Source organism: Neodiprion fabricii, chromosome 7 (genome assembly GCF_021155785.1).
Source record: "Neodiprion fabricii isolate iyNeoFabr1 chromosome 7, iyNeoFabr1.1, whole genome shotgun sequence".
NCBI classification, from domain to species: domain Eukaryota; kingdom Metazoa; phylum Arthropoda; class Insecta; order Hymenoptera; family Diprionidae; genus Neodiprion; species Neodiprion fabricii.
In genome coordinates, this window is record NC_060245.1 from 24,733,978 (window position 1) to 24,979,695 (window position 245,718).

Sequence of the window (245,718 nt, forward strand, 5' to 3'; positions counted from 1 at the left end):
CAAGATCGTTGATGCGCTTTACAATTGGTGTTTGGACCGTGTTGAACCGTTCCTGCAGAGACGAAACAATTATTCAAAACAATAAATTACCAGAATAATCATTCATTCTGCGAATACTGTTTGCAACGTTAAGAACTTGCTTGTAATTCTTCTCAGTCGGTTTATATTTATTTGAGATCTGAGAAGCAGGAGGAGGACACTTAGGTACTAATAAAAGTGTTAGCTATACTTCCGACAAGTTTTTTTTCCGTACTTCAACGTTAAGTACGCACTGATGTTTGTCGCGTCAATAGTGATGTTGTGGTGATGCAGACATATTAGTTTCGTTTCCACAGTAAATAGTCCACCTGCCAAATATTTCGTAAAAACTTCCACCTGTCGTTGAGATGTGAAAAATAATTATGCACGACAGTCCGAATTTATTCGAGTTGATATACGGAGTAATCCAACCGCGCCGTACTCAAACTCAAATTACCTAAATCCAAAAGCCTGCCAGTGCCAACTTATTAATAATATCAGATATAGCGTTATTCGAATTATTAGACATCGATGTTTGATCGCTGATTTTCTTTACAGTACGGCATTCACAGCTTTTCTTTTTTTTTTTAAACATCAATGAAATTCCGAATGACTTTGTACTTCGTCACGGTTAATCCGCGTTGCGTTATTCACGGACGACAGACGAACTACATTCCTTGCGTACTTATGAATGCACATGTTGCTCGGGAAAGTGATAATTTTTCGAAAGACGCGTTCTAATAATAGGCACACCGCCGGTCGCGTGTGCAGTTGGGATTTAAACATAGTTTTGGCAGCACAAAACGTCAAACCGCCTCTGACCGAGGAGGCGCGAGGTCGCCGTGTGATTCCCTTGCTCGCTTACCTCCCGGATAAAAACATCCGCGTTGCCGTTTTATTGGCTTATCGGACTCGACGTAATCGAAGCACGGAATAGATAGAAAGTCAAAATAATGACGATAATAATGGCACTGCGATACGTATGCACTTCCGTATCATCGGTACTCTTTTAACGTCGCATTTACCCACAACAAGCAAACTCTTTTTAATTCAATCGACTACTTCCAGATTTTTTACTGTGATCGGTTAGCAGTACCATTAGAATCACCAACCGTACGTCTCTTGTCTTCTTTTATGCCACCGGACTGTTTGCCTTTCGCAAGGTGGTTCTCCCGAATGTATTCTTAGCCGATGTATAAACTAGATCGTTGAGAAATGCGAACTTTCCGTGAAAGAAGTCAGTCCGACTAGCCACTTTATTGTCTGTTCGACGTATTCCTGTCTGTTGAACAATTGGCCGATACACGTCAAGATAAGTTCATTGTACTCGGTCAACGATATTTTACAAGTACGTGAAATTGCTCGAAAATATTGCGGTTTAGTTGAGTGACTCGGATGTGAAATGAAGGAAACTTGCGGCAAAGGGCCTGCGGAGATTAAAGAAAATCAACAGCCCATGGAGTTCGTGGAGTTTCTCGAAGACGCCGAAGAACCCGAAGATGAGTAAATATCCGATTGAAGGATCAAATTAATTTAATATAATGAAATAAACCTTAAGGTCGGGAGTGCATTTGTCATTAGGAGCCTCGCTGGTTTTTATCTCGATTTATTTTACAAAGCCAATGATTGTTTCGAGTCAAATTTTTATACATCGTCTTGGTGGTCAAAGTTTGAGTAGAATCGACCCAGATGAACAATTTTACTCTAATAGTCACGATGATCACAGAATACCTCATAATCATTACGCTTATGGGGAATAGTTTGTCGCGATTCGTAGGTGATGCACGTCACGTCAATTCACGTACCTTTATATTAAAACGATGAGGTCAATTTTGGCAAATAGCCAAGGACCTTTCATTGATGTTTATTCTGCGTATAGCCATTAATGCTTCTCTAGTGGTACGATCCGCTTTGCCTAGTAAACTTGGATGAAAAATTATTATTACTTGTTCGCCTGGCTCAGAGTTTGTCAAGATTTTTTGTTGGGTGGAAATCTCGTCTCAATTTATAGCGTCAATTCACAAGTATACCGAGAATGACCACGTTTCTCTTTTTCTAGCACGATGACAGCCAGCAACAAGACGATGGACGAAGCTGTAAGCGATGCGCTTATAGAAAAATTAAGAATTTGTGCGTTCAAGCCGCAGGAAAGTACGGAAACTGTTCGATCGGTGGCTGCCAAGTTACACGCACAACTCACATCTTCGGGTATAAATTAACATTTTTAAAAAGAAATTAGCGCCCGTCTGCACCGTTGTTTACGATGGTTACGATTCACATTATTTCACTGGGGTGAGATTTCTCTTTTCAAAGGAGATACAAAATTTGTCTCGAGTGATTTTGAATCTAGCATATAAAGACGTTTGCACGATCTGTTAGACGCGGGGCTGAATTAATTACCAATTCTCATGAACCTTGACTCGCTGCGGTGGTAATAAGCTACAAAGATTTGTTCAATTCGTTATTACTGCCGCATAGCGTGCCCGAGAAACGTTTTAAGCATGCCTTCCTTATCTCGTTGCCTACCGACCCAACTTCTTAAAGCGCGCCAAACTGATGCCAGAAATTAGATGTAGTGCAGCACTAGAAAGTTTTTCATTTCCTCTTCCGCAGCCAATTCCAGTTCATCTCGTTTTCTTCCTTTTCATCATTTTGTTTATTATTTATTTTTTTTTTTTTTTTTCATTCACGCCAATTGGATATATGTGTAATGGATTCGTTGTCTGTCACTGATCTTCTCCTTGGCTCAACGACAAGTCGGTGAAATGGGCCACTTTTTTCCTCCAAATGATCACTCCTATCGGGAAATCTGAAATTATTTTTAAAAATCAGTCCTCGTCAGTGAAACTCTCATGTTTTTGTTGTTACGCAACTATTTTGTAATCACGACGGATTATATCCTGGCAAAAATCCAGAAATCCATGAGTCTGGCAGTGTGTCAGGTTGTTGCTAAAATTGGTTGTTGCCAAGTAGCAATTTCATATTAAATTTATACCTCTTGTACACGGTATTTTGCACAATTTGCGAACACGCGTTCGTACTCGCTGTCGTAATTAGAAATTAATCTTACTATTTCCGCACGTGTACGAAAACCTTGCTGAGAGAAAAAAAAAAAAAATCCCTGCCTTATTTGCATTATCTGGGAAGATATTAGACGATGATGGGGTTTTGGCCGCAGTTTCGTTGTTAGATATTCGTGCAATATTGGTTTCAATTGAATTAACCAGTGTTGAAAATAGATCATTTTGATTTCCAAAGTGTCGGAGAAGTTCGATTACCTGTCACCACGTGACCTGTACTACCCGCGCATGATATACTATATTCCGTGCGTCGATGCTTTGACCTAGATTTGCTTCACTCTAACCTGAAATCGTTGATTACCAATTTGTCTTTTACTGACCGACTTTTTTGAGGGAGCTAGGTATTTTTATCACCGACAAAAAAACTTCTCGATACTCGCCAAATTTTGGCAACAATGTTAAGTCTGTCTTAGTTTGCGATGATCCATTGTTTGTAAAAAACATCCACAGAGCGCCGTACCAGAGAACGAACCTTGGAAAAACTGTGGCGAAAAAATTCCAACACAATCGAGATACTTGTGAAGATTTTGGAGGTAACATACATTTTCTATAAATTGACGTTTTCCTTTTTTTTTTAATAAAATTTCAAACGGTGCAATACCCTTGGAAATACCAAACAGGTTGCACAGTTTGTAGGCGACACTCCCAGCAACAATCTATCGCCATAAAAATACAATTTAGATACCGTCGCGTCGTCTAAGGGCCATAAAACGATTATTTCAAATACGTTCGGATACGTATACCTACCAACGTTCGGCGCTGTGATATTGAGGCCAGACGCAAAAACCGTTCGTCGATTCAAGCCTCTCGCGTTATAATATCATCGGTCAGCGAACTAGAGTTAGATCGGTGCACTAGAAACAGTTCACTCTGAAAATATATCGACTCTCGTCTCTGGACCGAGAACATCACTTTCGATATCAATTTTCCCAAATCCCTACTTGAAAAGAGTCAAACTACACCATAGAATAATTTGTCTTGGGTATCGGAGTCTCGTGCGTGGGTAGAGATATATACAAGAGCGCACTGAACTCTCTCTGTCTAAAAATAAATGTCTCTCGCATATGCTTTTGGCAAAGATTGATTTCATTTGAGCTTTCAACTACGAGAAAGGTACTTATACTTCTAGACAATTTTCCCCATGCAGTTTGAGGTGAAAGTTATGAAATTTGCAATTCGTGGCAGATGCCAATTATTATTTCTCGTAGTTTTGAATCGAAGCGATCATAAGAGAGAGAATAAAAGAAAAATATCCAGAAAAAATTGAGAAATCAACCAAATAGAATGATATTTACAAAATACTCCGACGGTATAAAATTTCACCTATTATTAAATATTTTTAATTCTATAATTTGATTAATCATAAAAAAAAAAAAAAAAAAAAAAAAAACAATTGCCGCCACTTGCAGCTATCCAAACGTTGAAAAAGTACTGTTTCACTTTATGTGGGGAAGGGGACAAACAGTGAGGAGCTTCATTTTTCTTTTTTTATATGAGAAAAACCCTTGCTAGAATTTTGAAAATATTCAATTTTACACTTTGGAATTGTTTATAATAATTCTGATTCAATTTCGATCTCTTACATTCCAAAAAAAAAGGAAATCACACAGTTTGCGTCGTCAGTAACAGACGTCGGAATGTTTCTTGTGACGGATAATACGAGGTAACATATGTACCTAGTAAAAATTAGATTATATCGGCGCGGTGCGTCTCTGGGAAAGTTGTTTCCGCGGAAATGGATATTACTTGACCCTAGAGGAACTTTCGCAAAAAAAATTTTTGGCCCCTGTGATTCTTTATTAAAAAACAAAGAAAATGAGATCCTACAGGACCTCAACGATATAATGCACCCGAGAGATGAAATTTAAAAGATTGGGGCGTTTTTTCACCCCCCTTTACCGGAATGGATGAGAGAAAAAAAAAAAATAACGTAACCGTTTTAGGGTCAATTCTGTACATCCTAGGCTGGTGAAAACCTTGGAGACCATTGCCGCCCGCCAAACAAACGTGCGTTCGATAAAAACCGGTACAGTGGTATGGGTACAGTTTCATGCAGCAGTTTGTCAGCAGCGGTATGCACGACATGCGACACGTGTCCGCGGCCAATAATAGAAGTTTTACGTTATCCGATAGTCGGAGGAGATCCCCGGGGATACAAAATTGATGCCGAACTTACCAATCTTCCAAGTACCTATCTCAAATACCCGTCCATTTAATTTCGACAAAATTCTAAAAATCGCTTCAACGTTACACGATGACGGTGCAACGTGCGCGTCGTTTAGCTTGCCTATGGCGAAGGCGCGAAGGAAGAGAGCGAGTCATTTATGATTTTAGTCTTGTTTCAAGAGCCTTCCCCCGTTCCTCTCGTTATTTTTCCAGAGCTGCAAGGACAACGTGGCAAACTGCAGCGTCGCTGGTATTCTCCACGAATGTATATCCCCGAGAATCGGAAAGGCCAAGTCGAGCGGGTCGAAGAATCGTAGTGCAATAAGTAAGGGAAACGCAACTGCTGCTGATAAATCAACGTAGCGGATTTTGACAGGTGTTGAGTCTAACGCGTTTCTGCCTACCTGTGTTTCAGGGAATAACAGCAGGTTGGCTATTTCCCAGCTGATAAACTTGGGTGGTACCCAAGTTCTGATACGCTTACTGAACGCCCTGCAACACAGAGAGACGATAATGACCGAGGTTCTCGTACAGGAGCTTCTGCGGATACTGGGACAGGTATTGAAGCTTTCAAGCAGCGTATCACGAGTTTGTGTCGTCACGAAAAGACTTGTGATTGCGTCTGTCGTTATTTAGGTTGCTCAAAAAGATCAAAAATTCTCGACAAAAGTGAAGATGCTCAATTCGACGAAAATGTTTCACTCGTTGTTGAAAGTAAACTACAACAACAGCCGAACTCTGTTCCCTTTATTACTGATGATCAAAAGTCTGGCTAAGAACTGTAAGTTTGAAATGATTTGCTCCCGATTAAAATTATACATTTTTCTCGGGTGACGTAGCAAGACGATCAAATCTACCAAACGTCTTTCTGTTACTTTCAGCATTTTCCCTTCAGATATTGGTGAAAGATGGGATCGTCCCTACTTTGGAGAAAACGTTTGTCTGCGTCGGCTACTCTCCTCATTTAAAACTGAGAACATTGCTAGAGTGTTTCAAATATTTTACGGTCAGCAGTACGTGAATGATGTAGCAAAATATCGTGATCTCGACTATCAAATTGTGTCGATGCTTGTTCGATTTTCACCCACAGGCTTCAATAAATTTTTCAGAACTCTGCTGTACAAAGTTCGTCAAGATAGGTTTGGTCCACCTTTTAATGCGGCTCTTCGACAGGTGGGAGAGGTTCGATGGGCCAATTCGGCTGAAAATTTCCAACTACTGTCTGAACACACTGCAGCATCTCTGCGTAATAAGTAAGAACAATTTTCCACTGTTACTTGTCTCTCGTATCCACTTGTCGATTGATCTACACCTTTCGCTCGTGTTGATTTAGAGTCGGGGAGGAAGGCAATAAAGTCAAACGGTGGGCTACAACTTCTTTATAGCTTCTGCACAAATTGTCCCGAAGAGAAATCTTACGATTGCCTATTGTCACGCGTTTGTGGCATAATAAATCAGTGCCTCGAGAAGAAGGAACTACCGGTGCCTGAAATGTCACCTGTCAGGTAATCCTGAGCCAAACGATGCGTATCTTACGCCTCGGCTACTTCTTCCTTTTTTCGTCGTCGTAGATGAGAATTCAAAAAATTCTTCACCTCACATTTTCTTATCGAAATTTGCATTTCTTTCTTCCGTGGACAATAGATTCATTTTACCAGAAATAACTGCGAGGCTGACAAACGGTACGGAAAGCGGAAGCGATGCTGACAGTCAGGTTAACAGCGTGGCGTCTCTTGGGAGGGTATACAGCGACGTGGACTCGTGTGACGATGAGGAAAGTGATAACTCTCCACAAACCAAACAGAGTACCCTTCGTACCGGCAATGATATCGATGAAAATAAATTCTTCTCCGGGGTCGTAAATTTCCAAAGATCGGAGGAAGATCTTCTTGCGTAAGCGATAAAATTACGAACTATAAAATAGGGCAAATACGATGGGAACAACAATGGAATAAATAAGTAAATAAATAATAGAACAAAAATGCGACTTGCCCGGTGCCGAAATTCGTATTCCGTTGTAGGTACAACTGTTTCTTTCGAGAACTTGGCACTCTTCAAAATCAATTATCCACAAGAAACAAACTGGATAAATCTAAAGCGACGTGCGTCGACGGTTTTGCCAAAGTTAGCAAGACCGGTGCCAATGTCCAGGGTCACGCCAGTGGCAAAGGTTTGCGAACATTTGCAGACTTGTCGTCGCATATGACAGACCAACACGCCTACTGCGTGGTAGCCAGCACGGTAAAGAGCGTGATAAGCTTTGTCAAAGTTGCCTATCCAGATTTAGTCGGAGGCGAGGGTCTTGGCAAAGCGGCCCCGCTTAACAACAAGGATCGCAAGGTGTGTAGATCGAAACTGCTGACGTGCGTCGATCGGGGACTTCATCCGGCGGCATTGATGCAAGAAACAGCCTACGATCTCGATCAATTGGCTGCGAACTTCTCGTCGCAAGAGGACCGGGGATCGTCTCAGCGTCTCCTCTGTAACTGGGATGAGAAAATAATCGGGAAGCGGAGCAGCGACTCGAAGCGGTTGCAGTTCGAGTCGCGGTTCGAAAGCGGAAATCTGAGAAAAGCTGTGCAGGTGAATATTAGTTACGCCATCTTTGGAAACAGAGTGGAGCGAGGTGGTGGTTCATACAGCTTGTGAGATATGTCGGCGTTGGACGGTATCGACAATCAACCGTCAGAGTTGGCTTGCTTCAACCTATCCCCGCTCTCCTCATGTTTCTCGTAACAGAAACACCTGACGAGTTATAATTATTTTCATGACTGCAGATAAGCCCTCGCGAGTACGACCTCATATTGACACCGGATGTGAACAGCGGGTCAAGGCATCAGTGGTTTTATTTCGAGGTTTCGAACATGGAGGGAAACTCTCCGTACACCTTCAATATAATAAATTGCGAGAAAGCAAATTCGCAGTTCAATTTTGGAATGAAGCCAATACTGTTCAGTGTGAGAGAAGCGCAACTTGGGAGGCCCGGGTGGGTAAGAACCGGTTCCGATATTTGCTACTACAGGAATTGCTATCAGAGGCCTACCAAGGAGAAGAACTACTTGACGACGTCCTTCACCGTCACCTTCCCCCACGCCTACGACGTTTGCTACCTGGCTTACCATTTTCCTTACACCTACAGCCAGATGATGGCCAACATTTGGAAGTGGTCGAAGAACCTCTCGCCGTCGGGTATTTATTTTCGCGCGGAGCCACTCTGTAATACCCTGAACGATAACGAGAATCCTGTGTTAACCATCACCGCGCCGGAGTCGAAGAGTAATCCCATACAGGCGAGTCTGACCATCCGACGCACCGAATACGGGATAATTTCTATTAGGGTTAATTTAGAATCGATTTTCAGAACCGGAAAATCATATTCCTCACGTCGAGAGTGCATCCGGGTGAGAGCAACGCCTCGTGGGTGATGCACGGTACCCTCGTAGCGCTTTTGGCCAGCTCAACTTACGCTAGCAGCTTGAGGGATGATTACGTGTTTAAAGTTGTTCCGATGTTGAATAGCGACGGTGTTATCAACGGTTGGTAAGTCTGCAACCAACTTCAGCCAATCGACGCAGATGTTTCGAACACTTGCTTCGGTTCTTTTTTGCGGTAAATATCATCGTGTTGTGAATGATGACATTCGTAAGACGAACGAAAATTACTTTCTGTTCGTAATGCCATTCTGATGCGGATCTGATGAATTTTACGGCAATAAGTTTTACTGCCGTAAGTCGATATATTTGAACGTCGCTGCGAAATGGAATTTATTGAGAAAAACATGACAACAAACGGTTAGGCAATCATCTGTTGAGGTTTCATAGAAATGTAGTAATACCTTTATTGATTTACAGTCATACAAAATTCTCATTCGCAACATTATAGGTACAGTATAATTATGAATAAACGTATACAATTTAAGAAGAGTTTTCTTAGAGGCTAAGGTAATTTTGACTAATCGAACTGTCTGTGTCAATGAATTGATACGTTCGGATGACAGAAACGTTTTTGTCGCATCGATCAAGTTTGAAAACTTGTACAGGGAATCTCCGGCGAAACGGCAAACGTAAAAGTTGTGCGCGTGTGGCTCGGAGGCTGCCCTCTCGCCAGAGATTCCTTGTATAATATAAAACTATATTTGAAAATATTCTCTCAAGCGATTGGAAACGTTCCGCCTTGCAAACGTATCTCAATCGATGAATAAACGACACGTGAGAGCGATTACAATCGCAAGTGTTTCAGGCACCCGTTGACCAACACCAAAACTAATTACCGTAAGTGTAATTATAATTACTCGTCACTACGCCATAGCTGAGAATGATTTGATTCCAATGCCGTAGATCCCAGGTGAATTTAATGTATTTCATACGGTTTGTCTGCTCTTTCGTTTTCATTTTTCATTCATTCGTTCACCTCCCGTGACTATCGGTCGTGTGACACATACGAGGATGTGCGATGGTAGTAGAATAGGTTAAAAAACAAACTTGAATTAGAAAAAGTACGAAAATAAGGAAACAATGAGAATAAAATGTGTCATCGCATCTGCGAGTATCGCGAACCTTACGTTCCAAACCGGATCCGCCTACGAATCAACAGCATTTCGATAGTAATAAGTGAAAACCCAAAGACAAATGACAAACGGATTATAAGCACTTTCCCGGATACAATGTATACACTGCCAGTAAAATCCTTGAACATTTTTCGTTCGTTTCACTTTGACTTCCTTCGCACTTAAAATCTATGTAATAAAACGGTCGACGATTCAAATTTTTTCAAGTCTTAATCTAGGCATACAATTAATTGGACGGAGGGTCTAGTACCTTGCCATTCGAGCGTACCTTGATATTGTACCTGTACCCTGGTTCCGCTTCCGGCAAAATGGTGCTCGAGTCGTCGTCCAGCTGTTTGAGGGGCGCACCGGGCTCGTCTTGGATCGGCTGATCGTTGACGTAGTCCTGCTGGGAGTTGTCGTAGGGGCCGATGGTGCGCGCGTCCTCCAGCGCGTTGTTCGGCAGCTCGGTTTCCGCGACCTCGTAGTCCTCGGAGTTTTCTGCCTGCGCCGAAGCCGGACGGACCTCACGGGTTTCGAGGCCGTCGAATGCAGGGTCTTTTCTAGTAGCGAACAAGCTGGCGATATCTGGGATGTGGTCAGGCCCGGTGTGTTTCTCGGCGCTGGCCATATCCTCATCATCCTCCTCCCCCTGATCCTCGACGATGTCGCTTTTCGAAATTCTCTCCGAGGTCTCGGTGTTGGGGTCGAAGTCGGACGTGGAAGCGGAAGCGGGAACAGCCGTTACCAGTCTATTAACGATAGGATCTTCGGACACCTTCTCTTCTGATTCAGTGTCCGATGTTGAAGCGTTTTCCTCCGTGATTGCTTTGTCTTCGATTTTATCTTCCACGGCTGCCGGCGCGGCAGTTGTGGTCGTCGTGTACGGCCGGCGATTTCTGCAATACGAAACAGGTGCAAATCGTTGATTCGATTCTCGTCCCGTCGCTAATTACTCAAAGCTTTCATTTATTAGTACAATCAGAGCTTCAACCCGCGTGTTAAACTACCCTTGCGTGCACATATCACCACAGTATCACCGTAGAAAGAAATCGTATTACGAATATGTTCAACTGATTCTGAGGGGTTGACTTAATGAAAGTTGGCAAGTAGATAGTTGCAGATTACATGGCATTCTTGCTGGTTGACTTCCTTTCAGGTTGCGCTAAAGAGATCGGCCGCGTTTCTCTACGTGAGAGGTTGTTTTTGCGTATCTAAATACATGTCTCACCTCTTACCCCTGTGTCGCCGAGACTGGAATGCTGCCGTAGTTGTAGTAGTAGCATCTCGTTTGTTCGCATATGAAATCCTTGAAGAGGGTGCAGTCCTCGGTTACCCATTCCAACGTCGGCGCCTTCATAACGACGCACAAATCGGCACTTCCGTTCTCACCGCTAAACATTTGAGACAAGTTTTTTTCCTCAAATTATTTTACAACTATCTCTTGGACTTTGTTCGTTCACAAAACAAGTGCTCTTCTCTTTCAGAGGAAAAAAGCGTTTGCTCGCGTGCGTTTTTATCTTACCTTTCCCTCGCTATTCTTTGAGGCTCTGTTCCTCGAGGCACGTAGGTCTCGCTGCGTCCCGGAAGTTTTCGCATGTAATCAAAGGTCGAATTGAAGGGCAGGCCGGTGCTCATCCACAGCATCATGTCGGTTCCGAGCTTGTTGCCCGATGTCCAGAAATCAAATTTGGTGTAACCGGCGTTTTGCAAGTACTGCGTCATTGTGTCCGCCTTTTCTTTTGTTTCAAAAGAAATCAACTGAAGCCCCAACGACCGGCAGTACTGATAAGCCAAGAAGTAGTTCAGTTCAAGACTGTACGGGTTCATTCTCGACACGTAATACTGCACTCCATCGAGTTGAATGGTCGTGATCCTTTGCGCTGAAACGATAAAAAACACAAAAAAAAAAAAAAAAAAAAAAACAAATGAAATAATAATTTTTAAAAATTGAACAATAGCGAGGAATCAATTGTCCGAATGGATCGGTACCTACTCGTTTGACTTGACGTTGGTTAATAAAGAAAGGTGAAAAGAGATCTTTCCGGGAATAGTAATTCCGTGAAACTGAAATTGTCGCCAGTTCCCATTGTACGCGTATACCGCTCGTCCCTTTTAGTTTCCCGTAGCATATTTTCTTAATATATTCACGCCGCATTCATTGCTACGGGTGTGAATGACGGTTGCGCCGTGCACACACAACGCGCACGTGTTTGCTTGAAACGATCCCAGGCTATAGCTGCTGGCTGGCTACCAAAGCTGTCGTTTCGAACCGTCATCTTCGACGTGCGTGGTATGCGTACACGGGGTATCATCAGAAGAAAAATTCATCCTTACCTAACCCGTGATTAGAAATTTGAAGGGGTATTCAACAACGCAGGGTTGCAATCAATACATGAAAATCGTAGGCATTCGTTCGATGCTATTGGTATCCGGAATTACGACTGCGGTCAGTCGGCAGAAAACTTCACTCAATTTCAACCAGATTTTCATTCAACGAGTTGAATTGAACTGCTGCAGACAGAGCGAGCGGACACTTGTACAATGTGTCCGCGTTGAATTCTTACAGTCCGTTATAAAAATTGATATAAGTCTCTTTATAACTGTATCCGAGTAACCTGCGTTCATCGATCAACCGTCGACATGTACGCGTCAACGCCACGCGCGTTACGGGTGCCATCATTTCCATCACACTTCCTAATTCAGATCGAGCTTTATAACCGTTACGTACAACTTCGTAATCGTTAATCGTGCCTAGCCTACCTTGCGTAACTCATTATTTTCAGATAGATTTATAAATGCATCGCGTACACTTCTCCTCGCTTCTACACCAGCAAAACTTTTCCTTTCCTACTCGTCGGTATACGGTATACACGTAGACACGACACTTAATTGTTCCATTGAACTTGTCGTCGGAGTTGCAGGTTATACGCCTGGCAATAACGCGCTCGTTGATGTTTCATTGACTCCAATTCGTTCTATCTCCAGTCGAGCAGCGCAGCTGGGGAACATTTTTCACAGCGGTACTTACAAATGATACGTTCATTAGGGGACTACTGTATTCACATCGACGATATTTCGAAATAAGAAATTCTCCTTATCGCGTCGATGTAAGAGAGAGAGAGAGAAAAAAAAAATAACAACAACTGTGTAATTGAAATTAAATGTCGTCGAATGATACGTTATAGTTCACAACCGATCGTTTATTCACAGTTTCTTGACCCAAGTTTGATGTGTAAACAAGTGCAGGCAGGGAAATTTCTCGGGTAAAGGTGTTGCCTTCGAGTAGCTACCTCACCATTCCCGGCGATTCCGCTGTACACTGAAATTATACATGTACAATACGTCCGTCTGCATTCAACAAAATTCTTATCCACGGATCAAGGGACAAATTTAGTTTATGCAACCGGGCAGGGATTATTGTGCCCGTATTCCGTATATACCCGGTAAGTTGCTAGAAGAAAAAAAGTACCCCGAGGCAAAGCGGCAGGACAAAAAGTAAATGTACAAACACAAAAAGAGGGTAAGTCGAAGCGTTTGCCGAGCGCGAGTCGAAACTTCGTGCCCTCGGGGGAAGTGTTACTCTGGTCTAGAAATGCGAACAAGTTCCCAAGCGTGTAGATCGTGGAACAGGTAGAGCAGGTGGTAAATGACCTGATGACCTTGAGCCAACGTATACGTCGTGGTAGGCGCGCAAGAAATTGAACGAGGGTACGTGGGAACCGCCGTTGTACTTTTTTCTTACTTTGTCTCTTCAACTTTGAACTCTGCGGTTCGTATTTTGATTTTAAATTTTGTCGAGCTGGAATCCAGTTGGACTTGGAAAATTTGGTAAGCTTTCGTCATCGCTCGGCGGATGCTTAGAATCGCGTTCGGCTCTTTGCAATCAACGGACCGCGTGGTCGTCAACACCCAGTTGTGCACAAGTAGGCAAGCCGCGGAACATTGAGAAATCGTATAACCAATTCAACCCGATTGCTTGTAAGCACGTATTTCCTGACCGTTTCGATACGATCGCTGCTTAATTGTACGTTCAACTAGCGTATTCTACTCATCCGCCGTAGCTTCCGAACCAGATATTAATTTCGAATTGACGTAAATCTTTCTGCATAAATAGGACTTGAATATATGCACCTATCTAGGTACAGGCGCCGTCTTTTTCTACGTTCATTTCTGTTTCTTTAGTTTCTTCTGGCAATAAAAATAAGAAGCAACGGTATCAAATCTACAGATGAAGCAATTTTTTGGTTATTTTAATTGATTCAAGAAATTCATTAATTTTACGAGCTGAGAGTATAAAAATGTTCGAAACAGTAGCAAAATTAAGCAATCGGCACGAACCAGAAGTGAGCGATAATTTTTTGTCGCGTTATGCATTCAATGAGTACCAGCAAAGTTTCAACGGGCTTGATCGTAGAAATGTTATGAAAAAATTGATATAAAACGGCGATTAAAGTTAAGAAGAGTAAATTATCGTATATTACAAGACTTCCCGTCGTATCTCTCAGACCGATATAATAAGTGATTACTGGAAATAAGTGGGAAAAATTGAAGAGTAATTGATTATCGGTACTCACCCGAAGTGCAAGCAGCCGCGGCGATGATTAGGAAGAGGGCGATCTTCATCGTGGTTATATGTTTAATACGACTTCCGGTATAGTTCCCGAGGTAAAATTCGAGGGACGTTGGTGTCAGGGTCGCGTTGTCGAACTGGCGTAGCGCTGCGTCGACGGTCCTCTTAAGAGTCCTCCGTCGGCTCGGCCGCCACGCTCGACGTCCGTCGAGGAAGGGTGGTGGGGGTCACCCGCCGCCGATGATGATTCACGAAGCAACGCCGAGTCGGCTAGAAGATGGTCAATTCCTCCGGCCGAGGAAGAGAGCTGGGTGGATTCGCCCCGGTGTTTTTCAGGGCCGTTATTTTGCCATCGAAACGACGGTGGAACCGTGTCACGACGTGAACGCCACCGTTAGCAGCGGGGCGGTAAATTATCACGAGGGATCGGATCGCGGTGGCGTTTCACCCTCTCGGGGCGTCAGAGTCGCCTGAATAAATTGATGCCGGTGAAGCGGTCGCGATTTCTTTCCTAGAGCTGTAAGCGCTGCGGGCCTCCCGGGGTAGCTTTTACCGTGAAATTACCTCGTCGCGGATGACGGGCGCGTTTTCCAACATCTCCTCCGCTCTTCGGGCTCCGATCATCGTTCCGAAAAAGACTCGGACGACGGGACCGCAGCGATTCTTTTGTCTCGTTGTTGGTACCGAGCCGCGGAGCTCGTTACATCTACTCTGGGTGAAAATTTCATCCTCGTCGTCGTGACTCGTCGACTGGTTTCGTCGAGCGCCGCCGGGCTGACGGTGAAGAAGGTACACCACGCCACGCATTCCTTAACACGCTGCGGCGGAGACCCTGCACGATATCGGGAGAAGCCTCGTGCAGACGCTCGCTTGATCTCGGATATAGCGGGGACTCCGCGGTTGACGTGTAGGCCGAAGGGGTCCAGAGGGCAGCGGGTGTGTACGCGAATAGCGAGGGGAAGAGGCAGGCGAGCCGCGGAGATGAGGAGAGCAGAGGAGAGTAGCGGAGAGGAGAGTAGCGGAGAGGAGAGGAGAGGAGAGGAGAGGAGAGGAGAGGAGAGGAGAGGAGAGGAGAGGAGAAGAGAAGAGAAAAGCGGGCGCCCGCTAGAGAAGCAGCTTCTCAGCACACGGCGAGCTCCCGAGCATCGGGCCGTGCCGCCGTGAGTACTTTGTTTTTGCAAAATAGAGGAGCAAAAAGAAAGAAAAAATCCGCGAGGGGGTTCGATTCTTGACCAGGTCTATTTCAGGCTGCCCGCTCCTGCTGCTTCTGATACTCCTGCGCTGCTCACGGGAGCCTCGGTAAGGCGTATTCCCGAGCTCTTGGCCTTAGCCGAAGGTTGAAAAGACGGCGACTCCTCGACTCGACCTTTCCTTGGTATACGCTGGGCCCCGAGATCAACCTAGGGCACGCAGTGATCCTCATTTCAAGGTTTCTCATCGAGCCTGCAGCCTACTCGCGGAGTGCGAACACGACCCTTGGACGTACGACGTTGAAAGTCACCCAGCTCTGCTCTTTTCTACGACGTTTCATTCATTTTCTCCGCTCTTCCCAGAGCCTTTACTCTGCGAATTTATAGCGTAGGCCCATTACATTTGTCGCAGGGCGTTTACCGTTAATTATCAGAACCGATGAGAAAACGTAAAGTAAAAGATAACGATAACGGTTACCTTCTGCCACCCAATACCGGAGCCGGTTTTCCTAGATCTTACTCGATCCAGTTTTTTCATATCGTCTGTTACTTCAGCCTCTAGTTTCCTCTTTGGATCATTTCCAATCTTCTACCTTGATTCGGCGAACGCTCGCTACAATCATCGTCAGGTTAATGAGATAACGTCGACAAGCTGCGTATAAACATTAGTTGCAAAATTTTACATGCTTCGCCCGCGATGAGTATCCATCGACATGACGTGCGAACAATATTTTCAAACATGCGAACCCCTCTCGAAGTAGTTGGGAACGTATCCTTCACCTTTCCGAGCCTCTTAGCTCCGTGAGAGTCTCTCCTGCGCAGGCACGCGAAGAAGAATCCCCCCTCACACCACCTCAATTAAGGACTCGAGTGGCGCGTTATGCACATGCCGCTTCACAGATATATTTAGATACTTGCCTCCTTACACTCGGCTAATACGACTATCAAAACCAGATCGTTCGCGATATCCCGCTGAGCAAATGGGGCCCGACGTACCCCTTTCGCTTTAAATCACTGTCACGTGTTAATAACACGCGAAGGGGAAACTTTCGGTGTCTATACTCACGTACACGCGGCAAAGCCGCCGTGTCAACTCGACTGACCGCAGCGTTTCATTTTATCAACAAGCCGTCATACGTACCTACACAGCCTGTAAACGTGGCATAAGATAATGATCCGCGTGTGCGTGAAACCGCGAGATATTCGTACATTGAAAAGATTGTTCAACCCCTTCGACTACCTGTATGCTCCGGTTGGTAGATTTCTTAACGCAAGGGTCGATAGTCCGCTGACGCAGATGAGAATTAGACGCAAAAACCAAGAGTCGTTCGATTATTCTCCAAGGATGAGTTACGTGAGCCTTTGTCCAGCGTCATGCTGAGACGGTTCTGAGGATTTTTACAATTAGAGTTTCTTCCCTCGGCATTCTACATTGCATGAACTTGTTTCGCATGGTTAATTAAGGAGTCGTTAAAAGTTTCTACGAGTTTGCATCGGTTCTATATATAGGATAGTTTTATGTTTTGCTGCTCGATCTTTGTGTTCCACTCTTCCCCCTTCTTCGTAATCTTTTTCACAGAATACTTACGCCGGCCTCAGATCAGCTCAGCTCCGCTCGACTCCCCGAGTCTTCGTACTGGATTATAGCTTCTCGGTAGTGTAGCGCATTGTTCTTGGTAGTGTGCGTGTGTCGAGTCACATGTTTGTGTGCATGCAGAGTCCTAAACTGCGACCCTGGAATAGCCAGACCCCTACATAACCAACCTGAAATGGACAAACTTTGCCACGAAACCTTTGGTCCCTTTGGCAGCCCTTCTGTCTCAATAGTTTTTACTTTCATCCTTCATTTTTTGTTGCTCTTGCTTTTCTTTTTTTCTCCTTTGACGACGCCTTTTCCCACTTACTTCACTCTCGGTCCCTTTCTTGGTGGCAGCATCAGGCCAAAGAACAAAAAAATAACGTCCAACAGAAATGCCTACCTATATGGATGCATGTACTGTAATAATGCATACGTGTACGTAAAAGTTGCGGGTGGAATCCCAACTAACCGTGACAATGACGAAATTAGTCAGTGGTTAACGGAAAATGCTGCTGGAATAACAAACTGGAAGAGTTGCGCTGTTTGTAATAACGCCGGCATTTCATTTCTTCGATCTTTTTTCACCCATGGTGAAAATTAGCTATCCGTTGTACCCGAGTGCCTGAAATTTTCTCGAAACAAGCAATAAAATCTTGACTACGCTTCATTCCGTCCAATATTCGTTTCCGCCCTGAGGCAAGTGAGCTTTGTAAAAAAAAAAAAAAAGAAAAAAAAACGTGTTGGTCGACGGTGCAAAAGTTCTGAAGGAGTGAGTCTCGTCTCAATAGTTGAGCTTGAACGGACCTCGTAAAAAATAGGCGGGCGGGGAGAATGTTATCCCAAAATCGTTGCGAGGGGAAACGAACATTGAGATCTGAGAGTAGTGTAAATTTACACTACGAAGCCTAAACTGAACGATGTCTTCGCATTCGAGCATTGGTCGATTTCCTCATTCTTTTCGTTTTCCTTGTTCCCTCTCCTGTGCAAAGTACACATCATTCGTTCCCCATTATCGTTCGTTTACTAGACTCGAAATGCGTGGATAATGGGATATGTAGTAGCGCTTACTCAAAAATTGAATATCAAGTCAATATGAGCCTTTTGGTGTAAAAACCACCTACCTCGAGTTAAGTTCTGATTTAAAAAACACGAATGAAGTATCAATTATAAGGGACTTATAGGCGTTCCAATGAAATATTTGATAACTTCTGGCTTTGATCAACGAGTTCTATCTCGTTCCGTTACAATGAGGGCCTTAAAGTCATTGTTCTCACCATACGAATTAGTTAAATCGTTAGAAGTAGCAATAAAGAGTCAAGTCCATTATTCAAAGAATACTTACGCAGGGCCACTCGACAAACACGTTCACTTTTTTTGAAATTCCTAGACCTGCCCTGTAACAACTAGTTGGTTCGTTTACTCAAACTCTCTTAAAATAATACGTAACAAATCCAACCCCTTTCCAAAACCAAATTCGTATCTCTTCCATGTCCTTTACGTCTATTTTTCGACTAGTATTAATTCTTCGCGAGTGTAAGTTCACGAGAGAACAATGCCTGACGGTTCGACAACGTGCAGCGTCGCACGTACATCGTGCAGGAGTCTCAGCGCGCATGCGCACGGAAAATATTTTACAAAAATAAGTTGTGAATCATTATAAGACTCGATTTACGTCTTTTTAAATGCATGTAGAATCTGATTACGTATAGTTGAAAGTAGAAATAAATTAACTCGAGTTAGGTTGCTGTTATTGCATCCAACAGCTCATCACTGTGGGCATCCTGACGCTCGAAGCGGCTAATTCGTCATTCGAACTCTCATCCGCCGGTGTCTAGAATCTGGAAGAAAACAAAAAGTCAAATCAGTTCTAATGGTTGAATAATTATATGCCCGTTGGGGGAAGTAGAGTGAATTCTTTCGTCCCGCTTGGGTGCGATTCGTTGATTTTTGTCTACTCAATACCGTTCGTCGGTATTCGGCAGTGTTTGGCCAGGCGTGTGCTCCGCCAGTCTTTACGCTCGTCAAAAGCTCCACGAGCGTAACTCTTCGAATCTCACACACCCGCGGGTCTCTTTTCCCGCTGCCTTCGACGAGAATTAGGGGTTTGGGTTCCCGCGCAGGTTCCCCGTTCGACTCGAGGGTATTTGTCCAGAAGGATGGCGGTGCCGGATGGTGGACGGTTTCGACAACCAAAGGTGGGCCCGCCAAGCCATGGATGACGGATGACGCGGGACTTTCACAAAATATATCGACCAGCACCGGGCGCAACGCCGACGATGCACGGAGAGATTTAAGCGAGCAACGAACGAAGCGAGTCCTCGCGCACTCTACGAGCCTCTCTGGACGATTTCTCGGTCGGAACGGGCAGGAGACGTCTTGCCGGTCAAGGCTCCTGCCAACCGAGTCATTGACATTGGGGCGCGCGGCACGGACGAGCCGACGTCGACGCGAAAGGGCCGCTGCCTCGCCATGACGAATTCACCTACCAATTCGCTAATCGCCGAATTACAAATGCCAATCGTTATTATCGACAAAAATATTTCACCGCAATACGCAAATCAAAGTGAACCAGTGGAAATCGGGAGCGATTGTATGTCTTTGAATGTCCCCGCGCTCACGGCGTAATGGTCGAGACAACGTTTCGCCTTATAGGTATGGCTGTCACTTATTCGTACGCGTGATCGGTCGCCGATTCTTTACAATTACCGCTAAACAGATGCGCCCGACGGTAGGCGTATTTAGACTGAATTTAACATATTGAAATGAAAGAAAACAGCCCCAGATCATCCCGGCAAATTTAATGCTCGGCTATTCCTGATTGCGCGTTTCGTGCCTCGACCGAGTTAATTGATGGCTGCTTACAAGTTTGACAGGAGAGGAAATAACCTTCGAGCATTCCGAAGATAACGGGACTTTGTCGCTCGCGGCGCATTATTCGATCAAAGACAATGAACTCTGAAGGATGGACGGACGTCTATACTTCGTGTGGCAATCGCTAACGGTCGATTTTTAGATCAATTATACCAACTGACCGCTGAACAAAAAGAGAACGCTCCGATCTTAGAGTGAAAAACACATTCCCGAAAAATTCGGCAGCTGTATAGTTTCTCAAAGGCGCCTCGACACCGCGTGAACTTATCGTCGAATTTAGTTATTATGACATTTCTTCACACTCTGGTAGATAAAATTTTCGATTACTTTCTTCGTCTTCTCTCACATATACGTATTTGTTCAATTCGTAAGACCAGGCTGTTTGAGAACCGTATCCTATTTTCTTTCCGCACGGGTCGCGTATCGTTTCCGAACGGTCGTAGAATCGATTAAAAAGAGATTCAAACTTGCGTAAGGCTACCACGTAACCTAAGCCATGCCTAGCAAACGTCAGCACAATATTCTATCCTAGTATTGGTATGCGCGACGCGGACTTGTCACTTCCTGCGGGTCGATTTCCGGCCGCCGGAAATATCCTTGCAACTACACATGAATCCTTAAACGACGCAACTGATCAGACGTCGACAAACGGCGTCTCTGATGATTTGTAACAACCGATGAACCCCCGCAATTCCATACTGACTATTAAAATCCCATGCCGTTAGTCGCCTCGCTGATTCCTACAACGTAGGCTCCTTGTCGCCATGGTTCGCATTCTAACCCTGTAGCGTGGGTGAAAGATCAGACATAGCATGCGCGGCAGACGTATTTTTCTTCTCGACACGACCGTGGTACGAGAAATACGTCGCAGCGTCGATCCTTGTTTTCATTTTTTCAGCAATCGTTACGGCTTGACAACCGAAGACTTGAACAGACGATGGAGCAATCCAAACAAAATTCTACACCCCGTCATATTCCACACCAAAGGTCTGATGGAATACTGCACCAGAGTCCTTCAGAAACCACCCCACGTATTCGTTGATTATCACGGACATTCCCGTCGGAAAAACGTATTCTTATTCGGCTGTAGTCGGTCCGGCTCGTGGAGCGCGGCTGACAGAGCCAAGCCCGACCAGCCTGTGCAGTATTTGGTAAGGTCGATGCAGCATTGAAAATTAAGCCTTATCTTACCGATGTCGTTTATCGTTCCGCAGATGCTGCCGCATTTGATGCAGAAGATATCACCGGCCTTTGCTCTGCCTCTGTGCTCCTTCAAAGTTGAGAGAAGCAAGGAATCCACTGCCAGAGTTACGGTGTGGCGTCAATTAGGCGTTGCTAGGTCGGATATATATGTACATGTACTCGTATCATAGCGATGCGAAGACACGCTTACGCCGAATAATTTTTCGAGCTCTCTTCTTACGATTTTTGTTATACTTATACACGATTTGTAGAAGCTACACCATGGAGAGCAGCTTCTGCGGTTGCGACCAGGGTTCCCTGGCTGGTTTTCATCTCGATACCGAACATCTCCGAGATATCGGCCAAGATTTTTGTCAGGCCTTGTCGATGATGAAAGACGGCGGTGACGAATGGACCGTTGACAAGTGAGTGTCCCAAGAATGAAAAAATTCTCTGCTCTCATTGACGAATGAGTGTTTGTGTTTAAACTAGAAGTGAAACAAGAATATTAAAATCAGCTAACGTGCATTTTGAGAGACGAATGGTGTGGGGATCAATTCAAACCGGAACGAGTGCTGATCGTAACCGGTGACAAACATTATTTTGCTTGACAGTATGTTTTGCTGGAAATTTCCCATTTATTTTTTCTTATTTATAATCACACCGACTCTAATATTTACTTGAACGCAGATTGGGAATGGAGTCCTGTTGTCCTCTTAAGTGCATTCTGAAAGAGTCAAAGAGGCTGCAGAAATGCATTCAGGATAAACAAGCTAAGCACCATATTTTCGGAATTTCTTAGGCCGAAAAAAATGTCGTTTCAATTGAACGAAACTCAAGGCAAGAACTTTGTTTCATTTTCATATCGCCACTGCGCTGCCTCGTTACCTAACGCTTGAATCTTTGGCATCAAAACGATGCGCGTCTCGCTTTCTAACGACGTATTAACCAACGCAAAGATAAAATGTAGCAGCAACATTATCATTTCACTTGCGTATTTTGTAATTTGTGGAATTGTCTTACTCTGTTCGAATTTTCGTTCTTAATCCCGTTATGCGAAGGTCAAATTGAAGGCTGAATACGTAACAGATCGATGAATGATCAGCATCTACTACAGCAATGACTCCTACACGGGCAATCGCTGCTATGTCTTGTTCAATTCCGCGATCGTAACTTCCGGAACGCTGTTTCCGTTAGAGTTTCCGTTACCTTCTTCACTGTCACCTTACAATTTTTAATCGTAGGATTTGCAGGAGTAGGAAGTTAAATTTTCGCGATTTCTTGAAGTGACAATTCGATATCTACTACTGGCTGAAGGATGAGGTTATTTGGGAGAATGTAAAATAAAGGGACTACTCCGCGAAATACTGAAAAATTATTTACTTTGCGAAGTGTGTAAAAAGCTTCCCATCTCGTGAGATCCGGAAAGAACGGGCTATTTTGTCTGTAGTCGAAGAAGGCATTACGGAGACATTTTATTTGTTTTAATAATGCTGTAGTAGTGATATTGACGTTAGGAATCGCACCTGTTTGAAAGTTCCGTTTAAGCCATCAAATTAGTTTCCTATATCATTAACATAATAACGGAATTTACAAATTAAATACGTGAGCAAGTATGTGTCAATTATATGTGCATTAGGATGGTCTTTAATAGGGTTGTTTTAGAATTTGCATCCTCCCAGGGGCTCAAACGCTTTCAAATACATGCAAAGAAATTCCCTTTCAATTTGAGCTTTTTACATCAATTCTAACAATAAGATAGTCCGCTCTGCGATCGATGTATCTCATGGAAATAACATGGCAAACACTTTTTTCTCAGTATTTATTTTACTGTAAGAGTAATAATGCTTACAAAAATCTGTAACTGCGAGGTTTTAGTGGGTATTACAGTGCTGCTGTCCGAAAAAAAAAAAATACAGATCATCATACCAGGCAATCAAAACGAATTGCACTTCTTCGAAATAACAAAGAGTCAGATTTCGGGGGTGTGCAATTCGTCGAGATTGCCCGGTAGAATGATGTATATTTTTTCAGATAGTAGCAGTATAATACCCACTAAAAACTCGCTGTTATAGATTTTTTTGCACATTATTAATCTTACAATACAAAATTAATAATACTAATAATATTTAATAAACAACTTTTTCGATAGTTAGCAGCACCACAAATTTCGACTGAAGTAGTTGAGCAAACAAATCGTGAATAGAGCAAAAGAAAAAGGCATATGACAAGCAACTAAATTTCGAACGAAAAAAAATCAATATTTTGAAAGTGGCTGTGCTAACTTAACGGACTTCTCTAAATTCGTCTCGTTATCAAAATACAAACTATGATATTGTATTTTCCAGGCTTACCGTAGAAGTAGGTGGTGCAGACGAAGAAAGTGGCATGGTAGACGAAATCTCATCAAGTTGTCCTTCGGACGAGTCCGAGTTGGACGATTAGGTTCGCAACCCGCACCCGCATCTAATCATTCGCTGGAATTTACCGGCTGTCATTCTGTTGTTCCTATAATTTCTCACATCAAAATTTTATTGGATGGTGTAAAAAAAAAAAAAAAAAAAAAAAAAAATTAGCAGCAACGAATCTAGTGAAAAGCAGTCATCCGAATGACGAATCATTGATGCAGAAAGTGCTATCGACGTTGCACGTGTGCGGAGTGAATGGTGTCGACGAGCGAGGGTTGCTCCACCGTCTTCCGGAAAACAATCTTCCAAATCCTCGTATGTTCCAGTAGATATCGCATATCTATGGGAACGGTATAGTACAAGACGAAGGGGAAAAACTGTGTGTACTTATGTACGAGTCCAATTTTGTTTCTTGTGCGTGTTTTATCCATAACACGATTGTATTTTTAACTGGCTGTACACATAGGGTATATATATCATAAATGTTGGACATGATACTGTAATCGAGTTTCAATTTGGTTTCTAGGTATTCTAAAATCTAATGTGTATAAATAATTATAGACAACCTTAATTCTTATCGAATTAAAAATATTTCAAAAAGAGGAAAATTTCATGCCGGTATTTTTTTTACATATGCAAGAAAGAATTATTTATAAACCATACTAGGGGTGAACTGACTCTGAATACCTTCAAGGCAATACGAGTTACCGGTACCTAATAATTACAATTGATAGTCTCGCAACTTTTACTTTGACTCAATTTATAATGAACTTATGCCAGTCTTTAATCGCACGTGTCGGTCTCAAGTACTTGTCATCAACTGATGTAGTGTATATATTATCGAAAAATCAGACTTCAATACATGCGATTTCGTTTATCAGGATAAATCCAAATAATACATCGATAATTATAACTGATAGTAACCACGGGCTGCTGTGTTTCAACGTTGTTGAAGTCTGAGGAAAAATAAGTCTTGAGGATCTTTCCTCAACATCGGTGGATTAAACTAAACTATAATTGAGTATTTGTCGAGCGATTACTTTTACACCACCGCTCCCTACCTACCGTTTACCATATGTATGTATGTATAATATAGGTACATTTTTCCAGTTATTATCAAACTGGTCATATAGTATACGTGATATTCGAAAGAAGACAAGTCGCCTTGATAATTTCCTACAGCCTTGAACACAAAATAGACGAAGAAAGAAAAATTAAAAAAAAAACTGCTAATGTTTCGTGCGTATTCGTTTCAAACGCTGTCCCGTATGTTATTGACTTTGATTTTGATCTGCTCGTATGTGACCCAAAGAACAATGTTCCACGACACAAGACGGGCGAAACTCGGTACGAAGCCCTTGTAGAAGGCCATGGGGCCCTCCTGCGTGAACATTCGAACCGCTGCGTCGAGGGCTCCCTTGTATTCACCAGGAGCGCTGTTCATGTACCGCGTTTTGACGACGTCCACGGGGCTCGCTGCCAAGGTGGTGCAGAGACCAGCTGCCATAGCCGCTGTCAAATGACAGGGTATCCCGTCTCTGAGGATCCCAGAGTGTATGATCACGTCCTTGATAACGTCGTAGCATACGATCTCGGCAACGTTGACGATGGCGTTCCGCGACATGTTCGGAAGTGTTCCTGTGAATAATGAGAGAGCCAAAGATAAGTGAAATGATTATCGTTGTTGGCTTCTCGCTGTAAGAAATCGAATGCCGGCGAGAAACGAAATTCCGATAGCTTCGCACCTTTCCACAGGCCTCGTGTTCCTTCTTTCAGCGCGATGCTCCTGTAGGCTTGCAGCGTCGACGTGTATCGAACTTGCCCAGTATTTGATCCCAGATTTCCGGCTTGAAGTCGGACCTTGACAACGTCGGTTGGCTGCGCAAAAAGTACCGCCAGTGCTCCAGTGGTGATGCCAGCCGCGACGCGAGTCCCTATGTTTAGGGAATCGCTCCGTCCGGCCTTCTTACCTGTTGAAAGTGAAAGAAATCTTACGTTACACTTGTTGAACTATTTCAATGAAACGAAGCTGACGATTTGAAAAATGAGTCTTGTCAAGTTCCAACGAGAGCTTGTTGATTTTTTTATCTTTTTTTTTTTTCTTTCAACTGTCAGCAGTTCGGTTTGGCTTAGAGTTCTGCACATCACTCGGGATTTTGAAATGAAAAAACCAGCACGTAGCTGGTGAACTTCTACGTTTCACTGATCTGCCTCTCTCTACCCTTCTTGCAATCCCGTACGTTGCATCGTGAATCTAGTTTTACACATTGCCGTACTTGAAATATTAATACGGTGGCGGTAAGAAGGCAACAGCGATCGCCGCACATTCCAGAGAGGTGCTCCCCTCGGATGCTGGTGTTATTTTTGGCTTTTCGCAATCGTGCCCAAGAGCGGCCGATATCCTAGACAAACGGATCGTATTGCGCAGGGCAAAAAGTTTCAGAACACCTTTGTGGATCGTGAGGTGACGCTTGTAAGAATGCACAAAGGGAGCAGATACGCCGCGGTTACTACAAGACCAATTCAAACTCGGAACGACGGAAGAGCGTGGTGAAATGATTTTGTGCGATCGATCGGTCGCTGAACGACGATTTCATTGTCAGCAAGTGGGTTCTGTAGCAGAACAACTTTACAGATCAACAACTCTTCCGTCATTCCCCTGCAATTTCGTACCGGACGTTTGACAACAACTTATTCTCGAAATTTTATTCGCTCGTCACTTTGCCGTAGGTATGATACAGCTGTATCGTTTATCAACATAAACTCATAAGGTTAGTATGCGCGCTGATATGATGCGTTAGTTACGTAATCAATTATGTGAGTGTGTTTTTTTTTGAAGTACCGTCGATGATTCCAGCGTAGAAAGACTTGACGGTGTCGTAGAGGCCCAATCGAACACTTGCAAAACACATCTGTCGCTGTAGACCGGCGGAAAGACCTCCGTACAGGCTCCTGCAACCACCCTCGCTCAAACTGACGCTCTAAACTCTAACAATTCGCACCTCGTGCGGTTGCCCTTCACATGCCGCCAATACTTCACAATGTTTATCAACTCTACTATCGATTCCATCCGGCGTGCAATTCATAAATCATTAATTCAGATTATCATCATAACCGTTACACCGAGATCTAGCTTTCATTTTTTATTCATTTATTCATTATGCAGAACATGGGTGCATACCTACGGTTGATTGTTCGAGGCAACTTAACAACATTAAAGTACCTACTAATGAATGTCTAACTAGGGGCAACTGATTGTGAGTGTCCCCTTAAAGGAGACGATACGTTGCCTCTACTATCTTCTGCGTTTAACGAGTTGCAGACACTCCGGCGCAGCTTTTGCCAATCAAATTTTCTGTTGCGTCAAACCGTTTTTACTTAATTGTAAGAAATTGAAGTTGAATAATCGTTTGCAGAATGTGGCAAGAAATGGCACTGCAAAAAAACTTTAATTTTTTTTTTTTTTTTTTCCATTTCTACTTTACCACTAAGAGCCGTCTGTCGTTTAATTTCCGTTCCGTAACTCGACACGCAGTTATACTTGTTAAAAAAAACGTCAAACAAGTAAACAAATTAATTAATCATTCAAGTTGAATTTGTTGAATTAATGCCGACGGAAAGGTTACCAAACTGATGAACTGTCATTTGATTGTCCGTGTGACCCGTCTGTGTAAAAAAAAAAAACTGTAGGTTCTCTCATAATTGGCGCGTCGGACAGGTAAATGAGAATGTCCAGTATCGTCCTGACGTCATAGCGTGAAGTACAGAGGTAGTAAATAAACTAGGTGACGCTATGTCGCAACAGGACTATCGGAGAAACATAAAATTAGGTTTGAAAGTTTGTAGCTGTCGTAAAGCCGTACCTTGCTCCTTCGGTTCTTACGATGTTACCCATCGTCTGCAACAATCCTGGCTGTGCGGCTCTTACGGCAAGGACGGATCCTTCGGTCGATGCCAGTAACAAGGCTCGTCCTTCTCCTGCGATCTAGAAGTAACAATCGGTATTGGTCACAGCATGGAAATATATGAAACAGCTAGCGCGAAGTTGTGAAAAATCTGTCGATAGTAACCTGCATCCTGACTTTCGTCGTGTCCAGTGGAAAAGTAGCCAAGTCCGCCACGCAGGCTGCGGTTCCTGCCGTAAGTAGTTTCATGCCCAGAGACATGTCATTTTGCGCGTCTGGTTTCATATTCTTCGTATTTATTATAGACGTTTGTTACTGTTGAGATTGGATCGTTTGTGATCGGTATTGCCCTTGATACTTTTGCCTTTCGAATTGTACCACGTACAGAGAAGTCGGAGTGATAAGGTCGACTACTTCAACGTTGATCCACCTCGACGATTAGTTAAAAGTTAAGTTAAATTTTATTTACACTATTTACAAGTCCGCCCGCGGGACCAACTCTTCAGATTCCCATTAATGTGTATTCCTTCGCACTCTCCTTCTTCGTTTCCTCGAGTTAGAAATTCTTCGGCTCAAATTCCCTGAAGTGGTCCGGATATGCGTGCAGCCCCTCTGTCCTCGGGCAATCGTGCTTCACTTCCCTGTCGTCGAGTTCTTTGTACATACTATTCTCCTGCAATTTGGAAGATTGAAGTAAATTATCGCACAGTTTCGAGGCTTGAACGATAACAGTTGCCTTTATTAATTATAGTTAGTAGAGGATATTGCTTGTCGATCTAATATAATCAAGCGAACCCGCAACAAATTACTGGAAATAGATAATGACGAGAAAGCTCAGACGACATTTTCAAGCAACGGCATGAGGTTAGATTTTAAATAACTTCGTGTGCAGTTGGATATGGGCCAACAAACTGTGCATGCTCCGTCACAATCGGGCCGGAGATATACCTATTATATACGCACTTATATAGAAACAACGTGACGACAATGATAGAGGGCTTCAAAATAGCAGCGTAATATGCGGTAGATCGTATAAGCCGAGGGTAATAGGACACGTGAGACACGTACTCGTTTCCATTTATAAAAACATGTAGTAAGTTCACTTGTGTGTAATGATCCAGATCGGCGCAAGTTATGCAGTGACATTCAGGATATTTACAGCCGCCCGTTGGTATTTGTTACTCCGATTGTGAGTATAGATACTTCACAGAGAAATAATGAAAAGCATAAATTACTGTCGAGCCGTTGCACATATTGTGATTTGCTCAAGTCCATTTCCTGCCTTTGTTTACTAGTCCGCGCACTTTGAATCTCGCCGGATTTGTTACCGCGTCATCTTACACAACGCCTCGGGAGTCACCGATCGTTTTCGTTCCTACATACGGGGTGTTTCGAATTAACCGATAACGTCGAGACCTGTAGATGTAGGAGCAGGGTCAGGCGGGCCGTTGTGAGTCTTTGCAGTTCATTGACGTTGTTCGACAAGTTGTAATCGATATTATAGACATGTTGTAGCGTTCAATGCGCACAAGGAAGGTTTTATTTGACAATATGTAACAAATAACGGGGTATCCTAATAAAAACAGGGTACCTCAGAAAACTCTGCGAGGTGTGTACAGAACTACGGATGCACTTACCGTAGAGTCTTACGAGTCACCCTTGTTCTGCACGGTGAGAAGCCCGTATTTCATTAGGACACGCCGATATCTATAACTGCCGTCTGCATAAATTTGCTAGAAAATGAGGGTAATGCGATATTGACATTTCGAACGGGAAATACGACTCGCATCAGATAAAAACTGCAGATAATCAGATAAAAGCACTACGCTGAAAGTTAAGTTTTCTCTTGGACTTACTTTCGTACCTATATTCACTTAATTTTATAAAGCTATCATTTGCGCAGGTCTGTATTAATCTTTCCCCCAGATTGATCCACAAATCTTGTACACTCACGATTGGCCCCAAATTTTGTTGCCGTGGCATATATCATTTCTCTATCTTCGATTGATTTGAGAGTCGAGGCTGTATACTTGCAATTATAGTGTAGCACGTGTATCAATTAGGTGCAGCGTGAGAAAATTCGTGAAATAGAGAAGAATTTGCGCGACAAACCGGTAAAATCTTTTCATAACCAGGCAAAAACACGAGATGGAAATCGAAATAATACATTAATTATTTATGATACACTCGTCATTTATGACGCACATTCGACCCGAAATTTATTTCCGTCTACGTAACGGCATCGCGTGATCCTTGAACAGTACAGAGAAAAAAACCAATGACAGATCATTATTATTATCGTTGTTATTATAATTTGAGAATATTTCTTTAAATTTATACAATTTAAAAGAAAATAAGCGCAGTGCACAGAGTTTGTTCGATTGTAATAACTAGTGTCGCAGGTAAAAATTTGTACCATGTAAAATACGCATTAGCAAATAACTTTGCATTTCAACAAAAAGCATCGTGTAGCGCTATCCCGCATCGGTTGGGACGTATTTCATACCCCTTCTTTCCAAGCGATTGGATATTTCTTTGTCACACGTTTCATTCGCGCGACGAAGGTTAAATAGCTATCATTTATCGCCTTTGGCATCGTACATGCACGCGTGCATATGTTTCGTTAGATATCTAAGGCAGGTATACAAGGTGTCGCGGAAAGCATTTTCCATGTTAGTTTGCATTGTTTGACTAGCGAGTTAGATGTATATAGGTAACCAGACGTAACGGAACTTCGCAGCGGTGCGGTTTTACATAATCTTCGACCTCGGTATTCGAAAGTTCACCCAACCTTACAGAAAGCTATTCTACGAAAGTCTATATATCAGTAGTTTGAATAATTTCTGCTTGCCTTTGTGTAAAATTGTGTTTGCACCGCGGTCCTGAATCATTGAAATTTAACCGAAACAAATCGATACCGCTCATACCTATGTACAGCTGCATACCCTAGCCTTATGTCCTAGCCACCTACGCGCAATACGGAAATGAGAATAAGAAGACTCGAGATGCTCGCGCACCACGCAGAGATACATTTTTCAATATTTGCCCGACCAACGGAGAAGATGTTGGTCACATGAAAATTCGCTGAATTCGTTCGAAAATTATTTGCCGCATTACATAAATCAGATTACCACAGCAGAGCCGACTGCAACGATCGTCCCACACTTCGTATATATTAGTAAATCCATAGTACTATTCTAGAGTGTCACGTTGCAGTGACAGTTCTCCGATTTTTAAATAGATTCGCGGATTGATAATACCAACAAACGATTATATGCACGAAATTCACTTTAAATGAAGTACGATTAACCTGGTTTATGCAGATGCTGAAAAATTAATGAAAAACGTTGAAACTATTCCGATCGGTGGAAAAATATTTGCGATGCCATGTATAAGTATAGAGTAAGCTGTGTATATTGCCACATCTCGTACCCGAGATAAATCTAATCTAGATAAAACGCGTTTAGCACTCGGAGGAAAATATTCCCCGGCGATTTTTACTCACCAAGTTGACAGTGGGTGAACAACAACACTACTGAGCCGATCTTACGGCATACCCTTGCTTATATCGATGGCGCGGCCAATCGGCCGTTTCCGCCACTTGTCTCCAGCCAATGGGGAGCGGTGCACTCGCAGTGCTCACTTTTGATAGTGAGAAACTGCGCGTTTTCACGCGCAGATCGATACCTGCTCACCAGGCGGCAGGGGGACGATTCTGTACACATACAATGGTATATCTGCACGCTGTCATATTTCGGGAGAAACCTGTCCATACCCATGTACATACATGCTCACGTGCGACTGCACATAGGTATGTGATGCCTGCTCACCTAGATGCAGGTGTTTCAAAACGCCCACTTTTCCGGCCAATAACGAGAAGCTTAGACCACAGCTTAAGACGGCCGGTTGAATGTGTTGATCCGGGTGTGATAATAATCGAAACACGGGGATCAAGCGACAGTCATTAAGCACGTTGTACACTTTGAATTATAATTAACCACCTGGCAAATGCATAAAAGATGGCCCTCTGCCAAGGTGAAGATGTGGCGCGACGCGTTTGTTCTCCTGATCCCTCGCATCGTTCGTAATTCAAAATTCATCGTCGAAAAGCTCTGAATGATGATGTGAAATTTGAATAATCCGACCCCCCTTAATATCCTATCGTAGGTGCACGGCGTTAAATAGCTCCGGACTGTTAAAACCGGAGGGCCAACCGCGTGCGTCTAGCGGACAGTCGACAGAGTTGCTCCTGGGACCAATATCTTATCTCTCGTTTAAATAGACATAGGTATAGCTGTAGGAATGCTTGAAATTGCATACACATATTCACATAGCTGCATTATAGACGAAATACGTCTCGAGTGTAACGGCGACGCCTTGATCACCTATACAATTAGTAAATCTATACCGTTCGTTCGTCTTTTGAATTGAACCAAGTTCAAGTGTCTCGATCAATTGACCGTTGCGTATCGAGTCGGTAGAGCGGTGGAAATTTTACGAATGGCCTCACGTGCCGTCGCAGCGGGTAGGGTTCCGCTGATTTGGACGTTCGGAAAGTTTGGCGTAGCGCTCAAATCTCAGAGACGAATCTGAGACCAAAATCCCGCAAACTATATGCAGCCGTGTTACTCTCAACGACAATAATATACGGGCATAGGACGAACTGAAGTTGACGAAACGGAAAGTTTTCAATTTTATAATCGTTTTCTGACCTAGGGCCAGACGTACAGTTTCCATTCTGTGGCTCGGGTAACCTCTCTTCGTCCGTTGTGGGGCCATCGAGCCGGCCCGATTTCGATGGAAAGTTTCGGAATACCTCGACGTTGCCTCTAGACCCGGAGTTCAGTCGTTACTGCTGTAAGTTGTCTGATTTCTGAACCAATACCGTCGGACCGCTGAAAGATGTTATCACAAGACGCGATACTGTAAAATTTTTTTGGCGCAAACTCAGCTCATTAGTTAACCATACCATTTGTATGAGTATTTTCAATGTTGCCCTTCGACGGAAGTTGGTTATACCTCCACACGTGCTCGTGTAGGTGATGGAGGTGAGACGGTACGACCATTGCTTCTTGTTCGCGATGGGAGTAAAATTTACAGTGGTAAGACGGTAAAACCGGTCCTGCACCGCGTTAACTTGGAGCATATCGCTACGCAAAGATCTAAGTCGTACAATAATTGATAAGAATGTAAACACAACGAACGAGTCCCGTCTCCATTTCAATAGTTTTCTAGTCGTACTTTGGCACAATCTAACCGCACACTTATTCACGAGATATGCATACGTACAATGTATAATATACCTATACTAGGATAGGTACAGAGATATCGTGGTTTACCGATGTTTGTCGTGCCTAACGGACAGCTGACTACACAGTAAACAATTCTGGCCCACAATAGTTATTTGAAATTGCGTGAGAACTGTACTTCGTTAGAGCGACTTATCCACCTTTGTCTGGTCGTCGCGCAGAGAGATATTCACTTGAAATTGACTCTAATCAAATGCCTAGACCTACTCGGTTAAGCAGCAGGTTCACTTTGCAAGGAGCATTTGTGCGTGGATCGTTTTGCAGTCGCCGAATCGCATTTGCATTCTGATTTTTATCTTTTCAAACATTTGATCTCCAAATGTCTTGGCTGCGCCCATGATCGCGCGAAGGATTTCCGAAAGAAAAAATAATTGGCCCATGAGGGGATCGAACCCGCGACCTTCGCGTTATTAGCACGACGCTCTAACCAACTGAGCTAATGGGCCAGTTGAGAGTAGGAAAATAATAATATAAAATCCAAGCAACTAAAAAAAACGTCGCTAAATTTGTGAATTGCTTACTCATACGTAACCGCGTATATTAATTATCATTCTGGCCGTCGTTTCATCAAGTATTAAATAATTTTTTCTATTTCGGGAACATGTATGCACCCATATTGTCTATTGGAGAAAATGATTTTTCGAGAGTAATTACCGCGAAGTAGAAGCCTGCGCGTATACTCGTATGTAATTATTTGTTTACGGTTGTTCAATAGCGAAGCCACGTGGCATTGATTTCCGTGTTCAGTTTTACGTCGCTGTCATCAAAATACGCTCAAATTACGACTAATGTAACATAGCAGATGTGCAGCTAAATTTTTGCAAAATCCTTAATTTTACTTTATGATTGTGCTTGTAAACAAACATCAAGTTATCCCAGTCCTATTTATAGGAAAATGCATTTTAATAATGTTCAATTTTTGTGACTGCCTGTGTAGAATCAAATGATGAGCTGAATATGTCAACGTGTTATGGGTAGAACGAAAGTAGAACCGAAAGAGTGCTTTGTATAGTCTGGTATATATTTTTTAAAGCTACTACGCTTACATAATGACTATGATCTTGAAATAGCTGAAACAGTTATGTCGCAATTCATTCGACGCGTTCAAAGTACTACGAGACGTCATTACCCTATTAGAATAAATCGGTGAATAATCATCAATCCACGAAACAAGTGTCAAGTCCATGACCGTGTATGATTTTACATGATAAGCTTAAGACAACATCTTTGTCAAAAGAGAAGAAATCAGAAGCCAAGAGGCTGCTGAAGAAGAATATGTGAAATAAGCAAAGTAATTGATTTCCATGCGAGTATCACTTTCACTTCAAACAGATACGTGTTCGCTGGCAGCTATATGGGAATAAAGAATTATATTGCGAATGTCACGATACTAATGCATAATGCACCGATACTCGTTAAGTTTTTCTCTTCTCTTGTCAAACAAGATCCGTTACTTTGTCCCAGGCTCTGTATAGGTACCTGAAATCCGTCTCAACTCGTCACGTGACGAATGCGCCAGTTGGTGGATTGGGCGAGAGATGTCGCTCGTGCTGAATATTTGTAGGTACGCTTGGATCGAGAAACTTCAGGTACTGTCCTTCGGCTATGCTTTCAAAAAGAGTAGACCAATTCAGCGTTACAACTTGAAGAGCAGTATCTGAATAGCCTGAGAAATGGTTCGTCGTTACATCGCACAGCTTCTATAGATTGGTATATACCTTTGGGTATCTGTATATTCACCGCTGTGGGACTCGATGGGAGATTCGCACGATACGCTGTACCTCAACGATCATTGGGATTTCAAAGGCAAGGAGTAACATCTTAGGCGTAAAGTAACACTGCGTAAAGTTCCTCGCATGTAAACAAAATTTGAATTGATCCGTTTCGAACAATTTATGACCTATCATCTCAACGCGACGTAGAAAGTATCATAAATGTTTATAAATTGTAGATTTTGAAAGAAGTTTACCACAAATGTTCAAGTCTTTGTTCTCTCTCCTTTTATGAGCTTCTCCGTGAGAGTTATGTTGAAAAAAAAATCGGTTTCAGTTTTGGGTAGATAGGGAAAGATTGTATCAAGGGAGTCGTCAATTTTGAATCTGTCATAGTGTCACCTTTATTTTGAAAGGTTTTCTCTCTAAACCGCGTATCGACAATCCATAACCTAGAAATTCCGTGTCGCCAGAAGCTGCACGCAGCGATTGCCGTGGTGTACGGAGCACAGAAGTCGCCACTGTCGCTGTACGGCTTGACAGACGTGATCATCGGCTTGGAAAAATCTCGAAAATTGTGTCCCCTGTCGTTTTTATCAGCTAGATAGTTCGTTTCACTTGAGCTTATTTACATCACCACGGCAAACGGTGTCTTGAACAAAGATGACTGATGAGCGGCCCATGTCAGCATATATGGAGAGAGTAAGTTCTTTCGCCTTAGTTTCAATCGATGTTTATTGTATTCCAGTTTTGATGTTCCTTTTTTTTCCTTTTTTTTCTTCACAGATCTAATGTCAAGCTAATTTGGCAGTAGGATGTGATTAATTTTATTTGCTGTGCATGCAATCGGAAAAAGTTCTTCTCTACTTGTTTCAAACAAAAAGATTTTATTTCAATATGAAACTTTCGATTAGGCTTATTTAATTCAATCGAAATTTACTTCAAACCGATAAGTTCATGGCTTTGAGCAAAAAAACTTTCTCATAGGTTTATATTCAAATAGAACTATTTTCTGGATGTAATGGGCCGTGATTTGTTTTCAGCCTTATTGAAAATATAAATAAATTTTCTTTGGACTCACCCCGTGTTTTCATATATTGATCTTGATATCAAAGTTGCGTTGCCGTCTACGTATAATTATAGGTAATTTGATATCCAAGATCACATTTTCGATCACAAGCATCTTATTTTATTCTGGAATTTCGCATGCTAGTATAATTGGATATTTTGATAGTAACACCGTTGGAGTTAGAAGTATGAAAATTCTCGTCAATTTGGTTTAGCACTTATCCGTCAACTGTTTTACCAACAGTTTTCAAACCGAATAAATATAGTGAATTTTTGCAATGTGCAACGTTGTAGGGAAATTTATCACACGAGGATTTAAGATTCCTATTTTTCCGAAAAAGAATACCTATCTGTCGAACGAAATGAAATGTCATCTCACATTCATCTCGGAACTATATCTACGTATTAGTTAGACCAAAGCCACGAAGTAATTGCTGCTTCGAATACATAGAGATGTAATAAGTTGCCATTTGTTCGGCTCGTAATTGTCATTTCAGAAGTGAGAATAAATACGGCCAACGGATAGACATATAACTGTACCGACAAAAGATTATTGGATATACCATAAAATCTTGATCGAACATCCGCTATCCTAAGCGCGCGTAATCTTGGCTTGGAAAAAATATGGCGGTCCGCTTGTGCCAATCGAATGCGAGGCGTACTCGTCCACGAGACACCGTGAGCATGCCTGAGCTTGCCTCTTATCTGTTGGTTACGTCGAGCGTAACACGTGATTCACGTATATTGTCGATGCTGACAAAATGCGGTTACGCCGAGCGACAGTTGATCATTCGCACGGTGTGGTATATCGCCTACTCTAACAAATTATAGGATTGATTATTGGTACTTGTGAAACAGAGTCGAATGTCGGACCGAAAGGCGGACAGGCCCGTTGTGTTGCACTAGCCTGTTGGCGGTATTCTATCGCGGTAGAGGTATAAAAAAAAAAAAAAAAAAAAAAAAAAAAAAAAAAAACACGAAGATGACCGAGACATCCTCCAAATGCAACCATGCATACAAGCGATGCATCGATTATCCGGAAAGTTCTACGGAGAATCTTAGTTTGTTCGATGATTGGGACGAGGTTATTCCAATATTATTATTTATAATATAATTATAAATCGTTTCGAATGTCCAGACGATTTATTCCTCGCAAATGTTTTTCACCGTCCACTTCTACTGCGCACATCGAGTACCTAATCAATATTACGTGAGCTTCACGATACACCGCGCAATACATACCTGCATGAAATCCTTGCGTAACACCGTTCGTCGATGGTGCCAGTCAGTGTTCCGAAAAACTTTTCAATTGAAAAAATAGATCAGATCTTGAACGACTAGTGGTATCGCGGTAAAAAAAGGCCGAGCCGAGTTGTTGTTTACACTATTGTTGTTATCATTTTTCAGAGAACTCGATCGGCTAAAAAGGCTGCGCTGTCCCTGGAGAACGGTGTCCAATCTTTTTTAAAGTACTTCGACCCCGAGAGAAGCGAACGGGAAAAACGCAAGCTTAACCGTCGACTCTATCCCGGAGCTAAGAAACACGTTTTGTACGATGAAAAAGGGATTTTCTTCCAAACTGGGGAAGATCTGTGCGATTGTTTGGAACGCAGTTGCCTTGGATGTCACTTCCCGTGTCCTAAATGCAAATCTACCAAGTGTGGACACGAGTGCAGGCAAGGCTCTATACACTTGAATGCAAATTACATTGGCTGACACAGCGATATTTTAATTCTTTGTTATGACATAAAAACGCTCGTCACCTCATTTCCAGGTCAAACAGAAAATGGGCTTACGAATCGATTGAAAATGAAGGAAGCGATGTCGTCATCAGGAATCCAGTTTTGAAAGATTGAGTTATTCAACGCTGCAATCTGACATAAGGCCGGCTTACATACGATATTCTCGTATACGTTTTCGTTCGCAACAATTTATCATTTGTGATACGACACTTTTGTCAACTTTACCTAATTCTTCCTTCTGCCTGTTCGCCCTCGCGAGTTTCCAATTTTTTTTTTTTATCACGAATAATTTGTGAACAATTTGTTTTAAGTCCAGAATCACTATACCGTAGCAAATATGCATACCGATCGATGTTTCCATCTAACTCATATCGACAGGTATGTGACGCAAATGACGATTAATTTTGATGGCAAGACAATTGAATAAAATTTGTTCGCCTTATCCGCGATCAAAACAATTGTATTAAGAATATAATTTTTATAGTGATAAACTATATGTGTATATTATACATTTATATATAAATAAATATATATATATATATATATATATTTATATATATATATATATATTTTCACAGTAGAGCTGATATACCAAATGCGTTTACTGGCATAACACGGTGAATACAAATAATTTCAAACATATTGCACGTAACAAATAACTTTCAAGTTCTGCTCTCGCGACATGTATCTTGCGTGATAAATAATGTTTAAGCTTCTATCGAGAACAAAACGTTTCCCTCTGACTTTCCCAATTATCGACGCCACGCCACCTTTACGTACATACGCCTGCATACGGCGGTATAATATTCGTAATCTTGCGTGTGACGATTTACCATGGCAGCCGTAGTCTTACAATTAATGGCCAACTCATATCTCGCCATCGTTATGCAACGTATTATCAAAAACAGCAATAATCTGATGTGTCAACTTTATCAAGACATATTATCACGTTATGTTTCTTCCAAGTGTCGTCGTACGGAAAAACGGTAGGTACTTGGCTGCGCATCATTCTTCTCCACTGTCGTCTCGACATCTTCCCGTGATATTTTGATCGTTTTCCCAATTTCCGAATATCTAGACCTTCCCGTATCTCTCCGCAGCATCGTATCCGGTATTGTTGAACTGTCTTAAATGGATCTGTGGACAAATATCGTACCATCGTCAAACAGACGTAAAGAATCAAATCTCAAATTAGCGCTGATGCTATTTTTCTTTACTTGGAGGTGTAGATTGACTTCTGGCGATCGGCTAAGGTATGGAAAGTTCCCTCCGCTCTTAAGGTGGGCAAGTTTAGCGTTTGGATAACATTTGTAAGTCTCTTCCCTGACTACGTTCGACAACGCGTACTCGTCGAATACGTCGATTATTGTTATCGGGAGATGTGATATTTTTTGTGGCTGGACGTAGCAGCTGACGCAGTTCATTGTTAGGCGAGAGGCCAACTCCGGCTGGGTCAAGCTTTCCAACTGCAAGAATCAATTCAAGGATAAGTAATCGGTGCACCCTAAATTTGAATCAGTGAAAATCCACCAATTCCCAGTTACAAGTATATCGCGGGAAAAATTCAATGCACATACCTACACTGATGATTCAGTGACTTTTCACTGATATTTCACTGATTTTCAGTGTACAGACACTGTTTTTGTTTTCCAGTGGTTTGCTTATAACTGGGGATTTGTGGATTTATAACACTGATTCAAACACAGAGAGTACTATTACCGAACCACTTGTACCGCTCATCCGCCACTCAATTAAAACACTTGTCATGAAATTATTCTCAAGTACTCGACTTGATTGAAAAGCACATATTTTTCTATTAACTATGCAACTCTTTAAAAATGATGCCTATAAAAGCATACGGACCCGTTCGACCATGAAATCAATGGCGTCAACGATCTCCGGGTCGGCCTTTTGAGCAGCGAAGTTTCCCATCACCATTTTCTTCAGTACTAGAGAAGGCAGTATCCAAAATCTGTAATGCAAGGAAAACCAAACGCGTTAGATACAATTGGCGGATTCAAGGATTGCGCTATTTTGATATAGATTTTCATCAATGCCTGAAGGCGCGGGCGGGCAGGGGGACGTGTCATTGCTTAACGTATCAGAAAAGGCACAATCGTACATGACCTTGGTAATTATCTGCTTTCACGTTGTAGGTAGAACCTGCACTTCGATTCAATATCTAACTTACACGGCAGCAGAATCGTTATAGCTGAATACAGATGTGTCCGTGAAGGTGTTGCACAGGACCATGGACTGGACCCGTGGGCAATGAGAATTGACTTCTGCAAATTTTTGCGCGAGGAAACCACCTAGATATGAAAACAAAAATCTGTATTGTGGCAGCATGATTATTTCGTAGTCATATGTTTATGATCCGGTTCGTATTTATTCGTCGAGTTGTCTGGCAATAATAATATGCTCGTATACAGATGGGCGGAAGTAACATGAAAGGAATGCAGTCTCTGGTTGGATAAAAAATACAGCGAGTAGATAACAAGAAATTGGGGCTGGGCGCCAAGACGTTATCGTGAATAAAAATACAAAGAGGTCAGACTCTATTCCATCGAACTTAAAATTGCGATTCTGCTTACCGAGAGACGCTCCGTACAAATGTACCCTGTCGAGTTCCATGTAATCGAGGAGTTTTCTGAAACCTTCGCACCATTCTTTCACGTTCCAATACACCGGTGGTTCCGCCTATGAGAGAAATAAATAATGTTATACCGATTCTTTCCCATAGGCTGATGAAGTCGTCGGAAATATTGTGGTAACATGCAATGATTGACATTGCGAGTTGGATTATAAATAACATATGTGTACGTATCGCCGTTGGATTGGTTTTCGCGATAATTTTACACGCATGGATGTGTGCGTCCTTACATTCAGGCGATTGAGGTGACGTTTCGAATATCAGTGAAGACCTTTCTGCGCTGGTGAGAGAAACGTTCCTAAACTATCAATTTCTGTATGGAATACCTATATCATATGCCTGGCAGTCATATTTTTGTAACAATAAAATACGATGAGCTTTTTCATTAGATTTATTGTAATAGATATTCAGCCTTGAATTATATCAATGTTGCTGCATCCGTGATAAATGAATATTCACAGCGAAAAAAAAAAAAACTTCCAAAATTGCCAACAAAACGCAAAACAGGGTGACGACCTGTTATCTTCGAGTTGCCTTTAAATATCTATCTGCGATATTTGTCATCAGAAATGAATTGAATGAATATGTTCGTTACACTGTAAACATTATATTATGTCCGTCGTGTCATCGGTTTTGTGTTCATTGTTTGTAAACTTACAGCGATAACGCGATATCCTTTGGCGGCCAATCCCATGATTTGCTTGAAGAAAATATCCGCAGTTCCGCTGACCGGGGGAAGACAGATTAATGGACATCTCACAGTTTTTGGCCCCGAATCGTAGACCTTCCATCCCTGAAATATGAAAAAAGCAAAATATCTTAACTGTCCGAACACTTGTTTGTCAAGCTGAAGCAAAAGATTTGATACACGCCCGCCATTAATGATTAAATAGTTTCAAAAGAGTCATGATTTCAATGCACGTTCGAAAATACATCCTGCAAGTATGGCCGTTCCATTCATGGATAAACACCCATTTACGTGTGTACGTGTATAACGTACGTGCAAGCAGGTACTTACCTTCGTACCGTCCGAATCGACAACAATTTTTCTCAGAGGGATCGAACTGCGAAAGCTCAGGTATTCCTGGGATTGCGACAGCTCGCTGATGCAAGCCATATCATCAACCGTCGTCTCAATACTACTGCGAGAACGACGAGCGGGAAATGAATAGGCGCTTGCGATGCAGGTGAACAATTATGTGGCAAAGGAATGTAGTTCACCGACTCACAGAATAGGCCAAGTTCTTTTGGGAGTCGGCCGCTTCCATAATCACTGTCAGTACTGTACACTTGACCCACTCGTGAGATTGCGAACTCGTGTGGTCACAGCGAATCATTTACGACGACAACAACTACACAACGACGCTGACGACGCGCGTGTGAGGAATATCCCTGTTTTCGACGTTACTTCGAGGGAAATCGCTTCAGCTAACCTTTGCTCGTCTATTCGAGTGTGGCTAACTTCCGTAGGGAAAGTCCTGGAATGAGCTTGTAATTGAAAATGTTGATATTTTTCGGAAACCCTTGTGACGAAACTGCACTTGGATAGCTTCAGAAAATGAACGATCGTGGTTGCCTCGAATAACGGCAGACTCGACTGTACGATACGTTTTCCATCTTTATCTCACGCTTTCAACTGGTCGATACTCTCTCCTACGTGCAAAATTATACCAGGGCGCATGCGCGGAAGCGATAGCACCGTCGACAGATGTGCAGAGTTCAAAACCCCGGCGATTGGGCATGGCGTGCGACAATAATCAACTGAATCCCGATTCTAACCAAGTCGGTCCACCACGTGTATCTGTGGCCAGGCATAAACATGGCGCATTCAAGTTTATCGTTAACATCGTGCAACAAGTGCTCGGACATGGCGGAGGAATTTCTGAAACAAGACTGTATTACGCTGCCTGGTTTTTCCTGCAGCTACGGTCGATAGCGCAGGGATTGCGACCAACCGTTGGACGGTAATGGCCAAGAAAAATCCCGACCGATGTCAATAGGTTTGTACAACCGACGTACACGGCGGCGCCCGTAGACGCATCTGGCTCGATCAAACAGAAATTGGATCAAAGATTTCGTTGAGGGAGCCGTCCTGTTTTCATAAAATGGACATGTCACCAGTCTTTCACTAATATAGATACCCGCAACGAAAAATACTGACAAATATCGACGAGAGCATCAACGTAATCCTACCTTCGGTGTGCCGTAGAAATTAATAGCATATACCCATCCGGGAGCGAGAACCAATTCTCAAGCGTACTACAAGTGAATTGAAAGATGGAAAACTATCATCCCTTCTCGGGCAAAGTTGGAATTATTTCCGAGAAATCCCTTGGCCCTCGTTTCTGACCATTCCAGGCGTCGTATATATACATGTAGTCGACTTGTTTTCTCCTTGTGCAGTGTGAAAGCTTCGCGAGCATGCGCGCAGGTGTCCAGCAGCTTCCATATCGCGGAGGCTGTAGGAGCGTAGAGGGTTCGGTGGTAGGGATGTATTAGCGAACCTGCCACTCACGCCCGCCTGCGGAAAGCGGGCGTGCAGGTTGATTTTTTCATCCCTGACACACCGAGCTGGAATTCGTTTAATTTCGCTACGGAGCGAATAGAATTTCACCCTGTTTCGATAATTGATGGATGGGATCGTGCGGGGAACTCGCGTATTGCTTTGCCCCTTTGCCGAACCCACCACTGCCCCTGTTTATCTAGTACCGATGTATACATTTGTCTACCTATGCCCGCTCGTCGCAATAAAAGTCTTCCAGACATCTTCATTATTATACCTTGTACGCGACATTTACGTTATTCGCATCAGCGGCGTGATACGTACACTTATTATCTCGAGCGATCTGTATCGAATACCTTAGACACTGCCTATTCTCGAATCTCTCTCTCTGCAAACTCCTTGATTGGCTCTCGAGACTGTAGTCAGAGATTATTTTTTCATTCACCAAATCTGAAAACTCGCGCGTAACCGCCTTAATAATAAATCGGCGGATTATTCTCTCCAAGCAATTATTGCACATCACTATAACGAGGCCTGATCGGCCTAAATCTTTCACAAGATAAATATAATTGACGCAAGTGTTGCAGTTTGTACAGTATGTAAGCAATGTAAAAATCCACGCTACTGGTTAATCGAGTTCTGAAATGCGTTGATTGTCGCATATCGAAAGTAATCGTGTACTCGTCAAACGATTGTAGAGTTGAGCTGCTCCGCTATACCGGTAGAATTTCAACACCATTTCTGGCGCTACTTATCAAATGGGTAGAATAAGTGAGATAATGTTTGTTCGTTCATCTGATACGACCAAAAATATGTGATTGTACGCTTGGTACTGCACATATATACATCTGCGTGGCAGCTATACACAGCCTTGTACAGGATACGTCTGGTGTCCGGAGTCTGGATAACCATTAATCTTGCACTGTACAATTACGATTCTTGATGCCGATCGACGACACCTCCCTATTCATCGGGGTAATTAATGAATCAGCGTCGATATACTTCACCGTGTCCAATTTAATAACGGTTCTCCACTTTGCACGATGTGCCCTACAGCTTTAGAGAAAATTATTTGACAATGGTAACGAAAGAGCTGTTACGATATTTAAAACAAGGCGAGGTACCCGCCCAAAGTCAGATTCGATCGTCCAGCGTTAACACGTCAGGCTGCCACATCGGTTGTAGTATGTTCGAGTAAAATGATTCGTAGAGTAGACTTGTAGGCCCGGTCAACTGATGGTTGGAAAAGATTGTGCCGAAGCTCGCAAGTTCTTCGAAAACATTGTCTGCAATTACGTTGCGGTCTATCGCGTATCGCGTACCTACGCGGATGGAAACTAAACGGATGCTGATAGAAAACGTCGCGGCTTACCGTTCTGTTCGCAATCCCAAGGCTGGTGATCGTAAAGAAAATTACTTGCGGTAGCCGCTATTCATCCGGGTCGTCGGAAAGTACTTCGATTCACTTTGCAACAATCGTCGCCGCACTGAGCCATTGTCGGTGCGTTTGAAAACATAAGCAATTGGTTCGAAAGACTACGGCGTATGCACCCCTTGCTCTCTATACCGGTGAATAAACGACGTCATTTCACACACATGGGGGGTGTTGTTGATTGCAGCTGTACCGAATGTGATGAGAAAACGCGCCGAGTAGGTAGACGATTAGCTCCTTGACCCTCGCCGAACCCGTTACGGCACTATGTTAAAATGAAAATCACTACCGAGGAAGCGACGCTCTGGAGAATATCTCTCATTGTCGGATCTGGAGGGATGAGACGGAAGGAGCACCTCCGATTGTTTCTTACCGAGCCGCGCAAGCCACAGCATCTTCCGCACCTCGAATACGGAAGTGTCAAGCTGGTATTTCCGGTTGATTCGGCCCGCTAACGAGCGACACACCGCAAAAAGGGAAGACTGCAGGCGCGAGTGTTGTTTCGCCGCGAGGGTTGCGGGATCGGGAGGGTAGTTTGAACCGAGAGTTCATTGTTGAGCCGTTCGACCGTACCAGCCAATCTGCTCATCTCAATTTACACAATAATGGATCGCCTCGACAATGTGATTTTGTCACTTCGTCTCCGCGCGGCCGCTTAAATAGCAAAGTTGTTGCCAAATTAGTCGAAAACCGTTGCCTGCGGAGTCCCGGAGAGCCCCCTTAGTGCTCCAGTGCATACACCTATAATATGCTTCACAGCCTCCGTACTTGTGTCTGCAAAAGCGTGATGCTCCAAATGTTCCTAGATTATCATGGATCAATCAACTTTCCGATACTTTCTTTCCTAAACCGCACTCAGTCTTTTTCTCTCTTTTCAATATGAGCCTTTCAAGCCGTTTTCCACTTACTTGACGCTCGTTTGACCCAGCTCACCCGTCTGCCGATATAAAATATGTTACACCGCGGTAACTCCTTCGACAACAAGTAGGTAACATCTATTCGCGGTAATAGAAAATAAATGACCATTTTATGTCATGCGTCGGAAAAAAAGTACTATTTGGTCATGGCAAAAGTCCGTACCTACGTGGATATATCGTTGCTTGCCCGCTGCATTATAGAACGACGTGGATATAAATATGTGTGGCAAAGCGTTGTGGACCGCAATTAAAAACCTTACAACACACCGAGTGTACCTACCAATCGATTCGCGAATAGAAAATACTTACCTGTCTTTTACGACCAGTTTATCAATTAGCTGTTTTCTATACGACACTTATATACATAAAATTTATACGAACGTTCACCGCAGGGCGTCAAGGTATGCGCATTACTCTGGGTATGCACTTTTATGCATTAAAATTTACCTACCATGTTGAGTATAGTCACGGTATATATGCACTTCAAATAATTTACGAGGTCCAATGACTATCTTTGAAAACCGTGTATAATTGCGACGAGGGTCTTGATTGGCCTTCGTCAGATTTTAGCTCTATGTTGCGAGTATAGGTGAAACTGAGAGTGACATTTCCCAGAAGGTTAACTAAAACCGTCCCTCACGCCGCTGCCCCTTCGAAGGCTCTGCCTGACTCGAAGTTTCATGCGCAGACAAGCCGAGTAGGTACACATTCTCTCTTATTGTGGAAATTTTTTTCGCGTGCCCGTACTGGTGAATTTCTACGCGGCTTGCGATACACAGGTATCCGACTATAATACGAGAATGAGGAACTTATTGAACAAATAGCAGATTTGTGTTCCTTGGAAACTAGAGCTTTGATTTACAGCATTACGATTCCATGATAGTTACCATAGGTTTGGGATTCTCAAATCTCAGATTACGGGACTGCCGGTAGTTTCTTAAGCCTGAAATGAACATTTTGAGATCCCCGGTTGGAACCTATACATTAACTTAACACACATGTATGCGCGTGTATCCGTCTGTCCTGCATTCGTTTCCTTTATGCGATACACACACCGAACATTGGAGGTATGTAACAACAACCCGATACACGTGCACCCACACCGTATAGCCTCGGTTCTTAATTTCTCTATGCTTTTTTTCTCACTAATTTTTTATGTGCTTCCAATATTTTACGACCCGTTCTCTGGTTCGAAAACCTTCGCGGCACGACCCTCTCCGAACCCCACGTGGGCTGGCCGTTGATGTTATAGAAAAGCCTGCTACAGCATTTAGGCACGACGTAGTAACCGCAGCATGGAATTATGATGCTTCTTTGGAATTTATCTGGAAATATACTCCAACCCCGTTCACAGGCGATCCAACGACAGCCACAAAGGGGTCAGCTGTGTAGAATTGGGTATGGCTGGATAACGCTCTCGGTGCATTGCGTATTGAACACGCTTAAATAATCGCATTACTCGTCATACCCGAACCCCGTACTGTTAATGCGTGTAACCCGTTGCCACGATAATTGAGACACGCATTACTCAAGTTACACTTGCTTGTACCCAACGCTGAACTCAGCCCCGATATTGCCCGTATCTATGTAAAACGTTGTCAACCGAATTTCTCTGTTTGAATTTCTCTTCCATCGTCTTAAACATTTTATCACTGCCGCATTTCAACGGGTACGCTATATACATCTTCGAACCATGCGCCTATGTTCGCGCATGAACCTACATTAGTTACAGACACTGTAAGATGCGAACCCATGCATGGTTTCTTTCATACCCACTGTCATCCACCGAATTGCCACCTATAAACAGCTGTCTCATTTTTCATTCAAATTACAACTTCTATACCTATGAAACTTTTCGTGCACACTGAACCGTAACGATACTACTCACCTTTCGGTCTACTCACAATGTTCAGTTGCTTGCAATCACTGTTACAGCAGTATTTCAATTAGTTTCCACTCCCCATTGTTTGCCTAGCTATTTTGTAAACGTTAATCTTCAATCATACTTTACATTAAATCCTCATGCTTTCTATGGTTTTTGAATCTTGCAATTGCCAATTTCTTTTCACACGGCTTCTGAATTCCAATCGGTACTTAACATTACATGAATTCAGTTGTAAGATCCGAATGTGAACGTAATATTAGTTGTAGCTCTTATTAGGGAGCGTTTCGCTCCATGCAGGGTATTATTAATGAACGCCATTGCTCCCCTCCCCCATTCTCTCACTCCGCTAATCGCAAGCGGCCGAAAACATTGACAATTTCATACAGACGGTATACTCGGGTCAGCGTGATTATCGAATATCGATAGAAGAACGAATAAGGCTAGGTGTATCCTCGCCGGTCGGGTTTGAAGACGTTCACGGAGAGCGAGCATGAGAATTGTCAATCGAGGTGCTAAGAAACAAGAAGACGAGCGTCGCTTTTCTCCCCGTTCCGTCGATACCACACAAACGATCGCCGCCTGTATACAAGGAGGAAAAAACGGTGTACGTGCACACCTGTAGCTGATGCTGCCCGCTGTAGGCGCGGCTATGCAAACATCCTCGTGTCTTTGGTGAAGACCGACCGTTCCACCACCGGTGCGACTAGTTAAATCCGCTTAAATGTAGGTAGGTGTACCTACGTGTGGGTATTATACACACGGACGTAACGTGTACGCTACACATACGTGCATTCACCTCTGTGCCGCACGTCTAGTACGTCAGGAATACATATGCCGGTGGTTAACATACCTGGTACCTAAATACCTCATGGATCGCGCGACCAGAGGTGTCGCTGGAAAGGTATGAAATGCCAATATTTTACATAGGTACGTGTAGTACGAGCGTGAGTCGATAGGCACAGACGCGGCATATGTGCGAAATCAAATAACCAATGCCAGGAATTTCGAACCAAACCCGCATCAACTGCGTCGTTATGCCTGCACGTCGTTGTTACAAAGAAAATTACGCTAGTGAATATCCGCGTGATCTTGGAATTCGATTATTTCGCTGGATTTGATTTTTCATCAATTCTCTCGTAACCCCTTGCAGTGTATAGAATAACCACAATATACCTGGCCGGAGAGCAGCATATAGCTTTCACTAGAAAGAATGAATTAACGGTCCATGGTCTAATCAGCAATTCGGAGTACCCGGCTTCCCGTTGCTGTTGGAATTTTTGAAACGAACTTTCATAAGTTGAAAAAAAAGTTGACAGTGAGCCGAAGCGTAAAGTCAAAAAAATTGTTCGTCTCACCGGCCTCCATATCCACGAATCCCCCAGCCCGTCGTAACTGAGGTTAAGAAACAATTCTTCAGTGTAAGACAATGTTGTCGATTCGTTAAGTTCGTTGCAAATATTGACGTCAATGTTTAAACGATGTATTTCGTACCGTATCCAAGGCATAAGGTACCCGGCTGAATTCACAGAATTTGCACTTGAATTTGCAGCTCCGTGCGCTGGTCGACCTGCCCACTCCTTCGAGTCTCGCACGTGCTGCAATTAGGAGTAATTTTCGCGGCAAGTTGGCTGGTCGCCATCTTCGTACACGTGGGGTGACTCCGCTGAATGCCAGTGTACCAACCCATACGTAAGCGTGATTGCTCAGCATGGGGAGTGTTCTGGGAAACGGCTTGTCCAATGTGAATCGGATGAATCGGATGGCGCAACGTGGAAATCATTGTTAACCAGTTCTCGTCTTCGAAATTTGATTCAAGAAAACTTCTGGTGTACAATGTCACCGGTACACGCATACGTGTCGGCAAGCCTCGTGCTGTAACATACGTGCAGCACTAAACGGCCGGGTGAAGAAGGGAGAGCGGATAGGAGAGCGTTGCACGGTCCTTTCTCAACCCGAAGTTGACCACTGCACCTTGAAGGAAGGAGCAGACCCTGCACTCGTGCAGTGGAGCGGTAGAGATGGTGGCGCGATGCAGCGAGCGAGATATGCCAGCGAGTTCGAGGTGCTGGCTTCGAGATCAAACAGCCGTTCGGGTGTTAACGACTTCTTCGCGAAGAACCGAAGCACTAAAGTTTAATGCAGTTTACCGGTATGGCGGTATATATACACCTCGTATACTCGCGGCACCGTCCATCCCTCGCCTTCTCCACCGTTCTGTCTCGTTTCTCGAGTATATCCTGCAATCATTTTTCTTTGAACACGTCCGCCATTTTCCGTACCCCGCATTTATCGCAACTGCATGTTCCTACATCTCCGCAAATACTCGTAATACTTCCACTTACTTACTTACAATAATCGGGCAAGAACGAAAAAAAAAAGAAAATAAAACGGACGATTACACCGTATTTGCGACGACGATGACTCGGACGCGATACGCTGCTTGCCTGTGCGACAACGTTACGTTATTATCTGTTTGTTGGATACCGTGTGAAATCATTCAAGTTTTACGGTGATAAACTGGTTCATATGTCGGTTGGAGATCACGAAAAAGACTCTCTCAGCAGCTCTCTCTCTCTCTCTCGCTTCAGAATCGAACCATCGGCGAATGACTCGAAAATTTAAATATCAGCAAGGCTACTTACAATTATTTTCCCACACGTGATTAGATCGTAGTCTTCGCATTATCCGCTATTATATGTTTGTTCGTCATTCATGCACCGTCAAGTCGGTAGGTCATTTATTACGATGTGTCCTAACTCTGCAGACAATGAGGAATTCATTTTCTTCAAGTAATCGGTTGGTGGAAGCTGCATGTGTTTGCGGTCCTCTACATCCGTTGAGAGTTTAACCCTTTACGGCTGTAGCATATTTCTAAATTCTACACCGATTTCAAAAGTCAATCGGGCTTCCCGAAGTTCCAAGTATTCTGTTTTGATAAACGATACTAGGATCCCCATAAGCGGCATGGATCTTCCATGACGTCCTTCAACGATTGACATAACGGTATAATTTCACGTCGTTCGCCATTTTCTCAGCGATCAGAGACATCGAATCAACCGCATAACCCGCACCAATGATCACTGAATACAAATGATATAATCCCGTGATCATGGACGACACGGCAATTAACAAATTCTCGAGATAATCAACAATAACGTATATAAATTTTAATTATTTATTTAAAAACGAACTAGCAACGAGCACCTGCCTACTTCCGTCCGTCGGTGCTCTCGACGATACATCGTAATACAGTTACCGAGAGGATCGACTGAGGTTTGAATAAAAGATCTAGCTATACGTATATCCCGGGTGTAATTAGTGGCTATTTCAATATTCGACAAGACGACGACGTGTGAATTGAATAGAACGGCTTTACGTTGCATAATCACGCCCCCCACGGCACGGGTGTATGTCGTATGTACATTATATACATTATAATATACATGTTATTAATGCCGAATGATGAAAGAATGAATAGTATCGGCAATTATGAGCTCCGCGTGGTATGTGAATCGGTGAATGTCTTTGATACTTAACAGTCACGTCGAATCGTGCGAAAACGACGCGTGAATCGCGCTAATCGCGCGTGACTAGCGGGGTTTCGTGGCTTTTACGGTATCTGCAGAGGCACCTCTTGCACCTACGGGCGACCGTTCCGATTCGTCCCCTGGTATCACGTGGCGCCGGGTGCCGGCCAATTGCCGGTCTCTTATTCCGGCTCTGTGACCCCGAAGAACCCGGCACGATATCGCAATCTTTCGAGTAGAATTCATCCGTGCACGTTGAAGCTGGCGTCTGGAAAAAAATTTCTCTCGTTTCATGGAATTTCACGAGGGTCGAGGTACGGTCGTCGTTAGGGTTATTTAATCATCAACATTGGGAATATCGGAAAATCGTGCGTCGCGCCGGCGGGAATTCCCCATACCTGCAACACCGAAGCCCGAAGGTACATACGTATCAGCTAGGGTGATCCATAAAGGTGTGGAATTACAGTATGGTGATTTGAAAAATGCAAAGGCAGCTCCAAGTTGTAGATCACGTGCACCCGAGGTAGGCGTGCCTCGTGGGAGTATTCGAGAAGGAAACGCCCCCGGTGAACGCGCCCCACCACGAGCAAGATACGAACTAATCGTAAGGAACGGAAGTGGGGCCTTCCCGAACGAGCCTTTACAAAGCTCAGATCGCCAGAGGACGCGAACGTGCGCGCGCCTACTGTAGTGTTGGTTTCGATAAACGCTTGTCGCACCGCTGCCACCGCATACCCCTGTGCCTGGATTGACGTTGCGAAGAGTCTGTCGCTGTCGTATAAACGCTGTTGCAGTGTGTCGTGGTGAACGTTGATTAATTATTACAATACCGAGAATTCCCGATACGAACCGTGCGGCTAAAAGCAGTGCTCGACGTCACCGCAGCCCGTTGCTCGGCACAGAGTAAATTTGACAGCTCCGTTCGAACCACGGCGTCATTGCGATCTTTTTCGATTACACCGATAGTCAAACGAACCGTGTGTGCCTACGTTTTGTTTTCGAATCATCCGGTTCGAGCGACGAAACGTTCGAAAAACGGCAAATCGGCCGCAGTGGCGTTCTGTCTTCTATGCAATTACGGCGGTTACACCCCGGAGATAGATACAACTATATCTGTAAACGCGGAGACGGTATAGAGACGCAGGCGTGTAATAATATGACAAATGTATCAACGTAGAGAAGACAGTGTGCAGTGTGTGTTTCCCGCGGACGACTCGGCATAGCTGTGCAGAAAGTAAAGGATTATCACCTGTGAGTAACGGGGCAGCGCTGACGCCAATCCGAATGTACACCTTGACGAGTATTCGCCGGTCTCTCGCTCGACGGCCGACTAGCTCTCGATTTTTTATCCATGCACGTCGTCGGTCTTCTCACCAGCATTTATCAGCGTCTGTCGCGTTCGTTGAAAACCCACGACGTCGCGTTCACTCTCTCGTCTCTGCGAACGTAGCGTGATCGACCTGTCATCGATTTACCTATTTATATCATTCACATGCGACTAAGTGCGTATTCAAAGATAATGCGCGCGATGAAATGAACGGGAGATTTGACGAGTTTGTGACAAACGATTTGTACAAATCGCGAAACGGACGAATGATGAACGAATGAATTGAAAGAATTATAAAAGATCGCGGTTTGCAAATACGCGTGTCTAGAGGAAAGCGCAACGCACCCACGTGGACCGTCGACCGCATCCCTATCACGGCGTTTAGACTCATCGTCCATCCGCGTTGACGTCGACCGATCGCACACTTTGCTGGCACTCGATACCCGGGAAACGGGAAAGCAAAAATAGAAACGATCGTATCAATAATAGCAACAATACCAATTATTATAACGACAAGAATAACGAGAACAGCAAGATTAATAATAATCAAGGAAAGGAAGAAGCGGAAGAAGAAGAAAAAACGAACCTGGGCCAGTGCAGTACGCGAGTTGTTTATATTTCTAACCCTACAGTAGCGTGGCGAAGGGTTTTCGTGGCCCTTTTGACCGCGCGCCGGTTAAGCCGTCAAAATTCGGGTTAAGAACAGAGAACCGTTGCCATCGTACGCGATGGAGATATCGGACGAGTTTCAGGAAATGGGGAATCCCGGTGGAGGAGTAGCCATGGCCAACATCGCGATCAACCATCACCACCACCCGCCCGACAGTCCCATGGTGAGTCCCATCTCTTTTTCTCTCTCTTTCTCTCTTTGTCTCTTTTTCTCAACCATGCCCTTCCGCGTTGTTGTACACTTTTACAACAATCGATCGCTACGGCACGTCTGTCGCTGACCAACCTAACGCCAGTCTAATGATTATTCACTTCCCTTCGCTCACATTCGTGCCATCTTTGAAACTCTGACAGCCTATTAGTCATCGATTGATTTTCGCGGAAGGCTCGGACCGGGCAATTAACCGTTCTCCGTCCCTTGGCTCTCTGCCTGTACACACAACCATATATTTGGCCTTTCGATAAGTATCAGAAATGCGCCCATAAAATATTACAGGCATAGAGGGAAAGTAATACCGATTTGTAGGAATTACTTGGCAAATTAATGAGGCCCGGTAAGGAGCGATGAGGAACCATCGAGCCAAGGAATAATTACGGGGTGGTTCGCCGTTCTCATTCCGAGCAACGTCGGAATCTCACTTTATACTTGCGGATTTGGCTTAGGCTTAAGGCTTCGGTGCTCTGTGAGCATATCGAGGACACTTTTTGCCAAACGCGGTATCACAATACACGGGCATGCACATACGCGTACCGCGGACCTGGGCATGTCTGAGCAGGTAATATTACGTGTAACCTCTAACGCCTGGGTATGAGGTACGACGCACCGACAGACGGCTTCAAAAGATTAAAATCAAAGTATGTAAGATTGATTGACAACCGACGAGAGACGGAGCGTTAATTTTTACAGGTTTTTATATGTATACGTAGACGCACGTACGTTGATTCGAGCTTTTATTTATACTCGAAGGAGATTGTATTGTACCCGTTGACATTCGCACCGTCCTCGTGTAATACGTACGCGCATAATGTTCTTATTCTCAGCAGTGCCGAAGTTGTTTTGACGCGAGAAACTCTGGTCAAAGTGTCGCGGAGTGTATATATATATATATATATACATATATATATGTATATATATATATATGTATATCGGCTCAAGGAATTGTACATGCTCTGTACTCGTATTATGCCTCCAGATTATTATACACACACCTATATGTAGGCGACGGTACGGATTCCTGCTCACACCTCGTACCGTATTACAGGTACACACATGTACGTACATACAGGATGCGATGTTCAATCTTTATTTATATTCCTCGCGTTGTGCGCGCGTGTGCGTAGGTACGTGCTGCACGTACGGCTGTTTCTCCTCGCGTCAGAAATCGCATTAACAATTCCGTATGAATTCTAAACAATTTTCGTCGACCGCACGATTCTCGCCGGGCGTACCTAACGCAGCTTAAGTCTAGTTATACTTATGTGTATATTATACATTATATAAAGTACGGTAGAGTGCGAAGTTCGAGTCAGCCAGCCGGGACGAGTGCGTCTTGAATTTCGTACCTATTTAGCGACTCCGGTCTAAGTGGAAAATAGGTTGTTATCCTTAGATCGAGCGGCGGGTGATATTAGCTGTGTACGAAGGATCCATTCAACACCCACACATCGGTAGGCAATCAATCTTTGTATTATCCGACAATGACTCGGCGTGTCAACCGCATCTCACTAGCCCCGGTATAAACACCTTGTACCTGACTGTGTGTACAATTACACCGGTTATTCCTTCATCCTAATAGTTTTTTTTAAAGCAAAACCGAACCCGGCCAGCATTGATCACGCACGTGTGTCTCGACCCGGCCTGCAGGTCCGTTTCTCCACGTCTGTTATTTTTTTATGTGCAACAGTGCACGGATGACTTGTCAGAAATTATATCTTTACGCCGTAACGTATCACCTGTTATATCTGACCGAATCATCATTTCCATAATAAGGAACCTTGTTTTTTTCTGAACAGATAACAACAAACAGTCTGTCGATATGTCAGGCAGTCGGCCCGATGTGCGTTTGGCACAGATCGAGACGTAACTGTTAACAGCTTCTAGGAAAATATTTCGTCGAACTCAATCAAGCCCTACCCGAACGGCGTACGTGCATGTGTCCGCATTTTCGCGAGCCTTGCACATTTTCTCCGGTGCCGCGCAAGGGTCAGAATTTTATCTTGAAACGCGGTGACCCAGGTATTTGTTATACGTAGGTACGTACGTACCTACCTACCTACCTACCTACCCGTCTTATCTCGTATCGGAAGCTGCTCGGATCGCGTATCTGCAGGCTGTCCGGGCTCCCCAGCTTCGGAGAGTGCGATAAGACGACGCGACGCTGCAACGCGGAGAGAGGAAAACAGGGTCGAAACTTATACAGTGCTATCTGGAATATTGTCGTATCTTGGAATACCATTTTTGCCGGTGGTAGAAATTTCTTTATCGGAAGAGACGCGAACCGTGCCGAACCACCCGCGGGGTTTGTCTAGCTGGCGGTCGGCTCGAGGAGGCAGAGTAGAGATAGCCGCTAAAAAATATCTGGGATGATCTTCTTGAGCCGATTCGCCACACCCTTCGGGATATTTACATGTATTATTTCTACCGCTCCAGCCTGCCGGGTGACCCTCCAGCGATTGCAAAGACTAATGTCTCGCTGTTATAAGTTTCACGCTTGTTGCTAAAAATTCAGTCATGTCTCGTTGCGAGAAGCAGGAACGATTTGTACCAGTCCTTTGACCAGTAGCGTTGTAAGATTCTCTCGTTACTCCGGTGAATTTCGGCGTTAATACTACTCGGACGAAGGTGTAGGAAGGGTAAGGGATCATTTTCCATATGTATAATAATTAATGTACGTATATAAAAATACACAACATATACATCTATATGTTTGTATATATAGCGGGCTGTTTCCACGCGCAGACTCTCGAGTAGGGGGAGGCTAAACGGGGTGCGGGATAGCGAATGCATAATAACGTAGTGACGCGCACATTATAGGCGGGGATATCCCCTCGACCAATGATAGAACAAGAACTCGGCTACCTTCTCTGTATTCGTAGATGGCAAATAAATAAGTTCCACAGGCACACGATCGTGCGTTGCCTGTGATGAGTGTGCGCACGCACCCACACGCACGCACGCACGCACACACGCACACACACACACACACACACACACACACGGGCGCGCGCGCGCGCGATCACGTGAGAATACCTAGCTGTGCTCACTCTTTGGCGCCCTTTTACATCCAGCTATACCGTATACATACCTACCTCGCGGTTATATTATACCTGCCATCAGCGGGAAGCGAGTGCCGCGGACATCGCACCCGTTCATTTAACTTCGCGGTGTATATTTCAGAAGCGAACGTCAGGAAGTCGGTTACCTGTAATTTCTGCTTGTAAAGAGTAATCGGTATTGATGCCATTTCATTTTTTACCTTCATGTTATACGTATACGTTTATGTAAAGTTTTTTTGCGACCACGGTAATAAACGGTTTCGAATAAAAATATCCAGCCTCGTAATTTCCCCGATATTCTAATAAAATATTTATGCATTGATTTATTTCCCTTCTCGGAATCGTGTTTCGTAAAATTGTAGAGTCAAAAACTGATTCAGAAAATTACGTTTTGGGATTGGGTAAATTTACCAAATGTGGCGATCAAATATGGTAGAATGTGGTAGAAGAATATTCATTGATTTCAAGGAAAATATAGGTGCATCGTTCGATTTAAAATAAATATTGATTAGAATAATAATTTCTATTGCCAAGTGAAACTACACTGAGAAAAGAGTCTTGTTATAGCGAACAGGACTCATTTACTGTTAGCAAATCGTATATTTCAGTATGGCGAAATAAATATTTAGTTATGGATAAGAAATCGCGCATTTGTGTATACTTCTTTGTGCGAAATGAAGATTTGTTAACAGTTGATAAGTCATCTGTTACATCAGAAACAGTATCCTGTTGTATAAAACAATCGACCGCGATGTTCAACTAATTAAATATTGGTACCGAATGATTATTTATTAACAGTTAATCAGTCGTCTATCGTATGGAAAATCCTATTTAGCGATTTCAAATTACATACTTGTTGCTTCGTTGCCGTACTACGGATATGGCCGCTGTCACTTTTTCCAAACCGACTCATTTTGAATCTGTCGCAAAGCGCACGTCGTTCTTGGGAGATGAACGTTACGTACCGTGCGTTTGAATCGAATCGGCGAGACGAACGTCCGAATGTTCACGTGTGAGTTGGAAATAAATCTTATATTGCACGCTCCTAACCTCAAACATAATTTCGCATGTCACGATCAGGAATTTATGAATAAAAACACACTGCACTGTATGACATTTAAATGTTGGAAGAGGCTCGAGTAAGCCCCAAGATCGTAATATCAGCTCCATAACATTACTGTTGCATTGCCGCACTGGCTTTTATTATAAATCAACCTCGGCTCGGCCTACGAACTGCGTGCAAAATGTAAAAAATGTACTTGAAACGTGCGATTGGTGGGCTCTGTATAAACTTCGAATCCTCAAATAAGATTTGTTAACTGTCAATAAATCTTCATTTGGGATAACACGGTGTGAAATTCTTTACAATTAGTGCTAATTTTATGGTAAGGGAAAGTACGTTTTCAATAATTTCACGTATTTTAGCGGTGGGTTAATGTTCTATTTGCTTCGAGTACTAGAAAATTTCGACTGTCGTTGTAACAACGCACATATTTATTACGCGTTAGTAAGTTTTTCAACAGTTGAAAAATGGTCCCTGAAAATAGTCAACGAAATTTATTTTATTTATTATGACGAGACTCTTTTCTCAGTGTAGATTTATTTGAATTACGAAAATATCTGTACCACAACACTCGATTGTCACGTATTAAGTAAAATGAACAAATGTTTGTGTGCTCCGTAGCAAACGACAGAGTTTCAGTCCGAAACGGATAGTGCAAAAAGTGAATTACATAAGAAAATAAAATGAAACGATGGCTAACCGTAAAGAAAAGAATTTAAGCTGTAGGTGTATGCCGTATGACGAAATGGAAATGTCCTCTTATGTTTTCTCCCAAATACCTCACGTAAAAACAAAATAGCATCGTTGAATAACTACCCGATAGGTAGTTTGCCATTTTGATTAGTACTTGAAATTACGAAATCGAGAATAGCCGTGAAACTAAATAAATTTGCATATCAAATGAGGTTACTAATGGGGATGAATGTTCAACCCTTATATTGCGATATCTAGTGATTAGATTTTAACGAGTTTTGCATAAACATTCGTCAAATGCAATAATTCTGTGCCTATTCTGAATAAGGAGCGACCAAGGGCAGTATCACCTAGGTACAAGGTATACCTATGTGTATAATGTGGATACACGTAAATACATCTATGTTCTATGTTGTATCTATACATGTGTATATATATATATATATATATATATTGTGTATATATGTATATATATATATGTGTGCGATAGATGTAATTACACTCATGCACACACACGCACACGCACACGTATAATGGCGAGAAGAGACTGCAGGCTGCAGCAGTTCGCATTCATTCGACCATTTTACGATCGCCATATAAAAGTCTGGTAATTAGATTTTGGAGGCAATTTCCTGCCAGGTCTCTCGGTCCTTCAGCCCCTTGCCCCCCCCCCCCACACAGGTGGCCGACGAATCGCGATGCACATCCAAGACGGACAATCCATTCCGTCGCATCCTTTAGGTACCTTGGTTTACCTTTAGCACGCTAATCGAGAGGAGAAAGATAATATCTTGCGTCAGCTACGTAATATTATTAGATACATCTTTGAACCGTACCCCAAATTTACTTATCCAAAAATCAGCCGCACAGTTGGTACGCGGTCACCCCTGTCAGTTACTCGACAGCTCGGCCAAAGTCGTCCGAGTTTTTAAATACATACCTGCCCGCGTAATATGCACGGGTGTACGAATACCGTGAGATTACGGAAAAATCTGAAAAATTAATGCAAGTGGCGCGAACTCGGGGTGAGTTGGGTAAGATCGTAACCCGCAGCACCGAGTTCTTTCAAGCTTCGCCCTGAAATATGACATTCACCCGCAACATGCCTGACAGCGCTATAAGGTGATTTGCATTCATCCAAGTACAGATTACAGAAAAGTAGCCGAGTAGCGCAGGCGCGTTTGGTCAATCTTACGTGGCGCGTCTCATTCAACGGCTGGCTCGAAAGTGGGAATTGATACGGTTGGACGGCGGGTCTAGGTCTTTGCGCGGTCGCGTACTTGAACGGGTCGTCGCCGCCGCTCTGGCGGGGCGAGGGGCGGGGGTCGGGGAAAGTCGTATGTGCGCAAACGAAGCGACGTTTTGCCATTGGTCGTCCGGTCGGTCGTAGGCCACGCCTCTCGTGATTCAGCTACGAGTCGCGCCAAAGAGTCGCTGCCCCCGCGAGCCAACGATATACGAGTCTTAACACGCGTACGTCGAGTATGAGTACGTACACATGTATACCTAGGTTGGGTTCTACCTACCACGCGTACCACCCTCGGCGAGAGTGAGAGATGGAGAAAAATGAGAGGGAGAGAGAAGTGGGAAATCCGATGTCGACCTTGTCGTATCATCTACATTTCGTCCACCTGATCGTACCGATTGAGATATGTTGCATAGTTACTCGAGTTGCGGGTCCAGGGGCTCAGTTAATTTCGCTTTTCACATTTGGGAAGTTTAGTTACCCAATCGGAATGCTTGGATGGTGGGAAATGGGAAAAGTGATAGGTATTACATAATCGACCCCCTGGTTACACGGTGTACACTTTGTCCGTTCGGTTTAGTCGCACCCTTCGCTTAAAGTTTCCTGGCTAATTTGAAATTCTCAATATCATGCTGAAAACATTTGGTTCGACTCTTTATACCTACACTTTGATAATTGTTAGCAAATTCAATGTTTTTGTACGTGAATACACTTTCTACATGACGTCACTGTTTGCGATGTAGGGTGCGACTGTACCGATGAGATCAAATTTACTTATCTATTCTAAACTGTAGGTTCGCATATATATATATATATATATATATATATGCACTGGGTAAAGAGTGCAGTGTTGGAACCAAAATAGATTGCATTGACAAACCGAAGTCTCTTCGCACAAGCATTGATACTTTTCTTTAGCGAAATGCAATAGTGTTGTTGACGCTGGTGTTGTCGTCGTTTGGGGTGATGTTCGAAAAGTCGAATCGCCATACGGCAGAGGGGTTAAAATATTGAATTTTTATAGAGCCACAATTTTATTCGTAGAATTTCGAGGTACAGTACAATACACAAAAGTGAAACATCGGCACGTCAAAATTTTGACAATACCGTATTTTAGCTTTTTAATATGTTTCTTTTATATATTTCGACGTTCTGCACTTTAGAATTCTCTGAAATAGATTTTCGTGCTTTCGAAACTTCGATAATGCGACCTTCGCAAGATGTGAACATTTTAATTTTTGACCCAAGTGCGAGCTTTTAGGATCAGCAGGACGAAATATTGCGCAAACCGATCAAGTAAGGAGAATAAGTATAACTAGGAGTATAACCGAGTATATATGTATATATATATATAATAATGATTGCCTGATTGCACCGGAAAATAGGACCTGACATTTTCTCAATATGTCTTACACGTCGACTCCGTTCTACACACAACCAATTATGCCTGCATCGGTCCGCTCGGTGTAATCCGAGAGCGCGATGACGGAAGAAAGCTTGCCGCAGTTCGATCTGTAATTTGTTAATCCGCTCTTAGTTCTTAACTTGTTAGGTATAACGCAGAGGACAAGCGCGGGGCGGTCGTGCTCTTTCGTGTAAATTCGTTATCACGTGGTTCGGACTGACGTGACACGTTAAATGATAACCGGCAATAATGTTTAACACCAACTACACGGCTACCGTCGTAGACAAGTCGAGGATTACCCAACGAACGATCAAAGCTCATTAAATTTGGATTGTCGTTTTTAGGGCAACTATGCCGACCCCCGGACTACTGCACTTTACTCTGCAGAGTCTATGCATATTCTCCCACAAGCTGCAGGCAGAGACACGGACCAGCTGACGTACCTGTACCAACACAATTGACGCGAGTAGATATTATGAAGAGCTTGCGAGCTTGTCGCAAAAGTACCAGGCGGAGGTGAGTTGTTAAATCGACGATTAGACCTCGCGGGGGTTGAACGCTGGCGTTGAAGTACGGTCGGATTCAGGTCCGTGTCTACGGTGAGGGTTCGGTACCTGTCTACGTATAATATACCTAGGCAAAGCCGCCGAGCCTTAACCAAGCCTAACCTAAGCCAACCCAACCCACCCCGACCCGACTCGATCCGACCCAACCCAACCCAACCCAACCCAACCTAACCAAACCCAACTCAACTCAACTACCCCGAGGTGGGCATTAAGTGACGCTTACAAGGTGGCTTCTGAACACCCAACAAGCATCGATTTGTGTCGGGTATAGTTCGGTGACGGAATTGTGACGGTTGTTCAGGTTGAATGGTTTCGAAAGATGAGCTCCAGGTATAGCGCCGTTATAGCGCCAGGATTATTCTCTCGCAGGGTGTTCCTCTTTGCTGGGATGCGGCTAAGGTCTTGAGGTTCTCGTTGAGCAAAGACCGTCCCTCGTAGGAATGAGCGGATGTACACGGGAAAAGCGAGGAATTTACAGATTCGGCCGTCGGTTGATTTATCGAGGCTCCAACCTTTGCGAGGAATCGAGTCCCGCGACGGCGAGTAATATGATTGCGTATTATATAACAGAGACGTTAAATCGTAGTTACCCGCGCAGTGTGCCGCATGCAGGAGCGTGGGTAGGTATAAAATGTGGACGGAACTCTTCGGTTCCACCTACCTCGTACGGGTGGGTATAGATAGCCGCAGCGCGATGAGGAGATTTTTATTTTCGGTTGAATATTCAATTTGATACGCGAGCGAGTCTTTCACCATGTCCTAAGTAAACTGCGTGTGAAAGCCGAAGCATCGGTCAAAGAGAGATGTCGGAATGAAACGGGTTCTGAAACTCGTGCAAACAGTACGGGGATAGGTACGTGCGGAGGCTCGGGGCTTGAGACTTCATCGAAGCGACGGCCTTGTTGACTCTTCAACTTTACTCGCTTTATTTCGTGTTATTCCTTTACTCTTCGACTCGACGTCGTTGTCCCCGTACGTCGTTGGCTCATCTCGGTTCTCGGTCGCTGCTATGGTTCTCGGTTCGTCGCGGCTCGTCGCCGAGTGAGGAGGACCAGGCCAGTCTTCTTCTCCAGACTCCGCAGGTCATCGACTCCTTTTACACCTTTACCTTAGGGACGCCGGGTGAGAGGGGGCTTCGAGGAACCCCGCGCTCATTACGGCCTCGCGGGAGAGACGCGCGTCTTACTCTCCTCCTACCGCATCCGCGAAGATCAACCCGGAAACGAACATCGGCGCGCAACCCGCACCGGCTATGCGGACGGATTATTTGTCATCGATTCGAACCTCTCGGGCCTCGGAGAGAAATCGCTCGCTGTTTCCTGTCAAACAATCGTCCAACGCGCTGCAGCGCGGCTTTCAGGTATTATTATATTCTCACGTGTTGGCGATTCGCCGGACCGGCACTGCGGTTTATGCATACAACGAATCGGAGACTGGAAATTCCATTCCCATTCCAATTCCCATTCCCATTCCCATTCCCATTCTCGTTAATGTCCCGCGTTTGTCAGTTATTATCAATTCTTCGAACAAGTTGGGGATCCTGGAATACTACAAGCCCTGCAATTAGCGATTACGTCTGCGGTATGGACGTGTGACGTCAAGTTCCGTGCAGGTTAGCGATGCCGATGTATCGCACCTTCGGCGTGTCCCGCAAACTGGATATCAAACTGCAGTACCTCGGCAATTTTCCTGCGCGTAGATAATGCGAGAAGCAACGGAATCGAAAGAATAAAATATTCGTAGAGCATATTCGATGATAATTGAATACGAAGGAAGAAACGGAATGTCCGGAGCCACGGAACGCGAAATGGCGAGCGGGCGAGCGGCGTATGTAATGATGCAAAATTACTCTTATTAATAATTTTATGGAACTAAATAATCGCCGGACCGACTATACGCTTCGCAAGAAACTCCGGGTAACAATAAAACAGCGAACGTATGCTTTGTAATAGTGACTTGTGCAAGCCGTGCATTTTACATTTTATAGGTAAATGCTAGGGCATGCAGGCCTCGACTACCGACAACTATAATTCACAACTATCTCCGCTGCCTCGTGGCGCCGTTGGTGCGTTTCACCTACACGACGGTGCCGATGCGGAGTGTCCGTGGCTCAGCGCCTGCATGTCGTACCTACAACCTGGCTGGGTCGTACCTTCCGTACCTGCACCACACGGTATGTTAGGTGAGGCGACGTTATGGTCGTGCGTTTACGTACGACGTACCCACACACTCAAAGTCAGGCCAGTGTAACACTGTCTGCGTATCATTATTGTTGTTTATGCATATAGCGAGCTAACCTAGATGCAATCTCGCGCAATTATTTTTACGACTCTGCCAAGGTTTTATATCTCTACACCGATTTACTAGTTTCTAGATTCAACTCCGTGATCTACCGCTTGCGGCCGTGCAATTAAGAATCTATCCCTAATCCTTTGAGGAAATTTTGCCAACGCACGATCGTTATCGTAAGATCGTAACGCGACGGCCTAAGTATATGACTAGACGAACGATTTACGCGTGCACGGCAGTCTGCGCAAGCAGATACGCGGGACTCGGGCGATATCGACGGACTGCAGCTTAGGCATCGCTCAGGTTTTAACTGACGACTCTGTTATACACATGTAACTTGCCAGTTACTAGCTGCAAACCTTTGGATTTTCACAGTATGTTCGTTTGCTGGCTTTTTCCCCTCTGGGCCACTTCCTCGGTCTCTCTCTCTCTCTCTCTCTCTCTCTCTCTCTCTCTCTCTCTCTCTCTCTCTCTCTCTCTCTCTCTCTCTCTCTCTCTCTCTCTCTCTCTCTCTCTCTCTCTCTCTCTCTCTCTCTCTCTCTCTCTCTCTCTCGGGGGGAAAAACTCGAGATTTGAGTGATGCGATATTTTTCTTTCTCTGAATTAATTTAAATTAATTCGTACAATTTAACTTTTTTTTCTTGTTTCGATTTTTTTTTCTGTATTTTGACAAATTTATCTATCTCAACGCAATTCATTTCAATTAATGAAATTACATTTTTTTTTTACAATTTTCGACAAGTCTCGATAATTCACTCTGAAACGAATGATTTCCAAAAAATTTAAATTCATTACTTTGTATTGTGTGTTAATTAAAATAAATTTTTTTTTAATCGAACCTAATATTCTTAATTCAATTCAGTTTTTTCTCCGTCTGAACTGATAATTGTGGCACAAATCCAAAGTAATTCAAATTAACTTGACTTAATTTCCCACAAGTTAATTATTTCTCACAATCAGTTAATTTTTGATAATTCAGGCGAATTAGAATTAATTCACAAACCTATTGTCACATCAATTCAGCCAGTTATTTTCCCTTCGCTCACTTTCTCTTTTTCTCACTGTCCATCTTTCTTCACCCCCTCCCCCCCTCTCTCTCTCTCTCTGTGTATTTTTGGCATTCTTTACCCTTAGCTGTTAAGTCTTCTCCCATTCTGTCAACTCTTAAAACTAGATTGTTCGCTCGTTTGCTTGAAATCGAAATTTTAGTCACAACATATTAATCAGAAATATTGACATCTAGGAGGCGTTGCGTTGTGAACTGCGATATCACCAGTGTCTGTTGGAAACTAGGTTCTAACTACATGAAAATCTGTTATGTGAGAGAGCTAGCATATAATTAATAACGCTTTAGTGTAATACATGCAATTCTTTGTTCCAGCTAGGTTTAAGTCTGAAAATTCTTGGATACTCAGCGCTTTCGAGTAGTTGTCCATATAATACTTAAGAACTTATATCGAAAAAATCTATTTCATGTTTACTTATTTTGTTATTAAACGGACATATGTCGCACTTTATAATTTGCCCCAAGGTTGAACCAGGGCAATAGTAAACTTTCCATCCATCTATCTCACTCTTTCTCTCTCTCTTTCGCTCTTTCTCTCTCTCCTTCGCTCTTTTCTTCTTTACAGTGTCACAACATTTTTATTTCGAAACTGTGCACAGCTTTCTGCGGTTCGAACCTTTGCGAGCCTCTTTCGCAGGTAGTCTCGTCAACCCGGAGTGGCTTTCTATTCTGGGAAATGCGGAAAGCAGAATGAATAAATTCCGATGCGACCAAACTAGCCGAATACGAGAGTACGAAAAATCATTTTCCAACGACGTTTGGAAATACTGGCGTGAACAAGCCGCGTTTAAAAGTAATCTCGTCAAACTCTCTCTTCTTCGAAAATCACTATCAGCTGATACATATCAAGTTCTCGCGCGTATCCGCAGCTTGGATAATTTCTCCTACGAGTTTCGGTACACTCGTATAGTTTGAATTTAGAAAAGGATACGCTGAAATATTCCTCGCCAGCGCGAAAATGGCGACCTTTGATTCGTTCGTTGTCAGCACCTGCGACAAGAACAATGCTACAGGTTGCGAGGATTACGCGTGTAAGCAAGAGACGGTAAATTATGACGTTGACGAGTCGAAGGGAGAAATGAACTCGATAGAATTGCGAAGGAGAAGACGTCTAGAATGTGAGATGATTGTCGGGAACGGAAGTGAGGAAACTAGGTTGCCGGAAAATCATTCCACTCCTAGTAAAATCGGGTAGGTTATAAGGCAGGCATAGTCGAGGCTGGAGGAGAGCATGCGGTCGGCACGTGCTACGGGAGTCGGTTTTATACCGGGGGCTATTCTCCGGAGTCCCCGGGACCGGGACCGGGTCGTGGGCATCCTCCGACAAAATTCTCGGGGTTCTCAACCGTGGTGGTTGCTAAGGGCTACCGGGCGTATAACGGACCAGGCAGCGCTCGACCCCCCGCCGAGAGAGGGTCTCCGGGACGAACTCGGCTCCGACCCCGCGTCCCGTCCTCCGGGGACCCGAGAATATAACAATGAGTCCGGCCGGGCCGATCCACGTCGGGGTTGTAGATCCGATATGGTCGATAAGCGGACAATCGTTCGGTAATATACCCGGTATGCGTATACGCAAATATGCGCCTATATATGTATATATGTTTGTGTGCACACGTATCAGAGATATCCGTGCAGACCCTGTTATCTCGGGACGGAATCGTCATCGGAGGTCGTATTATGAAAAGGCGGCGCCAAAGTTCTGGGTTCTAGACGGTACGAGGTAACGGTACCCTGCGCAGACCTTCGCTATTTCTCAGTTATAGATATTCCATGCCAATTGTTTCACCATCCCGCCTTACCCGCAAACCGCGTCTCCAAACTTGGAACACCCTGCGCACCCTGCAACAATTACATATCTTATCGTATACAATATTTTATTTCCAGCGAGAGAGCCTGGCGCGAATCTTCTCATTCAACATTTTTCTTAGGGGGTTATTGTTATACCGGTGTACTACTACCGCAGTACGGGACCGGTGATAAGGTTGCGGGAAAGTTTACAGCAGCCGAGGTACGAGTATTCGAACAATCGTGATGCTCGATTTCGACAAATGCATTTCGAGTTGCGTCACCGCAGCAGCGGCGCAGTAATGCGGCGGTGATTGTATTATTAGCAGAGACATCACGCCGGGAATACAATTAGCAATAAATTAGCATAGGCATCAGCGTCGTTCAATAGCGAAGTCTTCCATGCTGTAGGCAATGAATGCCTGAGCCTGACAATAGTTTTATCGACCACAAATTAATATAACGTAACGACTGGTGCGCCCCGGAAAAATATCACGCTACATATACTTTATACCGTGGAAAGAGACAACAAAGTCCGACTGCCAACTCGCGGGTCGCGTATACAGCGTGCATTCGCGAGTCCACGAACGCCGGGCGATATTTCGAGTCAAGAGAGAGGATTTGTTGGAACAAGTGACAGAAATATTTTGCTGCCTCTCGGCATAAGCTAGCACATTGTCAGGCCGGTGAAGATCAGGTAGGCGCAGCAGTAAGTATAGGTGGAGCAGGGAGGAACCAATGGATTGGTGTTGGCTCGAGGCAAAAAGTTAATCGTCGAATGTGAATTATTTTAGTATCAATAACGAACCGGTGGATGGAAATTCTCGTGCTATTTCGATTGCCCTTTCATAAAACGTCATTATGATGAACTGTAGAGGTTTCTGCAAAGTTCCATCGACTCGTAAAAGCGTCCCATAACTCGCTCGGCGTTATGGCTTACGCCCTATACTCTCGTATACGTACGCACTCTTGTACTCGTCTCGTACTCTTATAGACGTCGCTTCGGCTCGTCGCGCCTCGCGTCTCTTCTCTTCTTCCCTCTCTTTCGCTCTCTCGCTCTCTCTCTCTCTCTCTTTTCTTTCTTTTCTCGCTTCTCTCTCTCTCTCTCTCTCTCTCTCTCTCTCTCTCTCTCTCTCTCTCTCTCTCTCTCTCTCTCTCTCTCTCTCTCTCTCTCTCTCTCTCTCTCTCTCTCTCTCTCTCTCTCGCTCTGGCACTCGCAGCGCTGTTTGCACGTACGTCTGAGCTACACATTCGAATACTTACAGCCTTCTTGTTCTTCACCTTCTCTTCCTTCTTCTTCTTCTTCTTCTTCTTCTTCTTCTTCTTCTTCTTCTTTTTCCACACATCCACGTACATTGCGCGAACTACAAAGTAGAAATGCCTACCTACGTCGCTCCGTTTCTATCGCTGTATGAGTAAATATGCATGGACCCCCAACACGATTGCAGCCCGGTACATGTATACACTTTTATTGGCTCCGGGGCTATGTTATTAGACGTTATTATATTCGCGTATGGATAGAGGAATGTACATTGTACGGGGTGTCTTATTTAAATTGAAACGAGCCATTATCTTCTCAACTGCTCGATACTAAACGATCGAAAGATTTGCTCAAGATTAAATATACTTTTCACCCACGATTCTTTGTATCGAGTAAGGTTCGAATATGCGTCCATTTTAGACTCAAATTACCTTTGAAACGGAATAATTTTTACGTCTAGCCGACAACAGTTTTATTTGGCGAGTCTTGGTCGCCGCCCAGTGACATCGAATCGGTTTCGGCTGTAGCAAAATATCTGCTATTGAGGCACCCAGCCAGCTTTGCGAACATTGGTAAAAACTTGAATGACCCTTCGGAACCCAACAATCAAAGTAACGACGCCATGCGATCGAACAACTTCGTTTTCGCCAAGCGCCACATTTTGCATGTACGGTATAAACTCGTTTACGAAAAAATGCCTACCAGAATATAACAGAGGCTTGGAAAAGGTGTTTAAGGGGTATGATACGCGATTCGATTGTCACGTTACGAATAAAAAACTTTACGAGCTCAAGGAGCCGATGACTAACTCAATTTGTCGCATTATTGGTATCGGCTAATATGCGACGAAGGGGTTCTGCCCACCGGAGGTGGTATGCATTACCGACAGAATCCGTATAACTGTTTCTCGTTTGATATTACCGGATGACCGAGTCGTCCGAGTCTCGCTGTATACGTGGTGCGAAAAATAAGTATCAAAACTCCCTGCCAGTTTTACGCGGATACCTACTCTCTCCGAGGTTGCCAGACGCACGGGGATGCAGTTCGCATGTGAGTTAAGCATCTCGACTACGTACGCGGCCGACCGACGATCTCCTTTTTTTTTTTTTATTTTTTTTTGCATTGAAACTTTGACTATTTTCATTCCAACGGTTTTGGTGTAGTCAACGGTTCGATACGGTCGTGAGGTCGTTCTTTTTTAAAATCGATAGGCTCCGGCAACGTTGTTAATTAATAATATATCATATCCAGGCAACGGTCACGCGCCGCGTACACTTGGACGGTTTCGTACAAATGACACGCCACGCGGTTCCTCAAGACGACGGGGTGTTTATTTCCACCGGAAGTAAGAGCGATACGTTTTATCCCCCTTGGAGACGAGTAAAGCTTCGCCCACACGTGCTAAGGAGACCGCGCACGCGGTGCCAAAGCTTCTTCGTTCGTTCCGGGTGTTCGTGGCGGGCACCCTGCAACTCCGGACTATTGATGTGAGAAATGCCTTACGAGTAAGTCCCTTGTGCGGTACCACACAGCCCAAGGTTCGTATAGAGCGTAGCTTTGTATACCGACAAGACCCTAAGACGGCCGTAAGTCTGTGGCGAGAAGCCCCAACTGTGCGATATCTTATTTCTATCTCGTTTACGCTTATATATCGATACCCACCATCCTCCCATCCTCCCTTCCTCCCGCGCCGCCACGCGGACCACCGTCTTACGCTACACGGGCTATTAGAAGCTGAACCAACTCTCAGGAATCGACAAACGGATAAGCTCCTTTCAATTCGTCACGAATTCTATGGCACGGTCACGGGGTCATGGCGCAGAAGCTCTCGAATCGTCCAAGATTTCGTCACGGGATCGTTTGATTACCTATTTGAAATTCGAACCCCTATCGCGCAGAATAAATATTATCGCTCAATTACCGGAGTACCGAGTTTGAATGCAGCGAAATCCAGTTGGCCCTCGATGTTACGTCGAACAGAGTTGTTCTTCGTTGAGCGGGGATGATTTTCGTTCCCCCCTCCTCCGAGAGAGTTCCTCAAGCGTTTAGTCGCATAAATTGAGCCGTCACAGCTACAACAGGTGAAACAGAATCGTGTCCGTATATAGTAGCTGCGCCATAGGTGTGGGTGAAAGTTAAATGGCAGAAGGGCGTCTCACGGCAGGTGCAGATCGGTACGGTTAACGTTCGGCACAAAATCTGGCTCGGTTGCGGTTCGGCTCTACAGGCTCAGGCTCAAAGGGTCCCGCGAACGCGCCGCTGTCACAGACAGGCAGACCGGCCCTCGGCGCGGGGGAGGTTGCGTTGCGTCGTGCCTCCGCTTTCGCGGTAAAGGGTTCAAGAGTCAGCATGTGCGTGAGGCGTGAGGCGAAAGGAAGCGACAAAGGTGCAACGGCAAAGCGTACCGCCGTGTTTCACACAGGATTTACGCCCCGCCGTTTATTACTGTTATACGGGACTGTAAATAAGACCATTAACCGTAATATGGTTGACAATCAAACCACTTTGGAGAGAGTTGAAAGAACTTGAGAGAGACTCGTACCGCCGCTTCGCGCCGCGCTCGATTCGAACCAAGAATATTCTCTCACAATCGGGGTAACGCATCAGAAAGTCACCGGGACCCGAAAGCTCGATTATTATACATCGGGCGCATCGTCGTGCGATCTGCACTTGTTTTAAACTTGACGATGTATTGAAAAGATTTTGGCATCGCCTTGTACGCCACAGCCTAGCAATGGCACGGCGCCCTCGCCCGCAGCAGGCACTCATATATATATATATATATATATATATACCCGCGAGTTCCTAAAAATGTACCAGATTTCACGCTCGGACGCTTGGTGTGGAGTAATAAAAATTAAACCGGCATAATGAAGGGCCGTTGTGTCACGCCAAGCGTCAAACCGTAATTGAAAATTCGAGTCACTCGATGACCGGATGGAGTATAATCAAAAATGCCAACGTAACGAAACGAGCCTCGCGCTCCTGGAGTTTTAGCGACCGGGAAAGTAACGGCGTGGAGCTGCTCACTTGCGTATGCCTAACCGAGTGTTTTTCTCATTTTTGTGCAAATAAAACCTGGGCGCTACGTCGACTTTTTCGTTCGCTCGCGATTCGGTCGAACGAAATCAAATACGTGTCCAGTTGCCGATTTGAGAACGGTGAATGGAACACTGTAACTGGCAGTTATGCGTCAACAATATTCATTTTCACCGCTTTTCGTTACAACCTCTGAGTCACTCGAGGATCTTGGCCAGATGACGTCAGAGTGCCCGGTGCTGCTAGACGCCACGCGTCTTTGGCACTGTGACGTCACTCCCCCGGTGGCCCTACCTGTTCTCACCCCCCCCCCCCCCCCCCCCTCCTCCCTCGGCTTCCCGACGTGTACCTTTCGAGAGTAGCGTTCGAACATCGGCGAGAGTACATTCCAGGATTCGGTCAACGCCGTCGACCACCTCGTTCGGCCATTCTTACACAATTAGTCCTTTCCGACTAAGGAAGCACGATTCCCCAAACCTCGTCGGACCCCGGCGACGACCTCCCGTTGCGAGGAAACGCTCTTCCACAGAGCCTTTAGAAAATGAGGCACATCTTTTCCCGGTAATCGTCTCAAGGTCCAGTATTTCTCATTCTCTCTTTCTTTGTACGAACACCGTAATGTACGTTGAATCCGATCGCCTCCCTCTCTCTCTCTCTCTCTCTTTTATTTTTATCTCATCAATCTCATTTATCTTTATTTATCTTTATTTCTATTTTCCTCGAGAGTAAGTGCGTCTTGTGCGCTCTCTCGTAAAACTTTTTATATATGTGAAAACCTATTTTCCTTCTTATTCTTTAATACTTATATTTACTGTTTTACTCTTTACTTTTAAATTTGAAGCTTCCACGATCGCCTGTAACCTTTTTACTAAATTTTTCTGTATCGTTTTTTTTTTGCACGGTGCTCTTAGGGGACCTCAGTCCCAGAGCACGAAATAAAAAGCTCTCTCTCTCTCTCTCTCTCTCTTTAGAGCATTATTATTATTATTATCACGAGTCTTGCGTTATTTACTACCTGCTCTATTGTAAATTACGATTAAGTTAATATTAAGATGAATACTGTGATTCTTCTCCTTTTGATAATGTATTTTTGTACTCATGGGCACACGGCCCTGGTATAATAAAACTTGATTCTATTCTATTCTATTCTCGCTCTTTCTCTCTTTCGTTTCGGATCAGAGGCTACGATACCCTCCGCGGGAAACATAAATGTTCCTCGCAAGTCTCGTAAACGAAGATCCTCATTACGGATTTCGAGTCTATAAAATTAGACGCGATCGGCGGCGGACAGTGCGCCTTACTCGATTGCTGTAGCTACCTGAAGCTCATAGCAGAGGCTGGACGTTACAATCGCGTCGACGACTTAAAGTGCCTCGGCCTTGGGGAGGTGGTAGATAAAAAGAGCCGTAGCTGCGGCGAGTCTGACCTAGCTTAACAAGGGACAGTCGAACGTTACGCTCTGTCGTCGGGTGAGGAACTGGCATTGTAAAGTTCGAGACGTAGCGAAGCGTCGAGTGGGTGGCAATAAAGAAAGTTGAACGAATGCGCATCCCTCACGCAGAGCTCTCCTCTAATCTCTGGCAAGGAGTCAGGGGTGTTGCGTCGAGGGCCACGCAGGCATGCGGCGGAAGGATTGCTCGCTGTAGGTATCGTCGGGTATTGTGACCGGCAATAAAATCTTTTTTTCAATGAATATATAAAAATAATTGTAAAAAAAAAAAACCGAAAAAACAAACGAAAAAGGTAAGAAAACAGCAATATTATCCGCCAAGGATAATAAATAGTTTTGGATGGACGGATGGACGGATGGATGGATATGTGCGTGACCGTTGGTTGAGGTTACGTCGTCCATAAATCAGTTGACAGGCATGCGAGACGACGGCGACGAATACGACGAGGCGTCGTCCACTCCGGCAACGAATCCTAAATCGTAAATTATAAAACTCGCGGAATACTCAACCATCGAATCACATACATATTCGTATGTCACATGCATGTGTGTCGCGCGCGTGTAATAAGACGATGCGCGAGTATGTGCGGACGACACGTATACATTCCGCATATCGATATCAGCGTATATGTGTTACATTATATACGCGTTAAACCCTGCAGGTATGCCTGTTTGAATAGAAACACGTATACCTACGCTGGCGATCGTGCCGCGGCTGCAGATAGAGTTTCCCTAACAAACAGTTCCAAAGTCCATACCGATTATTTGTTTAGCTTGCCGATAAATTTATGCACATTTTATGCCTCGGGCCTGTTTTTCATATCAGCTGTGCTACTCTGTCCTTTCCCGCTCGATTATATCGGATCTCATTCACGTCCCGATTGATAATAATCGATGTCGCGGTATGCCTACAGTTTCCGACGTACAACTTGAGAAACGTCCGCTTTGCGTTACTTTTCCATTACAAACGTATTGCGACAACGTACCTACGCGATCTTGGGCTGCGAACGAAGACGAGCAAACGGTTTCAAATAAGAAATTCGACCGACAGCTGCACGCGCGTGACGGCTAAACTTTATTTTCAGCTGAAATTGTTGACGGTTAGAAATTTGATGGTGAATCGCAGGAAAGTATAGGGAATGGATCGTTCGACTGGGAAGGAGCCTTGGAACGCGACAAATTCGAAATTTTTTTCTTCAAATTTTTGTAATTTAAATTTGTTCCTCCGTTTCGCCGTTCCGCATGGAGAAGGGAGGGGAAGGGACGGGCGAAAGGTCCATCTTATACAGCAATAAGGCATGCGGCAGGCATTAAGAGATGGCGCGATTTTGAATCCCGAAAAGGCGAACCGCCCCGTCTTGTCACGCTCCGTGCGCGATACAGCCGCGAATTTCCCCGAAACCGGCAAATATTATACGGAATTATACGGAGAGTCGGGAGTATAGATTTGGCCAAGGTATTCGTGTGGGTATAATTAAATTAATCTGCCGGTAGGTCAGCGAGCGAGCGATGCAGAGCGCGGACTCGGAGACTCGGAGACTCGGTCGCGGCTGCTGAGGTTATACCCACATACCCGCATTTATACGTGGGTGTAGGGAAGAGTGATGATCCGTGTATCCAGTGTATCCCTGTTTTATTTTTAAAAATTTATTATAAAATTGCTCTCTCATTCGTTCAGGTAGCGAAGAAGGCACCGCCGGCTACCGTTTCTGCTGCCTGATCCAAGTAGTTGTCTGCATTCTCGCAACACGCGATAGTCTCTCGAACACGCTAACTATAAATCTCACCAGGCGACCAAATTATTCCCAACTAATCACACGTCTACATTCACCGATATAAATTATTATAATTTTACCCCCAAACAATAAGAACGCGATGAGAATTTTGTTGTCGATTCCACTACTAGGTCAATTATCTGTAACCCCAGACATCCCTTTTCTCGGAAATTAACTTAATTAAACATATCTGCAGATTCGCGGATGATGTATACACAATACACACGTACAACCCGTACAGCTCAAATTTTTTATTCACTCTACACCCCTCCCTCTTTATTCTCAGAGAGTCTCATCATCGTTCTCGCCGGTATACAACAGACGTCTTTTCGCAATATACATATATTAAAACGACCGTTTCATTTCGTTTGTTGCAAATTTTTGCAAATCGCGACGTATGCCTGCAATGTCGACGCAAATATTATACACGGTATAATAAGTGTCTAACGAAGACGGGATTCGGTTTGAAAATTTTGTAATACCTTTTCCCTCCGGGGCCGGGGGTTGATCCTACGGAGGGCTCGGCTTTCGTGTCTAATTTTAACGTCGCTGTCTCGACTCTCTTCGCCCCTGTGTTACACCGTAGAGGCCGAATTCCCCATCAACTCTGGCTTCTCAAGTTCGTTGTTCCGAAGTCCAGAAGCTGAAAAATGCTTTGCGCCGAATATAATAACCCGGTGAGCTATGACGTATATTTTTTTCCTTCTCCGTGGCAATCGCTGGAAATTTATAGAAACGATGTGGAATTCGAGCCTTGTGACGTCTGTAATAATCTTATCGAAATCGGGAACTAGGAGCCTAACGAACTTCGAACACTGTGCTGTTTAATTCTTCTTCCATTTCAGGCATACGACGATTCGAAGTGTTATCTCTTCGTATCAGATACCGCGGTCTGGAAAAGAAAAAAGTGCCACTCGAACTGTTTCGGAGTCGCCGGTCTGGATTGTCGCAGGAAAAAATACGCATATTATGCACGATGTTTTTAGGAAGCAATATAACGTGTACCCGGTGGGTTTTCTCTTCGTTATTGGGTGGCGAACGGGCCGTGAAACGCTCGCGATCGAGTTGCCGTGTTGTTGTCGGTGGGGAATAAGCTGTAAGTAGCGGTTACCCTCTCGATACGAACGCGGATCGGGAGGCGCCCTCGGAGGTGCCTGATGCGAGACCGAGGAGGAAAGTGCAAGATGGATATAGACGCTGCTTGGCGGAGCGAAGGAGCGAGTGTAGCCGGCTTAGATCTGTGACGTGTTTAGGCTTCGTCGTGGGGAGGCTGCGGGAGATCTTCGAACACGTGTGCAACTCGAAAAGTTTTTAAGTGTCGCGTACGCACCAGGCACGCGTCCTCGAGAACCAACACGCTCGCAGCAAACTCTTCTTGTACCTATAACTCAGCTTCTCAAGGTCAAGGTCTGCAGCCTTTCGAGCGCAGCTGTACTTTTTACGTATATTTTACACCCGCGTAGGTGGATCTCTACACGCCGAACCTACGAATGCCCCCGCGGTCTACTCCGTCCTCAACGTTCTTCAACCTCTGACGAATACAACGGCGAAAATCGGGGCTTCGGGTTGAATACTGGCCACTTTCCTGGACGATCTAGACGTTTTTTTAACAAAAACTCGGATCTGGTCCGATGTGTATATCCGATGCGTTCTTCTCGTTGAAATACGAGTCAGGTGATCGCAGATTCGAATGTTCGAGGCGTGCCTCAGTCGTCTGTCAACGCATCGCACCGTATCGTCGCTCTACTAAATTTTTTTCCTAACGGTTTTACTTGGTCTTAAAAATTTTTAACACTTCAGCTCCCGGACTCCCTTCGTAACGTCGACAATGACTCGAACTTAGACGCATAGAGCAACATACTCGCATAGAATGTTAATTGACGACAAATGATACGCTCCTGCACCTCAAACAAGCACCAGGAACATTTGTTTATTCTCCACTGACCGCGGTCCCTGTATCACCGGTATAATCGTGACGAGTTGACTAAATTCATGTCGTTGAGTTAAAAGAGTCATGATTCATATACTTGTGTCTAAAAGTTGGAATATCTTCTTCAGATCAAACGGCTGCATTTTTAATGCGCGTATATACAGGTACTGGTAAAACACGTGCAACAAACTTTTGTAAGTGCAGGACCTGATCAGTCCTTGGCTGCGCGGTACGTACAATCTACCTCGATCCTTTTCCTCTCAGGCTTTTCAGCGGAATCTATAGATGGTTTTGTTTATTCTTCTTCGGAAGAGAAATAGAGACAAAAGAAAGGAAATCTTACTCCGGTAGTGAGTGTTTGTTTCGGATATCAGCCTGACGACTGCTTCATTTTAAGTGTTTCGGGGTAATTTTTGTGCTTATCGTGAAGCGAGACGCATTCTGGGAAAAAGCGATACGCTAAATGCCATCCCCGTTGCGTTTCGCCTCGACATTCATCCCCTTAGAATTCTTCCGGTCAGAGAAAAATTACCTGGGTGGCATTTCTAATCTGGCTACTAAACGTGCCTAGGAACTTTAGATCAACGTACAAACAGTTCTCGATGCTTACATCGGCAGGTAGAACGATCCACGGTACCTATACATATTATGATATCATCACCGTCGTTCTGCTTATTCGATTATTATGCTTCTCTCGAAAGAGCAGTATTAAAAATAAATATGGGGAAATAATCTTTATTGAGCCGAGTAAGCTGGAATAATTTTTTAAACCTCCCGCGCGTCCGGACATTTCAACATTTACAAAGGTTAGGTACCGGTGGGCAAAGCTTCGATTATTGTTCCAAGGAATTTCGCGGAAGAAAGGTCTTGGGTATCTTTTGGCCAGGTCTGGTCACGGTCATATGGTCACCAGATGGGCGCTGAGCGGCAACTCCCAAGGTCTCGGCGGTCACTACCGCCACCCCCTGTTTCTCAATTTTCCAGCATTTTTTCGAATAAAGGTTTGACACCGACGCAGGCGCGGCAGCAATCCGTCTATAAATCCTTCGATCGTAAGTGAAATCGGGCCTGTTGCCGAGTGAATTCGTATTTGAAATCAATGTACGAAGGGGGGAACCGTCGGGGATTGTCAAGTCAATTTGTAATGTTCCTTCTCACGTTAATAATCGTCCGCGTACATCCTCAACAATTTATCCTACACGAATCAGGCTTGACTAATTCCACGAGTCGAGTCGTCTGTCTCCGTCCCGCCAAACATCCATTACCACGACGATCAGCACCGCGAGCGTGCGCGACCCTGTGCGCAGTGTAGGTATCACGTGCTCTGCCTTCTCATTGGCCGGAAGGTTTTTGGCAGGGAAACAAGGTTCTTATTTTAAATGTTTCATTGTCGTTGACTGCCGAGGTGTGCGTCGGATGTTACTAAATCTTGTGTATTCCGGGTATAATAAATAGATTTTACTATAAAATGTCGCGAAATATATGCGTACGCGTTTTACACGGCGTCTTTTTATCGCGAAATCCGCGATAGCTCTTGGTCACTTCATTTATCGAAGTACAAGATTTTTCAACAAATTGCAAACGAATTTACCACTTCATTAGCGTCACCGGTATCTATGGCCTAAGCGTTGATAATCCGAGAAAGTTGATTCCTTGAATCCGTATAATACGTTATACATATATCAGTTCCATGCTCACAGACAATTCATGATTTATGCGGTAGCGATATACAGAGATAAGAAAATACGCCGAGGAGGAAAATAGACATTGAACACGGGGACGGCAAGTCGGTGTTTTGCCCTAATGGACATTCTCTGCATACCCAAAACCCCGAGACACACTCATCGCTAAAATAAACAAGTCCCCAATCTCGATTTAACCGATAAGACCTAAAGGCGCCACGGTGGAAGGCGGAAACCGCCCCATCGGTTACAGATGAATCATTCCATGGTAAATTTCCGAGACAAAAAAAAATTGAATTTGTGAAAATTTTTCTTTGCCAAAATTAACTCAAACATCGATACATTTACATTTGGACATTGGTTGAAATAAAAAATGAAAATGCGAAGAATTACTGCCGCAATACGACGGATTCTACGTAACCCCGATAGAAAACCCCTAAATAGAGAGCCGCTTGAATTCCAGGGCATTGTTTGCGTGAGCTTTGGTTGCGGACGTTCATCGCTAATTTGTATAAAGTATGACCGCATGGATTAGATAAATTCAATTGATCTGTAAATATTCTTATCGACTCCCTGCGCACACTGCTACACATTTAGTTACGCATATACCTGCGAAAGAATACGTGTGAAAATACTTTGACAATAATACTATGCAGGCTACAACCTTCGACATCTGAGGAAACGGCAAACGGAGCTGCCTAATAACGGACCGAACCTCCGGTGGTTGTACGCGCGCGCATTTATAATACCTATCTCGATAAACACATCGACTCACCAAGAATTTCGAATTAACCGTTTCGTATTTGAAAGGAACCCCGACTAATTATCGGCTGATATTGCAATGGTGTCATCTGGATATATCGAGCGAGTCCCACGCAGGGTTAACCTGAGGCGTAATAAAGAGAGATTACAGGGACGAGCTAATCGCAATTGCGATAGAATTAACATCGACTCGAGGAGGTCTCGCGATGATCGATCATTCGCCTTCACTGCAATACTCAACGCAGTCATTTTTTCTCCCGCACGAGCGCGGTGCCAGCCCTTCGTTCCGTAGATTCGTAACGTTCGAGTATATCGTGGAAGAACTCGCGTTCAGAGTGCCACACTGGGACCGTGATCTATCCCAATTCAGTCCCAATCTCTGGCACTGGGGCTCTGGGCTCTGTGTATGGTAGCAAAGTTTTCGAAAGATCGAATCGAGACGAGAAGGAAGATGTAGCCCAGAAGCGTTGGAAACACTTTTTTAAAAGTGTTTGACCACTGCAGCAGGACAGCTGGCTGTCATTAAAACCCCATTAGCAGGAAGCTACTTCTTACCGAGTCAAGCGAGAAAACGATACAGTTACATACACGGTGGGCTCGTTATACACGTTTCCGCATCATCCGACATTTGAGTTCCTGTACCTGATTTTATGAAACTTTGGCCAACGGTTCGGTCCTGCTGGTCAGGACTGATTCTCTATCCCCGTATTGCACCGTAATTGAACACTGAAGCTAAGCCAGTTTTGGCTCTGTACCTTCGTATTACATGGTAAGCAATTGCTCAAGTCTTGACCACGTTACTTCGCATGAAATAATCAAGGACAACTATCTTACACACGGTGTATACTATATACATAACACATACATTATTACATAATTGAAATATGTATTACATTAACGATCAGCAAAGTTGAACACCAAATGGAAGTGTGTAACGTATAGTAAAGTCAAATAAATTTCTGCGCAAATATTGGACACAATAAGAAAGATTGTCCCCGGCTCTCTTGAGGACGAAAATAACTACCGCTGGCTGTGTTGAGTGAGAATTTTTTGAGTGGGGGTGGCTTTGTAGGCACAGATCAAAACGGGCGGGTCATTAATAAAGTCTGGCAGAGCCAGCAGCCATCGCTTGTCGCTCAATCCTGTGGCTTGGTTTAGTTTGTATAGTAGATACCCGGAGCAGTTGTAGAGACGCCGAGGAGCCACAATTTATAAATATAATAGGCATTTGCAATTTTCCCTCCGGTTGCCGAGCCACGTGTTTTTTTTTTTTTTTTTTTTTTTTTTGTTATTAATATTTTTTTTCTTCTTGTCCCTGTTGAAAAACTGCGTGTCGCACAAAAGTTGAAGAAGAATAACTTGACAGAGAGTAATTTGACCAAAGATTTGACTAATTAGTGAATTAATTACCTATAGATAACGGGTCCCTCAGTTTTACGGCTGAAGGACCAATTTGCCATTTAGTCATTTAATAGCAAACTTGAAAGGAATAAGAGAAAGATGACGAGGACTGCATACCGTTGCATATAGTCTCCCGGATTGCCACTGTGATTAATATTAGTGTGACCCTGCCGCGTGATACTTGCGCTTAAAATCCCCCCTACTAAGCTAAAGCCGAGAGACCAAACCAGGCGTGCGAGCAAGAGAAGGAGCTGAGGCACTTCGTCGTAAGTTGCATAACCGTTGTAGATTTCATAAAAATAATTTCCGTCCGTTGTGAGCCAGCGCCATATAACACTGACTCGATCCGAAATCTGGCAAACACGTGACGTTGCTTTCTGCTTTTGTCTCATGCCTTTTTCCTGTTTCTTGCCCCCTTCTCACTCTCTCTCTCTCTCTCTCTCTCTCTCTCTCTCTCTCTCTCTCTCTCTCTCTCTCTCTTTCTCGCTCCCTCAGCCACACGGTCCCCTTTTATCTGGCCTGCTCTTATGTCCTGCACAATGTGATTCTGCAACGCCGGACACAATACCTAAATTTCCTTACTTTTTCACGCTATCCCTAAACAGATTAGCTCTTGTTCGAACCGTTTTCTGCTACTTGAAAATCGCACGTGCGAGTAAAAATTCGTTCGTCTTATCTCGAACATCTACACCGCCGTCCATACACGTTACCTCGTTCAAGTCAACTTAAAATACTCGAATAATTTTTATATCATAACTACGCTTTCCGCGGTATGTATTATGATAAAAGTTACAACTCGTTCATTCGTTCATTCGTTACTGCGTTATAGTTTTATTATTCTGTCGTCGCTAGAGGTTTCAACTAAATAATCGATGCACTTGTATTCCGTAGTATAAGCGAATGATCTTTACGATAATGAAGTAGTTAATTAATGCAAGAAAATAACGCGCCGACGTGGGTATCGGAGTATCAACGATGCGTTAACGCTCGCTAGTCGCTTCATAATATGTAAGTAACAGGCGCCTGCGCATGCGTGAGATGCGTACGAGCGATACTTCTCGTGCCTCCGAGTTTGAAACCGTCGGTATGTTCGTATAAATCAAATGTCTCTTGTTAGATGCGATCAATAATGGATCAATAGTAACTACCTGCCTGTATATGAAGTTTATCCGAGAATCTTAATCGTTTGACCCGCCTAAACGATTTCAATTTGAACCAGTTATTGTCTCAGAGTCTCGTTCGGTATATACCGGAATGAAGCCATGCGGGGCATCGGGTCCACGTGGGAACTCTGCGGGGGTTCCACGTCGTTTTATGTAGATTCTGCTTACCTCTTAAACATGCCCACAGCATCGCATAGGTAGGTATACCTTATGCCCATGCATCCGTGCATGCATGTACTATATATACGATTTAGTCAGCGTCCGTGTGAGAATCCGTGATACTAGCTCGTCGTCGATGTTATTATTTCCTACTTGTCAAGTTCGTCGAGCAATTTGACGATATACTCTGTACGTACCGTGCGCCACAAAAATCATTAAATGCTCGAATGATTAGATGATTCCTCCAATCCCAGTCCGTATCGGTATTTCACTGATCCGGTTGTTCCGTGCTGCGGGATGCTGTAACTCTACAGCCCCGGGACGCTTATCCCCTGGCCCAGTTAGCGAGTAATCTATATACGCTGCATAATCCGGCGATCCGAAGACAAGTGTAGGTACGCACCGTCTCCGTTGACCGGAAAATAAATTTATTACACGATACCTGCTTCGAATCGACAGAGTGGCATGCCTTGTGTTCACACGCAGTGACCCGGTCGGCTTTGGTACGAAGCCAAGCACTTTATCCACTTCCAAGGGGCTCGTGTCCACCACTGTCCAGGACCGAGAGAACGTTGTTCGTACGATTGTGTCGTGGGCGTCGTTCGCATAACTCACATATATCGTCAAATTAATAATATTAATAAGAGCGATGACAATCGCGGCGACGATGATTCGAATAACAATGTAATCGTGCTGATAAATTTTCAACGAATCCGGGAATTACTTGGTACACACAATCAATACTGCAATAAGTCGAACATCCCGTGTTTATGTGTAATTTACGCATAGATGCATCGATACATCGTGGTGATCGCCTTGGGGCGGTTTTCAGGATTCTGCAAACGGTGCGAATCGAAGAAAAATTTTCCTATCGAGATAAGGATGAGAGGAAGGAAAGGAGGGAGGGGGGAGAGATCAGGGAGGGCTTCGCTTTCGTCCGAAACTCAAAGGTCGTAGGTGCACGGATGCGTTCCTCGTCACGATGGGGTGCGATGACAAATTACGGGCGTCAGTCTCTCGTACATGTTCGCAGCTGTGAATTTCGGGCAATTCCACTACAGCGTTGCGGGTTGCAATAAACCTAGTAGATGGTTAGCTTAGGGGGAATTTGAGACGCGGAGTTTAATTTTAGGATTTAATTTCAGCCAGTTACGTTGACGGAAATCGCTGTCGGAGACTTAGTTTAATGGGCATAGATTCTTCTAGAAGTTTGTCTTTCAGCCTTATCGAATTTCCGGTTGGACAATAAGTGACGTTGAACTTTGATTTGAATACGGGGATGAAAACAGGCAGCTGCCGAATATTAGTATTCAGCGTAGCTGATAGTTAGAAGAACTTTCGACATTTTTACGCGACATTATCATCAATAGCCATACGGTAATTAATAACTAAATGGGTGAAAGTTTCTTTCAGTTTTATTCCAAAACCTACGTCACTTTCCTTGTTTGCGAAGCCTGCGCAACACCGCCAGCCTCCTGAACCAGCATGACGATTCCTCGTAGTTCGATGAAAACGTTGAATCGGAGGTACAAGAAGAGACTTGAATCTCTCTATCGTCTTTTGCGTCGAAATAATATAAAGCAATGTAGAGACCGTGGTTGAATTATTTGTCACTGCTCGTCGCACCCGAAATCGGGATCGTTTCGGTTCGGGCAGGCGTAAAAAATGTTTTCCGCCACCGCCTGACAGACGGTTCTATTTTGAATTCTTGTCAACGCAACGATCGTCGCCTCCGAGTGCATCGAAGCACGCCCGAGTACGAGCTAGGTACATGTTCAGAACCTGCTGCAACGGCAGGCCGCGTGGTGATTATATTTCGAGGACGCGCGGCGCTCGATGCCGGATTGAATTAATTGTTCGTATAATACGACTGGCATTGTGGTACTTCTTATTTTGGTCGCCCCCCTCTGAGAGGTCCGAACGCAGCGTGTTCCTCTGCTTCTCTCTCAGCCCTCAGAGACCCGCGCTCGCTGCATCAGACACCCACAAACCGTGGAGGTGCGCGGCTAAGAACGACACCGGCGAGCCTTACATGCATAGGCGCAGACCTACGATCTTCGCCTGGCATCGAAAACTTTGACATCGATATGTATTGCGTAATTGTACGAACGAGACAATGATAATGATTGATCCGCGGTGATTCGGGCAAGAACTGTTTTGGTAACCATACCTAAACTCGATACATCAATTAAAATTAATTTACGATCCGACTGTCTGCCGTGGTTACATCAAATCTCCTATAAAAATCTGGTTGCATTGACCAGACTTCTCGTGAATTGACTCAACAAACACGTGCACTGCTTTCGTCCGAACCACGTGCCTTCTAGTTATTCGACGATAATTTTTATAGTTATGACTCTTGTGAGTACGTAACGTTTGGCACGAAAATCCTGACCTATCTCTGACAAACACTACAGACAACTGTCCGCGATGACTTGAGCGCAAAAAGCGTCCAAATAGCAGTCAACTTTGACGTTGAAGAGGAAACTCTGTTGAAAACGATCATCACCGTTGATAAATCAATATTATACAAATGCACATCGTGTATGCCGAGGTATCGAGTTTTTACACGTATACGTTTATATCGACTTACGTGCCGTAGAAAAAAAAAGGCAATAGAGATCGTTCCGTCAGATTATATAAGATGGTTCAGGAAAGCGACCGTATCTCGCTGCACGCGGATGCCTAATACGCTCCGGTCGTTTTGGGAATGACAAATAGATATAGATAGACTCTTTCTCGCTCCGCGACTGCTTTTGGTGAAAGCGGTAGAGAGAGAGAGAGAGAGGGGGGGGGGGATCTCCCTCACTCGGGGGTGCGATGAATAAATCAATAGAGAGAAAAATAGGCATAAGGGCAACACGGTCTTAACATAAACCACCCACCAACCAGGTAGAAATGTCACCGTGTGCAAACAAGTGGGTGCGGTCGGGTCCTACCTATCCTCAAAGCAAAGAAAAGATCAGAGAAAAACGAGGAAAGAATAACAAAAATAATAATTGCTGTATCTGATGATAATGATAATGATGATGATGGTAGTGATAGTGACGATGACGGTGACGATAATAAAGATGACGATTTTTATAACGATAGTGAAGATTAAAGTGATCGATCTTTTTTTCAACCTGTGTAGGCGTATAGAGATGACGATTAGGGACTCGGTCTTTTGTGGGGGTTAATTTTTGCTCACTGTATGACTGAGGTAAACGCAAAATATTGCAGAGCTGCGAAACGACTCTGCATCAACGTGTTTCATCAAACTGTCGGGATTTGCTCTTCGAGTGAAAACGTCGTGCACAATACCAGCGTGGATAGGGTTTGATGTCGTTCTTGCCAAGCCGTTTCCCGAACGAATTATACCCGCAACCCTGTGTTATGTTGTAGACTAAATTCTTGACCTCCGCATTTAGGTGCCGAGTCGCGTCGTAAGGCGAAGGTTATGGAATTCGGGATGAAATGGACCTGTTGCATGTTTGAATAGGATTCCATCTTTTCGTATTTCTCCGAGGCACACCGCGAAGATGTCGGATAGGTCAATATTGTCACACGTGCTTCGGTCAAGACGCCGACACAGAGTGCGGGAGACCTTATATCCAATGCGACTTCCATTTTGGATTCAGTTATTGATATACATATATGCATATATACATATAACGCATAGGCAGTAGGCACATATGTGCGCGCGTATGTATGCGGAGATGTATCGCGCGAGTAGATGAATGCGTCGCAGGTAAATGCTCGGGTAGCCCGCCGGGTCACACAGACGGACAACGTGCAATATGAATATCAGGTTCGTTTTCAACCTGGTGTATTTTTCAAACTGAAAAGTCAACGACGGCGCTAGTAACGTAATATTCTACTTAATCGTTTCGTGATATTTTCCATTATACTTGTCACTCAGCCAAAATAAAAACCTCGATACCGCATTGCACGGCCGCCTATAAGAGTAATTAACACTTGCCAGTTAATTGACAGCGTTGGCGTAAACATGCCTACTTCTTCTTCAACGATTCCAAGCAAATATCTTCGGCATTGCAGCAGCTCGCAGGTTTAATTCGAGGCTCGACGCTCGGGTTATGTAGCCGATAGTAGGGCGTTACGTCACGGCGACATTCACAGATATTTGCAACAACTACGCGCCTCGTGTAATATCGACGATGCGTTTTCTATTTTTACGTATAAAACACGCGTCCTGCGGTAGCTACCGTGACGATTTTCTTTCACTATACATAATGCAGTTGCTCGAATAACAATAAATAGTCGTGAACAACTAAACGTACGCGGATGGGGACAACGACGCGACAGGATGTTCGTATCGGCTAATTGTAATATTCGTTATGCCGGCAAGCCCGACGTGTACGGTAAATATTTATGCATGGAATCGTAACAAGTTGGGGGTAATCAACACCCGACATCCGTGGGAATGTGACAGATAGGTGTGCCAGAGTGTGTGTGTGTGTGTGAATTTCGTTATCAGGAAGTTACCTCTTTTTCTTACCTTTACCAGTGCCCGCACTGTAATAGAAACCGCCTCTGGCCGAGCCGATGTAGTTTTCCCGGGAAAATACAACTTTCGGTTAATTATAATGCAGATATTGTTTTAATTATTTAGTTCAGCTCTTTGTGTCGACGGACGTTGAATGGATCACTTACATACGCGTGCGTAAGTGATGTTGAATGATGACTAATCGAACCTTAGGGTGGGAAAGTTGTCCCGTTAAATCGAAATTATACTTTCCCAATCGACGATACGATAAGCTATCAGTTTTAGCTGTTGTTTTCCTTCTGCTGGTTTTTTTTTTTTTTTTTTTTTTTTTTTTTTTTTTTTTTTTTTTTTTTTTTTTATGTGTATGGGGCGTACTCCAGAGTGATAATATCGTTGAAGACACCACCTTCGCCTGTTTCAGTCGCATCAAGAAGAGGATCTCTCGGATCCCGACCTCCAGGATGAAGAAAGTGGCGAAGAACTGCCACAGCAGCCCCTTCAAGGAAACGATCATACGTCGTCAGCGACAACGAGGATTTCAAATAACACGCCAACTCCGCTAACGCACCTCAATAGTCTAATGAATTCGCATCACCCACATTTCCTCGCCAAGCTAAAAATGGACGTGAGTATTTCGCCCAAAAGTGTATCCTCCTCAAACCCGAGTTACTCAGATGAAAGGTTATCTCTTTTGACGAGCAAGAGATCACTAAATTCCCGCGGTACGATCAATCAAATTAACACATCATTGTCACGGCAACAGCAACAGCAACAGCAGCAGCAGCAGCAGCAGCAGCAGCAGCAGCAGCTTCAGCACCAGCAGCAACAGGGAGACATGGACGCCCTGTCGAATAAGAGCGGACTGGAGGCTCTGCAGGCCGCGATGAGCAGCAGCGGTTTCAATTTACCATATTCATTTCCACCCCCGACTGCGTTCCTCGCACCTCCGCACCACTCCCAGAGCCAGAACTTCGCCGCGGGTGGCACAAACAACGCGATCACCTCGTCCGCGAGCTCGCACTCGAGCGAATCGTCCCAAGGAAGCGGACGAAACGGCGGGGAGTCGCGGTGCCGCGCGGAAGACGGTCATCCCCAAAACAATATTGGTACGAATCATCAGCAGCAGACCAGTTGGAGCTTCGAGGAGCAGTTCAAACAGGTGCGTCAGGCAAGTACCTGTTTCGTTTGTTTTCCATTTGCTTGCTTTCGTTACTCCGTTTCGTCAACTCCCGGTAGAATGGAAACGAACCAGAGCTGGATAACCGACTTAGTCCGAGGCTTTTTCGAGCGGCGTCTGGATTACGATGGAGATGAGACACGACCGAGGAACGCCGTTACAGCGGGGGGTAGAGGGATATTTTCGGCAGCTGGAATTAGTGCGAGGGTGGGTCGTTAAATCGGTACCTTCTCATTGCTAGTTTTAATTAATGCCATATACCGGCGCGGCGGGATAATTATTATATTTTTATGCGAGGGCGACATAATTACCGCCGCCCGACTCTTTTCCGTTCCGTTTCTCCGCAGGTATAATACATAAACATAGGCATAAGAGACACCCCGATGCCGGAGACGGCGCGGGTCGAACCACCTCTTGTTAAACGTTTTTGCCCGGCTATTCGCGCGGCGACCGACGAACACAACACGCATGCGCCTCCCGGGTACACGAAGCTCGAGCGTGGGGGATGGCAAAAGTTTTTGGTTTTTGCACAGGGGGTGTGGTGTTGGATTACCATTTAGATTGTTCGCGAACGGAGGTACAGTCGTTTCATAGGCCCGGCTCCAATCGGAACGAATATCCGATCCGCGCGTGTGTGTATTGGTGAGCACGGTTATTTGCCTCTTGCGTACAGCTGCACACGCAGGCCCCGACCTACGCACGTGCGGTGTGTATGCGTGTCTGCGTACGTGAACGACGAGTCCAACCATGCGGGCTTGATATCTTGCCGTACGTGGTTGGGAGGCTGCCTATTCTCTCCTTTCTTGCCGCGATACGTCGCCCTAGCCTTTCTCCCTCCCTCTCTCTCAATCACTCTCTCTCTCTCTCTCTTTCTGTCTCTCTCTCTCATCACGGGCCAAAACTAAAATTATCCACGTAAAGACCCGTCGGTGGTGCAGAGCACTTCTCTGCCGCCCTTGTACAGTACCCTGCGCCTATGGTTTACCGTAACACTCAAGATGAGACTAAAGATCACCTGTAAATAAAGCAAAAGAGTCGGGTGAAAATGAAAAACTCCGCCCATTCGCGGGTACTTGTCTCTCGGGGATCGCATCGATCATCGTCGCGGAGGGAGGCGTTCTTCGTCTTTATAATCTTTCTTCTTCAGGGTGGCAGCGAGCGGCAATATCGCTCCGGGCAACCCTTTGATCCACGCGATACGTTCAATGGACCGTCGACGAAAGACTTTTCTATACATGTACTTTATTACACTACCGTGTTGGTATATTATTTCTGCGCGCTGTTGCGCACGTTACGCGGGCGCAGCGTGCTCTCGACTCGGCGTCTAACGCACACCGACGCAGGGTACACAATACGACGGAGAACGAGCCTCTGTGACAGAAACGAAATTGAATTGTCTGCCTACACGTCCGTGGACGCGGCGAACCCCTTTGCGACGATGCTCGGGAAGGAACGCAACCACTCGCGCCCGTCCCTCGGAGTGATAAAAATTGCTTCGTGTGCCTATAATTTCATAATTTGTCGGACGAGAAGGGCGGCCGGGGAGTAGCGGGCACGGTGGTTGGCTGACGTAGGATACACACACTTTGGCATACTTTGGCGGTTCGGTAGGTGCAACCGGCTACTCTACGCCGATAATGCCGCAGTGGGTACTATACTTTGCAGCCATTGTGAAATAACTCGTAAACCTGCAAATTGCTGGCTCTTTCCCTCCCTCCGTCGCCTCCTTTTCCCTCCCGTTTACCACCGCGTACTATGCCGTCCACCGACGAAGGCAGGCCTTAGGTGGGTTACACGTACATACGTACCCGGATAATTCTGCAGCAGAGCGTCGCGCGAGCCTCGGATCCCTTCGCTGTCTCGAGATTCGACAGAATTTTGCTCTCGTCGATTTGATCTTCGAGCTTCGAGCGACGAGGTATGGAATCCCGGCCACGCGGCGTCGATCGGTGCTTTTGCTTTTCATTTGTCCCGCTACTTCTCGGTTAATCTTTAGACGCTTCTTCCTGCCCGGTTTTCTGCCGCATCACGCGAGACTTGTGTGCGTGCCCTGAGGTACTGTTTGCCTAATAATTGGACGGGGCTGTTAAGTATGACCGTAAGAGTCGGTGGTGGTATCTCAGTGGAACTGCTGCGGTAGCTGCAGCGGCCAGCAATGCTTCTCTTGGTGCACTGGGTTATTTAATTAGTGTTAATCGTTACCAGGTCGCTAATTGAAGCCGTTGTCGACCCGACTTGGAGAAAAAGAGATAAAAGGAATACACAAATTTCCACGCGGTCTTAACGATTGTTTGATCTCGGAGGCGCGTGTACACACTGATTTCTCGCACTGCGTTTCAAGATTTCATGCAGCTTCTCTCGTGAAGATACTCGAAAAACTCTTGACCCCGTATAATTTTTTTCTTCACGTTTTTTTCACGGTCATTCTGGGAATTTGTCGGTTTATATCGCGTCAAAACTTTGCCGACTGAGCTTGCAAACGTGTAATATCATGCTGTTGTTATTTTCATTACTTTACGTTATTTAGAAACACCCGAACTCGCTAAATAGAAAAGTAACGATTTACCGAGTCCTCGCTTCTCTCTCTCTCTCTCTCTCTCTCTCTCTCTCTCTCTCTCTCTCTAAAAAGTGACGGATGATATCAGATTCAAATGCGCTGCGAGAAAATCAAAGATTATTACGAATAGCTTTCGAGGTGTTGGGACACTTTTTACAACTTCACAGGCAGAACCGCTTAACCCTGTACATTTTAATGCAAAGTTAAAATACTAACGTTAATGAATCATAGTTTCTGCAGTTTCGGACTGCGTTCCTCCCGGCTCAGACGGTTGGGACCAAGAATTCCCTAGTCAATTCGAAATTTCTCAATTCTGCAGTTAATTATTTCTACACGCGAATCCTGTCAACGATGAGACTACTATAAATTCGAACGCACCGCAGCTCTGAGCGGCACGTCCAGCTTCTCCGGCTCTTTGCAACTCCGCTACCTGTCGCCCGAATCGCACGTGCGCCTGCGGACCGTTCAAAGAACACCGAGCGGAGCTCTGGCGCGTGCTCTACTCACCTGCCGACACCTGGTGCAGCACCCTTGGCTCTTCTTCAAAAGGTGAATAATTTCGTATCGTTCGCTCACGGGTTCTATCGTCAGTCAATAGTCGAGACGACCGTCGTAAATAACTGCCGAAAGTACCAGCGAATCGAGAGCTTTGACTTCGCAACGCTCCAACAGTTTCCTCATGTTGGTTATAGCGGGGTCGAAGAATATCAACACGGAAAAACTCATCGGCAACCAACGAATCAGTCCTGTACAGTTTTAACCTCCAGTTAGCAGAGGTTCTTCGGGCGCCACTGCTGACGCTCTTGTCACCTGGTACACTGTATCGCGTCGCGTCAAACTTAACTATAGTAGGTAGGTATGTGCTGCGGCTAATTACTTTTGTGCTCAGGTACGCGTATTCACGTAGACGCATGCATGCGGGTCGAAAAAAAAATCCCACACGAACACATATATTCACGTAGGTGTGTATGCCCGATGAATTTAAACACATTAAGAGACTAGCTGCGGTAATTACGGCGTCGCGGCGTCGCGGTTAGGCAGACGGGCAGGCAGGCAGACGGGTAAGTACTCGTAGGTAGTCGGTTAGATTACCTCATGAGTGCATGCCTTCGACAGTTATCACCGACTTGGCATCCGTGGGCCGGAGTTCTTCCGAGGGTTATTCCCTTATTTAGCAACAATGTTCTTCGCGCGCACGATCTATTCCTCATTTCATTTTTATCAGAATGAGCACCACTTTGAAAAATAATTGATCGACGAACGCACGTACGTATCACCAGCCTCGGTAAAAATGCGTAACTTCACGGATAACTGGCGGTAAATAACATAATTAAAGAGAGAGCATAGAAGATTCTCGTTTGTTGCAGTCGAATGCTTTTATGGGAAGCAATCGAATCAAGTCTCCCATCTTTTACCGTACTTGTGGCTGCCGGAAGAAAATGTCATTTTGTCGAGGAAAAGGTCCCAGCTGACGTGCATGCGTGCATACGTACGTAGCGCGGGGGTGTTCCGGTGATATGAGCAATAGATAGGTATATAGAGCTGGTTATGGTAAGAGCAGAGAAGGGAGGAGAGAAGTAGTGAAGAGCGCGGAGAAGGCAAGAAAAGAGAAGAGAAGAGATTCTGAATTTGACACACATCGAATTCGTTATTCCATAAGGAGAGTTATATTTTGACCCCGGTTAGCATACGAAAGAGCAAAGGCGTATTATATTATACGGCCACAGTCGACCCGTGCCTGCTATTATTATGAATACCACCGACATAAGCATATATGTAAAGCGTGTATCTCTCTTGTCTCGTATCGCCATCCCGTCCGTACAGGTCCACTTACCGCATGCCTATAACACACCTAGAACGGATCTATATCGCGTTTCCAACGAACCAGAGTATTCACGCGCCTGTTCACAACGAAGAAATGGAGGAAAACAAGTGAAAAGTAGGAAAGTAGGAATACGGGAAAGACAAAGAAAAAATCACTCCTCTTGGCACGTATGTGTAACATGGGGTTAGGCGTGTGTGCGCGCGGTAGAAGTAGGAACCTACCATGACCACCGTTCTCGCCAGATATAAGAATAAAGTGAATCCGAGAGAGAGAGAGAGAGGGGGGGGGGGGGGGGACGCGGCGGCTTGGCGCGACGCAGATATCATTTGAATTTCAATGAATGATGTGGGTGCAAGTGTCGCCTGTATTCATTCACTCGTATTTAAATGCGTTGAATGGCGCGCGTGTGTACAGAAGGTTGGCGTACCGATGGTGACTGCAGTAACCTGGGCATGCACCGACTCTCTCGGCGGCTACGCTCTTTCTACTGCGGACATCTTCTCGATGTGTTGTCGCTCGTTGATAGAGCGTTTCGTCGTTGCTTCGCGGTCTTTCCGTCTTACAGCTCTCTGTCTCTACTGTATCTTCCACCCACCTTATTCCTTCAGCCTCCAGGGCTGCGGCTGCGGCTGCGGCTACGGCTCACGCGGCTCTACGCCATTCAAATCGTACGCCGTCTCTTATAATATCCCGTAAGAGGTACAAAAGTTCTCGACAAAAGAGATAATCTTTCGATCCCCTTTGTCGCTGCGTATGTATCGCCAACCCGCCTGCGTATACAAGGTTCTCGGACGACACCGATCCTTGTGAAATGAAGGTTAGTCGCCTTCGATCTGTCTCTATAACCTACGTATGTACCTACAATCGCTCGTCCCCGTAATGTGGAGGAAATTCGCCTCGCTCCGGAGTAGGTGATTTTGCCTTCACTTTTCACGCCGTCATATCTATTTCATGAAAGAAAAGCTTAAGCTGACACACCGGTTATACGTTGCTACCAATACCTATCCACACGGCGGGGACGGCTAAGAGATTGTCGTATTTTTCTCGAGCCGGTATCGCACAGGGGTGCGTTCCGACCCTGAGGCACAACTTTGCCAAAGCATGTCTTATTTTATTATCTTCCCGCGCATACGGTCGCGAGGCAGAGTTCCGTGCTAGCTATGCGGGGAATTATTTTAATGGCGTTCTTAGCTTCGAAAATCTTAAGCCTCAACCCCGGACAGTTTATGATTTTGAATAACAAACAAGGTGGACCTGGGCTTGGTTCCATTTTGCATACATCTTTCCGAGACGCCTCTGTCTCATTCTTGTATTACTTGGACGTACGAACGTGTAAGTACAAGAATATTTTCTGTCGGCTAACTCTCGGCCTGGCAATCCTGCAAGCAGGAGCGGGGATGAGGATGAGGATGAGAACGAGGAGGTCCAGGTCTTCGCGTTCTCTCGCGTTTATCTCGGCGTCTGGAGCTGCCTAGCTGCGATAGATGTCACTTGATATTCCGGCCGCGTTGCGAACCACGGTCCCGGCGCTCATTACGATCGAGCAAGTCTCGGAAGGGTATCTCTTCTCTTGGCAAGAGCCGCGTGGCAATGCGGGTGTAATGTATGCAGCGACGTCCATAGAAAGCGTTGTCCGCTTGCCACGGTTCATCCATCAAGTGTCAAGTGTCACTAAGTCCAGGCTAATCTTTTCTCTGGCTCTCGTTTAGCTTTTCTATGAGATGAGAGCGCACCTTTTCACGAGCCCATACATTTACAGGTCCGTTTTATACACACTTACATTATCATTACACACTGCTCGGGTGTACACGCACAAGTTCTGCAATATCCGGAAACTTGTACGGAACGCTTCTGTACAACGTGCTGCGATTTCTTACCCCTGCCCAAAAACGGTTTGCCGTATGAAACTTCCGGTTCACGTTGACGCAATATTTTATTCCCGGTATAGCCGTTTACACAATAGCACCCGTAAATTGAAACAGCCGATCCGCTTATTTGCAAACCAATCTATGTTACACCCTGTCTCGATGGTTGTGTAAGTGCGTGCAGTGAAAGCGAATATTTTGATAATCAATTTTCCGGCGAATCGTGCAAAATCCATCCGTCCGTGAACGTGGAATCCCACCAGCACCTACACCCGTAACGAATGACCTGTATCGCGCAAGAATCAAGCAGCGTTGAGAAGAGCAGCTGTATTTGCCGCCGGCGAGAGTACCTACGTTCCCTCGAGTATTGAGAAATCGAACATGCTCCAACGCCCTCCCGGTCCATCTGTAAACTGTATTTTTAAAACTGGGAACCGTCTTCTTCCCCTTCCTCGTCTGGCTTTCTCCGAGCAGGGGGTCGAAAAATTGACTAATTCCCAACTCCATCGATCGCCATAAGGGTTGACTCTCTTTTCTCTCCTCTGCGTCCTTGGATGCTTCACGTCTGTCGATACCGAAAATAAAGGAAAACCGTTCTATCTATATCCGTATTTACCCTAAGGAAGCTGAAGAGGGTCCGACTCTTGACGATTTCACCAACCGGGAAATAAGAATAAGGGCGAGGGTAGGAACGACGTAGTCCCTAGACGGTAAACCCGGTAAAGTTAGATTTCTGTCGTGTTTCCAACAATGCTACCATCTGGACGACACTCGCGTCGTCTGCGGCGACAGTCTTTCTAAAATTATCTGCCAACCAATCCGAACATCTTAGGACCCCGTTTGAAATACTTTGACATTTATAGGACAGGTCGCGTGCCATTAGAGCTCAAAAGTACTCTCCGCGTATCCCACATATGCGCGGTCTAACCCGTCCTGCTTCGCCTCCAAGACTTATTGTTCGAGGGTTACTACATTGCACCGGCGCTCAGCCTCCTACTATAATATAATCTATTCCCTGGCTTCTGCTTCCGTACCGAGGCACGCGGGTTTCCCTCGTCCTAATTCGGGTTGCCCGTCGTCGCGTTGAATCTCAATCATCCGCCTCAACAAATGAAAATTTCCAAATGAAATCGCGATGAGGCACGAACGACTTGGTTTTGATACAAAAAAAAAAAAGGCACGTGCTTCTACGAGCCAGTCGCTTCTTCTGGAAGCATCTCTCAAAGCTCCGGAAGGCTGTTTGAATGATTTTCAGGCGGGGATAGATGTTTTCCAAGTATACGCTCGTGGCTTGCTGCAGTGATTTGTGGGACGTTGTGGGTGCTTCTTAATGACGATACAATAGCTAATACTATCGGTCTATTAATAAATTGTTTAGTCATCACCGTAAGTCTCTAGCGACGTTTCAGGGACACGCATAGGATATAGGTATATGTATACGTAAATCGGCGACTTGTTTCTGTTCGATGGCATACGAGAATATGAAAATCTAAAAGTTACGCGATCTCTTTGTTATTGTTTAAATGATGGTGAAACGAACCAACGAACGTTCGACCGAAACTACCTACCTACGCGATACCGATGAATCGATTCCCGTTGCCACGCTTCGCGCTATCTCTAAAAATACTCTTGATACTTGATGTGGCTCTCATGGAGAAGGTGTAGGTGGAATAAGGGTGCAGGTACCGATACATCACAAAACGTATTCGGTACGATTCTGTCGCCGTATCGGTATAACAGGCGCCTGCAATGTACCGGCACTTCGGGCCGTAGGTATATAACGTATAACCGATACCGTATCGCACACAAAGGTGCATTATACAGACGCGGATGGAATCGTCTTGATTATTATCCGATGAAGAATTTTCACCGACGATGAGATTAAATAATTGCTTCGGATATTTTGGTGGGCGTGAACGAAAAAGGAACGACAAAAAGCAGCGAAACACCGGATAGTATTCTTCGAGAGAGAGTGTGGGAAAACAAAATTAGACTTGACGTGTAGTTAAATAGTTGCTCTTGTTATTCTATCGGAATTCAAATTTCCTGAAAGCAAATAATAGAAAAACATATTAAGCCCCGCTACCGAAGATCGAGAATAATAAAACGTAAATCCTCATCGCGATTGAGCTACTATAAGTCAACAGCATTTCTTTTCTCGCTTTTTCTATTCACTTATTTTTTTCCTCGCATTAACCTTTATACCACGAATGACATGTTTTACAATTTAACAGTATCAAACCTGACACTTTGTTTTGAGGGTAAAAATTAAATTAAAAACACACGAACGTACATGTAGCAATGTTTCGAAAGGTCAGAGATCGTAGTCAGGCGCGCACGCAGACGCACGCCTCTCGTTGGCATAAAATGACTGGGTCCCGCGGCTGTTTCGCCAGTCGAATCGTCGCCGGCAGTTTCATCTCGGCCGAGTCTAGACACCCCAGGCCCGCTTCTTGGTATCCCTGATATTTATAATCGCGAAAGTCGTCGCGCATTAAAAGACCGATTCTTGGATTAGCGGAAGTTGGCGTTCCCGGCCTTAGATCTTGGGCGGGCCGGTGACGTCCGACAGATGTCGTGTCAAAACTCTCCCTGCTGCCCCCCTCGATCCCCCATCGGTCTACCTAGGGCCTCATATGCGTACGTGCCGGCCGACGCCGACGCAACAAAGATCAGAAACGAATTTTATTCCTGTAAACCTTCCCGCGTTGCCGCAGGGCCGTGTCGAACGGAAATTTGGATATTCAAAATCATTTTCGCGCGTTCACTCTCGCACGTACACACATACCAATAATACACGCGCGGTATGTGTGCGGGCGCATTTTTACGCCTACAGCCTCACGCGTCACGCGAAACGTTTTGTCCAATCTTCGTTTCACTTTATACGTAGGTCCGATATTGACGTTAGCATCCTCTCGGAATATCGCGCTCTGAAACATGCGATTACAGTCTGACCCCGAGCACTGTCAAGCCTAAGCTACGGCCGTGCCCGAGGTTGAATTCTTTACGCCGTAAATAAGTATGATAATTTGCACACATGTGAAATGTATATTCCATAAATAGATACAATATAATATGATGTAGGCAGAGTTCTCGGAATTTATTGAATAAATGGTCGAGTACAATTAAGCGACGTTGCACGGTTGTTGAAACAAACGTCATCATCCACCGACGATGTAGAAGTGCAAAATACGTTGATACAAATGGATACGTAATTTGCGGGTCTTGATCTGCCAGACGTCCAAACGTTTTGCTCCAGCAGGAAAACCTATTCCAAGACCGTACGTGCGTATAACTCAATTGATCAAATATATGCGTACACAGCTCTTTTCCCATGCCATTAGGATTTACTTGGTAGTTTCCTAGTATGTAGTTTTGTTCACTTTCTCAACTTGGTCATCCGGATGCACAATGGGTGGCTAAACAATTGCTCGCGGCTGTCTTGTTTTTTTTTCTAATAACATTATAAACATTGCCGTTCCGTTGTACTCGATGCGGTGTTTTCAAATCATACGCCACCATAGTCATCGTTATTATTCAATCGTAAGTGGTTGTAATCTGAACATTAATCGTCGTTATAACGATCTTTGATTCCGTGATAAGGAGGAAGCAGCAAATATTTTTCTGTTTTGTGCGCTGCGGCGAGTTACACCGTAGGTAGATAAACATTCTTTTAGTTTTTCGGTACTTGAAGCTCGGGTCCTGTCTTATAGGCTTCGCGTAACCGATCCACGGAGGTTAAAACATTCGATACGTTATAGTGTTTCCGTTTACTGCTGCGCACATCGAGTAACGGACATTTTTCAATCGTTTTGAGGCCCTGCAGGTCCTGCGTTGGTTATAAAATGCCGGAGAGAAGTGATATTTCATGAAATTACGAGACAGTGACGAGTATCTGAGATATTTCTTTTGTTCGTATACCTGGTTGACTGATTTTTCTCAAGCGTTAAGGCCCTATTTCCAATTATGTTAGAACCAAAGTTACACCCTCGACAGCCTTCGGCCAGTTTGAGGGAACGGATGAACTGACGGAAGAAGGATAGATTTGGTACGTGGAAGCGTAAATGCGGAGAGGTGTATAGCATATCTCCGGGGGAGAAACAGTTGATCACCTACAGACAGCGTCGATCATTTTTCACAGTCAACTGCATTAATTAACATCAAGATCGCTGCACGATGTATATTATGCGGCTGTATACGTTGCTGTTAAGCGATCAATTAAACGTTCGAAAGGTGAAGTCTGACCAGTCTTGCCCGCCCCTGTAGCCAACCTAGCCCAACCAAACGATGCCCAATGCAACCTAAACTGATTGTGAGATACATCCACCTACCTCGTAATGACGGTTAACTCATTAATTAGTACCTACTATACGGTGAGAGATGTATATCGAGATACGCGTACGCGCACATTATGCTCGTATCATGTCTGTCCAAGTGACCGCCGTACATGTACGCTACGTACGCATACGTACGTTGCAGGTAACGGGTGCGGCTCAGGTTCGAGAAACGGGTATTTCCCCAGAAAATTGACACCGAAATCAGTCGAGTTGCGCCTCGTTGGCTCGACGGACACAGGCGCGTATCGACGGATACTTTAAATCTCTATCACATACCCATCAGTCCAGGTTCGAAGTCTGCGCGGTACTTGGTCGAAGTTCAAGTCAAGTCGATTATAACGAAAACCTGCTTCGGAAAGAAATTCATGTAGATAATTGTAGAGATTTGAAGGTAGGTATAGAGGTTTCGCGGAGGTCAGGAATTACCCCCGCGAATCCCCTCAAAGTTATAGCTCTTGCATCGGTTCTCGTCTCACGATGATTTTCTCCTTGTATAGAACGTCGACACATGCAACAACACGCACGATAATTTCCCCCTTAGCTATCCGCGTACTCTCGTAGTCTCGACACGAGGAAGGATCTTTATATACTCTTAACCCGGGGCTACCGAAGTGTGGTGTACCGGTGTACGAGCTTTTTACGAGGCTCGATCCATCAGCCCTTCGCGAGCTAACGACTCTGCTGCTTCGCTCGACCTGTCTACCTATAGTCCTATACCGTACCAACCTACTTGTCGGAGAGGAGCTTGCGCTGGTCCGATCGATCGCGCTTCTTTCTCCCTCGATCACCCAACCCGGTACGAACTCTGCGACCGATCAAAGATGACGGGGTTACATTTATCAATCGAGCTCTACACGAACGGCTAAATGGATGTGCGTGCCTTGTTTCATATCCTCCGGAATGTTGAGGGTTGCTTTTGCTTTGACACGGCTACGGCACGGGCAGGTATTACCTTCTAGGCGGATAGGTACATTATATGTGGAAGAAGTAAGCCGGAGCCTGGAGTAGAGAGGGATACCCAGCCGTCCTCCTTGCTCCGCTTAATATTCACAACACTAATCAAGACAAATTGAAATCTCTCGCGACAGTTGTCTCTTTGACGCCATTCAGGTGCGTCCTTTGTCCAGGCCGTGATTTAACTCCTCGCATCTTATTAGCCGCATAATGGCCGCGCCAGATCTTCGTCTGAATCCGTAATACGGTCTTCTTTTATCAACGGGTCCGTTCCCTATACTTTTTCTCTTTGGTTCGCGTTCCATGCGGGGCGCTTTTGCGCCGATTTGTTCCATCCAACCGACGTTGCCAGCATCTCAATGGATAACACCGACCATTGCGGCCACCGCGTCGCTCACAAAGGGCGTTTACATCTGTTGCAGTCGCGACGAGGACGCGGCTCCCCCCTTAAAAATTTCAAACAGGGACTCGGAACTCGATATTTCAGAGCCGCTGGACGACTTTGTCGTCGGTCTCCGCTTCATCCTCGATCCATTTACCTAATTGTAAGTTTTATCCACTAAAAACGTACCCCCACCGCGATTCCAATCACGTTCGCGTTTAGTGCGTTTCATTTGATCAATCGCCCGCGTCAACGACGAAACATTCCCGAACGCTTTACGGTCCGCAGAGAAGGCGAGAGCTTCGACGTGATGAAAAGAGAGCAAACCAAAGGACCTCGATGTATCGAGGAGGTGATATTGTATTTCACAAAGATCAGCTGGGCGAAGCCGCACCTCTGCCGCTGGGGATCCGGTCACTTTGTCACGATATGAGGAGTGCTGCGAAGGATATTGTAGCTAGCTTGATTGCGAGTGAGTTCACAGGGTTCGCGACTCCGGCGAATGAATGTTTTATTCTCCTCTCTCCCTCTCCCTCTCCCTCTCTCGCTCTCTCTTTTTCTCTCAATCGCGCGACTCGCGACTCTGAAAGGGTGTGCAGTGTGCGTCGAGTTTCTCGACCCTGTCGCCGCTTAGAAGGCATGATGTATTTGCAACAGTATGCACGAGGGTCAGGTTCGGAGCGCTAGGTCCTTCTCTCGGCGAAACAACATTGTCGCGAAGTATATTCTTGTTTTATGTCACATACCCATAACCTTGCGCTTACATATATACATATATATATACATATATACATATATATATATATATTATTTTTCATTTCTTTCTTTCATTCCTGTTCATTGCGCCAAATACATTGTTTTCAGCACGGCCTCCTGCCGACGCTTGCACTGCGTACGTGCACCCACGGTGTTCCCGAGGCTAAACAATAACGCTCACCTCCCACGTGTCACATGCCTTTGACCGCCGTGTGAACGCCTCATTCTTAATCGCATCGCGGGAAAGGCGAATATCACACTGGAAATAAATATTTACAAATTACGTACAATTCAAGTGACAAATAATGAGACGAATAAACTGCCGAGTGAATCACAAACGACCGTAAGAGCTCGGGAGTTGAGGAAAATAAATAATTAAAGCTATCGACGGGTGAACATAACGATCGTTAAGTCGTGCGCTCGTATTCGTTGATGTACGATGTTGTTTCGGTCTGCAATTAATTAAATTGGTGGGAAGCGACAGCCTGGCCACCTATACGGTCTGATTAAATCGTCAACGCACTTACACGCATTTCAGCAGTCGCTGTTTTCCCCCCCTTTTCCCATCTCCCGCCACATCCACACTCACTACCGCGAGGCCCGAGAGATTTACGGCGAAGCAAATGCGATCGACCTCCCCTTTTCCTTACAAGGCTCTCCTACTTCTGCTCTTGCCTCGCAGGCGCGGCTCGTTTCCGACTGAAAATTACTTGTAATTACGCTTCGTTCAAGTTTTCCGAATTCACGGCGTCGAATGATTTTTCGGAAGCGGAGCACCCGAATGAAAGACAAAAACCTTTCATGTCCCAGTGGGAAAAATTACTGGATAGCGGTGATCTTGCGGTTATAGAACTTTATAAGTAGAGATAATTTACCGTGATTCTGATGCCGAAGTAGCGAAGTTGATCGATCTCTCGATCAAAGAGATCATCGCTTAGACAAACTGTTTAGACCAAAGAACACGATTCTTGGTATATTGAGAGACTAGGCGTGCGTGCAACCGCAACGCATAAACGCATAAACCTCTGACGTGCGCCAACCGGGCTCAGATCAAAGTCTCGCCTTTCAAACAATGTTACTGTTACCCGCGCCTTTACCGCCATACCGAGTCGCGCGACCTGCCGACCGGCACCCGGGTCTTTTAATATGTAGACGACACGCGAAGTCAACCAGCAGTTATCCGAGTGTTACGTGTGCCAGGTGCGAAAGGGCACTTCATCCTTTACCTTCTTCTTCCTTCTTCCACGATCCCAATCGTCCCCGGCCTTTCATTCTTATCGTTCTACGCTTGCGTTATTGGGACTTTTTTAACTGCACCAAGTCTCACCGTATTACAGTACCGAACGACGCCGCGTTTCGAGGCCTCGAAGGGTTATTGGCGGGTCAATTCGGAGACGTTCGAACTCGGTCGACTCGGAGAGCAAGTTGCTCACAAAATTGTTTACTAGAAATAATTGTGCACGGGGAGGAAAGGGGAGAGTTTTGAAAAAAACCGTCCATATAAGTCTGTATATTCGTCGGCATTCTGGGCATCGCTGGCCGTGCGGGTATCTTCATGAAGTCATTAGGGTCATTTTTCTACCAGATTAATCAAGACCAGGTATCAGTAATACTTTTAATGACGGGTCTTGGGGCGGATAATGTGCGGGGCGGGCGTCTAGCGCCTCCTCAGTCAATTAATCAGCAAATAATTTTTTTTTCCATCTCTTTATAGGCATTGCCTTATAATTATCGTTATTTACCCTGAGCTGACGTAAACAGCGGTATCACGTTGACGTCGCGTTGTGTCACTGTTTTGAATCGGGAAATAAAAGGGAAAGAAAAGATGGCAATAAATGTGACGCGGAAATTACAGCATAGTGGAAATTTGATAAAATTCAGCACACCTCTCGAGTACACAATTTTCTGATGGGGGTCCCCTTTATCGTAAAAGAACAATGATGAGCCCTGCAATATGATCCTTATAGAGGAGAAGAGATCCTTTACACTCCTGACTCGTTCCGGTTCTCATACGTATAATATGTGTTGGAGCCATGATCTATGGACTGCTTGTAGTTTATATGCTAATCCGTAAAGAGTGTTAAATACTTCGTCATTTATCACGACGCCTTCTCTTTTCATTTCTTCTTTGTCTTGGTTACTCCCGGCGTCTACCTCCGACTCCCTCTCCATTCTCTCGAATCTTCAGCCCCCTCGACTCTCGAGACGAGCTCCTACGTCTCCACCGATCCAGGATAAATATTTCTTACGACCTACCGACGAAATATTCTTTTTCCACGGAACACCCCTCTTGACGAAACTGTCGTGTTACGAAAATATCTTGCAGCGGCCTGTCGTTAAGATGTTTGAACGTAGCGTCACATGACCGATTTAAGAATTTTTACGACGACGCATCTCGTTTTTTCGAAAAACGGATTCGGAATATCTCGTAAAATGATCGTCCTGTTGTCGGAAAGTGCGTTCTCCTCAGCTCGGACTAAATAAATATCGTACAGATTTTTCACCTATTTATATCGTCGTAAGGCAGGTCTAGAGATTATACTTTACAAACTATCCGATCGTCGATTTATACGACAATTTGACGATCCTGATTGATCAGAGCGCACTTCCTAACATCAAAACGATTATATCACAGAAAATTTCATCTCGATTCGACGTTTTACAAGGCGGTGAGATGGAATTTCGTAAAAACTCTGTGCTTAAATTGGTGGCAGTGCTCGATAATGATTAACGCATACGATACTGCAATTGCGAAACGGGTGGGTCAGTATGAGATGAGCAATTGGAGGGGGCTTGCAGCGCGAGGGAATTGCTGTTGGAAATATACTGCTGCAAAACTGCGTTGACGCGCTAATAAACGGTTTCCTGTGCCGAAATAAAGGGAGCTATGGCTCTTAAAATTCAAAACTTTCGTTTTACCATCAGGCATTTACCCACAGTCAGCTTTTACAAGGTGCACCATGCAACAGCTTGGGAAGATAACCGAGCACTAATAATTTCAGGTGTCATAAAATCGTGTATAAAGATATTATGTGTGTGAGTGATTTTTATGAAATTAACGTGGGGAAAAAGTCTTGACGATTCGGGTCACTATCGTTGATTTTCGAAAACTGAAAACCGTCCGGTTCTTGCAATAAGTGTGCCTATGTGTGAGAGAGATCTATACCTCGAACTGTTCAGGGAGACCAATAAATCCCACTTTTGACACCAGCGGTGCAAAACTGCGTTGCAGCGCAAATAAACGGGTTCGCGAGATGAAATGAAGCGATCGAACAGGCGCAAAATAGAAATATAGTGAAAAATGCTTTTGATTACGACACGTGTTTCGGGTTTAAAGTCTGGGACAAGACTTTTCTCACAGTAATCTAGGTTGACGCAGCAACCTCGTTCATTCGATAACATCCGATAGTTCTTATGTGTCTTTTCTGTATGCCGACGACTAGATCAGAAAGGGGGGGAAATTATAACAACAGGAATCACACCAATCGTCAAAAAAGGCGGAAATGATGAAAGTCTCTAATCAGGCACATGCCATCCACCGCAAGATCGTGCCGATTGCCTTTTTCGGGCATGCTATGGCAAATGATGTTATACGAATGCGAAACGGGCATAGCCACGCATCAATGAACCCTTATTCGGCTGCTACCATACTGCACCAATGTCAACCGGAAAGAGAGTGTAAATCAGTCACATTGAACGGTCGACTCGGTGCATTGGTGTTGCGAATCGCGGCATGGTCGTGAAGAGATTGGAGGAGCGGGAGGCATTGGTGAGTTTGGGAGTTGGTAAGATTATAGGAAGACTGATGCCCGAACCAACGGTATATAACAGTCTCAAGACAGTGCCAAGTGCCAGGGCCCTACGAGTTCATAAACTAAGGTCTCGTTATAAACGTGTACCGGCGGCCGAGCGCTTGTTCAGAGCGTGCACTCGGCAGTAAATACTAAATCGTTGCAGAGGATTTGCAATTGTGAGGCAATGGAACGTGTGCGAATACTCATAGCGACGGGTAGGGTGAACGGCTTTCGACGGTCGAAGATTCAGCTTAAAATGAGAATTAAAACTCGGGCAGATCACGTTCGATGACGAGTGCCGTCCCGCGCGTTCCTCATCCTTTGTTCAACGTCCTCGCGAATGACGCGCTCTCTCGCGCATCGCGGTGATATAATCATTACTCAACGATCAGGAATTCGAACCGATTCAAATTGGCCCGCCCGCTAGTCACTTCGAAATACACACGTCTGCAATCGTGAGCGTTACGTTATGTATTACAATACCGAAGATGGTAAAATTGTTACACTGAGGTTCGAATGCGAGATCCCAGGCTCTTGCAACCTGGGGAACAACGAGAGCGCGACAGGTGAGGGGACGGAGGCAATATCGGTCGCATCACCCGCTATGAAATCTTGACTCACTTTCAACCCCCTCGCGGCTATTATTCTTCCCGTCTCTGCGTTTTTACTTGGTTAAAACCACGTAGGTGCCTGCTTACCCGCTGGCCCTAAGAGGTGGTCATCTTATCGACAGGCGAGGCGAGAAATGCCGCTGTTGAATCATCCGCATACCCCGGCCTGTATGTTAAAGTCATGTTTTGGTCAACCGAATGCCTGAAAAATAATTTCATCACGCGTCGCGAGCATGGCAATGAATTTCTTACCATACAGGCATCTCCTCCCGACATCCGTGCACCTGCATACCTTTTCGCCGGTATATTGTCGAAGCGAATTCAAATCTCGTCCTGTCACCGGAGGATTTTGGCCTGTCCCAACGTAATCCTTGTCGGACCCATTGCTTCCGAGAAGTGCCAACTTGCCTAATAAGTAATAAATTTTCCGGAAACCTGGTAAACTACGGTTAGTCTTTTCCTTCATTTTCTACTCAGCCTGGATTAGAAATCTTTGCTTAGCGCGGCCAACCGTTACCTCAGGTAGTTGCCCCCAACCTGTGCCGGTATTATATGTACAGCTGATAGAACTAATGCTCAAAAATGCCATCCACCGCGACTACTGAGCCGGACCTTTCCCCTCGGAGATGCGAAATTTGTAATCCCCGTACCTTTCCAATGAGATCATCCGTTAAAAATGTAAAAACTTATCATAGCATTCTTCAGACCATTACAATTTTCACTGGTCATAGGCAAATGTTCTTTCTGATTGTTGAAACATCTCTAATTTCCGGTCGAGTCACGAGCGCGAATCCGTGTCGATTTCGTGTCATCTATTTTGATTAGGTCGCTAGTTGACTTCCAGGTTTCTCGTGCAGTAGAAAAAGTTGCGCGTCTAAAATCTGAAAGGTCTGTTGGTAGGATCCGGGGTTGATTTTTGAATAGATAAAATTCATATACCTGAATCCTGGCTAGTGAACGTGCCAAACTTACGGAAAAAAGGGACTTGTCCCGAGGGTACGGGGTTCGGGAGAGAGAGGGATGCGGGCGAAGAAGGGATATCTTTGGAAGAAGTGCGTACTATGGTCGGTTGGCGAAGGTTGAAACAGAGGGTTGGGGTGGGGGCAGGGTCGGAACTAAAGCGAGCTAAACTACCCTGAAGAGATTCCGATGCCGGTGAAACTTGAAACCCTTAAAATCGGTTGAGGCGTCCAGTCGTTAGGGAGACTCGTCGTCCGAAAGCGTCGCTAACATAAGACAGTGAAACGCGTTACCAAACATTTTGCCATTTCGTTTCATCTTTCACTTTTTCCAAAAGTTAACTTGATCATTTCCAGGCGTTATTCATTTACTTTTCCCCCTTCGACCATTCTGTAATAATCACCTGTTCCCTGTAATCGTGTAAATTTTGACCAAACTTTATTACAGACATTTAAAAAGTTGCGAGTGGCCGATGTGACGCTGAAGTGTATCAAAGTGACATTGTGGTTTCAACTTTCTTTCAACTAATCTTTCTATTCTTCGCAGAATACATCTAATAAACGCGGTTCGATTCTACAGAAATCGATTTCTAAAGGGCAAATGTTCTACAAAATTTGGTGTACATTATTCGTTTACGCAATATCGACTTGTCAAAATCATACATTAAATCGTCAATTTCGTACATTTTAGTTTAATTAAATTTAACGTAATCTAGTTTAATGTAAATTATTGGTATTGAATTTACTTCTGTGTTGTATCGAACGGGCATTGCCTTGGATATGCGAAACTAGAAAACTATTCTATAGAAAAATTCGTGCAGAATTATTTCTAATGTGAAACTCGAATTCCTTTCCGGAGAAAAATATTTCTGTGGAAACGAGCTTGTAGATATATGGCAGAACATCTTCACTCTCGAACTGATTTCTGTAGAATCGATCCTCCTGCCATCTGCATTACACAGGAATAATAGTTATGAGAAGCCTCGGCGACACTTCGATGAATTTGCTGGAGAAGGTGCGTCACTTTGGTTAATTTTTTTCTTCATCATTACGTGGCCATTGATATAATCCCGCAGATACTTCATGCTTCGGTGATTGCCTAAGGAAAGTGTAAAGTAACGGTTTGTGTGCTATTTTCGGGCCTGCATAGCACGTGTTGGATTAGTATTTGAATTGGGTATAATTTTACTCACGCGTTCGAACCACACGTGAAATGATTTGAGATGTCAATGGTATTGTGTGTGGCGAAGATTAATGTGCGAGCCCGGATGCACTTCACGATGATAGAGAGACGGGCTGGACCGAATTTAATTCGAAAAAGACACGGGTACTTGTTTCAATTTCTTTTAAATCTACCCCGATGTGAATCAACCGTCTAAACTATATTGGCCCTCCTCAGCCGGTCAGGGCTGAAGTCGCGCGGAGGGAAGGTTATACCAACTTCTGATCTACATACCTTCGTACCTACCGCGTGCGGTGAGAAGCTAAAAACTGAGAATGAATGAATAAAAATGGCGGACACTTTTTTTTATCGGATGTACAAAGTAGAGTTGGGCTGCACAACGAAACTAAACAAGTTGCGGCTAGTTGTAGGAAAACGATTTTTTACTCGAGTCGCGTTATCGCGGCGAGGAAATGCTTCCATTGACGTTCCCCACATATTCAGATATAGACGCATTCGGATTATGCACTCCAATCACTCATAGCGCTCAGATCTAGTACGAATCTGATATTTATAACTAGATTTGAGCGTTCCGAGTGATTGGAGTGCCTACTTCGAACGCACCTATAGCCGAATACATTAAGCACACACCAACCTAACCGCATACGAATAATTCTGAAAGACCTCGTATAATGTGTGTACGTTCATCAATTTACACATTATACCGACCCAAAAAAATCCATTCTCTTATTTTAAGCTCTCACTACCTAAAACTGTAGTTTGACACGATCGAAATGACTGCGTTGAAAAAATTTTCTACTCGAATAAAACAGGAACAAGTGACGTTTTCCAATCAAATAAGTATGAACAATTCTGTTTTCTAAGCGATGAATTCTACTCCAAATTCATGAGGATGCTGGGTACACTGTGGTATCGCTCTTGGATATCCCTATCCATTGATCGCTTGGGAAAAAAGTTATTCGTGCCTGATCAGCAGAAGCCCATTAGCTTTTATGCTTAACAAATAGATGTCTGTTGACATAAAGTTAATGATTTTCTTTATCAAGCAATGAATTACGGTTCAAAGTCTTTCGTAAGTAAATTAGAGAATGGGGCTGTTGTACAGAAATTTTTTCTATTGTATACGGCAGTTCTACAGAAATTAAATCCTAGACAGTCATTCTACAGAAAATATCGTACTTGGAATATTTGACGTAATCTCTTCCGAAGAAAAATTGTTCTACACTGGACTCCGCTTAACTGCACGCTTTATGGCGGACAGGAGAGGAAATCGTATAGTTAACACGGGCCCCCTCTCCTTTCCTGCTCTCTGCAGGGCACAGGGTTGGCACGGTGGTCGGGACTGGAAAAGTACCCAACGAAGTGCGGGAGGATCGCAGTGAACTAAAATGTGAAATCGCAATCCGGTAACGATAGTACAGGTGTACAGAATATAGATTCAACACCGAACCGATTCTAGCGAGTGCATTTTGAATTATTCTGTACCTAGTAATATATATCGGCTCAGTTAGGGAGATTTTTTCCACCATCGTTTTTTACAGTGCACGAATGAACTAAGTTTTTTGTAACAGCAAAATAATTACCGCAAGATTTGTATTCTGTGTAACTGACCTCTACACGATTGTCCTGGCGTTAAGTTAAATCCATATTCTATAGAATCTTTTATTTAGTATATATTTTCCGTACAAAGCACCTATACCAGGATATTTTCCAACAAATTGATATTCCGAAGAACGGATCTCTTTAGAAATGGTCCATTACGTGTTCAATTTTTTGTAGAACTGCAATCCGTTGAATTGATCGTATGGGGAATGCGGATTCTTTTTTGATGAAAACGCGCTATTTCGATGAAATGGTCATGCTCGATATTTTCTGTAGAATGACTCTGTACAGGATAATCATTCCGTATAACTGCAGTATATAGGATGAAATGTGTACGAGAAAAGAGCCCGTATGATATATGCTCTTTCTCTGTGGAAATTTTATTTCGTAGAACCGTCGAATCGTAGGGGAGACCGGGGCCAAGTAGAGCACTCGTGGAAAGAATGTAATCATGGTCGTTCGAATAACTTTTCTCTGTTTCCCGTTTAAAATGTCTATTGTTCCTGTAAAATATTCAGACTTGAGGCGATAACTTTTAATCTCTATCGCCTACCTGTATTTCATACACCCATTAGGCGGCGATTCTTTGGAGACCTTCCATGGTTCAAAACGAAGAATGTCGATTTTTTGGGCGGTCCGAGTGCGCGTAATACGTTTCATACATACGGTCAGACTATATTAAAGCCGCAAACAAGTCCGATCCCCTGGCGGTATTGCGAGATGCATGCGCAAACGTGTGCGTACAAGCGGCGACCGCGACGAAAGCTGGAGAAGCAAACCGGGTGAACGGGCTAGAAGAATCGTCATATTCTAAAAGTGATCGTTCGATCGCAGCCTACACCGCACTTTAATAACCATAGAAAGCGATTAGTTAAAGAGATCCTCGGTCCTGCGGGTCCTTAGGGGCCTTAAGGGCCCAAGAATATCTGACGATCGTTTTATAATATCGTCCGCGGCGCTCATCTGTTAGGAATAAAATCTAATAAACCCCCTCCTGCCCCGTCTCCTCGGCACATCCACCTCGGCAAGGCCCGCCGACACACGGGGCCAGTTGGAGTTATAGCGTGTTTAACATATAAATGAAAATCAGGTCTATAAAAGTTTAACGCGCGATAATCTGCCCGCCGCCGCTCATTATAGGAGGCTTTCTTTAGGGGCCGCCGTTTTATTTTACTTTGCTTTATTTACTCTTTAGCTACCTATGCACGAATTTGCCGGTTAAAATCATTTTCAACTATTTCCGCGCGAGGTCGTAGACGAAAAGAAAAACTCTGCCACGGAGGGCTCGCCGAAACACTTTTATCCTCGAGGTTTTCAATTTTCACCATTTCGTTTCGATGCTCCTCACATCACGCGTGGCTTCGATCAGATTTCCCAGTTCTTAGCGTGTTCTTTCCGTTCACGCTACGTATTCAACCAACGTGTACGCATGATTCAGTTAAAACAATGTATTAATAATTTTGATTGCTGCTGTGCCTTCTTGCTACAGGTCGAAAGGCCGTAAACTTGTTGTTTACCGAACCAAAGGGTGTAGGAGGTGGGTACCCCGTACCTTGTTAGTTTGTTGAAGAAATCGACAGTAATCGGGCACCCTGGGAATTTTATACGCGTTTTAGGACCAACGTACGTCATACCTAGCCAAATGTACGCCGATAAATGATCTATCAAGTACCCAAGATCGTAAAATCTCCAAAAATATCGTTTGAAACGTATCTCGCAATCAGTTTCAATACTAAAAAATTCTTCGGAAAAAATCCTTACTCCCCACTCTCTGCCGTGCGGTCGCTCGCTACATGCCCGGAACTGTCGGAGGAAAATTCATTGAATCTCAATAGTAAGTGAAGACGGGATCGAGTGATACATTTAGTTGTCTGTAGTGTTCGGAAACGCTCCGAAGACAAGGATCGAGCGATTCGAGGAGTCGGTTATGTCGAGTCGAGAAGTCGCGTCGAACCGTCGACGGTCGGGTTCGGTCTTGTGTACCAGCACGATTAGCAGGCTGGTGCGATTTGTTTCGCTTCCTTGTTAATAAGAGAATGAGAAAACTTTCTGGATTTCTCTCTGTCCGTGATTGACTCCTCGTCACGGCGCTTCCCATGCCCCTCGTCACCCCCCCCCCCCCCCTCCCCGCCATGCAGCCCAGCTAACTATGATTGTCCTCGACAAGCCAACCGTTGTTTTTCCCGTGAGATCTCCCTGTCCTTTGATTTCGTACAATATGCCCCCTACCAATCGATCGGGCTACCTTGGATCAATACGACAAAGGCGACACATTCGGCCGGCGATTTGTATCGCATCCATTCGTGAAACTTTTCGGCATCAATTCAAGCACGACTCTTTCGCTCTTCATTGACACCCGGTCAGTTGGGATCCGGAGAGTCGCTTCCTGATCATGATGTTATTTGAATCTTGATATCATCGTTCATCGAGCATCTCCTCCAAGCGCAAACGAATCCCTCCCGATGCTCAATTGGGGATACGTACCTAACGGGAGAAGATCGTTCGGACCATAGAACAAAGGTCGAACGACAAAGGAATTGAACGGGACGGGACGTAGAGTGAATCGGATATAGGAGAGAAACGAAGAAACGTGGAAACGAAGGTGGAAGATATATTGCAGACCCGTGTATAATCTCAACTCTCTTAGAAGTCTCTTAGTTAGCGCCTGTTTACAAGGCAACGCTATGTGGACGGCGACCTCGCAGCTCTGTCCCTACAGCAGCGGTTCTGTTTGTCGAGTAACCACCACCACCACCACCACCACCACCACCACCGCCAGCACCACCTACTACGGCTATCGAGACGAACAGCTCTTAACACCGACTAATATATAATAACCCTCTTCTAAACAAGTGCTAACTGTGTTCCGTTCAGCGGGTACTCAGGATCATTGTACGATGCGGCTAAGATTGATACGAAAATTCCAAGTCTAATTGCCTACAACTGCAGCCGAGTTATCGCCTTACCATTCATAAATTATGCACATCTTACGGACAATCATTTCGCGCTCGTTTACAAAGTATCTCAATCCCTCTCCAGTGCGGAACACCGATTCTCCCATATAAGATTTTATCGTCGATATGATCCGATCGAAAGAAATACGATATATCGACTCTTTGCTGTGCTCGTCGTCACATTTCGCTGGGCAGACTGTGATAGTCGTACGGGCGTTATGTCGTTTTCAGTCGTTATAGCAGACGCGTTGCGCTTGTGTGTTACGTATATAGGTGGAGTCCCACCGGCCGAGGTGTTGGGATCAATTAATGTGGCAAGGCTCAACATAAAATACGACTTCTAAGTGGCTCTGCCCGAGTCCTTTGCAGGTTTTATTATAATCACGGATCCACGTCCGCGTACACAACAACGGCCCTTGGCGATGCGTGCGTGCGTGCACGTCTACGTATACGTATACACGTTATAAGCATACCGCGTCGCAGAAGACGCTGAAACCTAGCCGAGGGATGGAGAGGGAACGAGTCTGAGGTTAGAATATCGAGGAGGGGTATACGTACAGTGGTAGAGTTACGCCGGTGCGGATCAAATGAGTCCCGAGGTTCGATTATAATAAATCAAATCATAAATAATAAAAGAACGGATGGGCAGAGTGAGCCAAGGCAGTTGCAGTCGTCGGCCGGGCCAAGCGTTGCAATCAAAAGCCTCGCTACAATGTGTCCGTTGCGTGGGGGTGCGACGGTGTGATAGGTATTCGTTCGCCGCTGCGGTGCAGTTTCTCCGCCGTGCCTGGCGAATATACCTACCGACCATCGCGTATGCGCGTGGTGCCTATAATAGCTTGCGGTGAAACACCCATACGTACGCGCTTACAAGCGGGGCATGTCGGTTGTCTCGTAATTTTTCATTTCACCACTCAAAACTTACCGCTGAAAGCTGAACTTACACCTCTTACCTCTTACCGCGCGCTATCTCACTCGACTGTCTCTTCGTCGTCGCGTCGGTCAGGATTTGCTTTTATCTTATCAAAGTTTCAAATGAACGTAGATAGAATTGAGCGACAGCAATAGGTTGACATTGTTCGAACATTTACGTATAGACCGGGAGGTTACGTGCGCGGTACGTGCCGCGCGAGATTGCCCGCCCACCGCGAGCGAAGGGAAAAATATCGAAAAAAGTAATAAAACGTTTTTTAAATGCCTCTGTAGATGACTGAGGGGCAGGTTCGGGCACGAGCAAAGAGGTATGAAAAAGTCCTCAAAGGTTATTATAGGCGGCCAACATGAAACGTGACTTTTAGGTGCAATTTAATATTTCCAGCTACGGGTATAAAATTTCTCTACATCCGTCCTCGACAGAGCGATATAGCCAAACTGGTTAAGAACAAGTGGAAATGAGACGCTGCCTCACGTCCGTGCCACTAATATCGCGAGCACATTTTATTTCTGTGTCCGATCGGTATTTGGTGTTCGCATCTTGTTTCTCCTTATCAACCGCACACGCGCTCCTTTACCAGTATCGCCTTTCGTAACAATTGTTAACGAAAGACGTCGGTGTGCATCGACACCAAGAGCCACAAGATTGTCACTCTCATACAAGTTTCAACGGTGAGATGAGATGTCGTAGAGTCCTCATTAGGACGAAAGACAGAATAGACAAGAAAAAGCAGTTATAAATATCACATGCCGTATCTATGTCTATTTGTATGCGAGACGCGGCGGTAAATCAGACTTGTTATCAAAGATAAACGACAGTCATTCTTCGCAAAGTTCTCTCTTCTCTGCATCCTCAGCGCGAATCATTTTGTTGCAATTCCGGTAGCGCATAAAGGTCTAATCATTGAAACCACGCGAGTTATTCCACAAGTTGTACTACTGTGGATTTGCCGCAGTTATTCCAGATGGCTGGAAAATTAGGCTGGCGTTTAAAATCATACAAGAACGAGGAGCGAATGGATATCTCACTTTAAGGGCCTTTCGGACAAGTAACAAAAACGTAGGATCAATCTGGCGTAGAGCTTGTTAAGTGTTACACGCGGTTTTGGCCAAGAAAAGGGAATTGTGGACAAGTGGGAAGGACCTCATCAGATTAGAAGAGGATTTATCTTTATCCGAAAGCCGATATCGGACGAATAAAGCTGATTGATTCGGTCCAAGGAATAGGCGGACGGAAAGCATTGAGTACTGCACTCGTCCTCGTCCTCGACCGTGGTCGTTCTTCGATCGTCCGCGTACAAATAAACGGCACGAACTGTAGTAGTTGAAACTGCGTCATTGTTCCGCGCTGGGATAACTTGTCCTCAGTTGATATTCATTGTCCTTGATGGGCGTCATATCAAATTTATATAATTTTTCCATGCAAAATATGTCGTCAGCATTTTCATAACTGCGACGAGATTCCATTTTGCATCGATGTACCTACTACCTACCCATTGTATTTGCTACGCATATGCACACGCTCGCACACACAATACGCGCACCGCCAAGGTATAAAGAATACATCGTCCCGGCAAATGGCGAACCCAGGCGAAATCGTTACCGCAACCGTGCGTCGCGTCCGCGCATTGATAGCTGGTATGGAGATTTTATAGGACCGTAACGGCCGTCCTGCACTTACGTCATAATAATTATAATTGCCTTCGCTATCCGTGCTACTTAAATACCTGCACGTCGCGCGGCTAGAAGCACGTTATAACGGCGGAGTTCTGGCGCTATTATTCTACCCCGCGTAGGTACATGATAACGTTGGATCTTCGAAGATGCACCGTAACGGCGCGTCGCTTACCCACTTCTCGGTACCTAGAAAGATGCTTCATGCCAAGCACTGTACCGGTAAATTTTCTGAAAATAAATCTCGTTTGCTCCTCTTGTCTTACCGATACCGTTTTCCATCTAGCGCGGCTGGCATTTCAGAGCTATGACCGATACGACTCCGTCGAGTACGGAGTCCGAACGATGATGTGAAAGGTCGAAGAACGATTTTTTGCGTATATACAAAGGGGTGCAATTTCGCGAGTATGTATCTTATCCCGGGTAAATCTTGCAAGACCCCGTTAGTACGGGTATAGGTGGCGCGGGAGCGGCGTTAATGTAAGTCACGCGTTGCGAAGGCTTGCCCTTAAAAACTTTACTACCGGAAGTTGACTCGAGGCTGCAGCTTGTGCACTCGGCGAAGTAGCGATTCAGCGAATAGTGTAGGTGCGTACAGTCGGCCTGTCTGCCTGCCTACCTCACCCCTCGCGCTCGTATAGAAGTACTCGTGCATACAACCAATTACATAATTAACGCAATAAGAAAACAAGGATCGCTCGGTCAGGGTTTTACAAGGGGGCAGTGGGTTGGAAATTTTACTTCATTATTACCACGGTCCTCGCGTTATCGGCACTCTCGTTGTTGTTGTTGTTGTTGTTATTTTAACTCTTCTATTCGTATCGAATAAGATCTTCGTGCCATCCTCGTTACACCTTTGAGTATATTTTTCGCCAGGCTACACCTTTAACTTTTGCAAGTAGTCTACTCTGCCATTGGATACGACGCGTGTACTTCGGCGCTTCTACAATTTGTCAGATACGGCAAGTTTCCGTAGTTAAACTGTTGGTTATCGCGGTGAATTATCAACGCTAGGCAGGAAGAGTATACCCAGGTCTTCGCTATCGCAATCTCTTTGCCGAGAAAAAGCTGAGCATCGATAATTATTGGTCGTTAAACCTAGCGACGTGTTGCAAAAAGGTACGGGGTTAGAAGCCGTGGAACAGAAAGTGATAAGATGGCTGTTTCACAAGTGTGCGCACGCATGCCTGTATTATAGGATGCACGCGGCAAGGTCGATTCTCACGTACGTCTGCCGCGAGGCGTTGCTTGCATGTACGGGTGGATAGGCAGCGCAAGGTTGATAGGTATGCATGCCTAATTTAATGCGCATCCATGCATCTAACAATGATGGTACTTGCGAGGGGATCCGAAAGCGATGAACGCATGCCGTTAGTAAACATTGAAAAGGACTCGTCGCGTCGCGGCGAGGCGAGGCGAGGCGAGGTTAGGTGAGGTGAGGTGAGGTGAGGTGAGGTGAGGTGAGGTGAGGTGAGGTGAGGTGAGGTGAGGTTAGGTGAGGTGAGGTGAGGTGAGGTGAGGTGAGGTGAGGTGAGGTGAGGTTAGGTGAGGTGAGGTGAGGTGAGGTGAGGTGAGGTGAGGTGAGGTGAGGTGAGGTTAGGTGAGGTGAGGTGAGGTGAGGTGAGGTGAGGTGAGGTGAGGTGAGGTGAGGTGAGGTTAGGTGAGGTGAGGTGAGGTGAGGTGAGGTGAGGTGAGGTGAGGTGAGGTGAGGTGAGGTTAGGTGAGGTGAGGTGAGGTGAGGTGAGGTGAGGTGAGGTGAGGTGAGGTGAGGTGAGGTGAGGTGAGGTGAGGTGAGGTGAGGTAAGGTGATGTGAGGTGAGTTGAGGTGAGGTGAGGTAAGGTGATCTGAGGTGAGGTGAGGTGAGGTGATTACCCGACAGCTCGTCCCTGATCGTCTATCGCGGAAGGGCGCGAACCTTTGAGTCTACGGAATAGGAAAGCTAAGACCGAAAACGCCGGAAGGGTGGAGTCTCGTTGGGAATGGAGCAAACGAATCTTGGAGAGCGAATTCCGTTCTCATTTATCTCGTTTGTCTCATTCTCCCGGACTCCCGACTCCCGACTCCCTTATTCATTCTTGCCTCTCACCTCTTACCCCTTGCCACCTTCATCTTCTCCTTCCCCTTCTCCAACGCATCAGAGGCTCGTCAGTCAGTCTCTACTTAACGGTAGATCAATCAATACTCTGGTTCAACTTCTATCTCTCTCTCTCCCCCTCTCTCTCTCTCTCTCTCTCTCTCTCTCTCTCTCTCTCTCTCTCTCTCTCTCTCTCTCTCTCTCTCTCTCTCTCTCTCTCTCTCTCTCTCTCTCTCTCGCACACACACACACACACACACACACAAACACCTTCAATTTGTTCTCCGTGAGTATGTTGTGTCGGTGCCGTCTCTAACGAGTTTCTCTGTGCTACGGAGGAAAGAAAAACGAAACAGTGGAGAGAAACAACGAAAAACAAAAGCGCAAGAAAATGCTACAAAATGATTTTGAGAAATACTCCGCTCACGAAATGAACTGTATCGGTTGACTGCTCGTGGTTGTTAGGCGGACACCAGGACTGCGAGGTCGGTACGGTTAAGTAGGTATCTGTAACAGGGGTCACATATTGTATCGGGCATATCCAGACACATCGGAATGACCCGTATACATTATACTGAAGCTTTGCCGAAATGGAAGACGCCGGGGGTGGGTATCTAAAACATTCGATGCAGGAACGGCGGGATGTATCGCAAGAAAACTTCATCTCTTCCGTCCTAGTAATTCTGGGTACAGGTACTGATTAGTTTCATGTTTGCGGAAGCTGTTCTTGGTCGCCAAGTTCAAGGTATTTTACCAGCTCCTTTACAATACTATCTATTTTGTTGATAGGATACGTAAATCTGGTGCGACGCGTACCGAGAACGGTATGAAATGTTTGTCAAGCTGCGTTCGATCAGCTGCACACCTGCGGTATCGGGACGATTAATTATGTGTATAAGGTACCATCTTCAGGCGGAGAACGGATACAATAGAACAGGAGAAATAATCATTTAAAAGGCACTGGGTCAAACGATGCAAGTGTTAGGTACATACGTTGTTCGCATATGGCTATAATAAATTAATAACAGTCCCCTCCAGGGGTCCCTTAGCAGAGGTACGGGTGCGACGATGCGGTTGTCTCGGACTGCACTGCGACGTGTTAAGTATAAATTATCGTGGACAGATCTACGAAGGAAGGAGAGCTGCCCTCTCCTGCCTCCCTCCGTATTATAAAAGCAATTAAAAGCTTTCGAATTAGATATAGCACATCGTACATAACAAATATGATAATGCGTTCTGTTTGCCCGAAGGGGCTTAGTTTCGTTTGGTCGAAAGGAAGAGAAGGGGTTAGCGGCGGGTTAAACGGAATCATTAATAACGCGGGCTAAGTAATCTGTCCATGGCTCGGCCACCATGCGTCCGGCTCGTACGCCTCTTCGAGTGGGTCTTCTTACTCCGTGGTTGAGTAAAGCTCCTTCCTTCCTACCTTCTCTCTGTCTCTCTCTCTCTCTCTCTCTCTCTCTCTCTCTCTCTTTCTCTCTCTCTTCCATACAGGGTAGCTCCGATAATAATTGCTTCGAGAGTAAAAAGAAAATAGCAGTAGCGGTAGGTGCTGAATTTTCGAAAGGGGAGCCTAAAGTCAGTGTGTAATCGACACGGTTGTGGGTGAAAAAAATATTTTATTTTAACGTATACCACTCTTCTATGCTATTACCTTTGAAAATCTGTGTAGTCTGATATCTGGCCCTCGCCTCGACGGACTGACTCTGATATATGGTAACAAGTATTAGGTACGTTATGACGTAGATATAACGGCTAGTTATTATTGTTTTACTTTCGCGTTTACCTATATCGCCGGTATTTTTCCAAATCGGGTATCTAAACGCGTCGATGGTCAGGGATCAGTTGTAATGAAAATTTACATACAATGAGCAGATACCGCGGTGGATATTCGAAATATTCGACTTTCATCCCCGGTAGCATATTGTGCCATGTATACTTTGCTGTAATTCAAACTGCCTGCAGTATCTCGAAATAGCGCGGCCTCGCGTGTAATACGCGTTATCCCATCATCGCTAGACGTAATACATGCAACGGAGCACGGTCAATTAAGATTGATTGGCCATATTTGCAATTCACACGAAACATTGATTTTCCTTATTTTTTAGCTGTACGAGATCAACGATGACCCGAAACGCAAGGAATTCTTGGACGATCTTTTCAGCTACATGCAAAAACGCGGTGAGTTTATGATACAAGTTTGCAATTACGTTAGATAACGATTGGCGTACCCAAGCGCGTCTTCGCGGTCCGTTCGGTTCTGACAGTTGGCATTCCCCGTGCCACCTGAGGATGTGGTCCACAGCGTCCACGTGCACGGGAAACGGCGCGATGCGGGCTACGGAAATGAAACACGTGTCCGTGTCTCTTGGTTCGCTCAAAACAGCTTCCACCTTATCACCAGCTCTTCGCTTCGCTGCTTTTTTTACAGGACGCTATAGGGGTGCGTCGTCAGCTGGTCTGCCGTGTCTATTTTTTGAACGTCGCACTCTACGCCGATCCGCTCGGCAGTGCCGTAACTTTCGGTAACAACTTGATTTAATTCTTGTTGAAAATGTGACAAATTGCCACGAATGTTCTCGTGCAATTTCCAAATTTCCAAGGCTACCCTACCATCGCTTGATCGTCGTTGTCACAGCGACTGAAATTACTACGACTTGGAGACAATATGGCCGGGGGATATACGTCGCGTTTGTTTGCTTTGAATGAATAATTTGAGCCTTGAATGTACGTCAATCGTTGATCACCAGAGCTAATATTTATTCTATTAATTCCTGGCGAGGCGAGCCTCGCGCTGCATGATCGCAAAAGGTTCGACTATAAGCCAGATGATATTATGCAACGTTTGTACTCTCAACGCGCCGGGTGCCAAAGTCGCTCGTCTGATTCAACGGCAAACTCCGTGAGGAACACACCTACGCATTTATCGCGAATATTACCGCGAAACCGGTCATACGGTAAAACTTTTCCAAATCCACACCTCTTGCACGGTACAGAATTCTGCTTGCGATCCGTAACGCTTTCTTCATCTTCGTGCGTGTCGTCGTGTAAAAAATCACGAGTCGGAAGGCAACCGGCGCATTGGATAAGCGGAAGAAAGAAGAGCGGAAGGAAAAAGAGCTCGCCGCGTATCTGCGGTGGTACATCGTATTGAGCGTACATATGTTTATAGGTAGTTGGGACACGTTCGATGCGGTATTGAATACACGTACCCTGTGAATGGCTAAGAAACAGTCTTAGCAAATGCGTTAGCGACAGACCGGAAACGCGAGGCCTCTAATTATAAACATGGCGGACTCGTCCATCAATCAACCGCTTGGAGATGTGTCAAGCCTCTTCCCTCCCGTCCTTCCTTTCCCCGCCGTCCAACTTCTCTCTGTCTTCTTCACCCTGCCTCCTCTCCCGCCCTCTTCGGCTCCAACTCCGAGTCGGAGATGATGCTATTATTGTCTCTAACCTCCCCGGCAATAATTATAGAGGTTTAGATCAACACGACGCGTGTCTTTCACGGTTCAAGATCATTCTTCTACCGGCTTGACGATAACTAAATATATGGCGCGAGCACACGTACTACGTATACGTGTATAATAAACCGTAGATGCGTTATGCTGGATTATGTACCGGAATTGTTAAAGTTTCTGCGACCGGTTTGAATAAGAGAAAGAAAGTCCATCTCTTACAGCTTCCGTTTTCTAATACCTTTTTCATCTGTGGCACGAATTCCCTTTACGTGCCGGACGCTGGCGCATTACTTTTCAATTGAACGCCCGACGTGTACAGGTATGAGAGACATTGTTACACGCCAGGTTGAATCGGGAACGGGGTGCAATCACTTGATACCGGGGATTGAAATCACTGTGCAAAAGCATCTCTCTTCTCCATCCCACGCGAGGAATCGAGCCTGTGTTGGGTCCGAGCGACGATGGGGCCCCCCGTGGGGGTCAGTTATTGTGCCGGCGTCGAGCCCACGCACAATAATTCAACACCACTACGTTACACATAACACCTCAATGCTCGCATGCCGTTCAACCAACGATCGAAGTATACCTACTTGCGGCCTATGCGTCAATGTGTGGATGTCCATCATGCGCGCGTGTATCTATACATTCGTGTAGCGTACGCGAGGGCAGTGGTAGGTATACGGATGTGTGAGTAAACGACCATTCATCACCTACCTCTGCAGCCTATTAGTCGAGACACCACCAATTTGTGTTTGTTATCACCACTCATCCCTTTTCTTCCTCGTTCGTTACCCTTGACTATTTTCACCCTCGGGTATCCCTTTTCATACAATCCGACGTGTTATCCAACGCACTCGCGTTCACTCCTCACGGCCCTCGGTATGGTTTGAATTCTACGAGTATAAGGATCGGGCAGGCCCGACTTTTTTCTTTGTAACCTCGTGAAGGGAAACCCCGTTGCTCAATCATCTTTCAATCAATGACACCGTCGGGTGGAAAAACTAGATGTTGAAATTGTTATTCGCCTGGAGTTTGTTTTCTTCCTCTCTATCTGCAAGGCATAAAAGCACGTTCACCTGTGATTCGCCACATCTGGTGGAGTATTATCGATATTATATTGGGCTAAGATCGATTTTACAGGGCGAGTTTCATTTCGCTATCCGTTAACATCTACGGTTCTACACGATCGGAACTTTGAAATGTTTTGACCCTGAGGAAACGATTCGCGGAGTAAGTATATTTGCGGGCAGTTTATTTATTAGGGACAGGCAGATAGTCCTACACCATCTCTTCTGACCAAATGTTATAAATCTCCAGCCATTTAATATGCAAATTTCACCATCTCTCGCAGTACAGTCTCATTGTCTTGCTTCTTTTTCTCCTTCTCTTTTTTCTTATTCTTCTTCTTTTCCCCCCGTTGCCGCTCTGCATCATCTCTTTCCTTTACCCCCTTTTTTTTTTATATCTCCTGAGCCGCGAACGAGTTTCAATTGCCAACGCAAATCATACCAGTGGCATCTGTTATACCTTTCCGTTCCTGTTCAACAATTCCAATATAAGTAACCTGTCGCAATTTATTACACTATGTACGAAGAGGCCATGAGACCATGGAACAGCACGAAGAGATGAAAATGGACATGTAACGCCCAGCGATCATCAGCGTACACTGCGTTCTTGCTCTGCTACCCGGTGACGTTAGATCCGAGAGCACAAAATATAACGATCTTCTCTCTTTCCTCGACGATCGTGATACCGCGATTCCTCCACGAGCAGCGCGCGCGAGCCCGCACGGCGTGTTCCATACGACGGCACACGAGTACTACCTCCTCCCGTACCTACGTACACGCCACGGCATCGCGGTAAAGTTGTGAACACGTGTTTTAGCCATGAACGTTTCCTCAACAGACATGTGAACAAGAAGTCGGTGCGTGCGCCAAACGTATACAAGTATTGACCTCTCGCTCGGCCGCGTATTACATGTAGGATCCCACTCGTCGCGCATACGCACGGGCATACGTATAGCCACGGTGAAATGTATTTCTATTTAATGTCCGACGGTATATTCCGCACGGCAGCCTGCATATGTAAGGAGAATTCTCACAAAGACACCAGCCGGCAGGTACATGCATATGTAGGTTAGGTATAGGCAATATGCCTCTCCGCGCTTTTCCTCGCATCTCTCAAATCCCGTTCCAACCCTACGTGCATCCCGCCTTTGAACGTCGCGCGGCGGGGTATAACTTTTACGCGACCTCGCGCCTAGACGATCGGGAGCTTGCGGTGACTCGTTTTGCAATAAGAAACGTTTCCCAGTCGCTACTGCAACAAAAGGCGTCGCGTGATTTGCTTCGGGCAATAAGCGTTTCATTTTCGTTATTATTCCGTGTTTTGTTCTAAAAGGCACGTACGCTGCCTACTAACTAGCTCCTAGCACGACACCACTTTGCTCATGGATCGTCCGGTCCGAGTTATGCTACGGTCGTACACCTACACACGTAATGCAGGTGCCTCGCACGTCTCGGCGCAGGGTGAATATCTTTAAGAAATCAGGACTTGAACGCTGGATCTCGTAAAAGTAACTCTCGACAGTCATTTCGTGTTTTGACAGGACATCGCGACACGAATGATTGTACATATTACGTATAGATAAACTTGGCTTGGTTATTTATAATACAGAAAAGACATCAAATGCTACACCGTGGCTCAAAATATCCGTCAAATTTTATATTCCGACGGTTTATTTCTCGTCCGTACCCTGAATTGTCGAATCTTACCGAAAACTTGCGCCACCAACTGGCGATCGGTCGTAGTTACGAATTACAGACATTACACACCTATTGTATGGTGAATCGTTTTGACCAACGAATAATGGCGGGTCAATTCCTCTGATACTCAAATCTCATGCAACGCTGTAGATCTAGGTACTGCATGCAAACCAACTTGTCAGCTACTTCGGTTTACGTCAGATTGTCGTCCAGAAATAGTTTCCGGGATCGCTGTGCAGTCGCGTTTGACCTAGCCAAAGTTCATCACCTAATAAGTATTAAAATTATTATATTTTTCTAATACATTTCCCGGAAATGAGAAGTGGGCCAGTTGAAGGGTCTAGAGGGGATTCGGTAAGGGGAGGGGGGTCGCGGCGGCAGCGGCGGCAATGGAGCGACTATAAAGACTCCCGAGTAAATTAAAATCACTTCTGACCTGTAGGGAAACGAGCGTAGGTATACATATATAATATATATATACAGTATCTACGCCATCGGTACCTATGCGAGCGGATGCCCGTCTGCATCTACGTATCCCGTAACGCATCCATTCGCTGCTCTCGCGTGCCAAGATTCTTAATTTAGTGCGATAGCCTTTCATATTCGGGCTCGCCCTCCGAGTCCACGGACTCTTGTCTTGGCAATGGGAGAAACTGATAGCGGTGCTCTCTAAAAAATTTAAGTCGCGTTGAAACAGTAATATTGTAAAATTGAATTGGGATGAAATTACCGACCGGAACGACTTTGATCCCCCTCCGTGAACAATGAAAAGGACCGAAAATTTCACTCCGTGCCATCTAACAATGTCATCCAAATTTTACGGAGGCGGATACTGCAACCTAAGGCTGAAACCTTGAACCCGATCCCAATCACAATGATTGATCAACGAGCAACCACGGTGCACCCAATACAGGTATAACACTTACCGCAGCCATCCACAGTCCTCGACGTCTACCGTGTCGAAAAAATATTCATTTGTTCGTTTATTCGTTTGTTTGCCGACGTGTTTATTTATCCAAGTTAAGGTTTACTCGACCGAGTGGAATAAAACGTTCGGACAATCTGCCGCGGAAGCAGGGGTTATAAGCCTAGGCCGGGGATTCTGGCCGTTAAATTGCTGCCGGTGTCGTACATACGCCAACTCGGCGAGAATCAAAATAACCTTGGTCAGAACGAGCAGATATTTATTACATTATGAAGTTACGGGGTCGTTCTATATTGGATCAATGTTGTGAAGCATTTGGGAGGTCCTCGTAAATATTCGAATACGTTCATAAAATAAATTCTTCCCAGTTTATTCTCCAGTATTGGTGTAAGGCTGGATGGTTCGAGGTGTAACTTGGTCGTAGAGTCATTGTGCATGACGAGGCTTTGACCGATCGCTCGTAAACCATTTTCAGAATTTTTCCCGGAATTAGAGAAAGCGAATTTGCTCTCGGGGTTACCTTGAGAACTTAAAAACCGGGGGCCAGACCGGACTCGGGATGGACCCGGCCCACCCGCTGGCTTTAGAGGACCTTAAACCAGGATTATGTCAGGATTACGGAGGTCTCGGAGAAGGCTTCGTCCGACACTATACCTACACACATTCACACATAAACACACAATCATCTAGTATGCATGAAAGACTATAGGTAGGTACCACTTTTAGCGAGCCGCATAAACTTCATCTGGAGACCGTTGCAGGTCTAGGTAGACATAATGCTTCTCGTTATTTTTCTCGCTGTGTAAAACTTGCCAATCTTACAATCCGGGGATGACGGGTTTCGATACAAGAACCGCCAGGTTCGTATCATACGGATGGTCTTCGGTAACTGCGTCGAAATACCGTGGACGTGTCACATACATTTCGTATTGTGACGAGACGGTGTTATCGAAAAATTCCCGAAGACGCCGGACTTTATCGTAGATATCCTAAATATGTATACCGTACTGTATCTAGTCTTGGGAAGAAGATTTGACTGTGAAAATCAGCAAGAATGCGCAAATCAGCAAAAATTGAAGAAAAAAATTTGTGAGGGGTTCGAATGTTGGACGAGGTAAATGGACACCGTCAGGGCTGGATGTACCGTGGACACTGCTGCACTTCGGCTCGTTGCAGCAGATGGTGGCACGTGGGCCGGGATCATTGGCGGGAAGACGCGAAAACCAGTTAGCCGAATGATGCTGCACATTCTGGCTGTCTCCGCGCGAAGGAAGGCGGTATACTTATACCGCTGCCGGTGGTGATCATCAGTTACGCCCGAGTCACGTAATTGTCGAATTCTTGCCAGTTCCCTTCGTGTCTCTCTGCTCTACAGTCGACACGGCTTCTACACGGTGAAAAGCGTGGCAACTGGCAGGTTTACTCCAGGAGCCACTTATCCTTCCGACTCCCTTATTCACGACAAGCCGCGGAGGGTTGGTACGGGTAAACTGTCAAGGAGTAAATTAATTGAGTAAACTTTGTATTGCGCGTGGTAAGTTTGACGGGATCCCCCTCCGGACCTCTTCGGCTCTCGCGCTCTGCACATTATTCTCTATACTCCTACCGGCATCAGCCTCCTTCCCGCCGGTTTCCTCCTCCACGCCTCCCGCTCTCGAGAAACGACGGCATCCCGACTTTGTTGTTCTTACTTTGATCTAACTGTAGGTTACACTTTCGTCTTCTCACGCCTGTCACAACGGTCGCATGCCTTTTTTCAGAAAATTTAACACACCTCATTTCTTCCATCCAAATCCCATACGGTTAGTTACATCAAGTCGAGATATTATTTCCAACACACTGTTATTTATCACCGGGTGAACACGTCCTGATACATAGATTTCCAGCTCTTGTATTAGCCATTCTCCACCAGACATCCGAGCGGCCGCCAGTCGAGAACTCACGAGGAAATTCTCACAGGTTACAGATGAATTTTCCGCAGGTTCGGTTCACCGTCACGATGCCGAGGATATCTGTGTTCTTGGTATTTATCTAAGCGGAAAATTTGTAGAGAACGGAAATCGTGTCTAGATAAAAATGTTTTGGCCAAAATCGGACGTACATGTCTCGTCTATCGGCATCGTGTTCATTATATAGTGAAATGTACTAAACGGTGAATCAACGAAATGTCAACAATTTTCAAGTGCCGTTGATTCATTAATACGACACTGCGTACAACTTGTTGCGTAACGCAATGGTTTCGCATCGCTGTAAACCAAGTTTCGGAACGTTGGTACCAGCTTGATTTTATTCCGGTGGAGTTACGCTCGAACGTACAATACAACTTCTGTGCGCTTGCGACAGAAAAGCGATTTGGTAATTAATTATGCTTGTAAACAATATACCGAACCTCATCCCCGACATACCGATACAGGTTCGCGAAGCCCGTGATATGTTAAGTCGCCGGCCGAAGCGTTCTGCCGAATCACCAAAAAGGTGCCGCCGGCTGTCCAGTTACACCTGACTCACACTCTTTATATACCGTCGTGTTTGCTTTGGTGGTATTTGGCAGTCGACTGAAAGTTGAAAGATTCCATCCAGTCGTGGTCCGCTACCTCGCTAATTCGCGCCACAACTTGCCACAGTTTCACTGCTAAGCCTTATGCCTCCCTACCACCCGCACCACCTTTTTCCCTCCATTATCTCCAACATTTACATTCGCGTTCCGAAGTGGTAAATTACCTCAATCGGAAGAATAGCGAGGAAATAAAAAAGGAGGGAATAACTAAATACCGAAGACCCTGGCAGAACGGTCACATGTGAAAACCAAAAATCTTATCGTAGTACCCTGTAGTGAAGACTTCTCCGGAATTCAAGTGAAAATACTTGACTTGTTAAAATTGTAAAATCTTTAGAGGCATATTTGCCGTCTGGTGGTTCATTACAGTTGACCAATCCGTGGAGCTCTGTGCGCCGCGCTGCGCTGTTGTAGAGATTTGGGTCGAGGAGTCGACGCCGTCCAAAAGCCACACCGGAAGTTGTCGATTTCCAAGAATCTCTCTCCTATGCTCCCACAGCCATCGGCGTGGTTTTCTGTTTTGCTCCTGTTTTTCTTTTTTATTTATCATCATTTGATCTTCAAATCTCTTCACTCTTCTGATATCACAGCTTACCGTGAGAAACCGAGTATCAAAGCTATTTACAATTCATTCAAATCATGATTCAGCCCAAGCTGTGAATTCAATTCAAGAGGGCACGTTACAATTCCGAAAATGAGATATTTTATTTCACCAACAAAAAATTCAAATTGCAAACATACACACATCAACTAGAAACCCTGCGTTGTACATACTAAAGTTTTTCATCGTGATTCCCCCTTTTAGAAGCAATACATGTTTGATTCGCTATGTTTTACTGCAGATGATTGGTTTCAAGAATAATCGTCCGCAATGCGCAGAGGTTTCCGGTGTGTTCAGCGTGCACCTACTGGTTACAAGTCCAGCCAGGCGAAAATACCACCATCACCAATATCATGTGGCGCAACCCCCAAGCCCTAGATCGTTGCCGCAGGTACTCGTTAATTTTGAATCAAATAATTGTATCTCGATTATCCGTAGGCTGACCCATCTGTTCCCGGTACACCCAGATCTATCTAGGATCGTACATGTTGAGCGTGGGTGTGCTCCGTGATCCAGCCGAGTTATAATCTCGGAAAACAAAACGTTCCAATATGGATGAGCCCGCGGTACCCTCTCCGGAGCGGCTGCGGTGGTAGCACCAGTTGAACGGGGTTTCGTTCCCGCAACTTAGCCCCAAGTGTGACTCCGGTCTTCGGGGACATACGTGCGGGGTGAAATAGACAAAACACGATCACATCCATAATCTTCACCAGGGCGTGGCTCCTGCTGAATAATTTCAAGCTAGGCTTGAAATCCGTCGACATGGGTGGTCGGCTGGGTCGAGGAGACGAGACGCCGTCGCGTACGAATAACGACGAGACGCTCTTAACCTTTAACTGGCACCGTGGAACACAACGGCGGATCTTACGCGAGTTATAGAGACGGTGATAAAGTTTGGAAATAATATCACGCGAGCGATAAACCGGCGTAATGCTCTTGCGGCTTTGATAGATTTTACGAGGGTGTTTGATTCGCTCGAGCACTATCCCGCCATGGCTCTCCTGCACCCTTCGGGTTGTTCAACGTTTCTTTCTCTCATTCCTCCCCCTCTCCGCGTAATTCTCTATACCCGCGTCCCGATTTCGGATGACGCGGGTCTGTCGCGGCCCACGACGAATCCTACACACTGTCGATAGTGTGGCGATGCCTTGATGCGACGTCGAATGGCCTTTTGATTGCCACGCGCCCCGTTGCCGTCAAGGCGTGCGTATCAGCTACATCCCACGGTTTAAGGTGAATCCTCCGGACCTCCGAGAAGAGTCACTCGGTACTCTCGCCCGGACCTGCACGCTCTCTTCCTGCGCGTCAGTGTGCCTGTGTAACACGCCTCGCGACACGTGTCTTCGCGCGGATAAAAACTCTCGAGCAGCAGCCCGTTGACGTCGACCACGCGACAAAGAGAAACCGATTCTCGCGCGACTCGCGACACTTGCTGCCAAACATCCACTGTCAACGATTATCAAACAATTATCTGACAATCTTGCAAACCTAGTAAGTTCATGGACTTCCGTTCTGATCTGATTTTGTCCCTCGGCTATCCACGTATCTCGTTTGCCAACTATACGCTTCACGCGCGACGACTTTGCCAGGGTGCTTGATAGCCCAAAGTTTTCTTTGTCGCTTATTCTTTGTCCGTCGTCTTCGTGAGATCGATAATATCGTATTGCAGATGCACGCTGGGCCGCGGAGGTGGCGGAAAGCTCATCGCCAGGAGTGTCGCTGAAAGTGAGTGTAACTCGGTCGACGGATCGTAAATCTCAGCAATAATTCCACGAAATCCTAACAAGATTATAAACCCGCGGATTGTAGCGCCGCGCCCGGCATCCTCCTCTTCGTCCCTCCCGTTGCCGCCTCTCTTCAGCCGAGGTTTTGCATTCCTCTCTCTCTTTCTACGCCATCTCTCCGCCGTTTCTCTCTTCTATCGTTACCTTTTCTCGCGCCCGAAGGAGATCTATTTATAATACGTTTGCGTCTTTGTGGGCCAGCCGGTAAGGTAGTAAACGTCACGTGTATTTCATACGAATCTTCAACTCAACTCCACCTACCTCTCTTGACCTTCTCTCTCTCTCTCTCTCTCTCTCTCTCTCTCTCTCTCTCTTACCCCCTCTCTGTATAAGTCTATGTTTACCAGCTCATTTCTTTCCTTCAAACGCCCGAATGCACCCCTCCCGTATCGAGGGCACCCAGCTTCTGTGTTTCCCGCTCTGCGCGAACTCCCATTCCATCGTTTTACACCTTGTTTGCTCGACGTTGACCAGTCTAATTTTCTCGCGGAGTGAATGCGAACCGCATTGACCGGTATATTACCAAAATCACCTATGCGGCACGCGATTCACGTAGCGTATGAAACTACCGTCTAGTCTAACAAGTAGTCACGGTCCTACGCTGTTGATCGTTCTGCTAACGCCGGAAGCTCCTTCGACCCGGAGGCCCAGATCCCTCGTGTGTGTAGTGCTGTTATTACGGTATATACCGTTTTGGCGCATCGCTAGCTTGGTGGCACTATCCGTTACTTTGAATTTCGGTAACATGGAAATAAGGTAGGGGTAATGAATAAAGAAAAAAAAAAAAAAAAAAAATTAATCGAAAAAGGAGAAGGGCCGAGGAAAGAAGTAAAATGGAAATGCGGAATGGTGTGGCGAATGCGGGAATATTGCGGAGAGTTCGATATGCAGGAAAGGTCCATCCTTTTCGGACTCTTGGCGAGAGTTATTAAAGTATTAAAGTAGCAAAGTATACGGATTATTAGGATCGTTAGGATCTCTGAGGTTTATCGAGCAGATTCACCGGTCGTCACGCGAGATTCTGGGAAAAGTTGTTTCGTTCTCTGACGGTGTGTTGAGGCTGGAGCTAGTTGCCGGAGGATCGAGGGGGGCGGCCCTTGGCGTTCGACTTTGCACACAGCGGATGCCCCGCACGCAGCGCAACGCTCGCACACAACGCATAATACACACCACACACGACGACGAGGCACAGCACACGTACGCAGCGACCCAAACTCGCAAATCCGTGTTCCGATATGCGAGTGTGTCTCGGTAATAAAGGCTTCCAGCATAACCGACGATTATTAGATTGGACACTCCTCTCCGAGTCGCCCATCACAATAACCCATAAAATGCAACATTTTGTTTCGTATACCAATTACCCTCCCACCGCCTGCGAGGAGAGACGGTGCAAAGGGACCAAGAGAAAAAACAAGAACAGTACGTCCCAAAAGATTCAAAAAAGAGTAATGGAGAAAAATAAGAAATAAAGGGGGGAAAAAACCATGCGAAATAAATAGCGTAAAAAATCGCACGACGTTACGAGCAAGCTTTCGGCCTTCGTCTCAACCCTCTCTCTCCGCACCTTTTCCTCCAGCGCGATTGTTCCGCCAGAAAGGAACACGTCGGGCGACCTGTACGAGACTTGCGAAACAAAAAACACAAGAAAAAATGGAGTCCAAAGATTCGACACTCCCGATGAACCTCCGAATCGTCCGGTTACAAAAGAATCTTGACTATTTCAGTCGAGCCAGCTAAAAAATATTCGAGCGCAGGGGTGCAATGATGCAGAGGAACAAATGCCGTTTCAACGCTGGCGCGTCATTGGACCTGCATGGATATTGGTCATAAGAAACATCATCCGCGTTTATAGGTCTGTTGACTTCAATTACTGGCATCGTAGTTCTTGACATGAGAGTTCTTACAAAACAATATCGATGAAGCAGGGATGTCTCGTTTTCCGAACGTATTCCTTGAAATAAACGAAAGCACGTTATCCTATCCCCGATGTGTATATTGGCAACGAAAAATAGTGTCTCGAAAGAAGTTTAATCGTCGACAGACGGTAAAATACGATTGAGTGGTTCATCCCCTGCAGTACCCAGCGTCACTGGGCACTTGCCGAAAAAGACCCACGCGGGCTGCAACGTTGCAGGTACGATCCGGTACAACGTTTGCCAGAGGAGCGAACCGCGTTAAGGTATGGGGCACACGCTGCCGTGCATTACTCTATGAGCAAAGGACATACTTTGGCGAGTTCGAAGATGCATGCAATGGCCACCGTTGACTGGTACGGCGGCCATTATAAAAATAACTGCTGATTGGACGCCCTACCAAGAAAAGTCGTAATCGCATCCTGAAATATTCTCCCTCTCTCTCTCTCTCTCTCTCTCTCTCTCTCTCTCTCTCTCTCTCTCTCTCTCTCTCTCTCTCTCTCTCTCTCTCTCTCTCTCTCTCTCTCTCTCTCTCTCTCTCTCTCTCGCCATCTCCTCTCCTCTTCACTCCTCTACTTTTCTTCTCCGTTTCTCCCCATCCCATCTCGCCCCACCAACGCCACCATTTGCACTCGCCGCAGCAAACAATGAGCTCGCGTTGTACAGCACCCGCCGATAAACGTTGCGTCGCGGTGTACATACACGGTAGGTAGGTATGTACGTATGCACTTGGTCACACAGTCAGACGTAATATACCTATATTCATTTGGTACCCATACCTCCACGTCTACATAATAATATTATTATACCCACGTATACAGGCATACCGCGGGCAATCTCCGAACGTTGTATTTCGTTTCATTTGTCATTTTTGCAAGCAAGCAAATTGATAGTTCGTAAAACTTTTGTCCTCGGGATTAGCCCCTCCTACGCCATTCCCGAGACTTCTCTCTTCATATTATATACATTATTCGTACGGATCGGGTACGTGCCTTGCGAGTGCCGCTGTATCGGCAGTTAATTTGAATAGGTATAATGCCAAGTATAATATTAACGTTGCGACCAATTGAAAATTATCTCCGCGACATTATTGTCCCCCTTCTCCTCCTCCAGAATTATATTCATCAATGTACATCGTTATGATGTACACGCTTAGACCCGCCCGTAGGTACCTGTAGAGTATATTAGGTATGCATATAGATAAGAACCTGGGCGAGCTACGAGAACGCCATGTTGCGACTGGATATGCACATAGGTACGCTGTGTAACCTGCATGCGATTGCCGCGGATGTTATAGGCGAGTCCTCTTAGAGTTTGTAACTTGACCTATCGGCGAGCGTACGGTTTAGCATGGTATACCCGTGCGGTATGCGTAGGTACTCGGCGTTTACTACACATGCGTGTGTTACTACACGGCAGGTATAACGTATCGGCGCGCGTACCCCTACGTACATTGGGCCCGTGCGACAAGTAAGTATGTACATACGAATTATCCACGTACGGACGCGTCGAACGAACGCGTTGCAGCTGCGGCGAACGACTCGAGCTGCACGCAGGAGCGGGAAGATCCGTAGCTCCCCGTATTATAGCCGGTGTATAGACGAGCCCGCTTCGAATGGCCCTCAACCTCGCGAGGCGCGTATATCAATAATAATTGCAGGGCCAATAATCTAGACCCTGCGGATGGGGTTTTCCGTCTCGATAGCCCCAAATTGCCGGTTCCCCTACCACGGCTCCTCCGCACTTGCAAGATGGCGACCGGCGTCCTTCGTCCATGCGCTCTCTCAATGGCGGTCCGCCGCGGAGCCGCGCGCCTCCGCGATCTCCGCTCTCTCTCTCTATACCACTTACCGTCGGACCTTATCACCAAGCCCTACGCGCGACACGCCGCGCGGCGCGTACCTATAAACTCCATCGTTTCCCCCGAACCCGGCGGAGCTCATGATCCTATTTTCCTTAGGGTCTTGGCGTACGCTGTCGTCGTCGCGTACTATAACGGCGCACGGAACTCTGTTTCGAATAGCTCGCTGCGGATCCCGTATAACTTGGTGCATACGAAATATCCTACAAGAGCGGACTTTTTTCTCCCTGTTTCAGGAACACCGATCAATCGGTTACCCATCATGGCCAAGTCCGTTCTCGATCTCTACGAATTGTACAACCTGGTTATAGCCAGGGGTGGCCTGGTCGACGTTATCAATAAAAAATTATGGCAGGAAATCATCAAAGGACTTCATCTTCCGTCCAGCATCACGTCGGCAGCCTTCACCTTGCGCACACAGTAAGTACCACTCCACTACCTCGCTCATGCACGACAAGTTTATACTCGTGTTCGCGGCAGGCAATACGTGCACGTGTAATACTTGACACGCGTATAACAATACATCCGGGACTTGAACGCGGATAATTTGATATGCGTACGGTATATTATACGCATTGTATATCGAGACGTGAAATTTATATCGGCCCGCGGAATAGAGATATCGCAGCATATTATATACATATGGACAAATATACGTATGCGCGTGGCAGGGAGCAGGGACGTTCATCGTGCGGGGATTGTTTGTATTTAAAACTAGCTGTCGTTGTCGATCGGAGAACGATACCGCAGAGACGATGCAGGGATGTACGCGGAAGATGGGTGTATAAGCGTTTAAAAAAAGAAAGAAGAGGGGGAGGAGGATAGAAGAAGCGCGCGCGTCCTCGAGCATTGTGTTATGAGCCGAGACTCGAACCTTTGAAACTTCAAAGCGCGGCGAATTTATATTTTTTGGCCAGCCGATGTTTGGATAGTGTTATCATCATTACCGCAGGTTTCGTGGCGGTATTTGTGTTTTTAAGATGGCGGCTTGTATCATCCGCCTTATGGGCCTCCGGAAACAAAAATATACGCGGCGGTCCCACACAAAAGCATTGGGAGCACATAATATTAATGTTGGCCCTTCTGGCAACACTCAAAAACCATTTTGTTTAATCTATACAACGTCTTCGCCTCTGTTCACCACCGGCTCCTCGCAACTACGACCGAACGCACTTTCCTGCCCCGAGGGGTCACGTCGATTGACCGCATCAACTTGTCCCGTACCTACCCACTGCTCCTTCGTTAATTCGTTCGCAGCGTCGATTATATAATACACAGTATGTGTAGTATATCTACCTGCATGCATACAGAATATACGCCTTAGGATCGACGCGCGCGTGTGTATATATGTTTACGAATATACGTACGGTGTCAAGTGCAGTGGATATTCGTTGATCACTTCGAACATTATACCCATAAACTGGCCCACGGGACATCAAGTAAGTCGTTTGAAGTGCAGTTATCGAAATCGCGGCACGCGACAACAACAATTTCCGTTCGTCATGTACCATGGTTCTTTTTCGTTTTACCCTCCTATCCATCCCTCTGTCCTCGCATCCCCCGTCTTCCTTTCTCCTCCTTCCCCCACACTTCCCCTCCTCTACCAGCTCCGCGACATCATCTGCGTCCGAGCTCACAGGAATACCTACTTTTACGTTTTGACAATGGTAAATTTAGCAAGAGTATCGTTCGCCGACCCGGCATCGCATTCAGGTTACCAAATCTGACAGGCTACGGACGTTAATATAATGATTAACGATCATCCGATGAGACAGTCGATTTAATTTAACAGTCGACGCGCAGACAGACGAGACTTTGACACTTTCTAGCCTGGAATGTGGCTATATTTCTTGCCGTCTTTACACGGTCAACGCGGACCGTTGCCGAGGTTAATATGCGTGCGTGCGCAAATCGGTCATCTAAACTCATTCTAGTACAATTGCTGCGGTCGAGATGAATTTCAAAGGCTGCAAAGGGCTCGGGTCCCGTTCGTTTTCCCTTTCTTTCGCTATTTCGAGCCTCCTGCATATCTCCTACGTGTTACCATACCGCATCTACGCACCGCACACGCCGAAAATGACGTCGTGGGCGATTGCGCCGAAGAAGGGATAAGAAGTTCGTTCCAACAAGGTAGACGAGTCTGAAACGGCCTTACCTACGTGCTCGTATCGGTGCGAAAATGTTCGGTTAGAAAATGAGGGACTGCCCACTGAGATTTCTCGTCTATTCTCGCCGTCGCTCGCCGTTTCTGCAATATCCGGCGAGAGATTTCCCGGTGCACAGTGACTCGGTAGAAAGTGTCTTTTTAACGAAAAGGTGGCTCGCTTTATACGCCCAGCGGTGTAGACTTTGGCCGATGTTTACCCAGAGGTATTGCGGATACGACACGGCGAGCAGTCCGCGGCATATCGGCACAAGCGGAGCAGCTAGCTGTATGCGCGGACGAAAGAGCCAGCGTGAATTTGATTATCGCCCGGAAAGAGAGATTTATGTCTTTTCGACGCACACAAACGCGCGGCTGCACTCCGCGAACCGACGAGTCAACGGATACGCTCGCGCTCGCTCGCGCGCCGTCAGTCTGCCAGACAATCGTAAAAACGAAACGATGCTTCGCGAATTACAGGCCACGTTTATGTTGCGACTGCATAGGCACGCAGCACTTCGGGCACGACGATCGATCGACCGACCGACCGACCGACCGACCGACCGTACCTGGATGAAATAAATAAGAAACAGCGTTATATACATATATATACACCTATATGTAACATACCTTTTACACGTCTATCAGCTACATGTTTAATAGCGTGTGTGTGTATATATTTGTTTTTTTGTCGTGGATGCGTAGCGTCGAAGGCGTCTCACATACCACCGTCAGGTATACATGGATAGATATTTGTCGGAGGTGGATAATTATTTCAATCAATTTTCGACGGTAAGTTGCGTAAGTACGGCACACGCTGAACGGCCCTGCATAATGCATCGTCATTCGAGCTACAGCAAATCCTCTACCGGTTTGTATAAAATTTGACTACACCTTTAAGAACCATATTTTTGAAATTCGTTTGTTAAGCAGGAGAGATCGGAGGAAAATTTAGCAGTTCCGAAATTCGTGTGAAAAGTGAAATTTTTTCCTCGATTTAGCACAAGTGAACAGGAAAATATCATTTTACGCTCTTTCCTCAAGTGTCCCACTTCACCCCGGTCTTCACTACTTGCACCTTCGAGCGCAACAATCGTTAATGAAGATAAAGTTGAATGAATAATTCTTGCCGGTAGGTACCCCTGCTTCTCCCCTGCGCGAAATGTTTTTCCACAAGATGATTCGAAATGTGAAATAGGTATACTCGATGCTTGCGAGTGAACGGGAATAGAAAAGTTTCATTTGGATAATCGAAAGGAAATGTTCTTTTTCTGAATGCTTCACTTTGCCCCGATCTCCCTTACGCATACGCTTGGAATCGCAGTTTGATCGGAGCTGAGTTTTCGAAAAGTTGAATTTCCGTACAGTTCCGAAACAGCAGATTTCGGATTGCAGCTTGCGATGCCCAACGACACGCGGTTCTTGTTCTCTGATTTCGTACCGCGCTTTCACGCAAGCTCGTTGAAGTGAATTCGAAACGTCCGGCTTCCCGGCGTAGAAGCCCTTTCCTTCGATTTAAGATCCAGCGGAACGAGGCGCACGTCGAAAAATTTCCGCGGAAAATGATTCCTCTGTCGCGTCGGCGCGTAAATCGCCCGTTGTCCAATACCTGCGTGTATCGTGTATTAAACACCTTTTGCAAGAAGTGCCTAACGCCGAGTAGGTTTCTCCTCGCATCGGGCGCAATTAAACACGAATCAAGCCTAACGACATGTCGGCCGACGTTTCAGGTACATGAAGTATCTCTACCCGTACGAGTGCGAAAAGAGGCGGCTGTCAACCCCAACTGAGCTCCAGGCGGCGATCGACGGTAACCGGAGAGAAGGCCGGAGGAGCAGCTACGGGGCGTACGCGGGTGCCGGCGGACCCGGGGAATCGATGGTGCGGGCGAGTACGCATACCCCTAGCTCGTTGTCCCTGCACGCCCAAATGTCACCATTGTCCCTGGTTACGGCCGTGGCGGCCGGTGGTCAGCACCACGTGCCCCAGTCTCTGGTGAACGGAACTGGCGCCCACGCGACGATGACCCATCATCCCCATCATCCGCAACATCCGCAAGGGCCGCTTGGTCAACCCCTCAACGCCGGTAAGTGGATTTTGCAAAGTGAGTACGCTGTTCTAAATTTCTTTTGTAAATTTACTAAAAATGTATGGGAAGCATTATTCGCGTTCGGTATTGGGAATTTACCGTGCATGTGATAAGCGATTTTACTATTAGTAATTGGGTGGTTGGTAATTAGTAGGAGTATTTGGTAAAATTGCTAAACATCAGTGCGACAAATATCGTAAACTTGGATATCGTTATGCGATTTATCGATAAGCTGCAAATTCGATACAGGAATTTTGAATTACACTTTGTTAAATTTACTATACGAGTTTAATAACTCTATGGGAACTGCGTACTAAAACTGTGAAGTAAAAGAATCCATAAAAAAAAAAAATACGATTTGATAATTGATATCATTGACTTTTCTCGAGCACAGACATCATTTTAATAACTTATCGGCAACTCTACTCGATGAAAACGCATTTCGTATCGATTAGAAGGCATCGCAGCATTATTTTTTCTTGCCCGGGTTCGAACCTTGTTCGCTTGCAATGTTCGGATTAGTATGATCATACGCCCTTACCTATAACTACGCCGAAATACCGTATGGAAAATCATGACTTCGTTTCATTCGTAATACAATGGACCGGTCGTGACACGGACGTGACAAATAATTCGGTCGATGACAGCTTGTGAATAAGATATCTTAAAAATTTCTACTCGCGATACAATTTCGAATGAATTGACGAGCAAAGCTACTACTAGCCAAATTCACTTAATCTTCAGAACGTGACAGTAAATTAACGGTGTAATTGTAACAAGTTTAAAATCTGATTACTAATTCCAAGATTTACATGGTAATTTTTTACGCGTTGCTCGAACCTGATACCGTGTCAGGGATTTCGTATGAAATTCATACCTGCGCAAGTTGAGTAGATACAGAAGAAAATTCCGTAATTCCCAAAGATTGTTGAGAAACTCTTCAAATACAGTACGTTGGAACATTTCAGAATTCGGTTCCAGGAAATTCGACATCAGACTACGGCGGAATTTAAAGTCCACACGAGTGACTTTTGAATCTATAGTTATGGGGCATTCGAAAATGTAGAGTAAAATTAATGGAGATGTACATTGTTTCCTTTTGCCACAACATATTTTCAATTCTAACAGACTCTTATCGAATTTCTTTGTACACGGGTCACGTAGCTTCGGCCGCATGTTTGGTAAATTCCAAATGCCGCACAGTAAAGGTATAGTAAATTTAAAAATATAACAAATTCACCACAACAATGTGATAAATTCAATATTCGCTTTTGCATATTTCTAAGCAAGAGGCAGCAAAGTTAAGAAAATTGATCGCAAATTAAATGAGAATGCCGAGTTGCTCGCTTTCAAACAACAAATTTTTACTTTTTGCCGGACGTTTGTATACCGGATGTGTGGCAAGCTTACGAATATTCTTAACAGCGTACCCGATCAATGTCTACGGCGGGTAAGAAGACCGACGTAGGTATATTAGGTAATACGGCGCGTACTCGTGCGGTGGTTGGTTCTGAAACAGAATCAGTGCCCGGGGCGCTGATTCGGATTTTCATTGCGGTACGGACCGGTATACGTATCGCAGAGCCTCTACACGCCGCGCGGATGCCGCGATGGTTCGAAGCGGTGTACAATACCGATCCAACTTGGTTACCGTAAGACGGTACGCGTAGAAACACCAATTCCGCTGCAGGACGAATCCGCGGTGTCGGGCCTGTAGGTTGCGATTGAGTTGAATTGAATTGAATTGAATTGAATTGAATTGAATTACCGAACGGCTGGGGCTACACCCGTTCGGGGATGGATATCGCGTCAGGTAGGTTGAGGGGCGGACGAGGGGGCGCGGAACGACCCCGGTGAACCGCGAGTGAACAGGGTGATTCGGAGTTTGGTAGCCGGGGCCAGCTGGAATGCTCGTTAGCGGGAGTCATCCATTAGCGCCTGTCTCCCGGGGGATCTTACAATCAATTACGCCTCCTCCGCTCGCATCATCATCATCTCCGGGGAGGCCCGAACCTCGCAGCCTTAACTACCGATTTAAAATAAACCCCGCTTTCGTGGAGTCTGAGATATTATTATAATACGGATTGTGTTCTAAAACTAGGTCCTCGCCCGTCACCAGCCCGTTAGTCATTTGTTTGCGCGACTGCTTTGATGCTCCTACACGGCGAGTCCGCGTCCCATTATAATATATAAAATCGGTGTACCTACCTATCATGTGACGCAGTAATTAATACCTGGATGATGTCGTTTTAATTAGTACTAGCCGCGATTGATCACCCCGTCAGCTACGTAACCGTTATCCAGCCGCCTCGTGGGTGTATCCGTTTAGCGTCACCTCGTGCCCCCGGACTGAACACCTCCGTAATTCACGAGCACCCGTGCAACTCCTATACGGGTCTCGTCTCTCATGCCCCAAACCACGTGCCTGTCCGACTGTTTCCACATACCGATGTCGGGTACTCACAGCGCAATATCGCGTATGCAGGGTACCTACTCGCAGCTTACGCGTAGTGACGCACGGTGCCCTGTGAGCATAGTGAATGGGACAGACGGAAAGGATTCATCTCCCTCGCGGTACCGTACACCTACACACCGAACTATTTCGTGAAAGATTTCCGTGCATTTCCTTCCCGTGCACCCAGCTCATTTGTCGTTGACGGGCCGAGCCCGGGGCAACCAGTCAAATAAACAATTTCCCATCCACCCAAGTTCGAGGCACTCTCTATACGCGTCGGGATAGAGCGAGAAAAATGGAGCGGTGCCAATCAACGGAACGATGTTAATTTAGTATTGAACGGTATGTACATACCTACGGCACAAAAGCCTTCCTCACGCTCGCCGGGAAGGACCGTCGCCGCGTCGGCAAGCTGTGAGAGTACGGAAAAACAGGAGACGGGCAAACTGCCGCTTGATTATACCGCATAAGCGAATGATTCAGGACGCTCGCAGACCTTGCCGCAATATAGCTAACGATGAGCGCTCAAAAGTGACGGCTCGATCTAATGAAAGTCATTTTCAACTTTCAGTTATTTACACGGGTAGGTGGCGAGCAATTATGTACCATCCACCGTGAGATGAAGAAGTTCCAGAGAACAAAGCTGGAATACGTACGGCTTCCCAATGTACGAAACCTGCCTGGTCCGATGGTTTTTCGTAATCTCACCCATTATACCGTTTTAGTCCGATAGTATATATGTCCATAGTCATAGCCGTCCAGGCTCCAGTGCTTCCGTTCATCCGAAACAGAAAAACAACGAGCTTTCTTGATTAGTAAGAATGTCGCTACAGCACACACCGAGGAGAGAGAAAATAATTACGAAAACGGCGACTTTCCGAAGCTCAAATGAATTTTGTTTCCTATTTGTTTGCGACGTTTTAATTTTTTTTCAAACACTTGTAATAATCATTTCGCGATGCCCGCGGTAGGGGTTACAGAGGGATGCATACCGAAGATTCGTATCAAATTTGAAGTCAATCGGTTCGATAGAACTCGAGATTTTGCATCAGCCAGGTTGAAAAATGTAGTTTTGTGATAAACGCATTTGAAGTTTAATGCTTCGACCTCGGTTTTTAGGCTTATTTCTGTATCAGCTGAAATGTGAATTTTTCTTTTCGTTGATCGGCGATTCCTGGGCACATCGGAAGCCTTTTCCCGCATTAGCAGAATCCTTACAGAACGATTTTTCTAGCTTTAAACCCGATAAATGTATTGCGGCGGACACCGAACGGTCGTACATCGTTTCACTCAAGTGCTCGTGACTTTTTTAATTTTTGGAAATTTTGCATCGGGTTCGAGCCAAAATATTCGTAAAAGATGTAGCTATAACAATAGGCGGTAGAAAAATGAGTCGATTTCTCCGAGTTTCCATACCAGAATACACTCTTAACCTACGCGATTCGTTTACGTTTTCGATCAGAGTTCGTACGCACAGGGAAAACCTGGAAAAGCGGCAGAATTCAGGGAATTTCGAAAATAAGACTGGAATTTTGAATCTGTCGAAGAGATAAACTTGTTCTTATACAAAGTACCATCGATCTTGAAGAAAAAAATGATCGCACTCGAAAATTTTGTCTCGTTGTGCCACTTCGTGCATTCTGTAACGTATATTACTTAACATCGAACCCAAATTTTAATATGATAAGTAGGAATTCTCGACCTCGTATATAATCTGTTATTGAATCTTGGTGATCGGTCAATTATGTAAACGTATTTTTAGTCAACGTTTCGGCCCGGATATGGGCCCTCCTCGGAACGATTTATTTATTTAACTGTCAAGAACAACAAACATTTTTTTATAATAGAAGTACAATCAGACATTAAATGTTATAGATGTAATACTCTTAGGGCTATTATAAATTATTGGTAAGTGAGTACAAGTTGTTGTTCTTGACAGTTAAATAAATAGATCGTTCCGAGGAGGGCCCGTATCCGGGCCGAAACGTTGACTAAAAATACGTTTACATAATTGACCGATCACCAAGATTCAATAACAGTTAACATCGAACCCCCTTTAGTTTTTTTCTTACGGAAAATCTCAGGTTATTTTTTGTAAATTGATAGTCAGACAGTAAGACAGTTACTAGGTTAATATTAATTAAAGGTATTAGTATTAGTGTGCAAATAAAATTGTCATTAATCAGCGTCATGTTTCTTGAAAGATTATTGGAAAAATCCTATTTTCAGGCTGGAATACAGGTAGCTGTAAAAGTCGGGGAATGTCAGATTTCAAAAAGCGTACAAACTCGCTGTCCGTTCTTGTAATGATGTGGGTAAAGAACGACACCTTGCGCCAAACGCAAACGCCGGGTGAAAGTTTTGTTTCCGGTTCCAGGACCAATGCCGGGAACGTCGGATTTCGAGGCTCGCATGGTCGAGTACGTAAAACTCTTGCAGAAGGAGCTGCACAACCCCGGTACCGGAACACCGCCTCCGATGATTCACAGACAAGGAAGCGCCTCGCCACCCCCATCCCCGTCGACCCGTGAGGCTGCTCTGAACGCCCTGGAGTTGTCTCGAATGACCTTGTGGAACATTTACAACAACAACTCCGTCTATCCGGGGGTTAGTCACCAGCAGTCTCACTCGCCGCCAGCTAGACATTCCCCTGTCCCGCCAGCCGCCAGTCCCGAACCGCAGAGGGAAGCTCTTGACCTGGGCCTGAGGTAAGCCCGAAATTGACGCCGCAGCCTCGTACCGTCAAAGACTAGCGACTTTACGGGAGAAAGATCGATTTTATAAGAGGCGGCAACCACCTCGAGACATCTCATAATGTATTATATCGATCTATTGTATGTTAGATGCCCTATACCTATGCGCAGGTATTCTGTACAATGTCCCGCTATTTCCAACAAATTGCGTCTTGTTATTTTCGCACATTGTCGCAGATCCTCGCCGATATCTTCACCCGCGGTAAGAAGCAGTCCTCCGGAATCCAGTGGCACGCCGGTACCGGCGAAAAGAGACCACGACGCCGAAGGGATGCTGTTAGGGGCACCGCCGGCCAAGCGATTAATGACCGAAGAAGATGCCTGTGCTTCCGACAAGGCGGTTTCCGCGGGACTCGTAGGGGCACATATTAAAATTGACAATAGAGGAGGTACGGGCCGATCGAGGCAGCGGCTTTGCCCTTTTTATTTCCCATTTTACTAATCTTCTAATCGCATTTAAACAGCGGACGGACGCAGCGGCGAAAATTCGTTGGTGGTCAGCATGGAGTTGAACGGGGTAATGTATCAGGGTGTTCTTTTCGCCCAAACCGACAACACGACGCCCGGAGCTACCGCAACAAACAAGACTAAAGACACGAAACTTACGACATTTTAAACTCCGTAACTTCGTTAAGTAACGGCTTACAATTAGACTTGTATCTATCGTCTATGCATGCGAACGTGCCCCACGATCGTAAATAAATCTCGCATGTGAGGTGTGGATGTCTGCGCATTACGGAAAGTGTTGCGGACACGATTGTGAGATTTTAATCTACATCTCGATATAATTAAAATTCTGAGGGATCCGCTGTAAGTGCTTGGCCAGATAGAATTAAACGGCTCTGTTTTTTCTTCTCATTCCTATTAGCACGAGCGTATCGTGGATTGCCTATTTGTTGTAATGTGAGATTTGTACATGATGATTTCGGGCTTCGTTCCACCACAAGTGCGTGTAATAAAACTCTATTTTGGATCAGACGCGTCGTGTTTAGCTGTTGCATGGCGTGCATCATCTCTGTGTGTGTGTGTGTGGGTGGGTGTGTTTCTGTGAGCGCGCGTGTGTGTGTGCGTGCAATGACATTACTCTTTATCGCGAATGAATCGAGTACTGGATATATCTTGCTGGATCGCGTACATTTGGCGGCAGGTGGAGCATGAGATGTTATTTTCAGAAAAGAAAAGGACAAACGTAACGCAGATTTTCGTAGTTTAGAGTTTACCAAGTAGCTTTCAGAGTCATAAACACTACAGGAATGTCTGCATTGTGGACTGACCGCAATGCGGACGTTTGTGTAAATGCCACCGCATACGTATCCACTAGACTGGTCCTTATAAGGGGTCAAAATCAAAAATTCATGACGGAGCCTGTCTAATTGGTACCAAATGGTGAAAAAAAAATTCCCTCATTTTTTCAGATTTTCATTACATCCCCCTAGTCTCCCTGTTTAGGCGGAAAGTTTCGAATTATCAAAAACTATGCTCATTCGCTAGATTTTGTACTGAATTTTACTTCAAAGTTGTTCGTAGGCAAGAAAAACCGTAATCTCGAATATTCAATGAGATTTACCTTGTTTTCGGTGAAAAAAAATATCGTTTTGTCAATCAGATATAATCTGAAGAAAAGAAAAATTAAAACGAAACACTAGCGTTCATTTAGTCAGCACTCTAACGGAATAACCCACCTGGCAACACAATGTAATATCACAGTCGATGGCATGCAAGTATTCAGGTGATTTTTTTACTGAATCCGATCACTTGTCATCGTAAAAAAAAAAAAAAAAAAATATAACGTATTAACGTAGGAAACGCTGCTCATGGCATGCCCCATTTGTGATTTTTTTAGTTTTCACTGAAACGAAGATGAATCTCATAGAATATTCCAGAATATGAACTTTCCTTTACCTACGAACAAACCTTGAAATAAGATTCTGTACGAAATATAGCGAATGAGCATATTTTCGAATAATTTGAAATTACGCCCCATCATGAATTTCTTTTTCGACCCCACATGTATAAGGACCACCACCCGCGCCATATGCACGTACCGCACATAGGAAAGGTCCAGACAAAAATTCAATTTTACGAACGCGCATACGCTGTATTCGAAGGAATACGGTAAATAAGAAACGGCAAGTATTGGGCAACGATTTTGGCCCAGCTTGGATCTACAAATTATAGGTGTGCCAGTTTTATTTTTAAGTATTTGGGAATAAACAGCGATGGCACGATTGCAGAATGAATGGTATTATACGTAACGGTTAGGATCTTCTTTTTAAGCTTCGATATACTATATTAGGCTTGGTAAATATACATGCATACGGTATAACATACACCTATATTATATGCATTGTATGGTAACAAAAATATGTATATATATACCTATATACGTGCATAAATATATAATTTTTTTCTTTTAACCGCTGCGGATCGCTGAACCAAAATCTCTAACTTATTTATTGTCTTGAATTCTTTTTCTTTTGAATAGCATGCACTCGATAAAAATCATTTTTACCGCATCGCAGCTTCTCAGTCATCCGAAAATTAAAATATAGGTTGTATACACATACATTTGTATGCATATCTCTCTCTCTCTCTCTCTCTCTCTCTCTCTCTCTCTCTCTCTCTCTCTCTCTCTCTCTCTCTCTCTTTTAAATAACGTATTGTGTTTTTATTTCTCATCTGTCACCTTTTTACTACTTTTTTCTCCGACTTCCAAGCTACAAAATATGATGGAGGTGCGGTCTTTGTCACTGGGTCGTTTGTATATAGAGTATACCTGATCATTATTGTACATCCGTAATGGTATAGAAACTAACTTGGAACAACGAATCTCAAATATTACATTATCGTGTGTATAATTTATGTGGAACTGTAAAAGGTAAACGAATTTGTTCAGCATTCAAATTGAATCAACTCCAGTCTTTTAACACTTTTAATCTTACATGCGGTAAAATTTAAATCCCTATCATGAGTCTCCCGTAATTTTTTTTCCACTGCCTCTGTATCCCGTCAACTGGAAAACTTACGTACCGTTCTTAATTCACGCGTGTAAATGTTCAGGAGATGGTTTTATTTATTTTTTTTTTTTTTTGCATCTCCCCTTAACCACTCGTTCTACTCAATGACTTTCGTTATCGTCGCCTTTTACTCTTCCAACTCATAGCGCGCATACCACACACATAATGTATAATTCTGTAACGTCAATCTAGAAGTTTCTTATAACTATACATAGGTACCCACTATGTAATACGAGAAACGATGTAGACAATTATGTGCTTGAAAATTTATGCAGTATAAATTTGAAACGAAGGATGAATCATTTCTTTAGTCATAGTTAATAGTATACATGTATGCATACATTATAAATATACTTATTAATTGATAGTTATCAACACATGATATACATAGAGTAGTGGTAAAAAACTTGGATTAGTATTAGGAAATTTCAAATTGCCAGTTGAAAGTTGATTAAAGATTGGAAGGCAATGGAGAGTAGTAATGGTTTCCTTTCCAGTTTGTTACATAAGAGAACAGAAATATTTTATTGTTTATAGCTTGAAGATTAGCCAAAAAGACTGTTATATAAGATGAATAATAATTTAGATATTGATTATGATAATTATAGTTATTATTTTTATTCTTGTTCTCATCATTAACCTTATTATTATGACTATTGTTACTATTACACTACCATAATTAAGATAATTATTCATTATTTTAGTATTCTCACAAAAACGTATCCGAGGTTGTATCAAAATCATTAAAGAGCCACATAATTCTGTATCTAGCAGCGTGTAATAATAATGGGTGATTATGCAAAGAAAAAATACAAAAAAAAAAAACAAACAAAAAAAAAAAAAAATTCAATAAAAAAAACATAGTCGTTATCTCGCTTCACATGCATTGCATATGAGTAATTGTTGACAAATCTTAAATCTTGGAATACTCGGATTGAACGGTACAAAGCGTTGAATTGCAACAAGATAGATGTAATTATGTTGATGAGAAATAATCGATGGATAGAGAATTGATATTGATAATGTTTGAAAAAGGGGCATATCCTCGATCTTTGAAAGTTGTCAATATGAGGCGGAAAAGGTTCATGGTAAGGTAAATCGAAGAAGGAAGGAATGAAAACAAGTAAAGAAATCGAGAAACTGTAAGGTTTTGTTCTTATGCTAACGGTGTGCTTTTCAATGGAGTATATGTACATAGTTGTTGCGCGAGTCAGGTCAAAAGTGACTTGAAGAACCGTTTAATAAACCTGAAACACTTACACTAAATGACAAACTGACGAAGCGTGAGACGTGGATGATCGAAGTGTGCTATTACATTACAGGCACGCTACACTCGGCGAGGGTGCAACTTATTTCACGGACAGTTCCAATTTCAAATCCCCGTCCGATCAATCGACAGGATAATACCTGCCCCAGTCGCCTTGCAGGATTCAACCCTACTGGGTGCCCTTACGCACCGGCCGTTAGATATTCGTACGAGCCAACAGCCGACATTCGATTATTTCGTATGAATGTCGTCTGGCAAGAGACTTGAATGGTGTTTGCTAATTATTTAAGAAACCGTAGCTGCATTCGCAACGCGGCTGTATTGTATGCTACGATTGACGTGATACAACGAGAAGGTACATTCAATCGCTAACCCATCATAGCATACCTCAACTTCATAACGCATATCTACATAATATTACGTATATTGTAAACGTTGTACATATATTATATCATCATTACTATAAAGAAACTAAACTTATGACATTTTAAACTACGTAGTTTCGTTAAGTAGCGGCTTAGATGTATGTAATCTATATGTAAACGTGCCCCACGATCGTAAATAAAGTCAACATTACTTTTACTTGGACGTGCATATTACCGAACCTGTTACGGACATGATTATGAGATTTGTATCCCAATAATTAGCATTTGGAGGAATCTACTATAAGTGCTTGACTATGGACTGTTGTTTTACTTCATTCTTATTTGAAATAGCGTACCGTACCGACTGGGTATTTAGTTTTCACATCTCTGAAGATTGCAGAATAGTTATTATGGAGAGTTACGCTGGTGAAACATTTGCGTTAAAATAATTGTGAACATCCAGTCATAGAAATGGATATTTGCTCAAATTGTATTATTTGCGATTGCTTTGACGTATTGTGTTTTTGACATTATCCCATACAGTACTCGTCGAGTGTTTCTCAATTCCAGATAAATAACGTAACTGTCATAAAATTCTTTGAACAAAGTTTCTGTAGCTATGGGAATATATATTCTTGGGCGCCATTGAAAATATTTTGCAACAACTCGAATGAATACGATAAAATATGGTCAGCGAGATTACGAAACGCCCAGTATGGAAATGAAGCACAAACTTGATTGCTTAACATCCTGTACATTACTTACGTATTAACAATAGCCTCATGATACAGGTTCTTTGTAACCAACTGTGGCCTGGTCATGCATATCGCATAATTTGATGGCTGATTTGTCACAGGTAACTGAATTCCATCCTACACGTCCAGTGAATTTTTACTCGGAAGCATTACTAGGCAATGCCATTCAATTCATTTCTCATCCACCTGATTGGAGTTAGGATTTTGCGATCTATGCAACTTCTCCAATATTATTAAGCTCAGCGATCCATTTAAATGAACGAGGAGCCTCTTTTAATCTCAAGATCGGAGATTAGGCTTGAAAGTATTGATGAAAATTGATGAATTACTTTCAATATTCTTCCTACAAGATTGTACACCAGTTTTGAAATTTTTTTTTTACAGAGTGTCTCTGAAACAAGTTCAAGCGTGTTCGCTTAAAATGCACACTGTTTGAAATGAAGTGTACAAGCTTATTCATGTTAATCCAGTTTGCCCTTATTATGTCTGTAAAATTTTCTCAGGGTTTCCAATCAATCGCTTTTGATCTACTATTCAATATTTTTACATTTTCAATTTTTATTTATTTACTTTGTAATGAAAACTTTTACAATATTTGCGAATTCTTACTGGTAGAATTTCTATGCTTCTCCAGCTCCTCTTTATCGCTAAAATATTCATAAGCGTTATCCGGAGTATCAACGGTGAGCGGGATTTTCGACTTAAATTGCGGTGCTGGATCGTCCGGTGTTTGTGGACGGGGTGCAATATGCTGGTATATCGCCATCGCCTATATAGTACCAGAAGAGTAGGTTAATTTCATGCTAGTTGAAATGTGGCAAAATAGAGTATGTATCATCAACTTTGACGAGTGCAATCATCGTAACACTTGAATAATAACTTGGAAGATCGGACGTAATTTAGTGTACATACCTGTCCAACAATGTTGGGAACATCGGCAGGGTTGCTCGGTAAGATCATAGTGTTGTTAGTTTTGGCTAGTTTGTTGAATGCACGAACGTATTGCTCGGCGATGCTGAACGATGCGGCATTTCTGCCATTTTCCAAACCCAAAGATCCGGCAACAACCTGTAAACCTTTGGCTCTCGCCTCCGCGACAGCTAACATAGCCGCTGCTTCGCCGTTCGCCTTGTTGATTTGTTCCTGTTTCTCAGCCTCTGGTCATTTGGATTTTGTATTTGAAACATGAACGAAATGATTATTACAACAGCCAGATTAACCTGAATAGCTACAAGTATTGCTTCACTCGGTAAAGATGAAGATGTAAATGAATGAAAAATCATTGGATGTCTCAACGCTTGTATGCAGCAGTTGGAATAATTTTCGAGAAAAAAAAAAAAAACATGGTACTCAAAATTACCAGACGCGAGGATTCTGGCCTGACGTTTTCCCTCTGCAACATTTATGTCAGCTTCTCTCGTACCCTCAGATTCCAATATAGCAGCCCTTTTCTTTCTCTCTGCTTCTACCTGCATTTGCATGGCTTCTTGTACTCTCACTGGTAGTTTAATGTCGCCTGAAAGAGAATTAATTGTGTGTCGCATTTGAGATAGTTGGTAAAAAAGTTGACTTCAAATGCGACCTGTCGGTGCTACTGCGACTGACGGGTAGAAAGAACTTTACTCACGAATTTCATAACGAAGGCAAGTTATTCCCCAGGCTTCGCTGGCCTTGTTTATACTTTCTACAATGGAAACGTTGAGTCCCTCTCTTTCTCTGAACACTTTATCTAGCGATATTTTGCCTAGTTCCGATCTCATTGTTGTTTGCCCCAGCTGAACGATTGCAAACTCAGGATCCTCAACTCCGTAAGATGCCAGATACGGGTCGTTCACTCTCAAATACAAGACGCCGTCAATGTTTAAGTTGACATTATCTGAAAAGTTATTCATGACTTGATAATACTGAGTAATAGTTGGCGATAGAATCATTAAAATGATAAGCAGATAGGTATGGTGCTACAGTTGAGGCGAGGTTCGAACAACTTTGCATGTAGATCAGAATTTCCTGGCTTGTTTCAGTTTGCTAGGTTGCGATAAATCACCGAGCTGTGTGGTTGTTGTTTTATGGAACTGCTGAAAGTAACGTATCAGTACTACCTAGCGTGATTGCGCTTTGTTTGGGAACATCGATTGCAATTTCTTTTAGACTCTGCACGTACTTCACTCGGTCTATTACAGGAATTAGAAGATTAACTCCTGGCTCCAAGATTCTGTGAAATTTCCCCATCCTCTCTACGATCCATGCCTAATGAAAATGATACTATACAATTAAAACTGAACATATTTATTTGCTGACATTACTTGTATGCCTCTATCAATAACTGCTATACGATGCGCATATTGCGCAAGATGACGGAAACAATTGTTCTAACCTCTTGTTGAGGGACGAACATGACGATCGTGTTCATCGGAGTCGAGGAACTGTACCGATGCGGGATCTTCGGTTTGATCGAAAGGATACGCACAGTGTCCTGCAAAAAACAAACATTATTTAAACCAAGTTAATAGAATTCTCTGAGACATTCACCAACGCAATCAGTCTGATTTATTTATTTTTTTTTTTTATGCAGACTACGAATTTAAATTTCGATAAAAGTATTGTCAGAATTATGTTGGGTTTACATACTCTGGCTATGCTAATACCCCGAAAGAGTGAATTCGTTGTTGAAAGCATAATTTTTTTTTTTTTGTTTTTTTGATGTCGCGTCCGATTTATTAATCACACAATCGGGATCTTAGTTTTTGGTTTGCAAAACTCAAATAAGAATGGGATAACCCAACCATTACATTCGGTCTCGACACCCGTTTAGGTTATGTATGGGGCAACCTAGATGTTGGCTAAACTGACGTTTGTCATCAACTCGAACCATGGCTGTGTTCCGAAATGTACTTGCAGAACTGCCACACATCACGCAGTCGACTAACTGTAAACCGCGTTCCGTTTCTACATGGAGACCAGAGTCCGATCTCTACATAATACGATAGCTAGAGCACACAAGATGCGATCTTCATTAACACAGTGGTATGACATGAGAGCAGTATTAGCGTTATATCTAGGCGATATAAGCGAAATGGAAATTATGCACAACAACAAGAGTGCTAATATTCCAACTCCTGGTGAGCTTGCTCAATTGTTGCACATTCCATAATTTTTTTTATCATACAGGCTTGGTTATCACGATGTTGTACGGTGTATTCGCATACGATGGGATCGCCGTAGCAGTAAAAATACGTAAATAACAATCACAACCCAAGAATCCAAAAGGAATTAGTAGAGAACAAAAAAATAAGGAGTACGGAATATGAAGAGCGACAACACAAAATAATAATGGAATTATCCGGACCAGACGAATCGACGAATAATACTTGACTGGGCTGTTGACTTGCCAGTCTCAAATTCATCTGACAATAAGAGATGTTTTCTTCAAGTTGTACGCATGTCAAATTGTTGTCCGATATTGTATCAATGGTGTAAGGAATTGCGTACATTTTTAAACTGCGTTCCGACGTCTTACAGCCGTAGGGGAAGGTGACAGATCTCCTTCTCTGGGGGAGTAATACAATGGTATGTAGGCAACGTGGCTCCGGTGACAGCGACGAGCAGCCAGGATTCGCAAACAATGGATTAATCGCATTCTCCCGTCAATGTGAGTAAGACAAGATGGTATGCAGCATGACACCGTTAAAAAAGATAAAAGTTGCAGTGCGGGTGTCAATTATACAAAGAATTGGCTGGTGATCCGTACGTCATCAGCAGCGTAAAACGCCCGTCCATCATACAATACGTTCTGCATGAAACTCGTTTACTTCGGCGTTCGAACCGTCACAATGAAACACTATATGACACGTTGCCAATTCACAATCTGGTGATTGCAGTGTGGTGTGATGCAGTGTTCGGCAAATAAAAATCAAGTCAATCGACCGCATATCATGCCAACAGAGATTGAAATGGTAGGCACACTTCAAACGATCGTTCAACAGGGGTGACATCGTAAGTCTCTGGTGCAGTACCGATCATTCGATTCAACGAAATCATGGAATGAAAATGAATGAGTTTATCGATTTCGGGAGAAGATATTGATAATTCCAAAAGTATATAAGTTTAAAATTGTACTCACCGAAATGTACTCTATCGTTTACGCCTTGTCCGAATACCTGTCTCCTGCAAGAAAGAACCACCATAGCATTTGTTGGCGGGATTACAGTTCCCGTATATTTTCCATTCAACTTGGATGCATGCTATTTGCGCAAGTTGCCCCGATCGTAGAATTCGTCACGGTTTCCCCTGCAGTTGGCTCTTCGTAAAGAGGGAAAAAAAATAACAAGGAATGAATCATACATCGTGATACACTTCTGTCAAGTATACATGCATAATATATACGCATGCTTACGGGGGTAATTTTTTCGCAGATGGACTATGCCTGTAATTTTCACGATTTTTTCAATCAAGTGAACACGTTTTTGTGTCAGACAATCCCCGCGTTGACTGAAGATCGCTCAAGACAGCGTCATTACAAATGGGACGTTACCGAGCTGGGAAGGTCGGCACAACTAAGCGAGGCACGATGCGAGGTGCTTCCTGTACAGAAACCTACCGTTGGCGAATCAGTTAATGCAGGGTCCTGCTATTACCTTCACGCTCGCGGCACTCTGTCGCTTGCTTCAAAAGATACCCCTGGCTGACTTTCTTCAGCAATCCTCCTCAATCAACCCTCCCCGCAATAGCCGGCTCTCTTTGATACGATATGGCTAATCAATCGCTCATTGTATGTATGCTTGTTTGAAATCGCATCTTCGGCATACATAGACGATGCACTTCGAAAATCGATACTCCTGCTCCCGTAAATTTAAACGATACAGAAAAATCTGATATGTGTTTACTTGTTTGAATTCTCATGTACGCAGGTGTTCGCGAAAAATGGTATCAGATTTTTGTACGCATTTAGATATAATACTCTTCGTTGACTCAAGATATAGTGATGCGCATAATTCCATTAGCAATAGTCAATAGTTGATCTGTTCTTATCGATATCACTTACATTACACTTGATACGTTGACACATGATCAATCGTGGGAATCCTGAGATCATTAACGATCGTGTTCCAAGTTTGTTCCCACATATCAGACACTTTACTAATTGGCACAGCGACGGCCACTGTTAAGAAAGGCCAGATACGTGTCTCCAGAGTGTCAATATTAAAAAGCCCAAGTCCTGTGTTAAAAAATTTCTCATATTTTTATTACGGAGATAAGCCTTTCTCAATAGTGATACTGGATGGGATCATTTTATCAATTTCATTTCGGCGAGAATAGAGACTTGATTAACTCCCGGAAACTGTATACGGAGGACATACTCGATACATCGGGTCGATCCCCCCCCTCGGGGATTAGGGCAACACGAGTCACGCAACACTTGGATCGGCCCGAGTATAAGACAGAGTTCACCAGACATCCCCGGCGGGTGGGATTCGAAAGGATGTAACTACTTTTTGCTGCTTCTTCGGATCGATGATGTAATTTCTAATTAAGCAGACAGGACGTTAGTAGGCACCGGAAATTTTATGATCAAGATGTTGAGCTGCGATTCGATTGACTAATTGACATCGTCATAGATAAGTAGCTGTAAGAAAAGTTGAGATTACCGTATAACGAGCAACCCACATTCCTATTGATACAACGGAACGTGGCCAATGCTTTTGAGCCTATCTCCTCTATTCTTTAAGCATGATTGATTTTCGACGATGGCAAACCCGCGCATACCTACATTCAATTTAACGAACCTGTTACTCCCAACGGTGACATTTGCGTATAGCATTTTTCTGCAGTAATTAGAAATCGTGGACAATAATCGATTAAATACAGCGGTTTGCAGCGGTAAGCGTAGAACCGCATTTATAATTGTGGTAAGGTACGCGTTGGTCTTGAAATGCGGAGTAGAACGCGGACAAGTGCGTAAATGGAACTCATTCATTTTGGCCGACCCCGTAACGTCGAATTCAGCCCTCTGTAGAGAAACAACCCGCTCACTCGTCGAGTCATGGCGTCCGGCGGTGTGGGTATGGTGGTGGGGTGCACGCCAACTCCAGTGCCGTCGCGACGCCCGCGTCCCTCGGACGCGTTTGCTTCGTATCTCTTGCACAATCGTCAATATTCTCCGTCACTGCGGTATAATCGGTGAGGGATGCTCTCGCGAATCATGCTGAATTATAACCTTGGTGTGGCTAAGACATCTGTAAACACGATCGTGAATTATTTACCACTTTGAAGGTTGAAGCTGATGTTTAGAAGCATTGTGAGATTCTTAGTATCTGTACTCGTATTCGAACTGTACAAGTATTTTGATTGATTGTGCAATTAATTATCTTTTCATGTGTCGTCGCGGTGCAACGAAGAATGAAGATATTTTATACTTGCTCTTTCGATTACCGAGTTATTTTTATTTAATGTCGTCTCCATTCGATACCATCCCTCGTTGCGTATTAAAAACAAAGGACAAGTGTCGAGCCTGCAGTTCAGCCTCTTGTGTTTAAGAGCAAACCAATAAAGGATTCTACGATGTATGGGGCAGAAGCATTCTCAGTCTGGTGAGTTATGGGCGTTAATTGATCGTATTTAAAGGTACACATGATTTCGGAAAATGAATATTTTGATTTCAATCAACGTTATTGCGCACTAGCGTGTACCTATGTAGATTTCCGATTATTCTACCACGAAAAGTCATGACGGCGGAAGTGTATTTATTTATTTTTTTTTATATTTTCAATAGCCCTTCATTCGTTTACGAGATTATTCCTGAGCTATTTTCATCACTTTGGCGTAATTCAAAGTGCCATTAAATTTTTCAATTACCATACACGGCTAACGTGTCACTTCACTTCGAAGGCAGATGATTTTTTGGCCGTGTGATTCGCGAGACAATTTGCAATTTAATAACTTGCATCAAATAAAGTATATTGTCGCCTGTAAAAATTCCAACAAACTTCGACCAAAAATGTATGCCAAACGGATTGAACAATGCACTTGATGGTAAACTCGCCGATTTAGAGATAATATCGTCCTAATGGAACTAAATAATGTCAATGATTTGGAAGGACTCTTGAAAGGTTTTATCTCCTTCCCATCGATAATGACAATTTCATTGATTAAAGAAGAGCACGTCCACGGCAGTGAAGAACTATTTAATCTGTCGGCGTATGTTGTAGTACGTATCATGACTTTGATAGTTGTCTCGTTATATCCGCATGCATGTGGAGATTAACGCGGTAGCATATTCCTTGCCGCCAGTTGTCGTAATTGAGGTCTACTTGGCAAGGAATGGATTAAAGCGAGGCAGAGAAAATATCTCACCCCAGGAATTTTGCCCCTAGGCAACCCGCCAACACCATAACGTTTCTGCGAGTCTGTGACTTCATTTTCTCTCAGAACTGCGTACCGTCGTTAGTGTAATTGCACGAGCCACTATAATTATACGAATCCAATTTTCCCCAATTAGTGCGGAGTCTGCTCACCTGGACGATTTCACTCTCAAAGAACTTAGCCAGCGTTCTTGGAAACATTCGAATTTCACGCGAAGAAATTCAAAAAATTATGATTGTACGATCAAATTGCACATCCGGAAAACTGATGGACAGCTGCGATCGTGTTCTAGCAATAATTATTTCACATTTTGCAAACTCCATTACCGATAATAATCATTATACCAAACACAAAAAATCCATTGTATGCAAGTCTTTAATTCTTTGTATCGCCGGTATTCTCTTACAGGAATTATATGAAGAAGCTGATATTCATAGCAGATCAAATCAATGTTGGATATCGCTTAAAAGAAGTAGGAAATTTAATCGGGCCTTCATATCCAAGCTTATCAGCTATACTTCTAGTTTCGTTCCGTAATCAATTGTCATTACCTTTTTTTTTTCCATTACCCGTTCATCTTTTTTACTCAATGGAGATCGTTATTTCGCATCTTGTATATAAATAACGTAGTCGCATAAATGTCCCGAGATTTCTATTTACTCCCGTTACTGTGATCAGGAAATTGAGACTGCCCTCGTAGAAATCTCTTCTCCCCCTGATTGTTAAGAGAAACATGAAAAATCCATTTGCGGTAACAATTACGGTATCACGTTCAGACAGATTAGTCACAGACCCTACGGGTTATATCGGAGCCGAACTTTATCCCTACGCGTGTCGTGAAATTTGGTGATATTTTCTGTAATATGCCGAGAACCTGGTTCCTTCTTTAGCATAATTTCAACATCCAAGTATATACCTTGATTGAATTATGTAGATTGTAGATCTGTATTCGAATAAATAGGCATATCCAGGGCTATGCTTGGGACAACGTCGTCGTGTAATTATTTACATTCGTCGAGAACCCATTTCATTTGGATGATTAAATTTTGAGAAATTTAACGTTGAACGTTGAAGAACGTTGCCTTTGAAGGTATTGAAAAAATCGAGGAAAGTAACAAATGTAATTATTCCGCGTATAACGAATGTAAAAAATAAAAAAAATAACCCTTGACGTGCAGAAAAGCAGAAGGTCTGGAGAATCAAACGAGGCACTGGAACCCTGTTCCTCCGAGAAGAAAGGATTCATTGGTTAGTTATCTCAGTTACGAACGAAAATTCTGTGCATGGTAAAAGCGTGTCAAGTAAAAGAAGTGACACGGTACGAGGCTGGCTGATAAGTAGATAGGTTATAGTATACATACGTATGCCGAGAGTATTTACACCTGCCTGCGTACACAGAGTACACTTTACCGAGAAATATACCTGAACGTTTACCTCAACCACGTACTAATGATTGTAGAAGGATAGCTAGACAATCCGGCATATTGAACATGGCAACGATAGATGGCATATTAATTAAAACGACTTGGCATCGGCTGGGAACTCGCCCGATGTCTTTACAAAATCATTGTGATTCAAACCGTTCAGCGGCATTGTGTTTCTCTTGTATTATCGCGAAGATGTGTTTTGTATTTCCGTTGCTGTTTTCAACCCCAAGTGTTTGTCTCCGTTTTATTCCAAAACTGCTCTCTACGTAGTACTCAACAACACGTTCTAGGCATTTTCCACCACTGTTGCTGTACCGCGAAGCGTATGAAGTGTATCCTCTCCCTTGTAGACAGCCGCAGGTACGGTTCAAACACGGAACCCCTGTAATAGCATCCAGAACCCTCGACACCGTTTTCCTCATCCACCCTTCCTGACCATCCCCGCCCATCCCTCTCCCTATCTCTGTCTCTCTTTTACTTTCCCCCATAAATGAATCCGCCTATCCGTCCTCTCAACCTCACCTCACCTTATCTTTCTTTATTCTTTCATCCTTAACCGTGATCGAAACCCGTCCTTGCCGTTTATGTATTCTCCGGCTGGCTCAGGCCAGTGCACCCTGTTGGGGTATTGATAATATTAAATATGTAGGGAAAGTGGATATACCGTGACTGCGTACCCTGCCACAGGATATTGATTTGGCATTGAAAGTTCATACAACGTGGAAGAGAATCATTTCTTTCCATTTCTGGCTCATCGGATTGCCCTGACGCCCTAACTGTAAAATCTTTCTACTTCCCATCTTGTTTACAGATACAATTCCGCACAGTAGAGAAAATTTGATGGGAGCTGAAAAATATCGCTGACTGTTGCCTTATACACCTCACAGAATCGTCGTATCATTCGTATGATATCTAGCTGGCTTCACGCTCACTCGGAATCATCATTGCCCACCGGTTGCATACGATATTTTGCAAAATAACAATGTAAAATTAGGCAATTTCGACCGCCTACTGAAAATGAATGAAAGACCCCGTTTCTCAATGAATGACGTACGCTTTGGCAAATAGCGATTAGGGAAAATTTGCCCACCTGTGGAAAAATATTTCGCCTTTTCACCATCCTTCTTCAAAAATGATATACTTATTTTGACGATGCTTCGATTCTTTGGTAATTTTCTTAACGGTGTAAGTATGAGCGGATGCCACCGAGGCGAGAGCACGTAGCCCGATGCAGGTTGGTGCGTTCAGTCGATAACACGGGTCGAGTTCATTCCCCTTGTGTACCGGAGTTTTCTCTCCTCCTATCACGGGACTTGTAGGGCAGCCCTTGCTTCACACGTCTACCGGGATATACTCGATGTCAAACAATTCTCGATCGTGACGCGTTCGACACACTGGTTATACATATATTGCGGTCAAGCATGCATCATACGATCCGGGCTGATTCTTATTATAATGTAAAGATGTGAAATCCGCGGTACAGATGCCTACGCATGCGTCGACACGTGGCGGGGATTTATGCGCTCGTCTGGACGCCTTGTCAATCGCTGCGAAATTCTTCCCTCGATAATCTATTGATCTCCACCGATGGATAAACTGGACAATACAGAGTGCATAGATGATGCAATGACATCGGGTCAGATTTTAATATTTGTCAGTGGGGTACAAACAGATTTACATTTGTTTTGTTTATGTACATACAAAACTTCTCTCGTATGTATTCCTATGCGGATATAGATGTGCTCTAGCCGCAACCGATAATCAAACGGTACGACCAATCCCTACCTTGTTCGCTAAATTAATGAGGTGAAAAAGTTGCGGAGAACAGAAAATAAAAATCGTCGAACATCATGATCGGTTGTGGTTTCAGATCCGTTTGTAGTTTCACAAGTACGTCAGCGATTGGATATCTGGCAGGCTCTCAATGCGGCTCTTTTAACATTGACCTAAAACCACCGGATTCTGTATAGGCAAATAACAGTTTTGCGAAGATATATAAATTTAGTTGCAGGACGTCTCGTTTCTTTTGGATACCGAAATGTGTAAACGCAAGGGCTATTCAGGCCGGTATACCGAACAACGGGGATATCTGGAAAATGGCGAAACAATTCATTGTCAATAACATTATACCGATAGTCGCATAGGCATCCCTTCGCTTGAGTACTCGTAAAAAAAATTCAAGTCCGAGTCAATATTTGACGGAAATTTTCTAGTTTAGGGTCATTGGCAAAGTCATTCCGCGACTTTGATTTGTAAAAGAGATATGTAGACAGTTTTCCGTCTATAGAGGCTGTTTGTCAGGTATCACGTGCGTCGCATCTCGCGGATTCAAGCAAGTTAATAGCGAAGGGTAAAATCGGTTTCCAGTTTAACCCTGTGATTCGATGGCCCTTATTTTGTCGTAAGCCTTCGTTATACTTATCTTGAGCTCTTCTTCTCTATTGGACAGTCTGTCATATTCACCCCTTGTATCGACTCGTGGTTCCTTTCTCGGTTGTTTCTCGATGTGGACTTTACGTGGCATCATGAACACGTTGTCAAATGCATAAACGATGTAGATGGGTGCGACTACGAAACTTTGAACGCTCACCTGGCCCGACGAAAGTAATATCTCGTCAGAGTAAGACCGAAGGGCCTTCTAATTTACCCAAATTTCACAAGTGTGGGTTCAAATGATTTGTTCAAGATGTTCAGAGTAAATTAATCGATAACCATCCATCGTGATGGTGCTGATGAATGGTGATGATGAACAGTGGACGTTGCGTTGTCCAGCATATACTCAATTTCTGTCTTGTGGTTACGCTGGAAAACCAATTTTTTGAAACTACGCGATGCTCGTTGATTGAATCGGATTTGAAGACAGTTTTTATTGGATCAAAGCCAAATTTCTCATACCGAAGTCTTTGAGGTCGCCGACTACGAGTTTCGTATGAAAATTTGAAACCACAAAAATAGTGGATCCAATATGGCCGACGGAAGGCACGAAATTTCAAAATTTTTCTGGAAAAAAGTTTTTACTCTAATCCACGTGTCTGATTTTCGAGACATAGGATGCGACAGCTGAGAGGCGGCGGGGGGAGGGTAGGTATGTCTACCGTAATTACCACTAGACGTGTATGCCGTAGGTATGACGCCTCTGTAGCGTTCGCGTAGTTAAGTGTTGGTACACGCAACGAACGAATTCGTTACGTTATCCGGTGACAAGACTGAAAAATACAAACGGAAGATCGTCGTGATTCCTAAGGCTTCGGGCGTAGGATTCTGTGTAATCTCTGGTAGAGACGAATTTATTTCATGTCAGTAGCAACCGAAAAATGATCGTTTCATTCCTGTTCCAGAGCATCTCAACTTCAGAATTTGAGTTTCGCTCGATCATGCCCCTGTAAGTAGTCGATCACATTCTTCTAATTTTTACACATAAAAGGATCATCGCCTTCGTTAAGCTTCAGACTTTATATACTAGTACATAAAAGTGGATTACAGAAGTACGGTAAGTAAATATTATATATATATATATATATATATATATATATATATATATATATATATATAAGCTGTTTCCACAGCCCTTGGCGAACCGATGCACAAGGTGGAGAGAGTCAAAGTTTTTTCGTCAACATTTCGTATTAGCTCAATCGATAATACCTACACGTGTAGGTATACAGTTTTCACCACGATCCGTTGACGCACCCAGTCACGCCAGGTCATTATAGGTCACGCGAACTAGCGTGACTCGAGTAACCTCCCATCCCCTTCCATCCCTAGGCTGCCTCACCCGCCCTTAACATACGGTTCCTCGCAAGTAGTCGACATTCAGAGATATTCTCCTCTCACCCGCTAGATTGTTTTATTTTTAATCACATCACATCGGCTGGCTACAGTTTTGCATATTTGCATCTAGGTATATATGTAGATGTCCCATGAGTTTATCCAGAACATCCTGTTCATTCGGTGTGAAAAAAATCGATCGGAATTTGTGGGGATGCCAACTTTGGATTTGATTGGCGGAAATACAGTTTCAATCACTGTTCCACCATCGCCGCATCGCTCGGTACGAATATCCGATGCTGATCACCAACAAAACATATGCGACCGAACGCCTTATTTATATGCGCAGAGACGTTGAAAAGAAAATTTCACGCGTAGTTTGAACTGAACTGTATCGCTCTCTTGAAAAATTTGACGAAACCCTGGGCGAATTTGGAAGACTGGTCGGCCGCGGTGTGTGAAACGGTCCCACCGGATCGATGTTGAGTCCATTAGGCTTGGCTAGGCAGGGCTGACGTCGCGTTGGCCGGGAAGCCTTTTACCTTTGCTACAGCTATATAATGCACACATAGATTCTGAAAATGTATCGATGTGCCGGGGGTTGTCCGCGAGTGAAGCTCTTATTCTTTACCGTATATGTATACGCTGGGACTGTGGCACTGTAATACAAGACGAGCAATTTATCCGGTTGGAAATCCGACCTAATTACCACCATTTCCCCTTGGTAAATCCGTCTTGGTCGAGGCAAGTGGAAAAGTATACGAAAATCGAAAACTCGGCTTTCTATCAACAGTATCCAACAGTATGTGGATTCACGCCACACGGTGGTATACTCTAATTCAGCACCAACCCCGCATGTAATGTCCGAAGTAGGCGACCCTTTCCACGAGTGCGTTGCCATGGTTACCGCGGTGGGAAGATACGCCGCGTTATGTAAATCTCGTTCATGAAGAACCAAAGCCGATTAGTAGAACGTACGTGTTATGTAGGTACAGTTTCGGTCCGTTCGGAATAACGACTTCTGCTCGGATGTTGTCCGTCTCGTATACGATGTATAATATGTGTCCAAGTATCTTACAGGATTCAATCAATTTTTCGTAACCTTCCACAGATTTGATACGCATTCTCGTTTCACTCGTTCATTGTTGCGTCCAGCCCGGAGATTCCACTCTGTGCCCGTACTTTTGTCAGTTATTTATTGTATCCATGCCCCCGCTATAGTTTCAGCGTTAATAATCCAAACTTAATTGGTACACGAACTTGAAACTGTACCGGATAAGACGACACGTAAATACATTGCCAGGTTACGCTACCGTGACTGGTTATAATATATCAACGGTCGGTTCGTTTAACTCGAGTTTATCGTTGCTTCGTTTGAACAAATTGGAATTCCCGCTTCTAGGCTGACCTCGAAGCTAACATTGTTACAGTTTGTCAGAAAATCTTTCCCCGATTTATTGCGTATGAGCATTCCTTAGAAATCTATCGACTACGTACCGCAGCTGTATTCACATGCAATGCAGCACGTTAATAAATACTAGCGATTATTCCCTCCGATGTGGAATAAATTGGAAATATTTCCTCACCGTGTGTCGACGATTCGCATAAATATTGTACAAATGCCTGGGTACGATATAACGTACATATCCGGTTCGTCACGAAGGCGGAATAGAAGAGCGCAATATCGATTATTGCGTAATGACTAACTGGCGCTGGGCGACAGAAGCTGCGGGAACAAACTGCAGAGTTGGGGAGAAGTGCGACCGGTGGGTGAATGCGAATGGGGCTCCACAGGGAGAGCAGTTTTCAAAGGAGCAGGCCTGCCTATAACGTATATGTAGGATATTCGTCCGCTTGGCGAAGAATCGGGAGGGGTGAATTGGGGATCAGGGGAGTCCCGGCACGTGTCGAGGGAAGACCATTGTCAGGCAAACGCTCGCAAATCGCGCCTACGAATTTATTCGCTTAGTTTTAGCTCAATTGTACAATTAGCTCGGCATTGCCGTGCGATTCTCATTTATTATGAAATAATCGGCTTATCGTTCAATTTTTAATCCAATATCGCACCTCTTTTTAAATCAAATTAAAAATACTTTTTCACAAGCTGAACAATGTTCACCGCTGTGTTGTCCACTAGAGCGCGTGCAATGCGCGCGGTAACTTTTTCCCAAAATATTATTGCATTCGCTGACAAGGACAGATGTGTTTCCCCAGTTTTGTTACGCTGTTTAGAGTCAGCTCGGACCGGAAAATGATAGTACATTATGTAACAAGGGAATAAAGTCAAAGATCAAAATCGAGTGTGAATTGAAATTCAAAAATATAAAATACAAAACAAGTTCAGGTGAAATTCGGTACAATGTATAACAATATATATGTTCGGTGAGCAGTCTTTCCAAACGGTTTCAAGCAATATCATATCATTTCGTTGCGTTGGTTTATTTTTCACCTCGTTTGAAATGGATGCCAGGATTTGTCCTCAAGTTGACGGTGATAAATTTCTAGGTGCTTGGGGGCATGGCGCGTCAAACGATGCAGCCCGGAGACTGGTAAGAGCTAGAGGCACCCGGGCACTCCTTTGCAGGCGCTCCCATCCAAGACGAACAAACAAACTTGAATTTCCGGTTGAGCAATCTGCTAATGAAGCGATCGTTGAGGCCTCCCTCAATTACTTTTCCCCTTTCAATGATATCCCAATCAGAGCGGGTATAGGAATACTTTTTACAAACATGTATGTACATTTATGTTGATGCTTCGTTATAATTTCAGTCGAACGATTGTACTTCTGCTTGTTTGAAAACTCTTCTGCCTCTTGTCACTCTCGATTGTCTAGACCCCTGCTCAGAGGTTCACAGCAAGGGATACAAGGTATTCAAGTCGTCACGTAACGCTTTATACTTTTGCATTCGGGCTCGGTAGTCGTTACTACGCGAAAGGGTTAATTCGGGATCCCAAACGTGCCAAAATAAAAACAATATATGTTAAAACAATATATATATATATATATATATATATATATGTAAGTTTGTGGCCTGTTTACCCAAACTTATCTCTGAAAAACAACAAACACGCTGAACGGGTTACGGAAAGGATAACCAAGAGTGACCATCGCGGAATCATCGCCTCGGGAGAGAGGGAAGTGATTGACAGGCGCTCGAGACATCCACTAGTGTTATAGTGGATACTCAGTAAAATATATTGTAAATTATATTGTAAACTTATTCTTTTCATTGTCAACTAAGCCTATAATCCCGATCGTCAAAACCGACATTGTTGTTGATTTAGGTGACTATAAGTGTTATAATTATTTTTGTTATTATTTATGTAATTATTTGTAATTGATGTTAATATAATGTTCTAGTATCGTTTCTACATCAACCCAAGTCGTTGAGACTCAGGAATTATTATTTCCGCAACCCTTTTAAGTTATAAGAGTCACGCTTATAACTTAAATATATATATATATATATATATATATATATATATATATATATATATATATATATATATATATATATATATTTGCATGTATAACGGAAAGAAAGATCAGAGGATGCCTCGCTTGCATTCGTTTAATTGATTCCGTAAATTAAACAATCCTTTCGACTTGAACAACCTGAACGTAAACTCAGTTGTGTACAACGTATATCCATTTGATTACCGCGAGGTGCAGGTATAAGCCCCATAGGTATTAATACGGAACGTTAATTCTCACTGTTTCAAACCCTGCGAATTCTATTGCGGTGCTGATGTCATACGTATACGTATCACCTTACGTGATAGTACAAAACATAATTCAAAACGAAAACCTTCCCCCTGTATTTCTCTGGCGAAGAACATAGATAAGTGGTCAACTCAAAAGACCGCGGGAACTTGATATTGCCGCGAACAATATTGTTGTGGACTTGATATTACCCTGACCACTCACACTTCCGGCACAGCAACAAGGATTTCGACTTTGGTGCATCTTGATATTTGAACGATTTAATTTATCTTATTTTGCATCGATAGGGGTTCGATTTAAATGATTCAACTACCGCCACGTCAAGGAATTCGATCCTCGACCTTATCGGCCCAATCCGGACCGTCGAATGTTTATTTGCGTCAAACCACCTCGCGGGGAATACAGACTAATTGAATAAAATGATTTATATTACATGCATTAGATGTGCCGAATGGCGTGATATTCCTCTAGTGTAGTACATTGGCAAGATGTATTTCTCGAGAGTTGTTGCAGAGTAAGATAATAAGCCGCGGTCCAACCTTGCTAAACGGTCGTGATTCCAGTTGGATTTGCAATTTAAATGATTACTGAGTATACAATGTTCGCAGTGCAGGTGCGCTCCCTTTAAGATCACGGGCTCCTCTCAATAGTTAACTGCGAACCCAAATTAGGACGTAACAAAGGCTGGCTTATACTGAATTAATGTTTAAAATTAAATTCACTCGTTTCTTACGGGCCGGAGTTAACGATAAGTGATCTTGCATAAATTTCAGTAGCTCGGTACGATTTTGAAGCAATCTAAAGAATAGAAAAGTAATGCCGTTTGGAAAATATCAATTACCGTGTAGGTATGATCAAGCTGTATCCGAGAATGAAAATAAGCTTCGAAAATATATTGAAAACGAAGTGTCGAAGAGTGAAAAAAGCGAAGCTAACCGGCTAGGTACAGTGTGTCTATTTGGTATATAGGCGTACGACTGAGTTGTCGAAAGTCGCGTAAATTAGAAGCGAATTCGGCGCTGAGAACATAAGTCGCCAAAACAATGACCCAAAAGCTAAAGTAAAGTTGCCAAAACTTTGAGCTTGATGTGGAAAATTGTGGCAGCTACAAAAAAAAAAAAAAAAAAAAAAACAGCACTCGCCTTGTAGGCTACGCTTAAACCAAAAAACGACGCTCGGGTCAGATAAAATTTGTGCATTTATTGGCGCAGACGATAACAACGGGAGACGGAGGGGCCCGTTTAGAGAGGAATCCACGGTATGTTCGGTAATACCTACTTCGGCGTGATAGAACTCTTTCACTGCGGAACATTCGTATAGATCCGTTGACGTAGAAAATCCCGTTCGTATCGCCCGGACACGGGAGTAGTCGCATGCGGAGTCACGTCGGCCATCGACTGTATCCAGCGGAGATAAGGTCAGTGTTTGGTTAGACGGCGCACCACATCTTATATCCGTGTCATGTAATATGTAGGTAATTAATATATGTACGTATGAGTACAGCGGAACTCGGCAAACAGCGTTAGCTGAACGACGCCAATCAAGTTTAATTTTTTCATTCATTTTTAATATTTTCATAATTTGTTTATTACATCACATTCTTGTATCTTCAAGTTCCCTTTTTTCTGAAAATACCGAAGACGCTGTGTTTGGTGACTGATGGTCGTTTGGATATCGCGGCATCGTAGTTTCTCGAAATCGCCGCGATCTATCGACTCATGGCAGCACCGATGCCTGATCTCTCGCGGACCGTCGTCGCGGACGAGTGAGCGGGCGAGCGGGCGAATTCTGAGCAGTCGTCGGAACGGCGAGCTTCCGAAAACACGTTCACGGCGAGGCGTAAGGCCGATACACATCCAACCTAAACGAGGTTGGCGAAAACAGTTCTTGTCATAGAGATCGAGAGAACGGCAACGGCTCGAGATTATCCGTTGCTTTGACAATGAGCTTGTGACCGAGGGGACGGCAACAACGGCTCAAGATCCCTCGGTACGGATACACGAAAATAATGTGAAAAACAACGCATTATACCTATACGCGAGATTGCGACGGCGTGAGTCATACGGGGGATGTACGTTTAAGTATATTAGGTCGATTTGATATCATATAATGGTATAGAAAATAAGATCGTTATCGCGTCATGGGTTTTTATGCCTCAGGCTTTCCCCGTATGAGCTAATAAATGATATTACGATTCGACAGATCAATCATTGTGAGTTCTCATTCTAAAATTCAATAATAGAACTTTAACTCCCGTCCTTGATCCTTGAAACCAATACGAAAATCCGAAGTAACCTCGAATTGAAGGAGCTTCGACCACACACGCAACAAGTTCCGAGGTTTTTTAAATATTAATTACACTCAATGGAAAGATTGTATTGACAGAGCGATTGTTCTAAACTTGGTGGTAAAAGAAATCACGATTCTCCACAATCTGTAAAATTTAATGCAACTGAAACTAAAAATATCGGCGTCATTCGTACACCAGCTGACCCGTCCTGGCTTCGCACGTTCAGACAAATCTAACAATAAGTTAAATGTACACTCAACCAAGCAAGTGTCTCTCCGCTTGGAACTTGCACGAAAGATGGCTTTGTAACCCCGAAACGTCAAGTTATCCATCACATCGCACTAATGTTATATTTCACGTATATACAACCATTTGGTTAACACACGTCGATAAAGCAGTCAAGCAGTGCTTTTTCTTTCGACCGATTTTACAAGTATTGAGAATTCTGACTAGAAACTTATTTTTACCAAAATGAATTATATCTTGCATTACTCAGGGATAGTTTAGCTTTTTGTTGGTGAAGAAAGTTTTTAAAATCGGTTCAACAGTTTCAGAGATTACCACTTACGTACAAACAAACAAATTTTATCTCTTCATAGTATTATATTATTAGTATACATAGACTCAGATGCTTGTCAATAAACTAGCGAATAGAGGTTGACACTTTTTGCTTATTCCAGAGGCTGCCGGCGTAATAAGCCACCAATGCCGCAGTGGACATGAGTTGGTTGTCCAGCTGGTCACCATTGCAGGTTCTGCTATTCATCGTTATCAAATATGGTAAGTATTGATGTGTAATTTGAAAAAGTTACCGAACAGGTACGCACGGTACACCCATTGCCATGTACGTGCATACCTATATCTATAGCGGGCAAGATCAAAACAATAACGAATCAATATATCGTACTGGTTGTATTCCGTTAATATTTCCGTCGCAGCGCCAGGCAACAGACAACCAAAACCACTCCTAGGTGCTTTCTCACTGCCATTTCTGAAAAGGTATGCTAATGTAGTTCACGAAGTCCGCGTGAGCCGCCAAGTCTAATCCATTCAAACGTGACAGTACAGACCTAGAATATAGCTTCAGTTGCCGACATCTTGGCGCTGCTGTCGCAAGATTCACGGTGTCCGATGTACATACGCAAGCTTAGGATGAATGTAGGTGCAGTGAAAGGTAGCGCAATAGCAGAAAAAATTGCCAATGTAATAAATTATAGGTCTGGAATATCGCGAGAACGTTATCGCTTTTCTTACAGTAATAATTGGCCCTTGTTCTGGCCTATGGTACTTACTAGTCAGCGAAACTAATGACGAGCCACATGAAGTCAATGTACGTACCGAATGAATCCATTCACCAGTTAATTTCTATAACTGTCTGTGATTTAAGAGTCACTACGTTTGACATGTGTATTTGTCCATCATCATATTTGTCCATTTTATTTTATTCAAATTAATTTATTGGCACAATAAGTTTATAATTTTATCAAAAAAACAAAAATGTATATATCTGTCTAGTCTTATTTAAACATAATTTTGACTTGATGTTATGGACCAGAGGATTTTAACGACGATTTAACCTCAAAACTTGCCTGATGAAGTTGGAAAATAAATAAAACCAACGAAACGTTGCAAATTTTGATAAATTGAATCTGATCAATTCTGTCCAAGTTCCCGAGAAAATTTATTATTCATTACATTTAACATGGATGAGAACCAAGATTTGAATTTGTATAACTTTTTAGAGTATGGTATTTGCGAAGTGATAACGAATGTTACAGATCGCACTTACCCGGCCCTCTATTTTCGCCCACGATTCTTCTAATTAATGCATTCTCAGATCCAAAGAGCCTTTTGCAAGAGCATACCATGATACATACACCTGCGCACCATGTGCGTACTCTCTGTTTAAAGAGATAGATGTAGATAGTGGATCATTAACGCAGGGTCCAAAAATTAGCGATAAAGGACAGGAGTCAGTGAATCGGGGTGATGGTCGAAGATGGATGATGATTATTAACGGTTGAACTGTGTATGCTTTATTTGAGAAAGATATGCGAGCCGCATCGTGAAAGATCAGAATGATAAACTGGTTACCATTATATTCACGACGGAAATTGCAGTACATGCCAGCATAGCTTGTATACCTAAGTTATGCTGGTATGGGAGAAAATAAGAGCAAACACAAAATGACAAATAATATTCAATTTGGCCTTCCATCAACGAGGTATCTTACAAGTAAGCTGAGAAGCGTCGAAAAATTACGGTGATAAATTTTCCTGCAGGGGTGTTGCGTGGTGCAGGGGGCAACACCGTTTAGTTTACTGCCTGCGTCATTAATATCGTGGAACGCGCGACCACTTATTGCTGATACACGCAGAAAATGCCTATGAAATGTAAGAAAATCGCCTGTATACAGGCTGATTTTCGAAAGCACCCTTGCTCTCGAGGAGATGTAAAACGAACTCTCCGACGAAAGCTGTAACTACTACTAAGTTGTAAAGTGTTGATAAAATTTTGAGCATTCAATTGACGTATACTTTTACCTATGTGACAAGACAGGCGTATCCTCTCAACATGCCCTGCGGTAATTTGACCATATTACTCGTGACTACTCATAGGGGATACCGGGGCACGACGGCCCATCTAAGCCGCCAATTTATTTTTCGTAATTTTCGAGCTCCGAGTACAAGTTGTTTCGATCTATCTCGAACAAATTCATCATTGTTTTGCCATAATTTGAATAAAAAGGAAAAATTTTCCGCAGCATCGCCTTTGTCTACGCCTTTATATGTATATATTAACGTGCATAGTGAAGAGTCTACGAGTTTCATATTTTGCCAAAAATGGACGTGACTCCGTATCTGGCAACAATGTTCACATTATCTTTACGAGGAACTGCCCGCTAATGAATATTTAAATGTTCCTCGACGCACTCAATAGACGCTAGACGGATAGTGTTTACTCAATTGGCTCAGCTCGCGCCACGTACAATGCAACCGTATAGCCAACTTCATCACCGTATCCTTAACATTTCTGTTGTAGTGTGTCTTGAATGGTTGCTGCACAAATCCGCGATAAGCTGCTATAAGTTTTTCGGTCTGATATTTTTTTATTTTGCTGGAATTCCGGATAAAATAGTCGTTGCGTACAAAGGTATATGTATAATAAGCAAACATGTGCACTCGTAAGTACTCGATCTGGCAAGTGATAAATTATACGCAAATCGGAATTCACCTTGAGGATTAGTGGCAACAAGAGTTTCGTTTCGAAAATACCGAGCCCCGAGAATCGTGTCAAAAGCCCAGGCAAAGCTGCTAGCAATCCGACGAAAGCCCTGAGTTGTTGATACGTACGCGGGTCGAACCCATAACCAGCAGGAGTCAATGTCATCCTAGTATCGCTCTAGATATCCCCCACGGTAATGCCGCCTTGGGGACCCGAGGGTTCTCGGCTTCGTTTCTTACCCGCTGCAATTTGCACTTCCGCCATTGCTAAAGGAAGGGTGGGAAAGTAGCGTATACAGGGTGTCTCGGTCAACATTCGAATCGCAACGTTCGTCGTATATACTTCATTGTTAGTGATGTGGAAGACAACTTGAAACACGAAACTTCTTGTTTCAGCCAACCTGAGCGTGATTATGCCCGTAGACAAGTCTATAAGCTCGCGAGTTGTAGTCGCTGCCTCGCATGCCGCTTTGTCAGGTGATCTGGCCGTTCTCATCCTAGGCTTACACCCTTCGGACGAACCCACAACCGTACCCCTGACCGATACGGATGATGCGGATACTGTCCTGGAAGAAGAGCGAGGAGGTACAGGGATATTTCAAGCTCCTCTGGTCTTGAGGTGCGTATGAGAAACTTTAAATTACGTCATATTTTGAAAATACAAGAAATATAAGTCGTCTTTTGCATGTAGGTAGTCGCGTGACATGAACATTAATACTGTTCGAAGCCAATTATCGGGCGTGGTTACGTTTCAGGGTATTAAGATTGGATGGCTTTACGTCTGAGCTTGTGGGCCAAGTTACCGTCAGACCAGTTCCTTCTGCGGGTGGAAATCTTTCCCTGACCGTGCCGTGTGGTTTTTTATCACGCGGGGGAACTTATTCTCTCCAACTCGTGAGAAAAAATTCACCAGTGCCATCTAAGTTGACTGATATCTCCTCCATACACGACATTCAGGTAAAACTTTTGAGGTAATGTCGGAAACAGGCTGAGCATAACTCTGGAAAGTTACGGTATAATCTAAAATAATATGGCGTTAGTGGATACAGTAGGACGGAGCAAATGGGTAATTATATACATACATGGGTTGCAATAACGTGACGGATATATTGACATCTTTGGGTTTAAAAACTTTGAAAAAAAAGATGTAGCGCGATTATCGACACGAATTGTCTTTGTTTCGCAGCACGATACTATGAAGGAACTCCAAACAAAACCGCGCATGTACCGAACAACTTTATTTCATTGGACCACCAGGCCAATTCACCCCACGCTCTTACGTCCACTTATCATCAGATCTCCCAACTCGGCCGGACCTAGGCATGCTCGGTTAAACTCGTCAGTATTTCCAAGTTATGTCGGCTTGTTGAATTTCGCGTTGAAATTCAATTTCGTAACAGAGTAGATTGCGATGCGATACGCAGTAAAGAGGTTAATCGGCAGAATTATTAATTAACAAATACTACATATCGTTCAAAATAGCGACTCGATTGTAAGGAAAGATAATTTGTTTATTTGTTATCGGCCGTAAGTCACAACGAAGCAAGAGTGCGGGTAGTGCAGGAGAAAAGTAAACGGGTATATTCATAATAAAAATCAGATACCTGACTATCGGTTGTTTCGAAATCGATCTGAATCGAATTACCGCATGAAGGCTGACTAGCTCATCGTTCAATTGGTTCGCGCAAGGGTTGGACCGACACAGAGTTAATTAATCAGGTTGCAGAAGATGAAAGAATGCAAACCTACGTGTACATTTTCTCTAAACTGTTTTCTTTTTACCAGTTCTGAAATTGATCAACAGATGCGAACGACCTTAGACGTCAGATGGCCGACACCTTCGCTTTCCCTTGAACCGCAACACTTCGAAACATACCCGAGGCAACCGGTATTGGCAACTATAGAGTACACCGGAGTATCCTGTACACCCTACGCGGGGGTTCCAGTCGCGGCTTACTCCCTCGAGCTGATATACTGTGGTCCTAGTGTGCTTTCCTGTGATACGCGTAACAAGAGTCACGTGCAGGTATGTTAATATATATGCTACGTCCGTTGATACTATTGCCAAATGTAACTTGTACAATCTACATATGTACGTGGCTATATAAATAGGGTTCTGAGCTTGTATACTTGTCATCCTCCACTTGTCACGTCTCCTCTACACTCCGCACCCCTCAGAAAGTGAACTTCAATCTTCCATATTATATTATCCACCTTGAGAGCGTACTGTAAATCTAAAATTCTATGATATATCAATATCAATTTTAATCACAAACGCCTCGTTCATTCATCCGTTTTACCATTTATTATTTGAAACAGAAAATTTTTCGGAAAGCTCTATCAATTTATATTCATCATATGAAATACGCTTTCTTCTATATCTCATGTGTGTATGTACTTGAAGCGAGGAAAGAACGCTAAGTAAGACAACCAAACATTACGGATGTGACGAACTCTGGGGTATATCCCATAGTTTGCGAGTCGAACCGGCGACTGCTACTCCGGTAGACTCTAGGCAGGGGAGGGGGTACACCGGATACGCATATGATTTAATCGAATGCATAGATATCTTGTCGAAGGAGTTTATTTTTCACATTTCTTTAACTACTCTAGGTTGTCGATAGTCTCACAATCAGTGATGTGCACGCGTGAATGTACCGATCGACCATATCGTCCTGACAAAGGCTATCTCGCGAGGCTGGCACGACCCTAGCTTTGGCAGAGCGGAAACCGTCCCTCTGAGACGGCCAGCTTCGCAGAGCCAACGGTGTATGGAACTACGATAGACCTAGGCGCGGGCTCAAGGATGTGCTTACCGAATCAATCGGCGCGCACGTTGAGCCGCTATCACACGAGACTATCGCAACCCTGGCTTTTCCAGGGCGAAAACCATCTCCCTGAGATGGCCAGCCTCGGAGACCCCTTCGTGTGACGTTAACCGACAACCCCCAATACAGGCTTGCGTTCTTGTCCGCGCCGAACTATCTGCGTCGACGCTCCAAATTCAACTGATCGATCTCGGACTCACGCGATCGGTATTCGCGTAAGCGGCACCCTTTTTATTGGTCGATCGATACATCCGAGGTGCGACAATTTCTTTGCCGTTACAGCTACCGGTTTCGCTTCTTTCAAATTTGACAGCATTTTCACTGATTTAACCACCTCACTCGACAACAACGGAGGTAACGCAGAAACTGCCGATCGGCAAACGGGAATTGTGTGACTGATTTCCAGGGCAACTGACGCTTGGAACTATGATTTTCCAGGTATTGTATTCCGAAGAGATCATGGGATTCCCCGCACAAAAAGTTATCACGTTACGATGTGAACTATTCGGGCAGGCTGGGCACTACGCGCTGAGACTCAAGCCTACCGCTGGAAATCCAACCGCGCCAACCACGAGTGCTTACATCAAAGTGAGTCCTTGTTTTTCTATAACCGTCGTCAGCCTGCAGACCGGGGGACAGGTGATAACGGAAGGTCAGACTGATTGATGTCATTGTGTTTATGCATGGGAAATGGTGGAGGTTATTAAATGAAAATCGCATTTACGGGATGTTGGTTGAAAATAATAATCATAAGACGGGTGCTCAATAGAGTTTGTTAACAGAGTGATACAGTACAGAGTAATGCGGTGAAACCCTTGTGTCATATTCCAGGTTGAATGGTCGGACGAATTCGTTTTCAATATACATGCCAGATCGGTTTACCCCTGCGACGGAGGAAGTGGCGGTGTCTCGGTTCTCTTCGAGTATCCCGCGTGCCGTCTTCAAGGCGATCGTGTCCGGGTATACGGACGCCTTAGAGCGGACGTTGCTTCACTTGCGCCACCCTCTACGCTTCATTATTTAGCCGAGCTTAAGGCACCCCCTGGTAAACACACCTTGACCTTCGACTGTGAAATATTCACGGAGAGGTTCGTCGAGTACTGCTTCAGCTACGTTAGTCAGGCCATCACCGGAGCAATGTCACAAGTTCGGGTGGACTGCATTCCAACGTTTCTACTTCAAGGTGAGTTACACAAAAAGTTAATTGTGCACGGCCACACGCTGTAATCTTCACCCACGTTATCATATTTTATGTTTCCTCGCTCATCCTTAAGTTTGTCTTGGAAATGTGTGAAATCTTCTTCAATTACTGTTCAGCGCCAATTGCAGTAGTTACGAATCGAGCGTGGCAGTTGGCTACAACTACGACGAGGAGGAAGCATAAGTCTATATTGAAGTTTCCGAAAAATTATGAAAATTCACAATGTCGATGATACAAATATCTATGTATAATACATCAACCAATACTCGATACCATATATGACCAGAAATCGTTCGTATTATTTTTTCTACTTTCTTCTCCTCGTTTTTTATTCAAATTAATTCGAATTCGTGGTAGAGCATAGCTATTTGCGTATAAGAATTTTCGTCTGTTCAAGCACAGTGTATGTATAGGAATGTAATGTGTAGATGATGTGTTTACGCTTTTGAATCCTTGCTTCTGACGAGAAGCCACGCAAGACGGGCAAAGCCGTCTAATAAATGAAATGCGGACGTGCAAATCATTAATTACGAGAAGAATATTGTTGAAAATTGACAATTCGAAAATTTGGTGATTTCGAAAAATTAACGACCGAGCCAGGAATCGAACCTGGGGGAACCGATAGGAATGTAATGTGTAGATGATGTGTTTACCTTTTAGGGTAAAGACATTACATTCCTATATATACACTGTGCTTGAAGAGACGAAAATTCTTATACATTCATACCAGGCACATGAAAACAAATTTGAACTCACTGGCGATGAGAGAAATTAACGACAACAGAGTCAGGGCGGCTAGGTGGTCTAGTGGAGTAAGGCTCCGGTCAAGCATCTCTGGACGCCAGGTTCGATTCCTGGCTCCGTCGTTAATTTTTCGAAATCACCAATTTTTCGAATCGTCAATTTTCCATAACTATTTGCAATCGGGGCAGTTTCAAAGATTGCAAAAAAATTACCACAGCTATGTCCAATTCTCACGAACAATAAAAATACCGTGCGTACGTTAATATCGTCTTGGCAACCCAAATTGAGAAATACGCGTAGTTGAAAAATGTTTCTGTTGGTCGACTGTAAGTAGATTATAAATTTCACTAACCACCAACGAGTTCATGCCACAAAGTTTCACTACCATTGCACGAGCTACGCATTTCCACGAGCTCGGAAGTCATATTACATTCAAAGTACATCCGAAGTTCTATACATGGAGATGAAAAGTTACTTTTCAGTTTCATTTTGTACAATTGGCAAATAGATCCAGCCAAAAAGTATGAAACGATTGAAACATTCGAATGTGTTCAAAATCCATTTCTGTAATACATCTCGCAGGTACGAATAGATTTTACGATTCGTGCAAATCTACTGTGGCGTAGATGGCCACAGGGTAGGTAATGGCTATAATTGTATCAATTTTTACACATAATTGAGCGCACCTCATGTTAGATTGATTCTTAAACTTACATATCAGTCGTACTCACGATAACCGGTGACCAACACTTGGAGTCAAACCCAGCTACTGATACGTTCACAAGTTTTTCAATCCACAGGTCCATCCATTCAATTATCTGAAGCTTAGAATATCGGGGGCGTCGGTACACTTTTTTAATTCGTCTGAATGTACGCCTGTGTGAGGTAAAATGCAGTTTTGGTCAAATTAAACATATCGTTACCACTCCAGATGGTGACGCGGGTGGATGGGGACCTTGGAGCCAATGGACTCCCTGCAGTAGTTCGTGCGTTGGTGGGACCAGGCACCGGTATCGCTTTTGCGATACACCGCCACCAAAATACGGGGCAAAATTTTGTCAGGTTTGTAATTGACGCCGCGAACGATTGCGCGCTATTCTTACCGGAAACGCATAACAGCTACTCACGCCTTTCGCTACGTATTTAACATATGTTCAATGGTTGCGTTTCACTTTTACAGGGACAGGCAGTCGAGACCGAAACATGCGGTGGTACGAATCATTTGGATCTTCATGGGAACTGGAACCTTGCAGAGTGGGAGTGCCGCCACGGCAAGGAATTAGCTGCAGAGAAACCAGAAGTTGCCGCTGAGATTGGCAGTGTGTGCAGATGTGGTTGTTTAGTTATCCTAGACAGAAATAAAATGCAAAGAATCCTGGCCGCAAGCACACAGGCCTGTCCCGGTAGATCCTTTTGGTTGGTTCAGGTACGGTAGCAATAGTTTGTTATCATTATTTCAGCAGTGTGACGCGAATTCGCGAAAACGCGCGATGCGGTATATATAACGACTATAAGTGCTCCAGCTTTAAGTCTCTTCAAGTATTTTTGCTGACGAAAACTTGAATACGCCTGGCGATAAGTGAAATGTGTCGTCTATTGAAGGGCATTCGTTCGTGTACTTATTCACGACCAGCCGCGTATCAGGTCGTACAACATCGTCCGTACACTATCGTACCATGTACTATCCGAATGTTGCAGGCTGAAGCTGACCATAGGGTTCGCCTTCACTTGGACCAAGCAAGATTCCCGTGTAAGGAACAGTACGTCAGGGTACGTGACGGGGATTCTTTGACTGCTGAACTGCTGGCTGATGTGGCTTTCGATAAGAACTCCCCGATTTCCGGCACCGTCACGTCCTCGGATACACATTTACTAGTGGAATTCTTCAGCGGCGAGGAATCAGCGGTTCACGCATCGTGCGTCGGCGGATATTTGGCTCACGCCACGATGTTTGGTGAGAATCGCAACCGACGTTACTTCCCTCGTGACATTGACGTACCTACCTCAGAATTTGAAGAAATTTCAATCAGATAAAAATAATCCAAGTTCGGTTTAACTTTGCCTTCTAACATCATTGCTTCTGTCGTAGCCAATATTTTCTCGGCAAATGAAACTGCTATGCCGGCTGACTTTCTGTCACCAAAAATAATGGCGGCGGCGGGAAGATGGGCGCAGTGGTTGACGCCGGCTCATTTGGCGGCTGCGACGCTTCTTGTTCTCATATTCCTCGTATCTGTATTCTTGGCGTTACAATACGCCTTCAAGTACAGAAAATATGAGATAGCCGAGGACCTTGACAGTCTCACAGACAATTCCGGTTAGTCGGTTTCATCGATTAACCGATGAATTTATCAGCGATGTGACGTTTGCACCAAGACTTCTTGTAGCGGGATTGTAACTACGACTTTTCCAGCTTTCGGTGGATCAATGCAGGGCTTGGCAAGGAGGGCAAGGGCATTGTCATCGGCAACTCTCTTCTCCGAGGTGGTCTCTCTCATTCGATTACCCAGAATGGGTTCCCCCAAGCACGCGAGGCTTCAAGAGGCACCAGCCGATGTAGAGGACGACTACGAGTGCGCGGGAAGCCAAGCTATAAAGTAAGGGTGTCAGAACTGAAGGGTGAAAAAGTTTTTCGCACTGATTATAATTTCTGCTTTCCAAAGCTCGAGTTTCGATGAAAATCACGTTTCGTCACATTGCTTCCAGAGACGATTCAGAGGTTAGCGAGAAATCTGGGACATTGAAGAGCAAAGGCTCGGATGAAAATTTGCAGACGACAATTGTTCAAGGCTCTGTGGACACGCATGGCAGGCAGTCATCGACTTGCAGTATACCAACACTCGGACAACCTGAGGTCAAGTATGCCCGACCGGTCAAGTAAGTAAGCCACCTCGGCATGTCGTCCGTTGACATTTTTTCCGTATCACGTATTCCGTCTGAATTTATTCAGTAACCTGTGGTGTGGCAAATCAGAACCGCCTTGCGGAGCATGAAAATACGTACAATCGTTGAACAATAATTGATTGAGATCGGCTATAAGGATTTAGATTATTTGTAATTCTTTCATCGTCATTTCGCCTCTCCTAACGATGGTCCCGATTACTTTCTCGCAGGCTGCGGACAGTTGTTGGCCCCATCAGTCCAGTTTCCGAAGAACGTTCAACCTCGGAATTGAGCAGACGTTACAGTATAACCAGCACCTCGATCAGTCTGAATAATGTAAGAGTCCCTCACCCAAAATCATCCACCTTTCTGCAAGTCAAGGTACACGATCATCCACTATACACCATGTGTTCTCATATCTATCGTACTATACTGAACCCTCCTGAAACCTATCAACCTTCAAGATTTATTTATCTAGAAATATCTTGGATAAGTCAGAGCAAGAAAAGAATAGCTCCCGGGCTCGCGAGTGTGAGATTGATGTTTATCGCATACGAAACGGCATGATCGTTTTTCCCCCAATTTCCGTTCAACGATCATGCCTGCCTTTGCTAATTTTCTACGCAGGAAAGAATTATCATGAAGCGTATGGTTTTATTGAATTGCAGGGTTTTTCACCTGCTAGCACGTCGTCAAACGCGTCGAATTTGCGATGTGGCAAGGAGTCGAAGGATCGACGAAACAGGGAACGCCTACTTCAGGGACCAGGGTCGGAATTCAGCCTGGCGAACCAAGATATGGACTTGGAACTCGATTACTACGACTACAACGTCGTTAATGCAGGAGCTGCTCCCGGATCTTATCTGGGTATGGACCCAGCGTTTTTAGTATGGATACCCCCACTTGATCCCGGAGAATCGGATATAATGCGCGCCATCGAAGAGGATCATCATTACGAGGAGATACCCGAGCGCAGGGGCAGTGCTGGGTCACGTTTGAAATTGAATACGGAGGGGGCTTCCTTGACACCATCCGAGTACAAATTGATGAGGGAGAGCAAGGCGAGGACCGCTGCCCCGGGTTCGGATGGAACCTCTGTGCATTGCCAGAAGGAGATATCGCCAAAACGGATTGACCATGGTGAAAGTCGACTTCACGACGAAATAATCACGGAGTACAGAGCCAGGCTAAGCGAAGGTATTCTACCGATTCACAGAATCCTCGAGGAGTCTAGAGTAAGGGTCAGCGACGAATCGTTGGCTAAATATGTTCACGATGATGCTCTCAATATTGTGCATGCGGACGTCATTCCGAACAGGATGACAGACGAGGGTGAGAAATTTGAGGCAAGATTTGCCCCGAGGGCGAACAGAATCCGACTTTCTGACGAACAGGATCGCAGGAGGAACAAAACCACAAGGAACCCGGATTTGACCAGGGAGAATAAGTTCTCCGACGACGACGGGGGTCGCTCGAGGATGCCGGCAAATGCGGTGAGCACATTCTCTGACGAATTAGACTGCAGCTCGAAGGTCCGTCCGAGTCCAAGCAGGAATCGCGGTGTGTCCGAGGAAATCGTTAGGAACAGGGCATATAATGAGAACGAACTCACGAAAACTCCAGATGGTCTAAGAGAACGGAGAAACAACTCCGATGCATCGAGGTGCCGGACCAATGGCAGGGGTTCGGGAGATCCGGACAAGGATCGCCGAGACTGGAACGACGAGAGTCATCGTGGGAATATCCCTATGCCAAATGAAAATACGGCGAACGCCCAGCATTTTAGGTTTAAAGAGGATGTAGCCGAACTGAATATAATCAGCGACGTCAGAGTTGGTAACGCTGTCAACATACCCCTCAAGGAATTTCCCATCGGCAGATTCGCCGACTCACCGGCAAAAGTCCACTGCAGGCCGAAGGACAAAAGAAACGAAGCGAATCTCCAGAAAGAGATCCAAAGTCCCGATTACGGGGTCGAGATTGACATTAAGGAGGACTCGAAAGGTTTCTACGAACTTATCGGCGAAGGGGAGGATGGGTTGAAATTTGCCGACGACGATGACGATTATAATATTGATAACAAAGTGACAGCTTAGACTTGTAGAGGCGAGAAACCGTGTCCCTGTGGAGTGGGTTGGGCTTCGGTTAAACTCGACCTTACGGCGCAATTCACCGTCGTCGTCGGCAAGCTAGAAGAATCTATGAAATTTGTTAGTAATAATCAGCAATCATAGTGGACTGCCGGACGATGCGAAGAGTTACTATTGTCAGAATTGGGAGAAATGTATACGTTTATACGTATGGATATCCACACAGTAGTCTGATTGTGAGAGTATATGGATCTCCCGCGAACCGTGAGAGAATGTGATTCTTAAGAGTGATACAGCTAGCTTGGCGCTGCTCTTCAATAAATATTGTAAACAGTGCGTGAGCCAAGATATTACCTACTGTGAAGAATCACGTTCTCATTCTATTTGCGAGGTGACCATGAGCTTATATTATACACTACCGTACGATTAACCGACTGGCGGTCAACAAGGCCTACGGCATTGCACGTGAATCTACGACCTACGATCGGGCCGCGTATTTCGGGCATTTTTCGGTGCAATGTATTACGTGAATTATTTTACGAGTATGGACAAACTAGTCACAAATAATAATTTACTTGAAATTTATTTATTTATACAGCCGTATGAACGAGTGCATTAGCTATAATTATGATAATACGCGTATCGTATCGTGTCGTACTAAAACTTAATTTAGGGTACACGTAGCGTCAAACTTCGATTACCGGATGTTTTATGGAGACAGAAATTGCCGCGAATCATGCGTTACTCCTCTACATAATATGCGTGTGGGTGGTATCGGTAATAAATTCTTTAACTTGGCCATTTCGTTTCAAAATCACATTTTATCATATCGAAGAATATCGGATCACAAGTCGCGTGTGCGGTTGTAATAATGCATAATATAAGTGAATATTACTGAATATACTTACTTTGTGAACGATTTTTAACTTTATGCATACTACGCGTCAAAGTAGATACTACCGTACGCATGGTAGACGAACGAAATCGCGTACTATACGCATATACTTGTGTAAAAATTCATGTTCGTTACAAGGGCTAAGATTTAACACACCAGTCTGTAAAATCTCACTTTGCGCTCTTGTATAAGCGAAACTGTTTACAATTTTCTAATTTCAATGCGTCTTGACGTTTTCAGACTTCTAGTATCCGAAAAATATCTAGTCTGCCCGTCTATCCCGAAAAACTCTCGTCATGATCTCTGTAACGGCCAGATGAGACAATGTGAAATTTACACGACTTCAAATTGAAATGATAAGCACGATAAATTGCCATTATCCATTTTTTTGACCGTACGCTTCTATCGAAAAAAAAGTCGATAAAATTCGAAGGACTCCGACACAGTTTTTATGATGTTTATAGAAAATTTTATACAGATTGCTATAAATCGTATAAAATTATGCAATGGGGAAGCAATTTTGTGAAAAATGAAGGAACCATTAAAAAAAAAAAAAAAAAAAAAAAAAAAAAAAAAATCAAGAATATCAGCGGTAAAACATTTTGAACATACTTGATTGTACTTCCAGCAATTAAATTGGGTTGTAAAGTGATGAAAAGTACTGCGAGTAATACTATTTTTACGACTTGTTCACTAAATTTCACTTTGACGTTATCAGCATACATATTATGGGCGTATGATACGCCAGATCATTAGAGTAACATTGCTCATTGATTTTTGAGTCAAGTTTGAACGGTTATAAACGACCGCGTTAGTGCAGAAACGCACATATTACCATGATGTAATACCTGCTTATACAATGCACCTCGTGAATAAAGGTAAACCTACGTCACGGAACAAGATACAATAGTAGTCAGAATTTTCAACAAAAGCTGCCCCAATCGACCCCAGCTACTTCCAAGGCCTTGAGGTCTTACTACCAAAAGGACGGTATATTCCAATAGAGCGAAAAAATTTTACGTATGGGCAACGAAACTTCATTCAACCAAAGTATCCGTGGAAAAGAAAAACGCATGTTTTTTCATCAGACATAAGCGTTCCTCTCCGATATTTGTACATATGATATTCAATTTTCTCGAAAAGTGAGCACGTCGTCGAACTTAATAATTAATGTCTCCCGTTTTATTCATCAGCGAGCAATGGACGATAGCTTATTTTCAAGCGGAACGGAGTCACTTGCGTCAGAAGAAATGCGAGTTACGAAAAAGCGAAAAATTCTAATTTTTATTATTTATAAAAAGTAGCGTTGACAGTCCCGAACGCGTGGGGAAATTTACCTATGTAGATGCTGGATGACTATCTGCACGACGGACAATTTATTGTGCGGCGAACACACGTCTGTTCCTATTGCATTTGCAAAACGGTTGTATTTTTAATGTATCAAAATCAAGGTAAGTATGCAAAAAAGTGCCGCAATCGTTACCTGATCAAAAATTGACCTCAAACCGATGATACAGCGGGAACATCATATTCTCGAGCAATGACTCCTCTGATAAAACGGAGCTAAAGCATTTGGAAAACGTCGGTTGAATTGCAGCATTGGACACTTGAAAGCAACATAATTTTTTCCATCACGTGGAAAATCTAGGAAATTTGAGGGTAAAACTATTCAGAAACGCCTTGCATTAAGGCTTGCTTGCGTTTTGTGTTTTCCGAAGTATTAAGGGTCACTGGTAAGGTTGCGTTAACGATACGGGGCGCTTGGGTATAATTCGCTTCTAATATATCGGAACTCGATCGTCATTACCAAATGAATTGCAACAAAATAATATGATACCCGATCATCGTAGACGATTGTACTGGTCGTGTGAGAACGCTTGTTCGATATACCAGTCATCGTAGATCGCACTGTCGGAGTCGCATTGCCAAGGACCGGTGCTTAAGTGTGGTCCAGCTTTCAACCTTCCTTGCCGCAGTTGGTCAATATTATTTGTAATGCTCGTTCTTCCGTACAGTCGATAGTCAATAAGGAATATTCCAGTGTGAGATTGACCAAGTAGAATCCGGACATCGCCGGCAACGTCGTACTAACGCGCTGCTATATAAATCACGGTGTTTGCGAGGATGCATAAACAGCAATACTCTTACCTCGTAATGAAATAACCTAGTGGCCAGCCGTATCAGAAGAATCATACATCATCATACATCATCATACATCATACATCATACGTGGTATAAAAGTTCGAAAGCATATTTTGGATGTCGGATGTCCGGATGTTCAGAAAGTGACGTCACCCAAAATTTTTTCTCTCTGACGTCATCGATCCATAGTAATCGTCGACGAGGAAAATCAGCGAGCCGAATTCCTCAGTCCGGAAACAACCGTGCAGTAGAGAATACGTATGAGAATTGCGCTCCGCAGATTTCGAGTACCAGGTTCTCTACATCCTGGATCCTGCGCTCCAGGTCCGCTACCTGGCGAAACTCGGCTTGCAGGACAAGCGCTCCGTAGTTCTGACTGTCCAGGTCCTTGACCTGGTGACTTTTGACCTTCAGGAGTAATTTTCCGTAGTTCTGGCTGTCCAGGTGCCTGACCTGACCTGGTGACTTTTGACCTTCAGGACTAATTTTCCGTAGTTCTGGCTGTTCAGGTCCACCACCTGGTTAATATCGACCTCCTGGAGAAGCGATCCGTAGTTCCTGCGCTTCAGGTCCGCTACCTCGTGAAACTCGACTTCCAGGACAACCGCTCCGTAGTTTCTGCACTCCAGGTACGCTACCTGGTGAAACTCGACTTCCAGGACAAGCGCTATGTAGTTTCGGCTGTCCAGGTCCTTTAACTTGTGGATTTCGACCTCCAGGAGTAGCTCTCCGTAATTACGTTTTGTTAAAATTGTTGCTGTACATTTAATATCCACTAACAACGGTGTTAACTGGAGGTAGAGATTCACTGTGTAAATTATTGTATACGTATATTACGATACATACGAGCAGAATTATCAGGTACTGAGTTATGTTTTAACATTTTACGAATATACGCGAAACTACTGACAGTAAGGCTTCATCCAAACGAGCACAAAGATCAGCTATAGCAGGCATTCCAACCTTATAGCAGCTTACTCTACTGAGTTAATGATCGTAGGTTGAAGTGGAAATGAAAACAACCGAGTTAATGATCGTAGTGAGCACATAAGTACATCTTGAATTGTGTATTCGCACATATGTTCTGATAATGTATTGATTAACATTTATTACCCATCGAACAATCCTCAAGCAGCGAGGGCGTGAGGTATCTGGTAAAACACCGACTGCGAGTAAGCGAGCGCAGCGAGCGCACGAGCATAAAAACCAGCTACACTGGGCATCCGACCCCGAACGAGCTTCAGTGAGCGAGGGTTTCAAAGCTAGTTTTTATTATTTAATGAAAAGGATTTCATTTGTAATCAATAATTTGAAATTTAATCAACGTGCAAGGTATTTTTAATATCGAGGTATAAAATGAGTGCTCAGCGTAAGCTAGTCAGTCTAGTCAATTGTACGTACTGATAGCAACAACGGTGATTGTGTTTAATTTGTTTAATCAAATGAATCTTATTTATCAAAATATACGAATTCAGATTTGAATTTACGACTTCAATATAAAACGAGTTAAATATTCAACGAATCCATAGTAAATAAATAGAAGATTCCGAAGTGAAGATTTCACTGGCTAAAATGTTCCATTTAATAATTCAATCGAAGTTAGGGATCAATTAATGGGCTATCAAGGTTGTTGAGGAATTATTATCCTGAATGACGTTCAACATAACTAGATTTTTGTATAATTAGTATGTAACTGAATCTTGCCTAATAAGAAAAACCTTCTGTGACCGTCTGTGGCTTTTGACCGTTGAAGTTGTTAATTATATTAATTCCGATTTATATCACAGCAAAACTGATTGTTCGTACTTTCTTCTATCTCAATCGCAGTTCGCTATGTACCGTTATCTCAATGCCAGATGCAATAATACGTTACAAAATTTCGGAATCAATCTTACTGCTACGCATATTTTGTATTATCGCGTAATTGTACGCCGTGTGTACGTGACGACGTTCATCGTACGCTTGTCGAAGGCACGCGATACTTAATTATAGCTAATTCGAACGCTTGTTCGCCTACTATCGTCGTAATTGACGTTAATGTTCATACACGCTGCGAGTACAGCACCTTGTTCTGGAGCTGACATACATCACCCTCTATTGGTCCGTGGCTTGGGATTTCCGGAATCTGTGATTAATGTATACACCAGGAGTGAAAAATTGTATCGAAATGTAGAACGAATGATAAATTTACCGTTCAGAGGTGTACATAATAGTATAGGTATGTATACGAGAAAGAAAATGAAAGTAATACAAGACTGAAATACGAGTAAAAATAGAATATAAAAATAAAATAAAAACTGAACATCTGAAATTGTTTCCGCAAAGGAATAAAACATGACCGCGCAGCATATACATATACAAGCTCCGAATTGACGATCAATAAGTTACTTACGTTCACGTATATACTACAGGTATGTTTTATGTCGATCGACTGTTCGAATAGAGTGCAAGAGAGTACCGCACCACCCCGCGTACGGTTCACGTCCGCAGGAAAACGCGTTCTTCGTCCACCGATTCATCGAACTGCAGCATAACATGTGGAGCTTCCGATTGTCTCCTTGACGCCTACTTTCCAAATTTATCTGTCTCTGAATACCTTCAGTCAACTCTCAGACTTTCGAATGCTTCGCTGGGTAAAACAAACGATGTTGCGAACACAATTTTGACAACCATAGCTGGTCGCTGCTGGGAAACGGGGCTGCAGCTGCGTAGCCATACCATTTATCCTACGAACACTCACCTTCATTTATCGACTGGGAGCCATCCTCTTCTTTCTATCGTAACGAATGACCTACGATAACCACCCCATTCGCGCAGCAACCATCGATGCTTCATTCCTATAACGCGAGACGAACATGTTTTTCCATCGACATCGCGTTCAGGTCACGAATGATTGCTTAAGTTGTACTTGTACTCATTCAAATGATCAATCATGCCTAATTATAGCGATACACGTTAGCAACATACTTGGTTATTTTTTTTTTTTTTTTTTCGCAGTCGAGTCTTTACTTTCCACCCGTTCCAATCTTTCGATGACATAATTATAGTTGACAAATGCGTAGGTGGGACAAGGTTACCGGAAGTAGAGATGCGTCGGTAATAGACTCTGACTTTGCTTTGAGGCCTTCCGGACCTAGGCTGTTTTGTATTCGCTGTTAAAAATTGTTGGGAATTTACTACACATTTACCATACAAAAGAGTTGTCAATTTACGAAATTAAGTTGCACACTTACAAATTCGGTGCAGTGACGTAAAGTACTATGCATATGTCTCATATTTACAATGAAAATTTTTGATTTCAGTAAAATTTATAAGAAAAGTGCAAAAAAGTAATTTGACACTGCCAAGTTGTGTGGTAAATTTATTGTATTTGTAAATTGAATAAACGGTAAGTGTACGGTGAATTCGTTGTTCCGTATCCGAATAAAACTTCCGATACAGTGTAGGAAGTTCCAAAGAGAAATTTTTAAGTGCTCACAAAGTGCCGCAGTTTCCTGTTGTGCAATTAAACGCTCAAACGCACACAGGTGTAGGCGAATATTAAAATATACATAGTTGGATAGAAAAATCGGATGCAAGATTCGTCGCCGATCATCACGAAGCAAAGTTGCTGCCAAATAGCAAGGTTCGGGAAATAGAATATACAGCCATGACCTAAGTATGCGGAACAGAAACTTAAAAATTTCCGGATGCGAAAATGTGTTGGCGTTTTCCATGCCGTTATTACAGTATTTCGGTGTGATGATTCAAGGTTCTTGTCCCTGTCAGATTATAGCTTCGGAAAAAGCGCAAATTTCTTTGGCAATAACATAATCCGCTTACGACTCGTGCCGCTGACAGCTGCTTTCGATTGATCGAGAAACCATCTCCACATCCGTCACGGTACAACGCGGGGATTATTCCAGTGAATACGGAAATTATCGGGGGGGCATCGCTATTAGAGGACAATTTTTCTCCGTAAATGGGGAAATTCCATGCTGACCCTGTCAGAAGGGATTTGTTTAATAAGCGACGCATAAAAAGGGTAGCGACACAATGCACCCCGCGGCAACTTATATCCCCACATACGTATCAGGCATCGAAACATCGTTGTATGTTCAGCGTTTTCGAAGATATCTATAACGAGCTGTACTGCCGTGAGGTGAAAACCATATCGTGCTTGTAACTCTAAATCAACATATCTCACTTGATTTGTTGCAAAGTCGCACTCTGCGGATGTATACGGTATAGTTCATAATTAGTCTGGGATATGCTGTAATAGAGGAGTAGAAGAGGAACGACGAGCGCAGACATACAAATTGTCTGCACGGTAGTGAAACACTGTTGGACGCGTTATAAATTTTTTTCGACGTTGAGCATTTGAATATTACATTGCTTTTTCTTGATACTGTACAGTATGGGGGAGTTGAGAGGCGGTTGCGGTAGACCTGAGCAAATACGAAGGAAACTTGAGTGTAATCCTATCACCACTAATCCGCTCGATAAATCCCACAAGTCGGTATATCATCTGCACACATGTATATATGCACATGTATATGTGTACAGACGAGCGCGCGCACGTACACATTGTATGTACACGGTATCTTGGGCAAAAGCACGGGGTGCTGAGAAATTGGAGATAGCTAGGCAACTCATCCGTTATACGGGGTGATCGTTTTCAATCGCCCTAGGCGAGAATCTCGAATACTAGAAGAGATACAAGAAAAAATTCAATTTGCACAATGGTTTCGAGGGGATAGATAATGCTGATATAGGTTGATTTGTAAATTGCGCCGACCCGAGATTTTTTAGTACTTCGTGATTTTCGGATGAGGAATACGTATTTTGACTAGGACTGGCTCAACGTATCAACGTATAACGGAATTATCTTTCCCTATCGAAACCCTTCAAGTTTCGTAGCGAACTTTTTCTCATATTTCTCCTAGTTTCCGAGACATTCGCATGGGGTAATTAAAAAAGACCACCCTGTTACAGTCTTGTTTGTCGGTGTCGACGAAAATAATTTAGAGCAACATGGCAATGAAATCATCCCAGTGATGTGACGTGCGACGTCAAGTCAAGCATCGGTGGTTCATTCGCAAGCAATATTTACACCCCCGCCGTCCACCGGCGCGTGCGGTCGCCGAAAAGAAAATCAAATAAGAAACGCTTTAGCAGCTCTCAATTATTGTTAAACGCAATATCGACGTCAGGGATTTCGGCCAAGTTCCATCCGCCCACATTCACGTGCGACAAAATGAACGAAGAATAAGCATCATCAAACCGTTCGACCGGGGCTCAACGGTACGCTTTACTAGTCTACAATTTAACACATTGTCCTACAATATTGTATTTCAGTGAAATATTTATGTTCGCACGTGACGGCTACTCGTTAAATAAGTCCACCCTTGTGCTTAATGTAGTTGCCATTGCGTTGCTCAGAATATTCGGTTTTGTCGAGACTCACCGCATCGAAGATCCAAGGCCCGACACTCCGCTACCGTATTATACGGAAATCGTGTTTCATTGTCAGGGAGGCTTACGACGCACTGAAACTTCCGTAAGTAAGTGCAACAATTTCATTCTTACGTTACGTCCTTATATCATACCTATTCCTATTTTATGAATCGGAAATGTCGTGTATCGTACCTTTATTTATGAAGTCGGTACTTTGTCCGCATTATTTTTCGTATCACAAGATTGCCACGGTGCTTTTTTGTCACCATTTCGATATTATCCCGCCAACGCTCCCCGAATCCTAGGAGTGGTTTCGAATATTGTATCCACCAGTAGTGTCATGTTGACTATAATACCTACCTATAATTTATTGTGCAGAAGACTCGAGCGTAACTAAAGTCCCGTAACTAATTCTCGTCCTTCACCGCATCGGGCTTCACTCGAGTACAATATCGAAATACTTGAGCAGAATACCATCTTTGTGTAGTCCCAGTTTACAGACCGTGGGGGAAAGCGATATTTTGTCAGTCTTTTGAGCGATTCGATGTGCATCGACTGCAGTCACCGCGGAAATATGTCCAAGTCGCAACTAAAAATCACGAACCACAAGCAAATGCTGGAATTCATACGGTGCGTGAGGGTGATCGGTAACAAATATCCCCCCCCCCCCCCCCCCCTCTTCTTGAACAACCATTTTTTCGATTTGAAATTAAAGCGATTCGAGTTCGCAATAAAATTTGAAAACAATCGGTTTCAATTGCGACTTACAACGATCTAGGACTTCCAATTTATTCGCAGTGCGCCCCGAAGTACCAACGATCGTTTATCACATATTGTATTGCGAAATCATATTTCAACATAACCTCGACCTCGGCCAAGTTGTTCGAAAACCGTGATAATTTAACAGAAGAATACGCACATTCATAGTGTCTAAGAAAAAACGTTGGTATATTTGTCAATTATTGTTCCGGACGCACCTCAACTCCCGAAATCTTACGCAGTTTTACGCAGATGTGAGATGGCGAATGACAACCGATTCCAGACCACCTGTGTCGTCTGCTATACAGGTCAAATGGATGGTAGCAGATGACACCGGTGGCTTTGAATCAACCAGAAATTATCTTCTTAGGTTCACCTTCTTCGAAGTTTGGACTTGGAAGAATCGCTAGACGTTTAAGAATGGAACTTTGCTGGTGAGTGATTACACGTTTCATTATGAGGCGGCCTATTTCTCTTTCACATAAATAGCCTTGGATTGAATTGGAATTAATTATTTGCGAAAAGACCTTCCACTGTTCTCTAAAAGTTATGAGAAACCACATTTGAATCACCAAAGGCAATTTTATCTGCGTGTACACGGAACATTCGTACGCGATCCCTATACGACAACGGATATCGCTTACAAAACGCCTATAACCATCACGAGTGTTAGTCAGCCTGTTGAGACAGGTGATCTCGATATAAAATGCTGGTTATTATTTATCATTGTTGTTGTTGTTGTGGTTATTAATAGTGACGGATTGTCAGGCGCGGTGTTGAGATCGCGCCGTTCTTAAGCTCGTCTGCGGTACACGCACGTTTCCAAGACAGTTGTTACAAAGCAGCGACCGCGTTAGGAGAATATCCGTGAAAATCGAACTCTTGACGGGTAGTCCGGTTAATGTTCTAGCAATACCCGTGATTGGATTTTCTATCAGCATTCGCTGTAATGAATAAGTAATAAATCTTACCGAATACCAAGTATCTTTTTACCCGCCCAACGCCGAATGAATAAATGATATTTCAGGCACCCTGAAATCCATACAGGGAATCACGTCAACCATGAATACGATTGCACAGATCATTGACCAATGAGGGAAACTTCGTGCCTATTTCACCCGAGAACCACCGAAAATTCGTCGTACAGGGCGGTGGTATTGTCAGACAAACGGACGGCGACGTTGGCTGCATGTTTGAACGGAAAGGACTCCGCTGGTATAGGTATAATATCTGTGCTACAACCGCATCCGTACCAGAGAAGCGGACAAAAATTCCAAACCCTGACGCAGAGCGAGGAGCTAAGCTGTAAAATCGACACCTGGACCGAAATACCTTGTCCTAGTACGAGTCATCCGGATGGAAAATTGCCGTGAAATTACCGCAAAAGCGATATTTTATCCCTTATAACCGTCCGCGCGCGCACGCGCGCGCGCTCTCTTTCCACCCTCCCCGCTCCCGGCCGACGGGACCGTATTTACGTAATTTTATGGAGTCGAGAAGTGATTATCCATACAGCAAACGTGGAGATGGGTCAGGGAGCACCTGGCCTTGCCGCGAATCTCATTCTTAAGCTAAAATATTGGTAAGGTACAAGTTGAATACGTTACAATTTCACGAAACTAACTCCCCGGGCGATCACGTTGTATTGAAGATAAAATAAAAATACTTCAAGTACGAATGTTAAAGTTGGCACTTTGACAATAAGCAATAGATTAGTAGGTGTCGAAAAGCTTGAACGTTGGTTCGTCTGCATCCGGCAGCACGCGACCGTAAAAGGCGCGTCCGCCTTGCCTTTGGGTAATGCCACGCTCCAATTTGATTATATTTCGTTGAACGCCCTATGCAGATACGCCTCCCTGATTGCCGTTGGTACAACATAACTAACTAGATTTAGCGGGTTCGCAAAGTATACAAAGACGAGGCATGAATGAATAGGTTTATTTTTAATGATTATCGACTGCCCACGCATGGCTGCGCCGATGACGGGCGCGTATATTAACCAGCTACCACAGCAAAAAATTGAAAATCACAATGGACTCACACGGGAGCATTCGAAGTATAGAATTTAAATTACAATGGAATACACTGCGAATAAGTCATTCGGAATCAGATGTACCTGCGTGGTACATCGCGCATGATGTAAAATTCCGCGTAATAATTGAACAACAAACTGTTTTTTCTTCTGGCGGCAGTAACACGACCATACGTTCGACTTGCTGTGCACGTACAGTTCAGGCTACCACGCTCCCATGTCGCATACGACACTAAATTTACCGTTCAACGGACCATAGCTACGTTTATTTGATTGGTAGATAATTACTTGTATTTTTTATACGCTTATAGTACCTTCCAACAATGATGTTATAATTTCAACAATAAAGCATAGCAGGTAGTCACCTCCAGGCACTATATCTTATACAGTTAAAGTGCGGCGAGTTGAAATATACTTTTCCGGTTTGTATTCGCGCTAGCGGAAAAGCGGACGCTGCTACGATGTTAGGATGTGAGGATGAAATTTATATGCCACTTACGTACAAGGCATAGAAAAAACGCCACTTGGTTTATGAAACTTGCATTCAACTCCAGCCAGACCAGATGCGCCAGAATAGTCGTTCTCTAACGATCAGCCCGATCGACGTTTGCTCCATGGAAAAGAAATGTGAGTCTCACCACCGCCAAGTTGTCCGTGCATTTCAATGTTCGTGCTTTTCTTTTTTCACGAAACGATACGCTGACAGCAAAATTCTCACTTCATATTACTCCAGGATCGCTTACGAGTTCCAGATCTCACTGACTTCGATATTAATATTTTTCAGCATCGAAGCGACGCGACGCGAGAACGTCCACCGAACGACAGGCTGATTTAGAATTTGCCGCACACGGGGAGTTTCGCAGTTGATTTTGTTGAATAACTTTCTACTGATTGTTCGAATGTCTAAAGAGAGTAAGCGCAAACTCCGCAAATTTGACCTGTAAACAATATACCGGACTACTGTACAAAGTCTGCCTTTCGAGTCGGCCAAGGTTTTATGGTTCAATCGTTACATCCTATGATCTTCTCACGGCCCAACTCAGCCTATAATACCTAGGTATAATGGTAACTCGTAGGTACTGCTTGAAATTCATACCAAACGGGCGAACGGATGAATGGCCACGGCAGAAACTTGAGTTCACAATGATTCAGCGTGCCCAGCAAGCCGTGTGGTATCCATATACCGCGTATCCGTTGGAAAGCTCTTATACGCGTGTCAAAACAAAAACTCTGTACTGCACCGTTCGGTGATGCGAGGGGTACATAACTGAGAAATTACCGAATCACGCACGGTAGGATGAGCTCGGTTTTACCTTGTTCTAATGGGAGGGGTAGCTGCAGTGAGAGGAAACGCGGGGAGAAGGCGGATAGGTCGCGGGGGGGGGGGGGGGGGGGGGGGGGAGTGCGGCGAGTGGCCTCCATTGTTGCAAACAACATAGCGGAATAAATGACCCGGTACACCGACAAAAGGACATCGACGGTCCTTGGGCGTATTTTCAAATCTCGTCGAGAGGTTCGAATTTATATAAAGAAATAACTGTCCATTATGCAGTAGTCTGTTAATTCGAACCGTAATGTTCTTCACTAGACTTGAATTATGACATCCCACACAAGGCTCGATGTCGGTGACGGTACCAACTGTCTCGCAATCGGCTGTACTCCACGAGTTTCATTCGCTACCAACTATTCTATATTATACGTGCGCTGTAGAGGCGATTCGACGTATGTATACCTACGCTAGTACCCACGGCACTGTACGTACGCGAGGGCATCCGCAGGAAATCGTACGGAGTATCGTAGATCATTTATCTGATACGGCGATACGGCGCACGGGGAGGAAAGTTCGGTCCTCTCGAAGGCGGTTGTGGCGCGATCCGTTCTCCAAAATTCCTCGGCTGCGGGACCTGAAATCGATCGGTAGATACGCACCAAAGACTTGAGATCTGGCCGAACTTTGCGATCGGAAGCGAACGGGTGACACGTCAGTGCCAAGATTTCTTTCTTGAAACGGGTTAAGCCGTTTTTCGAACCCTCGAGACGTAAAATTGTTGCAGTCGATGGTAGATATATCCTCCATTGTCCGCCCGCATACATTCGACAAAGACTTCCGTACGCACCGCCGGCTCGTAGCAATCGGCACAAAAGATTTTCGCGACTTCGATCCCCTCAACAAGTTTTTTTCCAAGGTATACAGATAATACATCTGTTTTCTTCTAAATTATTTGCTTGGCGAGTTATCCAAGTGGTCTGTAATCGTATTTACCATTCCCATGATTATTTATGGGATTTCGGTTCGAACTATTATGGATACCCAATGGTGTGGGAGCTTCCTGAACAGAATGTTCTTTTGAAAAGACCTCCTTTCTGAAGAAAGAAAGAAGGAAAGAAGGAAAAAAAATCACTCCCCGGACAGAGTGAAATGAGGCAGGCTAAATTTCGATGACGAGTTTTTATTTCGAAAAAGGAGTAAAGCCCTCACTGGCAATCGATCGCCTCCGGCCTTGTATATTTCTCGATTCAATTCTCTTCTTAGCAATATACAGAATACACCGCCTGTTTTCGGAGTTGCGGAGCAAGATTGGTCACGATCGAGTCACAGCAGCGTTTCACGTATGTCCTCTGCGAGAACGCTCGATAGTATTCACCATGTTGTCAGGACTTGGATGACCTTTACGGTCGAACCAATAAACAGGTGAAAATTCAAAACTGTTGAAACATTCCGAAAATTAGTCCCCTATCGAGCACACCTTACTCCCTACACCATACTGTTTAGGCACCGCGTAATTTTTCAACCATATTATACTCACTGATCGGATCAAGTCTTACGGGCAACACAATAATCGATACTGTTCATACAGTCCTAATAAAATAACACAGCTACGGACCTATGATGTATTATCCCTACGTACGATCTCGTTTTACCAATAAGAATAGAGCAAAGGACCACGATCGCATAAAAACTTACGGTAACATTATCCTATTGGATAGTGAATAATACAAAATGCATCGAAACGGCATGTGCGTACCGGTCCAAAGGGGTGATTTTCTACGAGGATACCCGGACTGCGCCCTCGTAGCTCCCCTTATGCCCATTGTACTCCGGTGCACGAATCCTGTGTTATCGCGTATGGAGGATATTTCAATTTTTAAACCACCCTTCTGCAAGAAACCCGTTCGATTGGGCGATACATTCTCTTGGGCGTTTCTATTTGGATAAGGAGGGGAAGGGGTTGCGGAACTCTTACCGCTATCTTGTATTACGTGAAATTACGAATGTTCGTGTAAGCTGCACGGTACGCGCCAATTTTGGCAAACATATACCCTCGGCTCTATGTTCGAATATATTTACATTGTAACAAGTCCCTTCAGCTTTATCCTGCAAGACACACCGCGCGTACACAAGGAACGTTGCATCTCATAATTGTATTTTTTTTCCACCCCAACGTGTTCTAATTCTTATTCTTACATTGCCGTCCTGCAACTGGGTCAAATTTCGCGGGGTCATGAATTATCCAGAAAGTCAGACAAATCTTAGTTCTCGAATCCTGTTTGCGTTTCTAATACTTGGACGATACTACGATACCGCGATTTCTTGTGGGTCCGAAACATACCAGCTTCCACATGGGACGCAACCCTGTGTCGGAATACCGGCAAATTGAGCGAATGATGATCTTGTTACGCCCTGGAACCTAATATGACTCCCTTGAGTAACGTATATTTAAAAATAACTTGGGTGATAATTTAACCTTACGTGACGAAGCATCGTTCATCGCTGAAGGAAAAGTAATAACTCAGAGAAGACGTCAATGTAATACTGTTACATTTTATTCAATTATTACTTTACTCATAATAATCAACCCTCACCAATTGTCAGGTATCTACTCGTGAAGAATTATCAATTAAGTGAGGCTAGAAACATATACAACCTTCGTGCGTGCTCCAAATTTTATACTATTATTATTAATCAAGCTTATAATTGACTCATACATTTAATAAAGTTTCCTACACGTGGCGAATCAACACATTTGACACTTGTAGTGTAGAAGTATCTTTAAAATCTCAACCTAATGTAATAATTACACATATTATATTAAAATGATGTCAAGATACATTACGAATTCGCTACAGCACTACGTATAATTTCGATAATTCATAATAATAGGATAAAATGATAAAATTTTGTAGAATATTTGTGTATGACGACAGTTTGTGGTTATTAAGTTCGTGACTGGTATTTTTATATACGTTAAACCTTGCCGAGGTGAGAAATTCTAAATTTGTTTGTCCAAATGGTTCTTAGTCGGCCTAAGAATCCCTAGGTAATTGTAATGGAAGTCCGTTGTTCGTCACGGTTATGGATCAACTGCCTGCCCGCCATCGTCATGTTCGACCGAGTTTCTTACATATATCTATATGAGTGTGATATACGTAAATTGCTCACTATCTACACTTAATTTTCCGGTCTGTGAGTTTCTTAGCGCGTAAGTCCGACACATCACCTCGCATATTACCGTCGTCTATGCGGTTCGTGATAGGTTTTAGGTACAAAGTGGACTGTCCGTGCCAGGTGGTTAAATGTATTTGCTGTCCGTGAAGCGAAAAAGTACCAGTTCAAATTTCCCCGGTAGATGTTGAGAAATAAATGAATATATTGTACGTCATGACTCCGTGTCAATACACGTGTATCGAATGACTAGCAGCGAGTTGATATGTGTGTGTGTGTGTGTGTGTGTGTGTGTGTGTTTTTGTGTGCGTGTGTGTGCACGGGTGTGCTCAGATTTGTCCGAACATAAATCGGATACTTGTGCTTTTCACTTGCAGCCGTTATTATGTCTGTCACTTCGTAAGTCACGGCATCTGACAGAGAGCCTTATAATGTCCGTATAGATATGTATGGGTATATCCACAACAACTGGGAGAAGTAAATCACCTCCCTCAAATATTACAACCCAATTGGTACGAGATGATACTCGTAAAAATATAAACACCAGGTAATAAATTCAATCCAAGGGTTACTTTCAGACAATACCACCCCGTCAGTATAATCTACACTTACAGTTTGCCGACGTTTCAATCATCATTGTATATTTTTAACTATCAACTAGGTAAATGCACCCCCTATTATAACGAATCTCAAACACATTACCTGTACCTCAATCTTTCCGATTCAACAACATACGGGTGAGTGGTGTAAAAGTGAAATATTCTCCCGACATACCGTTTCAGACGAGGTATTGTAGGATATCAATGTCATCTACCTTCTGTACAAATATACACGTATAAGTGACTTTCGTATGAATTTTCGCAAAAGAAAAGAAAGAAATTATACGGAAAAAAAATAACATCAATGACCGCATTAGTAAACGAATCAGTGAATTGATTTTCATTTCGATCTCGAATCCACGCCAGAGTCTAACCTTCACTGCCAAATGTTTACCAATCTCTTTCACGGTCCGGTGCAGTATTTGTTCGTTGAATCACCGCTTTATACTTGGTGACCTGCATGTATTGCATAAAATTTGCAGGGTTATGTATGCGCAAATGAGTACCGAGCGATTCGCTATGAACACGGGAGCCCTTACAGGGCGGGGCCCGCGCCGAGAAGGGATCCTTCCTCCCCCCAGGTAAACCAACCCCTGGGTGGAGCTATGGCCTCGTATATATCGGGGTACGGGCCCCAAAGAGAACATAACGTGCCCTGTCCTCTCACCAGACAGACGCGTATCGGACGTACGCATGTCGTGGCTCGTCATCGAGTTAAACCGGGGTAAGCTTACGCAGGGTTGATAATTGAAGGAATCCCGACGTTTGCCGCGCTACAGCTCGGTGAGACGGTCGTACAAGTCTACGATTAGCCGTGTACGTAGTATACATCGGTCGTTAACGCCGACGAAAGTTTAAGTTCGTTATGTTTGTGTAAAAGTGCCCACCGAGGACCGGGTCGGTGTTACGTTTCGTCAAGTTTGACGATCACGTGGCAACGATCGTTGTTTCTTTGTTGCGTTTGATCGAAAGGCTGTTGAAGCAATTCTAAGGCGAAGCAATACACCTGCACACACCGAATACAACAGCGCCGAAAGGGTGAGATAACGGCGAAGGAAAATATAGCGAGAGTGAGAACGCGGTAACGAGCAGCGACGTACAATCGACACTTGAGCGAACATGTCGCGAAGTTTTTTCGTCGACTCATTGATTGGGAATACCTCACCGCCCGTGTACCCCTTGCCGTACTACGGGAATCAGCTTCCAAATTACATGTTCAACCTCTTCAATCTGGGTCTGGGATATCAGCCGGTGAGACCAGTTCCAAGACCTCCGCCTAATTGTCTTCCGGCTAGCCTGAATCCATCCGGAGTCGCCCGAGCCGTTCATCCTGGACACAGTCCCCCCTCGCCAGCGCGAAACGCCCCCGCCAGCAGAGTATCAGGTAAAAAGGTAGCGGGCAGATACGTATGACCTGATATTACGCGTAACGTTCGTTCGACGGGCCTGTTGCGTCAACACCATGCGTCGCAATCCGGATTCGAGCCTCATCTCGATAATTTCCAACTCTCCGTCATCGCTTACCTTCGTTTCCGGTGCTCCGTTGCTTTTGCAAAAATTGACCTCGAGAAAAAAAAAAAAAAAAAAAAGAAAATGCGGAATACGGAGAAGAGGACGAAAGAAAAATTGATGCTAAGACGATTGTTTTTTTTCTCCCTATTTCAGATGTGTCAGCATCGAACGAATCCACGTCCAGAGGTAGCACGCCAACCCCGCCGCCAAAGTCCCCAAACTTGGCGAACAACAGCTCGAAGAGAATACGCACCGCGTTCACAAGTACGCAGCTCCTCGAGCTTGAACGGGAGTTTTCATCGAACATGTACCTCTCCCGGTTGCGGCGTATCGAGATAGCGACGAACCTGCGACTTTCCGAGAAACAGGTGAAAATCTGGTTCCAGAATAGACGGGTCAAGTATAAGAAAGAGGATTTGCCGGTAGGCCAAAGTCCGAAATGCTGTTGCCTGCGAACCTGCGGTAAGAAGAAGGGCTGCGTCGGGGATGAGGGTAGGTATGCCGAGGAGAAGGCCGTGGTACACGCCCCTCCCGAACCTCTCGTAAGGTCCCGGCGGGATACCGATCGGCCAAATTCGCAATGCGGCGCAAAATGCGAAGAGAGTGAAGGGACCGAGGCTACGGAGACCCATGGAATTTCCTTGCCGGCGTACAAGCAGCACCGACACCGTCACGCCTTACAGGGAACACCCTCCAACGAGGGAACCAGTCTCGGCGGCTTCGATCGACGGAATGCTTATCAGCCCAGCAGCCAGAACTCAATATCGTCCGGGGTTCCGCCATCGCCCCGACCAACGACCCCCCACGATTATCCTCCTCGTTTCGGTGATAGCTGCGACCTGTCGCGTGATACGAAACAATTCCCCGTGTCACCCGATACGCCTATGGTGAAAAGATACAAGATCGACTCACCCCTACTGAGTTCCGACGAAGAAACGACGGCCTTAGCGCCCCTCTTTCGAGCCGTCAATTGCACGAAGCACACGGTTGACCGCATCGTCAACTCGTAGTTTTCGTTCTGTAAGATTGTCAGGAAATAATCGTCACAGTTTGATATCCGGCGATTCGAATAATTGACGTTCAACGCTTCTTAACTGACGTAAGGACATCCCGGTGAGGTCAGCAATTGCGTAGCCAGTTAGCGGCATAGAACATTATTCGTACGTCATATTTCCGTATCGCACCGCCATTCGTTTTTCCCAATCACAAATTTTGGTGTATACGTAAAACCGTATCATCTCTGACGAGCGGACACTTGTATTATTTATAAGTTTAAAAATGTTATTATATTTATTATACGTCGTTGGCTATTCATTTAAGTCAGATAAAATGGATCGGCTACATTCGTGACGGATTTGTCGAGTAGCGCGAGTAGCTTAGCGAACATTTCGATTCTATCAGACGTGAGTGATGTATATTTTTGTAAATGTTGTACGAATACAACGGATCGTGTGTAATATACCGCTTTTTTTTATATGTATGTGAAAATGAAACTCGGTACACATGTAACGGTACCCTACCAATAAAAAATTATTGTCAACTCGCCATCTCAATACTGTCGCACGAGTTTGAGTCGTTTCACCGTTGAAGTCTTTATTACTCCCCTTAGCCAAATATTTCTCAGAACACAATCCTCAAACTCACACTCTCTTCCATCGCGATTCAAACTTTGATCCAAGGTCCGATACGTGACAGAGGTATGTCCCCAGTATCTCCCACTTCCCCGTGCCGTTTGACCTGTGATTCCAAATATTCGGATACATTCATTATTATCGTCATGTTATATTCAGTTTCCCGATGAGCATATTTCTTTTCTGCGATAGATTTCAGGCGGTGCAATTTCAATTTCAATCGTTTCTCACCACAGGCATATGTAAGTGCGTTTGGGTGAGTTGTATAAGGTGAAGCTTGGATGGTGAGAAAAGATTCCGGCAATCGTTAAACAATAGTAGATTTTACACCTACGTAACAAAAGTGTGGTTCAAAAGTCTTATTTTATATTGGAATACATTGAAGAGCACATTTGAGCAATAGGACGTCAAAGTGTTCTTTTTCACGTACTGCGATGCTCTTTTTTTTGTTCTGTCGCTAAAACCATTGCTTTACGTACGGCAAGCAGGTACACAAAAGACGCGTAAACCATATTACTGTCACATAAATGTAACTCTAACGCACACGTACAGTGTTAGGCACGGTGTTCGTTTCCTTATACTTACATCAATATAGATTGCGGATTGAAAATATGAAAGCTCGACAGTCGTAGGAGTTAAAATTTCCCAATGAAGGGGAATCGTGATCCTATCTCCGAAATATGCTTGATATATATTCAACATTCAGTGGAGCGAAGCTGGCGACTTGTGTTACATTCGTACAATTGCAAGCAACGCGGTGGGCTTACTGTTGGGAGCGAGGGAAAAAGTCTCCAAGTTCGGATTTCTCAGGAGCCTTCTTTCGTTGCCGCAGCGAGCTAGGATTTCGGGATAAACGTGTCGACAACACAAATGCACGCGACACACACGCTGCATCTTGAGGCACGTTGAAAATACATCGAGAGGCTGTTATACGGGTCAAACGGTTCGGAAAGTCGTAAATTGTTAGGAATTTGTCAAGAGGCACCAACCGTGGACCTCCGCATTCGGTTAAATTAAAGGTAAAACGTTGTTAATGGTGTTAAGGATCGATTAACAATGCGCGTCTCTCGAGTTTCAACAATGACGGGCACTTGCGCTGGAAAGGCGCAGCGGGCGGTCAGCCGGCGCGGCGGTTCGCGTCTTTTCGACAAGGCGCCCGCTTCAGAGGACCAGTGTGATTCATTCACACCCAAGTTTCGCCTCGTTCATTCATCCCCGGATTCATGCCGCGATGAATGGCCGCTGCAGGCCAATGCGCGTACAATTGACGCCCGACATCGCGCGCGGACCGATACTATACCACATACAATACTCGTATATCCCTATCCTGTACTCCCTCACACCAATTAGTCACGTATATATTACGAGCGGATCTGCTTACGTTTGTTACGGTTCGTACTCTGATACGTTCCTCGGGTATGCGTATTCCAGGCAACACCCGTTGGCCTCGAAAACATTGACTCGCTGTAAACATTCGAGATTCAACGCGCCGAGCACCTCCGTAGTGTCGTATAATATTAAGTATACCGACATCGTATATCCACGTATAGAGTTTGAGCTCCTATTCAATGCCTAAGTTGAGCCACATATATTTACCTGACGTACGAAACCTCTTAACGGTATTCACTCGTATGACTGTTGTCACTTGTGGCGATATTGTCAACGTGTTACCGGAACAATATCAAAGCACTTATACGAGTGGTTTGCTTTCTTTCGACCGCTTTATAACCGAACCGTTGCTCGAATTTTGACAATGTAATGCTGGTATTTTGCCAAGGGTGAATTGAGTTTGTTTCATCGGTCGCTTTGACGCCTGAGTGTACGGTACCTGTGCGCGTTGTGTGCGCGCGCGCGCGTACGAGTGTGCGTGTGTGTGTGTGCGTGAGTTCGTAAAGCTCAAGAGGCGCTCCATCAAACTCCGCAAGGGCGACGATGACATACCGACAGTCGACCTACTCAAAAGTCTTACGCGGGAAGCTAAAGCGATAAAATGCGCTCGTACAAACGGTACACCTAGGTAAGTATGTTGCGCACTGACGTTAGTTAGCATTTCACGTACATATGTATATTGTGCGTGATCATATTAACTAATATGTATAGCCGGGCAAACCTTAATTCATTCTCCGCACATCCCACAATTATCTCAACCTCTGCCTTGCTCCGCTTTTCAAATGCTGGATAATCTTTCGAGAGTTCTCACCAATCCGGATCGAAGTAATTGTTGACCGAACTGACAAATTTTGTTCAACAAAACTTCTCTGCGCATACAGTCTTTTTTCGGTCGTCTAAACCGGTACACGATTTTCAGATGACCGGCAAATAATTTTGCTGACAATTCACTTCACTTGGAAGCAGCGTATCTCTAAGATTATCGCACGTCGTTATGCCGTAGTCGAACCACGCCGCTTCTACGATCGTCACTCATATTGCTTAGGTATACATATATTGCTACCCTCATTGCCGTTGCCTGTACTACCGCTGTTATTTTCGTCATAATCATCATAATCATAATTGTCATCACCATCATCATCATCATCATCATCATCATCATCATCATCATCATCGCCATAATAGCGCCACTATTCGACTGTTTTGTTGAAAATCCGGGAAAATAACTGACCTACGAAATGATACATCCGATTCAAGGCGTTGACGCCAAAATCGTGCCTAGGTACGTAATCTTGCATTAACGTATGCAGAGAACGGTGAGCCTAACAACTCGGTTATCGTCAACACGCCGACGGGTGCGAATTATTGAAATTGATAACAGATAACGAGACAGAGCTAGGAGATGAAATTGCAGCCATGCTCGGGGTAGTTCAGTGATCTGGTTGGTACATGACCCTGGTAAGACGTCGGCTAGATTCCAAGTCTGGTTCACACATCAGGATCGTGACAATGACAAATAGGAACGGCTCTATGGTTATACTACTGCAGCAGCGCTGGGTGTGCATTGTTGAGCTTAACGATGCATCATCTGACGTGACACAATATCGATATACGCGTCTGACCAATCGAGTGCAGGTAATGCGCGGAACCGCCCACAGCTTGGCGAATAATAATCGTACTTCCGAGGTTTTACCTTTACGGCGTCGAATGTGGCAACGTATGCGGATGTCAGATGCGATCGAAGGTACTAAATCGTTCGGGCAGTTGAAGACAGCGAGAAACGATACACTCGCGAGATGTTCCCTTTTTCGATTTAAAATACCGACCGCTTGACTGATTATATGTCCGATAGCTCGTGCGTGTACCGTATTTCATCAAATATCCGTTTGTCCGAAATAAGTTGGCAAGACAACGCAATGCATATTACATGTGCCGGCTGGGAAATGAGACTACGAATAAGCGTTGTTTGAAGTTTACCGAGAGGCCGTCCGTATCACCATTGCCGTCAAATTTCAAACAACCACGTGGCAATCTAGGTAAATGAGTACATATAACGATGTCAGAGAGTAACAGCGTCTTTGCAATGGTTTCGGAATTACCAAAATTGTACGATTACGATCAGATCCGTTCGTTCTGCGAGCCATTAGGCGGGTATCGGATCGGTTGGAGAAGCCGGGGTAAGCCAGGCAGGTGCGGATACCTTATACCCAATTCTATATCCTTCTTTAACCGAATGTTTTAGCTGCGCTTCATTGTGAAATACTCGCATTCGAAGCACCTGTAGGCGCCGCCCCTCCGTTAGCCAACAGGCGTAACAGAGGTGGTCGGGAGGTGATCGGAAAATTACTTGTAAACTGTAGGGACCAACTTGAAGCGCGATCAACCATAAAATGCAACAACGTGTCTCAATACATGTAGATACATGTTCTTGAAGTTCTTGACCCTTCCCGCGGTTGACTATCCGCGTTATTCGAATATTTTCGGAACTACATTAGGTATACCGTTTCATCGAGCCAACTCGCAGCCAAGGCCTTGCAATATAAGATATTCACAGCACCTATGTCGTATATGGACATTTCAATAAGTCCACTGCGAGGACACTTGAAATTATGAAACGTGTGGGTACAGCGTACGTGTTTCAAGCAAGCGGGCGTTATGATTACTTTGTTTGTACCTAGGTACGTGTTTGCGCGAGCACATTGCGTTTTTCTTGTTACAGCTATTAATTCATGTACACAGCTCGGATGCTCATCCCAATCTTGTACAAATTACAGATTACTTACAATGTATCTGCATATTTATATCTCTCGGGCGTTTGTTTGTTTACAGCAAATGTGTCTCATAATGCATGACAGATTTCCAATGACTCACCGTGCAAAACCTGTAGGTACTGCGAGTCTCCTATTTACTGATAAATCTCTTTGCCCGCGTGCATACGATCATCTATCTCTATTTACAGTTTCAAAATATGACGCTTCGCGATCTGTCTACTATTACGAAACATAAGTATTCTATTCTTTTTTCTTTCATACGGAAATCGTCGTCGACGGTAATGTGTGTTCATCTCGATATGGCATTTACCGAACCTGAAATTACGCATGGAAACCCAGGATTTGGAGTTGCGGTGGGAAGAAGAATGAAAAATTCGTGCCATGACGGGATTTGAATCCGGGGCCTATCGCGCCCAAAGCGAAAATCGTACCCCTACCACTGAGCCGGTCTTGATCTCGGTCGTTGTTAAATTCGAACAGGATAGCATGTTTGCGTTACACGTTGTCCACTCGATTCTCGAAATCGCAGACTTCAGCTTCGATGTAGTCCCTTGAATGAAAAGCAAAACCCCGATCACGCGAGTCGTAGCCTTCAGTCTGCGTCACAGCATGCCGCGCTGTTCACGCAAACCGCGCGACTTCAGACATTTTTTTTTGCAGTCGACAAGTTGTTGTACCGTTCCGGATGCCGGAGATCGTAGAGAAATTCTAAAGACGAGTGCACGCCCTGTACCATCAAAATTTTGCACGAAAAATTACAAATCTCCATCACATTTCCTCGATTTTGTTTCGCTCAATTTTCAGCGCAGGAGATACGTCGAATATATTTCACATGTACGTTACCTACGTAACATCTCCTCGAAACAATTTCGCTGGGGTATTGCCCTGACAAACAGCGGTGGCGACAGATTATTCGAAAATAAAAACTAATCCCGAGTATGGACAAATAAAACTTCGTAACAGGGGTGCGGCTTACCGTATAGCGGAGTTGAAACGGGAAGGTGCACAGGCAAAAGCTGAAAGTATTATTCCTTCGGGTGACGCATCATGAGTAAAACAAATGTGCAACAATGTGACGTGGGAAAAGATATAGCTAGTCTTACAGGAAATGAGACAGCGAATAAGTTCTAAATAATAAAGAAAATAAGTATCCACACCGAAAAGACAATTACACGTACAATATTGTACGCGTAACGCACTCCTGTGCCTACATACACGACACATGATCTTCGACGTGAAATTATATTCGCCCATATGATCGGACGGTATTAAATTATCAGCCGCGACGGGTTGTGTCATATGTCGAAAAATAAACGCACGGCGAGAACCATCCTCAGGCCCATTGTCGCAAGATGCGAGAGAAGAAACAATATAAAGTCACGCTCGTTGGCAAATCGTCCATGTTCTCGGAGGGAGGGGGATACAAAAAAGTTCAGAGCCTTACCTGCGGTGACTCTCGGACCCACTCCTCGTTCTGGGTGCGGGCACGCTGCCGCGTGAGCTCGAACGCGTTCTCCGGGATAGAGACCCGCAGAGTCATCCACCTGACAATGAGTGCTTAATCCTCGTTTAACCCTGGCTTATCTACGATCAAACTAGCGAGGATTAACTTGAACGCTGACCGCCCTCTCCGATACGCACGGTCAGGTACGGCCGCGTATAATAAAAGGCACGTAGCCGCGTGAACGGGACGTCGCTTAAAAAGTGTATTTTCATCAGGTATGCCGCGTTATCGTGGAACGATCTCGTCGGAACTTGTCAGTTATATTGTGAAAACCTCCGACGCGCGAGTTTTTATGAAGGATATTCGGTTGAGGCAGTCGAGGCGGTTAATGACAAAACTGAGAGAGGTAAAGATTCCGCTATTTCTCTCTCGCCCAAGCCCCAAGTCAAATGCCGAAATCCGTCTGATCAGAATCGATAAATAATTCGAAATCAGCGTGGAATTGATTTGTAGAATATCTGCAGTTCGAGTGGGTGACTAGAGTCGGGCATGACACGGGATTCAAGTCCGAGGCCCAGGGCGCTCAGCGATTTCGAATAGCGGTTATCCTCCCTGGGAAACATAATGCCGGAAATTTCCATAATAATTTTCAAGCCCCTCCGAGGAGTGGAAATTAATTCACACCTTCTGTGGCCTGTCTCCGGGACAATGAGACACTCGAACCAGTCGCTAACTGGTCATAAAAAATCGCGCCTACTTATGCTCGTGTTGATTTCATGCTACACTGAGACTAATCATGACGCTAAATCAACATCAACCCTTGAAAAAGTGCGCCAACTAATTATCTTTTATTGTCCTGTGTTTGCCGCTACCGCGCTGGCCCGAAATGAAAAATGCGGGACATGGCAAAGGTTTCCTTTGTGCAATGAGGATTTATTTCCTTTGCAAAGCGAAGGGCACGAATTAGCCTCCGTTCGGGTATTCACCGCTCAGTTACATTTATTGCAAAACGTATACTGCTCGTTTATACACGTGCATAGAGCCAAATGCATATTTATGTTTGGCCTGCGATAAAAATAGTATGAGACACATCCGTGGCCGGATAAATTTAATACCGGAAGGCTTTTATGGTGCTGGGGTGCTGAAAAGAACTTCAAGCGTCCGAATATCAACATTTTCCTGAATTATTTGTCGAAAACACCTATAAGGATAGTAAAGCTCCGAACTGGAAATTAATTAAACGTAGCCTGCGATGTTCGTTCGTCGCTTTTAGGGATATAAGGTCCAGGCTTGTTCGCCACCCGTGCTCCCGTGGTTCAGGGTCCGGTCGATCGGCTTAACGACAACGTCTTATAATTAGAGGGCTCTGGATACTTGCAACAGACTGTTGCTATTATTGCTTTGATCGTTGTCGCCGATATGCCGGCTCGTGTTTGTTTATTTCTTTGCCCCATGACTCCCGGTTGTCACGTGCATGAAAGCCAGTCTGTTCGGCTCTAATTACCTCACGGCGAAATAAATTCAAGTTATAACGGTTTGAGGCAGAAACAGTGTCGAATAGTGCTGAAAATAAAATGAAAATACCACGCAGTAGCTCAAATTCGATTATTCTTCTACTATCACCAAGATTCAGCAACCCTCGTTCGGTTAAATATATCATTCCGTTGAAGAGGGTCCTTGCTACGGAAAAATTGTTTCCCGCTCGATTGGCCGACCGATAGGACAACGCTCGGTCCTCTTGACAAAGCCGCCGCGCCGTGTTCAAGTGCTAAATTGCTAACCCATATTCTCTCTACGGCGAGCCGTTTGAATTCATCGGTATCCGTTCGAAGGTTCGATTCGCGAAACCGTTGTCTAAGCTCCGACATGCTGTTTTAATACAATACAAATACACAGGTATTATCATGTGTAAGGCACGAGTGTGAACATAATGTCTACTTTAATAAATACCTACCCATACGTTCACACTGTCTCATAGTGAAACCGAAAGTACACTGGGTACAAAACCCGGGACACAATAAGTTACGGTCGTACTTAAGTATAATATTCTGCGCATTATAATGCGTTCTGCTTATGAATTGTAGACAGTAGCACGTTACGTGTACACCTATGTTATTCATCTTGTTGTACAAGAGACCTAAGTAAACCAGAATCCAAATGGTCTGTATGGGGTGGGTAAGCTGGGCGGTGGGTACGCAGGACAGGTATGGGTAAAAAGGTATAGGAGATAGGTAGGTAGCTGGGTGCGTAGGTATAGGTATAGGTAGGTAGGCAGGCAGACCGGCGGATAGATACGTTTCATGAAACGTCGGTAATGCCAATAATTGATGTATCGTATACATACGTACGCACGTACGGATATATATATTGTATATGTATATGTATACATGTATATATGTAACGCAGGCACACAGGCTGACGCAAGTTACACAAGTTTTTATCGAGTTTAGGTCAGAGATGGCTTAGGAATAGGCGTCGGTAGATCCTGAACATCGCATGTGTTTGATCAAACCTTTTGTGTGGCAGTAATGTAACAATAGTTGCCGATCGAAGCGAATTTGTGGGGTGCCGGTGGCTATTGTAGATTCCTGCCTATGACGCGCGTGTATCTGCCCAATGTGTGTGCACGAGTACTTAGCGTAATAACGCGGTTCAAAGATATCGCAAGGGGTTGGGTAGATTGTGCTCTAGCTGTGAGCACAATGAGGCTGGGTCAGCGTTGGCAGATATTGCCAAGGTTTTGCGGCAGATCCGTTCGTTCCTCGTTAGCCTCCCGAACAACCTATATCGATAATGCCATGAGAACCGTTGCCGCGAATTTATTCAATTATTTCACATCGAATCATCGGACTTTTCTGAATAAGAACATTCGTCCAAAGGTCATAAACGTGAAGCTTATAACCACACGCCATGTTTTACTACCGCCTGTACAACACGCATAGATAATTATTCGGTTTTACACAGCTTTGCATACTTATTTAGGTGTTTGCGTCCGTGCGCGTAGTTACGATTCTAGAGGTTTGACTTCCTGGTCCGCCGCGCGGAAACCATCGAATTTCTCGCAGCATCTGCTCCTTGAAATTGGACAATTTTTTTCATACAAACGCCTCTCCCAGGGTTATCCCCCTTATGAGGTTAGCGTGCATCAGAATGAATACTTCCTCGTTCGATTTGGCCCACCAATCGTAAGAATTTGCAATGCACTATATTCACTCGAGAGGCTACTATAACCTGTAAAGGAGGCGTGAAATCACGGCGGTCTTCCTACCTTCCATTTCGACCAAGTCCTTTGATAATTCGCGTGCCTAATTCGTACGGGCTCACTGTGTTTGCCTTCCTTTGCCCCTAACAAATTGTACGCACACCGTCGGAAAGGTGTCCCGTCAAGAAGGATGAATCCCCGTAGAAACGGGACGCGCAGCTGTCGTTTCTGTGGTTCCCGTGAAGTGTGACTCTGACATACCGGATATTTGTACCGGGCAGCAATACAGCTATGGGCGTCTGTACTACGCGCGATGCCGCTTGGATTAATTTGGAAACTCGAGGAACCGAGAAAACATATTTTCTTTACACACCACGATCCGGTGTGCCGGTGCGCGACGTCGGGTTTTCGAAAACGTTACTCACTTGCGAGCGTCTGATGCAAGGAAAACCATTTTGATCCCGGCATGTTGCAGCGAATGGCACAGCATGCCCATAATCGCGTAAAAAATGCCGGATATAGGGCTGACACATTCACCCGCACGCCGGAAAAAACTGCCAGAATCTTTCGAAGACTATGGTGTGCCGGTGTTCTGTTTCGCGAGGCAAGCACCTATTATACGGACGAGTGTTGAGCCTTGTTGTCAAGGCGTCGACAAAGGAGTACAGCGAGTGCCTGAATTTTTGTTGGATACCCACGGTACATTGATTCCCTAATCTCAGAATTGTACGGATCCTGAAAACCTTATACCTACAGTAATAATCGTCGCCGTGGTAAGAGATTTCATCGCATAGTCAGTGAACCGATAAATATTTAACACCTTCCCGCGTCTCTCTCCGTTCACACTCGTCATATCTGTTGCTGAGCCAACAAGCTGAAGGTGGTTTCGATGACGGTTACCATACACCCGGAGCGAAGTAATCTTTATTTTCCAATCAAGACACGTGTCAACTCGAACTGAAACGTCGATCGTACAATCCCGACCGTAAGCATGATGGGCTTCGAAACCGACCAACAATGATTCTCGTACAGTCTTACGGTGCGAGATGAACTTTCCGTACGGTCCTTTTCTTCTCTCCTACGTTCCGTTTTCTCCTCGAGGCCCGCGTAGTATAGATTTCATTCATAGAGCCAGTACCAGTCGAGGGTGTATTGTCACCGGAATACCTGTAACTTAGCCATTGGCACTATTGCCTTGAGCGTAAAATTTAAATTTCTCCTCCAAGGGTATCCCAATTTCGAAAAGAAGGAATAACGTCAAGAGGCTCGGGGTCAAAGAACATACCTGCAGCGGCGCGTTGGTCGTAAGACCCTGGCAGTCCTGCCCAAGGAGCATTGAGCCGAAATTTATCAGGCGTATACACCTTACGCTGGACAACCCGACATACCTGGCTACGTTACACGAGTCCTTCTCTACGATCGAATCATCGGACAGTGGCAGTCCGAAAGAAGGTCATTGTCGATCCATAATAGATGAATGGGTGAGTGCAACGGTTTTCTGGGCGTTGGCATCAATGACGCTCGCAGAACCGCACCATGGTGCCACCGCGGTGCACTAAGCTGTTTTCCTAAGATGCTTCGTTCTATTATTCAATCTGAGAATCTGTGTACCTCTTGGAGCCGATTACGGCAGAGAACTCTTGCTAATCGATACGGGCTCGCCGGCTTTTTGATGCAAATTAAACTGCAGTGATTAAAATAGCGAGTATAAGACTAGTGGTCCAGAGGGTTTTTGGCAGGGGTTTATACACTGGTAGGAAATTGCGTAAAGGCTGAGCTTGTGGTGACACTGTTGGTTGAAGTAGCTTCCTCTCTTTTATTATCAAGTTATTCGACCTGAGGACATTATTTGACGCCTGCAGGAGCCATCAAAACCTGACAAACCAAAAGATATACCCGAACAAAGAAACAAAAAACGCAAGACTTGAGGAAACACATCTGCGAAACAATACTTGTGCAAATGCGGGTGTTTCTATTGAACATCTTGAGGGGTAACACCACTCTAGGATTTTGGAAAATACGATTTCTTCTTACTTGACCCGAACAATAGTTTAGCGTTATAACAACCACAACCAGTTTGTCTTATTGCGAAAATTTTTATTTCAACAGGTTCTATTCACCATTCCGTCGCACAGTGCTCGTAAGACTTTAAACGCATTTTTCTCGAAACCACTTTTTTCAAACTGGGAGGACAGATTACGTTGTTTTTTTTTTTTTTTTTCTACACCACCATTCAAACTGCTTCTTCTTTGAACGATTTACTGCCTATTTTTTGGCCAAAAATCAATTCATTTCTTCAAAAGTGTACCATTTTTGCAAAATTTGAGTAATAAAAAAATCCAACGTACTTCTATAGACAATGGTATACTGGTTGTAAAATTTTTAGTTTGTTTGTTCCAGGTCTTATTATACTTTACGAGACATCCGTCCTCCCGTGAAGGAGTTTTAAAAAACGGTGATTTCAAAAATATGCTCTGTCGTCGCAATTTTGCATCGAGACGTGGATAAAAAAAGTTCGTTTTTTACATACTTCTCTCTAAATATGAATCAGTCACAAGTATGGCACTGGAGAAAATCAGTGTATATGCATTGGCAATCAGTGGGATATCAGTGAAAAGTCACTGTAACGTCAGTATATATGCACTGTTTTTTCCCAGAGGTATACTTATAACTGGGAATCATTGAATTTTCGCTAATTCAAAGTTACAGAGTTCAATATGCGTTAGCTAAGCCCTCTGGATAGAAATCCTATTCCTTTGTCCATGCTATCAAAATAAATCGTTAACGTCAGGCCCTTTTTCGGCCGCTAGAGTGGTGTTACCCCTTAAGAGGCGCGGCTACAGATGCATTATATAACGATGGTTACCAACCCATCCCTCCATCGGCCCACACTAGCTAATCCCTCATTGGGACGCACCCGAACGGGTATGGTGAGGCTAATAGTAATTATAATTGTTATTTTTATTTGCATTATTATTATTATTATTATTATTATTATCAAACTTTATGACAAAAAGTGACGTGACGTACATCAGGGGAAGTCTGATGAACAATTTACAGTACCTTGGCACTGTATCACGTAAGATTGAAAATTTAGTCGCATCAAAAAACGGGCTTGAAATTTTTGTTTTTCTTATCGCAACTTCATCGTTGTTTCAAAGTAGAGTTAAAAATATTTTCATAAATTTTTTACCCGTTCTTTTTTTTTTAAATTTCGCTTTACGTTGGTTTTGTACTTCGCGTTTGCGGAGAAAATTAGTCGACACAAATGAGAAATCCTACGTGGTATCCGGCACATATTCGAACGTAGTCTTAATTCAATTATATCGGGATTGCGCTAATTCCAGCTGCGGAGTTATCAAAGAAAGGAGTCATTGATCATTGTTGCGTAAATGAGGAAGCGACAAAGATATGGTTTAACCAAAGAAACAACTCCGATAAATCTATCCAAACATTCGTTTAATTCTTTTACTTACGTGACACCGGCGCGCTCGGTCTCTTTGTCGGCCTCGATCACGCTATACGTCGCAAATTAATCTCGGGAATGTTGAAATTAAACATTCCGCGAACCCCCCCACCCCCGTGGCATTTTAAGCTCGCAATAAAAACGTTGGCGCATTATTCCGGTCGCGTATCAGGCATATAACGTTGGCGGAGCGACAACCCTAGACCTACCGCAACACCCCTCTGTCAAGATGGGACGATTAAATTATTAAATTAGGGATTGGTGCCCGAAGGGACACCTAGACACGCAGCATACGCGGTTCGCCGAGGGTTCGAGGGTACCGACATCTGGATATCGCACGGTCTCTTATGTTTGTTCAGCTCTAACGCATCGACAAGCGCGTGTATACGATTTCGCGTATCATCTAGAGGACGGAGGAGGGCATACCAAAAGCAGGCCTGCTCGTATTTATCCAATCGTAGCTCCAGAAGTGAAAACGGTTATTGAAATACGTCGGCAAAGAGATATAAATGAACTTCATCCAATTATCCATTCGAAATAAGGCCTGTAACTACTTCGAGCGGTAAGCTCGAAATCACTCGACCGGTGTTGAACTTTCCCCGTTATGTGTATCAGTCCGCGCATAACGCGTATTCGGCACGTTGAATTCTGGCTCTGGTGCGTTACATTTATTCTCTACTCACCGCACCGTATCCCCATGATCGTAGGACCCAGGGGAAGAGATCGGTTATCCTCGAAGGCGCTAAAAAGGTGCTCAGCTAAAGCGACAACTGTACCGCTGGGTAATTCTGAAAGTGTTGCGTCATGCCCGCGTTAATTAAGGGTTCGAAGTTTCAAGAGGAGATTAATGCGCAAGGCATTGTCACGTGTCGTTTTATATGGAACGACTTTTGAACGAGATAAAATTGCCTCGTCATTGAAAACCGGTGAACCTCGTTTCCAATTGAACCGCTGTAGGTTCAGCCGCTTATCCCTTGACCGTTTATTCGTTATTGTTATTTCTTATATATATTCTTATAGGCCGTATCGTAACGCAGCTAGGCGCATCTCTTCGTATTCGATAATTTCAACGAAGAACGCGGTTGTATGTATCTATCGTACGCGATTAACTCTTACGCATAGGTACAGGGTTTGCTACCAGATTCGTGTACGTAGGATGGGACACAAAATTGCACTCTGCAACGTTAACGAAAATATTTGGATACAACTCGTTATAATGTTTAGCACATTTTTTGTTCCATTCAGTCGGGAGCACCCTGAATATGTCATACTGTCACCCTAATGCCAAGCGGACACCCCAGAGTCCCAGCTACTCCTAATACGAACCATGATGTGCACAAAACAAATGCATAGGGTAAGCATACGTATGCCTGTGTTAATGTTGTACACATGCGATATGTTTGAATGGAACGTCGCAGTCGCCCTTGGCTGACTGGAATATCTGCCCGGCCATAGGACGACAAATTAAAAAGGACTGCCCTGCCAATTAATACGGACCTGGTGGACGCGCGTCGCGTGCTGCGCGTCTGAGGATAGGGTGATTGGGTCGATTACGTACAGCGAGGACTTCTATTCTTGAATTTCATCACCGATGACAGAGGGATGCGATGCGAAAAATGATATTTGAAACACCTTCCTGAAAAGTTGGCTTTCCAAAGCCTGCGGCATGTGCATAAAGTGCCCCATTTCCGAACAGTGCGGCAACACGACGTCGGCGTATACACACATTTGTAATGCCACGCTTTACACTCTAGGGCCTTCTTTGGCGCATGCGTACTTTCGAATAAGTCAATTTCACGCACTGTGTCATTGAAAGTAAGTTACTTGCCTCTGTTGTACACGTGCGTGAGGTATAACAGACTTGTCTACAACATATATTGTACATAAATATAACGCATGACCATGTGTACGGTACACATACCCGCTCCTTTCCGAGTGCACGTGCACGGTTCTGGTTCTCCCGGTCATCCGGTTCGTCATGCCCGGGGCATGCACCGATACATCCGTACCGAATCGCATACGCTACGTGTACCGTCGAGCGTCAATATCAGTTGCTCGCCCGTCGAAGCAAACGTCTGGACGTACAAAAGTTCAGTACAACCGAATACCGGCTAATTTGTCAGGGACCGATTCAATGTCGTTGTCACTTGTCGCAATAAAATAACGATGACGGCCCATCCAAAGGGGTATCGGTGAACTGATTTATCAACTTTCACGAAACGAAGACTCACCTCCGGGAGTTTATATCTATTTCTTGCAATGCAACGAGTAAGAATGTTTGTCCGGTTCCCCCGACACGAAAACCACTTATAGCATAAATGACACCGTGTTCAACCGATTATTTCATCGTATTAGCATTTGGCATGTGATTAAATGTAATCGGAAGGAAAATTGATACGTGCGCGCTTAAAAAAAGCGGCAGTAATGTTTCGCGGTATTAGGGGTAAAGAAAGATTTCTGAAATCCCACGAAATTTCTATATTCCCCTTTGTATTCCTATTCCTCGGGTTAACCAACGACACGTTGTATCGACAACTTTAACGTCAGGGGTGGGCGATCTATTTAATGAACGCGGATGCGTTAAAGAGTGACGCGAAAGAGAGTTGCAGCGGGGGGTCCAAAAAACCGAACCGTCTGTGCTGTGCACAAGCTGGTCAATGAATACGCACGCGCGTAAAAAAACATAGGCGAACCGATGGTTAATGAGATGAAGAAGGTTTCATTGCCGATCAAGAATACCAACACGGTAGACGTCGGAAAATATAGACGTCATTAGTTCCATTATGCAGTTACTCGAATGACAAATTCGTATTAATGACAGGGGTTTTTCTTCTCTTTTCTCCTCTCTTCTTCGTTCCTTTTCTCTCCATTACCACGCTTCTGTCGATTCATGCTGGCACAATGACGTAACAGTTGGTTCGAGTCTTTCACCGAAATGCATTTCTAGCTTTGTAGATTTGAAATTCAAAATTACTCCAGTCATATGTCGACCCAGCACCAGGCGGCACACTTTTGTCATGGAGATGCCGAAAGACGTTCCCATCGCGTAATACAAATACGTTACGCACATGTACCTGTATACGTCCAACATATACATCATATTAACAAGCAAGCTCGGTGAAATGGTCTTAAATTTTGTTAATATTGTTAATTAGCAATACGTTTATCGGACGAGGAACCGATGTGGGCGACCGAAACTCCGTGGACCTACCATTCGGTCCGCGTGTCATCGAAGCTTTCCTCCTATTCGTCAACGATCTCAATACCGCAGGTCAATCAAATCGTATACATTTCAAGACTTACAGAACCGGTATACGGAAGTGACAAACATCCTTTGAGGTTTGAACTGAACACTCGAAATAACCAGTGCGACGTCGCTTGTCTCAACGCCAATGGGACATTTGCTCCCCGGCGGCATTTCTCACTTTTAACTTGTCTGAAAAAAAATCATAAAGCATGCGAGCGGCGCGGCGGAAGGGAGACCGATTCTCCGTTCCCTCGTCCTCAACCCCATCGGTGCCTGCAAAAATTAACGCAACCAATTCTTCATCTCGTCCAATTCTTCTATTCGTCTGTATTTCTTTCACTCATCCCCGATTCCTTGTAAGGCGTGAGTCCGGTTTCGGGAGGGTTAATAAAAATACAAGATTAAACGGTAACTTAACATAGTGTGTATAGCTGTGCGATGTCGTACATTACACAAACTGTACAAATACGCACCTATACGTATAATCGTACTAGAGATACGCGAGTACCCTCGATATTATGAGGAATTACACGCAACATCGACTTCCCATTGCCAATATGCTACTTGTTTACCAAATTAGCGGGCACCCGTTTGACGATAGGTGTACCCACCGCTCGTGAGTAATGACACACCCGTCAAGCCTAGCGCACACCCATAGAGCGTCGAGAGACACTTGATTGCGCATGGTCGGGTTGATTTCAATTGCACGCGTACCGAATCTGGCTAACCGGGGCTTTGTTGGAAGTGTATCCCACGGGAAAAACAGCCGTACGGATTAACGAACTTACCCGTGAGTAATCCTTGCCTACTGGCGAATTAAGTATGAGAATCAAACCGATCGTCTATAATGAATTATTGAACAGAGTAAATGACCCGCTCGATGGCGGGTGCTGATGGTCTTTCCACATATGTACAGAACATGCGGAAACAGTTATAACACCGGCAAAATATGTTGTGCACTATAATGCCCATGAACCTCCCGAGCCCGCCAACGACAAGAATAATAGCTGGCAATATGCGCCTTTTATCAGTATTCGAACGTGCTGTCCAACCCGTCCATTCTCCTCCAACGTCCACGTACCGATCGTTGGCCGCGGTTTTCGAAGTTGGCCACTCGAAGTGTACTTTTACACGCACGCGTCTCCTTCACAAATCACGCCGTTCTATTGCGTCACTACATTCGCCCGACGATGCCGTGGATGTAGCGTGCGTGCCAAACGGTTCGATAACACCGTCAAGTCAACAATGCTCCCACCGATTTTTCACTATTATTATACATCGATTCACTGATTCTTAATTTTTCAGACCAGCCCAGGCAATAGTCTCATCCCATTTGAAACGAACACGCCGCCTTTGGCATCGGAAGGTTGTCTGTTTGAAACCCATGCACCATTGAACTCGAATGTTATCGGCTCAAGATTCTCAGACTATTTCAATTCTCACGTCGATTATGAGTGAAGAAGAAATGAAGAGGAAGAAATTATCGACGGTCAGCAAAATATTTTGTTTTTTCCGTCAATGACACCCGACACGTTCCGCCTGCAGGTACAATATACAGAAGGTCCGATGAACGCCGATCTGAACCTACGAGAATACCTGAGGACTATCTTACGTACAGTTCACGTCGATGATGATTACTGCCTTTTAATTTCATCTCTTCTTGTCGATCCTCAGCCGTTTGAGCAGCGAATAACGCCAGGCTTCGGCAATTAAAGCACGATAGCTCAGAAGTCTTATAAATAAAATCAGGGTTGCCAGTTTGAAACCTCACGTTCATCAGTAGATGGGATATTGCTAGGCTTCCGATCGAATTAATGCTAATTGGGAAGATAATCTTGGCCATTCTCTCCGCATCGAACTTATCTACCTAATTGGTTTCACGTGATGTCTATCGATCCCGAGATTCTGTCACACAGAAAATGTAATTTTGTTACCACACGCCATAAGATCAAGATGCACAATGCATATATCACAGTGCCTTATACGCATGTACGAACGTGTATTTATATCTTGATATTGAATTTATTGTTGGGGCACAAAGAGCAAACCGAAAACAGCGAACGGTGATTTTGATACACAGATACAAAACCCTTCCTTTTCGATCCACCATTCGGTTCTTGAAACAATCATAACGGCGTTGATCAACCGTCCAGACGAACCAATCGATACGGAGGAAGGCTAGTCGATACACCGGAGTGCGCGCAAAGCGAGAAGGCCCTCTTGGCGGCGCTCCTCTCGATTTCACCGTTTTCACCTCACCGCCCGCGCCGGTGAATGCTGCCGTATCTAGCCCTACCAAAATCGAATTGGACACTTGAAAGAAACTAAAGGGAACTACTGTCCAATGATGGCACGCCGCTCTTTGCTCTGCCGTTCCAGCCCCTCAATGTGTCGAGCATCCCTGAATCAATAAAGCAGACTGCGGTAGTTTCGAGCGATGCGCGGCATTCCCCTTCTCCTCCTCCTCCACCTCCTCCTCAAACACACCGTTCCGCTTTATACACGTACGCTCAGCTACACGATCATCCGTGGAACGCCTTTCCTACCCCTCGAATCTGCCACCGTTCGTTCATTTTATTTCACTCTATTTATACGTCCCTCTCCTTCACTCCTTCACTTTTCACCCTCTCTCTGTATGTCGGCCTATGTATATGCGTGTATGCTTGTATGCATGTACGCTACGAAATATTATGGTAGAGAGAGAGAGAGAGAGAGAGAGAGAGAGAGAGAGAGAGAGAGAGAGAGAGAGCCTACACAAGTCCCAACTACTTCCACCCCACGCAGCCTCTCTCTCTACCTATGTGCGTGCGCGTATGTTTTTTCTATTCAACTGCTTTTAATTATCATTACTTGGTTTAGCTCGCTCGTTGACATTCAAAGGAGGGTGGCGTACACGAGAGTGAGTCCACCATGTATACACATATCAAGCTATTCAAGCTCGATAGTTTAATATGTGCTGCTAGGTCGGTAAACATTTTTCCGGGCTATAAATTCAGTCAAATCGCGTGACGAGGTGCGGGACGTAACACGTGGCTCGGATTTTCAATCATCTTCGAATGCAATTACATCGTACAAGTTTGTCAAAATTCTCACTTAAATAAATTCTACCATGACACCCACCCCACGACACGTAATGAGCAATATCTATGTATACGCAATTGAATTTCATGTCAACGATGTTACTTGAAACAGTTCGTTTTGGTCCAAATCCGTTGATGAGATGCTCTTGTCCGGAGCGGGGAATATCTTCGTCATAAGGCATCATTTTTATACCGCAAGTAACGATAAGACCCGAGAATCAAAGAGCATTCGGCTACCGTTCACGATCCGTGCGGTGTATTGCAAAATTCGTGCCATTTCGATCGAACGAATACGGCACGTCTTACGCAGAATCACAAGCGGCAACATCGACTACTGTAATTCTTATCAGCGATCGTGTTTGAATACATGGAAAAAAAAAGAGGGAAGCACTTGAGCGCGTTGCGAAACCTATTGAACTCTATGATTTGCTTTGACATCAAATTGAACCTTTCCGACATCTCCCCGCGTCATATCGTTCCCGAAGGTTCCCTCCATATTATTTTATACCTGAATCAAATCCGTGTATATGAGAGCGTGTACAACGTGCAGCATCCTGCAGATGCTCGATGTTGAGATAAACCTGCAACTGCCCCTGCCTTCCCTTCCTTCCCTTCGTCCTACTAACCCTTCGCCGCTCCGCTAAGGTAATGATATTATTAAAATATATGTAACGCGCACGCCGTATAAGCGGGATGAGGGAGCTCACTCCCACTTCGATTCTCCTCCATGATCCCCAGGTGCACTGCTGGCTGTTACGGAAACGCACAGGTATGCTTCGCTCATATTTAGTCATCCCTGAACGATGTGCCCTAAAATGCATCGCCACAATTTCAATTCATTTTCAATTTTCCCGCAGGAAGTAACGAGAAAATCTTAAGGGTTCATCGGGAGTTGGGCCCCGGGGTGGCGGTCTTCCGAATGTGTACAAGTACAGATTATTGATACCTGAATTTGAACTTTGGTCACTGTATTTACAGCAACCGTGAGAGAAGTGATAAGGGGAAATGTATAAGTGCATAAGAGCGGAATCGTCAATGTCAGGATTCGTAGAGGAAGAAACGAGAAAAGTAGACGAAAATTGTCTTTATTGTATGCACTTGTATTTTTCACATTTATACACAAGCATATGTAGGATATACTCGACACAATATGTGCAATTCGGGGTCCGATTTTTCGCCAATCGAACATTCTTTCTGATCACGAGTGAACGCCTCGGCATGTCCAGTTTTTTGTCATCTACGAGCCCGACAGAATGTAACAATTGTTACCGTATCCATACGTTCAAGTGTACCGGTCGATAGACTTTCGTAATTGATAGGTAAGAATTTCAATAACTGACCAGACGTTCCAGTAATATATTTTTATAAGGGGTGAAATCACCCTAATGTTTGGCATGCCGGCCTAGTAGTCACGATAGATAAAAGGCAACAAATGTTTTCAATCAAATGAATTAGGTTGCCGCGTCAATTCATATTATTATACAAACGGTCCTATTGCAGACTTTAAGCCGAAAACGTTTATTCAGAATATACTGAATTTTTCATTACCTGTCAACTTTGCCTGTCCGGTCACTTTGTCCCGCTCAGGAACCCATTTCATTTGCGTTGCGGCCTTAGTTTTTCAACAGTACCTATAACACCGATACACATCCGGTACACATGGAGAGATTTTTATTTGCGACAAAAGGATGTAAGAATCGGATGAGATCGGTAACCGCGGTGCAGTGGGTGGTGCGGTGCATCGAAAAAGGAAGACCGATGGACCAAGCCTGTTCAACCGCTATCATCGGCAAGTCTGCATTATTTCGTATCGAAAAAGAGACCGGTTTTTTTCGTTGTGCACGCCTGTAGATAGAGGAGAAAATGTTGTACGATACATTTAATTATTCTGCACAGGTACATCTTACGTACGAAAGTTTCATGTTTTCTTTTCTTTTTTTCTTCTTTAATTAATATTGTACGAGCTTAGGGGAGAATAATTTGGTAAATTTTTTTCTTTTTTCGTTTGAGACAGACTTGATGCAAATTACGAGCACGTTGGAGACCGTATCGTATCACGTCACCGATGCCGAGGTATACCTGCGCGTAATTAAAAGTTGAAAACATCAAAATTCAATTGCGCGCAAATTTTGCAGTAACAGCTGTTTATGGCCAACTTGGAAGAATGCCGCCCAATTTATTTAGACCACTCCACTTCACGCGCAAACGGAGAGCAGGAATCTTCTTCCACGAAACTTTCCCATTTTTGGGGAAAAATATAACGGACCCGTTCGATTCGTACCACTACGCAGCGCAGCGTGCGAATTTAATGCAAGTAATATCATCGCCAACTGGTGCGCGTATATATGGCATACAATAAGCATGCCGCAAGTTGGTCCAGTGTACGTAGGAAAGTGTATCGACATCCTTGTACATACGCGTACCTCATACTACCTGTACAGTGCACGTCACCTATACATCTGGATAAACATCCGCGCACCTATCTACAGTACCCTATTCGTACATAATTCTTAGTATGTAACATTGGAAAGTGAAAATGATGCGTAATTTATGTATCGCAGGATGCCTGCGTACCTGCGTACGTATAACACAGGTTACACGTGTATCGATGAAAACGTATTTCATGTACCGTACGTGTTGTTCTCTTGACTTGAACATTTTTCGATAAGACTTCCTCTGGCAGATGAAGCGGAAAGATTGCCATACAAAATAAATTATCGTAATCTAATACGTTGTATGTAATTGCCGCTTATTAATTTACACGGATTGATATTATTATCTTCTCACACATATTCAGTTTTGGTGGGTCCTAGTTAGAAACTGTTCGATGAAATTTGTTCCAAAATACTAACTCACAGAATTGCCCTTATACGAGATCCCTCGTGGAACAGCAGGATTTGAATCCATTGGAGCGCGATACGTCTTACAGCGGTGAAAATGATAAGAAGAAAATATGTGACCCTCGCGAGGAGGGGGGGGGGGGGGGGGGGGGTGCAACCGGCAGCGGTCAATACAATGCAAGAAACCGTCTCGGGTGTTAGCTGGGACAGTTATTTCCAAGGAATTCACTCCAGATATACGTGTACTGTGTAGTATGTAATTAATAATTGCGTTGTATCATACATTGTTTTAATTGACTTTGTTCAGTTGGAAAGGTACAGTTGCCGGGGGTATACTTAACATTTCTATTATACGTATAATACATGTATCTGCCTGCAAACGAGGCTTTAAAAAGCTGCACAACAGTAACTGATAATATCGATATTCCATTCATGTTAATAGATATAATGTAAGTATGTTGCCTCAATCGCGAATATTCTCAGTGGAATATCTAGGTATAATATTGTGCGAAGGTGATTTTGGCGCATCGGCAATGATTTGGGATTGAGGCGCGTGTAAAGTTGCCGTAAACGAAAGATGGCCAAAGGTGAACTACCAAAATCTAGAAAAGAAAGGAATCGATTCGAAATGCGAGTCTGTAAAGCTTTCAAGTTGAGCCGTAGGTGACCTATGTAACCGCATCCGTCAAGAACCGCGTACACTACCGTGGCAATTCCAACTGTGCATCGATAGATCGATCCGACCGTTCACTCAGATGCCGGAGGGATATATGTATAGTAGCTCACTGGGTTCGTTTATTCTTTGTCCAACTGACGCCAGGCTTGTTGCTGTATTCAATCGATGTCAATTCTAATTATTGACAAAGACGAGTGAGTTTATAAAATTTATCAAAATTACTTTTTTATTGAAAGCGGAGGTTGTATTCCTAAGAGCCTAACAAATAACATTCACCGGCTTGGTCGGCATGAAGTTGACTTAAGCACGAAAGGTCGTACCTTCAGAATCGGCCGACAATTCATCTAAAATTCAACGTCTCCCATCCAATCGTCCGGGCAGAGGTGTTCTTTTAACATATTTTTTCAGATATCGGCTCTCGAGTTCGATTCGGCCTCACGAGACAACATTTGCTCATCGACAGGTTTCTCAATCTACGACTTACATCTCGACGAAACTTCATGCGTGCAGCGTGGACAGGTATACATATTATTATACGATGCGTTGCGTCCCATTGTCTTACGATTAATAATATATACGCATAATTTCTACAATTGGTAAATATTATAGTATTCATTCGTTGCCTTTTGTGCCATATACACTCCCGCTACGTCTCTGCCGAGGGGGCAGCGAGTATACGCAAATCTGCAAGTATTTTTTGTAATGCAATCAGCGTTAGGAAAAGTAAACGCGTGTGATCGTTGCTTGGCCAGCTCTCCGTCCAACTTGCCACTTTTTCTGGACAATTGTGCACAGGTGAGAAAGCATCAATTCGGAGTTTTGGCAAGTTATCGTTATACGTACACCTACTACAGTTTCATCAGTTCTCGGAAACTATGAAATGGCTATGTTACGAGTTCGAAGCCAACACTATTAACTAAGGGCTCAGCTATTAACTAGAGATTGATAGATAGAGCCTCATAATTTCTTATTCAACACAGCTCGTCCATTTCCGAACTTATCTGGGCCGACATTGAAACGATCAATCATCAATCCATTTGAAATCTTAGTTGGCCGGTATGCTTACGCGTCCTATTCGACGTGCCGCCGACGGAACGGGAACTCTGTAACTTACGGGTCCGAATCACGTCCGATACTTGCCGAAGCTCAATTATGTCCAGCGGGCAAATACGTCACCGTTTGAAAACTGTCGGCGGTAATGTCTCCGTCCATCCGCCCTACTTCCTCTTTCGTCGGCTCCGCTCCTCCTGCTTCTTACGATTCTTCCGCCTTCGTCTCCTTCTTCTTCTCCGCCTCCTCCTCCTCCTCCTCCTGCTCTTCCTCTTCATCCCCCACCTCCTCCACCCCCGTCAGGGCTCGATTCTTTGAAAAGTTCCATGTCCGTTTCCCAGCTCTACCCATAGCACTCGCTCCCCGATCTTCCTTTAAGCGCCGGGATCGGCGTGGTTATTTGTATCTAAATGTCAAACAGGAGAAGAGAGGAGCCAAACAAACCTACCTCAGCCTTACAACTGAACACAGAGAGCACGTTGCAACCGAGGGTTCAACGTCTGAATCGACCTCGTTAACGAGTTGCGTCTTTCAGGACAACAGTTAGGTTTGCAAATAACAGAACTGAGAGGACATAGGTGAGGGACTGTCAATGAGTGAGTTGTTATCTATATGCATGAAAAGTCAGACGATCTGTTACGATAATAACAATAGTACAAAAGTTTTAAGCGGTAAGCGTTTCCAGGGTGACGTAGGACGGCTGCAAAGGTTGTCGTCAATTTTGGCAAACAGCACGGAATCCTGATCCTATTCACCGATCGATGCGACGATAAATTTTTATCAAGCGTCACTCACCTGTCCGGCCAAGGGCAAGAAAGAATTCGGCATACGGCCAGGGCTGCGGCAGCCAGTATGCTGGCCGCCAGGGCTGCGTAAACGATGCAAAGGTGAACCAGCGAGAAGATGTAAAGAGACTTGTCACACCAACGGTTCGGCTCAAACAAGGTAGGGGCGTAATCTGGCCACTTTATATTCAATATCCAAAAATTTCCTGAAACATGCGAACATGAATTCGTCAATGTCACCAGCGCGTCCGAGGTGGAGAAACTCTCATAAAGCATTATCCCGTCGGACAGAGTTGTTGTACCCACAACGGTGGATAAAATACTCTGAAAAACATTCTGTAAATTTGCACCATTTTTTGCGTAAGAATATCGTTCATGTCCGGCCTCTCTCCGTAAAGTATTTTAGAAATTGCAATTTTTTCACTGCAGTTGCCGCAGAGCATCTTTGCAGATAATTTCGTCCACCGGGGGAGTCGTCCGGTCAAGGAATTGTTATCAATCGATCTGTCTCACACGCGTGTCCGTGGACTGTAAAGGAGCCATGAAATTTATTCCCCATCAACGTTCGTATGGTTCTCTTACCCAGCACGAACCATACGGCCAAGAAACCGGATAACGCCAGGGAAGCGAGCCTCGTTGGCGACATGTGTGTTCCAGTTTCGGGACCACTAAGAATCTCCGGTCTCCTGGAGCAAATTTGGACGTAGAGAGTCCATAGCATACGCACACCACCCAAAGTACCGCCAACGACCATGTATACCGGTATGTGAGGTTCCCTCGGACAATCTCGTATGAACTGCAGACCTACGCAGCCGAAATTTTTGTTTGCATGACGAATTTCAACGGGATAACCCCATTTTGTTTGCGAAATTTGGCATGATAACGCCTTGTGTAGCGGACACGTTTCTAATTATACCATGCTATTCTGTGAAGTAATCTCCCCGGCTTCGTTGAGCTGGACGAAATTTTGCGAATCCATTTTCACAACCAAAATACGCGACGATGCAGAAATGTTCGTTACGCAGAGCGAAAAACTTACCCATGATCAGCATAACGGGAGGCATGGCCGACAAGCAAGCCAAACAAATCGTGACACCCAACGTCTTACCGATGACACCCAGCGCTCTCGAAACAAAGTCGCAGGTGCTGCCGGCCTCAAGGTGAGCATCTTTCAACTGGAAAGCCAGCGAGCCGTAGGTCGCAACGGCCAGGGTGTCAGGATCTATGACACCCTTTTCCGTAACGCTCGACGCACCTCCGCACAGTCGACGTGATTCGTCACCGGAAAACTAAAATTTATACCTACCGGTGAATTTAGACCTCACAGGCGGGTTGAGGAGGAGTTACATGAAAAACGGAGTTACCTGAGATACAGAGCTACTCGCTCTCCTGGAATCCGCCCAGGCGTTCGTTCCGTAACCCAGGTTCGCCTGAGCTCCGTAATTTCCGATGCACCTCGGATTACCGGCAGCGTTAATTTGACGTTCGTTTTGACGGCAAGGTGAGGTGCTTCTGGTCCGAGAAGTTCCTGTAATCAATTGCGGAACAGCCGTTACGTATTGCAAAGCTTTGTTCGGACGTGCGACTGTACGTACGTAAAACAACGTCACCCAGGGTAATGTAGCGAAATCGTAATCCATTGTGAATTACAATTAATTTACACGAGACTTCCTTCTACCGGCGCGGCCGCCTCGACGCAGTCGAAACGGCGTTGCTACTAGTAGGTACGTCGTACTCCGGTATGAACATTACATGATGTAAATATCCAACAACATGAAACGTGCGTTTCGATTGACGCAATTTAACGGTCATATTCGGACAGAAATAAAATGCCCGGTACTCGCGTCGTCGACGTTTGAGGGCGTTGTCCAGACCCCGCGCAATTAGTCCACGCAGAAACACAATTGGTATCGACATTCTAATATCCCCGTTCCCCCAACGTAACAATGATTTATTCGTCCGATTTTCAAGTACATCCGCCGCGTCTCAGTTATGCCCACGGCCAATTAGTGATTATTCTCCGAAACTTTTGGAAAATATTCTTAGATATCATTCATACTCCACGGCTAGGCTACGGCGGCTTATCGTAATTTATCGGGAAGGCAATGAATGAAATCGGGTCCGAGGGATTCGGCCGGTAAAACCTCCGAACTTATATAACCTACATCCTCTCGATCTTTGAGATCTTTGTGCCGTCGATGTGTTTGCAATTTATTCCATTCGTTAAAGATATCGTTGCCAGGCCTCGTTCGATCCGATTACAATACTGAACCAAAGACGAGTCAAAATGTTACTCGGTTTCAGGCGTGACAGATCGGGCATTATTGCCGATTAATAATAATTCGTTCGATGGCCATTTGTTAGAATTTTCAGACGCAATACCGTTGGCTACATCGACCGCATTGCAATAATTCAAATTTATCGCCCGGCATAAACCTAACTTCGACGTATTGACCGCGCCTTCGATTCGTCTTAATAGGACTCGGATGATATCGGGTTATCATTATCTCATTGTCAACCGATCGCCGCGTTTTACCTGGATAGACGACGTTGTATATGGTTATATAATAATATAGCGGGGTGTAAACTTGGGCATTTGATCGTCGGGCTCTGCCGGAAAAAAGTATCGAACGAAATGATCGAAAATAAGGCAGAATCAAAATTGAAGCAAGAGGATGCGGGAGGGATCGGCAAACGATCTACCTGAGGAATATCAACGTTTTGTTATAAATAGTAATTGTATGATATACGCACCCTGGTCAGCCGAAGCTCTGCGAGGTTCGAGGAAGGTGAGGCTGCCTCTGGGACTCCTCCGATCCTGAGAGCCGCCAAGGCTACCCCTGTTATTCCTTTCGGCATCCCGTGTGCCTATGCTTCCCCTGGGACTTCTGTTATCGGTCTCGATTTGATTTCTATCGACTTGGCCAACCGCTATGCTGCCTCTTGGCGATCTGTTCGATTCGTGAGGGCCGACAATTGATCCTCTCGGGCTGCGATTTGATTCGGGACAAATCGAGCCTCTGGGAAAACGATTCGGTTCTGGGGTTATGGAGCTGCGCGGGCTTCGATTAATCGATTCCTGGACAGCGGAGCCGCGAGGGTTCCGACTCGCGTCCACCGGCGGTCCGGCATTGCTCCGCGGTGTCGTCCGCAATTCCGGAGTACTTGGATCGTACTCGAGGTTTGCGACGCTACCGCGGTGATCAGGCTCGGCATCGGAGGCACGGGGATGTCTGGAACTTGGGGCGTAGGCGCTGTTTTCTGTAAAAAAAAACCAATTCCTCGTTCCTTGCGCCGTAGCTTCGACCGGCGACGCAGCGTTGCGTTTCCCTCGGTTCACCTCGGGTACCAAACTGTTTCGCGGACTTCTGTCGTAACCGAGTCGCGCAGGATCTGACAGAAAAGGATTCCTCGGACTCGGGGCGACATCAGGTGTCAGGGAGTGTCTCGGACTCCTGCCGATCGTTGCGTCGAGGGCAAAGCTGTTTCTCGGCGAGCGACTCGCCTCCGGCGTCAAGCTGTTTCTCGGGCTGCGATTCGCTTCGCAAATCGAAGAGCTGCGAGAATTCCTTGAGCACTCATCAGGTATCGGGGAGTTTCTCGGACTTCTATTCGGCTCCGGCTGCAGAAGCTGACCGCCACGTACCGATTTTCCCAGATCGATGTCCTGCGCAATTCTTTGACAGACCGTCTGCAAACGAAGTATGTCCTCGAATATGCAAAATAACACACGACACCCGTCATCCCGTCGCAAATTATTACTACAGCAGCGGAAGATGTCAATACAAGCTAACCTACCCATCAATCCGTCTATCGCGACAGTCAAAATACCGAGCGCGCACGCGATTCCGACTTGATACGATACAGACATCAAAATGAGTCTACGAGCCAAAGAATGAATACGTGAATGTTCACACCGAATTAAAAAAAAAAAAAAAAAATACTCCAAGTTAAAAATCGAACCTGTAACAATCGAAGTGGGGAAGTTGAAGAATATTTCATCATTCGCTCGTTTTCTCTTTCTCACTCTCATATCTTTTCTCCAACCGGTGGCAAAATCAGATTCATGAGGTACTTACCAAAATCCATGGTATATGGACATGCAGAGTTTTTTGAATGGCAGATGTACACTGTTGTTCAAATACTGATTTTCAACACCCTTTCAAGCGCACTCGAAACTTTTCCATCCAAGTACAAGACATACTCGTATACAACTATATACAACAAGTCAATCGCTTCGCTCTATTGGAATTCATCACTACCGATTTCGTAGACGCCAACTCAAAGCTGGTGCATGGGTGCATCTGTATAATGCGTGTGCGTGTGCGTGTGTACGGAGGTATACGATCTATGCGAGTCGCATGAATATGCACGTACAAATATGCATACGCTGTTGAACAAACTTCGTGTGGGGCGGTGGGTCAACGGATAAGTTCACTTGATCATGAGTCTAATTCATTACTACAGCGATATGAGGAAGAGCGAGAGAGAAGTCGGGTACTTGTGTTTCTAATTACGTGGACGTGATAATATTAAGACCGTTCTCGATACTGAAAACGGCGGTACATTCCGCAAAGCGACGTGTTATTTTGTGCACGAAAGCCTCCGCTGTTGGTCGAAACCGCTCCGTTATGAGTTTGTGGGTTCCGGCTGTTCAAGAAACTCTCACAGAATTACGTATCAAGATAAACAATGAATGTATCCGACCTCCTGGGATGCTTCCGCGGTCTTGTCATCCTCGAGAGCAATATCGGGCACAATACTGCCTCTGGGTGATCTTTCGGAAAGGTTCCCGTTGTTTGAGAGAGTCGCCAGAGCCGTCGGTCTCTCCGCTGCCACCGACGCACGACGACCTCTCGTGCTAGCAGGTGATACCGAGGTTGGATTGCCCTGAGGAGAGTTGGCGGCGTTGCGCGACGCCCGGCGTCGTCTCGATGATGTGTTGCGGTGGAGCATCACAGAATCATCTCAATCCTAAAATGTCAAGTTAACCGGTGAACGATGAAAGTCGATCGAACAAATTTTTCACTTCGATGGTCATTCAAGTAAGGTTGGTAAGTGCAGATTGTTCATCCGCGGTTCATGTTTACAAAAATCGATCTGATGCTAGATATAACATTTACCTTCATAAAATCTGTACGCCAGGGATTTTGTGATCGTTTGTATGTATACGGATTATATGGCTATACCTAGATGAAGGATTCGGTAAAAATCTACAGGTATCTTGATATATCTACGTATCGTAGCATGCGATCAAATGACGTGCACGGAATGACCGTCGCTGATCATATTGGTATGAAATTCATCGACGCATACATCTTTGTCGAAACGATGATATGCCAATGAGCCGATTCCCGCTTGTTTCGCATACTGACCGGAATACCGTGGTAAATACCAGCCGGGGCGGGGGATCAACGGTGATATCAGTGAAATGACCGTAATGAGCGTCGCGATCGCCCTAATTCGAATGATTCACTACGCAAGAATCATCTACTAAAATATATCAGGTCATGATTTTACTCGAAGTAAGGAAATTTTTTGTAGCGACGGACAATCACAATGAGACTGCGCTGCACCAATTTGCTGCCAAATATTTTGAAAAATATATATCGAAGTTGTTCTACTTTGAAAACAAATTAATATCGTGTAGAATGCCGTTTCGCCAAATGTTTCGTTGTGGATTTACGAAGTCTTCGACTGTAACAGTGGCACGCATACAAAAATGTTCCGAAAAGTCGTGCCACTCTTCCATCACTGTGTTGAAACAAAATATATGTGTATTATCAAGCCACATCGACGATCAATCAACATAGCCGCCAGGATGAAATGGACCGCAACGTCGTGATATTTATAGCCTGATATACCGCCGCTGACAAACCTATGAGGCGTTTCGTAACACACCTTGTAGTATTTTATATAACGTGTAAGGAAGAGCTCGCGTACCTTAGGAGTGGACGGGGGCTGACTTGGAAAAAGGCAGCTCGATAGGAAATTGCCAAAAAAGTTCTTTGCTTCCGAATGCATGCAATAACGACCAAACGCAATCAGACCCTAGGCCGCTTCGATTAGACCACCTGACAAATCGTGGTATTGTTGATTTTTTGGACAAGCGTCAAGCTACTCACCATCTACTATAGGCAACTCATTCCACGACCCGAGCTGCTGGTGTGTATATTCCACGGCGTTTACTTATCGAGCGGTGTACGGATTTTTGTTGGAAATTGGTGTATATATTATTCAGCAAAATCAAGGAAATATGTCACTCCGGAAAGTAGTTCTGTAGCTCGATTTAGCGATAAAATTGAGATCCGGGTGCGACGTTTAACATTGCGGGTAATCAAACCCGCCAGACCGTACACACGTATCAGAATTTGTTCGAAATTTACACAAGCATTTGTTTGAAGTCACACAAGCCGCCTGCCTGGATTATATATTATCGACTTGTGTCTCAGCTCGGCGTTCCGAGAGTCGCGCTAGATATTTCACCGAGCAGCCAACTCCAACGAAGGTCAGACCCTCACTAAGGGCTGAAACGAACGCGAGAGAGCGTTAGACTCGATTCAGCCCCGTCTGCGTGCCTATAGGCAGACCCAAGGTCCGTAGATAGACGAGCGGACGAGGGAAGCTCTTTTATGCATGGGGAATTTTACGTAGGAAAGATAATGGCGATCGCATTGTCAGACTGTAGTATCGTATAAAACCTACACAGTATGTAACATAAATTGGAACAGCTGTTATAGTATAAAATTAACACACTATACACAAATTGGAACAAAAATGGCGACCGCGCAAAGACCTTCCCTTGCCCGGTTCGTCTCTCTGCGGACCTTGGGTACAATCCTACGATGTTCCGCGTAAGTTTACGACCCGTGGTTCCGAATGAGCACCGTTGGCACTGCCGGCCGCGTGCGTCGACTTATAGTACCCTAAAAAAAAAAATTCGACAGGATTTTGCGTCCGACTTGTGTCCGACATTTGTAGCGGATCTGTGTCGAATCCGACAGAGGTCTGTCGGATTTTTTATGTAGGGGAGGTTCATCGGGACGCGGGAATAGAAACCGGACTCGTTCCGAAATAAAATTTTGGTCATCAAGCCGCAAACAGAGTTCATTTACGACAGAGCCGAATAGGATCCGTTCACACTTTCTATCCTTGTCTCTCGCCTGGAGGATAACTTCGGATTTTGTGACGGATCTGTGTCGAATCCGACAGAAGTCTGTCGGATTTTTTATGTAGGGTATGGACTACGCCTAGCATGGAAATGCGCTGACACATGGGTACAAATAAGACTGGACGATAATTAATTGAAATGATTTTCTTCGAAACACGTACGTATTCAAAATGTGAAGTTGAATTTTTAATTTTGGGTTGAAAATGGATTTGAGCCGTCACTCTAAATTTTCTATTGACGATGGGAAAATGTATGTGTTGAGTTGTTTAACACATGCCTATGCACAATTGGATTTAGCTTTTCCCAAACTTCTATAGCCAATATTCCAGAATGATTCTGTCCAATTGAAATAAATCAGTTTATAATTTTTTGGTCTTTGTTTGATTTTCAATCTGAGGGAGAGCGTGTTTATCAATGCATCGCCCAAACGAAGTAGGAATTTTATTAACGACTTTACTGAATCGTACGTGTAGACCCGGCATGACGTTGACCCCTGTGGTATCTCGTTCCAGAGAAAATATACGGTTTTGGATTACAACCCACGGATAAACTGCACGATATTGCATCTCTCCCAATGTTTCGACAGCAATGACTATACAATTCGTAAAAGAATGTTATACGATGTATCACAAAACGAATTGTTATGTATCAAATTTTAAGCAGAGTTCATTCGTAACAACCGGACATTAATCACATGGTTTATTACGTAATTCTTACAACATTTTTCAGACGAACTTATTCAGCAGGGCTCTAAACGCTGAGAATTAGTAAAAATAATAAAAGTAATAATAATAATAATAATAATAATAATAATGTTTATTTAATCGGCCGTGGAGCCAAGAGTCCTTGCGGCCGTCCAATAAGACAATACATAGAACAATGAAGTACAGTATAAATATATAAAGAACAGACACAAGTAAAACTATGAACAGGGTTCAAATATAGTGTAGTATTGCATACACAATGTAGCTCACATCACCCACACATCGCACATTACCAGCAATTATAATTCAGAAATAAAAAAAAAAAAAAAATAAAAATAAAAATAAAAATGATATGTAACAAGATACAATAAAATGATAGCATCGACAACAACATGTCAAGTGATCTAGCTCGATTCGATATTTAATAAATAATCATAACAGTTTCCACGAAACTCTTGGAACGATGGCTGAGTCGTACAGTAGCCCGGCAGCAGGTTCCAATACCTGGCAGCCGCGGCCATGAACGATTTATCAAATTTAGCACCACGACAGCGCGGAAGCTCAAGGTAGTCTTGCCTGACATCCCCTCGGCGAAAGCGAGGTTCAAGAATACGCAAATCTCTTTTGATGAGTGGCTTTTGATTTAACACAAGAGCTTTGTATACTAAGCAGTCCAGGGAAAATTCTCTTCTAGACCGGAGTGTGAGCCAGCGGAGACTGGCAGTATTATCAATTTCACTACGATCTTGGTATACTTCTATGACGTTTCCACGTTGCAATTCCACCTATGTGAAGTTGGCTTGCGACCTTCGAATTCCATGAAAATCTTTACGCAAAATAATTGCTCCCAAATTGCTCTTAATTGTTCTCTAATTGTTATTATTCACTCGTGAATTGTTGAAGAATTCAAAGCGAGTGGCCCCTTCGACCATCACCGTAGTTTTATAACATTGCATCAGGAATATTTGAAACTTTCACACGTCCAGAATTCGAATTCGAGTATTTCAGTATAATTATAATGATACCAATTCAACAGCAAAGTTTTGTGCGTACTGATTCCCATGTAATTAGGTGTTGGTTACTTCGAAGTAAAAGTTCGCAAAATTGAAGGTAATACGTACATGTTTAATCTTGATGCTGTGTAACTTTCAACGATCAAGTCCTGCGCTATGCAACGTTTGCTAAACACATTGTTTATTTCATAGTACGTGATTCAAAAACGAGATTTACCTGGAGCATCGAACGATCAGTTTCAATCAAAAATTCAACTCGGTGTCTATATCCGCAGATTCCATGATAAGTATTTGAATAATCAGGGAAACTCAGGTGGTTTGAAACACTGCAAATACGCTTGATCGATCAAAGCCTCAAGTATATGAAGCTTGATCTCAAAATCACAGTGCAAGTCCGAAAGTTGAACGTAATTGTTCGTTGCAATCAACACTGTGTGTGAGTGGGGTTGCCTATTATGCGGCGTAGCCTATGCTCACTCGGAAAATCTCCTCTAGGGTTTTTTTCTTTTATTAGCCTACCGGGACAATCCCTAGAAACTGTACAGTCAATGCGCATGCGCGAGTTTTATCGGCTGTTCGAGCAGGTTGGCCACTCCGACTCTCAGCTGTCAAAACCTGTGTCTGGCGGCGATGTGATTCATACGAATTTTTGAGGTTAGAATCTCAAACAGTCGAGTTCGTGACTCAGAAAGTTGATTCTACCACGAACGGTCGAAACTTGATGCTAATGCTCTCTGAAAATTATCCTTATTCGACCGAAATGAGAAATCTGTTTAAATGTTGGGTGCTTGGAAGAAACGCAGCAGGTAGGTGGGAACACTTTATTTGATCACTCTTACTATTTCGTACATTAGAAATAACAATGAAATTTATTTCTATCAACAGGTAATACGGCCAAAATAATTACATCTCTAATATTCACTGTTATCTGCCTATTCAATTTATCGCACGTACAAAGATCATCGCCACATTCAAGCAACTAAGCAACTTTCTCACTCTCTTGTGATTTAAGGCGGTAATATTGAATTTTATCACTTTTGAAAATGAGACATTAAATCGAGCTTTCAAAAAATTTAAATATCTCACTATCCGTAATAGAACTGTGAATCTATTTTTTCTCCACAATAGTTCAACAAAATTTACAAATAGTCGATAGTCAAGTGATAGAGTTCACGCTACGCAACGACAGTCTACACAGGATACAGCTTAACCTGTTGTTTTTCTGCTTGACACTGTTTCTAGGCAAACTGAGCGACAGCCTGACCATAGTCAGCCTCTCAGTCGTTGCTTTGACCCTCCATTGCAGGCACATCACCACCTCCATTGATTTTGGTTAGTAAACCTAATTTCGTCCAAACGCTCCTTAGCTTGGCAGCTTTTTATTCTATACAAGCGGCTATTCGCCCCACAGAGTGCACCCATACGGTGTGCTCGTGATCTTTTGGTCACGCCAAATGTTCACTAATTTCGAAATTCTCAGAACTAAACAGAGTCTCCAAGCAATTATTCTAGCCACGCCAAAGTGGCGAAACAGAATTTAAATTAGGTTCAACTGCTGTTACGCCATCGCAAAGGTCTTTATAAATTATCGTGTACCGTTGCTATGACAAATCACACATGCGGTACAAACTGCAATGCCTGTCTCTATCATCCTTACAGAGTAAGTCTCCAAAAAATACCACTTGCTGACAAATTCCGCACGCCTTGAAACGTTCTTCAGGGTCTAGAATTTTTTCCAGATCATCGGGGACATCCAAATATTTGGCAATTTCAATGTGTCACGTGTAGATTCGCTCCGTAGCAGGATTAACCACAGCGTTTTATTTTATGCCACCGACCGACGATGATCACAATAATCTATAATAAAGAACCACGATCTTTTGCCGTATTTGGAAAGTATAGTACTTACTCGAAAATAAAGAATAATTAATTTCATAATTTCAGATACACTGTTGGTAGTAGAGTCGGTGGGAGTACAAATAAATAGTAGAAAAATATTTTCCGGCTTCAACTCCAGTCAATATCTACCTTGGACCACTGTCAAGGACGTCTTCATCAACGAGGTTATATCCGGGGTGGGTTCACGTACCATCATGCACTTGATGTTCGATTCCTTCCATCCTTTTGCCACTAATTTCCTTACGCTTTTGATTCGTGTAAAAAAATATATATCGATAGGATCGTCGAAGAAGTAGCCCTCGACTAATGGTGTTTTTATTTAATTTAATTGATTTTATTATCCATGTAATTATTTATTTATTTATTTGCTGAAGTCATAGAGAAATTCTATTATATATTAATTTTTCGAATATTATTGCAATATTGGATACTAGTGACACGGGCATATTTGTAATTGGACGCAGTCTTTACTACCAGATTCACATAGTTACAGATTTCAATTCAGACTATTCCAGTACTTGAGACCACCTGGATCTCTCCATACGAAAATTAAAAATATGTACCACTGGTTTTAATATATAGTCAGAGATGGGTTCGACAGCCTGAGTATTAATTTTATCTATTCCAACGTTTTTCAGTTTCATACCGTCCATGATTTTTCGTGACTCGTTATTATCAGTAGGATTGATAAATATTGTTTTTGGGTTCATAGCAGTAGTTTTATTTCAGCACCAATGGGTAGCTCAATTTTATTTCTCAATAATCCTGCAACATTACAAAATGTTGTGCCCGTTATCTTAGCTACTACTACGCACTGAATTATTTTCGGATTGCTCTCGCTAAGTATCCGGTCCGTGTCATATTTCCCGTTTGTTCAATGGGTAGCTCAATTTTATTTCTCAATAATCCTGCAACATTACAAAATGTTGTGTCCGTTATCTTAGCTATTACTACGCACTGAATTATTTTCGGATTGCTCTCGCTAAGTATCCGGTCCGTGTCACATTTCCCGTTTGTTCTATTACCAAGTTCGGCATTAATAAAGATCCATAAATACCTAGTGTCGATACTACTCCTTTTAATTAGTGTTTTCATATACTTGATTTTACCGTTTCTGATGAATTTTTAGTTTGGATTTCCTCACATCTTTCGTGTTCAATTTTGAATTGATTATTGCTAAGCAATGTTAATATTGAATAATAACTAACTTGTTACCGTTGAAGCGAATTTGCTCTGAATCAATTGTTTAGTAATATTTGTTTTTTTTCGGGCGCTCCATTAACGACTCAACAAAATTCTTGGTCTTCAGCAAAGGGTGCTGTACTTCTTGACTTTCATAGTCGAGGAAAACGTCAACGGTGAAAAAACGACCAGACTGGTTCCTTTGTTTCGAGAATTGAAACCATCGAAAGAATGCCTGGAATACGTATATCGGGTATTGGCAAGTCTGATAGGACCGGTCAAGTGCAGGCCCAGCCCACCTTGAATGTTCCTGGCTCGTATTGGCTCTCCAACAAGCAGAACATATACAAGTTCACCTTTAAATATAACGAACCTACAAGGTAGTGTAACAGTTCTGAAGACTTTTACACAAGCGGCATGTACAGGGTGACCCAGGGTTATCGCCCCACGGGTCACTAATATGTATTCCTCGCGAAAATCGGCGACTTTGCGTGTATTTACTCTTCGTGAAAAAATTTTCGTTTACGATCTACAGCCGTTTGAAAATGGCCAATCCAGTAGCATCTGATGGCTCGGCATAGAACGAGAACAGGGCTGGCTAATCGTCATTTGACCGTCGTGAGCTCGGCTGCTATCCTGAGCGCTCAGATGCTATCAGATCGGATAATTTCAAACAACTTTAGTTCGCAAATGACAAAATTCGTAACAAAAGTAAAAACCGTTTCAGTCGCCGATTTTCACTTCAAGGAGGAACACGTCGGTTGCCTATGGGGCGATAGTCTTGGGTGACCCGGTATATGTGCAGTGATTCTCGAATTCGCAAAAATTGTTCATTGTTTAAAGTTATGATCTGTAAAACTTGGCACAAGTTGAATAACACCTGAAAGTTTCAGCTCTGCATTCGACCCCCTTTGAGACTGATACACATTTTATTCAAAAATTTGTAGTGTGCCACGTTTGTTGTAGTAAAATATGGTAGAAGAATTCACTGTTTCACCAGATTGAAATCCTTCATTAGAGCTTGTGCTTTCAAAATGAGTATGCCTGCCTCCATTAGAATCATCACTTACGGTTCCCTGCTTTGAGGACGATTCAGTAGTCGGAAAACCGTGATTATTCACAATGATCTAAACAGTGATATGCTAGGTAGACGTCGCCAGATTCAAAATTGTCCAGATTTATGTCACAAAGTCGTCTCACGTGGTATTTCGAGCACTGTCGACTGGTTTTCAATTGAACCTTGACATATAATATCTATGTTTGTCAAACTCTCATTGTACATGCCGATCCTGGTTATTTAAGCTAGCATGGGAGCTCATCGACAGTTGTACGGCTTTTTGCCACACTATATTTATTACTTTTTGCCAGTTTCGCAGCTGGCGTAGAGCCAATTGAAAATGACCACAGTACCGTTTATTGGTCACTGATTGCCCCTCATCCGTGAGCGGTAGAGAACCGCTTGGCTTGGTTTCAGGTGTTCGCGTTAGTCGCATTGCGGCAAGCAACCGATAAACGACTGCGTAACACGCCAAGTCATCGTTTTCAAAACATTCCGTACCAAACAAAGATTCAATTCACTTCACCAGAGTTGAACCAGCTGTGATTCTCTGTGTAGCTGGTTCTCAAATCTTACAGTTTCCAATATGAAGTACTCGTTCGGCCATCGAATCTGTAACAAGTTGCATATCCATTGCAGGTATACGAAAGAATTTCCCTACAAAGAGGAATTGATGAAAATTATCAGACGAATCATAAAAAGTCAACCCAGTCAAGGTGAACTGAGCACTGTGCACCTTTCAATAACTTACAGTATCCTTTTTACCGATCTTACTATTCATTGCCATGCCCAGTTGAATCTCTACGAGTAGAATCCATCCAATGCGTAGAAAAAGGTTCAAGCATGTTTGACAAAATTCTGACACAGTTAATCGATATTCATCAATCAGTCTTCTCCTTGACTCGCTATACCACGTTTATAAGAACACACGTTTTGGACACGACAGGACAAGATGTTTGCGATGCTGAAGTTTTGCAATCGACAAGGTGCCGCAGCTTTTCCTCAAGCATTTATTCTAACTATTTCTATTGTGGACAATATGGCAAATCAGACATCCGGACCCAGGATCACCCAGGGTGATCTGGATTTAAGGTGCCCAAATAGCAACGTATTTCAATCATCGACAGTCTTATCCAGTCCTGTTGCAACGACCGTGTCTGACAAAACCATTCTTCCATGGGCTGAGGCTAATATCAATCGTACAAGACTTTCGAGACATCCAGGCTGTAACAACGAGCTGACAAAGACAGAAATCGTGGCTGTTGACGTAAGTGCTAGCAAGAGGACTTGCGCAGGTAGTGATTTTGACGGCTTTAGAAATGTTCACGAATCATTGGAAGGTACGACGACTAAGTGTATAAGTGGAGTCGGGATGCAGTGGCTAGATACACGGACGACTATACAGAGCCAGGTTAAAAAGTATCATAACACACAATTAGTAACCGCAGACGACAGTGTGGAATATTCGCAGGACACCTACAGTGCTCATCCGCGTACAGAGCGGGACGAGTTGTCAAATATCCAGGTAACGGGTAACACAAACAAGGACAAAGGTGACCAAGAAATCGAGGGTTTGAGAAAGGAATCTCAGCAAATTTATCCACGGTCATTGAATATCACCGATCTAGTCATGGGAGGTTTAATGTTCACCATCAAACAGGATGAGAACAATGTCAAAGTGGTGGAACAGAGAACGAAAATGGAATTGGATGAAGTTTTAGAGAACTCTGAAAAAATTGAAACAAAAGAGGGTTCAAGATGCTTGGTAAATTCTAGTCTGCTTGGATTGGAGAACCTTGTGACCAATATTGAAATACCCGACAGTCACCTGAAAATCCTAAGAACCACCAATATCAGTCCCACGGTCGACTACGAAACTTTCTTGCCTTACGATATACGTGAGAATCGTGGAGGCATGGCCACCGGAGGAGTCCTGCCAGTCCGATCCAGTGTCGATGATGAGAGGACTGATCTTATTCGTTGCAACAGTCAAAGTTTGATGGAAAGCTATAATGACATCGACAACGTCGATATCAGCAACGCTGATAAGAATGGCAATAATAAGAATATTAATGACAACGACAATAATAACAATTACAATATTAACACCAGTATCAATAACATCACAGCGAGCAATGTTCACATAGACATGTGGAAATTATTACACGACATGACCCGAGGTGCGAAAGTTGTGGTCGAACGTATCAGCGATGCTGATGTGAGGAATGCGAAGAAACCTTTGACGAACCAGGAATCCGCAAATACAGGCAGCTCTGCATGTACTTTACCTAGCAGCATAAATCGACGATGGTTAGAAATGTAATTCAGCAACTGCAAACGCGCAAATATAAAGAACAGAAGTATAGAAGGCGGGCTTTCAAGTGAGCAAATTATACAGAGGTCTTAGATATTTTCACCATACGAAATTAATACGGTAGTACTTGGCACAATGGAAGTGCGATAAATCTGTATAAAAGGGCATTTACGTGTACAGTCTGTAGAAGGAGGTGAATTGACAATATCGTATGTTTGAATTTTATTCAATTCTTATTCAGTAGGTATGGATTTCATGGTTCACTGATGGTCAAAAAGTATCCACAACTGTGTAAGGCATGGTTTTGTATTTCTTAAAATTAGCAATATTTCGTAATTATTGGACAATCAAGGGAAAACTATCACGTTGTACAGTATCGGATTGCCTTAATATAAAGTAACAGTTTTTATGAAACATTACGCTATACCTGTGTAAATATAAAAATTTGAATATATCGATAGAATTCCGTGAAACGGAAATGTTACGTTCAAGCGTGGGCCAAACGATAGTTGCGTCGGGTAGCTTGGATCAGTACAGTTCACGAAATCCTCTCGGTAAATCGATAAACTGGTCCGCTAAGAGATTCAAATACATTACGTTACTTCAGCAACGGCCGTAATGAGTAAATCCTCAAAATTATTCAACGTGTTTGATTTTTCTACTAATAAATTGTTCCCAACATGAAATGTTTGCTTCTTTCTCTAAAAAGATAAGTGTACTAATTGTTCAATCAGATTGTTCCAGGTATCTAAATCATCTCACAATTCCATATCTTGTGAGCGATCGTTGAATGCATTTGTTTTTTTAAACGCAGTGAACATTGCAACTGTGTCACGCAAAACGACTGAAAATCCTCAACTCATCTAAAATGATGACTCAGTTCAAAATTTCTATTGTCCTCAACTTGTTTAAGTACAATTTTTAATTCGTCTATTTTATCCATCATACACTGTAACTGTTTAGCACGGTCATTCCAATTGCAACGAACTGGCTGACGTTGTTCACAGTTTCTTTGTACTTGTTCAGCGATATGCGAGGGAATTCCAAAATCTAGGCCCAGTGGTATCGATTCGAGGACAACGGATTTCATCTGGAAAAATTTGCCAATCGCAAAATTTGTGAGGTGAATATATTTATGTACAGCAGCGGCGCATGCAAAATCTGGCAAATAAAGCAGCAAGATGTACCACCAGCCTGGTTTCCAAAAATAGATAGTTGTCGAGTCCCTCTGCACATTTTCTTGAAAAACGTTCTCTAGCGTCGCAGACTTTGAAAACTGCATCTTCACATCTCTCTTCCAAATTTTGGAGGTTGTCTACAACATTGGTGAAAATTTTCACAAAGTCATCTAAGGCGATTACAATGCCAGATTGTGATAAAGCAACGCTTCCAACAAACGTGCGGATACTTTTAAGCCTGCTATCTGAAGTTGAATGATACACTGATATCAATATACAATATAAGTAATGTAAAACGTCAATTACCCATTGCCAGTTGAAAAGTATCGGGGAACCGAAATACGAGGACCAAACGGATCACGCAGGGTCATGATAGGCTGGATTTTTACGAGCAGCGAAATGCTACCGTAGCATCTCGCTGCAAAGTTTTCGACTAATGAGAATGCCAATAAAGTATGGAAGGGTTCCTAGTGTGACGTCGGTACGACGCTCCCCGATGATTCTAGAATTAGGCCACTAGATCAGATCGCGAAAGCACAGCTGGACGCACGTTCAGCTTCACGCAGTCAGAGGTAGGTTTGTTCGTGTTAGCTACACTTTCTACACTTTCGTGGGGAGTGTATACTTGCGCGTTCTTTTTAGCGGACGTGACGTCGGATGGCGCTGTTCGTTTTACAAATGCCACTGGGCTTTCGTTACACTTTCGTATACACTATTTACACTCGATCTAGACCAAGTGTGAAAAGTGTAAAAAGTGTAAATGGTTCAACTCGCATGAATGCTACAGGTTTTTCCACCACGTTAGTGAACTGTGATGCGATGTATACCTTAAAACTCACGAGTGACAACAAACCGATAACCTCACTCCAAATCAGAACAAAGCAGTGCAGTATTTCACTCGAAAAACAACGTTCAATTTGATAACGGTGTACTTGAAACATGAGGTATGTGCGCCACTCGGCTATATTTAAATCCGACTTGAACCGCTTAGCTCTCATTGTCAAGTCGCGTCGGGTGATGAGAGTGTATTGTCACGATCGAGCTTATACGCCACCTAGCGGTCACGCCTGGAAGCAGACTCAAAGAAAGATGACTGCAGGCCTAACGCACGACGAAAGCGTCCTCCACATTTATAAAGTATTTACCGTAAATAAAGTACATCAAACACCACAAGAGTACATTTATTACATGGTGCAGTCTCGACTCGACACTACTAGTGATTTCGAAGACGCCATAGACGTCACGGTACCCTTGAAGAATCGACGAACGACGAGAATCGCTCAGTCGACGAAGTACTTGATGGAAGAGAAAGTGACGAGGAAAACATGGCGCAGCACTCGCTCAACCTGAAGCCGCCGGAACCTCTCTCATTTAGTGGGAATATTTCAGAAAACTGGAAGAAGTGGTTCAAAAAGTTCGGTATGTACCTGCTAGCCACATAATCGAATAACAAAGCCGCTGAAGTGAAAATAGCCATCTTGCTTCACGCCATCGGAGAAGAGGCACAAGAAAAATACGACACGTTCGAGCTCAGTGTAGCGGACGCGAAGAACAACGACAAGGTCGTGGGAGCATTCAAGAACTTGTGTGTGTCTAAGAAGAATGAAAGAGTGTGCCGATATGTGTTTTTCAAGCGAAACCAAAAACTGAATGAATCGTTCGAGGATTTCTTGACGGACCTGAAATAATTGAGTCCAGATTGTTCGTTTGGGGCCTTGAAAGATAGCCTGATCAAAGATCGCATCATCAGTGGCATAAGAAACGCACAGCTAAAGGATCGGCTCCTCCGAGAAGAAAACCTGAGTTTCGAGAGGTGTACGCAGTTGTGTGGAGCAGCCGAGCTAGCCAATCAGTGAATTGAAACATTAAAAACGACCGAGAAAATAGATGTCGTCCAAACAAAACAAAAAGAAAAGCAGCAACCGTCCAGTAGAGGACGCGATCAGCCGCGTGGCAACAGAGGCAGAGGGCAGCAGACACAACAGCAGCAGTACCAACAGCAGAGTAGCAGCGAAGGTCAGCCATCCAGACGACAACAAAACTATACGCAGCAGCAGAAAAACGGACAGCCAGATCAGCAGCAGCGAAATCAATCGTCCTGTGAACGATGCGGGTATCGACATCAAGCGAATAGATGTCCAGCCTTCAATAAGCAATACAAAGCGTGCAATGGGTACAATCACTTCGCGCAGGTATGTCGAAGCCGTCAAAAGATGGACGTGGTGACCGAAGATTCAACAAGGTGCCAAGTTGAAGGTAAGACAGAAAATCTTGTATTCTACGTAGTTGATTGCGAAAAAACGACACCTAAAATGCGGTGACCGAGCATTGTAAAGTTGAAACTGTCAACTCCAGTAGCGAATACAAGCTTAAATAAGGCTCAGGGAACAAAAGGTTTCATTCAGAAAAATAAAGATCTGTTCGAAGGCATCGGCTAAGTCAGGTACGTTTACGATTTCAAAATGAAACCAGGATATATAGGGAACATCGAACCTTGCACGAAGGTACCTTTTGAAGTATTAGAGGCTTATCGATCTGAACTTGAGGGTATTGAACGTCACAAAATTATCAGGCAAATAGACGAGCCAACAGAGTTCGAGAATCCGGATGTACTTGTGGAAAAACCGGATAATTCGCTCCAAATTTGCTTGGACCGTCAGTACCTGAACTCGTGCCTGCTCAGAGAACATTACAAATTGCCGCCTTTCGAAGAAATAGCTTTAGAGATGACAAACGCGAAGATTTTTACAGTTCTGGAAGTTGGGTTTTCTTTCCCTAGGGGTTTTTTCCAGGGTTTTTCTATTCCGATTTTTTTTTTTCTAGAGTTTTTTCCTTGGGTTTTCCCTGGATTTGATTCCCTACGGTTTTTTTTCCCCTGGAGTTTTTCATCTAGGGTTTTTTCCTCGGGGTTTTCTTCACGAGGGTTTTTTTTTGTTGGGTTTTTTCCCTCAGGTTTTTTTCCCTCAGGTTTTTTTCCCAGGGTTTTCTCCTGTAGGGTTAGATATCCTAGAGTTTTTCATATTCTAGGGTTTCTCAGCTAGGGTTTTATTCTGAGGTTTTCTATTCTCCAGGGATTTTTTCCTAGGGTTTTTCACAAGGTTTTTTTCCCAGTTCCTTGTCGTCCTGCTTGTGAGCGAAGCGGAAGTGACGTATCCGTATCTCTTGCGGGAAGATTACTCGTAAGTTGGTATTCCATCCATACTGAACAACTTCAATACACTAGTTATGTACTAAAAAGTGTTAGGTCGGGCTTGGGTCAGGCTTAGGTCAGGCTTAGGTAAGGCTTAGGGCTTGGGGATTGGGGATTGGGGATTGGGGATTGGGGATTGGGGATTGGGGATCGGGGATCGGGGATCGGGGATCGGGGATCGGGGATCGGGGATCGGGGATCCGGGATCGGGGATCGGGGATCTCGGGGATGTCGGGGATCCTCGGGGATCTCGGGGATCTCGGGGATCTCGGGGATCTCGGGGATCCTCGGGGATCCTCGGGGATCTCGGGGATCTGGGGGATCTCGGGAATGTCGGGTATGTCGGGAATGTCGGGAATTGTTGGGGATTGTTGGGGATTGTTGGGGATTGTTGGGAATTGTTGGGGATTGTTGGGGATTGTTGGGGATTGTTGGGGATTGTTGGGGATTGTTGGGGATTGTTGGGGATTGTTGTTGGGGATTGTTGTTGGGGATTGTTGTTGGGGATTGTTGTTGGGGATTTGTTGTTGGGGATTGTTGTTGGGGATTGTTGTTGGGGATTGTTGTTGGGGATTGTTGTTGGGGATTGTTGTTGGGGATTGTTGTTGGGGATTGTTGTTGGGGATTGTTGTTGGGGATTGTTGTTGGGGATTGTTGTTGGGGATTGTTGTTGGGGATTGTTGTTGGGGATTGTTGTTGGGGATTTTTGTTGGGGATTGTTGTTGGGGATTGTTGTTGGGGATTGTTGTTGGGGATTGTTGTTGGGGATTGTTGTTGGGGATTGTTGTTGGGGATTGTTGTTGGGGATTGTTGTTGGGGATCGTCGGGGATCGTCGGGGATCGTCGGGGATCGTTGGGGATTGTCGGGGATCGTCGGGGATCGTCGGGGATTGTCGGGGATCGTTGGGGATTGTTGGGGATTGTACGGGATTGTTGGGGATTGTTGGGGATTGTTTGGGATCGTTGGGGATTGTCGGGGATTGTTGGGGATTGTTGGGGATTGTTGGGGATTGTTGTGGATTGTTGGGGATTGTCGGGGATTGTCGGGGTTTGTCGGGGATTGTTGGGGATCGTTGGAGATTGTCGGGGATTGTTGGGGATTGTTGGGGATTGTCGGGGATTGTCGGGGATCGTTGGGGATTGTTGGGGATTGTTGGGGATTGTTGGGGATCGTCGGGGATCGTCGGGGATCGTCGGGGATCGTTGGGGATCGTTGGGGAATGTCGGGAATTGTTGGGGATCGTTGGGGATTGTTGGGGATTGTTGGGGATTGTTGGGGATTGTCGGGGATTGTTGGGGATTGTCGGGGATTGCCGGGGTTTGTTGGGGATTGTCGGGGATTGTCGGGGATTGTCGGGGATCGTCAGGGATTGTCGGGGATTGTCGGGGATCGTCGGAGATCGTCGGGGATTGTCGGGGATCGTTGGGGATAGTTGGGGATTGTTGGGGATTGTCGGGGATTGTTGGGGATTGTTGGGGATTGTTGGGGATTGTCGGGGATTGTTGGGGATTGTCGGGGATTGTTGGGGATTGTTGAGGATTGTTGGATATTGTCGGAGATTGTCGGGGATTGTTGGGGATTGTTGGGGATTGTCGGGGATTGTTGGGGATTGTTGGGGATTGTTGGGGATTGTCGGAGATTGTTGGGGATTGTCGGGGATTGTCGGGGATTGTCGGGGATCGTCGGGGATTGTCGGGGATTGTCGGGGATCGTCATGGATCGTCGGGGATTGTCGGGGATCGTTGGGGATCGTTGGGGATTGTTGGGGATTGTTGGGGATTGTTTGGGATCGTTGGGAATTGTCAGGGATTGTCGGGGATTGTTGGGGATTGTTGGGGATTGTTGGGGATTGTTGGGGATTGTCGATGATTGTTGGGGATTGTTGGGGATTGTTGGGGATTGTTGGGGATTGTTGGGGATTGTTGGGGATCGTTGGAGATTGTCGGGGATTGTTGGGGATTGTTGGGGATTGTTGGGGATTGTTGGGGTTTGTTGGGGATTGTTGTTGGGGATTGTTGTTGAGGATTGTTGTTGGGGATTGTTGTTGGGGATTGTTGTTGGGGATTGTTGTTGGGGATTGTTGTTGGGGATTGTTGTTGGGGATTGTTGTTGGGGATTGTTGTTGGGGATTGTTGTAGGGGATTGTTGTTGGGGATTGTTGTTGGGGATTGTTGTTGGGGATTGTTGTTGGGGATAGTTGTTGGGGATTGTTGTTGGGGATTGTTGTTGGGGATTGTTGTTGGGGATTGTTGTTGGGAATTGTTGTTGGGGATTGTTGTTTGGGATTGTTGTTGGGGATTGTTGTTGGGGAATGTTGTTGGGGAATGTTGTTGGGGATTGTTGTTGGGGATTGTTGTTGGGGATTGTTGTTGGGGATTGTTGTTGGGGATTGTTGTTAGGGATTGTTGTTGGGGATTGTTGTTGGGGATTGTTGTTAGGGATTGTTGTCGGGGATTGTTGTTGGGGATTGTTGAGGATTGTTGTTGGGGATCGTTGTTGGGGATCGTTGTTGGGGATCGTTGTTGGGGATTGTTGGCAATTGTTGGGGATTGTTGGGGATTGTTGTTGCGGATTGTTGTTAATGATTGTTGTTGGGGATTGTTGTTGGGGATTGTTGTTGGGGATTGTTGTTAGGGATTGTTGTTGGGGATTGTTGTTGGGGATTGTTGTTGGGGATTGTTGTCGGGGATTGTTGTTGGGGATTGTTGGGGATTGTTGTTGGGGATTGTTGTTGGGGATTGTTGTTGGGGATTGTTGTTGGGGATTGTTGTTGGGGATTGTTGTTGGGGATTGTTGTTGGGGATTGTTGTTGTGGATTGTTGTTGGGGATTGTTGTTGGGGATTGTTGTTGGGGATTGTTGTTGGGGATTGTTGTTGGGGCTTGTTGTTGGGGATTGTTGTTGGGGATTGTTGTTGGGGATTGTTGTTGGGGATTGTTGTTGGGGATTGTTGTTGTGGATTGTTGTTGGGGATTGTTGTTGGGGATCGTTGTTAGGGATCGTTGTTGGGGATCGTTGTTGGGAATTGTTGGCAATTGTTGGCAATTGTTGGGGATTGTTGTTGGGAATTGTTGTTGATGATTGTTGTTGGGGATTGTTGTTGGGGATTGTTGTTGGGGATTGTTGTTAGGGATTGTTGTTGGGGATTGTTGTTGTGGATTGTTGTTGGGGATTGTCGTCGGGGATTGTTGTTGGGGATTTTTGGGGATTGTTGTTGGGGATTGTTGTTGGGGATTGTTGTTGAAGATTGTTGTTGGGGATTGTTGTTGGGGATTGTAGTTGGGGATTGTTGTTGGGGATTGTTGTTGGGGATTGTTGTTGGGAATTGTTGTTGGGGATTGTTGTTGGGGATTGTTGTCGGGGATTGTTGTTGGGGATTGTTGTTGGGCATTGTTGTTGGGGATTGTCGTTGAGGATTGTTGTTGGGGAATGTTTTCGGGGATTGTTGTTGGGGATTGTTGTTGGGGATTGTTGTTGAAGATTGTTGTTGGGGATTGTTGTTGGGGATTGTTGTTGGGGATCGTTGTTGGGGATCGTTGTTGGGGATCGTTGTTGGGGGATTGTTGGCAATTGTTGGGGATTGTTGGGGATTGTTGTTGGGGATTGTCGTTAATGATTGTTGTTGGGGATTGTTGTTGGGGATTGTTGTTGGGGATTGTTGTTGGGGATTGTTGTTGAGGATTGTTGTCGGGGATTGTTGTTGGGGATTGTTGGGGATTGTTGTTGGGGATCGTTGTTGGGGATCGTTGTTGGGGATCGTTGTTGGGGATTGTTGGCAATTGTTGGGGATTGTTGGGGATTGTTGTTGGGGATTGTTGTTGGGGATTGTTGTTGGGGATTGTTGTTAGGGATTGTTGTTGGGGATTGTTGTTGGGGATTGTTGTTTGGGATTGTTGTTGGGGATTGTTGTTGGGGATTGTTGTTGGGGATTGTTGTTGGGGATTGTTGTAGGGGATTGTTGTTGGGGATTGTTGTTGGGGATTGTTGTTGGGGATTGTTGTTGGGGATTGTTGTTGGGAATTGTTGTTGGGGATTGTTGTTGGGGATTGTTGGGAATTGTTGGGAATTGTTGGGGATTGTTGGGGATTGTTGGGGATTGTTGGGGATTGTTGGGGATTGTTGGGGATTGTCGGGGATTGTCGGGGATTGTCGGGGATTGTCGGGGATCGTGGAGGATTGTTGGGGATTGTTGGGGATTGTCGGTTATTGTTGGGGATTGTTGGGGATTGTGGGGGATTGTTGGGGATTGTTGGGGATTGTTGGGGATTGTTGGGGATTGTTGGGGATTGTTGGGGATTGTTGGGGATTGTTGGGGATTGTTGGGGATTGTTGGGGATTGTTGGGGATTGTTGGGGATTGTTGGGGATTGTTGGGGATTGTTGGGGATTGTTGGGGATTGTTGGGGATTGTTGGGGATTGCGGGGGATCGCGGGGGATTGCGGGGGATCGCGGGGGATTGCGGGGGATTGCGGTGGATTGCTGGGGATCGTTGGGGATTGTGGGGGATCGTTGGGGATTGTTGGGGATTGTTGGGGATTGTTGGGGATTGTTGGGGATTGTTGGGGATTGTTGGGGATTGTTGGGGATTGTTGGGGATTGTTGGGGATTGTTGGGGATTGTTGGGGATTGTTGGGGATTGTGGGGGATTGTGGGGGATTGTGGGGGATTGTTGGGGATTGTTGGGGATTGTTGGGGATTGTTGGGGATTGTTGGGGATTGTTGGGGATTGTTGGGGATTGTTGGGGATTGTTGGGGATTGTTGGGGATTGTTGGGGATTGTTGGGGATTGTTGGGGATTGTTGGGGATTGTTGGGGATTGCGGGGGATCGCGGGGGATTGCGGGGGATTGCGGTGGATTGCGGGGGATTGCGGGGGATTGCTGGGGATCGTTGGGGATTGTAGGGGATTGTTGGGGATTGTTGGGGATTGTTGGGGATTGTTGGGGATTGTTGGGGATTGTTGGGGATTGTTGGGGATTGTTGGGGATTGTTGGGGATTGTCGGGGATTGTTGGGGATTGTGGGGGATTGTGGGGGATTGTGGGGGATTGTCGGGGATTGTCGGGGATTGTCGGGGATCGTTGGGGATTGTTGGGGATTGTTGGGGATTGTCGGGGATTGTTGGGGATTGTTGGGGATTGTGGGGGATTGTTGGGGATTGTTGGGGATTGTTGGGGATTGTTGGGGATTGTTGGGGATTGTTGGGGATTGTTGGGGATTGTTGGGGATTGTTGGGGATTGTTGGGGATTGTTGGGGATTGTTGGGGATTGTTGGGGATTGTTGGGGATTGTTGGGGATTGTAGGGGATTGCGGGGGATCGCGGGGGATCGCGGGGGATTGCGGTGGATTGCGGGGGATTGCGGGGGATTGCTGGGGATCGTTGGGGATTGTGGGGGATTGTTGGGGATTGTTGGGGATTGTTGGGGATTGTTGGGGATTGTTGGGGATTGTTGGGGATTGTTGGGGATTGTTGGGGATTGTTGGGGATTGTTGGGGATTGTGGGGGATTGTGGGGGATTGTGGGGGATTGTTGGGGATTGCGGGGGATTGCGGGGGATTGCGGGGAATTGCGGGGGATTGCGGGGGATTGCGGGGGATTGCGGGGGATTGCGGGGGATTGCGGGGGATTGCGGGGGATTGCAAGGGATTGCGGGGGATTGCGGGGGATTGCGGGGGATTGCGGGGGATTGCGGGGGATTGCGGGGGATTGCGGGGGAATGCGAGGGATTGCGGGGGATTGCGGGGGATTGCGGGGGAATGCAAGGGATTGCGGGGGATTGCAAGGGATTGCGGGGGATTGCGGGGGATCGCGGGGGATTGCGGCGGATTGCCGGGGATTGCGGGGGATTGCGGGGGATTGCGGGGGATTGCAAGGGATTGCGGGGGATTGCGGGGGATTGCGGGGGATTGCGGGGGATTGCGGGGGATTGCGGGGGATTGCGGGGGATTGCGGCGGGTCGCGGCG

General features: G+C 44.4%; 12 protein-coding genes, 2 long non-coding RNA genes and 1 other non-coding gene across 42 annotated transcripts; 8 read left to right on the forward strand and 7 right to left on the reverse strand.

Moving 5' to 3' along the window:
• Positions 1 to 675: 675 nt before the first annotated feature.
• On the forward strand, positions 676 to 24,446 carry LOC124186891 (cytosolic carboxypeptidase 1-like). 6 transcript variants are annotated; one of them, XM_046578989.1, is made up of 18 exons: positions 676 to 1,521; positions 2,078 to 2,226; positions 3,549 to 3,631; positions 5,478 to 5,589; positions 5,680 to 5,822; positions 5,901 to 6,045; positions 6,146 to 6,277; positions 6,374 to 6,517; positions 6,598 to 6,769; positions 6,909 to 7,157; positions 7,286 to 7,847; positions 8,042 to 8,554; positions 8,626 to 8,804; positions 20,922 to 21,174; positions 21,238 to 21,362; positions 21,478 to 21,630; positions 21,896 to 22,045; positions 23,554 to 24,446. In XM_046578989.1, exons 1-17 carry the CDS (start codon positions 1,421 to 1,423, stop codon positions 22,005 to 22,007), a joined length of 3,327 nt encoding a protein of 1,108 aa, XP_046434945.1. In that variant the 5' UTR covers positions 676 to 1,420; the 3' UTR covers positions 22,008 to 22,045; positions 23,554 to 24,446. The 6 variants fall into 6 exon arrangements, 5 of the variants coding, with proteins under 5 accessions (XP_046434945.1, XP_046434948.1, XP_046434947.1 ...); XM_046578992.1 differs by having other exon boundaries at positions 676 to 1,517; positions 2,081 to 2,226; XM_046578991.1 differs by lacking the exon at positions 21,896 to 22,045.
• LOC124186892 (C-type lectin 37Da) lies at positions 9,082 to 14,549 on the reverse strand. 2 transcript variants are annotated; one of them, XM_046578995.1, is made up of 4 exons: positions 14,388 to 14,549; positions 11,336 to 11,693; positions 11,049 to 11,204; positions 9,082 to 10,709 (listed from the first exon to the last, which is right to left on the reverse strand). In XM_046578995.1, the coding sequence occupies exons 1-4, from the start codon at positions 14,434 to 14,436 to the stop codon at positions 10,058 to 10,060; spliced, it is 1,215 nt and encodes a 404-aa protein (XP_046434951.1). In that variant the 5' UTR covers positions 14,437 to 14,549; the 3' UTR covers positions 9,082 to 10,057. The 2 variants fall into 2 exon arrangements, with proteins under 2 accessions (XP_046434951.1, XP_046434952.1); XM_046578996.1 differs by having other exon boundaries at positions 10,646 to 10,709; positions 11,042 to 11,204.
• Positions 24,447 to 24,467: 21 nt separating the features above from the next.
• LOC124186893 (mitochondrial uncoupling protein 2-like) lies at positions 24,468 to 36,965 on the reverse strand. 3 transcript variants are annotated; one of them, XM_046578999.1, is made up of 6 exons: positions 36,850 to 36,965; positions 27,684 to 28,191; positions 27,477 to 27,598; positions 26,456 to 26,565; positions 25,359 to 25,583; positions 24,468 to 25,251 (listed from the first exon to the last, which is right to left on the reverse strand). In XM_046578999.1, exons 2-6 carry the CDS (start codon positions 27,801 to 27,803, stop codon positions 24,866 to 24,868), a joined length of 963 nt encoding a protein of 320 aa, XP_046434955.1. In that variant the 5' UTR covers positions 27,804 to 28,191; positions 36,850 to 36,965; the 3' UTR covers positions 24,468 to 24,865. The 3 variants fall into 3 exon arrangements, with proteins under 3 accessions (XP_046434955.1, XP_046434953.1, XP_046434954.1); XM_046578997.1 differs by lacking the exon at positions 36,850 to 36,965 and adding an exon at positions 31,024 to 31,171; XM_046578998.1 differs by lacking the exon at positions 36,850 to 36,965 and adding an exon at positions 29,156 to 29,178.
• On the reverse strand, positions 33,200 to 33,273 carry Trnai-aau. Its single transcript has one exon. It is a non-coding gene; the product is annotated as a tRNA-Ile (tRNA).
• On the forward strand, positions 35,017 to 37,812 carry LOC124186895 (ARL14 effector protein-like). Of its 5 annotated transcripts, none has more exons than XM_046579005.1 (3): positions 35,017 to 35,241; positions 37,015 to 37,283; positions 37,382 to 37,812. In XM_046579005.1, exons 1-3 carry the CDS (start codon positions 35,203 to 35,205, stop codon positions 37,461 to 37,463), a joined length of 390 nt encoding a protein of 129 aa, XP_046434961.1. In that variant the 5' UTR covers positions 35,017 to 35,202; the 3' UTR covers positions 37,464 to 37,812. The 5 variants fall into 5 exon arrangements, with proteins under 5 accessions (XP_046434961.1, XP_046434958.1, XP_046434959.1 ...); XM_046579002.1 differs by lacking the exon at positions 35,017 to 35,241 and adding an exon at positions 36,276 to 36,405; XM_046579003.1 differs by lacking the exon at positions 35,017 to 35,241 and adding an exon at positions 36,412 to 36,691.
• A 121-nt stretch (positions 37,813 to 37,933) lies between these two features.
• LOC124186894 (maspardin-like) lies at positions 37,934 to 41,716 on the reverse strand. Its single transcript, XM_046579001.1, has 7 exons — positions 41,021 to 41,716; positions 40,661 to 40,795; positions 39,944 to 40,049; positions 39,541 to 39,661; positions 39,213 to 39,321; positions 38,567 to 38,815; positions 37,934 to 38,486 (listed from the first exon to the last, which is right to left on the reverse strand). The coding sequence occupies exons 1-7, from the start codon at positions 41,117 to 41,119 to the stop codon at positions 38,424 to 38,426; spliced, it is 882 nt and encodes a 293-aa protein (XP_046434957.1). The 5' UTR covers positions 41,120 to 41,716; the 3' UTR covers positions 37,934 to 38,423.
• On the forward strand, positions 38,753 to 40,898 carry LOC124186896. The gene is made up of 4 exons (XR_006871740.1): positions 38,753 to 38,846; positions 39,506 to 39,899; positions 40,093 to 40,285; positions 40,663 to 40,898. It is a non-coding gene; the product is annotated as an uncharacterized LOC124186896 (long non-coding RNA).
• Positions 41,717 to 50,912: 9,196 nt separating the features above from the next.
• On the forward strand, positions 50,913 to 144,570 carry LOC124185939 (protein dead ringer). 2 transcript variants are annotated; one of them, XM_046577180.1, is made up of 10 exons: positions 50,913 to 52,426; positions 62,499 to 62,684; positions 85,181 to 85,384; positions 85,523 to 85,927; positions 116,506 to 116,578; positions 130,501 to 130,684; positions 134,138 to 134,511; positions 139,329 to 139,659; positions 139,882 to 140,094; positions 140,167 to 144,570. In XM_046577180.1, the coding sequence occupies exons 1-10, from the start codon at positions 52,322 to 52,324 to the stop codon at positions 140,318 to 140,320; spliced, it is 2,229 nt and encodes a 742-aa protein (XP_046433136.1). In that variant the 5' UTR covers positions 50,913 to 52,321; the 3' UTR covers positions 140,321 to 144,570. The 2 variants fall into 2 exon arrangements, with proteins under 2 accessions (XP_046433136.1, XP_046433137.1); XM_046577181.1 differs by lacking the exon at positions 62,499 to 62,684 and having other exon boundaries at positions 50,914 to 52,426; positions 85,181 to 85,927; positions 134,138 to 134,493; positions 139,882 to 140,093; positions 140,169 to 144,570.
• A 1,076-nt stretch (positions 144,571 to 145,646) lies between these two features.
• LOC124185940 (stomatin-like protein 2, mitochondrial) lies at positions 145,647 to 149,641 on the reverse strand. 2 transcript variants are annotated; one of them, XM_046577184.1, is made up of 8 exons: positions 149,502 to 149,641; positions 149,229 to 149,407; positions 147,483 to 147,581; positions 147,208 to 147,355; positions 146,736 to 146,984; positions 146,469 to 146,624; positions 146,021 to 146,265; positions 145,647 to 145,877 (listed from the first exon to the last, which is right to left on the reverse strand). In XM_046577184.1, the coding sequence occupies exons 3-8, from the start codon at positions 147,516 to 147,518 to the stop codon at positions 145,695 to 145,697; spliced, it is 1,017 nt and encodes a 338-aa protein (XP_046433140.1). In that variant the 5' UTR covers positions 147,519 to 147,581; positions 149,229 to 149,407; positions 149,502 to 149,641; the 3' UTR covers positions 145,647 to 145,694. The 2 variants fall into 2 exon arrangements, with proteins under 2 accessions (XP_046433140.1, XP_046433139.1); XM_046577183.1 differs by lacking the exons at positions 149,229 to 149,407; positions 149,502 to 149,641 and adding an exon at positions 147,737 to 147,990.
• Positions 148,028 to 178,180, forward strand: LOC124185937. 9 transcript variants are annotated; one of them, XM_046577175.1, is made up of 17 exons: positions 148,028 to 148,132; positions 148,277 to 148,549; positions 148,628 to 148,757; positions 164,357 to 164,456; positions 167,297 to 167,519; positions 167,656 to 167,857; positions 168,705 to 168,926; positions 170,167 to 170,316; positions 170,560 to 170,911; positions 172,605 to 172,735; positions 172,854 to 173,099; positions 173,372 to 173,627; positions 173,763 to 173,990; positions 174,087 to 174,270; positions 174,380 to 174,550; positions 174,787 to 174,937; positions 175,225 to 178,180. In XM_046577175.1, exons 4-17 carry the CDS (start codon positions 164,396 to 164,398, stop codon positions 176,650 to 176,652), a joined length of 4,005 nt encoding a protein of 1,334 aa, XP_046433131.1. In that variant the 5' UTR covers positions 148,028 to 148,132; positions 148,277 to 148,549; positions 148,628 to 148,757; positions 164,357 to 164,395; the 3' UTR covers positions 176,653 to 178,180. The 9 variants fall into 9 exon arrangements, with proteins under 9 accessions (XP_046433131.1, XP_046433128.1, XP_046433130.1 ...); XM_046577172.1 differs by having other exon boundaries at positions 148,277 to 148,541; XM_046577174.1 differs by having other exon boundaries at positions 148,070 to 148,541.
• Positions 178,181 to 194,072: 15,892 nt separating this feature from the next.
• LOC124187096 (homeobox protein Hox-A2a-like) lies at positions 194,073 to 195,480 on the forward strand. The gene is made up of 2 exons (XM_046579349.1): positions 194,073 to 194,337; positions 194,619 to 195,480. Exons 1-2 carry the CDS (start codon positions 194,073 to 194,075, stop codon positions 195,473 to 195,475), a joined length of 1,122 nt encoding a protein of 373 aa, XP_046435305.1. The 3' UTR covers positions 195,476 to 195,480.
• A 24,058-nt stretch (positions 195,481 to 219,538) lies between these two features.
• On the reverse strand, positions 219,539 to 226,577 carry LOC124186086 (serine/arginine repetitive matrix protein 1-like). Of its 3 annotated transcripts, none has more exons than XM_046577454.1 (8): positions 226,172 to 226,576; positions 224,754 to 225,020; positions 222,801 to 223,737; positions 221,411 to 221,574; positions 221,086 to 221,335; positions 220,629 to 220,850; positions 220,057 to 220,252; positions 219,539 to 219,633 (listed from the first exon to the last, which is right to left on the reverse strand). In XM_046577454.1, the coding sequence occupies exons 2-8, from the start codon at positions 225,000 to 225,002 to the stop codon at positions 219,561 to 219,563; spliced, it is 2,091 nt and encodes a 696-aa protein (XP_046433410.1). In that variant the 5' UTR covers positions 225,003 to 225,020; positions 226,172 to 226,576; the 3' UTR covers positions 219,539 to 219,560. The 3 variants fall into 3 exon arrangements, with proteins under 3 accessions (XP_046433410.1, XP_046433412.1, XP_046433411.1); XM_046577455.1 differs by having other exon boundaries at positions 219,548 to 219,667; XM_046577456.1 differs by lacking the exon at positions 220,629 to 220,850 and having other exon boundaries at positions 226,172 to 226,577.
• On the forward strand, positions 219,689 to 220,588 carry LOC124186090. Its single transcript, XR_006871548.1, has 3 exons — positions 219,689 to 219,839; positions 219,947 to 220,206; positions 220,476 to 220,588. It is a non-coding gene; the product is annotated as an uncharacterized LOC124186090 (long non-coding RNA).
• A 3,521-nt stretch (positions 226,578 to 230,098) lies between the features above and the next one.
• On the forward strand, positions 230,099 to 236,072 carry LOC124186087 (TNF receptor-associated factor family protein DDB_G0272098-like). 3 transcript variants are annotated; one of them, XM_046577458.1, is made up of 4 exons: positions 232,247 to 232,395; positions 233,712 to 233,824; positions 233,996 to 234,901; positions 234,944 to 236,072. In XM_046577458.1, exons 1-4 carry the CDS (start codon positions 232,247 to 232,249, stop codon positions 235,393 to 235,395), a joined length of 1,620 nt encoding a protein of 539 aa, XP_046433414.1. In that variant the 3' UTR covers positions 235,396 to 236,072. The 3 variants fall into 3 exon arrangements, with proteins under 3 accessions (XP_046433415.1, XP_046433414.1, XP_046433413.1); XM_046577459.1 differs by lacking the exon at positions 232,247 to 232,395 and adding an exon at positions 230,099 to 230,266 and having other exon boundaries at positions 233,996 to 236,072; XM_046577457.1 differs by having other exon boundaries at positions 233,996 to 236,072.
• Positions 231,557 to 237,163, reverse strand: LOC124186088. Of its 2 annotated transcripts, XM_046577461.1 has the most exons (4): positions 236,871 to 237,163; positions 236,574 to 236,701; positions 233,649 to 233,684; positions 231,557 to 233,567 (listed from the first exon to the last, which is right to left on the reverse strand). In XM_046577461.1, exons 1-4 carry the CDS (start codon positions 236,872 to 236,874, stop codon positions 233,499 to 233,501), a joined length of 237 nt encoding a protein of 78 aa, XP_046433417.1. In that variant the 5' UTR covers positions 236,875 to 237,163; the 3' UTR covers positions 231,557 to 233,498. The 2 variants fall into 2 exon arrangements, with proteins under 2 accessions (XP_046433417.1, XP_046433416.1); XM_046577460.1 differs by lacking the exons at positions 231,557 to 233,567; positions 233,649 to 233,684 and adding an exon at positions 235,601 to 236,476 and having other exon boundaries at positions 236,871 to 237,148.
• Positions 237,164 to 245,718: the final 8,555 nt, after the last annotated feature.

Bases quoted from the DNA above. Each gene is read 5' to 3' on its own strand.
- LOC124186891 (XM_046578989.1), top strand. From the start codon at position 1,421: ATGAAGGAAACTTGCGGCAAAGGGCCTGCGGAGATTAAAGAAAATCAA. The intron at 1,522-2,077 runs GTAAATATCCGA...CTCTTTTTCTAG, and splicing joins GCCGAAGAACCCGAAGATGA to CACGATGACAGCCAGCAACA. The intron at 8,805-20,921 runs GTAAGTCTGCAA...TCATTTTTTCAG, and splicing joins GACGGTGTTATCAACGGTTG to CAATCGTTACGGCTTGACAA.
- LOC124186892 (XM_046578995.1), bottom strand. From the start codon at position 14,436: ATGAAGATCGCCCTCTTCCTAATCATCGCCGCGGCTGCTTGCACTTCG. The intron at 11,694-14,387 runs GTGAGTACCGAT...TTATCGTTTCAG, and splicing joins CGCGGCTGCTTGCACTTCGG to CGCAAAGGATCACGACCATT. The intron at 10,710-11,048 runs GTAAGAGGTGAG...TTCGTATTGCAG, and splicing joins CCAGTCTCGGCGACACAGGG to AAATCGCCGGCCGTACACGA.
- LOC124186893 (XM_046578999.1), bottom strand. From the start codon at position 27,803: ATGAAACCAGACGCGCAAAATGACATGTCTCTGGGCATGAAACTACTT. The intron at 27,599-27,683 runs GTTACTATCGAC...TGTTACTTCTAG, and splicing joins CGACGAAAGTCAGGATGCAG to ATCGCAGGAGAAGGACGAGC. The intron at 26,566-27,476 runs GTACGGCTTTAC...GGGTGGTTGCAG, and splicing joins GTAAGAACCGAAGGAGCAAG to GAGCCTGTACGGAGGTCTTT.
- LOC124186895 (XM_046579002.1), top strand. From the start codon at position 36,292: ATGCCTGAGCTTGCCTCTTATCTGTTGGTTACGTCGAGCGTAACACGT. The intron at 36,406-37,014 runs GTGTGGTATATC...ATCATTTTTCAG, and splicing joins GACAGTTGATCATTCGCACG to AGAACTCGATCGGCTAAAAA. The intron at 37,284-37,381 runs GCAAGGCTCTAT...CCTCATTTCCAG, and splicing joins AAGTGTGGACACGAGTGCAG to GTCAAACAGAAAATGGGCTT.
- LOC124186894 (XM_046579001.1), bottom strand. From the start codon at position 41,119: ATGGCTTGCATCAGCGAGCTGTCGCAATCCCAGGAATACCTGAGCTTT. The intron at 39,662-39,943 runs GTAAGCAGAATC...TTTCATATCTAG, and splicing joins TTTGTACGGAGCGTCTCTCG to GTGGTTTCCTCGCGCAAAAA. The intron at 38,487-38,566 runs GTAAAGAAAAAT...ATTTGTCCACAG, and splicing joins AAGTCAATCTACACCTCCAA to ATCCATTTAAGACAGTTCAA.
- LOC124185939 (XM_046577180.1), top strand. From the start codon at position 52,322: ATGGAGATATCGGACGAGTTTCAGGAAATGGGGAATCCCGGTGGAGGA. The intron at 62,685-85,180 runs GTATGTTAGGTG...CGCCTGTTTCAG, and splicing joins TTCCGTACCTGCACCACACG to TCGCATCAAGAAGAGGATCT. The intron at 140,095-140,166 runs TACGGGCCGATC...TCGCATTTAAAC, and splicing joins AAAATTGACAATAGAGGAGG to AGCGGACGGACGCAGCGGCG.
- LOC124185940 (XM_046577183.1), bottom strand. From the start codon at position 147,784: ATGCTTTCAACAACGAATTCACTCTTTCGGGGTATTAGCATAGCCAGA. The intron at 147,356-147,482 runs GTTAGAACAATT...CATTTTCATTAG, and splicing joins TGTTCGTCCCTCAACAAGAG to GCATGGATCGTAGAGAGGAT. The intron at 146,266-146,468 runs GTAATTTTGAGT...CCAAATGACCAG, and splicing joins GGCCAGAATCCTCGCGTCTG to AGGCTGAGAAACAGGAACAA.
- LOC124185937 (XM_046577175.1), top strand. From the start codon at position 164,396: ATGAGTTGGTTGTCCAGCTGGTCACCATTGCAGGTTCTGCTATTCATC. The intron at 164,457-167,296 runs GTAAGTATTGAT...TTCTTGTTTCAG, and splicing joins ATTCATCGTTATCAAATATG to CCAACCTGAGCGTGATTATG. The intron at 174,938-175,224 runs GTACACGATCAT...ATTGAATTGCAG, and splicing joins CCACCTTTCTGCAAGTCAAG to GGTTTTTCACCTGCTAGCAC.
- LOC124187096 (XM_046579349.1), top strand. From the start codon at position 194,073: ATGTCGCGAAGTTTTTTCGTCGACTCATTGATTGGGAATACCTCACCG. The intron at 194,338-194,618 runs GTAAAAAGGTAG...TCCCTATTTCAG, and splicing joins CCCCGCCAGCAGAGTATCAG to ATGTGTCAGCATCGAACGAA.
- LOC124186086 (XM_046577454.1), bottom strand. From the start codon at position 225,002: ATGCTCCACCGCAACACATCATCGAGACGACGCCGGGCGTCGCGCAAC. The intron at 221,575-222,800 runs GTGCGTATATCA...AATTGATTACAG, and splicing joins CAGAGCTTCGGCTGACCAGG to GAACTTCTCGGACCAGAAGC. The intron at 219,634-220,056 runs GTGAGTGACGCT...CGGCGCTTAAAG, and splicing joins TCTTGCCCTTGGCCGGACAG to GAAGATCGGGGAGCGAGTGC.
- LOC124186087 (XM_046577457.1), top strand. From the start codon at position 232,247: ATGCCTGGAATACGTATATCGGGTATTGGCAAGTCTGATAGGACCGGT. The intron at 232,396-233,711 runs GTAGTGTAACAG...TATCCATTGCAG, and splicing joins AAATATAACGAACCTACAAG to GTATACGAAAGAATTTCCCT. The intron at 233,825-233,995 runs GTATCCTTTTTA...CACGTTTATAAG, and splicing joins GCACCTTTCAATAACTTACA to AACACACGTTTTGGACACGA.
- LOC124186088 (XM_046577460.1), bottom strand. The intron at 236,477-236,573 runs GTACATCTTGCT...AAATTTTTCCAG, and splicing joins TTTTGGAAACCAGGCTGGTG to ATGAAATCCGTTGTCCTCGA.